The following is a 288,358-nucleotide window of genomic DNA, read 5'->3' on the forward strand; positions in this document are numbered from 1 at the left end:
GGTGGGCTCTAATCCAATATGACTGGTATCTTTCTATAAAGAGGAAATTTGGACGCTGACACATACACAGGGAGGACGGCATGTGAAGATTGGAGTTATGCTGCCGCAAGCCAAGGGACCACCAGAAGCTGGAGAGGGCTTTGGAAAAGCCTTGTCTAGAGCCTTCAGAGGGAGATGGCCCTGCCAACACCTTGATCTCAGACTTCTCCCTCCAGAGCTAGTGAGATGATAAATATCCGTTGTTTAAGCCCCGCTGTGTGTGGTACTTTGTTACAGCAGCCCTAGCAAAGTAAATCAGAACCCTGCTATATCCTCTCTTCCTCATACTTCCCTTTGTTAGTCAACCACAGATGCTGAAAATGATGACACAGAAGGAAAGGGAAAGAGAGGCAACTCATAATCCCTTTTCCTTTCCGTCCTTCCTGACTGATTGTCAGCCAAAGATAGTGTCGGTGGAATGTGCATGTACCGCGAAGTGAAATTTAAAACAGCTTTAAAACAGCTGGGTTCATTTTGTGCAGCATTTCTACTGTCCCAGTAAGAAAAAATATATATATGTATGTATTTTATATATATATATTCACGTACAAGCTGCAAAATATGAATTACGTAATCTGGGGGGTTTTTGAGTTATGTAATTTGGGTGATTATATTAGTGAAATACTCTTATGTTTACGTTTAAAAGAGGCATTGCAAAATATAAAGAGGAACAGTAAAAGTGCTATTAATAATTAAATTTTTAATTTTCCTTTACTTAGAACAACACTAAAGAGCAAATGTAAAACACCATCACAAGTTGAAAAAGAGACCATAAAAGAAAGGAAAAAGTTGTATATTGTACCACCTTTAACAGCACTTTTTTCCTGCCTTTTGAACAAAAGGACCTGCATTTTCATTTTGCACTGGGCCCTGCAAATGACGTAGCTGGCCCAATTCTAGAATTAGCCAGGAACGGCAGGCAATGATATTTCTACTCAGGTGCTCTGAACTTTTGGCTTTTCCCCAACTCCAAAATCTCGATCTCTCTGATATTATTTCTTATAGCGATGTATATGCACATAGCACACACAAATTTTACATAATCATAGTGCTTGGGTGTGCAAAAATGTCACCTTTTTCATTTCCATAACTGATGCAAACTTAGTTCTTGCGACTCCATTTACCACTGATGGAGGAAAACAAATTTGCCAATTCAAGGAAACTCAGTGACTTTGGGGTTTGAATTCAATCAATTCAGGATACTGTCCCTGTAAACTCACACACACACACACACACACACACACACACACACACACACACATATACACACACCCCTCCCCAGGGAGGAATTAAAATCTGGGAAGAAATTCCTGGTTCCTTACCAGCAGTCATCCAGCCAACTAAGAGGTACTGTTCCCTTTGATCTTTCCCTTTCGGTCCTCACCCACCTACAGATATAGCTGAAATGCAGGGCGCTCTCCACCCTCCCGTCCACACAGCCCCTTCTGCATCTCTTCATGCTCACAGGGAAGCCCTTCCAGGTCCAGGAGGAGGCTGCTTGCTTTCACTCTAAAGGACAGAGTTAAGACTTTGTGACAGAGAATGAACAGCCCACAACCAAAAATACTTATTATCTGACTCTTTACAGAAAAAGTTGGCCAACCCCTGGCCTAGACACACTGGCTGTTACTTCTACTTTCTGTTATTTCAATGCAGCAGATATTCTTCCCTCCTGTAGTAAGTCTGCTGCCTCCCCAGGAAGCAAGGCTTAATTCCTCTCTACTTTGCAGAACCCCTCAAACTTACCCAGGATTTCCATCCACCCCTCTAGGAGGACAGGGCATTTGTCCATGTCCCCAGATGGAAATCCATCATTGTCTTAACCCTGGTGACATTCTCTCTGATCACCCTTTCCCACCAACAAGCCATCAGATCTTTATTACCTCTTTGGAAGAAAAACTGATTTTATACCATCATGCATTGGCCACATATATTAGTTATCTACTGCTGTATAACAAATGATCCCAAAACTTAACAGCTCAGCAGAACAAACATTGATGACCTCACGGTTCCTATGGGTCAGGAAACTGCACATGACTAAAATGAGTGTCTCTGCCTCAAGGTCTCTCCTAAGATTGCAGTCAATCTGTCATTGGCCCGGCTGCAGTCATCTCAAGGCTGGACTGGGGAAGGATTTGCCTCTCAGCTCCCTCACACGATGTGGCAGGCCTCAAAAATCCTGCTTCCAGCTCACTTACGTGGGCCCCTCCACAAGGCTGCCTCACGACGTGGCAGCTGGCTTCCCCCAGAGCCAGCACACCGAGAGAGTGAGGGACAGCTCCCAAGACGAAAGCCACTGTTCTCGAAGTGACATCTCATCACTTCTGCCATATTCTATTCTATTCAATCTAATGTGCTGTATTCCATTCAAAGATGTGGCCTTAAACCTACCACATCACTCTACGGCTTATGACAAACTCTGGCTGCAAAATACCTTTGTCAAAAATAAAACCAAAAAACAAAGTTCTTGATAGCCTGGGCTATCAAGACAATTGTGTCCACCAGTATCCCTCAAATTCCATTCAGATACTTGTTTGAAAGCCATTCAGAGATGCCTTAATGCTCCCCTTCATCTGACTCCTCCCCTGGAGGCAATAAATACTTTGTGACCAAAAAAGAGAGGAAGAAAATAGTGAAAACCAGAAAAGGAACCAGGAGGCAAAACCTTGGTTTTTATCTTCCGATTTTGTCCTACTATATTTACTTGACAAGGCATTTTGAATATCTGAAATCCATCTGTTCAGGCAAAGAAATCAAGCAAATAAGAGGAACCAAATGAATGGGGATAGGTAGCTCAATGTGCCATAAATACTCCAAGGTCGAGCACATGACTATGTGAATAAACATGTAGATGCACATAAATATAAGCAAGTCTTTCAGGAACAGATCGTTGGCAACCACCAGCTGAAGGAAATCAAAGTCGCTGCTCAAATAGAGTCCATTCTTTACCTATGTGTCCTTCCTTCTCTCTGGCTGGTCCAGGCTCCTTAATCTCACATCTGCAAAAGTTTCACAATGTCCACTGTGAGATCTCACCCTTAACGAACACTAAAGTTAAGGGATCTTCCAGCAATCAAGAAGATGAGAAAAATTTCTTCATTTTCCTCCTTCTAAGAGTAAGTAACAATTGTAAGGAGGTTCCTTAAAAAACAAAAAATAGAGTTACCTTATAATCCAGCAATCCCACTCCTGAGCATATATCCAGAAAAGATGAAGCTCTAATTTGAAAAGATACACGCACCCCAATGATCACAGCGGCACTATTTACAATAGCCAAGACATATCCATCAACAGATAAACGGACAAAGAAGATGTGGCATAAATATATATAAGATGGAATGTTACTCACCCATAAAAAGGAATGAAATAATGCCATTTGCAGCAACATGGATGGACCTAGAGATTGTCATTCTAAGTGAAGGAAGTCAGACAGAGAAAGACAAATATTATACAATATCACTTATACATGGAATGTAAAAAATAGTACAAATGAACTTATTTACAAAACAGAAACAGACTCACAGGCATAGAAAACAAACTTATGGTTACCAAAGGGGAAGTGGGGTGAGGATGAATTGGCAGTATGGGATTAACAGATGCACACTACTATATATAAAATAGATAAACAACAAGGATTTACTGTAGAGCACAGGGAACTATATTCAATATCTTGTAATAAACTATAATGGAAAAGAAATGAAAAAAATTATATATATATATGACCGAATCACTTTGCTGTACATCTGAAACTAACACAATACTGTAATTCTGTTTCCTGTGCACATGTTATCACTTACTTTGTTAGACACTTTACATGCATTATCTCATTTAATTCTTATCCTCACAACAACCCTCCAAAGAAATATCGTTATCTCTTTTTTTTTGGATGAGGTAAATGGCTCAGAAAAATTAACTAATTTTCCACAGGTCACACAGCTATAAAATGGGGAGTCCAGAATTCAAACCCATATCTGTCTGAGTCTGAGTGCATTCTCTTTACAGTATTACCATTCAAGGGGTAAACCCAGTACACACATCTTCCTGGAGCATCTGTCATCTACAGAGATTTAGGGGGAATATAATTTTCATATTAAAATAAATTATTACATATAGGAAAAATTAATATGCATTGTAAAGATCAAATAAATGCCATGCTTTTTGGTCTGTGGGTTTGGACCACACGTGGAGATCTCTGGGGAGATGGGTTTCCTCTTAGTTACACTTGAAGTTTCCTCCATAAGAAAGTTCAAGAAGCCCAGCACTCACCCCTGCCTCCCTACAAGTAAGCAAACAAAAAGCTAAGCACAGCAAGACATCAGATAAAGGTTTTTAGATTTTTTTGTTTTCAATACAGTCTTTATTCCTTGTGGGACTCTCTCAACACAGCAACTACTGTACCAGTGAAAATGGACGCTTGCTTTTCTCATTCCTGTTCCACCCCACCTTGCCCTTTGAGTTCCGATACAATCCTGTTGAGATCCTTACAGGGGAATGAAATGTTTTGATTTGTTTGCTGATTTCAAAGGCGAATCCCTGGGAAATACCACAGCAATTGTGTTCTAATTCACCTGAGTCAATGTTTTGACTTATTAGAAAACAATCTTTGCAACAGGAGCAAGCCGTGCAAAAGACGCAGGGATCAGGGAGCCTAGGGGCCATACAGAGATGCCCGGGAAGTTACTGATGTACTTCCCTTGAGATGTACTAATGTGTCTTATTTAAGAGAAAACTGAACGGAGCAACATGGGGCCATTTGGAAGAGCACAACTCAGTAATTAGGTTCCATTCATTGAAAATTTGGACCTAGCCTGAACTAATAGACAACTGCCATTCAGAGGACTATGTGCCGCAAATCTGTGCGTGTGGACCACATCTATTCTTCACAACAACTCTTTGGGCTAAAAACTGTCATTCCGGGCTTCCCTGGTGGCGCAGTGGTTGAGAGTCCGCCTGCCGATGCAGGAGACGCGGGTTCGTGCCCCGGTCCGGGAAGATCCCACATGCCGCGGAGCGGCTGGGCCCGTGAGCCATGGCCGCTGCGCCTGCGCGTCCGGAGCCAGTGCTCCGCAACGGGAGAGACCACAACAGTGAGAGGCCCGCGTACCGCAAAAAAAAAAAAAAAGAAAAAAAAGAAAGAAAAAACTGTCATTCCCATTTTACACTTGAGTCAAATGAGGCAAAATGTCCAGGAAGGTCCCTCAGTCACTGCAGTAAAAAGGAATAACAGAGCTTCCAGGTTGGTGAACACATCCCGGTGCTGGGAGGGTGGCATGCCCAGGAGCTCCTGGAGACACCCTCTTCCCATATACACCTCTCCCACCTGGCCATTCCCGAGTGGAATCCTTTATAATACATTAGCAAACATTTAGTTTTAAAAGGTAGCAGAGTAAAGCTTTCAACTGGAGCCGGGTTCTTCGTGGCCATCAGTCACAGGCACGTGCTTTACCCTAGAAATTCCCTTATAACAGTCATCACATTCTAATTTCTGATGTAAATGGAAATCTCCCCCATCAGAGGTTTCCACACCCTTGGAAGGTCTGGGGAAGCAACTGACTGAGTTCATAAACCCAGAAGTTCCAGGGCCATGGTGGTGATTCCTAGAAGCTCATCCAGAAGCTGTTACAAACTTCACACCAGCACCTCCCCACACTTCTGCCCGCAATTACCCAAGGATGATAGCTTCGTCTTCTCTCACTTTCCAAATCTCACTCAAGTGACTCTGATTGGCTGAATAGAACCCAGAACAATATGAGGACAGGGACTGTGAGGTAAGTCCCTGCTTCTTCCCCAAAGCACAGATGGAAATGGACAAAGAAGCAGCAAGGATACTGAGCTGATCACAGCCAATCTGGCCAAATGCTAAATCGTCTATGCATCACCACGTTTGTAACTCCAATTTTTACCCCTGGGACTATTAAAAGAGTTTTTTAATGGATGCCATTATTGTACTATGAATCTATTGCTGCAAACAAACCACCCAAAACTTAGTGGTTTAAAACAACAACCACTTATCTGGCTCACAAGTCTCTGGGTCAACAAGCTGGGCTGTGTGCAGCTGGTGGCTCTCACGTGTCTGTGGTCAGCCTCCTTCCAATAAGTCGGATGGCTCTGGTTGTTGGCTGCTGGTTGTCTGGGGCCACATCTCTCTCATCCTTCAGCAGACCGGCCTGGGCTCATGCCTATGGAGACGGGCAGGGTTCCACCAGTGAGAATAGAAGCTGCAAAACCTCTTGATGCTCAGGCTCAGAACTGATACAACGTCATTTCGGCCGCATCCTATTGACCACAACACGTCACTAAGCCTGCCCACGCTCAAAGGTATGCAAACAGCCCCGTCCACTGATGAGAGAAACCTCAAAGTCACATTGAAATCAGGGATGCACACAGAGTGGAATGTGCAATTTTTGCAAATATCTACAGGACTTTATCCAATAATTTGGGGAGTGAGGTAAATAAAGTTCAACACGTTCTCATAAACCCCTTGCAGGTCACTAATGCACTAAAATGCATTATGTGCGGTATCCTGACAAAGCCCTTTGGGTTTTGTGTGTCACGTGGGCTTGGTGTGCTGAGAATCGACCTTGGGAAACACCACTCTCCTGCCGTGAATTCCCAGCCAGAATCCAGGAAGGTGTATGTTTTCATAGTGTAGAGGATAAAATGCAATAATAGGGCAGACATTTTTGTGGGGAAGAATGTCTAGTTTTACAATAGGGTTAATAGGGGAAATAAAGCCCCACATAGTCCCTCAGCTTTCGTTTTCTAAACTGGAAAGACCACAGTGTGTGTTCCAGCAGCCTCCCTGAAGTCATTAGTGCTTCAGAGCCAGCTGAATTGCTGGATAATGATGATTCTTTGCACTTACAGAATGCGTTTCCTCTGAGGAGTACCAGGTAATTTACAATCGCTTATTAATTAATCCTCAGCCCCCACGAGATGAGGATGGGTCGTTATGTGGCTCTGACAGATGTGTGAAGTGGCCAGAGGGAGACCAAGTGACACCAAGCTCCTGCCCAAGGTCACCGCGTTGTCAGACTCACTGGACACCGTCACAGCTCCGCCAGCCTCACCGTTCATTCTGCAAGCCTCTCCCACAGAAGCACTGGAATTCCTCAGGGCTAGTTCCAGCCATTTCAGAAAAGCCTGAGTTTTTCAGATCAAACGGGAGGGTTTTGCTGTTCCATTTTGTGTGTTTTTGGGGGGAGGGAGAGGGTCCATTTTTTTACTGTTCTGTTTTTGGTTTTGGTGTTGATGGGCACAGTTTTAGGTCTACCACTTAGGTGTCCAGGAAGAGTTGGTTTTAAGTGCATTACTTTTGCATTTTGTTCAGACATGTCACTTACGCAGGGAGAGCGTGCATTCTCCCAACTGAAAGAGGAAGCATAACAGCTCACAGAGTGTGAAAGGAGGCCTGAGAGAAGAGGGGGGAAGCGAGCGTTGCCTCTACCAGAGCCTCGTATTTTTGCAGCAACGTGCAGTTAGGAGAGAATCGCAGATTTGCTTTGCTAAACAGACTGCACTTATACCAACTCTCAGAAAACTAGAGTCCACTTCCATTAGCAGATGGACACATCCACAGAAAAAGCTACGAGCTACAGAAGAGTCTTTGAGATTGCTTTCAGACATCCTTTGCAGTCTATTTTCAAACGGATCTCTTACCTGAATATGTGTTTTTCCACACATAAAAATGAAACCAGCCAGAGTGGGCTTGTTTTTGTACAGGAAAGCAAGAACCAGTCACATCTAAAGAAGAGCTACACTGTACTTTAAAAACTCAGGAACTGTGAGCCAAACACCCCAATGTTGAGGCCATGAAAGCCATGGCCAGCCTCCTGGCCAGCCTTCTGAGCCTTCTAAGACCAGATGCAGTCATTGCTGGCACATGAGAATAGACAGCTTGGATGACATAAAATCCCAGGGGCCACGGAGGAGTAATTAAGCATGGTGACTTCCGTCAGTTCAATGGAAGAAAGCATTGTAATGTCTGGAACTTTGAGGAATACTCTTTGGACAGGATACAGTCAAAGTTAGGCCAACTGACGGAACTCCTTCTCCCTCCCTCCCTCCCTCCTTCCTTCCTACATCAAATGTTTGTTGAGCATTTCCTTTGTTGAAAGCCCTGCTCTGGGACTCTGGAGGGATGTACCCAAAGCCAGCAGTCTCAGGAGAACATTCAATGACCTAATTTTCTTGAACTCTCTCCACTCCCACTCCTCCCCCTTCAGGCCTGTGTGCCCTTTTGCTCTGCCTGGGTGCGAGTCCCATTCCTGGCAGATTAGGACGTAAAGCAGAGCTCTATCTGAGGAAACAATTGAATAAGGCTTCCAGGACCACCCAAGTTCTCCAGGTCTCGAAGGAAGGGGACCATGACGGTAGAGTTCCAGTTAGCAAGGTTGCCCTTTGTGGGAGAGAAGTGGTGTTACCCACGCATCCGGGTCGTGGTAGGATCACCTCAGCTGCCCAGGTTGCAAGCTGAGTGGGGCACAGGACGGCAAGGGGGCGTGCCATCGCGCCAGGCGACTGGCCTGCACTTGCAGCTGTGGGCTCCTATCAAGAGGTTCCTGCTGGACAACCCCAGCACATGTTCATACTTTCTGATTTCTCTCTTCTTTTTTGTCCCTGGGTTGTGAGGTTGATCCTGTGTATCTGTGTATGACAGGTGACTGTAAGTCCTTACATGTGTTTTAACTCAGTAACTGCTCGTTACTGAGTGAAGTTTATTATCTTCAACCCATCCTTTTCCCTACCATCTGCCCTCACCTACTAAATTCTCTTGATTAAATTCCAAAGCCATGTTTGACTGGTTCTGATCTCATCTCTACCGCTGCATGGCCCTGGGTTAAAGATTTAGCTTCTGAGTCTGATACCTTGCACCTGATATCTGTTTTACAGTGTCACTGTGAGAAAGAAACAAAATAACTTAGGTAAAGCACTTGGCACAGAGTTGACAGCAAGTAAATGTTAATTCTTTTTACTTAGCCTTCCAATCTCTTTCCCTGTGCTCCCGGGCAGTTTGCTCAGACACCTCTATTTGACTTAGGGGATGGGCTGCTTTGTATAAAAGTTAGTGACAACTAGCCCTTTAAACTGATGATGCATAATTTAAAGAAAAGGGAAGTAGACTCAACATTGACTAACAAAGGTAACAAAGACAGAAATAAGAGGCACAGCCGGGGAAGTGGGGATAAGACAGGAATCATAACTGATCTGCATATGCACAGTCACCAGGAAGTCAGAAACCGTCATTATTTATTACCAAACTCTATAATTTATGAAATTTGTTTTTTAAAAATACTTACAAAACATTGATCAAATCAACACAACCATATTTTAGAAGGTAATCTTCCAGAAATTTACCAAGCAAGAAAGTCACTCTATATTTAAGGCGACAAAAGGAAATGACAGATGATGATAAAACAAGTTGCTACCAAAAGGGGATACAAATATGATACAAAAGAACCCAAGAGAATAAACATGTGATGTTGGGAAAGGATTTGCTTGCTTTGAGTAGATCTTTGAGTAACTGCCAACACCCATCTATGTGCAAACCAATAAAATATGTACCACATAAAGTGCAAAGTTTGGCAGACATCTGTGAAATCGCAGCTTGTGGATAATGCTCTGGAGAAAAACCCATTTTTTCTGACCTATTTGTAAATGAAGGATACAGAAGAAGATCCTATAAGAAGCAAAGAAAAATTCTAGCTGTTTTCTAGAATAGTCTATATCACCACCAGGCACCTAAGCCACAAAAGCCCCAGAGAAGGACTAGCCAGACCCTAAATTGTCCATCACCTCCTCCCTGGGACCAGCTGGAGTAAAACCAGAAGCAAATCTTCAAATATCCTCCAGCTTTGAGCCCTGCTCAGCACAACAATATTCCCATAATTCCATGCTCTTAGGGAAAGAAATTACATTCACCTGCATTTATTTTGAGCCAAATACCCTTTGGGCAAATCAAAAAGAGATGAGTATTCACTGGTCCCCCCGTCCCTCAGCAATGTCTTATGGCTTAATTAAGACAGTAATGACTCTGGGGACAGAAAACATGTTCGAATTCTAAGCCCGCCCCAGCCTAGCACGTTCCCTCACCAGGCAGGAATCAGGAAAACCTGAGAGCAAGCCCAGCTGAAGGTCACCACACCAGGGGGAAGGTGACTCCTCTCCAATTTTAAAAAGAGGAAGAAAAAGCATGAGGCAGCAGCCGTCGGTCCACAGAGCTGTGTTCGTGTTTGACCAAGGAGTCAGGGCCACGCAGATTACAAATGTATGCACACAGCAATACACTTAGGTAGGCATTGGGAACCAAAATGAGATGTCCTTTCTGGTGTGATGATTGGGACACAAAGACACACAAAGACACACACACACACTCATCAGAAAACATTTTCTTTAAAGCAAAGTCCACAAATGAAAAATTATGATTTTTCTCAGCAAATTCAAACCTTTCAAACCTTCTGCATTAAAGACATCGCGTGACCAATCAGAGCAAGCCCACCTCGTCCCACTAAGAGATGCGCGCCAGCTTCTGGTGAGAAGAGCTTCAAGCTTCCCAGAATGATAGATGGTGCTGTGGTTACAGCTCTAGTTATCAGGCCCAGTGTCAGGATCCACAGAAGCCCCCAAACTCTCCTCTTCATCTATCACTGACTACAATGTAATAAGACAAACAGAACAGATTTCATTCAAATCAACTGCACAGTTGGGAGACAGTTTTCCATTTCATTCCATAACGAGGGTGGCTTTATTGTTGTAGCTACTGAAGGACTGCACCGTGGCCAGATTTCTGGTCCATAAAAAGGCCAGTGTTAGAGTCTGGAGGAATGTGAAGTTGAGAAAAGGGACTCTTCTGCAGATTTATGTGCGGGTAAGGTTAAAGCGCAAATCGGGGAGACTGGACGCTTTAATACGGCTCTTCTTTAGCGATATTTATACAAGCCTTTGAACTGAGCCCAACCATTCAGAGCTGATACCGTGCAGTGTTCTCAAAAACTTACCAAATATTAAAAACCCTATTTTGCAAAAAAACAACACTTTGCATGTTGGAGAGACAGAGTCATAGTTAAGCAAAGTTCCCCTTGTTTTCCACCAAGAGAAACTCAAGCTTTTTTTTTTTTTTTTTCACCTCTTACGTGGATGAGAGAAGATCTTTTCCTTTGTTGCAGAATCAGTAAGAAACTGGCAACCTGGAAATGTGTATTGCATTCATCCTGCACTCCCCCTACAGGATGGCAGTGTCTGAGCAGTTAGGGAGCACAGTCAGGGGGGACTGGGTCGGCTATAGAAAAGGCTGAAACAGGTCTTCCGGTCTCCAGAGGCTGCCAGTCTCCTGAGGCTTCTGGGCTCCAGGGGCTTCTGGTCTCACTCTGTAGGAATGAGACAGGCAACCACAGTGAACGTTCTGTGGTCTGAGATAATCAGAGAAAGATTTCTGAAGAAGGCAGGAATTTAGCGGAGCCTTGAAGCAAAGGGCCACTTCTCTGCATCGACTAGTCCCTCTACCTGGAACTCACTCGTCATCTCATCTTCTCTGAAAACACTATTTTTCCTTGAAGAATCCCAAAGTCTAAAGTCAGGGCATTTTCCCACCAGCCCCACCTCTCAGCCCACCTCTTTCCTTCCTGTTCCCTCAAGTCATTTAGTCTTTGCAAATTCCAGTCAGTTACTCGGTGGGCGTTTTGACAGAGAGCTGGGTTGAACATAGGACTTCCAGACCTGGGGGCAAGATGAGATTGTCCCAAGGTGGAAATGCAGACCTCATGCTTCCTGTAACAAGATCCCATCAGCCAAAGGCTATGGTGTTGAAAATACATGTTACGTATAAAAATTAACTTGCCTTGAAATTTTTCTTGAAACTAGAAAGGTTGTCATAAATGCTCCAGAGAAGGTGGATTTTATGTGCTGTAATTCAGATTCCATTTACCAAGGGGTTAGAGTCACTGAAAACCTTGACAAAAAGATAGGCCGAATACTCTTTTGACTCTTTCAAACTCCCTCTAACAGGGTGGATTAAGGATCTGGAGGTATTCAGAGGGAGGGAAAATTCTATTGTGGACACAGGTGTGTCCAGGAAGGCTTAGTGAAAGACGTACAGTCTTAACTTAGGTCCCAAAGGACAGAAAAGGGAGAGAGAGGTGGAGAGGGGTCAGGAAGGGTGTCTGGGAGGGGCAGGAATAGCCTAAGTCAGGATGGATCAGTGATCAGGCAGAGTAGGAGCTGTACGTGAGGAGGTGGGGCTGCTGCTCCGACTTTGCAGGGTAGGACCCAGCTCGTGCTAACAAGGGTGCTTTTCCTGAAAGCAAAGGCTACCGATGACCTTTTTTCTAGACATCTTAGTTGGGTGCCACAAAGTCAGACCCAAAAGCTAGACTCCAAGCAGGATGTGGAAAGAGGGGTATGCCAAGTAGTGGAACAAAGGTGAAATCCATCACTTGGATCTAAGGTTCAAGGCATTCAGTTCAGGGGTGAGGAGAAGTCTGGAGCCATAGAAGTAAGGCAGCCTCTCTCATAACAGAGAGAGGTCACAGCGGCCTCTGCACGCTGCATGGAGAACAAGCCTGGGAAGTCAGACAGGTTCCATCCTATGTGCCACTTCTGATGAAATCATAGTAACTGCCTGGAGGGCTGTGTTGCCAAGGACCCACACTCCTCACTGTAGCCTGCAGAACTCTCCCGGCGGCAGCCCTGTTCACCTGTCCACCTGCATTTCCTTCTTGCCTCTGCCCTCCCCTTGGCTCACTGTGAGGAAAAACGTCCCCAGAGTCACCTCTGTCCCTCAGTGGGACCAATATTGACACGGTGCTGCTTGAGACATCCCCACTCCTGAGGGAGCTCCTGCAGCGACTGGAGGGCCTGTCTGTCAGGGAAATTGAAACCCTTGAACACTGGATGAGAGAAGCCCTCACGGAGTTCTTCCAACTCTAACCTTTTAGGATGTAATCAACATGATGACCAAACAGGTTGGCCCGAGGTGTAATTGACCAAACTTATACAAAAGGGAACTGCCAGGTGCCTGTGTCACACTCAGCTGTCAAGTGGATTAACCAGGACTAAAAAGATGGCACTTTGAAAACCCAAAGCACCAAAACCAAAGAATTAAATCAGTGAGATATTAGTGTGTTGTACTTGAAGATAAAATTAAATACTTAATATTTGTCTGTTGCATACCAAAGCAAATTACACAAAGTAACTCATAATGAAATATTTAATTAGCTGCTCTGAAATGAATTTGTTCTCAAACCATTAATCTAATTAGCACCCACAACTTCCCTTTCGCAGCACTTGCCTTGTTTATGTATGAGGCCGACACACAGCTCACATTAGTCTACTTATGTATATGTATATCTCTAAGAGCCTCCTCCTTGTAGTACAATTTCCTGCTCCCTTGCCTCCCATATTTGTGAGTAACATTCATTATCCACAAAACAAAATAAAGAAATTGCTCCAAATGAGAAACATTTGATGTTTCAAAGTGCACAGCGAAGGGGCTATTTTTTCAACATGCATTACAGATGTGGCAGCTGCATGCATGTGCACACACAAACTCTAAATGAAAAGCCTGCATAATCGTGACAATTATATGTTACAATATGTTCCGTTTCTGCTAATCAACTCAGGAAGCTCCAAAGAGGGAGGAAAAAAAAAGATTGTCGTTTTGTTCTTTTAAATATTGTAGCTTGTGGACTCTACCTGCTTACTGATAAATTTGACATTATTGAAAAAATACTGAAATAAATTTAGAAACAAAAATTATTCCCACTGAAAAATTAGATAATTAACATTTTGAAGGCAGCCGGAATGGGGGAATAGCTGAGACTAACAGTACAATACTGCCATCTAGAGGCAACTATGGGAAGCTACAGCTTAAAAATTTTTTTTTCAGATTGCTTTATTCCAGAGATGTAAAATAAGCAAAATAAAAATGTTTGCTGGTATATCCGATAAGGATAGGAAAAGGAGACTTGGAATTCTAAAAACTAGATTCTTATTATTCTGACATGGCTTAAAGCGGAGCTCTCCAAACTTTTTTCACTTCTTTGGACCCTGGGGTGTTTGGGAGGCTGAAGAGGAGGGCAAGGTTGTTGATCTGGCAGAGAGGGCCGCGACCAGGCCTGCCAGGAAACTGAATACATGAGTGGAGCCAGGCTTAGTAATGCCTGTTCTTCCTTTTTTGTTTTTGCATTTGTTTAGGGAAATCTGAAAGTTTGTATGTGAAATCTCCGGATGTTTAATTTGGCAACTTAAAAAAAATTTTAACTGTGCAGTGCTAATGAAACATGTCTGTGGGAAAACTTTGGCTCAATGGCAACCGGTTTGTGACACTTGGAATGAAAGAAAAAATATTACTGGTGAATCCTGACCCAAAGAGAAAGGAAGAGAGAACCTAGGAAGTTGTTGCCAGCTCAGAAACGTATAAAGAGGGATTGGGGGCCACCCCTAAAAACTCCAGCCCAGTCACATGGGAAGACAAGAGTCTAACATAACAGTAGCCTTAGCTCTCCAACTGTAACTCATGGACTTCTGTGAAAAGGACTTAAGGAAATGTGCACAATCTTCCAAGTGCAAACGCAGTAAGCTCTTTCCCCACCTCATCACACAGGGGAAAATCGTCCATAATGCTGAATCATTCCTGTGTTAGGCGAGTCCTTTCTCCGAACCCTGGTTACAGCTGAGAAAGCTCCCCGCAAGAATTGTGACCCAGGAAATGTGAGACACCATGGCAAAGAAAGGAAGGAGAAGAAAGCTTACCAAAAAAATGCCAAAGGCAGAGAGAAACTGCCAAAGAAGAAAAACATGGGGCTTTCGTTCTGATATTGTTTTCAATCATTGCAATGAACAAGTTAAAAGTCATAACTAACCATGGCCACAGTATCAAATAACTCAAAGAGAGTAAAACAAAAATGGTATACGAAGTGATGCCAAGCTCTGCATATGTCTCTGTGGAGCAAATAAACGTTGGCAGAGAGAGAGTGAAACATCAGGCAAGCTGGGATGTTGCAATTGATTTGCACTCTTCAGTTATCCTGTATTGAGGTGCTCTGTGTGTTCTGTGTTTTCCCTCTGGATAAAATAATCGCAGGTTTATACTGTCACAGAACAAAGAGAATCATGAGGTATGTTTCATAATTTATTAATATTTAGCTGATTCCACACACTTTTGCTAAACAGAGGAGTGAAGGAAGGTCATTTCAGAAGTGTGTTCACAAGAACCCAGGAGGAAGCAGGGAGGCCAGCGGCACCGTGGTCAGTGTGGGTGAAGGTGGTACATCTCCTCTCCAACTTTCCCGTCTCTGTCTTTACTGATTTTTTTTTTTTTTTGGTCTTCTTGTTGCATCAATTTATGAAAACAAGGTGTTAAAATCTCCAATTATAACTGTGGATTTGTTCTGTGAGTTTTTCCTTCATGTATTTTAAAGCTGTATCATGTGCATCCCCTATATATTTAGGATTTCTGTGCCTTCCTGGTGAATTAAAATATCATTATGAAATGTCTCTATATGTAACAATAATCTCTGTCTGGAAGTCTGCTTTGTGTGAAATTGATATAAGCACAGCAGCTTTCTTGTGCTTACTATTCCATGGTATAGCATTTCCCCTCCTTTTTTCACATTCTAACTACACGTATACTTATATTTAAATTGCTTCATTTATAGGTAGCATCTTGTAGAGTCTGCATTTTTATGCAGGCAGTCTCTGCCTCTTAAATGAAGAGTTTAGTCAATTAATTTTAAGTAATTAATATGACTGAGTTTAATTCTACTACCTTGCTATGTGCTTTCTATTTTTTCAATCCTTCTTGTTTGTTCTCATTGTTCCTCTATTTCTCCTGGCTTATTCACTTTTGAATTAATCAGATTTCAGTTGTAGAATCACCATTTGGTTCTTTTTTAGAGCACCCAGTTCTCCACTGAGGTCTCCCATCTGTTGACTTATTGTGTCCATCTTTTTTTTTTTTTTTTTAAGTCTTTGAACGTTTTTATAATGGCAGTTTTAAAGTCCTAGTCTGCTAAGTACAATATTTGTGTCCTATCAAAGTCTATTTCCATTGACTGGTGTTTGCTCCCTTGATCATAGGCAACACAGTCTAATTGCTCACATGTCTAACAACTTTTTATTGTATGTTGGACATTGTGGGTGATGTTTAAGGAGTCTGGATAATGTTATTTTCTCTAAGGAAGGTTGGTTTTGTTCTACAAAGGAGCTAATTATTAGCAAATTCCTTACTCTGGCTTGATTTTATTCTTGTTAGGGTGGTTCTGTTTCATATTTATTCTTAGTCCCAGGACATGGCTTTTACGTCTGTTGCAGGGGTTGGCAAATGTTGTCTGTAAAAGCCAGGTAGTAAATATTTTAGCTTTTGTGAGCAGTATATGGTCTCTATCTCCTTTTCCTTCCTTTCCTCCTCCTCTTCTTCCAGCTCCTGCCGCGCTGCTGCTTTTGAACAATACTTTTTAAAAATGTAATAATCATTCTTAGCTCACGGGCCACACAAAAACATGCCATAAGTGAGATTGGTCATCATTTCCTGACCCCTGCTCTAGAGCATGGTCCGTAACCCTAGCATGTAGCCTTTATGAGTTCTCAGCTGAACCCCTGCAGTGTTTATTGAAGACGTTCCATTCAGGATTGGCCAAACTTCAATGTACACCGGCTAGCTCATTGCAGTCACTCTCTCCTAAGTCTCATGAAGCCTCACCCCGTGGAGGTACAGCCAAGCTCTCGGCTAAAGACCCAGAAGAAACCTCTATGCTCCACAACACACTGAGGTCCAAAAGGTGCTAAATGGAAAGAGCTGTGCAGGGGAAGAAGCAGCTCTGTCTTGCCTGGGTTAACCTTCTCTCTGAGGCTGTACATTTTAGGAATAGCCTAAAGAGCTGTCCATGCCCTCACTGTCCGTGATATGTTCTTACCCTCAGGGGAAACACTGATCCAAATCTTATCAAATAGTTAAATAGTTATTCATGACATCATCCTTACAGATGATTTTGCTCTCCTCATTCTAGTATCGTTGATTACTGTAAAAAAAAATCACTATCATTCGGACTTGTCATCAACTTCTGGCTTCCTTCTCATGCTTACCTAAAGATTCTGCTAAAAGCTTCAGGTTAAAAAGTCAGTGTTTAACCAAGACAGACATCCTCAGAGCCTCAATGAAAAGGACAAGGCACTCTTACCTATTGATACTTTAAGTAATAGACTCATGACTACAAACTGCCAAGCTGACACCCCTTAGACAACTGCAGCAGGAGACTGAGTCAGGATCTCCAGGACTTTTTTCTTTTAGTCCAGAAGCAGCCACTTTGTAAAAGCAGATTGCAGACCCAACATCCAGTGCAACAAGTATTAGTTACATGGAAGTGAATGAACTGATAAGGTGAATACAATTGTGGTTATACTGTGGTTATACTGGGATATTATTTATCTTCTTATTGTGTACTGGTATTATTTTTAATGTTCTATTTTCTTATGGACATATGATGAAGCCCTTTCTCTTTCTTCTTGATCAACGCCTAACCTTTATTTTAAACTAGGGATTAGAAAACGATGGTCCATGGGCCAAATCTAGCTCATCACAGGCCAAATCTAATCTATGAGCCCATTGTTTACATGTTGTTTATGGCTTCTTTTATGTTGCATTGGCAGATTTGAACACAAATCTTATAGCAGACCCATGGCCTGCAAAACTGAAAACATTTACTGTCTTGTCCTTTATAGAAAAAGTTTGCTGATCCTTGTTTTAGGCTATGCCTTTGCAAACTGAAATGAACTATTGTTTACAACACTGTCAAATTCCGAGACAAATGTTTTTTACTAAGTCTTTTGATTTTAAAACCAAAATAGTGGACTTTACTTGTGGCACAGTGGTTAAGAATCTGCCTGCCAATGCAGGGGTCGTGGGTTTGATCCCTGGTCTGGGAACATCCCACATGCCACGGGGCAACTAAGCCCGTGCGCCACAACTGCTGAGCCTGCGCTCTAGAGCCTGTGAGCCACAACTACTGAGCTTAGTTTCACGGGCAACTAAGCCCGTGCGCCTAAAGCCCATGCTCCACAACAAGATAATCCACCACTTGCTGCAACTAGAGACAGCCCGCGCACAGCAAAGAAGACCCAAGGCAGCCAAAAATAAATAAATAAATTCATTATAAAAAAAAAAAAAGAGGCAGTTTTTCAAGGGATCAATAAGTTTTGTTTGTTTGTTTAAGCAGGATATAGTTAGAAAAATCAATTGTGTAACCAAAGCTACACATGAAGTATCAAATGAGAATAAATCTCATTTAATCAGGTATGATATGCCTCCCATTGAGGAACAGGAGTTGTGCTTTATATGTGGAACAAAGGCTCACAAAGCCTTCCCAGGAGACCTGTCTAACACCTGTTTTGTGGATTTCTGGATCCTGGAATTTTAGATCATTTCCTGGCAGACCAGATACATTAGTAGATTTGGAGAATTTCACAGTGAGAGAGAAATTCATTCACATTTACAGGTACTCCAGGAAAAAATGATAGAAATGAATTTCTTAGGTTTGGTTTTCTAGCTTCAAATCATGAGTGCAAATAAGAGCAACAAAAACTCTTCTGGCTTATTGAAAAGACACTAGTAGATTCCACGTAATTTCTCCAGACAGAGGTTATTATTTTGGCCTTAGTCATTGCTTAAGACCATGTGGTGCTGGATTTGCTGACCATACTTCAAAGAAATTTATATTTAACTAACACTTTTTGCTGCACCAGTGTTAATGAATCAGAACAAGATAAAATAAAACTAGCTTTTGTGATCAAAAATAATCTTTAGGAATTATGATCACAAGGATGGCTTTTAGAAAAAGTGTCCAAAATCTGGAAAAAGACAAAGGGGTTTCTGCCTGTGTTTCAGTGTTGCGTTGGGTGTAGTCTAACAACCCGCCCAGAGCTATTTTGATTCTCTAAGAGTGTGTGCCTGTGTATGAATTGCTATTTACTATTCAGGATATTTTTCGACTCTGTAAGTGTAGATGTTAACTCACAGAAAACAGAGATGTAAATTATTCTTGTCCAATAGGAATGAAAATGAAATTTATCTCTGTAGAGATGCAAATGGAAATATTATAACCCAAAAGTTATGGCTTATTTTATATATAACTTAGCAATCTGATTCCAGCATCCTTTCAATGACTTTGCATACCTGTCTCTCAAATTTTCTTTGAAGCAGCTTCACTATTCTGCTGAGTCCTTCATTAATGAGTTTAATAAATTCTTGACACAGACTCACTTTTAAAAATTTTAGATATATAATCACTGACTACTTTCCTAGATGCTTGGGTAAAATATGAAAGCTAGAGAGAGTTAAGGATTTTTTTAGGATAATAAATATTTAAGTCTGTTTCCCAATGTAAAAAAGGGAGCCATGAAAAGAGGACTATTAAAGATCCAGTCAAGAGGAGACAATTAATGAGTCAAATCCCGGAAAAGGAGCACAAAATTCAAAACGTGAATGGCTGGATGACTCTTGATTCAAAAAATGACCAACTTTTCCTCTGATGGTGAAGAAAGGAAGTATAGTTGTATACATAGATAATTTTGTAAGTTAAGAAGCAAGAAGTTGAAGATGTTCATACCACGTAAGCTGTCTGTTGCTGAGACTGAGGGTTTGGTGGTGTGGTAGGTAATGGGAAGGCATGGGAAGGGTTTGAATGGTCACTGGTAGAAATGAGAAAGGGAGCCAATTTTAAACAACCTTGCCGGGGTGAAAAGGGAATGTGTTGGCTGTACTAATCTCAATGTGGGATTTTGGGTGAGAATCAGGGATGTGTTGGAGGAAGTTCCAGACGATTGCAGTGATGTATTGTGGAATTCAGGGAGGAGAACACAAGAGAGAAAGCCAAGATGTGGCTGACGGATGTGGAGGAGGTGGATGGTATCCAGAGTCTGGGCCCCATGACAAGGTTGGTGAGGCACCATGGAGCAAAGGAGTCAGCAGCAAAGAGGCACAGGGTGAGGCTGGGGATGGAGGCTGCAGGTGGACGGTTCAGATGATGATGAGGTTTCAGTGTGAGCAGCACTGGTGTCTGATATTCAGGTTAAGTATGGGTCTCGGGTCAACCTTTCAGAAGACATTGGGGTAGGGTGTAGGGACAGACTGTACATATGACTTCACTGAAAAATATATAGGTGACACTAGGCTCTCGCACACTGGTAAAGAGTAAGAAGTTCTTTTTTCATAGGGCAACGCTTGACCTCTTCCAGATATTCTGTGTGACCCAGAGCCTGAAGACCACAAGGAAGGGGAGAAGAGTAGAATAGAGATACCCATTGGGTACCCAGCACTGCAGCACGCCCTTCACACACACCATCTCATTCAATACAGTAATAGTGAAGGAGGCCTATTAGCATCCCAACTTCTTAGATGAGCTAATAGGCTGTGGGAGGATAAGCTATTTGCCCAGTATCACAGGTAGGAAATGTCAGGGCTCATACCCAGAGCTATCAAGAGGGCAAAGTCCATTTTCATAATTACTACAGCACAGTCTCTAGGAAAATAAGGAAATAAGGGAACAGGATTCAGGAAGGGGAGAGAAGTGGAAAAAGGCACTTAATAATTTCTCAAGATGTACATTCAGGTGCCTTGTTTTTTCCAAAGGGGGAGGAAGCACTAGGTACCCCTAGAATTGCCCTATACAGCACAACTGTACCTATCACTGTCCATGTGAAGCAATTAAGATAAAAAATATTCAGAATCCATAAAACAAACATATACTGGAAGTACAGAGAAGAACCCAGGGACTTTGTATCTTTGTTCCTGTTTGCTCTGCCTCAGAGGCTCCTTTCAAGGTATTTACATACCAAGGAATTTACATACCTCACTTCCTTCACGTCATTACTCATAACCAGCTTCGTAACACTGGTCTTCCTAAGGATCCAGCTGAAAATTACAACCCACCACCTCAACCCTCACTACTTGGACACTCCGTTCATCTAAGATATCACATATTTCATTTGTTTATTGTATCCTCCACTAGAACGTAAACATCATGAGAGAGGGACTTTGTCTTTTTGCTTTTTTCATTTTTGTTTTTACTATTGCATTCCCAGCATCTAGAACGGTTCCTGGCACATGGTAAAAGCTTAAATATTTTTAAATGTATCTGAAGGTCAGGCAAGTGCCCAATGACCTGTGGCAGACCTTTCTAATTCTTTACTTAAAATCCCCCTTCTTTCTTATCAGTAGAATTGTGTTTGAGGGCAGCAGCCGCATACCAAAAATAAATAAATAAATGCTAAACCATTCTATCTCCCAGCTTCTCTAGCTGATGATGGCTGTGAGGCGACATCCTGGCTGATGAGCTGGAAGAGGAGGTTCCTGGGCGAGGCTTCCTGAAAAGCTCTTTACAAGGCAGTGGCATCAGCCTGCACACACCATTTTGCTTTTGCCCTTCTTGTCTTGCAGGTGCATGTGATGCCAGAGGCAGCACAGTTATCCTGGGCCATCAGGCAGCTCAGGATGGATGAAGTGGAAAGAGGGGAGGAGCCACTGCCCTACCCTGGACCACCTTCCTCTGGACATCCAGTCCTATGAGGGAAAATAAAGCCCTAATTTTTTGAGCCATTGCTTAACTGTGTTTTCTGTGACTTGCTGCTGAATGCAATCCTGTGTAAACCCCCAGGGTCAGAATTGGGCTTCCCACTTTCCCCTCCTTCAAATCTAGGCCTTGCAATCCATGTGTGGGAAAGCTAGGTGTGATTGGCACCCACTCAGCCAGCTACATGGAGATTATGGCTTGTTTAACAGTCCAGTCCATCGTGGCAGGACAAATAATACTGAGCACAAGAGAGTGAAAGGCTGGCTGCTTTTCCTGTGCAGACCTAGCAAATGTTGGGTTCTCTCAAATTTCTCTAATCAGGAACAAAAATTGGGAGAAAGTGGGAGAGAGGATGAAATGTTTCCTAAACATGGAGAAGTCCCTTCGTTTACAGGCTAAGAATAAAATGCAGAAATATAGTCAATATTCCCTGATACAATCAGGATCATCCCCGGCAGATATTTTTAAAATGTAGATTGAGTCCCTAGCTTAGAATTAAATGAAATAGAAACACCCAAGATAGGTCTCCTAAACATCAATTTTGAGAGAGCTCCCCTAGTGCTACTGATTTACATGCTGGTTGAGAACCACTGCGTCAGCGGTTTCACACTATCAAACCTGTTATGGATTGAACTGTGTCCCCTTGAAATTCATATGTTGAAGGTCTAACCCCCAATGTGACTGCATTTGGAGACAGAGCCTACAAGGAGGTAATTAAGGTTCAATGAAATCACACAGCAGGTTCCTCATTCGATAGGACCTGAGCGTTCCCCGTCTTCCCCTCCGTCTCTCTGCCATGTGACGACACAGCAAGAAGACGGCTAGCTGTCTGCAAGCCAGGAAGAGGGCTCTCACTAGAATCCAACCATGCTGGCACCTTGATCTCGAACTTCCAGCCTCCAAAACTGTGAGAAAATAAACTTCTGAGTTGAACCCCCCCAGTCTATGGTATTCTGCCACAGCAGCCCCAGCTAATGCAAGCCTCTAAGCGAAGGAGGTGACCATCCTACTTCCCCATGTTCTCTCTAGGGTCCTTAACTAGTCTCCCGAAGTACCCTACTCATTCTCACCCTTATACTTGCCTTGCTCCATTTGGAAAACAAGTTGCTAAATATTTACTGAGTCTCTGATTTAGTGGCAGGTGCTAAGAGGGAATGTAAGGATATATAAACAAACGTGTTTACCCCTTGAGCTACCTGGAAGCAACAGAACTGTAAAATAAATTTAAGAAGAACCATTTTCCTATCTACAAAACAGAAACAGACTCACAGACATAGAGATCAGACTTCTGGTTGCCACAGGTTGCGGGGCGGGGGGGGGCGGAGGGAGAAGGACGGACTGGGAGTTTGGGGTTGGTAGATGCAAACTATTACATTTAGAATGGATAAACAACGCGGTCCTAGTGCACAGCACAGGGAACTATGTCCCATCTCCTGGGAAAAACCATAATGGAAAATATTTTTAAAAAGAGTATCTATATGTGTAACTGAGTCACTTGGCTGTACAGCAGAGGTTGGCACAACATTGTAAATCAACTATACTTCAATAAATTTTTAAAAAAGAATCATTTTCCTCACGTTTAACCCTTTCAGTGATTTCCCACTGATCTCAGGACCGAGATGGCCTGCAAAGCCCTACACCACTGGGCCCCCCCCCCCTTTTCTCACTCCCTCCCTACAATCCAGCCTTCTTTCAGTTTCCTGAACCCACCAGATCCTTTTCCTCCTGGAGTCTTTCTACACATGCTGTTACCACTGCCTGGGCCACTCAGAAACCTGCTCTCCTCCTCGTCTGTTTCCTACCAACTGTGCAGGGTTAAGCACAAATGTCACTTCCTCGGCAAGGCCCTTCCCGTCCTTCGAGTTAGATCTCCCTTAAGCACTTGCAGAGCCGCCCCGTGACCTTTTTCTTCATAGCACTAATAACAGGCATGGTGATTTAAACAATTATTTACGGACTTGTTCAACAAGTGAGGTAAGGACAATGTTTACCTTAGTTATGGTTCTGTGCCCAGCACTCAGCATATTATAGCATATTCTTATTAAAAGAATAAGATCTAATAAGACAAGAAATTTCATTAATTACCAGATATGTAGAATAGTCATTAAAAGCTCAGGTCAGGGGGCTTCCCTGGTGGCGCAGTGGTTGAGAATCCTCCTGCCGATGCAGGGGACATGGGTTTGTGCCCCGGTCCGGGAGGATCCCACATGCCGCGGAGCGGCTGGGCCCATGAGCCATGGCCGCTGAGCCTGCGCGTCCGGAGCCTGTGCTCCGCAAAGGGAGAGGCCACAACAGTGAGAGGCCCAAGTACCGCAAAAAAAAACAGAAAAAAAAAAAAAGCTCAGGTTAGGAGAGCGGGTAGCACAGCAGGACTGGATAGGCTAAGCAACTGCACAAACACCTCAAAAGAGTCTGAAAGGAAAGAATCCAATCATTCTGATGTCATTTCTGTTAGGCCTATTCAGACAGCACTCACCATTCAGAGTCCAGCTCTAAAAATACATTTCACAAAGAAAACGGACTAGTTACTCCATGCCATCTTGATCTCTTCCTTCCTTGGAATTTACATTATAAGACAACAGAAACACAGCCATACAATGCTCATTTTTATTGGGTAATAGTCTTGAACTGTCTTCTAATCATTAAACTTGTGAATGCCCTTAACAGTCTGAAACTCGAAGGCAGCAATAACATGTTATTCATTTATTCATTCATCACGCATGTAATGTATTCAGTGCCTTAAGTTCCAGTCCTCGGGACCTCAAAGCGAGATAAGGCAGGGTCCCTGCTCTTAAGCAGTTCAGTTTATTGGGCCAACAAGTAAACAGGTCCTTGTAATATGATGTGACAGGTGCTGTAATAAACACCAAGTTCTGGACATTCACAGAAGTGGTTTCTCACTCAGATCGGGGGGCGTATATGGAAGGCTTCCTCGAGATACCTGAGCTGAGTTAAAGGTTTAGAGTTTGTGGTCCAAGACTTGAGAAGACATTCCAGGCAAAAGGAGCAGCCTGGCTTCTTCAGAAACCTGTATGAAGTTCTGTGCAACTGGTTAGGTTATGTCCATAATGTGAAGCCATGAGGCTAGAGAATTAAGCAGGCCCAGAACACCAAGGTCTTTTGCTAGTTTAAGTTTATATTTTATCCTACAGGCAATGGAAAGGCACAGAAAGATTTTAATCAGAGAAAATCCATCCTATGGCTTAGAAAGCTCACCAACAAGTAGATGAAAGATGGTTAAGGCTGGGTTCAGTTAGCTCTTTAAGTTAATGAGAAATGGAGAAGGCAAAGCCCCATGGCAGTAGACGCATTAGCTGAGATGTTCAGGGATTAAATGGACAAGATTTGGTGATGTGACAACAAATGCACCTTTCCCTCCCTACTTCCTCTCCTATCCCAAGGTCCCATGTCCCAGTCCTATTTCCAGGTTCATTTTCTTACCTTTACATTACACGTCAAAGGCAACTTCTGGTTCACTGTTACACCCAGGCTTCATCACCCCCACCACCATCCAGCCCTCCTTTCTTTTAATTTCTTGTCATTGTACTTTTTGAGTACAGATGCACACCTCAAGTGTTAACAGAAAGCTTTTTAAAGGAGAAGCACCGAACTTGAATAACCGGTATTTCAGAAACAAAATTAAAAAGCCACATTCTTCTTCTAGAAATCTGTACTAGTTCCTAAGTGGTGTTGCCCTTCAATCTCCCTCTGATCTGATGCCATCATATCCCAGGGGCCAGAGGTCTATGAGAGTATCTCAGAAGTTAACATTCTTACATGTGGGAAATTAGCCCATGTGGATATTTTAGAACTAAGATGCTGCAATTAAAGAGGCGGTACTGGGCTTCCCTGGTGGCGCAGTGGTTGAGAATCTGCCTGCAGATGCAGGGGACACGGGTTCGTGCCCCGGTCCGGGAAGATCCCATATGCCGCGGAGCAGCTGGGCCCGTGAGCCATGGCCACTGAGCCTGCACGTCCGGAGCCTGTGCTCCGCAACGGGAGAGGCCACAACAGTGAGAGGCCTGCGTACCACACACACACACACACACACACACACACACACACACACACACACACACACACACACACACACACACACACAAAAAGGCGGTACTTAAGGAATAGACAGAAGGTATTCTTAACAGAACCACAATACTTGGATGGCTGCTATATTACACAACTATTTGCAACTAAAATGTGGCAGTCTGAGGCAAGAGATGAACAAGTTTGACCCAGGTAAGACTTCTTAGAGACCTGCTTTACAGGAACTAGAACCTGCCAGGGCCAACTGGGCAGGATGTGGGAAGGGGAAGCAGCAGCTCTGCCTCTGCTTTAAGGACTGGGGATTTGGAGTGGCTGAGCCACTATGAACCCCACTCCCCCCATTCCCCCCACTCCACACACTGCAGAGCCACTCTCACCCAGTGGAGGCCAGCTGCCAGCCTTACCTGGAGCTCCCCGTTTGCTCTCTCACTTTTGGAGGCTGATGAAGACACTGCAACATAAGCAGTAAACACTAGATCATCAGGATAATGGAGACCCTGGCAGTCAAAACTCTAGCTCATGAAGGGATCCTGGGCATTGCCTCAATCCTTTCTTGCTGATAGGAAATCAAGATCTGGACTGAGGCCTCCCTACAATGTCCTATCTGGGCCTACAACAAACATCGCCATGGAGAGGACCCTTTGAGGGCCACTCCAGAGACATGTAGATAACCTCAGAAAAGCCCAATCATGGGACTGAGGCAATATCTGAAAATTGGCCTGAAGCCCACTTGACACCAATTGAGAAATGCAAATCAAAATTACAATGAGGTATCTCCTCACACCAGCCAGAATGGCCATCATCAAAAAGTCTACAAATAACAAATGCTGGAGAGGGTGTGGAAAAAAGGGAACCCAGGTATACTGTTGGTGGGAAGGTAAATTGGTGCAGCTGCTACAGGGAACAGTATGGAAGTTCCTCATAAAACTAAAAATAGAGTTGCCACAAGATCAGATCAGGCCTATCTGAGTTAATCTGAAGGAGAGTGTCTTTCAACAGACCATCCTGTTTCAGGGCTCCGGACATGGGGAGAGTCTTTTATCAGTACTATCAGGGATTCTGTGGGGTTGCTCTAACACTGTTTCTCTCTGGTAAACAATTTACCCCCGAATGAGCACCCTCCCAGCTGTTACAAAGTGTTTTGCTGGAACTCAGTAACTGCAAGCTCACCTGCTGGAACTAGACTACTAGTTAGGTGCAACTTGCCCTTGGACCTGTATGCTTCAGCCACACCAAATGCTCTGCACGTCCTCAGGAAATTAGCATCATTAAATTATCCTTGATTTAATAGATACTTTTGAGTTACATAATCTCCCTCTCCAACATTTGGTTTACATTTCTATTACTGCACTTATTTTAAGGGTTTATGACCTGTCTGCCCTATTAGATACCAAGTTCCTTTAGGGCAGGTACTTGTCACATTTGTCTCTTTACCTCCAGAGCTTATCATGATGCTTGGTATGTGGTAAGCTATTTAATATTTGCTGAATGAATTAAGCAGATTCTAACTGTCTCTAACCTGTAATTGGGGGGTGGGGGAGGGAATCTACTCTCTCACTGAAGACCTAAAAACAGAAGAGCAGTAAAACTAAAATTTAAATGTAGGTTTTCTTCCGCTTACTTTTAAAAATAAACATGAAAAATACTATTTGATAAAAAATCAGTTTTAGTTAGTAAATGAAGAATACAAGAATAGCTACATTTGAAAGACTGTGTGAAAGACTGAAAAATAACACTAGGACCTTAAGAACTTAACAGGCAAAGGACATGAAGAGACAATTCACAGAAATGAAAAATACATGGCATTAAAAAAAAAAAAACTTTCCATCCATACCAGACATTATTTACCAATTAAAAAATACTTATTAAAATAGCAAAGTTTTAATCAAATGGTAATTCAGACATGATGGTCTGAGGCAAAAAGTCACTTGTACCCTCAAATATTGAGGGGAATACAAACATAGCTATGTGGAGAAAGAACTTTAAAAACAGTCACCCTCAAGGTATATATGTGAGACTTTACGTGTATAATACAAACATATGTGCATATACATAAAATAAAAATCTTGATGCTTTTCTAAAAATATATATTCTAAGGAATGAGAATGTTCACTAGAATTTATGCAGTATGACTTAAAAGTTAGCATGGTTCTATCACTTATTAGCCATGTGATCTTCAGCAAATTACTAATTTCCTGGGCTCAGTTTCCTCACCAGTAAAATGGTGATTTTAAAAAAAGAAAAAAAAATACACCTACCTTACAAGGTTAAATGAGAATATATAGAGAGTTTAGAACAGTGCCTGGTATATAGGGTGGTCAATAAATGTTAAATGCTATTATTCCTCATATTAGAAATTTGTAAACAGCCTAATGTTTAATAATAAAAGAATGATTAAAAAGATTATGGTTAATCAATACAATGGTATATCATAGAATCATTAAAATGTTCATGAAGAGTTTTTAATAATATTGAAGAAATGCTTATACTATATTAAGTGAAAAAGCATAATATAAAGCTATATAGTATGATTTCAATTATGTAAAATATATATCAGTATATAGAAAATGATCTAGCAGAAAACACACCAAAATATTAAAAGTGACTACTGTGGGCAGTAGAATCTGATTGCTGTTGTTTCTCTTCTTCATACTTTTCTATCATGAATCGTTTTTTACAATAAGGAAGGTACTACTTTTAAAATCAGGAAAATACCATAGTTTTATAAGGTTAAAATAAGGTAAGAAATGGGTAATTTTTTAAATTTATATTAACATCCAACTCTGTGTGTGTAAACGATGTGACACAGAAATTATTGTGGCTTTCTAAAACTCAATTATTTTCTATTGAATTTACAAATACAGAGCATTGTACTAATGCAAGTAAATATTACAAGCAGCATAAGGCAGCAAGTATCCCTTGGTTGAATTTGTTTATAACCGTGTGAAATTTAGAACAAACAATGCATCCCCCGACTTAAGACGGCCCACATTTTACTTAGGCCAGCCTCTCCCACTCCCAGCCACAGGTTCTAGCATCCAGGTGGTTCTGATCCACGATCCCTTCTAACCCTGAACAAGTGGAAGCCTTGCTGGGCACTCCTAAGAGATCCTCCTTCTCCCAGCCCCACTTCATGCTCTGTGGCTTTTACCTTCTCTATTCATCAAACTAAAAGGTCCTCATCCCTTTTGCAATTTTCAAAGGGACGAACTCCTGCCTGGTTTTAAGAAGGAGAAAGAAGATTAGATATTCCCTTCACTCTAAAGAAACTTTCCAGGGCACTTTTCAATTCTTCATGCACAATTATTCCCCTTCCTAAACAGCTTTAGGGTCTATGTTCCTCAACTCTTGACCTTTCAGGTTAACTTACCTTATAATTAGTCTAAAACACTATGTTCATTTCAGTCAAACAAGTTTTGCCCTCAAAGCACTGTCTATTAAATATATAAATATCCGCATATATAAATATCATTCAAGACCTTAACAGTTTTTAACAACGGCACTAAAGTACACAAAATTTACAGGAAACTTTGGGAAACTGTTCATATTCTTAGTAAAGTATTTCTTTGGAACAAATCTTGAATGCTGATTGTTTCTCAATCAGCATTTTCATCTAAACAGGACTGAGTTGGACATTATATATTTCAGCCACAAAGCTGAAAAACCATTCTAGCTAATATGCATCAGCTGTTCACCTAAATGTCCATCCACATTGCATTAATCAGATCATTTTGACTGAATTTTTAAAAGAAGCAGTTTAAGCAGAAACTCCCCAGATGTTAATGTACTTTGTTACTCACGTGACAATCTTCACGGTAAAAGTTACCTTTATAATAAGTTATCAGTTTAACAAACCCCAAACTTTATAAATTAATACAATACAATCTAAATGCACCATAAATTTATATTTGTTAATCTTGATATTAGAACATTTAAACATTTCAAACTACATAAAAATATGACAAACAATATAAAATAGAAAGAAATTTGTTGACAACTTACTTCCAAAACATCACTATTTCTTATATTGCAGTTAAGCAAGAAGACAGCTTACACAGCTCTCCAAAAAACATATAGTGTTCTTAGTGGAGTGTTATCAACAAAAATCAGCACAGTCCCACACAATAATGTCTTCGATTTATTATCTTTTCCACAGTACAAGTTTTTCACAAACCATAAATCTTTGCAGTTATTGAGTCTGTAAACAAGTGCCTGAATCCCCACATCCCCCTAGTTTAGTATATGCTTGTGAATGTTTTAAGTCCTTCAATCAAGTTTTAACTCTTCCACTTTGTGTAAGGAATCAAGAGCCTCTCTCTTTAAATTATTTATATTTTATCATACAGCCTGCAATGCAGAAAATCACAGTGAAAGCCCTGGGAAAAACAAAACAACATGGTCTTTACAGCAGGACTTGAAACTTTATAATGTTAAATGCATTTAAAGAAGCTTCCCATAATAAAAGCGTGGGTTTTCATTTCCAGAAATCAAGTTAATTAGAAACCCTAGGTTCTACTTAAAAACCCATTTTGATCTAAAAGTGAAAACAGTCCCCTATCCATAGTCATTTTATAAACTCTATACAGTTTCACTTGCAGAGATATTTTTCCAGTCTGAGAAAACAGTAGTGCAATTAGTTTTACTCCTTTTAAGTTATTTTAGTCCAGGATGTAAATAGCTCTGTGGAAAGATAAGAAGATGCTCTGGTAAACAGGAAATTTTTGCAAGCCCATGCTGGCTTACTAGTCCATTAAAGCTTTTTAAGTCCATAGTGGCTCTCAACAAAATGTTGTATATATATCACTAATAACAAAGCAGAAATAAATAGGCGAAAATGACTGTAAACTGTCTCATCTCTTAATGATTTTTCAGTAATAACTGGCTTGACAAACTGATTATATAGTCATTTAAATAAGCAGACAGTAGACAGTTGCTCTTAAGGACATTCCACTATGGCATCCACTCTGGAAAGCCCCAATGGAGTTACATTCCTAAAATTAAAACAAAAAAAGAGGAGTGAAGGATGGGAGATAAAAGTTTAAAGATGCCACTTGAATGGAATTCCACCAGTTCACTTAGATTTCTTCTTAAAAAGGCTTTTAATTTTTGATGGCTTTTTGCTTTTCTCTCCATTATGGCAAAGGTCATGTGGGATGCTGCTTATCCTGGCAACACCTGGGGCTTCCTGAACTGGTTTGCTGTCATTGCCAGCTGAGGAACATGATGTGTGGCGAGGTTTAGGTACCGGGATGCCACTGGAAAGCTGGTTCATGCTACAGGATTTCTCTAAGATGCCATTGTACACTTTGCTTGCAGGACTGAAGATCATGCTTTTAGTTTCTGTCAGACCTACACAATCAGGAGAACCCCGAGAGATATCTGCAGCTATGGGCGAATCTCCTCTGGATGAATCCTCTAGAGAGAGCTCATCTCTTGATATTTTTCGAGGAGACAATGTTTGGTATATCTCAAGGCTTGAAGGAGGAGACTGTTTCCTTCCAATGGAAGAATTTAAGGAGTCACATTCTGAAGCTGTGTCTGGCACTTCCCTGGATGAGATAGAGGCAAAGGTAAAATTTTAAATCAATATGTTCTTAAGGGTACTGGCAGACATTCTAACTAATTCTAACCAAAACATCTTCCACTGTTTAAGCTATCAAAATATATTAAAGGGAGAGATGTTAAAATTCTATACACATTTCAACAAAATTAGAAAATTACTACTTTAAATAATATAACTTATCAAAATGTTTAATTTTTAACATAAACTATGCTAATGATACCTTCCAATCTAGAAAATATTATAACTTAAAGTTACACCTTCTTCAATCATCAGAGAAATGAAAATGTTTAAATTTTACAGGTTTTTATCATTTCAGCTACTTCTGTGTTTTGTTTCAATACTGAAAATTTTTCTTTCTAAATCACATAGTTGACATATAGTTGAAAAGATGAATTTTAGTCACCACCTTCTCCCTTTATTGTTTAGTCATTAAATTGATTAAATATAGCTTCCTAAGGAAGGAAGGAAAGAATATACTAAGCTAAAATATAAGTTCTCCCAAGTTTAAAACAGAAGGGAAGAGAGGTGAGGTACACTGGGGTGGGGAGTGGATGGCAGGTGAAAGGTAATGAAATTGAGCTATTTTTTTAAAGTAGACATTCAATAAATTCTCACAAGTTTATTCCTTTGTGATTTTCCCCTCTTTTCCACAGTGGAAAGAGAAATAAAGAGGACTGGAAAAAATAGTTTACAACCCCACAGCCAACATACAGTAAATGCTATCAGCTATTCCTTCAAAATATACCTCAAACCCACCCTTTTCTTCCTGTCCCACTGCTACATTGGGACAATGCCCTCCTTCCTGCCCTACCAGTTACCTCAATGATTGCAATAGCTTCCTAATTCGTTTCCCTGCTTCCATTCTTGTTCTTCCCTCTGAGTTACTTCTCTGCACAGCCCTTAAAGTGGTTTTTAAAAACTCAATCAGAGCACAATAATCTCTTGCTCAAAGCTTTCCAATGCTTCCTCACACACTTAGGCTAAACTCCAAAATCCTTGCCAAAGGCCACAAAGCTCTGCATGGTCAGGTCCACGGCTATGCCTCCAGCCAATCTTGCGACTCCCTCAGGGCTGCTGCACTTGATGTTCCCTCTGCCTCATCTTTTTTCCCCTCCATCTCCACATAACTCAAATGCTCTCTCTCCAGAGATGCTTCTCCTAACTACCCTATCCAAAGCAGCATTCTCTTTCCCCTTTGTTTAGCATCCCAGAACTTATCACTACCTAAAATATTTTATATTAACTTGTTTATAGTCAGTTTCCCCAGAAGAAAGGAGACAATGAGGGCAGTAAGTCTTATTAACTTTTGTATTCTCTGGAATAGTGACAAGCTCATAGTGGATACTTAGTAAGTATGGAAGGGAGGGAGGGAGGGAGTGAGGAAGGGCAAGAGGGAGGGAAGGAGGAAATGAAGGAGGGAGGGAGGGAAAAGAAAGGGAGGGAGGGAGGAAAAAAGGAAGGAAGAACAGATAAGAAGAGAAGAGAGGGGAAGGAAGTGAGGGAGGGAGGAACATTTTGAAGAATAGGGATAACAATTTATTCATTTTTGAATGTACCATACCTGAGATGAATAGTGTTCACTCTATGAACGGAATGATTACGAAATGAAAAGTAGAGTCAAGGTAAAAAGTAACTGGCAAAAGAAATAAGGTGAGAGAAGGAAGAGAGCTGAAGACAGAAAGACAGGAACACATATGATCATAATCTACCAGCCGGAACTAGGCCAGGACCTTGTCTCACCTGTCTTGGCAGCTCAAGTTATTAGCAAGTACATGGTACACAGCAAGGACTAAATTCATATTTATAGAGTAAATGAACTGAATGATCTCTCATCTTGGATGACCTATGATTACTATCATTTTTCATGTTATGATATGCATGTTTATTGATTTTGACATGTATTTTGTTAATACCATACTTCAGTTATATATTAGACTGCTAAATGTATTTAGTCTTTTCTATGAACTTTACTCACACATGTATGTGAAGACTGTCTTTATTATACTACAAGCTTTCAGAAGGTACAAAATCTCCTGGGCAAATAATTAAGACTTAAATAATGCTTTCATTTTATGCAGTTACATGTACTGCATAATTTTTCAAATGCTCTTACAATTGATAATGGATAGTGCTAACAGAGGGCAAGAGGCAGTTCAGATAGGAAGAAATGACTCAGAAATCAATCACTGGTAGGGACTTTTCTGCAAGGCTCCTTTTTGGAGTAGATGGCCATTAATCAAACAGCATATATCACTGTTCCCTGGAGCTCTTCAGCTTCCAGAGCCAGAAGCTGATCTAGTCAAAATTTTATGAATTTACTTTCTATTCTGTTATGTGGTTTGGCTGCTTTGTGTGTGAAATTCTAAACTAGGTTAAAAATATTTTAAAAACTAGCTTCTAAAATCTAAATAATGTGTGAAAAGAATACTGACCTAATTTAGGAGACCTAGATTCCTGTCCTGGTCCTGCCATTAATCAGCTGTACAATCTTGGGCAAATCACTTAATTTAACCAGATCTCAATTTTCTTGTCTAAGTCAGAGAATTTGATTAATCTCTAATACTATTTCTAGTTCTAATATCCTAATTCCAAAACAAATAATAATCTGAAGTGTTGCTTCTTCTGCATAACTAGTCAGACTTGGAATATAGGTCTAGTACACCTTAAAACGTCCCATTTTTTCCAGAGCACATATTCTTCAGAATATTGAATTTAACTGTATGTACCATTTATGTCATTTTTCTACTTTTATTTTTTTCCCACAGTGACGTGTAGTTCAATTTATGTAAGTTTAATGCACGTATAACAAGACTTAACTCAAGGTAAGGTTTAAATGAGTGTATGCGTGCAATAATGCATAGAACATAAAAGATTGGTAAGTAGTAAATGTTTGTATTATTTTTATTTTGTAAGGATTCTGGTGGTTCAACACTTAAAAGACGAAAATGGAGAGGAGGAAGTTGTCTGAATCCAAATTCTTCTCAAATTTATGAGCTAGCTGTGAATTTTCTGACAGTGCTCTCTGAAATGAGGGCTGAACATTTCCATCAGTGCAAAAAATTCTACTGGACAGCAGAGCTCTGGAGTTTTCCTACTAATTTCCGTAAGCCACACAAAATTAGTTTTGTCAGTAAAGTCATCTTACTGGTGACTACAGTTATACTTCAAAGGTTAGACAAAAAAGCTGGTCATAAAGTGCTAACCAAGCAAAGCTGCATCAGATTCTGCAGTTGCAATGACAACACAAAACGTGTACCATCTCCTTAGGAATATGCTATAATGATCACTTGCTAATCATAAAATTTACTTTCTCTAGCAGACAAAACAATTGTGTGTGAAGAATCACATGACAGAGAGCCACCAGGGCTTACGCTGAGTGTCCAGCCCATTCCTTCTAGTTTTGTTTTTCTTATAAGAACAGTAAACACTTCATGGCCACATGGCTACTAAGTGGCAAAATCAGAAACCAATACCAGTTTTTCTGTCACTCAATACCGTACTGCTCCAAAAGAGGAATATGGTTTAAAGAGATCCCCAACAGCAACCGGTCTCATTGGACTAGAATACACTGCTGCTATATCTACTTTATAGAAAAAAAAAAAAAAGTGTTATGAATATAATTTCCTCCTTTAAGTTCCTGACATTTTCTTAAATCTTTTGCATCTGATACTGCTTGGTTGCTAGCAAGTACTAGCACATAACAGAACAAATCATTAATTGGCAACAAATATTTTAAAACCTCAGTCATATTTAATGTTTCCTTGTGCTCAAGTATATTTAAGCTCATGCCTTTATATTTTACATATGAAACTGTTCGTTAGACAAGTTTATATTCTGAGACTTGAGTCAATTGTGTGCAATAGCCTCTAAGCAGTTATATCTCAAAATATCCTATGTCTGTGGTGGTCAGAATTCTAAGATGGTCCCGCAATTCCCAGCACTGGTGTACACACATCTTCTACCAGTTAGTTATTTAATCAAACATTAACAGAGGTGCTGCTATGAAAGGATTTTGCAGGTGTAATTAAGGCCCAAACTAGTAGATCTTTAATATATAGATTATTATCCAGGTAAGCCTTTTAAATTTGGGTATAGAGATCAGAGATAAAGGAAGGCAGAGATTCAAAGCAAAGGAGGGATTTGAAAGAAGGGAAATTCTCTATTGCTGGCTTTGAAGATAGAGGCCACACATGGCAAGGAAGAGCGGGCAGCCTCTAGAATCTGAGAGCAGCCCCCAGGTGAGAGCAAGCACGGAAACCAGGACCTCGGTACTGTAACCATGAGGAATTGATTATTCTGCCACAACCAAGTGAGCTTTGATGAGGCCCCCAAGCTCCAGATAAGACTAAAGCCCAGCCAACACTTTGATTTTAGACTTGTGAGACCCTGAGCAGAAAACCTAGCCACACCAAGCTTGGACTTTGGCACACAGAACTGAGAGCTAATAAACGGGTGTTGTTAGAAGCCACTGAAGTTTGTTGTAACCTGTTATGCATCAGTAGAAAATTAACACAACATGCCACTCCTACCCACCCAGCCCAACACATACTGTATTTCATTCATTGCCAATACCATTGCTTTTCAGCAGAGAAGTAAATGGCCTCCTCCTCCTCTTCATTTCGATAAAGAGCAGGGCAACTTGACACTGAGAGGATATCTGGATCAGGGGAAGGCAAGGAGTGCTGTGTGTACTGGGGATGGTGGGGATGCCGGGGGTGTGACGGGTGAGGAGCATGTGCAGGAAGCTGAGCTCGCTGAGACTGCGGCGAGGACGGAACGATGCTGCGGCGGGAGCGACACAAGCTGCTGCTTCTGGCTAGTGATCCAGCAGGTTTAGCCATGGTCCCTGAAAGCCAAGCAGAAATAAAGGAAAACATTCATAAAATCCAATGCTCCTTTCATGCACACTACAAAGACACACCAAAGGAGAACTGATGTGATTAATCTACCTTTGTCACCATTGAATCTACCTTTATTGAAGTAACTGTACAATTATTACCATCCTCTATCACCTATAAAACTGTTTCTCAGGAAAGTTAAGGAGTAAAAAAAATGTAACAAAAATAAAAACGGGTCTGAAAAAAAACCAGAAGTGAACATATAAACACATGAGGTTTTAAATATAAAATCTGACATTACTAACCATAAAGGCTTAAATATTTACCCAAGATAACAAATTCTTATATTTAAAAATCAATAAAACATATTTATAAGGAATCTGTACTTTATTGCAAATATTTTAATGAATTTTAACGTTGAAAGACGAGAAAACTGTTCAGTAAAACAGGTTGTATTTTTCAACAAATATCTCTTGAGATAGCACAACTTGTTTGAACTTTAAGAAATTTTAAATCAAGGATCATGTAAATACTGTATATATAGTCTCACTATTTTTTAGGCAAAAGTCAGATAAAAACTTGTTTTTTTGAACACTGACTATTGCGGAACTAACCAGAAGTCTTAGATTACCTTGTTTCTGCTCCCAGTCTCAGTCTAGACCCACACAGACAGTAGACAAACTTCCCCTATGTGCTTAAATCTTCATTGAATGGGCACTTCATTTCTTTGCCTTAATGGAAACATAGCTCTCCTAAGAATACCGTTCTCAAGCTGAAGCCGTTCATTCTTCATACCTCACACGATACAGCATCAGAACAACAGATTGATGGCCTTCTCATTCCCCAGTATTGTTGTAAACCCTCACTCCCTTTATAAAAACATGTTCCTTTGACACTCACACTATTAAGCCACGTGAATCTCTCATCTCCACTTCACTAGTCACTTCCTGCTTAGTCTCTCTCTTACCAGTCCATCCAACCTCTCACCAGCTTGAGCCATCTCATCTGTAAGATCAACACCTTAACCAATCATGGTTTTCATCTCCTCTCACCAAACATTGACCTCTACTCTACTCCACCACCCACTCTCATGCCTTGGTCTTGCCATCATTCAGAATTGCTTCATTATTGAAATAATAAGCTTAAGACATCATATAATTTAGATTCTGACATTCCTACCTTTCTAGTTCACACATTCTGTTCCTTCCACTATCTATCTGTCCCATTCTCTACCCTAAACTCAAGGACCTTATCTACTGTTTACCCCTTTTGCTGCCTTTATTTTCATTCTCCCCTTCTATTTCCCATCGGCACTTAAAAATAAAAGTTGAAAAAACAGAGGGCTTCCCTGGTGGTGCAGTGGTTAGGAATCCGTCTGCCAATGCAGGGGACACGGGTTCGAGCCCTGGGGAAGATCCCACATGCTGCGGAGCAACTAAGCCCATGCGCCACAACTACTGAGCCTGTGCTCTACAGCCTGCGAGCCACAACTACTGAGCCTGCGTACTGCAACTACTGAAGCCCATACACCTAGAGCCTGTGCTCCACAACAAGAGAAACCACCGCAATGAGAAGCCCACGAACCGCAAGGAAGCGTAGCCCCCGCTTGCCGCAACTAGAGAAAGCCCGTGTGCAGCAATGAAGACCCAACGCAGCCAAAAATAAAAATAAAATAAAAAGATTTATTTTTAAAAAGTTGAAAAAACAAACCCGAAAAATAAACAGATAAACAACAAGAGCAACAAGAAAACCTCCTCTACCCTCAGACTGTTTTCAGCTGACATCTCTCTTCCCTTTTATGTAAATGATCTATGTTGCTTTCTTTCTACACTACTTTACCTTCACTCATTCATCAAAGAAATGGTAAAGTGCTTCCATACAATTTCCCTGCAACTATCATTAACAAAGTTATGATAAACTTCCTCACTGCTAAATTCAATGAGTATTTCCATCCTTCCTTGACATTGGACCAGCATGTGACATTATTAGTTTATCCTATCCTTGACCTCTCCAACCACATTCTCACCTCTTCCTTTACTGTCCCTTAATTGTCTGTCTCTGAAGTTCTGTTCTAGGCCTTGTTATTCTTGTTCCACTTATTCTTCTCATGAAATTTCATCTACTCCCATTACTTCAATTACCCTTTGCAGTCTATAGAAGTCCAAATCTGCGAATCCAGCTTTTAATCTTTTTCCTAAACTTTAGAACTTCACAATCAACTGCCTACTGGACATTTGTTTGGGTGTTCCACAGATACCCACGCTGAATTCAACATTTTCCTCCCAAACCCACTCCTTCTTCTATGTTCCTTACACCTCGGTAAAAAAAAAAAAAAAAAAAAAACACACCACCACTCACCTAGTTATCTGAATTGGAAACACAGACATTCTTGACTCTTCTTCCTCCATCATAATCCACATCTAGTTAATCATAAAGTGTTTCCAGTTCTACCTCCTGGGTATCTCTCACATCTCTCCACTTCCCCCTCAACAAACCACTGCTGTATTATACTGGACTACTGCACCAGAATAATAACTGATCTTTCTCCTCCAACTTACTCTCCATACTGCAACCTGCATGATCATTTTAAAATGGAAAAGGAATATGACATTTTATTGGTGAAAACCCTTAAGTTGCTCCCACTACTTCTAGGATTAGAATAAAGTCAAACTCCTTAGAATGCCCTATTTACCTAGCCTCTAATTTGGAACTAGTGTCCCTCTTCTCTGTTATAGGAATACTAGGAACAATATACCTCACTCAGCTCCCAGAAGTATCAGAGTATCTCTTACCTCCACACCTTCTTTCCTCATCTCATTTCTCCCTTGACCTCCTATTTCACTTAAAGAGCAGTTCCTCCAGGAAATTTTCCAACCCCTCCAAATTTAAGGTCAGTGTTTGCCCTCTTGTGCTCACATGGCAACACCAAAGTGTATTTCCCTATGACATAACAGTGCATTGCTCTTGTCTGTCCTCCATTAGACTGCATGCTTCATGAAGGAAATAACTGTATACCATGTTCAACACTGCATCACAACTAGCACAGTGCCAGGCAAAAAGTAGATGTACAGGGACTTCCCTGGTGGCGCAGTGGTTAAGAATTCACCTGCCAATGCAGGGGATACAGGTTCGAGCCCTGGTCCAGGAAGATCCCACAAGCGCGGAGCAACTAAGCCCGTGGGCCACAACTACTGAGCCTGCACTCTAGAGCCCGCGAGCCACAACTACTGAAGCCCGCGCACCTAGAGCCCGTGCTCCGCAACAAGAAAAGCCACCGCAATGAGAAGCCTCTGCACCGCAACAAAGAGTAGCCCCCACTCACCACAACTAGAGAAAGCCCACATGCAGCAACTAAGACCCAACGCAGCCAAAAATAAAATACATAAATTTATTTTAAAAAATAAGTAGATGTACAGTAAGTATTTACTGAGTGAATTAACAAACAATTCAAACAGAAACAGCCACTGAAATAACTTGACAGACTGGAAAAAAAATGGGTAAAATTAAAGGGAATATTTTCAGAATATTTGACTACTTCCATAAATACCATACAAGGCTTTTTCCAAATACAAATTATGTAATATGAAAATATTTATAATTTAGTAGACAAACATTAGAACTTTCTCTTACTTATTTATAATGATTCATAGATTATAGAACTGGAAGAAACCCTGGAAATCTTTAGTCCGATGTTCTCACTTTGTCAAAGAAGAAACAATATCCTACAAATACTAAAAGAATGTGCCAGACTGACACAGATGATTAAGTTCTACAACTCTTAGCACATAATGCAGCCATTCTCATCAAGCACTGGTTATTTCGTATACACAGTAAAACACAGCCACATTCAGCCATGACTAGGTATGATGAGAAGGGCTGAGAAGAATCAGGATACCCTGCTTGAAAAAATGAGTATTACTCACAAAGATGGAAAGATACTGCATGAAGAAGTTAAAAAAAAAAGTAAATAGTTTATATGAGGAAAATTCTAAGTAATCCAATAAAGAATATAACATAAAGATGAGACTCATATGGGCTTCCCTGGTGGCACAGTGGTTGAGAATCCGCCTGCTGATGCAAGGAACACGGGTTCGTGCCCTGGTCCGGGAAGATCCCACATGCCGTGGAGCAGCTGAGCCCGTGAGCCATGGCCGCTGAGCCTGCGCGTCCGGAGCCTGTGCTCCGCAACGGGAGAGGCTACAACAGTGAGAGGCCCACGTACCGCAAAAAAAAAAAAAAAAAAATGATGAGACTCATAAATGGGTCACATCTAGAAAATGTTTACAACTCTACAATCCTTTCAAAAAATTTTCTTCTTACATATTGCCATCTCTTACATATTGCCTACACCATAAAACTCATGTAGGATTAAAAAGAAGTTCACTTTAACCTTGTAACAAGCTCTCCTCCACAAAAGGTGAACATGTTTAATAATATCTCCAGGCTATTATTAATTCTCAATGAAAGCCAACAGCCATCCCTACCTGTGATTTATAAGAGCAGTTAAATGAAACACTGAAGTTCACTGTACAGAAATTATTTGAGGTGATTTTTCATTCTAATATCAATAATTACACACAGAAGCATAACAGTTTAATAAGACACTATTTTGCAAACTGTATTTTCTTATGGCAAAGAAAATAAAATTTGGTTTTGAATAAGCGGGTCCCCCCACCACCAACAACCAAAAGTAGTAAGTAATATAGGGACTTATGGTTCTAGCAATATGGCAGTCAAAGATAACCTGATCACCATTCCCAACCCCCAAACACACACTTTAAGTAGCCTCAAGTACTTCAATACGCTGAATAAAATATAACAATAGTTTTAAATGCATAGCTGAGTTTACAAGGAAGAAGAGAAAATTCTCAGGATGCCAAAACACAAAGACTAAAAGTCAGAGCTAATAAGCCTGTGAGTGATGTTGGAACTGCTGTGGGAGGTTCTCAGTCTCAGTAATTTAAGGGTTTGCGCTTTAATTTGGGGATATAAATGACATCTTAAGCCCACAGAAGGTGAGGAATAGGAATTGTGAGTGTTCTGGATAAAAGGCTGGGCCTAGATGGCTGCATCCCTCAGTGGGAGGGTGTACTGAAAAGAAATCTGACCAATGAACAAGGGAACTTCCTTCAATGCATGTTCTCTGGATACAGGAATTTTAAAAGTTTCTTGTGAAAAACTCAATATGCTGGGTGTTCAATACTCCAACTCAATACAAACTAACTCATATTACCGTGGAGTTCAAGTTTATACTGCCAGAAGGGTCTGTGAAACCCAAATCCAAAAGGTTAACAACAACAACAAAAAGATGGTCCTGAGTAGGTGAAGCCCTTGAAACTACTGCCAGAAGCAAAAGAAATAATATTGAGGAGCATTCCTACTCCTCCAAAGTGTTTCCCTGGAGAGAAGAAAAAAAAGAAGTTCCTTTAAGATAGTTCAGTAAAACACTATAAAACAGGAGAAGGCAATCTGCTCTGCAAACTCAAGAAACAGCTGCAATAATCAATCAAGAACATCAAATAATACAATTATCAAATAAAACTAAAAAATAAGATGTTTAAGGGCATTAATTATAAAATAAAAATGAAAAATGAAAAAAGGACAAGGCATTACAAAACAAGTAGATTTTATGAAGAATCAAGGAGAACTAATAGAAATGAAAACAGTCACTGAAATTAAAAATTCAAAGAATGGGTTAAACAAAATTGGAGCTGAAGAAAGAGTAAGTAATCTTGAAGACAGATCTAAGGAAATTTTTCTGAATGCAGCACAATTAGAGAAAAAGAAAGGTTGAGAGATGTGGAAGATAAAATAAGATCAAACATATAATTATAGGCTAATATTAGTCTTATATTTCTATACAACTAATATTCCAGTAGGGGTGAACAGAGAAAAGAAAAACAATATTAAAAGAGAAAACAACTAATAATTTTTCTATAATTGAAAAAAGATAATCATCTTCAGATTCAAAAGCACACCAAGTATCAGGGAAAAAACTGTACACCTAATTATATTATAGTAAAAACGTGTAACAAAAGAAAATGAAAACATTTTCTAAGCGATGAGAGAAATCAGAAATTACCTAAAAGGAAACTGGAACAATCTGCCTTACTAAAACTTCTCAACAGTAACAATAAGAGGCCTGAAAATAACAGCAAATGTTTTCAAAATACTATGGGAAAAGTAATTGTTCATCTAGAATCTGATATCCAGTTAAACTATTATTCTCAAGTGAGAGTGAAAATAAAGACATTTTCAGGCAAAGACAGAGAATTTACCACTCTCAGTTGCTAACTGAAAGAATTTTTACCAAAGAACATATTTTCAGGGAAGAAAAAAAAAAAGGAAAGAGTAAAAAGCAAAATACAATGATGAACAGAGAAATACATAAGTCTTTCTAAACAATGACTGAATAAAACAATAAAAAATGACTTTTGCAGGGTATTCAAAACAAAATACTAGACAACATTCATATATAAGATGCAGAGGGTAGTGTCTAAAATTAAAGCACCTGAAGATCCTTTAGGAGAATGACAGAGAAGCTGAAAAGAGGTATAGAAAAGAGAAACCACAAAATAATATGACAGAGAGAAATCCAAATGGATCAGCAAGCAGATTAAATGTAGCTGGATTAAACTGGCCTTCACTGGCAACAGAGATCCTCAAATAGAATGCAAAATAGTAACAGTTATTGCTATTTCTTACACAGACATATCTAGAGCCTGATGATGGAAAATATTTTAAGTAAAGAAAAAGTTATGCTGGCAAATATTAATCAAAAGAAAGCTCCTATAGCTATTTTAATATCAGATAATACAAACTTAAAGGCAAAAAATATGGTCAGCTGTAAAGTAGTCTCCCCATAATCATAGAAGAATAGTTAATCTTTTAAAAAGATACATCTGGACTTGTATTCACCAAATAACTTTGTTTAAACTATGTAAAATAGAAATGAACAGAATTACAAGAAAATATTGATAAATGTGAGAGATCTGAACAAACTTCTTTCTGCAACTGATAGAAAAGTAGACCAAAATGTAGGTATACAGAGACTTTTCTAACTAATAACTAATACATGATTTAACCAAAAATATAGTATCCTATAACTAACAATTAAGAAAATGTACTTTTCAGATACATGTGGAAAATTTTAAATATTCGATCAAATAAATACTAGGTCATGAAGCAAGTCTCAGAAGATACCAAAGAATAAATGTTATACAGATGCTATTCTCTAAGCATAATACAATTAGAAATTGATAAGTAAAGATATTCTTTAAAAACTAACGACCAAATAAACAACATAACAAACATTCAACATTTGGAAACTTAAACATATACTTCCAGATAATTCATATTTTCAAGGAAGAGACATATTAAAAGTTGGAAACATTTTTAAACTAGATGATAATCAAACTATACGTATCCAAACTTTAGGCAGATTCAGTTAAAGTCGTTCTTAGAGGGAAATTCACAGCCATAAAAATCATACATTAAGGAAAACAGGAGGACTGAAAAATTCATGAGCTAGGTGCCTAAATATTAAAAACAAACAAATGAAGCAAATTCCAATAAAGGAAATAAAAGATAAGAGCTGAACTAAATGGAGAATATCAACAAAACCAACAGTTAGCTCTTTGAAGAATGACGGAGTGAAATAAAATAGACAAATCATGCCAGATTAGTCAAGGAGGAGAAATGAAAAGAAAATTTAAAGATGTGAGATTTTAAAAATCATATAAAATACTATGGACAACTTAAAGCCACAAATTTTATAACTCAGATAAAACAAACAATATTTTAGAAATATATAACTTAACAAATCTAGACTTATGACCATTATAAGAAACTGAATCAATAATTTAAAAATCTGTCTCCTTCCCGCCTGCCAACATACACACACACCAAACTCAAACTGCCTACAGGCAATTTCTTCAACATCTTCATAGAATCATCTGTATCTTATAATATTTCAGAATACAGAATAAAATTCAAAACATTTATTGAGGATTATTATGGGCTAGGGTATGTTCTAATTGTTTTACAAATATTATTTAGTTTAAATTACAAAATAATCTCATAGGGTAGGTTACATTTTACAGACAAGGAAGCTTAGAGTCAGAGAGAGTACCTCCCACAAAGTTATACAAATAAAAAATAATGTTTTGTGGGACATTCAAAACAAAACAAAATACTAGACAACATTACATACATATAAGTTAAACGGAGAAGTAAGGATTCAATTCAAACTCTAGCAATCTTGTTCTAGAGACCAAATTCTTTACTACTATAAGAGTAAAAAAAAAAAAAAAAAGAAAAGAAAAAAAGAAAAAAATGAAAGAAAAAGGGGTATTCTTTGCCTTATTTTATGATGCTAATATAACCTTGATACCAAAATCAGAGTGTCGAGAAGGAAAATTATTGACTAATCTATGATTAAAAATGTAAAAACCCTAAATAAAATAATATAGCAAACCAAATCTAATTATTATCAAAACAGAACATTGTGACAAAAATAGTTTTACTGACATTTAAAGGAATTTATTTAAACAGATTAAAATTCAATGGAATAAAGAAAAATAAAACAAGCAATTACCTCAAATTATGCAGAAAAATAATTTGGTTAAAATTTAACATCCATTGATTTAAAAGAAAAATCATTCTTAGCAAAATAGAAATAGTGATTAATTTCCTTAATTTAAAAATAATCCATCAGGGACTTCTCTGGTGGCCCAGTGGTTAAGACTCTGGGCTCCCAACGCAGGGGGGCGTGGCTTCAATCCCTGGTCAGAGAACTAAAATCCTACATGTCTCGTGGCTCGGCCAAAAAAAAAAAAAAAACTGTAACCCATCGAACACAGAGCAAAAAACAAAACAAATAAACAAAAAAAAACACACTTCATGATGAAATAAGCATTCTCTTTAAAGTTAGAAATGGTGACCACTATTTGTCTGCAATCACTTTCACACTTTCATTCAACATTTTACTGGAGGTCTTAGATTGCCTTGGGAAAAAAGCACAAGGAATGGAAAGGGGGAAAAATGTCATTATTATTGTCCACACAAAAAAATCCAAACCACTCTTACAGAAAAATTCAATGTTTCTATATACAAAATCAGCATACTAAAATCAACAGCTTTTCCCTACATATCAGCAACAAGCAATTTGAAGTATAACTTTTTAAAGAAAGGTAACACATGTAACTATAAAAAAAACAAGCTAAAAATTAATCTTTAAATTCAAAGAAATTCCAATAAAAGCCCCATGGAACTTTTCATGACGTTTTGTAAGCTGATCCTAAAATTCCTAAGAATAACTTGCCAAGAGTAGCAATTCTGAATTTAACAGAGGAAGATTTAAACCCATCAAACATTAATATTTACTATAAAGCTACATATAGCAACTAAAGTAAAATGGGATCAATGGAACAAAAACAGAGAGCCTGGAAGCATTTACGTATCTATGGAGAGAAGTTGTATTACAAACCAGCAAGGATAGAGCAGGAATGAGACTAGGACAACTGTTTATCCATACATCAAGAGATATCCTTAGATTCCAACCTCACAACAGGAACAAAAATAACTTCCAGGTAGATTAATAAAGGATTAAAGTGAAAGTTAAAAACTTTTAGTAGAGCAAACAACAATCTATCACCTTATGAAAAAGACACAAAAACACAAACCAGATTTGTAAATTTGTCATTAAAAATGTTCTTTTTGAAGAAAAACCATTTGATTAAAAAAGAAAATAAGTAACATAGCACAGTAAAAAAGAAAAGCCAAGGCCTAGGAAAAGACATCTGCAACCCTCAAATAACCAGAAAATAATAATAATAAAAAAAAATTCTTCCAGATAAGTAAGGAATCTTGGAGGGAGATTCCACAGCAGGAACAAGCAACTCAGAGAGGAAAAAATCTGAATGACAAACACCAATAAATATGAAATGGTACTAAACCTCAGTAGTCTTTAAAGAAATTACAATTTTAATAACACTAACGTATTATATCACACGCACTCAAGTTCAAAACAAATAAATCAGATCATTCCTAGTATGGTGAGGATACAGGCAGACAGGCATTCTTATAAACAGTGGGTATGTAAACAGATAGAACCACTTTGAAAGCAACTTGGCAACGACTAATAAGAGGTGCCTTCCCAATGACTTAGCAATCCATTTCTAGGTATCCACCCAGAGAAACTCTCAAAGTTAGGAACAAGGAGATAGAGATAAGGATGCTCATTTCAGTATTGTTTGCAAGGGCAAAAAAGTAGAAAGAACCTATCTCAGTAGAAAAATGGATAAACTGTGGTTTATTATTACAAAAGATAAATAGATATACTGTGGTTGACTCATATTAAACAGTTTTAGTGAATTTATCTGTATATAAACATGGAAATTTTCTAAAACATACTTTTGACCAAAAAGAGTTGCAAAATGATACCCACAGTTTGATAACATTTATGTACATTTTAAAACAAACAACAATTGTATCTATTGTTTATAGATATAGCTGCATGTAATACAAATAAAACAGGCTTTAGAAGATATACAACTTTAGTAGGAAGGGGAGGAGATGTGTTTTCTTTTTCAGAGAAAAAGAAAGATGAATATAGCAAAATGTTAAAATCTGTTTATCTTTGTAGTAAATGAGCAATTTATTTTCAGTATTTTTAAGCATATCTGAAGAGCTTTATGATAAGAAATTTTAAATAAATTGCTACTACAATCCCACTATGAATATTTAGTAGATACTATAAAGGTACTGGGAAAACCTTGATAATATTTTCTCTTTTTTATTTACACATAATTAAACAGACAATATTATTCTGTATATGGTTTTATAATCTTTTACTTTGCTCTTAACATACCACAGGCAGGTTTCCTTGTCATTCCTTCACTCTTAGACAATTTACACATATCCATGGTGCAGATTTAAAACTGCTTAAAAGGGTATATAATGAAGAGCCTTCATCCTACCGTAGACCCTAGTACTACTGCCAAGAGTTCATTTGTCAGGTCCAGAAATTATGCTTTTATAACTAAACAGAGTGGAGTATTACTTTTGTGCCACTGGGTGGAGACAGAGCTCTCAAAGTGTAATCTTTGGCATAAGTTATTTTTCAGAGATAATAAACTTCAGCATTTCTAAAACATCATACTGAATTTTAAAAAGTTCGAATTTCTCTGGGTATCACAATCACTAAAAAATTATTCACATTTAGTTATATGTGTTTTAATGCACATGTGGATATCTTGCCCCATCAAAAAGTACTTTAAAAAAAAATAAGTAAAGGGCTTCCCCCAGGTGGCACAGTGGTTGAGAGTCTGCCTGCCAATACAGGGAACACGGGTTCGTGCCCCGGTCTGGGAACATCCCACATGCCACAGAGCAGCTAGGCCTGTAAGCCATGGCCGCCTGAGCCTGCACGTCCAGAGCCTGTGCTCCACAGAGGGAGAGGCCACAGCAGTGAGGCCCACGTACCGCAAAAAAAAAAAAAAAAAAAAAAAAAAAAAGTAAAGAAAAAACTAGTTAATTTTAGGGAATACATATATGCACACTTCTGATATTAAATAATTATGGTTTCTAAGGAGGAACTGCAACTTTAAAAAGCTATCATTTTCAAACAAAATCATACACTTATGAATCAGTGTTGCATAAATGGTAAGCTTAAGGGCACATAATTCAAATAAACACAAGTTGACGTATCCAAACAGCAGAGCTAGCCCATATCTAGATAAAACTTCACAACCATCACTATCTTGCAGCATGGGGCAAGTGAAATGATTGAGGTCACATACTTCCCAGTATTCACTGCATTTACAATCTGTCCTCTCCCTCTTCCTCTTGTAAGAGTTTGGTGTCTCCCCAGTCTGCTTGCGTTATCTGTCTTTCATTAAACCAGATAATTAAAATCACAGAAATGAACACAAGCACATAGTCACTGATTAATTATTTGCAAACTTAGGGCTTTATTTCATAAAACTGTTTTAACATTAGAACCCTTTCTAAATTCATAACTTTAGGAAAGCTGTAACAATTGGACAGAAAATTTCAAACTGCAAAATGCTCATATATCATGATTTGTGTCTCAAAGACTCAAATTTCTGTGTAAGTTTTCAACTAATTAACGATTAAATTTTGCTCTCTATTCTTTGGACTCTTGTTCTAGCTATACTGTTTCAAAAAGGTTACAAAGATTGGGAAAATGAATCAGGTAAGCAATAATAAGGATACACAGTTTTTCAAATGATTTCTAATACAAGAAATACACCACTTTAAATTTAAACTCTCTATAACTTTGCAAAATTTCCAAATATTTATTAATAAATTCTACAATTTATTAATAAAATCTAAAATAGTAAAATTTCACCTTCCTACCAAAATGTATTCTTTACATTGTAAACATCTTCAAAGAATACAGCATAACAAAGCAATTATAATGAAAACTGTACATGTTAAAACCACCTTTGGGAGAAGCTCCACTTTCTAGCAACAAAAAAATATAGGTTTTCTAAATATAAATGCAATTTAATTTTGTGTAAAGGTGAGTGGATTTAGTGCTTTATGAGTTAAATACAGTTGGATAATAGTCTTTCAATAAAAGGATAGAATTGGAAAAGCAAAACATAATACTACGAAACATGCCTACTGGGAAGGCAACTCAATTTAAAATAAATCGACTGGCTCAAAGTCACACAGTTGGTTAGTTAGTGGCAGAGCTCTAGGACTGTAACTCAGGTTTCCAAGGTCTTCCTCTAATTTTTAATTTCTACTACAGATTAAGCTGCCATATAAAAGAATGTTTTCCCTCAAAGCTCAGCACTTCATTCATACAATGACTTAGCATGTATGATGTATTATATATGTGTACATATATATATGTATGTAACACACACACCTCATATAGTATGTCAAACAGTAAACACAATGATCAACAAAAAGAAAAAAGAGAAAATGAAGAATTAACACAATTTTTATCATAGATTTCAAAGCAAATGATTCATAAAAGACATGGCAGAAAGTTACTTTTGAAACTGTACCAACTCTCTTTTTTGAACTCACCACTTACCAGGAAACTGTGACACTATTGGGGGTGTATCTTCATCTAAATCATCAACTCCTCCAGCAATGGGATAGGGTGGAATGGAGACTCTGGGCATCACCACCCAGCTGTGATCAGAATAAAGGGAAGAGGTGAGGCTGGGGAGTCCCGAGTTATGGGCTATCTGAAAGCCACAGATCTTCTCTATCTGTTGCCAGCGAAAAAGTCGTTCTCGTAAACAAGTTGTCAACTCAGAGAGAGCTTTCCTGGAAAAGCCAATATAGGAATTACTTGTTGCATCAAAGAGTCTTTAATACAGCACTGAAAAAAGTCAACTACATGAACAGACCAAGGCAATTAACTAATTTCAAGAAGTAAATTACCCCTTTTCAGAATTAGTATAAATGATATAATAGTACATGATTAAATGACAAGTTAAAACATAAATTGCCTATAAATTACACATTTCAACACAATAAAAATAGACAGATAGTGACAGTAACATTCTTACTTTGCTTCCAGAATTTTGTGGTCTACCTCATCTAGGGAGGAGCTATGTGCAACATGCAAAGTCCCAAAGACTGTGCTTCTCTTCTTTTTAATTTTCTCTGCCTAGAAACCCAAAGAGAGAAAAATAAGGCTAGGTTTGGGATAAAATACACATATACTAATAAGTTTTGTTTTGTTTTGAATATATTGATAATTATAAAATCAATGGAGAATTATTAGCCAAGATATAGCCCTATTTTCCAAAAAAGAAAACAAATGAGGGAGAAAGCATGCTTTCCTAAGCCAAACTTTGCTCTGGAGAATTTTTTCCCTTATTTCTATGGATCAGAAAGACCTGAATATTCTATTTAAAACTAGGAGAATAACATAAACTATATCCTACTGCAATGGAGGTGTTAGTGAGTGCACTGAGTTTTTTGTTGTTGTTTTACTAGAAATCAGATTAAGACTCAATAATTTCACACAATTATTAAGAGTCAGACATTAATTTCTAGTAACTACTAACCTGAATCAGATATGAAGCAGCAACCTAGAGGAGAAAAGCTCCGTATAAAACATTTATGATAATAATAGTAGGGATGATTTTTAAATGATACTATAAGGTCATTCTGAAAGGTATGTACTTCTCTTAAAGTAATTTCACTTTTATGAGAGTCAATCTATGCAATAAGTTCCAATTCATGAAAATAATCTGCGATACTAAAAATTTTATTCAGATCTTTGTATACCAACTGGTTAATCCCTTTAGAAACGTAGTACGTTTTGTAATATAATAGAGTACCTCATCCTTAGCAATAGCTAACTGCATTTCAGCATTCTGTCTTTTAATATTGTAGTACTGTACTTCTACTTCATGCGTCAGCTGAAGCCATTTTTGAAGTGCATCTGGAACAGACCAGCTGCTTCTGAGTTCAAATTCTTTTTCAGCCTTTTTTAGAGCCATTCGAACCTGGGAGGGAGGTAGGAAAGAAAAGGAGGAGGAGTGGGAGAGAAGGAGAGAGAGGGAGGAAGGGAGGGAGAAAGAGGGGTAGAGAAAGGTGGTAGAGGTTAGAGAGAGAAAAAGAAATTTCTCTTTTTAATAGATATATAAACTAAGATTTTTTTAGTACCAAAATTAAGAGAAAAGGCAATTTGAATTATGCTCTTTGTAAACATCTTTTTAAATCACAGTCTAAAACAATATTTCTAACATTAAAACTAAAGCTGAAGTTTTTAAGTACCTCTTAAACTCACTAAGCAAGTTTGTAAAGCCAGAGAGTGAAAGGGAGCTTGCATATATCTTAGGTTGCAATATTGCATTTTTATATTTTATAATAGCCAGACTCACTGAGAGACAAAAATCCAGGGCATGTACAAACTGAAATGGATTACTTTTGTTATTTCTTTGTTTATGGACAGGATACGAAGAAGTATCCAAAATAGGGTGAATACCTGTTCCACTACCCCTTCCAATCTTCCCCAAAGACCTTGCTGTAGCTACCTAACTATACACTCATTTTTTAAAGTAATTATACCATTTTAAAAAAGTTTTTTCAGACATCTTTATGGCCAGTTATTTCTCATTGTTATGAGCATATCTGCCTATTATAGTCTGTTTTATCACCTCTATTTAATTTTTTCCTGCTTCTCACATACCAAAAAGTTGATAAATTAGCATTTGCAGACTAAGTATAAATTTCAAGAAAACAGATTCTGAGTGAGAGTCTTCTTGATTTTTCCATGGGAAACTATGAATAGCTTCAGTGTCAGAATGTGGAAGTTTTTCTTCTAGCCGCCCTTTAGGGGAGCCAGATAATAAACAGAAAACTAAAATGCTTAGTGTATGAGGTGGTATTACGTGCTAAGGAAAAAACTCTTAAGGAAAGTCTCACTAAGAAAATGACACAGAATAAAGAGACAATCCATTGTAGGAATGATTCACTTAAAAACTAGCAAGAGCTCAAGCTAAGGATGTATAAAGATACATGATGGAATTTATGAAATTACATACACACACTCAAGACCTTCAGACAAAGTGACAAATGAACTATGGAGCATCCTGCTTCTGGAGCACCATAACCGCAAATTAATTTTCCCCACAGTTAAGTAAAGTACCTAAAACTTCATTCCTAAACTAACGTGCAGAACAACGTTTGATCTGATCAAACCCAATTTATTTAAATAAACCTTATCATGTGCCAGAATAAACTAAATTAGAGTACTAGACACAAATTTCTGATAAAGAGAACAGCCGCCAGATACTACAGGAAAAAAATGTAGAAAGGTATTTTTTTAAACTCTAAAACTTTAAAAAAGTTTTTATAAACGTTTTTTAAAACTCTAAAACCGTCAGACAGGAAGTAAACAATTCAAAATACAGGTATTAACAGGAAGGGTAAAACAGGATTTACTCACTTAAGGCAAATCGTAAGCAACACTTGCCCGACGTGACTCCCTGTGCAATGTACTTGGGACAATACTGCGCTTAATAAGACGGCTGGCAGAGCTGTGTGGCGTCCCTGCTAATCTCTCAAGAGAGAATCAGAGCTCAGGTCCTGTGACATGGAGTTGTATATAACACTACAAAGTGTAGGTCACAGGCCCTTCTTCTCACAAGATTTTAAAGCTAAAATTTCTATACAGTTTTCATTGCCAAAGATGTAATGTATACAGAGAATCTGAACAAATTCACTTGTGTTTTTCTCTTTAACCATGAAGATTTTCCTTAATGTTATATCCATAAATTTATTTCCCCAAAACAAGTTCAATAAACACATTTAACACAGAATTGATATAGTTCTAGTATAAACTGAGGCTGACCAATGTTTTGATTGACTGTCAAATAATGTCTCAACATTTTGGAAATTTTGACCTTCCAATAACAGCAACTATTTTCTCTGCCATTATTCTTAAATTTATCACTTGATCTGAATTCCAACCCTCAGTCTAAATTAACATTGTTATTTACAGGGAAACAGATGCAGTGAAAATTGAGTAATTAATAGGTTTTACAAATGATGAATTATTAAGTTGTTTAGAAATACAATAATTATTTATATAATTTTTTGTGTCTTAGGAATAAAACAGCAACAAGTAAAAACATGACATCACAGAAGAAAGTCTAAATATCTGAAAACCTGGTTTCTGGACCAACTTTATGATTTATTACCTCTGTTTCCTCCAGCAAGTTCTTTACTTTCAGAGACTTACTGTTGCATGTACAACAGAGGTACTATGACTTGCCCTAACTTCAGGCTTCTTGAGACTTTAAGAACAAAACAATTTATGTTAAAAGTATTTAAACCACACAAAATATAAAGCAGTACTATTATTCACCCAAAAGCTTTTGTTTAACAGAAAATAACATGATACAAAATATGTACCAGATCTTCCTGCCTTCTAACTTTGAGAAGTTTGATTACCCACTTGACAAGATAAAGTAATGCTTCAAACTACGTGGAATTGTGGATTATGTGACATTATATGTAAATTAATTTCCCAGTTAAACTTACTTTTATAAACAAAGCTTTTAATAGCAGTATGGGAAAACATGGACTTTGGAATAAAACACACATTATCTTGCCTTTGCCACATAACAGCTGTGTGACCGAAGGCAAGTTATTTAACCTGTACACATCTCATCTGTAAATGAGAATAATGTCTATGTATAGTGAGGATTAAAATTTTGCAATGATGTGCACAGCATAAAGTTCTGGTACAGAGTGAGCACACATAAAATTGTGTTTCTTATTACTGTAATCATGTTGGACAGAGTTCTTTTTAAATACCCAGTTCTTTCCTTTAAACCACCTCTTACTGACTCAGGATCTCATTAGGATTATTATGTTTGTGCTGGGATGTAGTATCATAGTAATCTTAGGGTCTACTAAGGTATGCAAGGTCTCTATGCCCCAAACCCCAGACTAGAATATTTCTGATTTTGGGGTCCTTCTTTATATTGTGTCTTTTTCCCGCACTGTGAGGCAGTTTCCTGTAAAATACTGCTACCAGTTTATGTCCCTATAGAAGAATCCCCACTACTGCTTTCTAATTTGTTCTTTCTCATCTGCAAAGTTCAGAAAAACAGCTAACAGGCTTTTTAGTTTATTTAGTACTGGGAACAACCAAGAGTTGAAGTCTCGGTAGGTACAGGCACAGAGTTCTCACAGGAGAAAAGGACATAATATCTAATTCTTGGACACAGTATAATTTGGCTACGCCTTTTTTGTTAACTCCCTGGTTCTTTACTACATTCTATATAGACAAGGTCTGTCAGGTAAATAGGACCAGACTGCAAAATAGGTCTAGGAGTCAACTTAAGAGAACAAACCCCTTACAGGGAAAAGACCCAAAAGACAGGTATCTGGGGTATGAGAGAAAGAACAGTTAACTGTTAACAAAAGAGATAGTTGCATTCAGTCAGACAACTCCTACCAAAATGACAACCTTGAAGGAATTAGTAATGTACCCTGAACATTTCCTCATGAGTTGAAACTGAAACTCATCCATTACATAATTCTTACTTAGCACTTGATTGAGAAGACAACAGTGCATAAAGCAAAGTGGGAGGCAGAATACCTAGGTTCCTGGCCCTGCTTTACAATCAAGTCACTCTCCAAACTTGAACAAGTTTTCTCATCCTCGTTTTGTTCCTCAACTTCTTTATCAGTAAAGAAAGGGTCAAAGTCAGAAGAAGGAGATGAGACCATGGAAGCAGAGGCTGGAGTGACATGCTTTGAAGATGAAGGAAGGGGCCATGAGCCAAGAAATGTAGGCAGCCTCTAGAAGTTGGAAAAGGCAAGGAAACAGATCCTCCCCTAGAGCCTCCAGAAGGAACACAGCCCTGCAGACCTATTTTAGACTCTGACTTCAGGAACTCTAAGATAATAAATGTGTGTTGTTTTAAGCCCCTAAGTTTGTGGTAATTTTTAACAGTAGAATTATAAAACTAATACATCTGCCTATAATTAAATTCTCCCAGGACCTCCCCACCTTTTCTGAAGGATTGTGCAATGCCTGAACTCCATCCTGAGTAAATGCATAGTAGAAGCAGATATTGAAAAAGACACCTTTTGAACAACTTCAGAATTTGTAGCAGATTATGTTCTAAAACCATTTAACAGGATTCAAATGGATAATAGAGATTCTTAACATTTACAGAGAACTTTAACAGTAGATATACTTTACTAGGTTACAGTCAGAAACTGAAATATACTACAGTTGTTAAATAAACATCTTAGATTCACTCAAGACAATTAACATGGCATGGGATAGAACTTCATGAATAAGTGAACATAAGGGTAACTTTTTCTTTTAGTTGGTACTTTGTTTTTTGCTATATGAACTTGACCAATGCTAACAATATAGACAGATGACTCTTTTATTAACTAAGGAAGAATATGACAGAACTAAATGTAGGAGATTGAATGAAACCCACAAAACTCCTCAGGGTAGCAATACAAATATCCTCACAAATACTTTTTTGAAACATAAATACCTGTTCCAATTCCTGCTCTGCATACTGACGTCTACTCAATTCACATTCAGCTCCCTCCCTTAGCTCTCTCAGCCGACAAGCTTCTTCCTTTGCGTAATTGATTTCATCCATCATTTTGCGCTCTAGATTTTGCTTTTCTACAGCAACATTTCTGTTTTCTTCCTGTGCCTTTTCAAGCCTTACAGAACAGTAAAAATGAAAATTCCTCACAAAAGTTTCCAAAATTTCATTATCTTAATGAAGAATAAATACATATCAATCAATAGGATACATGTTTCAATCAGAATTCACCGCATTTTCTATTAATCTTAAATTTGGACAACAAAAATATCAGGTAACCTACTATATAGCTATTTTGATTTATATTGAGCTAAAAATACAGGATATATAAGGGAAACACTCTTCAGGAAGAAGCTTTTAAGAAATTCATAATTATTTAAATCATGTTAAAAAGAAAATTTAACTTCACTTATAATTCTACCTATATTTGATTTATTTCCACTGGTCTTCTGCCCATTTAGTCCCTGGTGCATACCTTTATAATAAATTTGTAATTATGACTATGATACTTTTCTAAAAACATGAAATGAACTCCTGATGTATGCACCAACCTAAATATAAATGGTAAGCACATGCCCATATTACATATTCACAAACTGTATCTTCCCACAGTTTTATAGTCTTTTTTACTTACTCACCTCTCTTGTAAGTCCATGAGACTTTGCTCTGCAGTTTGTAGACTCTCTAGGTCTTTCATCATTTTTGCAACATGTTCTTTTGATGTCCTATTCTGCGTGTAAGCAAACCAGCACCCACCAACACCAATTACTATAGAAACTGTGAGGATAAAATCCTTCATCCAGTTATGAGGAGGGCCTACGAAGACAATTACAGGTGGCTAAGTTAATCTTTGAGTATCATAGAATCTCAGTACACAGAGCCACTTATTTTAAAAAATAGTAGGTATCTAAAAACAAACAAAATATGAAGATGTCCCTCCCATATACAAGTTCTCCTCAAATAATCAATGTGCTTATTATAACTACCTGATATACTAGACCTACAGGAGGGCAGTGATAAACCCACATGGATGCACCATGCCCCCTGCTGCTACAGGAGCTAGTGACAGAATTCCTGGGGAGCTCTGAAGAAGCAACAGTATCTCCAATCACATAGAGAGGATGGTCCTCTGTGGGGTGAAAGGAGTCAGGAAGAGTATCACCATTACCAGCTCCCTTCTTTCAGACAAGTTAGGCAGCGGTCATGCTTTGATACACAAACTGAAATCCTAATCACTCACCAAAAAGCAATTTCCCAAGCACACAGCCATGTAACGAGATTAATTAGTGATTCTCAACCAAGAGTGATATTCCCTCCAGCAGACATCTGACAATTTTTGCTTGTCATAATTTGGAAGGTGGAAGTTAAGGGTGTCTGTTATGGGTATCTAGTAGGTGGAGGCCAGGGATGTTCCCAAACATCCAATAATGCATAAGACAGTCTCTTTCCTGCCCCCAGTCTGGCGGTAACAAAGAATCATCTAGGAATTACCCAGCCCGGAATGTCAATAGTGGCAAGGTTGAAAAACCATGGGTTAAATGATCATAACTAGTAACGTTTTAGGTGGTTATCTGCCAGAGAGATCTGGGTTAGTAGAAGGAAACATCGGGATTGCCTTCCCCTGTGGCACACTGACAGTAATCCCTGACATTTTTTTCTAAAGTCAGGAGGCGTGCTTACAAGTCTAGAGTTCGTATACATTTACATAGTGTGATAAACAGCATGTTCTATGCCAGAGACCCTCAGTGTTTCATATTTCAAGAGTGCACGCCCTCACCTATAGTGAAAGAGATTCACTATTCACTCTTTGGCAGAAGGCTAAAGTCTCAAAAGGATTTATTTTTATTCTGCCTCAGACTGAGAGGTTCAGCACAGGCTCTAGTCCAAATATAAGCCTTGTTGAGGCTGAACTATAATCACCAGGAATAACAATAAACAGATGGACAAGTCTCAAACTGTACAGTAAGTACCACAAACTGGAAAAGATTTCAGTGAAAACTCCTTTAAAATGTATTTCTGTTCACGTGACACTGCTAATTTTTTATAAATCTAATGTGGGTGTTCCAACTGTAGGGCTCATTCACTCAAATAATAATTCTAAGACAAACACATTAAAAAGGTAACGCATCATTAACTTCTAAACTGGTTTGTTATTAAAACATTTGTTTTCAACATTCTTTGAGACTGGTTTCTTTTCAAATGATAATACTGTTTGGCTTAGAGAGTAGTTTGTTCTTGGATTAATAAAATATAAATATTTATGACCAGTTTGTATATAGAGACAAATTCTATAGAGACAAATTCTATAGTCTAATTCCTATTTTCACCAATCATTCACATGAAAAAACTAGATTGAATCTCACAGAAGACAACCCCCAACAGATTCAGTTGAAAACTTAGGATAAGGAAAAGGTTAGAAAGGGTATCATCTTTATGGAATGTTTGGCATTTCAATAGTGTTCTATTTCATAGGGTTTGTAATTTCCACCAACTCTCACAAAGGGGAGGTCCAGCTGTTTCACCAGCTGCCCTTTTAGCCTGAGCCAAAAAAGAACCACCAGTAAAGTCATGGAATCCATCCAACCACTCCAGTAACCCTTTACTAGCAGGGGCACCCCCAACATGGTATTATAGAAATCTGCAAGTCTCTTAACTTCAAGAACTGAGGTAAAATTAACATTAGTTTCTTAATTTATAATTTGTGAAAGCCATTTTTCTTGGATTAATTTTGTTATCCCTTTTTAGCTTCTGAAAAATAAAATAAAATTCCTCTAAAATGTGTACTCTTCAAACATTTTTCCCCCAAAGCTTTCTGAAATTTGAAATTAAATGAAGTAAACATATTAAACTTCCCTTCTGGGAAGAAAGTATTCCTCTCAAGGTAAAGAAAAACAAGGTTCACTTTCCTTACAAATATGACAAAACAATTTCTTAAATGTTCTTCTTTAGAACAATCAAATAACATTCTCCACCTTGTACTTCTGCCAGAATAGTCTGTTACTTTGTACAGTTTCAAGCAGGCCTCTAGGGCCTCTGTTTTTGATCTGTATCTTAAAAATCCTTTTCCTGGTAATTAATAAAGTCAAGTTAGGATTTATTACTTTGTGTTATCAAGATGGTTAGATTGCACCTTTTTTTAAAGGACTCTTCAGTGAATATCCAGCTATAATAACATCAACATTACAACTGCTGTAAAGAGCTTTAAATCTGGAAATTTAATTCTAAATTATCAAGTAACATAGTTTTTACAACTTTCTACATCAGTAACCAGCTTTGAAAATTCCACACCCCGTATTCCAATGACAGAAAATCTCACCCAATAAATCTTTTAAGATAGTATTACATTTCTTTCATAGCTAACAGAGGATTCTTCTTAGTCTACCACCTTTCTTACTTTTTCCTTCTTTAAACAACAATGGACGAACTGATTATTCTTTCGCACCATATTTTGTGAGGGAGAATACTAACGCGTTAGAGGTCCGAACAAAACCACATCCAGCGCCTTGAGCTGAAGTTTCTGTCTGTGACTCCGATCACTGATTTTCAACTGAGAGATCATAAATGAAGGTTCATGCACTGCTATCCTGTTCATTTAAAAAATACATATATATTAAAATATATTAAAAATACATATATATTAAAAATATGTAAATTTAAATATTTTAGCAACATATTTAACACTTTACATATTGGTGATGATTACTTTAAGAGCTCATCCATGTGCAATTTAACACTTTATTACATGTATCGAAAACCTTTTCAGTGAAAACTCAGCAGTGCAAACACTCCTGTATGTTAATAATTTAGTTGCTATATTGATGTTTTTGTTTTCTATGGTTACTTTGTGCAATAACTTAATACAATTTAGAAACTTATCAAATTCAAAGTATTTTATAATCATTAATTACCTCTGGCATTTTACTATCATTTCATAAACAACAAAATTGTAAGTAATTTACTGAACATAGCAGACTTTCAAAAATCATCCTCAATTTAGATCATATTGCTTTTCTTTATAAATATCTTTTTAAAACACCTATACCTTTATATTCTAATATTTAAACTATTTAAACGTTAAAGTCCACTGAAGTCATAAATGGAAAGTAAAAAGTCATCGCTGGATGGGGGAGTAAACTGAGGGACTGATGCAGTAAGAAGTATTGAACCATTTCATTAGCAATGAAGAAAGTATGCAGGGTGCCAAAAGGCACAGGTGAAATAAGGAAATAAAATCTCTCTGTTTTGGACTTCAAATCCAAGTATTCCAGTAGCCAAGATTTCTTATCAACCAACTATGATGCCAAGAAGGATCTTAGGATACGAAGTGTAATAATAATAATAAAATTGTTAATAACAATGACGATTAAAACAAGCATGTACTATGCGCTGGGTACTGTGCCAAGGGTTTTTAGAATTCAAAGAACCTATAATATGTGTAAAATTGCCATTTTATAGATGAGGAAACTAAGGTACTGCGAGACTGAGTAACTTGCCCAAGGTTACTATCAGTAAGAAGTAAGGCAAGGATTCAAACCCAAATGTGTATGATCCCAATGACTGTACTCTGAACCACAAAGGAAGATTTCAGGTTACAGAAATCCTATGAGGTTTCTACAAAACTTTAGAGAGTAAAGAACTCTAACTTGCCCTATAGAAAATGCCTTCCCTCATCATCTCTGCGGGTAACCTTTTGTGTATGCTCCTGTTACATCTTCAATATGACACTTATCAAAGTGCTTGAAGGCAAACTATGCCTCATCTCTTTATCCCCAAACCTCGCATGGTGCTTGGCAAAAGTAGATGCTTGATAAATGTTTATATAACAGATGAATGAATGCATGGATGGATGCATGAATGAACAGCAATACTATTGGTAGACTAAATTTAAGACAGACAATGAGATGTAGTAAAAAGGAAACTATAAAACAGAATTTTATGCAAAGTTCTATATGAGCCCAGAGGTGGAAGCAATTCTACCTGAGTGGGTGAGGATGTCAGGGAAGTTCACACAGGTCTGAAAGGAATGAGGAGGCATGTGTCAGGTGAAGAGAGCCTTAATATAAGCTCTGGTAACAAGAATTACAGAATATAGAAAATACAATAAAAGGCTTAAAGATAACCATGACATAAAACTAACATAATTTTACCTACATACTGCAGATGTAACAATATTTTAATGCCACAGAAAGGAAACAAAATAATGAATTATTGTAGGTATGTGTACATCTGAAATGTGTAATACATTTTCTTATACATTCTTATAAATAGCTCTTATATCTACAGTTACCCTACAAAAAAGTTTAAAAGTTGTGAAGTTAATTTCTATTACCATATAAAAGTTAAGCTTTTAAATGGACTCATGTAATTTCTATTACCATATAAAAAGGGCTTGATGAAGGCTATTCCAGTTTTCCTTTCCCCTCAATTCGAAAAGCCTCCAGTGGGCTGACCTGAAAGCTGAACTTCCACATTTATAAGCTTTTCTTCTGTAGTAACGTGTTCACTATTTTTAAAAAACTGATCTTGATTAAGTGTGTGATGTTATCTCAACAATTCTACCAGAATTTGAGGTTATCTCTGATAACCTTTACTTAACCAAAAGAAAAAAGTGGCTATAACATTTATGGTCAAAACATCAAGCAGCCTGGGACTTCCCTGGTGGCGCAGTGGTTAAGAATCTGCCTGCCAATTCAGGGAACATGGGTTCTATCCCTGGTCCGGGAAGATCCCACATGCCACGGAGCAACTAAGCCCGTGCACCACAACTACCGAAATGCACTCTAGAGCCTGCGAGCCACAACTGCTAAAGCCTATGCACCTAGAGCCTGTGCTCCATAACAAGAGAAGCCACCACAATGAGAAGCCTGCGCACCTCAACGAGAAGTAGCCCCCACTCACCACAACTAGAGAAAGCCCACGTGCAGCAACGAAGACCCAATGCAGCTCAAAAAAACAAACAAAATCAAGCAGCCTATTTTATTTCATGTTGTTGTTATATAGAGAAATTTCCCAAAAAACAGGATAAGAAAAATTCTATACGTTCCAGGGTAACATGAACAACTTGAAAATCCCTAATCCCATCAATGCTCTACTATTCTGTTTTGTTTTAACTTAGAAACTTCTTATTTAAAAGCAAGAACTCTATTTTATTTTTTTTCCTTCTTTTCAGCATCTAATTGCACCATGAACATAAAAGACACTTAATATGCACTTGTTGATTTGACTCTTAACTCCATAATTTCATCATTATAGTCATGTGCACAGTAAAGTCAGAAATACTGATGTTGATTTTCAGAATACATTTAACAAGATATGAAAACTTTCAACTTGATCCAAAATACAAACTTCAAAGCAACAAATGCCTCTTATTTAAATAGGATGTATAAGTAAATTGATTAGAAATATAATATGCATATAATAATTTGATAGCATTATTAGATACTTTCTTGGTACAAGAAACAATCTAGGTTGGAATGGAACATAAGCAATCTCGTAAGGGTCAATTTCCAGTGGAATTATGCAAATTTTAACATATAAATTTTTAACGATTATTAGGTTAACTAATGGAATTTTTAAAACATAATTTAGAAAAGTAGTGACAATTAATTCCAGACATCTAAGGAATAAATTGGCATCCTATACTTTGGTATCAGATCTATTTGTGTTCAAATGCTACCTTGGGCAAAATATTTAACTTCTCTCTGACTTGGTTTTTTCAATCTGTAAAATGGGGATAATAATACACTGTACTTCATTTTAACCATGAAGCATATATGAGATAATATACAGTACCTCTATGTAATACACATTCAAAAATGGTTGTTATTATTTATAATTTATTTATTAAACTTTATTTTTTTGAGGTTTAACATATGGTCACTAAAATTAAGTGTTGTTATTTAAAAAATACCAATTAAGACTAAGGATCTGTACATTAATCCATTCAAATACGTCTTTTCATAAAGGTGGATCCATATCAAATGAATAAGCTTTTGTTACATTTACAACAGGGTCAGAGGTTGGCCCTTTGTTTTTTTGGGTTTTTTGGTTTATGGCTGCATTGGGTCTTCATTGCAGTGCACAGGCTTCTCATCGCGGTGGCTTCTCTTGTTGTGGAACATAGGCTCTAGGCGTGCTGGCTTCAGTAGTTGCAGCACGCTGGCTCAGTAGTTGCAGATCGCAGGCTTAGCTGCTCCACAGAGGTTGGCCCTTTGATGTTATCTAAAAAAGATGTAGTTGGGGCTTCCCTGGTGGCGCAGTGGTTGAGAGTCTGCCTGCTGATGCAGGGGACATGGGTTCGTGCCCCGGTCCAGGAAGATCCCACATGCCGTGGAGTAGCTGGGCCCGTGAGCCATGGCTGCTGAGCCTGCGCATCCGGACCCTGTGCTCCACAACGGGAGAGGCCACAACAGTGGAGAGGCCCGCGTGCCGCAAAAAAAAAAAAGATGTAGTTGACCTACCTTCTAATTTTCAAAATTACTTTCCTTAGGAACAAATTTTTTAAAAGGCCAGATTATTTAGGCAAGAAAAATTGGTTAAAGCTTGCAAATTCACACCGTACAGATATCAAAGAATGGATATATTTATAATATTTTCTTTGAGCACTTAGCCACAGAAGTAACTTGTAGATTTTGCTTTGAAAAGTAACATTATTCTCCAGGAATACAAAAAATACATTTGAATAATAAAGACCCACCTGGGAAGCGTTGTTCCTTTGACGTTATTGTCTCTAAAATTCTTCTCATATTGGGGTAGTTCAACAAATTCTATCAACCACTGAAGCGTGTCCTCAAGGGTCCAGTTATGAACTGCAAAAGATGAAAAGAGAAGGAATATTTTAAACACATCTGCTTTCAGAATTTATATAAATTATATATATATTTATATACATACACATTGTATAACAATACTATAACTTCAGAGGAAATAAAGATGTTAGAGTGAATTTTCAATTCAATTCAATCAATAATAAGTACTACAATAATATGTAGCATTCTATGAAAAGCTAAAAACAATGGAGACATATCTCCTACCCTTAAGGGCTTACAATCTAGAACAGAGAAGACACATAAAGGAAAAGATAACAAAATATTAGCATGGTTAATTCCAAAACAAGCATCTATGCAAAGTCTGAACAAGACGAAATAATCCACTATTTCCCTGGTTGTAAACTTACCAGATATGTATTTATTCATTCATTCTTTTTTTTTTTTTTTTTTTTTTTTTTTTTGTGGTATGCGGGCCTCACTGTTGTGGCCTCTCCCGTTGCGGAGCACAGGCTCCGGACGCTCAGGCTCAGCGGCCATGGCTCACGGGCCCAGCCGCTCCGCGGCATGTGGGATCTTCCCAGACCGGGGCACGAACCCGTGTCCCCTGCATCGGCAGGCGGATTCTCAACCACTGCGCCACCTGGGAAGCCCTATTCATTCTTTCATTTAGCCATCCATCCATATAATACTGTAAACCTGAGTATCAGGTTCCATTCTAAGCACTGGGAATATGGCAATAAAGAAGACGGATAAAGTCCTTGCTCTCATACAACAAATTCTTTTGGGAGTGGGGAGGGGCAATTAACAAAAGGAGGAAGAAATTTCAGATAGTGATCAGCTATTAAGAAAGAAAAGATGTCAGGGTAAAGTCTCCCTGAGGAGCTGTTCCCTGAATTAAGACCTAAAAATTGCAAGGAGTCAACATTGTAATGATCTAGGAGAAAAAATAATCCAAACAGAGAAGAAAGCTGGTGTAAAACCTTACGATAAGGAATGAACTAGCTGTGTTTGAGGGAAAGAAAGTAGTCAGAGGGGCCAGGTCAAAAAGTACTTTCAAAAATTCTGGATATTTTTCTAATTTCAATAAGAAGGAGAGGTAAATAATCTATGTTTTTAAAATATCACTATCCAATGTGGAAAATGAATTGTGAGAGACAAGACTGAAAACAGAGAGGAATAAGGAGACCATTCCTTCCATAACTGTCCAAGCAAAAGGGGTTATATTCCCTTGGACTAATAAGTAAGGTGCTAGTAGAGGATATGGTGACAAGTAGTCAGATTCAGGACATATACTGGGGAAAATGCTTTCAGATGTTCTGATGAAATGGATGGGGTCTGATAGCTAGAGGAAAGCCAAAAAAAGTACGGAGAGTGCTGTCACTAACTGAGATAGGAAAGAATGAGAAGGAACAAACTGGGGAGGCAAGTAGGGGCAGGTGATAGAGATCGAAAGTTCTATTTTTAGACATGCTATGTTTGAAGTATGTATTAGATATTTAAGTGCAGATATACGTAGCAGTCAGATATACAAATCTCAAGCTTGGGGAAGAGTGAGGTAAGGAACAGAGATATAAATTAGAAGTCATGAGCATACAGATGGTCTTTAGACTAAATGAAATCACCCAGAAGAGTTGAAGATATGCTGTTAATGGATTCTAGGAGATGGTTCTAAATCATGAAGAAAAGAATAGCTAATGTCTCTTTTCCTAAACACTTATTTTGAGTTAAGCCCTTTATATGCATTTTTCCCTTTAAACCTTAAAAAAAAAAAAAAAAAACTTATGAAGCATTAACATGATTATCTCCATCTTGGAGATGAGAAACTGAGAAGTTAACGGGACCAAGATAGCACTAGCTGAACTGGATCTGAACCCAGGCCAACTGACCTCAGGACCTGATTCTACTCTACTCTAAGAGCAATAATGTTAAATAATAGTAGAGATATAAGCAAGCAGTTTAAACACTGGAAGCAACTCAGACATTTCTGTTGATACTTGAAGAGTAGGAAGAACAACTGTAAGTTTATACAAAGGAAAGGATGCAAATGTGCTTGAAAAAAGAGCTCCATATTCGTCTGCATTTCATCTAAGGGTGTGGAGAAACAAAATGCTCATAGATCACAGAAAAGGCCAAAGGAGAGTGCAGAAAACAAATGAACAATAAAAGCAGAGATGGGAATCCATCTGTGATAAATCTGAGATAAGATCTTTCTGATTATGAATTAACTTTTACAAGCAAAGCTGGGTGTTAGCAATCTGCCTTTTTCATTAAGTGTTCTTTAGAGAAAAAGCTTAATTAAATCATAAACAAAAAATTAACAAAAATTAATTTTTAAATTACATATATTTGATAATTTTATACTGAGACAAAGCTTTGACTATTTTTTTAATGATCTCTCTTTCATGTGTTCCTGCCATAAGCTTGGGCATGTGCCTGAGGCTGCTGTATCTGTTTAGCCAAATAACTTAGAATAAATATCAACCAAAGGTTCAGGCCCTGGGTGCTTTCCACTGAATTTAATACATGCAAAGTAGCCTTTTTATCTTAAGTTTCTTTCTATCCAAGATGAACTGCATTGAGAATTGCCTTGCCTTGACTGCCAAGAAACCGACGGTGCAGCTGCACCTCACACACCCACACAAAAACCTCAGCCAAGAAAACAGGATAAGATTCTCTCTGTCATTTTCTATGGCTGTTCAGCTGATCAAAAGCAAAAGTCCCTGATCTAAACACTCCAGTACATCAAAATAGTCCCTCAATTCCCAATGAACCAAGATAGAAAAGAAGAAACATCAAATGAAAAATAATACATGTTGAAAATACACAAATCCTAGTATTACTCCATCTAATAAATAGAATATTATAGTGGTTCTAAGGTAATTTTCTTTTCAATGAATCTGTAAAACTCTAAAATTCTAACATAGAGCACACATTTTACTTTGGTGGGGGGGAGGTTTACTTCTTCTTCTCGTGCTATTTGGTTTCTTCGGTGATGCCTAGTAAATACCTCCACTTCTCATGAGCAGGAGCTGTATTTTATATTAGCTTTCTCTGCTCCAATTACAGTAAATTTTTCAATTTACAAGTAAATCGTTCAATTCTTAGGACAGATAATACCATGTCCTTCCTCAGGGCCTTGCACATGCTATTTCCTCTTTCCTTTTCTCTATCCCTCTGACTCATCTTTGCTTATTTACTTTATTGAGCCTTCATATCACAGTTAAGCCTCCTCAAACATTACTATATGATCATATATCACTCTTCACTTTTAGGCATAGCATTTAACTAATTATGATTATTTATTTGTATGATTACTGTTTCAACATCTGTTTATACCAGTAAAGCATAAGTTTCTTGCTCACCATTCTAGCCCTAGCACTTGGTACACAAAAGGTACTAAACAAATTATCTATTGGATCCTCTTGAATAAACAAAGTAGAACGTGTTTGAGAAGTATTATAAAAATCTATTTTCATATTTTAGAAAGGAGATTCAAACAGAAATAGGAATTTGTCTTTATGCCAAATTTTTGATGGCAGAGGAATTATTCATTTAAGAATTATCCATAAATCAACTATACTTCAATTTTACAAAGTAAATTTTAAAAAGAGAATTATCCAGTTCCTTATTATCTGGCTCTCACTGCTCTTTCACATGTGCTGTTGCTAAATACCATTCCTACCAGAGGGCAGGCAGAGAAGGATATGATACTCCTTAAAAAATACAGATTTTTTAAAAATCTATCTGTAAAGCTACAGGAATGTCAGTTTCTACATTGTTAACTTATATTGTTTCTGCTAGAAATTGTGACCAGTGCCATAGGTTGGTGTCTTTGAGTTATTTTTGGCAATTTATTCCAAGACCCATAGAAAGAACTCTGGAATTCAAACCTGATTCTAGTCCCAGCTGTGTCACTAACTCATTGTGATATCATAGCCAGATTATTTAACTGTGACTCAGTTTCTCAACACACACACAAAATAATGAAATTGAGCTAGACCATCTTTAAAATTCATTCAAATTCTGTTTTTATGATTTTGTTATAATGAACAACAGATAATGTTTAAAATATTGCTAAACTGTTAACCTAAAACAGTAGATTATAGAATACTGAGCGGGAAAAAGTAACTCTAAGAACTTTTAGGACAGCAACAAAACTGTTCCTAACATTTACTACATGTTTATTAAACACCAGGAGATTTGCAAAACTTATTTCAAACCATTGCAACAACCGTTTTGAAGTAGGTACCTTCATCATCATACTGAACCTATAAGTTTATGAAGGTGAAGTTTTTAATTAGATAAAACAGATTACTAAATGGTCAAACCAGGTTTCAGACCAAGTCCATTTCTAGAATTGTCTACCACTGTACAATAACATTACCTCTTTAGAGTTAGGTAAGTGGTCCTCATAATCAAATTAGGCACTACAAGTAGACAGTTTATGCTCCATACTTGAAACCATAGATGCAGCTTTCTAAATCTGCCATATTCCCCCATGCCACTCCTTCAACCTGGAATGGTCTTCCCTTCTTCCTTCTTTGCCACGCTTGCTCTTCCTTAGCCTTCGGATCTGGAAGTCACTCCCCCACAAAGTTTTCCCTATCTATCCATTTCCAGATTATAGTTGTTCTTCCTTGCGCCCCTGATCACATGTAACTATATCTGCCAAAGGATTTATCACATATTCTAATGTAATTGTCCGTACTTGTATTACCCTCTGGATGATGAGTTCCCAGAGGGCAGGAACTTGTTCTTTTACCTAACACAGTGATTATAAACACCATAATGCCACATTCCTTTGATATAGGATTTTACATTTTACTACACACTTTCACATACATTCTCATTCAACACCTCCAAACCACATCAGAGACAGCTGTTACCACTAACGTCTACAGAGAGAACCTGAGCCAAGAGAGGCCATGTAGTTACACAGCTAGCACTTAACTCAAATCTTCTGACTCCAAGTTCACTGCCAATATAGGTAGCTCCTGATTTAAAAGAAGAGCTCACTATTTAACGTTAAAATTCAAAACACATTTTCTCATAGAAAAAAAGCTTCCAGACTTACGGTACTAATAGTAATTCAAGAGTTAAACATTACATATGAGCAATCTGCTGTGGGTAATTGCGTTAATGGATTCAGGATTCCACTAAAGGCATTAAGTAAGCATCATGGTCTAGTGAAGGCCTGGAGGTAGTAACACAATAGCCCAATGGAGCCACACTAGTTCTTCATCATGGGACTGACTCCTAGGACTTGAAAAGGGGGCTCTAACAGCCTGAAGGGTAAGATTTCAAAGAGTCAGGGGATTGAGAGCTGGAGCAGGGCTCTGGAGCAAAGGAAGTAGTGTGGGACAGGGGAGAGTGGGGACAGGATGGTGACTAGAACCAAATCTCCAGGAGACGAGGGGGTGTGGGAGAACACATTTATGGATTTTTCACAGGAACAGAGTCACTATGAGGACTCTCCTTTCCATTCTCCCTTTGCTGCTATCTAAAGGGCTCTTTCTGTAACAGGGAATGAGATTCCTGATTCTACACCAAAACAGTTCCTCTTTCTCGCCCTTCCTACTTGCTATTGTCAATGCCACCTCCATATAATTAGTTTGGACCAACACTCTGAAAAGATGAAAAACAGTAACTGGGCCTCAGGGGAGACAGCAGTAGAAGCTATAGTAATGGGGAGAGTGAAGAGATAGTAAGGGCTAGAAATACCCAGCAACAGAGAGGTAAAGAATCAAGCATTCCTGTGGCCACCCAGCAAAAGCAGCCTTCTAAAAAAGACTCATGAGTCATGCATAGGTACATGCTCAGTTGTACAAACTAGGTTATAAGTAGAAGAAACACTCCAACTGAAAGTCATCTCTCCCTCCCCTGAATTTCTATAGTACTTACTATTTCTACCAAATGGCATATCATATGTGCTGCCTTATTTTATAACAGTTTGCTTAATTACATCTTATGTTCCTATCATACTGTAAGCTTCCAGCAGCCCAGCATAAAGTTGCCATTTAAGTATTAGCTGAATATATAACTGACTTTTTTCTTCCTTAAAGAACCTGTTTTGTTTTGTTTTTGTGTCTACCTGCTATCCCATAGTGGAATGAAAGACAAACAATACTGTTTCCATGATATCCCATTTCAAAGAGAGAATCCCCGACTCCAAAAGAGGATCACAGAGACTAACGTTAAGGCGCTAGTTTATAGCCATGTGTTTGACAGTTGGATGAGATGAGAATTTGTGTGCTTCCAGTCCATCTCTACCTTAAACAAATGTGACAGGCATGAACAGTGTAAAAGAGAAACTTCAGAAGATTTAAATATATGTATTTACTTGCTCATTTCCTCTGCAGAAGGCAATCTTATAAAACCAATGCACCCAGTGCACTTAGTCATATACTTGTATTAAGTCACAGGCCTAAAAATACAAAACAGCTTAGTGAAGTACCACGATCTAAGTTTTCATCTGTTGTATTTAATATTAAGTACATGCTGTCCTAAAAGCCTTCAAAGATGATTTGTGAAATCACCTAAATACTGTGAGGGAGAAAGCTAATTTCTAATTATAAAGCATTAGTGTGCATGTAGAGACATGTTAATAAAGCAGTACCTAACATTTTGTGAGCACTTGGCAAGTTCCAGGAACTGTGCTAAATGATTTACATGAATTATCTCATGAAATCCTATCAACAATGCTATGAACTAGGTTTTAGGAGTAATATTATAATCTTGGTTTACAGATCAGGAAGCTGAGTCTCAGAGAGTATGAGTAACTTGTCTAAATTCACACACCAAGTAAGCAGTGGAGACAGGATTCAAAACTATGTCAACTTCAAAGCCCCAACTCTTAACCATTATGCACTTGCTCCTGCCCTCCTCTGCATACTGAGAAAATGTCAAAGCCACCGTCAGCTGTGTCACACCTTGCGTATAACAGACACACCATTTACATTTACTCTGCATTTCATTTCTTAATATCTCCTACTACTTTTTAAAAACTGCTATCTTCTAAATTTATGATAAAAACATTTGTAATGTTCTTAATGTTAGGAAAGCAACTAACATTGCTTTAACAGTTTCTTTTGGGAAACTAATGTATTTCAAAGAAATCAACTTGTGATATTTTAATACAGTACCATATAGCTACATACAGTACAGTTACTACACACTTACTACTTTCTATTAAAGTATGAAAACTTCTTTATAAGTAACAAAAGGTGTGGTAAGGGGGTCAGGAAGGAGAAAGAAGAAACATTGTTAACAAAAGTAACTATACTTAAAGTTGGCCATATGAAATGGTTAGTAAAAACAAGTTCTATATTTTGAAGCTACTCTGATACACAAGCTAAAAATTATTTGTCGTTTGAAAAATATTTGAATTACTGGCATGTTTATGTGACATACTAATTTCTAAAATATAGGTGCAGACCAGTATTCACAGCTTCTCTAAATTCAATTTCAACTAAGAATTTTAAGTTACAAAAGCCTCAGAAGTTCTTACAGTGACAGACAATTTACCTGGGGAAACTGCAACTAACCAAAGGTTCAACATAGCAGGACTTTGATGAAAAGCAACTTTAACTAAATGTAATATAAACATTAAAAAAATAACTTTTTAAAATATAAAAAATGAAAATGTTTAAACCTTTCCACACTTAATCTCAACTCAGGCGGTTTATAGACTTTGTGGTATCAGTTCTGAGTGAGACTTCAGATGATAAGCTGCTCAGCGTAGTCAAGAGAGGCTTATCTTTAGAACAGAACCAGCACGTGAGCGCCTCATCTGCACAGTGGTCAGTGGGGCATGTCTCTGTTAACAGGACCAAATTCCTGCACCATGCTATATTTGGACACCTAAAAGCCACACCCTGAACTTGGGAAGTCTAGATATTAGTAGATATTAGTAGGTGTATCAAAGGGAAATAAGTACACACTTTCTCTCATAAGCTCCTTACCTTTTGCCATGCAAGAATTACATGTAATTTTTAGACACTCTAGATAAATATTGGCAAACATCTGAATGTTCAGAACTCAAATATTACCAGGTGTTCTCTCTCCAACAGTGGTACAACGGACACTAAGGGAAGGCTTTAATATTTTTCCTGTTGTAAACTGCAATCTTATCATTTAAACGGAGTATACCATCAACACCTAGTTTTGTGAAGATGATGAAAGATAACAGACATATCCAAAAAACAGAAACTGGAGAAACATTGAGTCTCAAAGGTGTATGACTGTTCTGAAGATTAACTAACAAAATGTATGTGGAAATAACTCTTAGGAATGGTAAAACTGTTCCACAAATGTAAATTATTATCATAATATAATAAATATTGTTACTTTTAATAAATAAGTAAATTCAAGGAATTTGCTTTCTTTATAAGTACGTCCACAAAATCAGTGGACTCAACAGCTATAAGGGATTAAATGTTTAATCAAGTTTTCCTAAACATCTCATTACACTGTCCTCGAAGATGTTAGGGACTGAGTGGCTGAATCTCTGGTTATGAATCTTCTACTTTACACTCAGCCCTCAACCTTCTTTTTTTAAAACACTGAACTGAGACTACAAAGAGTAGTTCACATCAAATGAAAATAAGTTCTTTAAGGGCAGACAATATCTCTTATTCATTTCTATATTCCCAACATGTTATATACAATGCCAAAAATACAGCAGGCACTAAACAAATGTGGAATGGCAGATGTTTCTTAGGAACTCAATTAATACTTGCTAGATGAGTGAATGAATTACAAAATGATTTGTTAACCAAGGCTGCCAGGAAAATGTCACCTTTGCATTCACTTTAAAAAGAGTGGCATTTCTAGATAAAGCAACGAACTTTTTCAAAAATACGGCTAAGCTTCATAAAAAAGAAAGGATGCTACTTTTCAAAGAATATGTTGAACAACAATTCTATAATTATAATTATTATATTTACAAATGTCTGCTTTAATTTTCTGCTATTAAGATTTCAAAAATGCTCAATTTTTTTTCTCTTGGAATTTGGGAGTTTCTTCAAAAGACTATCTGCACAGGTGACTTGGGATTCTCATATTCAACAAATATTTACTGAGTGCACAGTAATTACTCCTGGGCACTAGATAAAATAAACATAAAACATCAGAGTCAAGAAATTATTACCAAGACTAACATAAAGCTCAATGTAAGAAAATGTATTGACTTTAAGAGGAAGTTCAACAAAAATGAACACAAAGCCCAGTTAATAAATACCTTATTTCTAAAGGGTATTAAATAAAAGGCCAGCTAAAAATGGAGCTTTCACAGCTTCTTGTCACACATCTCCAGGTAAGAAGAGACATCACATGCAAAACTTGTTAATCCTTATTTCTCCTATAATAGAAAAATTCACCAATACCAATGGTAAAACCATTTTCAAGATAATATTACCTAGGAACTTTGATTCGACTTTTTCTAGTACATGTAGCATTTAAAATTCTAACAGTTCACAAATGCTATTAGCTGCATTTACTTGTTATATAGCATTTTCCAATTTAGGTTTCAACTACTACATAGACTAGAGGTTTAACTCATTACTATTAATGCCAAAACAATTTAGGAAAAGTTCACTTGTTTTCTGAGTACTAGTGACACAATGATTGAAAGATTAAAATACTAAATAGCCTCCCCATTCACAGGGGACCTTTGTCAATAGCTAGAGTTATGTGATGAAGGAAAAATGTGAATAATGTGCTTCAGTGATAAAAATAAATTCATAAAGATGAACTCCTTAATACAATGTCACTGTATAGTGCTCACTCGACTTCTCTCCAAAGCCTTTTTTAATTCTCAAATTGCCCAGCAGTAGCTGGGTTCCATGTGAGGATGGGAAGACAGGCTAGTTGTGGGCAGAGTCTGCATAATGAGGACAATGGGAACACTAGGTCCCTACAAGGCAGGCTCCTGAGGAAGGGAGCAGCCCAATGGTGTCAAGAGACTGAATATGTACAGGGGGACTCAGCAAATTAGAAAATATATCAAAGATAACAGAGCTAGGTGTTTCATGGTCAGTGAAATGAGATACAAATAGGGAAAGAAGTTAACTAGAATTAACCAGCTAGAATTAATCCAGTAATGGTATCAGGTATCAGTGAGAACTCGTGACTTCTAATATATAGAGAGAAGTAAACAGAGATGTGTGTGTGTGTTTCTTAACTCTGTCCACTGAGAAGGTCTGGGAATAATACCTCAGTAGCAATGAGAACATCTAGTGTGCAAATCTTGGTTTCTAAATACCACCTCAACTAAAAGTAACCAGAACTCCTTGGAGAAATGGTTGTTTCCAGGGGTAGGACTGGGAAATAACAAAATAAGCCTGGAGGGCTTCCCTGGTGGCGCAGTGGTTGAGAGTCCGCCTGCCGATGCATGGGACACGGGTTCGTGCCCCGGTCCGGGAAGATCCCACATGCCGCAGAGCGGCTGGGCCCGGGAGCCATGGCCGCTGAGCCTGCACGTCCGGAGCCTGTGCTCCGCAACGGGAGAGGCCACAACAGTGAGAAGCCCGCATACCGCAAAAAAAAAAAAAAAAAAAAAAAGCCTGGAACATCTTTTTGTGCCAGAATATAAGGAAAGCTCAAAAAATGATAGAGACATACATATGAAAGAATAGAAAAGCCAGCTTGAAAGGCTTCCCACTAGTCATAGTTGGGACAATTTAAGCATTAAAATAATGAGAGCAACAAATCCAGGAGTCCATGCTGATATAAATGAATAAATGCAGAAGATCAATCTTCAGAACAGTCATAAGATTTTGAGATTCACTATTTCCCCAATTTCTATTTTCAAGATATGTCTGTTATCTCCCACCATTTTCACAGGACAAGATGTTGACAATACGCTGTTTAAATTTCTTCCTTATAGTAAAATGCAACTAATAAATAGAAGGAATTATGGAATTTGAAAAATTACAATTTGGCAATCATCAGAGTAATAAATAATTCAGGCAAGAAACATTCACAGATGCCGAAACTAGTGGGTGAAAGTGATATGGGGAATGTGATGTTACAAAGCCTCCAAGTTTCTCTCCACACACACACACAAAATATTAATTACAAAGGGGGAAAAAAGTAACTTTACAGTTACAGAAACAGAGTAGACACTATCTTAAATCAACTGATCCAAGGTAACACCACATAAGACAAACTGACACCATGTGCCACTCAAAAGGATTTAATGAAAAGAATCATTTCTCTGACAGTCCAGCCCAAAATGCCTAACAGGGATCTAATCATATGAAAACATCAAACAAATCCTAATTTAGATACAATCTACAAAATGACACTTTTGACAATTACTAGACAAAGACATGCAAGGAAATACTATGGAATTGTTCCAGATTAAAGAAGACTACAAATTCAGGACAACTGGGTATAATGAATACTCTTGGATCCTTTGGCTATAAAGGTCATTATGAGGATAAAAGGCAAAATTGGAATGAGGGTCTCTGGACAAAGTGTATATGAGTTCTTTGTTCTGGTCCTGCAACTTTTCACTAAATTTGAAATTGCTTTCAATTAAAAAAACTGTATTAATAATCTTTCTTTTTCAATTATGCAGGCAGAGAGTTCTAATAATTGCTAACTTCATTACTTTTGTAGTTTATGGTTTTCTTCAAGAAAGTATGGTAATCTTTTAACACTAACAATGATAATAGCAAATATTAGGCCCTTATTAGCTGTCAAGTATTGTTCTAAGCTCTCTATATTGATTAACTCGTTTAATCCTGAACATAATCCTCTAAGGTGGGTACTATTACTACCTACATTTTACAGATGGGGAAAGTTAAAGACAGAAAGATTAAGGTACCTGTCCAAGGGGGAAAAAATATACTAAGTGTTACACAAAGAGTTGAATCTAGGAAGTCAAGCTCCACACTTTCTATGGAATACTGTCTCTAGGAGAGGACAGCTGCACCTTGGGGTTTTGCAAGATACCAGTAACTAAAAGATGAGAGTACTCAGTGATTATTAAGGCTCAGAATCCTTAAAAAGTTTACTTGTTGTTCAACATTCATTTAGTAGTAGGTTGAAAAGATGTAAGATCCTAAATTCATAATATTGGAAATTTCTAGTACAGATTTATGTACTAAAATAAACATTTATGATGTTTATTTAGCAAAAAACTAATAATAAACTACTACAAAAATATTTATGATACTTTTGAAAACTAGACTTTAAAGAAGACCAATTCTTCTCTTAACTTTGGTTGCATTCAGGTATAACCTGAAATTTAAGTAGCTTTTTTTTTTAGGAACATTGTGACTACATTGGTTTAAAACTCTAAGACATTTAAACTTTACTATTTCGCTACTGTAAAAGTAGAGCTGGAGTTGAAATAACTTTTTTTTTTGCCGTTTCTAATTGTCTATTCAATAATTCCCAGTTATACTTCTTTGTTCTCTTAAATTGACTTATTTCCCAGATCCAGAAGCGCTTTCCTGCTTTAACTTTTTTTTTTTTTTTCAGGCCCCAGCTGTGTCAATGGGGAAGAAAGTAATTCTGCTTACTTTGGTGAAACAGTGTTGGAGACAAAACAGCAAGTTATTTCCAAATAATTAAATTCAGAGTTCTTAAATTATAATTGCCCTCTTATTTCTAGTGTGTAATGATTATCTATTTTAATGGAAGTGTTAACAAACCAAAAACCATAGAAGTGACCTCTAAGTCCTGCCTAAACAATTTACTTGCAAAATAAACAAATTCTTACATTCCAGAAGACAAATACCATATCTATTCATAATTTATCCATGTCTTCAGTCTACAGAAATGCTACTAATAAAAATATTATACCAATTTGGTATTTCAGAGCATTCTGCTCCTTGCTTCCTATTAAGAAAAATGAAAGATAATCACAATAACATCAAATTAATTTCTGAAAAAATATTACCCAAATTTTTCATTAAAAAATATAGAAGGGACTTCCCTGGTGGTGCAGCAGTTAAAGACTCCACACTCCCAGTGCGGGGGGCCCTGGGTTCGATCCCTGGTTGGGGAACTGGATCTTGCATGCATGCTGCAACTGAAAGGTCCTATGAGCCGCAACTAAGACCCAGGGTAGCCAAATAAATAAATAAATATTTTCTATATATATATATATAGATAGATAGATAGATAGGAAATGAAGACAGCACCGTAAACTAAATAAAACTTCCATTTCTTATAGTAGTCTAAATCTCATAAAAGTATTGCTTTTCCTAGAATCGATAACAGCAAAGTACTGCCTATAACTACTTATAATTTAATAACTTTTTGTAATTTCATAAAAGCATATCTTCCTAGACAATTCTCTGGACGCTTTTATAAACTTTATATTCATGGACTCTCTAATGTTATATTTGTTCTTTTCCCTACTGAGAAGACCTCACTTGGCAAAAATTCATGAGTAACTCAAAAGATAAGAACTCTAGGACATCATGAAGACACAGCACTGCAAAAACCTTCTACATTCTTAGGCTCTTTACAGTAAAGTTACCAGTAGTTGCGAACAGTAGTTGGTATTCTTAGATATTACTTAAGCGTGATGAATACTATTTGCCTTTTGGGGGTGTTTAGGTCATGTGCCAAGAATCATATATTCCCTAGACTTAACATGTATCTGGAGGGCATCACTCTTTCAAGATTTCCAAACTAACTCAGAATGACAGCACCTAGTATTTGCCTCCTCCAATTCACTTCTTTGATCCTCCAATGATGCTTTTAAAAACACCTATGTTTCCTCTTGCACAGTATAGACATGTCTGGTGATCTAGGTGAACAAAGTCAGGGTTTCACCTTGTCAAATTAAAAAGAGTTGTACAGAGGTGAAAATTTGTAACAGTGAGGAAGATTTTGGAAAGGGCAGAAGTAGAGCAAAATTTACTGATATAGTGTCGTGATGAGAGTTATATTAGTTCATTTAATTAAAATACCAAAATGGGATTTAATAAAGCATCTATATTTGGGAAATAATATACTCATCATAAAATTCAGAGTGGGGAAAAAAAGAGGTATGTGAGAAAATCCATTTATAGTCCAAAAATTCTGTCCTGAAAATGTCAAGAACATATCAGATTTTCTGAAGGAGTGGTGATATTTTACATCTTGTGACCCATGCTGCCAGACCCCACACACCTACTTCTGGATCCAGAATAACCTTTTAAGCTTTTCTTCTACCTACTCTTGTCTAAGTCTAGTCTCTCTTGCTCATCAATCTGTTATAGCTGTTTGTCAACTAGGTACCCCTTTTCTCTCTGTCGTCTTCTGAGACAAGACTCATGATCACCAGGGAAAGGGGGTCAGAAAAGGAAGTAATCAGAGGACATCGCCACATGACCTAAGCCAGTTACTTCTTGAACTTTTTTGAACTAGAGCAGGCAGGAAAGACTCTTTTCTCTTTGGTCAAGATTCTGGGAAAAGGTAAGTTTACAACTGCCCACAGCCACAGAGTTTAGCCTCTAGGAAATGCAATAGGAGAAAATAAAAGCAAAATCCATAAAGAAACAGAGAAATGCAGATAACCGGGATGGATTAAGCCCCTGACTACATACCTACACTTTCCTTAAGTTAAATAAAGATAGTTTTTAATTAATATAGATTGATTTTCTCCTACATCAATTTTTTCTCAACTGGGTCAGTCCATTAATAAACACTTTTGTATATTTCCACTTTTTAAAAAATAAAAAAAAACTGCCTTCATATCATATTTATCTTCAGGTTATCACAGCCCCACTTCTCTTCTCCTCCTTTTGAAAGTCAACAATATTTACTGTCTGCACTTCCTCCTTTATCCACTCTGATCTGACGTTCACTTCCACCACTACAGTGCAACTACTTTGTCGAGATCACCAGCAACCTCAGCCTCTACTTTGCCGATCCAATGGTGGGTCTCTGTCGTGAGCTTACTCAAACTTCTGGAGCACCTGACACTGACTATGCCTTCTTTCTTAAAATATTTCCTTCATATACTTCAGCACTCTAGATTCTCCCGGTTCCCCTCATACCTCACTGGTCACGTCTTCTCTTTCTTCTTTCCAGGATCCTTCTCCTCTCAGCATTCAGTCCTTCACTTCTTTGCATCGCGATCTCCATGTTTCTCAACTTTTTTTTTTCCCGTTATTGATCAGGCCCAACTGAGCCTGTTTCAACTTCTTTTTCCCCTAACTGCCTCCATCTCCAAGAAATTTTAATACCACAGGTACATAAAACCTAGGCACCGTCCTTAATTCCTGTCCCCACCCCCATCAACTTCCTAAATCTAATCCAACAGCAAATCCTGACAGCTATTCCTTCAAACTATACCTCAAATCAGACCTCTCTGCTACCTCCCTCTACCGGCTCACAGCAAGACCCTCAACAGGCCTTTTATTTCTACTCCTGCCTCTTTTCTCCAGAGTCTAATATCCACGCAGTAACTACATAATCTTTTCAAAAGATAGACCACACATCCTTACTTAGCTCGAAACTCCTAAATGGAGCTAGACTTTCAGTAAGTATACTGACATTATACTTAAAATAAATCCCACATTCTTTACTAGGCCCTTCAAGGCCTTATGAGATCTGGCCCCTGTTCATTCCAGTGATCTTACTTGTCTCCTACCACTCTCCCCATTCCTTATGACCATCTAGCTACACCAGCCTTCTATATAGTCCCCTAAATACTCTGAGGTCATTCCAGCCTCAGTCTTAGCCTGGCTGATCTCTAAACCTGGAATATACTTCATCCAGACCTTCCTGTGACTCACTCTCTCTCATCACTCAAGTCTATATCAAATATCACTTCTTTGGGAAGTTCCTCCTTGACTATGTTACTTAAATAGCCCCCATCCTACCTAGTCACCGACCATGTATTACCCTGCTTTACTTGTATCATATCACTAATCTGTTCCAGCAGTCCTGTGAGTGTATATGTATCTACACACACACATACACATGCAAACTTGTTCATTATCTGTCTTCCTAAAAGAGTGCTAACTTCAAGAAGGTAGGATATCTATTTTGCTCAATGCTCTAACCCCAAAACCCGGAATAATGCCAGTGAGTCACTTGCAATTAATAAAATCATTGATGACAGAGTATTCTTACAACTAATTTCCCATTACTTGAAGTAATTTGAGTCTCTCTCTTTATCTTCTGCCACTAAAAATAGACTTATTAAGACATATAAACTGCTCAAACTTTAAAATAAAGCTCTGTAGTAAAAAAAAAAAAAAAAAAAAAAAAAAGAAGACATAGTATACTGTAATTTCAAGCCAATCAACAAAGCATGTTGAACAATCAGTTATGCACATTAATTTATTAAGTGTTTAGTTTTGTGATAAATTCAGCCTCCAGTACTTAATATAGTGCAGGCTCCATTAGAAACTAGAGTGATTACTTTGGGGGCATTCCTGAAAAACACTCAAAGAATCTAGACACAGTCCTAAAACATATATCCACTAACTTAAAACTTAACCTTCCCTTTTTCAAAAGCTTCCAATAACACATCTAAAAGAGAATGCAGTCTAAAGTCATGGTCAGATTCATGCAATTGAGCATGCTCATTAAAAACAGATGAGAGAAATTTAAACAACTACCAAAGCAGATCAATCTTCAACTATCTCACACTGCAATCTGGGATATGCTTACCTTTGCTAAGGTCACAGGCTCTGGATCAGTGGGTATGCAGCTAGCACACAGAAACCTATTATTATTCATTGTAGTAGAGCTGTAGCACTATCATTAAAATTCTGTCACAAAATATTTGGTACTGGTCAAAACATGGAAAATAAGGATGTTAGAATTCTATATTCTTACAATATGTAATTCAGAAACCAAACAAACAAATAAGCATATGTAAAGAGTAAAGAATTTCTTGGGCCTCCCCTTTCTAATTACTCACCCTCCCATTTCCCCTTTTCCTAGCCCACCTCTAACCCCTTCCAAAAAGTTCAAGGCATTGTTTAAAAAGAACTGTCACTCAAATTCTTCACGGGAAGTAAATTTTGGGAAGGATTTGAAAATGGCTAGTGATAGTGCCATCTAGCAATGAAGAATTACTCTGTCAACTAGTTTCTTGCCTGTCTTAGCTTAAATTCATTTTTTATTAACCTAACAATATCTTTTCAATCCATAAACCAACATACTTATCCATAAAGAAAATAAATACTGACATTTATTACATTAAGATGTAATAAGATGTAATCCCAACTTCCAACTCTTATACATAATGGTAGTACTTTTTGAACAAAATCCTTGCTGAAATGAAAATTTTTTTAAATGTTCAACTTTTTAAAATGTCAGTAGAGTACTTCCCTTTTTCTTTAAGCGTAATCAGATCTACCAGTTCTTAAGAAAACACTTTACTTGATCATAGTACCTATTTGTAACTACCATTCAATTTCCTCCATTTTCTTGCCTACCCCTTAAATAGGTGGTTACTCATATATCTACTTCCTATCTACTCATTCTCTTAAATCATTTTTTACTGTGGCAAAATACACATAACATAAAATTTACCATCTTAACCATTTTTAAGTGTATAGTTCAATGGTATTAAGTATTCATATTGTTGTGTAATCATCACCACCATCCAACTCTACAACTCTCTTCATCTTGCAAAATGGAAACTCTGTACCAATTAACCAATAACTCCCCATTCCCCTCCCCCATCCCCCAGCAACCACTATTCTACTGTCTCTATGATTTTGACTACTCTAGGTATCTCATATAAGCGGAATCATACTGTATTTGCCTTTTTGTGACTGACTTATTTCACTTAGCATAATGTCTTCAAGGTTCATCCATGTTGTAACATATGTCAGAATTTCCTTACTTTTTAAGACTGAATAATACTCCATTGTATAACACATTTTGTTTATCCATTTATCTGTTGATGGACATTTGGGTTGCTTCCACTTAAATCTTTTTTAAGATTTATTCCGTGTGTATATGTGAGTCAATTCCCCATACCAATGTTTAAAGTGATATCCTGTAGGTTAATGATTTTCTTCTTGTCATATCTAATGGCTTTTTTCCAATACACTGTATTTCTCTATTTAGCACTACTGGCCACACTTTTCATCTCTCCTCTCTCTATCCCCCAGTGAGAGAGACAGAGAGAGAGAAGAAATGACTTACAAAGATTCATATAACATAAAGAGAATAAAACATGAAGGATGTCAACAGACCAGAGAAATAAAATCATACTAAAAGCATGCACAAAATATAAATGAGGTCCTTAATAAAAGCTACAAAAAGTAGACAAAGAAGGAAACAAAATCAATCACAGGGTTCACAAGATAAGCACAAATCATCCCCTCAGGAATACAACTATTCTTATTACAGAGAACTAAAAAAAGATTCTTCATGAGGGCTCTCAGCAGATACTTTGCAATATGGTGGACTATGCCCTCAACTATACAACCATCCATCATTTCCTGAAAACTCTCCTCTACAGACTTTCAAGAAAGTGCACCTTCCTGATTCACCTCCCATGTCTCTGATGGCCATTATTTATTTCACTAGCTAATCCTTTGCTTTTGTCTTATTAGCAGTATTCCCAAGGGGCTATTCTCTTTCCTTTTCCTTCTCTTAGTGAACTCTTAATTCATATAACTCTATATTACCTTTATATGAGGGAATCACAACTCTATATTGTTATTTCTGTTTTAGAACATAGCCTTTAAGCAGCCATAAGCTCCTAGTGATTAACACCTGTTTTATACTTTTTTAAAGCTATTACCTGGTAAGGAAAGAAAATTGGTGATGGAAATAAAAACTTAAATTTCCTTCAATGCAACTGACATATGCTGTTTCATTTTGTTAGACTGATCTAGACTCTTAGTTTTAAACTAATAACTTAAGTAAGCAGCTGATTTTAAACACTTTGAATCAAAAGTATCTAAATGTCCACCATTTTCAACACCTCGGAAGAACTCACACTGATGCAAAGCGAAAGAGAAACAGAAGACTGGCCAAATGTTAGAGGAATGCTTATTAAGGACCTCTTGTTTAAGAGCACCTTAACCAGATGAGAAAGTTAGACAATAAACACTGTTTGTACTTTGTACCCTATCTGAATACATAACCATCCACAGAGTGAAAAGATTTTTAAGACATAATATAAAAGCTATGTGATTTATCCTATGTTTTAATCATACATTCCCTCTGAGACATATTTATATATGTAATATAACAGATTATGTGTATACATATGTTTCAGAATTATAGAAATGAATTTTTAGAAATAAGTCATATTCAAATCAAAATAGTTATCTAGTATCTGTGAAATCTTTATTTTCATTGTAATTTGCATTATTTCTATTACAGTTGCTTCTAAATTGCTAAGTAATATTCAGTGGAATTGAAAAAAAGACCCAAGTAAGCATAAAATTTGTTTGAGAAAAGATTTTTGTAAAACTGACCATCTTTGAAGAGGAAAATATTATTACCAATGAACAAGTTCTTCATCCAGAAGAACAGGAACAAAATATTTGTTCCACCTAAAGCAGAATTTGATATAGTGAATCTCCCGCAATAACATATATTTTAACTACCAGAACTTGAACCAGAGTCCTCCTACCCACCCCCTTGCCAAACCAAGGACTAGTAAAGCAAAATTTAACACACATCCATGTGGAACTGGTTCCCAGTTGGTGGGGTAAGGGAGGAAAAGAACAATAAGATGTTCCAGAAAGCCTATTATTTTCTAGATAGTCCATCACAGTGAAAAGTGGACAGCCCTCATTTTTACCTTCTGCAGAAGGTTCTGTTACTGTACTCCAAACTTGAGGTATCCCTTGAGTCTGTGAACACAGCAGAGGAGAAATGTAGAATAATTCAGGTATATAGAAAACCATAAGGCAAATTTACAAACAATTTTAGAATAGTACTTCCTTAAATTATAAGAAAAGCATCATCATATAATGAATATATAAAAGTTGGGTTTTTGTTACTTGAGAAAAAATGAAGGCTCACAATGTATCTAATTCATGTGTCCACACAGAATAGAAATTGTCAAGTTTACTAAAGCCCAAAGTACAGAGAGATGTAATAGGCAGTCGGTCTCTACATCCTATTCTGAGAGGTGGTCTCCATTTCAGAACAAAACCAAGAAAGAACTATAAAGGAAGACAGAGCTATCTCAAAGTGAAGTATCTTCTATAGATTAAAAAGTCATAATTAATCCCAGAAAATTAGTACATGCAATAACCCTAAATCTCCAAAAGTCAAGTATCCTGAAGTAAAAGAGGAAGAGTGCCAACAATGAAAGAGAAAGAGAAAAGAAGACAACTACACTAATAAAAACTAAAAGTCCTGATGAAGAGATCTGAAATTAAGGGTACAAAAAGACTGAAATACTAACATAGAATAAGATTAAGAAAGATTAGCAATTTATTATGAGTGCTCTGAATTCATTTGGATAATTATATAATACAAAGAAAGCTATTTGATTAAAAGGAATAAAAACACACTTTATACAAAGTACAAAAATCAATCCTGATTAATATAAAGCAGTGTTTGCAAAATGATCGATTTATCAACTGATCAAGTAATATTTATGCTACTGTTATAGAAAAGAACCCATGTTAACACACTTAAATGTTGGTTGATAGAACAAATGAACAATATGTTCGTGTCACCTACTCTCTACATAAAAGAAACTTTGACAACAAAAGACTTTTGTAAGTGGTGCAAATAATGACACCTGTCATTCTGAAACCAGACTCTACCTCAAGGACAGGCCTTCCCTTGTATAAACCACTTTCTGTGGACAATGAAAACCCAGTACCTCTGCAGATGGCTAACAACGGCTTCTCCTAGAACTAAAAGTATTGTATAAAAGTTGAAAAGTGTTAAACATCTGAGCTAATAAAACAGCATAAGCATTTGAAGCATATTAAGTACCTTGTGTTTTTAAAATGTGTTATATTAATTACAAATATCCTGAAAGCTATTAATCCAGTATAGTCCTTCCCAGGGAAGGGTGACAAAAGATGAAAAAAGTAAATGTCCCTTTATACGCAACTAACTCCTCTGGCCTTACCTGACTTCTGCAGGCAGATTAACATACTTCTTTTTCTATTAACCCACAGTGCCTACTACCTATCTTGATTACAGATAGTATCACATCCTTTAATTACTGGTCAACAGAACTTTCTCCAATGATAGACTACAGGCAGGTGGAGGACAGAAAACACATTCTTCAGCTGTATATCTTCAGTATCTGTGTATTTTCATTCTTCCCACTCAAATCCACATTAACATTAAACTCAAAGCTGATTTTCCTGCTTATAGTGAATTCATCATCCTGTAACTCTTCCATATTATATGACTTTCTAAAACAAGAAGCTGTAATAACTCCTAATATTTAGTACAAGGATGATAAAAAATGTTAAAATACACTACACCACCTCCCACATACATATTGCCAACCAGTAATATCCTTCTTTGCTATTGAGACCAGGCACAGATCAAGCATCCTTAATACAGTCCTCCAGGCAATCCCTATCGTTTGGTAAGCCCTGGTGTATCAGTGGACTCTTTCTTGTCATTCTTAAAGCAATTCATCAGACTTAAACATCAAGCCTCACTAGTCTGGTCTCCCTGTCTAACTAACCCTATTTTCTACTATTCCCCAACTCAGAAATATTAGTCTCCAACATCACCCCCATGTGCCACCTTCACACTTGCCTTACAAAAATAGTAATAATGGATAGTCATTGAGAACTTGCTATGTAGTAGGCACTAGTCTAAGCACTTTACATGTACAAATTCATTTCATCCTCAACACTTTGATGTAATAGATAACCTTTACCCCTAACAGATGACAAAACCAAGACACAGAAAGGTTAAGCACTACATGTTAACAGCAAAAGACAAATATTAAAACAATGATTTATTCTTGTCTCGTCCACTAAAAAAATTACATTTCTGACTTGTAAACTGTGCTTATTTGAGGGATTTAGGACTAAAGTCTGGAATTACACCTATTCATTTACTCATTTTAATGTACTAACCTGTATGTATATCCCTCTCTCTTTCTCACTTCTATGAAAATTTTTTCTCTTTCAAAATCTTGCTGAAGAGTCATCTCCCTAATGAAAACTTCCTCATAATAAATCTATTCATTCTCTTAAACTCCCACAATAGAACCACTGACCTAGTATTTAAGCAAACCTTCCTGTACTGTTATTTAACATTTCATCTGTGCACATGTAACGATATCGTAAACTCCTGGAAAAACAAGGCCTTATCTTATACTTACTTGTATAAGTGAATATCAGTCACCATAGTGACTGCTATGCCTACTACTGTAAACATAAAATATTGTGTTGATGGACGCCACAAAGATAATGGCTACCTTATTAGCTATAAGGTCTACATTTTGAGTTACTCTGCTGATAATGTCTAGCAATGTGCACTGATCCTTTTACATTTTTTTTCATTCCAGTCTCATTGTAACCAACAGCATACACATGAAAAAGCTGGTAGATTTTATCAACATTTAGAGATCCATTTATACTTTCACACCCAGAAGAAAATCCTTATGAATATCAAGGATCTATCTATACAAAGGAAATAGTTATAATCCTCCTTACTTTCAGAAATTTAACACCCATAGTCAGGAATTCTTTTCCTTTATATTTCCTTTATGTAACATTTACATTTTTGCTTTCCTAAACAGAAAGAAAACACTCTTAGTCATTTACCTCTAGCTAGGCTTCATATACACTTCAAAACATCCATCATTAAAGGCCGACATCTTTCATTCTCTCAGACAATTTTAGTTCCTTTAAATTTCTAATCAAAAAAACAATAATAATAATAATAAAAAACCTTCAGCAAATTTTCCAGATGTCTATTCAATCTGTAAAGCCCAAAATTACACAATGACCTTAGGTAAGATAAGACCTGTGCTGAACAGGATGGAAAGATTACCTCATGAGTGTCACATGTTGAAATAACTATTTAACCCAATGAGTTATCATTTTTAAAAACAGTACATTACTTAATCAGTTTTTTTAATCTACTATGGTCCCTAGATCTTATACATAACCGATAATTTTCTTTCTATATTTTCCTTCATTAGGTGGCTGGCTACTAATTAACTGCTCATTCATTAATTTTAACAACTGATCAAGTTTATCAAAATCTGTCTGAAATCTAATACTAGTTTTTTTAAATAGCTTTCATTTGTATAGGACTGTTGCCATGTGCAAACTAACCAAGCATTCTCTACACACACACAAAAAGTACATTCAGGTCATGCTGAAATTTTTCTATATGAGATCAGTATCAATTTCTGAGGAACACAACTTTACTTTTTCCCCACTGACAATATCCTATAAAGATCTCAGGTATATTTTACCAACCAGAGAATTGCACACTACAATGATGAGTATGTAGTCTAATATATCTATTCATTTTATTGATGAATATTAAGAGACTGAATCAAAAACCTTACAAAACTTTAAATAAGAACTGAACATTTTAGTTCGTTCAGCATTATTACAAAGGTAAGTAAGTCAACACTTACTTAGTGCCTATCAGGTGTTGCCAGGAATTATGCCAGGCACTTTTACTACACTACTCATTTAAATCACCATTTTACAAGTGAATTTTTAAATGTGCCAAACGTCTTAATGTTCATAAACAGAAGAGCCAGGATTTAAATTTGTACAGTTTGAAAGCCCACACGCCTCCTTTAGTATGCTACCTACACTTCCATTTCAGGCAAATTTTCAGGTAACTGAAGGAGGAGCTATATGGGGGCTACCATTTATGGTCTACCTCCTTATCCCCTTCCAGAACTCCTGGTCAATCCTCACAGCCTACTGCAAACACCACCTTCTGTGTATAATCCTATCAGAGAGTTCATTAGTCCTTCCAGTGAGCTACCTCATATCTTACACTTACTTCTCTTCTAGTATTACACATTTCACCACATGTTGTAATTATTTGTTTACTCTGTTTTTCCCACTCAGCTACTTACTCCTTATAGCCCAGAGACGCATTTAATTCATCTTTAGTACCCAGGATCCAATGCCTGCTTAGCACATAACAGATACAACCAATTATGCTTCATTGCTACTGTAACATGAATTAGCTTACCTGTAACTGGTAAAAAGGCATCATGTTAATATAATGTAAAAGTCACATCATTTCACACATGTTATCACTTTACACCACCAAGTAACAGCAAATGGATACAAAGTATGAAGAACACCAGAACAACAAAGCTATGAACATGCTGTCTGCTCACCATTCCTTCTTACTTTTAGCTTAATCTGGCCACAGGCTCTCAGAAAGGCTTGTTGCTCAGTTCTCATCTTTGTGCACATTGCCCTTGTCTTCATAATTTAGCAACTTCAACCCTACCTAATACCTCTTTTTAATAAGTTATCTTTAATTATTTTTTAAAGTAAAGTTCTATATCTACTATAGTATTTACTGATTAGGAATTTAACAAGTCTCTTTTACCTGTATTTTTATTAGCACTGTTAGTGCTCTGATTACAACACTGCAAAGGTTTTCAGTAGTCTGCTCCAACCCCAATTTTCCCCATAAATTCTAACTTTTATGTTCATAATTTTGCAAAGCATAAGTTTTCCAGGAATGCATATATTTCATTATGGCAGAAATGCCTGTATTCAAAGTATGAACTGAATTACTGAGAATCCAATGCTCATGGGGCACTATACACTCATTCATTCAATTCATTAGACAAATCTTTACTGAAAATCAAAGTAAATAAGACACTGCTCCAGGCACTGAAGACACAACAATGACGGGCAAAATATGACTGTATGCATGTGTGTGCATATATGTGTGTATGTACCTATATTCATATTCAACTAAACAAACTTAAATTACATATTATTGCATTCTAATCTCTTTATCAACAATTTCCAAACCTTTTCAGAAGAATTACTTTTTGTTTCCCAAGAGAAATCTTAAACAGAAATAGAATATACCAAATAAAAGCAGAACTCTACACATTTATCCCTGTCCCTGAGATACCTCCAGGAAACCTGGGGCTTGTCAGGGCTATGATTTAAAAACCACTGATCTAACAACAATGCTCTGCCTTTTTACATGAAGCCTTTAATAAATAAAAAGAGGATGACATGGTAAAATCAATTGAGAAAAATGACACTGAGAAAATCAATCAGGTCACCATAAAGCTTCTAGTAGGGGTTTATTTCACTCAACTCTCCTCTCTCTTCCCTCCCATGCAGCTGTTTTAGTAGGAGCCCTAAGACACTTCCTCCCAAGCCCTAATCCTCTAAGAAGGTTATGGAAGAGACTGGGGTTTGGAGAAAAGGAAGCATAAAGCAGATAATTTAGGCCAACTCTTTGAAGACTTAAGGGGAAATCTTCTCACCACCATTATGGTAAAATCTTAGGGGGTAGAAATTAAGGTGAAAGCCTAGGAAAAAGAGATTTAAGAAGCTATTCAACTTGAAAAGACCTTAAGCTGCAAACAAACAAACATTCCCATAGTTAACAAAAGCTCCCACAAAACTCACCAGGGTGGGAAATCAAAATGGGGTTTAAGGACAGAATCCCCTTGAATTTAATAAGTTAGCACAAAATAGACAAAGACCTCCCCCCACCCCGCTTTCTGAGACTAACATTTTCAGTGGTAGGGGACAGAAGGGAGACAAACATAACAAATAAGTCAATTATATTATAACTTAGAAGCTGCTTCCTGACATGGGGAAAATAAAGTGTGAAGCTAAGTAAGAGGGATCAACAAGGGTGCCAAACGACCCAGAGGGGGGCGGGGGGACATGGTTTGCAATTTGCAATTTTAAATAGAGAGGTCAGGGTAGGCCTCAAGGAGAGAAGAGCCCAAAAAAGAAATAACGAGTTAGCCAGGAGGACATCTGCATTCCTGCAGCAAGGATTCCATCTGGGCAGAGCACATTGAGTGAGAGAAATGGAAAAGACAGAAAATGGAAGAGAGGAGGGTGCGGGAGAGGACAGATCATGTAGAGCCTTACAGATCTTTGTAAAGATTTTAACTTTTATTCTGAGCCATTACAGGGTATTGAGCAAATTTGATTTGTATCTTAAATAGATTACTCTGCTAAGTGAAGAACAAATTTCAAAAGAGCACAAGTATACAGAAGGAGACCCTCAGGCAGCTACCACAATTATCCAGGAAAGGGATGAGGGCTGAACCAGGGTGGTAGCACAACAGGTGGTGAGAAGTGGTCAAATCTTTTTTTTTTCCTTCATTCAAACGTAGTTAGTTTTGTGGGCTCCATTCATCTTACCACAAACTCCAAATCTAAAATATACTAGTGGCCATAGACTCCATTGGATCTCCAAGTCCTTTACTAATATCTACATATTGCTGAGATATCTCATATAAATAGTCTTACTGAGTTTTTGACCATTCTAGCACTTTCCCCCATGAAACTTATACCCATTTATTCCTATTCCTATCCAAGTTAATATTACTTTAAAATAATATGGGGAAGGGAAATGGAGAGGTTTTTTTTTAAGTCTATGTATCTTTCATTAAAGTCAGTGGTATTTTTTTCCTTCTTTCTTTTTCTTTCTTTTTCTTTTTCTTCTTCCCATCAGATGGGAAGGCATCATCAGATGCCTCTTTTAGAAAGTGAAAACAAAAACATAAGAACACCTTTTTTAAAAAAATTTTCATTGAAGTATAGTTGATTTACAATGTTGTGTTAGTTTCACGTGTAGAGCAAAGTGAATCAGTTTTCATATACATATATCCACTCTTTTTTAGGTTCTTTTCCCATATATGTCATTACAGAGTACTGAGTAGAGTTCCCTGTGCTATACAGTAGGTCCTTATTAGTTATCATTTTATACGTAGTAGTGTGTATATGTCAATCCCAATCTCCCAATTTATCCCTCCCCTCCCAAGCAAACCTTCTTCTATATTAATAAAAATGCTGAGTTGATGGAATAGTTTCCTGTATTTTTTCATTTCCAAATGTTACCACTGACAATCTAGTAAACTTTGTTATTTTTTTCATACTCCTACTTGGTAATCTGTCCCAGATTCTTTTAAATTTCATTTCACTATTCAAACTGGCAGAGAAAAATATATGCTACAATATAATTGCCTGACTTTGACAAAAGAATAGAAAAATTAGGAAAAAGACATTTTGTTTGACACTGTTACCAAAAAAAGAAAAAGAAAAAGAACTTAACAGACTTTTTTTATTTATGTAGCTTTCTACAATTGGGGATCAAGTTGAGGTTTTAGGCCATACACTTTTCCTGCCCTAAAAAATTACTACCCTAAAGACAGCTTGATGACTTAAGGGTAGAAAAAGGAATAAAATATAAATTACACAACTGTATCATGCAGTCTTTATCATCAGCAGACTTTGCCTTCTCAAGACTTTAGGAACTGTTCTCCATAATTTAAAAGAAAACTTTGGTGGGGCCTCCTTGGTGGCACAATGGTTAAGAATCTGCCTGCCAATGCAGAGGACACGGGTTTGAGCCCTGGTCTAGGAAGATCCCACATGCCGCAGAGCAACTAAGCCTGTGCACCACAACTACTGAGCCCGCGTGCCAAAATTACTGAAGCCCGCGCACCACAACTACTGAGCCCGCGTGCCACAACTACTGAAGCCCGTGTGCCTAGAGCCCGTGCTCCACAACAAGAGAAACCACCGCAGTGAGAAGCCCGCACACCACAATGCAGAGTAGCCCCTACTTGCCGCAACTAGAAGAAGCCCACGCACAGCAACGAAGGCCCAACACAGCCAAAAATAAATAAATTTTTTTAAAAAATTAAACTTTGGGGCTTCCCTGGTGGCGCAGTGGTTGAGAATCCGCCTGCCGATGCAGGGGACACAGGTTCGTGCCCCGGTCTGGGAGGATCCCACATGCCGTGGAGCGGCTGGGCCCGTGAGCCGTGGCCGCTGCGCCTGCGCGTCCGGAGCCTGTGCTCCGCAACGGGAGAGGCCACAACAGTGAGGCCCGCATACCAAAAATAAATAAATAAATAAATAAATAAATAATAATAAAAAATTAAACTTTGGTATCCACATGTTTATTTGACAAACCTTTTATAACAGACGAAACAATGCTCTACAACTTTAAGCTCTTAGATATGCGTTACCTTATTTATTCTAGTATAAGGTATCAAATTATCTGAAAACAGGCTGACCTTTAATAAATCCTAAGAAAAATTAAAATCATATTTCAAAATAAAAAATGGAACAATTATTTACTACAATATAAATATCCTCATAGAAATGTTATTTTGATTTGTTTGTAAATCATATGCAACTAGTGAGCTCAGAAAAGCAGCTCAGGGATTCAGACCACTAAAACAGTCTTACCTTCTGATGTTTTCCATCGTTTCCATAAATCCTCAACAGTTATATGCTTGTCTTCTCTGTGCAGATGGCTGTGTTTATTAGTAGCATCTTTATATTTCATATCTTCTCTGATAAACTATAAAAGAGAAAACACTAAGTTAAGTATACTTAAATTCACTATTTTATTCTCTATAAACAGGAAAAAGTAAAATGTGAAATACAGCAGCTGGTAATTTTCTGATCATAACTGGTGCATTTTTGGTATTTTATACTCATTATTCTTAAATGTTATGAAATTTAATGAGATGTGTTCTAATCATAACAACAACAGCAGCAGTAAAAGTACTTATTTAACTTATTATTTATCAGGTCCTATTGCACATTATATAATAAATATGTCATATCTACACACACACACATTTAACTTCATGACAGTTCTATAAGTATTATGTATTGCCATTTTATAGATAAGAAAACCAAGGCCCAAAGAGGTTAAGTAATTTGCCTAAGGTTGAAAAAATAATGAATGTCAGAGCTGAGATTCCAACCCAAGCAGTTTGGTTATGCTCAACAGCATAATGTACTGCCTCAATTATTATACATTTTTACCAAATACTTAGTGACAGGGGCATTTCAGAACACACTAAATACTAACCTCAATTACTGCAACGTATTTCTGTTCTTCTACCTTTTAAGTCATTACTTATAGTTGAAAGACATGATTACAGTGTTTAGAACTAAAGTATTTTACAAAACTGAAGTAGATCCTCTATTAATCTTACTTTAAAGTATATACAGAGAGAAAACACTAAAAATTCTTTGCTAAAAACCAACCTACTCCATATTGCTTCATTATATAAAATTCTCCAACTGCCCTTCACTGTCTAGCAAATAAAAAGCGAACTTTTTATGAATTACATACCATTTCCCAATCTTGTCCCTGATAATCTTTTAGGCCTTAACTCGTGACACTTTCCCCATATCAACCCAATACTCTAATTATATAAAACTAATAGCTTTTATAAATTATTATGCTTTTTCTACCTCAATATTTCTGATCTTTCTTGCTTTGATAGTGTTTTACTTGGTATCTTTATTAATTTTTTTCTGATTCCAAAATTATAAGATCATATAAAAGCTTATTTCAGAAATCCATAATGCAGAAAGTAGAAATCTCTTAGAGCTCCAAACCCTAGAGGCATATTTTTCTGACTTTTATATACTGACAATGAACATCACCCTCAAATAAAAGACCAAATTTTACTTTTGAGTAGAGTTGTTCTCTACTGAAACTAAAAAAGAAAAATTTAGTAGCTGTAGAGAAATATAGAGAAAATCATTTCACTTTTCTAAGCTAAATAACCTTGGGTACAAATGAAGAAACAAAGTTTTAGGAAAAAAACCACTACTCAGCATGTGGTCAGCAGACTAGTGTCAATCAGCAAACTGACACTGGTGTAGAATATACACAGGAATGAAAAAATTTCAGAATTTAGAAACCTTTATAGCAATTAGACAATGCTTTCAAAGAATTTGACCCCAAGCATGAGGTAAATGTATTTGCCATGTAAGTCCTATCCATAACGAACTGGTAACAAAATATCTGGTTCTTCACCATAGAGGTAATGTGGAAAGCACTAATCTAGAAGGTCCACTTTAGCACTTGTATATTATATTGTTCTAAACAATGCCTTACTCTTTTTTGTCCTAAATGCCCCCCCCTTTTTTTTAATTTATTAATTTTGGCTGTGTTGGGTCTTTGTTGCTGTGCGTAGGCTTTCTCTAGTTGCGGCAAGCGGGGGCTACTCTTCGCTGCGGTGCACAGGCTTCTCATTTCAGTGGCTTTTCTTGTTGCCGAGTACGGGCTCTAGGTGCGCGGGCTTCAGTAGTTGCTGCTTGCGGGCTCTAGAGCGCCGGCTCAGCAGTTGTGGCACACGGGCTTAGCTGCTCCGCAGCATGTGGAATCTTCCTGGGCCACCGCTCAAACACATGTCCCCTGCACTGGCAGGCAGATTCTCAACGACTGTGCCACCAGGGAAGCCCCTAAATGCCCTTTTTTAAAGTTATTTTTAAGGGGACCTGCCTCATTGCCTCCATTCCTCCTATTTCTATTTCCCATTTTCTATTTCCCTATTTCTGCCCATCCCTCTTCCTCTTCTGACTGACATTTTTAGAAACCTGTAGATATACCTGGAAAATATCTGCCACTGAGATTCTCAGAAACTGCCCCTATCTTGGAAGAGATCCAAGAGTTAGAGAGAAATTCTAGAATGAAAAACATGATGACTGACAGAGCAGAGAGGAAGCCTGTCTTAGAAATGGTCCAGTCAGTTGGAACAAATGGCAACTGTTTCATTTATGGGACAGATTAAAAAAAACAATGACCTAGGAAATTCTTTTTACCACCTGAACACAAAGAGCCCAGAAGTAGAGTTCTGTGGCTTTAGGATCAACATATTTCAGAAAATAAAGCTAATTACCATATATAAACTAGGTGTGGCATTCTAGCTACTGAATTATGCTAGAAAGCCTAGAATGAGTGTATAGGTATCTATCAAAACATGTGCTTAACAAAATAATTAAGATATAAAAAAACAACAAAAAAGCTTATAAAGATATCTATAGTACATCTGCTGTAAAAGAACTGTCTGACTCCTAAGGAAGTTGAGCATAAACTAAATAAATACACTGAATTATGTTTTCTCTGGAATTATCATTCAAAAATTAATACATACTTCTGTTTTAAAATATGACCCTCGGGCTTCCCTGGTGGCACCTGCCGATGCAGGGGACACGGGTTCGTGTCCCGGTCCGGGAGGAGCCCAAATGCGGCAGAGTGGCTGGGCCCGTGAGCCATGGCCGCTGAGCCTGCACGTCCGGAGCCTGTGCTCCACAACGGGAGAGGCCACAACAGTGAGAGGCCCGAGTACCGCAAAAATAAATAAATAAATAAATAAAATAAAATATGACCCTCGAAATAACACAAAAGTATATTCATATAACAAAAGTATACTCTATATCTAATATATCTTCAACATTTTGATCATAAAATATGACTAGAAAGCACCATAATTAGAATTACTTCATGTTGACACTAAGTTGGAAAAACTTAAACCAAATACAATACAAACCATTAGCTTCCATTAAACCATTTTACCAATATCCTACAAAGGAGCAGACAATTCTGACTGTTCACACTTTTTTAAAACTTCACAGGAAACTGCAGAGTCACCAATAACTGAAAATGCATGAGCAAATTATAAATACTTCTTATTCATTAAAATCTGTGAATTAAGAAATCTGAAAATAGAATCTGAAATCCTATGAAGTAAATCTTCAAATAACGTACAGCAAACAATGTAGCGTTCCTTAGTAAACATATCCAATTATGCAAACCTACTGCAGGAAAGTCTGCACTGACAATACAAATAAAGGAATGCTCAATAAATAAATGACTATTGAATATTCTTTTCAAAAACATTTACCCAGATGATTCTTTTATATAAATTCTTCTGGTACCATTAAAGAAATTACATATCCAGTTTCAAGAAGTTACTTTTTTTTTCTTTTTTACTTTTTATTTTGAAATATTTTCAAAGGTTGCAGAATAAACAAAAAGCTTTTTTCCCCCCAACTGAATCACTTGGGAGTAAGTTGCAGGCATTTTGTCCCATTATCACTGAATAATTCAGCAAGTTTTCCTATAAACATGATGTCATCCTATATAGTGATGGTATGACCACAAAAATTAGGAAATTAACACTGATACTCTATATTCCCTACTATTTAATCCACAGAACACATTCCATATGTGCAGTTGCCCCAATGATATTCTTTGTAGCAAAAGGATTCAATCTAGGACCATGTGTTAAATTTAGTCCACATGTCCCTTTAGTCTCCTTCAATTGAGAACAGTTCATCAGTCTTTCCTTGACTGTCACAACCTTACAGGAAGTCACTTTTTGAAAGACCGATTTCAGTTCCTTGTACCTGTAACATATATATTATTTTGCATTTTATATTTGTACTTATATTTTGTATTTGTGCATTTTTATTTTTATGCTATTTATTGCATTTGTATTGATATTTGTATTGTGTATTTTTATGATACTGCTCAATAAAATCTGATACATATTAATATAGACATATTTGGGGACACTATTCAGCCTCCACCTCTTTCCCTGAGAACTACCTACAACATTAATGTAGATCCCTGAATGTGTCCCCTCCCTCAACCTATCACCCCCGCCACAGCTATGTGATCAAAGGACAGACACTCGACCCAGAAGAAAATAATCAAGAGCCTGACCAGGATGACAGAATTCTCTCACAAGAAACTACAAATCAGATCATGAAAAGTTGGGTCACTTGGCCAAGGTTCTGGATTTTTAAGGTAATAAAGACACTTGTATTGAAGGTACCATTTTATGAGCAGTCAAGGTGGGCCAGGTGGTGAGGAGAATGGAGGAAGCCAATATGCAGAGAGAGAAAATAATAAAAGAGATAGGAGTGAGCACACAGAAAGATACAGCACCAGAACTGCCTCGGTTCCCAATGACTTTCCAGTCTCAATTACTCCGGAGGCCTGGGCTATACAATTCTTGTCCTGATTTCCATGATGTAACAATGATAAATATGTCTTTCCTCTGTTATTTTTAAATACTCAATTTTAAGACCTCAAAACCCAGGAGAGGTGATTTATCATCACAGTTAAGCACTCAGACTCTGGAAGCGACAGACTGTATTCAAAATCTGACTTCACTACTTATGTTTTCTCTAGCCTCATATTTCTCCTCTGTACAGTGAGGAAAATAAAACTGCCCATTACTTATGGTTATGAAAAAGATTTAATTAAAAATGCGTTCAGGGCTTCCCTGGTGGCGCAGTGGTTGAGAGTCCGCCTGCTGGTGCAGGGGACACGGGTTCATGCCCCGGTACAGGAGGATCCCACGTGCTGCGGAGCGGCTGGGCCCGTGAGCCATGGCCGCGGAGTCTGTGCGTCCGGAGCCTGTGCTCCACAACGTGAGAGGCCACAACAGTGAGAGGCCCATGTCTCACCAAAAAAAAAAAAAAAAAAAAAAAAAAAGCATTCATAGTGCACATAAGTATTAGACAATAAAAATATTTTGAACCAAAATAATTGGTTTTTATATATCAATGTTATTACTGCTGAAGTTTAAAGCCTAAATAAATGAGTTTCACCCCAACTATATTGGTAGGTTTAATACACATTGTGGGGAATTTTAGACATTTATGAAGAAAAGATTGCCCAATACTCTTAAAGTACCATTTCATATATTCTGAAACAAAATACGTAACACAGAGATGGAGAGGAAAACCAGTCTTTTCACTGACAATGTAAGCAGAGACTTTCCCAAAGGACACCTGTCATCAAAAGAACACATATCATCCAAGGTCTGATATGTGAGTCAGTCAAAGCAAATGCGTTCCTTGAAAAAAATTCCAGGGTCTTCCTGTCTTGAAAATAATACTAAAATAGCTTAGCATAATGCTTCAGAGGGGAAAGAATGCATAACAAGAAAGGTTAACTACTGTTAATCTCAACTTTTAAAAATGAAAAAGTTAAGGCAATGAGAGGGTTAACAATTTATTCTATTTTGTATATACCTATTTAGGAGACCTAATAGTGAAAGTAAATTCTAAATAATTCTAAAATTTAAGTTCTTCACCACCATCCAAACCTGGATATTCTGTAAAAATTCATTGATTCCCAAACTCTCAGAAATGATAACATAACATTAAGAATGAGCTGCCTGTTTCTCTCTTCATCCCAAAATTGTTAAAACAAACAGCACAGTGACTGAGAGCACAGACTCAGTCTCCAGACAACACAGATATCCCAAATCTACTATTTGTCATATGACCTTAGTAAGTTACTTTATGCTCTGTGCTCCTGTTTTCTCATCAGCAAAATGGTAATAAAAGTTATACATCAAAGGGTTGTGATCATATGATGTGTAAGGAACAGTGCCTGGTATATAATAAACACTCAGAAGTGTGAGCTATTTCTAGTATACTAAGACATTCCTTGCTTTAATAACTTTGATCTTATCATCTAAGATGGATGATGACAAAAACACAAGAGAACACAGGCAAACTGGTATATGTTTTCATGACAGTTAAGAATGAAAGAAAACAGTATAATTATTTAACATCTGAAAAAATTTTCTTCAGATCCTAAATTCAAACATTTAAATTATATGCTAATGAAAACTTCAGGCTGATTTGGATAGTTTCTCCATTTCAATACAAGCATAACTTTACATTTCTGCTCCACCTCCCATCACAGTAACTCCCTGCAGTGTTGCCATAGTACCATTTCAGCCCTTAATCCCATTCCCTGAGCTTCCAACATCAAAAATCCACCAGTCAACCCCCAGTTTACCTGCAATAATAAATCCAATGATGACCTCCTTAGGATCCTGTTCTCTGAACAGCTCAGGGTTCAACTGGTTCCACAATTACTGTCAACACCATTTAAGCTAGATAATAGCCTTTTTAAAGCTAATTGTAGAACTTAACCATTATTTATGACACTGGTGCAATTGATGGATCAGTTAACAGACAGAGAGATGACCCATAGACAGAGTCAAACAACTAATTTACAAAGAAACTTGTAAAACACAACGTTTTTTTTTTTTTTTTTTCGGTATGCGGGCCTCTCACTGCTGTGGCCTCTCCCGCTGCGGAGCACAGGCTCCGGACGCGCAGGCCCAGCGGCCATGGCTCACGGGCCCAGTCGCTCCGCGGCACGTGGGATCCTCCCGGACCAGGGCACGAACCCGTGTCCCCTGCATCGGCAGGCGGACTCTCAACCACTGCGCCACCAGGGAAGCCCCACAACGTTTTTATCAACCGAAGTCAGCCTGCCATTTGTTTTACAGAAACCAATGCATGACCTATATCATGGTTATTCTTCAAGATTATTATTGATTGTAATCCAAAAATCGCTAACAAAATTACCCATGATTCCATCAGTCTGTCTACTAGTTTAAAAAAGAAAAATAGCACCGTACTGTCATTAAAAAGAACACAAAAGTAAGAGTCAAAATGACTTACCTTCTGTGTTCTCATTTGGAAAATAAAAGGTAAAACATATCTCACAAAGTTATAATGATAAAAAAGAGAGCATAGCTTTACAAATATATGGTGACAATATATACTACAGTTAAAACAGGTAGATACTGTGCCAACCAGAGATAGACCAAAGTCAAGTATTGGCCTTAGTTTCCTCTGCCAAAACCTACCATTAGGATTTGGTCTCAGATTCCAGAACTCTGAACACCCAAATACCTACATACCTTTCTTTCTGCCATCCATGAATTTGTATGTAATCAATACTCATAAGATCACATAAATTAAACTTATATCCAATCAGCATAACATCAGTAATATATATAAAGTCATTCAAATTTAACACAAATATGTGAATTTCACTTAAGTAGTGATAAGCATTCAAGACATAACAAAAAAATCGCCTTCTGGTTTTTTTGGCTAAAATTTAGTAAGTCAGAACTTACATTTCCAGCCATAGATGAAATTATAGAGACCAGATGTACCATCCTCCCCCAAAACAACTAAAAACCCATACAAAATATAAGGAACACCAGCTTTCAAGACACTGAACACTAGGCAACAAATTACAATGATCTCTGAGAGACAAGAAACAAAGTATGCCCTATGGCTGCCCTAAATTAGTTCCTGAAGAGAACTTCCAGAACAAAGAGCAGGAAGAGAGAACCCAGGCAGAGACTGGCAGTCCTGAGTTGAAGAGATGGAACTGAAAGGCTGAGGAGACTAAGGGAGGGTAGAGAATACAGGACTAAGTACCAGAGAGGAGTGAGCTGCACAGAGGGAGAAGCCTGGATATCTAGAAAGAGTGCCTTGAGTCTTTAGCTGACTACTGATCAGCTCATGCATGCAAGGAAGCTACAGCAAGCCAAAGAAAAAAGACACTCCAAAGAATTAGTGAAAACAATCCCTGAAGATTTCACAGGGCAGGGAATGGTGCTTATTCCTACAAGACAGAGTAGAAAACCGTAATCTGTGGGTCACCAGGTAGAATACTAAAAAGGGTTTTGCCTCAGTACTAGGGAATATTAACCCTAGACTAAGCTCCACATTGGTCTTGCCTAAAAAGCTCATAAGTACCAGTCAAAGGGATTAAACTGTTCCCAAGTAACTTAAACCTGTCCTAGAACAAAGCTTAAGAACATTTATAGGAATAACTAGGAATACCCACACCCAACAAGGTAAAATCTATGATGTCTGGCATCCAATGAAAAATTACCAGGCATGCAAAGATACAGAAAAATACAACCTCAAATTAGGATAAAAATCAGTTAAAACCAGTCAAAAAATGGCACAGATGAAAGAATTAGTAAACAAACATATTAAAATAACTATTGCAATTATATTCTAGATAATTAAGTTAGGGTAAATATTAAGCATGTTAATTGAGACATGTTTAAAGTTCTTTTCTAAAGACCCAAATCAAAATCCTAAACATGAAACTACAATGAATGAGATGAAAAATACACTAAATGAGATTAATGGCAGATTAAACATGGCAGACTAATATTAGCAAAGTTAAATACAATAAGCATTAGAAACTATCCAGGGACTTCCCTGGTGGCACAGTGGTTAAGAATCAGCCTGCCAATGCAGGGGACACAGGTTCAAGCCCTGGTCCAAGAAGATCCCACATGCCATGGAACAACTAAGCCCGTGCGCCACAACTACTGAGCCTGCGCTCTAGAGCCAGCGAGCCAGAACTACTGAGCCCACGTGCCACAACTACTGAAGCCCGCATGCCTAGAGCCTGTCCTCTGCAACGAGAAGCTAACACGATGAGAAGCCCGCACACCGTAACGAAGAGTAGCCCCTGCTTGCCACAACGAGAGAAAGCCTGCACACAGCAACGAAGACCCAACGCAGCCAAAAATAAACTTAAAAAACAAAAACAAAATTATTTTTTTTTAAAAAAAACTATCCAAATTGGATAATGAGCCGTGGGTCTACTTCAAGCAGACTAACACAGGTGTAACTGGAGTCCCTGAGGAACCAAGAAAGAGTGACAAAAAAACTTATTGGAAGAAATGATGGCTATAATTTTTCCAAATTTTATTAAAACTATGAACCTATAGATTCCATAAGATCAATAAACCTCAAGACAAGAGACACAAACTACACCAATCCACATCACAGTCAAATAGCTTTAAATTAGGGATAAACTGAGTATCTTAAAAGCATCTAGAAGAGGGGAAAAAAGGCACATTAAGTACAGGAGAAAGAAAAGGAGGATAGCAGACTTTTCATCATATACAATACAACCCAAGGAATACTTCAGCAGCATATTTAAAGTATGGGAAAAAAACAACTTGTTAACCTACAATTCTTACCTAGCAAAAGCACCTTTCAAAAATGAATGCAAAATAAAAACTTTTTCATATATACAAACACCAGAAGAGTTTGTTCAGACAAGAAGTCCTATACCACTAGAAATGTTTTTAAAGCCCTATAAGCAGAAGAAAGATTGCTGGAAATGTAACTACATGGGAAAAATATAGGTAATTTATTGTAAGTCAATTATACCTCAATAAAGCTGGTGGAAAAAAACACAAAGCCTGTACAGGATGTGTAGGAAATGGCACATTCATACATCTGTGGGAGTACAAACTAGAACAACATTTTTGGAGGATAATTTTAGCAAATCAATTAAAATGTTAAATGCTCATTGCTTTTACCTCAGAATTTCCACTTTTCAGAATTTATCCTACAGCAACACTCCCAAAACTATAAAAAAGGTCAAGAACTTTCACTGCAATATTGTTAACCAACAATAAAAATTTGAAAACACCCAAACTGCCAGTAATTAGGAGAATTACTAAACAAATTATGGTACTACCATGGTAACATTTAAAATAAGGTCTATTTATCCTTAAAAAAAAAGAGAAGCTTACATTTAATAAATCTGATACTTAATAAAATTATGTTCACTGAGTATGATTACCTTGTATATTTTTTCATGCTGACTAGAAGCTCTGTTATATGCCTAATACATTAAAAAAAATTATAACAAATCAATCAGAGCTTCTGATGTACATTTTCATACTATCTGTTAACTCCTATCCTAATGCAGGAAGGTGTTAGCTAGATTCATCAAGGCACTGTCTGATAATTTCCAAGAACAACACAGAATTAAATCAGGCATTCCTAGAGTCTTAATGAGATTAAAATTCTCATGTTTACTAACCATTTCTATTTCTTTCATGAACTATTACATACTTAATTTACATCTGGGAATATGTGTTGGACTCCTCTCTGATAAAACAAAGAAAGAAAGACTGAGATAAAGGCAAAACAACAGCCCTCCAATCTCCTCACTCTTGATGTTATCATGCGAGGATATACAAAACTTGGAGCTTTGTAGCATGAGCAGAAAGCCAAGAAAATGAAAAAAAGCTAACACAGAGTCCTACACATCACTAAGCTTCTGAACTAACCTTGAAACCATTTGGTCACAGACTTATGGTAATTTCAAATGCTAAACTCCTACTTTTAAAGCTACTTTAATTCAGATATTATATAACTTGCAGCCAAAATCATCCTAAAATATACAATCCTCAAGTAACAAAACTTCTGTAGCTTGCCAGTCCCCATCCAGCACTCATTACCCAAAGTCTACACTCATTTAATGACCAGTAATAAGCAAAAATGACTTTTGACACAGGGAAATAAGGCAAGAGACAAATAGGGAACTAGAAATATAAGGAACCACAAAATCAAACTGGTAAATTGACTTTATAAACTAATTATCCAACTGCATATTATTGTCTATATACTCTTTTAATCAAAACTAAAGGATATAAAGGCATCCAAAATTTGTTTCAGCTTTGGGGGAACTCAAGGAAAGGCATACTTCCATAATAGAGTTAGATAAAGGAAAAAGAAGAGTGCAGAGAAGTACAAAAACACAGAACTGTGCACGTGCGCGCACACACACACACACACAAGCTTGCCAGGCAATCACAGCAGTGAACAGTGAGAGACCTTCCTAAGGAGAGAAAAACTATCTAGAGATAAAAGCCAGAGCTATAATTGAACAGTTCCTTCCATCTGATATTCTTTTTCCCTTGCCAATATTAAGAACCAAGTTTTTATTTTTTTAATTAATTTATTTATTTATATTTGGCTGTGCTGGGTCTTCATTTCTGTGCAAGGGCTTTCTCTAGTTGCGGAAAGCGGGGACCACTCTTCATCGCGGTGTGCGGGCCTCTCACTGTCGCGGCCTCTCTTGCTGCGGAGCACAGGCTCCAGACGCGCAGGCTCAGTAGTTGTGGCTCACGGGCCGAGTTGCTCCACAGCATGTGGGATCCTCTCAGACCAGGGCTCGAACCCGTGTCCCCTGCATTGGCAGGCAGACTCTCAACCACTGTGCCACCAGGGAAGCCCCGAGGAACCAAGTTTTAATCAGACTAATTAATTAGAAAAATGATTTTTGCATGTGCAACTTAAAATAATGACATCACAGACAAATACAACAATTTTATACATGGCTCCTGGCACAAAACTAAATGATATCACTGTAACATTGTAAATCTGCCATGGATTCCAATTCAAATAATATTAGTAGTACTAATAGTACTAAAATAGTACATGATTTTTTTTAGACTTTATTTTTTGGAACAGTTTTAGGTTCACAGGCAAATTTAGCAGAAAAGTAGAGTTCCCATATATCCTCTGCCCCCATAGTACATGCTTTTTTTCATTTAAACACTCTCCATACACTGTTAGATTTAAAATCTATACTGAGCCATATTCACAAACCAGTGCATATGTACACATATGCACAGAGGTAACAGACACAGAGTTTGGGGAAATATTATTTGGGTAATCAATGAGAAAAACACATTCAGTGATTGTTAACTTACAAAGAATGTGCTGTTACTTTCATTAAGAAACTGTTTTCACTAGTTACTGGGAAAGATTATTACACAACAGTAAAAATAAACTTTAGAATACTAATTTGAGCTCTTCAGCATATTATCACTCTTAAATGAAGTATAAAGTAACACATTCTATTTTTTTAACATCTTTATTGGAGTATAATTGCTTTACAATCTTGTGTTAGTTTCTGCTGTATAACAAAGTGAATCAGCTATATGTATACATATATCCCCATATTCCCTCCCTTTCGCATCTCCCCCCAACCCTCCCTATCCCACCACTCTAGATGGTCACAAAGCACCGAGCTGATCTCCCTGTGTGATGCAGCTGCTTCCCACTAGCTATCAATTTTACATTTGGTAGTGTATATATGTAAATGCTACTCTCTCACTTCGTCCCAGATTACCCTTCCCCCTCCCCGTGTCCTCAAGTCTTCTCTACATCTGTGTCTTTATTCTTGTCCTGCCCATAGGTTCGTCAGAACCTTTTTTTCCCCTTAGATTCCATATTTATGTGTTAGCATACAGTATTTGTTTTTCTCTTTCTGACTTACTTCGCTCTATATGACAGACTCTAGGTTCATCCACCTCACTACAAATAATTCAATTTCATTTTTTATGGCTGATTAATATTCCATTTGTATATATGTGCCACATCTTCTTTATCCATTCACTTGTCAATGGACACTTAGGTTGCTTCCATGTCCTGGCTATTGTAAATAGTGGTGCAATGGACAGCGTGGTACATGATTCTTTTTGAATTATGGTTTTCTCAGGGTATATGCCCAGTAGTGGGATTGCTGGATCATATGGTAGTTCTATTTTTAGTTTTTTAAGGAACCTCCATACTGTTCTACATAGTGGCTGTATCAATTTACATTCCCACCAACAGTGCAAGAGGTTTCCCTTTTCTCCACACCCTCTCCAGCATTTACTGTTTGTAGATTTTTTGATGATGGCCATTCTGACCATTGTGAGATGACACCTCATTGTAGATTTGATTTGCATTTCTCTAATGATTAGTGATGTTGACCATCCCTTCATGTGTTTGTTGGCAATCTGTATATTTTCTTTGGAGAAATGTCTATTTAGGTCTTTTGCCTATTTTTGGATTGGGTTGTTTGCTTTTTTGATATTGAGCTGCATGACCTGCTTGTGTATTTTGGAGATTAACCCTGTGTCGGTTGCTTTGTTTGCAAATATTTTCTCCCATTCTGAAGGTTGTCTTTTCGTCTTGTTTATGGTTTCCTTTGCTGTGCAAAAGCTTTTAAGTTTCATTAGGTCCCATTTGTTTATTTTTGTTTTTATTTCCATTTCTCTAGGAGGTGGATCAAAAAGGATCTTGCTGTGATTTATGTCATAGAATGTTCTGCCTATGTTTTCCTCCAAGAGTTTTATACTGTCTGGCCTTACATTTAGGTGTTTAATCCACTTTGAGTTTATTTTTGTATATGGTGTTAGGGAGTGTTCTAATTTCATTCTTTTACATGAAGCTGTCCAGTTTTCCCAGCACCACTTATTGAAGAGGTTGTCTTTTCTCCATTGTATATTCTTGCTTTCTTTATCAAAGATAAGGTGACCATATGTGCATGGGTTTATCTGGGCTTTCTATCCTGTTCCATTGATCTATATTTCTGTTTTTGTGCCCGTACCATACTGTCTTGATTACTGCAGCTTTGTAGTATAGTCTGAAGTCAGGGGGCCTGATTCCTCCAGCTCCATTTTTCTTTCTCAAGATTGCTTTCTTTGGCTAGTCACGGTCTTTTGTGTTTCCACATAAATTGTGAACTTTTTTGTTCTAGTTCAGTGAAAAATGCCATTGGTAGTTTGACCAGGATTGCATTGAATCTGTAGATTGCTTTGGGTAGTATAGTCATTTTCACAATGTTGATTCTTCCAAGAACATGGTACATCTCTCCATCTGTTTGTATAATCTTTAATTTCTTTCATCAGTGTCTTATAGTTTTCTGCATACAGGTCTTTTGTCTCCTTAGGTAGGTTTATTCCTAGGTATTTTATTATTTTTGTTGCAATGGTAAATGGTAAATGGGACTGTTTCCTTAATCTCTCTTTCAGATGTTTCATCATTAGTCCATAGGAATGCAAGAGATTTCTGTGCATTAATTTTTTATCCTGCTACTTTACCAAATTCACTGATTGGCTCTAGTAGTTTACTGGTAGCATCATTAGGATTCTCTATATATAGTATCATGTCATCTGCAAACAGTGACAGTTTTACTTCTTCTTTTCCAATTTGTATTCCTTTATTTCTTTTTCTTCTCTGATTGCCGTGGCTACACTTGCAAAACTATGTTGAATAATAGTGGTGAGAGTAGACATCCTTGTCTTGTTCCTGATCTTAGAAGAAATGGTTTCAGTTTTTCACCACTGAGAACGATGTTTGCTGTGGGTTTGTCATATATGGCCTTAATATATTATGTTGAGGTAATAAGTTACTTCTATGCCTACTTTCTGGAGAGTTTTTATCAAAAATGGGTGTTAAATTTTGTCGAAAGCTTTTTCTGCATCTATTGAGATTATCATGTGGTTTTTATCCTTCAATTTGTTAATATGCTGTATCATGTTGATTGATTTGCATATACTGAAGAATCCTAATGCATTATATTTTAATAAACACAGAAATTTTAATTTGCATTAAGATAAAACACCATGAAAGCACAATGCATCAATTATTCGTATAAATATTTAATGAATATCTATTATGAACTGGACTTTGTTCTGAGCTGTGAGAATATACAGTATGAAACAAACAAGGGACTTCCCTGGTGGCACAGTGGTTAAGAATCCACCTGCCAACGCAGGGGACATGAGTTCGAGCCCTGGTCCAGGAAGATCCCACATGCCGTGGAGCAGCTAAGCCCGTGCACCACAACTACTGAGCCCACATGCCACAACTACTGAAGCCCACACCTAGAGCCTGTGCTCTGCAACGAGAAGCCACCGCAACGAGAAGCCAACGCACTGCAACAAAGATAGCCCCCGCTCGCCGAAACTAGAGAAAGTCTGCACACAGCAACGAAGATCTAATGCAGCCAAATATAAACAAATTTATTTATTTCAAACAAACAAACAAACAAAAATCCCTACCCTCAAAGAATATACTTCCTAGCATGGGGAGCCCAGAAATTAATAAGTAAAATTAAAAGTATACTGTTACTTGAAACAAAGTTGATTTTTTAAGAATAAAAATATGTAAATATTTGCTTATTATTTTTAAAAAATTAAAGGACAGGTAAACCATAAAGTTGGCGGTGGGGGGGGTTCCTTTAAAGGAAATGGAAGAAATATGATCTATGACACAGAGACAGACGGTATACTTTTTGCATATACTTTTTTTACAGATAGAACTGTGGAATCATATAAATGTCTTTTATAATTACTGAAAAAACGAATTTTTAAATGTAATCCCTAAGAATCACAAGTAAAATAAAACAAATGAACCTAACTGTATATCCAGTTAGTAGTATAACAACATAATTAGGAACCATCTTCCAATGATTTTAATCATATATCCCTAGTAGGATATACCCTGTGAACAAAAACAAGAACTAAAAGAAAAAACGGCTTAAACTATTTTTAGTGACCATACCTTGGACTTAATATTAGTATTGTTATCCTGAGACTGTTGGGTACATACTGTGGGATAATTCTAATGAGTAATTATGCTGGTATTGTTAAGCACCAAGAGTTTCAATGTGACTATAGGGGTAAGATCAATAAAGTTAAATAAAAACCCTGTAGTACTAAATGTGAATCTTAAGTATCAAGCTGAATTCATAGTGAGCATCACCTTTAGGAATAAAAAAACAAAAAATAAAATGTTTCTTGGCTCTGTTCACTGAAAAGACATAGAAACAATGACTAACTCAGCACTGCTAGCATCTTGATTATGGTCTGTCAGATACTGTTTTCCAATAAAAGCAATCAACTCTTCTACAAGAAATGGCTAAAGAAAATGGAACTCTGGGGCCAGTTATGTACAAACAGAGCCTGGTACATCTTATTACAGTAGAAAGCAAGAAACCTATCAAAGACTACTCAAGTTGGGTCAAAAGGATCCAATGAAAGCTTAAATAAGCTTCCACTGGCCAAATATGGGACAATTTAAACAATAAAATAGATTAAAAACAACAACAATAAAAGCCTGAAATTCATTTAGATCCATAAGTTCACGATACTACACACACACACACACACACACACACACACACACACACACACACAGAGAGAGACATATATTCTTCTATCTCCTTTGGTGAATCCTTGGAAACCACCTAGTTATTTTGAAAACCTATAAATAAGGGGAAAGAATCAAGGATTTATCCTGCCTTTCCCATAGAAACAGGAAACCCAATAACAGATATACTGAAATTTTTCACTAAAGAAGTATTCCAACTAGTAAGAAAGAAGAATGGCATTAAAATATTGGCATTTTGCAGCTCCAATAGATTAATGGATCTCAGATATGATTAGCAACAGTGGATAAAATCACAAAACATTAGAGATGATGCAAATTTGGGGGGAGGCCACTCAAGGTTTGTTATATATACTGTTTAAACAGTAATTTCATTGCTAGAAATGAAGATAACTGAGAAGTGATTTGAGTCAAGCAGAAAATTAGTGCTAAATTTTGAACAACTTAAATCTAAGTTTACTATTAAACATCCAAATAAAGATGCTGATGCAGTTGTATATGTAAAACCAGAGCTCAGGACTCCAATCAGAAGAAGATATTTGAAAGCCTTGAGATTAGATGAGATCACTAAGGTGGTTAAGTATAAACAGGCAAAAGGTGTAAAGACTAAGTTCAGGAGCACTTCAACATTAGGAGGGCAGGGAGATGAAGAGGAAATCAGCAAAGAAAGTGAAAAGAACCACCTAATACAGAAGGAAATAAAGTGTAGGGAGAAAAAAAAAGAAAGAAAGAAAGTGTGGTTTCCTGGAAGTAACTGAAAAACATCATGTTTAAAAATAAAGCATGTTTAATTTTATCATGATACTGATAAGTGATATAAAGCTTGACAACTGACCACTGCATAGCAACATGAACATCTCTGGTGAGTAAGAGGCAAAAGCTTAAGTGAGTTGAAGAAAGAACAAGATGAGAGAAATAGTACACAAGTCCTTTTGTGGGATCTTGTTGTAAAGGAAGGAGAAAGGAATTGGGCAATAACCAAAGGGAAAAGTAGAATCAAGAGAAGTTTTTATTCTCTTGTGTTTATAAGGTGGGAAAGTAACTGCAGGTTTGAGTCAGATGAGAAAAATCCAGTAGAAAAGTGGAAAATATGGTTGTTGAAGAAGACAGGAAAATTGCTGAAGAGTGGCCAAGAGGAGATGAGATTGAGTGCACAGGTGGAGGAATTCAATTTCTGCAAAGAGCACAGTCAACCCATAGTAATAGGAAAGATACAGAGCTTATGGACACAAATACTGGTGGATGAGCCCCCAGATGTTATGTGGCTCTAACAATGAGAGAGGAAAAAACTTCCCTACCCCAATCCTAATATCTTTGTTTAGTTATTCAATCACTGGAATAAGATTTTAAACATACCACAAAATATGGGAAATAAACTAGCAATGGGGAGTTAAATGAAAATTACTGACCAATTACACTTAGTAGATTTAAAGCAGCACAAAGATTTCTCTTCATTGTCTTCTACAAAAGAAAGTGAGAGTTTCAAAATCTGAGAAGCAAAATGTTCTGTATCTCAAATGGGGTGCTAAATACATGGGTGTATACATTTGTCAAAATCCATCAAACTGATAGCTAAAATCTCTGCGTCGAAATGAATGTAAAACATACCTCAAATATTTAAACCAACAAGAATGTTAGAAAACTCATTGTCTATTTTTATAGACACAATTTTACTCACTAAAAATATACTTACTTTAAACGTACTGCTCATATCTCAGGACCACTAAGAAAGCCAACCTTTAAGAGATCCCATTAATTTGCCATATACTGTAATTTTTAAATGTCTTTTTCTATCATTTGTTGATTTTTAATTGTAGAAAAGAGAATAGAAGAGGAGCTTAAAATACTTCCATCAGTGAGACTCAGGGTAGTAACTGTAATCCATTTCTTTGAATAAGACGATCCTATACTGGTACTCAAGGAATATTGGCTTGTTAGGCCTCCTTGTTATAGCCTACAGAAAGAGCTTAATTTCCTTCAATCAACACACATATGCTAATGTGGGATAGGGAAAACATAAAGAGTTGACTGAAAGAAGGAAATAAAATGAAATAAGGGTCAAGCTAAACTATAAGCCAACAAATACCAGAAGGGAAAAACACAGTGCAATGTAAGGGATTACTCTGGCTTAAAAGGATAGAAAAAAAATACCTAAAAAAACAGGGAAGACTTATATGGATGAAACCCTATTTTATTTATTTTTATTTATTTTTAATTTATTTACTTATTTTTTGGCTGCGTTGGGTCTTTGTTGCTGCGTGCGGGCTTTTCTCTAGTGCCGAGCGGGGGCTACTCTTCGTTGAGGTACACGAGCTTCTCACTGCGGTGGCTTCTCTTGTTGCGGAGCACAGGTTCTAGGTACGCCACCTTCAGTAGTTGTGGCTCGTGGGCTCTAGAGTGCAGGCTCAGTAGTTGTGGTGCACAGGCTTAGTTGTTCTGCAGCATGTGGGATCTTCCCAGACCAGGGCTCAAACTCATATCCCCTGCATTGGCAGGCGGATTCTCAACCACTGCGCCACCAGGGAAGCCCCGAAGTCCTATTTTAGCTAAATCTTAAAATTAACCTTAAAAATGGATATAATTTGACATGCAAAATGGAACAGGAAGAGACTGAGAAATCATGAATGAAGTGCCTCTGTAGGCATGAGAATACAGGATAAGTACAAAGAGCCGTCTGTCAACAGTTCACTTTAGCAAGAGTAAAGAGTGCGTAAAGAAGCTGCATAGCAATTGATAATGGCTAAAAGGGCAAATTATAAACAGATTGCAAAAGACCTTGAATACCAAATTAAGAAGTCTAGACTATATTTGGTAGACTTTGGTAGTGATTCTTAAAGTATGGTCACTGGACCAGCAATGTCAGCATCACCTAGGAACATGTTAGAAAGGCAAATTCTTGGGTCTCATCCCAGACCTAATGAATCAGAAACTCTGAAGATGGGCTTGGCCATCTGTGTTTTAACAAGTCCTCCAGGTGATTCTGATGCACACTGAAGTTTGAGACCACTGGACTATGAAGATCCAATACAAATTTTTGAGTAGGAGGAGAAAAATAACAAAATATCATGTTGTAAAATATTTTAATCAAGTAATAATGGTCAAAATTGATTTTAAAGGAGGAAAAGACTAGCAATGGTGAGACAAATTAGAAACCAAACAATAAGTAGAGAACAACTACTCAGGGACAAAGATGAGTCTGGAGCATTAAGGCTGAGTTGCAGGTAAAAGAATGATATCATCAAGAAATAACAAATTTAAGGGGAAACAGGAAACAGTTTTTTAAGGGAAGGCAGTAATTGGTTCAGCATGAGACTATGTAGAAAGGAAACCAGGAGAGAAAGCAATGTATTTTGTTAGAATTTAGGACATTGAGTTGGAGATCCTAACAGACAAAATGTGAGAATGGAATTCAGGACAAAAGTCAAAACTGAACATACACAGATAATTAAAGCTATGTGCCTGAATAAAACTTCCGAGAAAGTGAAAGAAAGGAAAGAGGCCCAAAGACAAAAATTTTATGGAAGAGACTTCTGGTTTCCAGTTATACATGTAAGGAGTTTGGAAGTTGCCACTCGATCCTAACAAAAAAGCACTATAAAAAGCTGAACAGACTAAAAAATAAATATTCTTCTTAGATCTATAAGAGTGGGGAAGACACAACAAACCGCTGCCCCTAAGCCTGGATAGCTGACAAGTGAATACCAGGAGTCTCAGCTTACCTTTACTGGAAGAGAGACTTAGGAGCAGAAACTGCTGAGGGAACCAGTGCAGGAGTAGGAAAACCTAAACTGTGATAAAAAGAAGACAACAGGCCCTAAATGGAGTCACTTCTGCTAAGCTCCACATCGCCAAACGAAGACTTAATTACAGTTCTGGTATCTCCCAGAAATGGAATCTTAAACCAGTAAATCAGGAATTACCTGGTCAGCACTAGTGAGATAATCTGCCTGATAGATTCCAGCCATCCCCTAAAGGAAGGTGACCTTGCCACAGCACAACCAATCTGCTTGTTGCTAGTATAACTTCCTTGTTCCACTCCCTTCTGTCTAGGAAAGTCTTTCATTTGGTACAGCTCCTCAGGGCTCCTTTCTATCTGCTAGATGGGATGCTGCCCGAGTCATGAATCATTGAATAAAGCCAGTAATATCTTTTAAATTTACTCAGTTGAATTTTGTTTTTGTTTTGTTTTGTGTTTTTTGGCCACACTGAGCAGCTTGCAGGATCTCTGTTCCCTGACCAAGGATCGAACCCAGGCCCCTGAGCGAAAGCACCCAGTCCTAACCCCTGGACCCCCAGGTAATTTCCTGAATTTTGTTTTTTAACAGTATTGGTGGCAGCAGTGGGATCCAAAGGAAACTTCTGATGGCTTTGGGTACAACGAGAAACACAGGCACTAGTACCTGTGAACTCTATGAGTTCTCTTTCTTGCTGTTTCCGAGAGCTGTGGGTAAGTTTCTCTCAGTTCTAAGCTCTGCTCTCTTTGCATCAAACTCCTGATCTAATTGGCTTTCCAATTCAGGGAAGGTCAGCTTCAGCTAGCAGACGGTTCCACTTGGAACCTAAATCCCTAGCCCTTGGTTCAGTCCTCAGATTCAACATTGGGAACTGCAGGTGGTTCAGTCCATAGTTCCCCATTTGACTGGAATCCCAGTCCACAGTCCCCATTTGTTGGGGTCTGCTGTTTCAGTCCTTTCCCCAGTTCCACAATGGGAATTGCTGGTGGTGCCCACAAGGCCTTCTCTTGGCCAGGTTACTGTTGGTCTCTGTTAATGTGAACATGAGGTAAAGGCTAATGTTAATGGTAATCTCAGAAGCCAAAGCCACGAAACTGGTGGTCATGAGTGGAGCACTTAAAAGCTGTTCGAGCACTCACCACTTAAGTCTAGACTCCTGTGTTAAAATTTTAAGTTGGTCACAGAACAGGTTAAATTGGGTCACTAGCCAACCTCAAGCAAATTTCCATGCAAGGAGGTGTATCTAAAATACCACACAACCCCCAACCCAATAGTGCATCCCTCCTAGGTATTAATTTGACTCCATGAGACCCAAAGCTTAGCTAGAGAAATGGGATCCTTAAGTTCCAAAGAGTTGAGTGTGCCACCTTCCAGCACACCTGATTTTATTTCTAAGAACTGTGGTCCCAGAAGCTGCAGACAACCAAGAATTACAGCGGCCATTATGGGGAATGTTCCAATTAGACAAGTTCATTCATCTAAGAAGTACACTTGAAAGCAAGGGTTCCCAAATAAAACAATAGAGACAGGATACCTATTTTAATTGTATGCAAAAGGCTTCAAAAGGCTTAAAGATTCCAAAACAGCTTCACTGAAAGATTGGTTGCAAAAGGCTAATGAAAAATTAAATACACAAGAGGTACCTAAAACAAAAGGCAATAAGACTGACATGACTCCTACTGCTGCCCTCTGGTCTCCTTTTCCTGAGTACTCACATTCTAATTCTCTATCTGAATTGCCTTTCCACTCTGAGGATACTATTTAACAGTTACCATTTAAAATAAGACCACCGGAGACTACAGGTAATCATCTTCAGGTATCTTTCACTCCTCGGTCAAAGACCATATTAAGGGCCATTGTTAAAGAATTTTCCAAACCCAGGGGGAAATCCCCAAAAGTTTTCTTAAGAATTTAGAATTCTTATGGGGTCTATGACCTTGTGCTGCCAGATCTTTGGCAGCTTGTGTGCTTGCTGATAAGATTTGGTGATGTCCAAAAATGCACGCAAGAAGGAGAATGGCATAACCCCGAGCGTGACATTTGAGATCCTCAATCTTCAACTTGGTCTTCTCCCTTAGGGAACAGGAAAAATAGCAAAATAGCAACCGATCTTTTCAAAGCTATTCCTAGTCTTCCCTGCCTGCACCGATTGGTAATCTACAAAAGAAAGATGAATCTGTGGCAGACTTAAAACCCATCTGGAACCTCTCTTCTTACAGCATTCTAGGTTCCACACAAAAAATGATGTCAGCTGGGCTTCCCTGGTGGCGCAGTGGTTGAGAGTCTGCCCGCCGATGCAGGGGACGCGGGTTCGTGCCCTGGTCTGGGAGGATCCCACATGCCGCGGAGCGGCTGGGCCCGTGAGCCATGGCCGCTGGGCCTGCGCGTCCGGAGCCTGTGCTCTGCAACGGGAGAGGCCACAACAGTGAGAGGCTCGCGTACCGCAAAAAAAAAAAAAAAAAAAAAAAAAAAAAAATGATGTCACCTAACCTGCTCTAGTTGCCCTATTTGTAAATGGATTATCTCCTGAGATTAGTGGATTAATAAAAAGGCAGAAAATAGGATGGGAAGCCACAGGTCTGATCTGACTGAACTCATGACCACAGCTGAGCACCTGAAAAGAACTTTGGTATAAGACTGTAAACAAAAGTCCACCAAGCTATGAGCCTTACAGCTACAACAGTTCCAAGGCCAGAAACCAGAAACAATACCTGGGCCTCCCCCACTGTTTCCTCCTAGGGGTTCATCATCAAAATGTAGGCCCAGGAATCAGTGTTTCATTTGTAACCAACTGGTACACCAGAAAAAAGATTGTCCTCAAAGGTTTTATGCAAATTCTTCATCACCAGCTTCAATGCCCGCATGCGTACTCCAGAAGGAAGGCCCCCATATGGATCCCTCCTAGAACTGACAAGACTCTGGAATTCTCCAGTAAACTGCTACCAGTAATTCCTGTAGACAGCTGAGGAAAAACTAAAATTAAAATAGATGGAAAACCTTGCCAAATTCTGGTAGATACTGGAGCTACACTCTACTTTAAACCCTCGTCTCACAGAACAACAAATAACTCAGAGTGAAAAAGAAGTTTCTACAGTGGGTGTATCTAATAAAACCCAAAGAGAGTTACTATCTCAATCAGTACAGATGCCTCTGGGACCTTTCCCTGAAAAACATTCCTTTTTTGCTATGTGATACAGCTCCAATTAATCTGTTCAGTAAAAACTCCCTTTCTAAATTAAAAGGGCTAATACGTTTTGCCTCCAATGGAGACCTCACCTTAGAATTTCCTGACCAATCTGAACCTGATCTTTTATGTCCCTTACTATCTGTCCTTGATACAGAAGAGAAAGAATTCCAGCAAAAAAAGCCCTAAGTTAATCAAGGTTAACAAAAAACTCTGTGGGCTACCTCTAATACTGACACTAGAAGAATAAAAGTGTAGAACCTATAAAAATTCAGATACACATATATCTAAACCTCTTTCCAAATTGCCGCAATATCCATTAAAGCCCAAGGCCATACAAGGTCTCACGCCAATAATAGAAGACCCAATCACTCCAGGGCTAATCATTCCGTGAACCAGCCCCTGTAACACAGAGATCTTGCCAGTCTGTAAAACTAACAGGCAGGGATGGTTATAAGCCCACGACTTGATAGCTATTAATAAGAAAGCTATTCCCCATTTCCCAGTTGTTCCAAACTCAAACACTTTTTTGTCACAAGTTCCACCTGACTCAAAATGGTTGCGGACCTACATTCACCCTTCTTCAGCACCCCTGTAGACTCCACTCTAACAGTCAATAACTATTTGCCTTCACTTGGAACAATCAACAATATACCTGGACACTCATACCTCAAGGATTCGCTAAGGTCCCTTCTCATTTCTCCCAAGTGCTCCACCAAAATTTAAGTACCCTCCAGTTCACCAGGAAATCAATCCTTCTACAGTATGTAGATGACCTCTTTTTATGTTCAGTCACCAAAGAGGCATCCATAAAGGATTCCATTAATTTGCTGCAACAGTTAGCTGAAAACAAAGTCCCTGAGGAAAAATTATAATTATCTTTAGACACTGTTCATCACCTAGGTCATAATCTAAGCACTAAAGGAATCTAGCTATCTCCAAAAAGAATAAAATTAATCCAAGAATTTCCTAGGCCCACAGCTAAGCGACAGCTTCGTGGATTCCAAGGTCTGCCTGGCTATTGTAGACTATGGGTTCCTAATTCTTCTCTATCAGCTTCCCCACTCTATGAACTTACTAAAAATTCAGCCCTTGAACCCCTTCTTTGGGAAGATAACAAGAGCAGGCCTTCCTAAGACTTAAACAAGGGCTACAAGAGCTACCTGCCCTACGGCTATCAAACTATTCAAAGTCTTTCACCTTATTTGTGCATGAACAAGATAACCAAGCCCTGGGAATGCTCATGGGAGACCACAGCAATAAACACAGGCCTATTGCCTATTATAGCACAGAACTCGATTCAGCTGTTTGTGCCTAACCCAACTGGCTTAAGGCTACAGGCTACAGCTGCAGCTGCAAAGTTAGTAGAAGCTTCAGATGCCTAGGAAATGGTATTTACTTACAAACTCCACATGCTGTCCAAAATCTTCTTAACTCTGAATTGACTAAGCATTTCTCTGCAAGCAGTCTAACCTCTTATGACAGACTTCTACTTTCATCACCTAATGTGTTTCTTAAACGTTGCAATGTTCTTAATTCTGCTTCATTACTATCCTGCCTGATCAGAGTGCATCTCATGACTGTGAGATAATAACATCCCATCTCGGGTTTCCCTGGTGGCACACAGGTTGAGAGTCCTCCTGCTGATGCAGGGGACATGGGTTCGTGCCCCGGTCCGGGAAGATCCCACATGCCGCAGAGCGGCTGGGCCCGTGAGCCACGGCCACTGAGCCTGCGCATCCGGAGCCTGTGCTCCACAACGGGAGAGGCCACAACAGTGAGAGGCCCACATACCGCAAAAAAATAAAAATAAAAAAATTTTTTAAATATAACATCCCGGGCTTCCCTGGTAGCACAGTGGTTGAGAATCCGCCTGCCGATGCAGGGGACACGGGTTCGTGCCCCAGTCCGGGAGGATCCCACATGCCGCGGAGCGGCTGGGCCCGTGAGCCATGGCCGCTGAGCCAGCGCGTCCGGAGCCTGTGCTCCGCAACGGGAGGGGCCACAACAGTGAGAGGCCAGCGTACCGCAAAAAACAAAAAACAAAAACAAAAACATCCCATCTCGTGACACCAATTTGTGAGATGCCTCTTTGACTAATCCTCATCTAATTTTGTTCGTTGATAGGTCATACTGTAAAATTGAAAATGGGAATTTCCCAGCTTGCTCTACTGTTACTACTCGACATGACCTACTTGAGAGGGGGAAACCTCCCACAACAAGCAGAGCTCCATGCACTTACCAGAGAATGCCAATTATCAGAAAGACAAATTGTTAATATTTATACTGACAGCTGATGTGCCTTTGGGGTCATCTATGATTTGGGGATGTCATGGAAATAAAGGGGCTTTCTTACATCCACTGAGACTCCACTCAAAAATGGACAACACACAGACTTCCCTGGTGGCACAGTGGTTACGAATCCGCCTGCCAATGCAGGGGACACGGGTTCGAGCCCTGCTCCAGGAAGATCCCACCTGCCACAGAGCAACTAAGCCCCTGAGCCACAACTACTGAAGCCCGTGCGCCTAGAGCCCGTGCTCAGCAACAAGAGAAGCCACCGACCGAAGCCCGCGCACCACAACGAAGAGTAACTTCCCACTCACGGCAACTAGAGAAAGCCTGTGCACAGCAGCGAAGACCCAACTCTGCCAAAAATAAATAAATAAATTTATATTTTTAAAAAAGGACAACACGTAAATGACCTTCTTACTACCATTCTCTTACTTTCCGAAACTGTATCAGAACTGAGGCTCACACCAAAAGGACTGAACCTGGCTATCAGGGAAATGCCCTGGCTGACCTTCCTGCACAGACAGCAGCAACGTAATCTATAGACTGCAGCACATGTGGATAAAGTCCATTCTGCTCCTGCAAAAGCTGACCCCTTGCTGCCATACTTTTGCCATCCTGATGTCGTTGCAACATGGCAACAATCTGTTCCTGAATCAGGGAAACCACAATGGGCAAATAATGGGTGCAAATTAAATGACTAGTTGGGGCTATGGAAACCCAAGATGGCCACTTGGTTCTTCCGGCTCCCTGGCAAAGTCCATCTTTCAGTTTTTACATTCCTTTACCCACCACAGTGCAATTAAGATGACTCAAATTATGAATAAACATGAGTGAGGACAATTCTGTAAAACTATGAAAACAGTTTACCATAAAGGTCTGACCTGTCAGGTCTGCACCCTGGGAGAACTATTTTTGTTTCCAGAGGCTTCAAACCTCATCCCTCTGGACCCTCTGAGCACCTGCAACTGGACTTCATTCAATTGTACCTCGAATGACTTATCAATATGTTCTTGTTATTTTATGTATGTTTTCTGGCTGGGCTGAAGTCTTCCTTTGCCACACGGCTAATGCCCTCACAGTGGCAAAGAAACTGTTAGAAACACGTGTCTCCCATTTGGGTATACCTTCCACAACCTCCAGTAATTAGGGAACCCCCTTCACTGGGCAAATCATACAAGCCTTAACAAAAACACTGCAAAACTTGCTGAAACTACTGGCCTCCCTTGGCCTAAGGTACTGCCTCTTGGTCTTGCTGACTGTTTGCAGTACTCCTTTTAGGAAACAAACTCGCTCCACATGAGCTACTGGTATACAACTTTTGGATACCTTGTTATCACATGCTAATATGACTACTTACTCTAAGTCTTTAATGTCTTATGCTAAAGCCTATTATCAACAGGTTAAAAAAGCTTTCCCAGATCCCAATTCAAAGGATCCTGTTGGTCACGGTCTGAAGCCTGGTGATCAGGTATTCTGGAAATGTCATCAACCCTTGAGCTCCATTGGAATGGATCTTACTAAGTGCTTCTGACCACTGACACTACTATGAAACTAGAAGGCATTAAAACTTGGGTACACATTTCACTGCTGAAGAAGGCTCCACCTGACATCTGGTCCTATACAAACACTAGAAACCTCCAAATCAAACTGACTAGGAAGAGAAGTAGCCAACATCGAAGTAGACTGCTTCCACCCAAGATGCTGGGTCAAGACTTCATGCTTTAGCTAAACATGAAATGTTTTCTTCTTCTCTTTCTTTCCTTTACTCTGGCATTGGCCTGGGAAGATAATGCCTCATCTGTATCTCCCAAGCCACTGCTAAGAGAGGTAACCTTTCAAACTGCTAGATTTCTTATCAAATACTCCAATTTATTCATGATGCTAGAGGCCCCCTGGTCCTCCCTGTGACCAATTTTTCTTCTATTCCCAATGTCACCATAAACTATAAAAAAGGAAGGAAGGGAGGGAGAGAGGGAAGAACAAAGGAACCAATGAACTACAATCAAACCCCTTTGGAAGTCACTTACAGAGTCCCTATTTTTATAGCCAGAATATCCATTTCCTTGTTTTAACCTTTCTCCAATTATAACTGTACTTTCCCAATTAGACACAAATGCCTACATAAATCATGGTACATTTGTACTCCACATTCTTATGATTATATCTAAATTGGATCTGCCCCCAATCACGAAAAGATCTCACCAGCAGCACCCATCTTCGCAAGGAATTTAGAACTTTTTTTTTTTTTTTTAATTTCAGGCTAGGAGATTTACTTCCCAAATGCACTGAAAACCTAACTGACCCATGGCTTAGAAGAGGCAAATCCAACCATTCCTGTGAATGAACCCATTAACAGTACCAGCTTAGAGGGAGTAGTTTGTACCCTGACAGGATTTATCTTTGTCTATGGTGGTTATCATTCTCCTTGGACCTATTTATGCCTAGATGGCTGGCACATAACTGAGCAATGCCTCTTAGGTGATCTAACTGCATTCCTAACTGTCCACAAAGTGAGACACCTCATTGGTCAACTACCCTGAATTTATATCAACAAGTTAGAAGGGACCTAACAGGAGGCATTCATGATCAGGATTTGCTTCCTTTGGCAGGTCCCTACTTCCCTGGTTAGGAGTGAGTACAAATGAGGTTATGATCAGGAACCTCTCCTTAATTCTTGAAGATATTACAGAATCCGCTGCAAAAGCAATAGCTGTCCAACAAAAATCCTCAACTCTCTGGCCAAAGTTGTTCTTGGTAATGGGAAAGCCTTTGATTTTCTTTTAGCTGAGCAAGAAGGTGCCTGTGCTGTGGCCAACACCACCTGCTGCACCTGGATTAACACTTCTGAGGAAGCTGAAACTCAGTTATGTAAGATCACTGAACAAGCCACTTGGCTTAAGAAAGTGACTCCTTCAACAGGGTCTTTCTTTGACTTATTTGAATTTGAGTGGTTTTGGTCTTGGGGACCATGGCTCCAAAATGCACTCCAGACATTAAGAATTTTCCTGCTTATAATAACCACAATTCAATAGTCTCCCTGGTATGCTGTATTCTCTCAAAAGCTTTAAGTGCATGTTTGCAGCCCCTAACCATCAAACAAATGATCTCCCTACGACTGGAATATCAGAAAGGAATGAAGAGAATGACCAACTTAAAAAACGTGAACCTAAAGTCATGACCTGTGAATACCACACAGAGGATCAGTAAAAACTGCAAGAATTTCAGAGCAGTAGCTGGCAGTGGCACTAATGCCTTAAATTTTGATCATACCTCTCAGGCTGAGAGTCATGATCAAAAGGGTGGAACTGTTAAAAACAGGACAACAGGCCCATAATGGAGTCACTTACAGTAAGCCCCACATCACCAAATGAAGACAATACTTAATTTAATTACAGTTTTGGCCTCTCCCAAGAATGGAACCTTAAACCAGTCAATCAGAAAACACTTGGTCAGCACTACTGAAGTAAGCTGCCCAACAGACCCACAACTGTCCCCTGAAGGAAGGTTACCTTGACACAACCAATCCACTTGTTTCTTCTGCTCCCTTCTGCCAGCAGGCTGACCACTAAACAGGTCCATAGGAAAAGTCAGACTACATTCTTCAGATATGAAAATTAGGGAAAGCCAGAAAACTTACTACTAAAAAAAAAGAAATTGTAAAAATCAATGAAAGGGTCAATGAGTATCATTTTAAGTTAATAAAGAATATATTGTTAAGTTATAGTATTTCTAAAGAAAAGAGAGACAGGAAAAAATCACTTAACTCTAAGAAAAAGGAATAGAAAAATGCCCGAATCTCTGTCATGTTACTAGAAAACAAACTATACCATGTAAAAAGACTAATAAGATGATAAACTAAACTGACATAGATCCAACCAAGCTTTACTAACAGAACAAACCTTGGCATAAACTTAGATCTATTTAATAACAACTTAGTAAAGGAGCAAAACAAAGATAAAGATAAGCAGTACAATAGAAAGCAGACTGTGATAAGACACATAGCAAGGTAATTTATACAGCCCCATTTGCCAGGGTTACTCCTCATTTATACCTGCTGTCCTGGTATAATTACTAATAGCACCCTCCTCTTTCACTCTCAAAAGTATTCCAGTTTGGATGATGAATTATATGGTCATCCTATCTATAATAACAATATAAGGCAGATCAAGTTAATATATAGTAATATAGTAAAGGTATATATAGTAAATAGTAAAAAGTAATATAGTAAAGGTACAATTTTATTTAATTCACTTGTGAAATGGGAATAAATAGGTTCTGTACCCACCCGAACTCAGAGACCTTTTACAATATGAAACAATATGTGAAGCGTGCTAATCTCTCAAAAAAAAAAAAAGAATTACATAAATGCAATGCCATGCTGTGATGCTAAAAATGCCCAGGAAAGGAGGGGGAGGAAAGAGCAGGACTGGCAGTACAGTTAGGCTGGAACCGAAGGAGTACACATGCAGGTCCTGATGCACACTCCCACGCCTCTGCCCCTCTTCCAGCCTATAACAGTATTTAATACGAAACTCTTTGTAAGGTAAATTAAAAATTAATGGAACAGGAATAGGAAATGGTATTTTTTAATGATTATTATTTGGTATGACTAAGAAAAGCAGATATAATTCGGAGGAAGGGGCTAAAATATGTACCAGTTGAAGCAGGGGTTGTGGTAATTCCCAGAAAGAGGCAAAAGGCCCTGGGTTGAATGTTTCATGGCCATAAAATAATTCAGAAGTTTTTGGTTCTTTATAGACAGAACTCATAACCATAGACTTAATTCCCAGTTAAGCCAGTTGCATTTAAGAGCATTTATTTGCCATTTGAAACACATCTTTCTACAGAAACTGTTGTGCTATTTAAGTTCCTACAACAAAAGCCTAATATTTAATCTATAGATAACTGAACTATATAGTACCAATGGTGCTCTCGAATGACCCATGACTAAGGAATCATCAAGAAGAGATTGAAGAGGTAGAGGTGAGACAGTCTGGATGGTAAGAAAAGAGAAAGTCTTCTGGTTTCTACAGTGGTTGCTTTGAAAGAGACCGAGGTATATGAATTGAAATACTCTAGGAGAATTAGTTCTTATAAAATATCTATAAAGAGAAAGACTAACAACAGCAGCTGGTAAATGAATTGGAAAAGAAAGAGATAGAGGAGGAATTCTAGTAAATAGGTACTATAATTGTCAAGGGAAGACATAAGAGCCCAGGTACTCAAGTAAATAAATGCTGACGCAGGATAGAAAATGTAGAACTTAAGAAATACTCTAGTTATGCTTATATAACTATAAAATGAGATATTTTCTTAAGATACATCCCATTAATTTATACAGTGGTTCTTAATCATTCTAGGCTACAGAACCATCTTACTTTAACAAAAACAAAGAATCTTCTACCCAGAAAAATACACATATAGCCCTGCTTTATAGTAACTGCAAGTCCATGATCTCTTTACGGTGGAACTTGGCCAACGTGAAATCGCAAAGTACGGGGCAGGAAAAAATGTCTTTTGCAAGACCATCACAGTAGCCAAATATAATGCCTGAGATTATAAGAACTGTTACAAAAGTATAATGCAAAAACAGCTGTTAAAATTTATTAAAGTACAAAGCAGGCATCAGAATCATGGAAGGACTTGTTAAAACAGATTTCTGGGCCCCACCCCCAAGTTTCTGATTCAGTAGGGCTGGGAGGGGGTCTGAAAATTTGCAATTCTAATAAGTTGCTGCTTGTCCCAGAAGCAAACTTTGATTTATTCCTTAGAGCAATCTTTCAAAACTATACCAATTTCTTTTTCATCCACTTCTCTCCCTTGAGGCCCAAAGATTTGGCTGCAGTAATCCACTCTGTCTTACGGGTTCACTGCCTTTCTTTCCTCATTCTGTAGGGTAAATGCAAAGTATTGAATGGAAGAGTGCCCCAACCTTATTTCTGCCTTACTTCCCAAACATGTATACAGCCTCCACATTATTCTGAATAGCTCCAGCCACAGTTAAGAACATGCAAACAGAGAAGAGGTAATAAGCAGAGTGACAAACAGATATTAGGTACTTAACAGATTTTGATGTGCTGTAGAGTATCAAAATACTGTACCCAAACCCCAGGAGATGACTTCCTCCTAAGTAAGAGAAAGATGTTTCTTTTCTTTTTTTAAATTTTGGCTGCATTGGGTCTTCATTGCTGTGCGCGGGCTTTCTCTAGCTGCAGCGAGCGGGGGCTACTCTTCGTGCGCAGGTGTCTCATTGCAGTGGCTTCTCTTGTTGCAGAGCATGGGCTCTAGGTACGCGGGTTTCAGTAGTTGTGGCTCGTGGGCTCTAGAGCACAGGCTCAGTAGTTGTGGCGCACGGGCTTAGTTGCTCTGCGGCATGTGGGATCTTCCTGGACCAGGGCTTGAACCCATGCCCGTGCGCATTGGCAGGCGGATTCTTTTTTTTTTTTTTTTTTGTGGTATGCAGGCCTCACTGTTGTGGCCTCTCCCGTTGCGGAGCACAGGCTCCAGACGCGCAGGCTCAGCGGCCATGGCTCACGGGCCCAGCCGCTCCGCGGCATGTGGGATCTTCCCGGACCAGGGCACGAACCCGTGTCGCCTGCATTGGCAGGCGGAGTCTCAACCATTGCGCCACCAGGGAAGCCCCAGGCGGATTCTTAACCACTGCACCACCAGGGAAGCCCAAAAAGGATGTTTCCTGCACAGACTCCTATTTAAAGGTGTTCAAAATCATTACTTCTTTTATGAGCTCTATAGATCAATAATCAGACACATTCCAAATAAAAATTAAATTTAAAAATTAAATTTTTTAATTTAGAATTTGTAGCTAAAATTAAAAATCATAGGCAAATGTACAGAAAAAGGTATTTTTCAAATAAAGGAAATAAAGTATAGATTTTAATCATTTCTTCTCTCATCAAATTGGTATCTACATTTTCTCCCTCAGTCATTCCCTACCTTTTTTTCCTAAATTAGTATAAATGAGTGTGACCTTCCCTCCATTCTTACACTTACAATACCATTTCTTCTAGATATCACAGTATCAGAGCTAATTTCAGTCATGAAAGGTAGAATGGTTATCATAAGAATATCAGTAGTTGATGTGCTGTATAGTAGAGACCTGTATACAAAGAATGTGGAAATTAGAGATGAATATTAACATTATCAGTGTTTCTGGGAATTGCTTTTTTGAAAAATTCCAACAGTTGCCTGTTCTTATAAAAATGGAATGAAGCCTATGTGTCTAATAACAGACCTTGCTTTACAATTCATTACAGCAGTGGTCTCCAAATTTGTTTGCCCAGACGCATAGGGATGTACAATCTAATCCTCTTTAGAGGGAGAAAACATTAGAACTTCCATTTATATTTAATTTTATCTCATTTTTAATTTATATTTTCATGAACATTTACAAAAAGACATAACACTGGTATAACAGAATGTATATATGATAAAAATATTTTACATACTACTTATATACAGCTATTTATTTATAATTTGTATCAGGGAGGGCATAATGATGGAGATTAATGATATATATTAACACAGAAAAGCAACACAGACTAGAAATCAAGAACATGGGTTCAGTCTGTTCTATCATTTATAAGCTGGTGACCCTGGGCATTTGCCTCATCTCTCTAAGCCTATTCCTTATCTGCAAATAGATAAGGTATATTCTTTTTTTTTTTTTTTTTGCGGTATGCGGGCCTCTCACTGTTATGGCCTCTCCCGTTGCGGGGCACAGGCTCCGGACGCACAGGCCCAGCGGCCATGGCTCACGGGCTTAGTTGCTCCGCGGCATGTGGGATCTTCCCGGACCAGGGCACGAACCCGTGTCCCCTGCATCGGCAGGTGGACTCTCAACCACTGCGCCACCAGGGAAGCCCGATAAGGTATATTCTTAGTTCACAGTGTTGCTATGAGGAGTCCATTCCATAGTGTATGCAAAGTGCTCACAGTGTGGAACAAACAGTAAATGCTAAATAAATGTTTTCTGTTATTTTAGTACATAAATCCATAAATACAAGTTTGAGACGTCCTCCAGTAACAAAACTAAATTAATTCATCATTTCCCAGTTTTGGCCATCTAACCCTTTTTTCTGTGGAATAACTATTAACATTCTCTGCTATTCTAGTTGTATGCTTATTACTATTATTTTCCAGAAAGAATTAAAGCCTGTTTTTATGGCATCAAGTTTTTAACTAATTGAACTATGAAACTATGAAAATTTCAGTATACAGGAAAATACCTCAATAATTACAATTTAACAGCAAGAATTCTTTAGCACCTACTCTCTTCACCTTACCTCTGCCCTGCCTGTCCTTTCAGGTGAACGCCAAGTGATCCTTCAGTCAAATAAGTTGTACCGGTACATTTGTGCATGTAAAGTACTACTCAGTAGATCATTTTAATCAAATTTAACATGCTTTAAAATGTTAAACATATCCTAATACAAAGATAAACATGAAAAGTCTTATTGTGGGTCACTTCCAAAGCAAAGCCTTTTGAAGGAAGCTACATAACTTTACTGCTTTTATACTTTACCATGGCTTGAGAATTTCCCATCCAATCTCTCTAGCAGAGTACAAAAACAAACCATGGTTAAGCAGCCTCTAAAATGGCTCATAATGACCCACACATCCTCTTATTTGTGCTCCTGTGTAACTGCCTCCCCTTGAGTATCAGCTGGACCTAGCAACTCACTTCCAACAAACAGAATATGGCAAAAAGTGATGAAACATCACTCCCAAGATGAGGTTACAAAAAGACTTTGACTTCCATGTTGTCCTTTCCCTCCCTCTCTCTCTCTCCCTCCCCTCCCTCCCTCCCTCCCTCCATGCTCCCCCCACCCCCCTTCAGCCCCTCTCACTCAGGGAAGACCACTGCCCTATGGACAGGGGCATGTGGCAGGGGACCGACATCTGCAACCAGCAACCAGTGAGGACCTGTGGAGCCAACAGCCATGTGAGTAGGCCTTGAAGTGGATCCTCCCCAAATCAGGACTTGAGATGACTGCAATACCAGCTGACATCTTAACTGCAGCTAGTGAGAGGCCCAGAGCCAGAAGAGCCAGCTAAGCTGCTCCTGGATTTCGAACCCAGGGAAACCATGAGATGATAAAACTGTGAGCGGCTTAGTAAACCACTAAGTTGGGAAGAATTTGTTACACAATAATAGATAATACCTAAGTTGAAATTTTAACTTAGAAAACTTCAGTAAAGAACAGACACAGTTATTCCTTTAGAAACAATACTCCATGTAATTCAAAACTCAGTGATCCTTTTTTAAAATGTATTTTCTACTATTTTTTTCTAACCCTACTTTTGCCTATTTTCTTAAGTGATTCTCCTTTTTTCAGACAGATTCATCTGTGTGGTTAAAACTAAGTTTTCTGAGAAGTGTACAGAAAAATGATGACAAAGGTGTTTTTCAGGCAGAATAGCTAATATAAGAAAAACAAATACCAGGTACAACCAGATTTTTCACGTAAGTTGGCCTTAAAGTTGGTTTTATATACATATGTATACAAAACCAACTGATAACAAATACTCTAAAACTATTTGGAATCACATAAATGAATGGGAAGAATGGATAAAAAGGAAGAAAAAGTAGAAAAGGGGGAAGAAACCTTTTAAAATATAAAAGAAAAGGCGGGAAAAATAAAAACAGAAAACAAAGTTCATACACACTAGGAACTATAATAAAACTTCCAGTCACGAAGTAGGCAATAACAATATCAATTCTCACTGCCTCCTACTGCTGTGCTCAGGGCCACAAAACCATTCGATACTCTCATTTAAATTACTTGCTAATCAAGTAAGTACCTACACTGTCCAAAATATCTTCAATATTGACAGAACAGGCAAACTTAACTGTAATCAATAACTCAATCTAAGCAGGTCACAAATTCAGCATACACTGACATCTAATCTTCTAGATCTTGCGTCAGAAGACAATGACCTAGAGAGCAAAAGCTGTATATCCTGTTCCTAATCTGAAACACCCCTAGTCTGCCAATTTCAATTGTAGAATAGCTCTGGAAAACTGCCAGATATTTATTCTCTTACTTGTCCAAGCACTGCAAAGAGTACACAATTTGTTATCTTCTTAATGAGGCCTGCCATGACCATCCTATTTAAAATTACAGCCATCCATTATCTACCTGTCCTGATCCCCCTTCCCCTGCTTATTTAGTTTTTTTTTTTTAGTCTTGTTTTGTTTAGTCACAAGCCCCATCAGAATGTTAGGCTAAGGACTTGAAGATTTATATGAGATTTTATCTGTTTTTTTCCTGATATATTTTAAGATCTATTTTGAGTATCTGGCATGGAATAGATCGTCAAATATTAGCTCAATATCAAATGAATAAATAAACTAGAAAAGTAAATGCTTTCTCATATGACCAAAAACAATAGGTACTAAAGAGAAAAAAGTTAAGCTTCCAACCACCATTTTCAAATGCTAAATATTTTGCTAAATTAAACTCATGAAGTTTCCTAATGATGGCTACTAGAGACCTATAACAGTATTAATATTCACTTCTTTAAAAAAGAGACACTTTAACAAGAAATGCAAATCAATATGTAGCAATAATGAACTGAAGGCACCAAACTGGTCCAAGAACTACAGAATTAAAAACCCATTCTCTTAAAGCCTGCAACACACTATAGTCTCTAAGATCAGTCCTGTCCAATATAAATAAACTGTGATCTACATATGTGATTAAAAATTTCCTAGGAGTCACATTAAAAAGTAAACGGAAACAAGTGAAATTAATTTTATATTATACTTCATGTAAGCCAGTATGCCCATAATATAATCATTTCCAACATGTAATCAATATTTCAATATTTATGTAAATCTTCAAACTTTGAAGTGCATTTTACACATATAACACACCTCAATTTTAAGTGCTCAATAGACAAATATAGCTAGTAACTACCATATTGTACAATGGATTTCTAGATTCTTTGGGGTACTAATAAAATACAGAAGCATAGGGCTTCCCTGGTGGCTCAGTGGTTAAGAGTCCGCCTGCCGATGCAGGGGACATGGGTTCATGCCCCGGTCCAGGAAGATCCCACAGGCCGCGGAGCGGCCTGGCCCGTGAGCCATGGCCGCTGAGCCTGCGAGTCTGGAGCCTGTGCTCCGCAACGGGAGAGGTCACAACAGTGAGAGGCCCACGTACCGCAAAAAAAAAAAAAAAAAAAAAAAAAAAAAAGAAGCATACTATATTTGCTTTTAAATATTCAAAGAAATACAGAGAGAAAGATATCTTCTGTTTATAAACATTAAAGTTCACATATTATACTGATAGAATTCTAAGTTCTTTTAACATACTTTTACTTTTTAACATAAAGTTATTTTTTAATTACAAAATATTTGGAATTCCACTAAAATTTAAAAGACTCAATAAGAATTCCACTGAAGTATAAATTATACAGCCATGCGTGCTTACTTTGTTTGGCACAGTGATAATGATACTATTTCACACATTTGAGCATTTACTATCTGATGATGAGGTAAAAAGATTAAAATAACTTGTAATTCTAGGAATTATGCAATCAAATACATTCAAATGGGCTGTCAAATATCTGCATAAGCTTACTTAATACCTCTCTGTCTGTATATTATACACAATTGCAACAGATCCTTCTCTTGAAGGTATTTTTAATAATTAAAAAATAAGAATTTTTGCTATTTTTTCCATATTTAAATATTTTTAAAATTGTGATATAATAATAAATATATTTGGTCTTTATCCCTGGTTCCTAGCACAGAGCTCTTAAAAGTCTTGGAATTTCCTCAGTGAAAGTGTCCTTTCCTCCTTTAATCACCCCTGAGTTCATGCTAATGACATGACTAAGGGTGGGGCCCCCAGAGAGCCTCAGGATGGGGCTGATCACCAGAAAGACCAAGTGATCAGAGAATTGGAAATTTCAGTCCCAGTTACCTGACCTCTGGGAAAACTGAGCTTTGTAAAAACTCTTGAACTTCGAGATTCAGAGAGCTTCCAGGTTGGTGAATACATCAAGGTGTGGGAGGTGCTGGGAGGGCGGCATGCCCACAGGATGCGCCTTCTACCATACCTTGTCCTATACATATACAGCACTTGGCTGTTCCAGTTATATCCTTTTTAATAAACCAGTAAACATAAGTAAAGTGTTCTCCTGAGTTCTGTGAGCCATTCCAGCAAATTTTCTTTTATTTTTACTGAAGTAACAGTTGATGTACAATATTATATAAGTTACAGGTGTACAATATGGTGATTTGCAATTTGTAAAGGTTATACTCTATATATATATATACTCTATAGTTAGTATGAAATATTGGCTATATTCCCTGTGTTGTACAGTAACTTATTTATTTTACATATAATAGCTTGTACCTCTTAATCTCCTACCCCTATATTGTCTCTCCCCTCTTCCCTCTCCCCACTAGTAACCACTAGTTTGTCCTCTGTATCTGTGAGTCTGCTTCTTTTTTGTATTATTCACTAGTTTATTTTTTAGATTCCACGTATAAGTGCTATCAAACTGTATTTTTCTTTCTCTGTCTGGCTTATTTCACTTAGCCTAACACCCCTCCAAGTCTATCCATGTTACTACAAATGGCAAAATTTCATTCTTTTTATGGCTGAGTAGTATTCCACTGTATTTATGTACCACATCTTCTTTACCTACTCATCTGCTGATGGATGCTTAGGTTGCTTCCATATCTTGGCAATTGTAAACAATGCTGCTATGAACACTGGGGTGCATGTATCTTTTTGAATTCATGTTTTTTTGTTTTTTTCAGATACACACCCAGCAAATGTTCAAACCTGAGGAAGGAGCCATGGGAACCCCAGATTTATCGCCAGTCAGTCAGAAGTTCAAAAACATAACCAGAGACTTGTGACTGGGATCTGAGGTGAGGGCAGTATTATGGGACTGAGCCCTTTAACTTGTGGGATCAGGGAGAGAGCGTCAGAATTGAACTGAATTGTTGGAAATGCAGTTGGTGTTGGAAAACTGAAGAACTGGTTGGTGTCAGAAAACACCCCAGAGTAGTAATATTTATAACTTGATATATCAATTAATAACAAAAGTAATTTTATTATGTAGATTTTTAATATAAAGAATCTAGCCTTATTCTAGGCTCAGAATTAACCAATCTTAATAAGTTAATTTGTAACTTCTGAAATGTGGCTACCTAAAACTATTCCAGCTTTAAAAAGTGAAAGTGCACACCAATCTTTTCAAATATTTTATAATACTAAAACTCTTCAAATTAACCATATCCACCTGCCAATGCAGGGGACATGGGTTCGAGCCCTGGTCCAGGAAGATCCCACATGTGGCAGAGCAACTAAACCCATGTACCACAACTACTGAGCCTGTGTTCTGGAGCCTGCAAGCCACAACTACTGAAGCCCGTGTGCCTAGAGCCCGTGCTCCACAACAAGAGAAGCCACCGCAATGAGAAGCCCCTGCGCTGCAACAAAGAGTAGCCCCCACTCACCTCAACTAGAGAAAGCCTGCGCGCAGCAACAAAGACCCACCACAGCCAAAAAAATAAATTGAATTATAAAAAAAAATAATAATCCCTCTGAATTAATATATTTCTTAACCTAAAACAATGCTAAGCAATGATTAGTTCCTCAGAAATACCAAAATCAAAGGAAAACTTAGCACCATCAGTGTAGTAACTTAAAACTATAACCTTTCAACACAGTACAAGAATTAGTGTTGTAAACTATCTCCAATCTAATTGATAGACAGAATTATGAAACTGCACAGAGTACTCATCTACTAAAGACTACCCTCTCTCTGAGTTGACATGGAATTTGATGAAATACTGTAAATGACTAAGAAAAAGTACAACAATAATTTCAGGAAATCTATTTAGTCTAGAGAATAATTTCCTCTACAAAGAGTATCAAACATATGAACATAAAATTCTACTGACTCCATAATTCATATGGATAGTAATAATTTATGGAGTAAATGGAATTTATGTTAGAATATGTGATATTCAAAATCTTAAGCAACTATATTAGCAACTAAGTAAACAACTTAGACAATCCTGGGAGGATTAGAAAGAACAATTCATCACTAATAATTCAGAGTATTACTTCTAAAAAGTAGTTTTATAGGGCTTCCCTGGTGGCGCAGTGGTTGCGAGTCCGCCTGCCGATGCAGGGGACGCGGGTTCGTGCCCCGGTCCGGGAAGATCCCACGTGCCGCGGAGCGGCTGGGCCCGTGGGCCATGGCCGCTGAGCCTGCGCGTCCGGAGCCTGTGCCCCGCAGCGGGAGAGGCCACGGCAGTGAGAGGCCCGCGTACCGAAAAAAAAAAAAAAAAAAGTAGTTTTATAGCTTGATTTTATTGTGTGTATGTGTGTATTTGTACTGGAAGAAAGAGAAGGAATGGTGATGATGTTGAGAGAATGAATTACTCAGTACAATAAAGTGACCCTCAATAAATGACAACTACTTTGTTATATTTCAGTTAGTAAAACTCCTAATAATCATCAACTTCATTTCATTTACTCTACTTTACGACCAACAGAATATATTTACATACTTCAAATACTTTTTAAGTTGGAAACAATGTAAAATAGGACTATCCTGTCATCAGCAGTTCTAAAAATGAAAGAAATAAATTTGACTATTTTGAACTGAAAGCCATGATTTTGGTATTAATAGAACTGAACTCTAACTAAAATGATTTAACCACAATGAGAAGAGATTATCTCAGTAAGCATGAATCAGCTGATACAGAGATAGAAAAAAAAAAAAAAAAGACTAAAGAGTTAATATCTGATCTAATAAGTACTATGAAATCATTGTTAAATTTCTTAGCTAGAGAAAGACACTCTCAAAGTGATATCCATGATGATTAGAGAGGAAAAATTTAGATGTAATAATCTAGACATAAGATAATAAATACCTAGATTTAAAAGGAATAAGTAAATAACGAAAACAGGTAAGTGAAAAAGAAAGAAAAAGGCATAAATTCTAAGAACACAAAATTTTATTTATAGCAGGGGTTGGCACACTACAGACTGATGCCTGTCTCTGCAAACAAAGTTTTACTGGAACAAAGCCATGACCATTAGTTCATATACTGTCTATGGCTGCTTGGCACTACAATGGGAAAGTTAAGTAGATCCAACAGAGATCATACGGTTCACACAAATCTAAACTATTTACTAGCTGGCCTATATTCGTTTCCTATGGCTGCTGTAACAAAGTACCATAAACTGAGTGGCTTAAAATAACAGAAATTTATTCTTTCACAGGTCTGGAGGCTATAAATCTAAATAAAGTATCAGCAGGGCCATGCTCTCTGAAAGGCTCTAAGGGAGAATCTGTTTCATGCCTTTCTCTTGGCTTTTGGTGTCACCAGCAATCCTTGTCATTCCTTGACTTGTAGCTGCATAATTCCAATCTCTGCATCCACTGTCACATGATCATCTTCTCCCCTGTGTCTGTCTGTCCACATGGTGTTCTCCTCTCTTAAATAACTACATCTGAAATGAACCTATTTCCAAATAAGGTCACGTTATGAGGTACTGGGGGTTAGGACTTCAAAATATTTTTGGGCGGGGGACATATTTCAACCCATAATTTGGCCCTTTATAGAAAAAGTCTGCCAACTCCTAATTTAAAAGAGTAAAAACTGGTACTTCCTTAATGGCATAGAGGTTAAGAATCCACCTGCCAACGCAGGGGACACGGTTCAAGCCCTGGTCCAGGAAGATACCACATGCCACAGAGTAACGAAGTCCATGCACCACAACTACTAAGCCTGCACTCTAGAGCCCGTGAGCCACAAGCCACAACTACTGTGCCCATGTGCCACACCTACTGAAGCCCACACACCTAGAGCCCGTGCTCCACAACAACAGAAGCCACTGCAATGAAAAGTCCATGCGCTGCAATGAAGAGTAGCCCCCGTTCACCACAACTAGAGAAAGCCCATGCATAGCAACAAAAACCCAACGCAGCCAAAAATTAAAAATAAATAAACTTTAAAAAAATAAAAGAGTAAAAAGTGAGGAGAAGTATGTCCACAATTGCCATTGAACAGTGAGGGATTTCAAAGAGAAGATCTGGGATTTTGCTTTAGATAAACTAAGCTGAAAACAAAAGAGCCCTCAAAGGATGTCAGGCAGAAAGCAATATATGTAGGTCAGAATCTGGACTGGCTTAGAGATGGAGGAAACAGGAGTAACCTAAAAATGGATGAGCATTCTCAAGGTAAATGTTTTATACAGCAGGTCAAAAATTGATCTTTAGAGAATGTTTCTGTTACATAACAATGTGATCAGATAAAAATAAGATGAGAGGATGTCACTGTTATACAACATAAGACAATAATGTAGAAAATAGTATAATTTAGTATTATGTAAACTAAAAGAGAAGCATCTCAACAGTGACAAATACAACAAAAAGGGTGAAAAGAACTAAAAAATGACCGGGGAATTTGGTTAGAATGAGACCATTGTCAGATAAAGAAAACAACCTCTAAGAAGAAAACTAAAAGGAACACTAGACAGGGGTAAGATGAAAATGCTTAAGAAATAAAGCACTATTTATTTGTATGGTGAGTACAGTAGATTAGGACATTGATGGATTCCCAGTAAACCACATCTCCTGGTATTCACATCCTTGTATAATCCTTTCCCACACAGACTCTAAGCTCAGCCAAATAACCTGCTTTAAGCCAATTTGATATTAACAGGCATTGGCAAGCAGGGGCATGATAAGCACTTTCACATGGGAACTTGTTTTCTTGGAACACTGCCATCTGGAAGCTGGCTGCCATGATGTAAGGAAGCTTGAGCTAGACTCTTGAATGATGAGAGACTGGATGGAGAGAGACTCTGATGAAAAAGAGGTCATCTGAGATATTCCAGCCCAGCAGAGCTGGCAACTGAATGCAACTGCCACAGTGACCTCGGGCCATAACTACGGGAACAGAAAAAGTGCTCAGCAAAGCCCAGTCAACCCAGAGGATCAGGAGAAATAACAAAATGTTGTTTTAGGGCACTAAATTTTGTGGTGGTTTGTAAAGCAGCGATAGATAACTGACATAGTCAGAATAGGATATATGTTTGAGAAACCCAAGTACACAAGATTGGGAATTCTTATAAAACTAAGAAGACTTGTATAGATGTGAAAAAAAAAAAGGAAAAAGAAAAACCATGTAAATACAAAGGGTAAAATTAAAATGTAAAGAGAGGGGCTTCCCTGGTGGCGCAGTGGTTGAGAGTCCGCCTGCCGATGCAGGGGACACCGGTTCGTGCCCCGGTCCGGGAGGATCCCACATGCCGCGGAGCGGCTGGGCCCGTGAGCCATGGCCTCTGAGCCTGCGCTTCCGAAGCCTGTGCTCTGCAGCGGGAGAGGCCACAACAATGAGAGGCCCGCGTACTGCAAAAAAAAAAAAAAATGTAAAGAGAAAAATTGGGCTTCCCTGGTGGTGCAGTGGTTGAGAGTCCGCCTGCCAATGCAGGGTACATGGGTTCGTGCCCCGGTCTGGGAAGATCCCACATGCTGTGGAGCAGCTGGGCCAGTGAGCCATGGCCACTGAGCCTGTGTGTCTGGAGCCTGTGCTCTGCAACAGGAGAGGCCACAACAGCGAGAGACCCACGTACCACAAAAAATAAAAATAAAAAAAATGTAAAGAGAAAAACTAAAGATAATGAAGATGAAGGAGTTGAGTCATACAAGGAATAATGGGAAAATTTAAGACTAAAAACTTGGTCATTCTGTTTTAAGAGAATACCAGGGAAAAGGGGTTTCCACATACTTCATCACTTTCATCTACTTCAATTCCACCATCTTTGTCATCATCCATTTGTTTATGTATTGTTTGAAGAGCTTCCAGACTGAATCTATCTTCTTCTGTGAAGCATGGTGGACTCAGTGACATGCAGGTATCTGAAATAGAACAAAGGGCAATTACTAACTTGCAATCCCCAAACACAAGCTATAGTCAAGAGAATGTAATTTAAAACAAAACCAACAAATTAAATTTCAGACTAAGTCAAACTAAGAGGCTTTAAGAAGTCTAGTAGGGTATTCTTCACATCAGAAGTATAATATATGGGGCTTCCCTGGTGGCGCGGTGGTTGAGAGTCCTCCTGCCAATGCAGGGGATGTGGGTTCGTGCCCCGGTCCGGGAAGATCCCACATGCCACAGAGCGGCTGAGCTCGTGAGCCATGGCCGCTGAGTCTGCGCGTCTGGAACCTGTGCTCTGCAACGGTACAGGCCACAACAGTGAGAGGCCTGCGTACCGCAAAAAAAAAAAAAAAAAAAAAAAAAAAAGTATAATATATGAACACACTGACTAAAAATAAATAATTAAATTTAATTGATATTAGTCAACTAAAACCAGTACTAAATTCAGGTTGTCTACATTCTTCCACATCTTTAACCATTTTCTTCTTATCCAGCTCATTATATTTATAAATTATTCCTCCCCCAAAACAGATAAACTCCCTCCTTTAAAAAAAATAAATAAATAAGCTAAAAATCACAGAGTACAAGGTGCTATTTTTGTATAGTCCAGTTTAAAATGTAAGTCCTAGGCAAACATCACAAAGAATACAAAAAAAAAAAAGAAATGCAGACTATTCACATGATCCTTAGACTTTTTAAATCATTTTTCTATTTAACAGAATCCAAGAGTCCACCATATGACTTTTTAAAATAAAATGTATAACTTCTTAGATTCAACAAGGAAAAACTGAATTTTTTAAAAATCTTGTTCTTCATGTTTTTCTTAACATATATTTAATTGGCTAAACCTTTTCCTATGGAAAATGAGTGAATCCTCACATTTAGGTTGTCAAAAACTAACAATTTAAAGAGAATGTGGGGTTTTTCATGGCTTAAAATGAGATTAATAAAAATTACCTCCTGTTGACTCAACTAGTAAACAGTCTACATACCAAAATGGAAGAGTACTGCCAAAACTTCACTCACACCCAATCTGGCTGACTGCTGGATTGACAAATTCCAAGAACTGACTACCAGGTCACTAAAATAATATCCTTTTAAAACATCATCAGATCCACATGTATTTCTAGGAACAGTATAGTCTTAAAGTTTAAAGTGGTTATTACCATAACAGAAGGGTTAGCCACAGTTTGGCTATCTCCTCAACAATAGTTAAAAATCTAGTTTATCACCTGGTCCTGTTATGAATTAGTTAAACTGACTGTGAACAAATCACCTGTCCTTGTATCTTAGTTACCTCTCTAAAATAAAGCAAGTAGACTAGATGTTTACTAAGCTCTATTACAGCCATAATGGCCTAAGAATATCTAATTCTGCACTTAGGGAAAAAAATTACAAGAAAAGAAGCCAGTCCTGGAGACCAACTAATAATTTTCTTAAAAAACCAATTTAAGCCTATATTACCTGCATGTTCTACTTATAGACCATTTTGGCAATTTAACATTTCTAATAGTTTTAAGTTTTTAATCTGAAACTTAATTTTGATTCCTTTAATCTTAGAAGGGAAGGAAACAGAAAAGGAAACTCTCTAAAAATGAAATTATAAGTTATGTGACATAAATATGTGTATAAATATTCAAAACTCTGATTAAGATTTGCTAAAATCTAAGAACTTACAGGCATAATGGTCAATTATGATCCCTAACTCACAAGACTTCCAGAACGCTGATATGCCCACAAGTTATTCTGAATGGATGCAAAATAAAATATAAGCTCTCAGGTATCACAATTACACATGGTGTGAAGAAGATGTGTATACAACGTGCTACTGCTTCCAGCAGACATATTTTTAACACATATTTATTTTGCTAACATATGGAGTGAAAGTTATTACAACTAGTACAATAAGGAAAGGCTCAGCATCACTCACTCTGATTAAATAGGCTTTGTTGTCAAACTCTCTAAGCAAAGTCAACAGAGGGAACGGCAGAAACATTAAAAAGCTTAAGAGAGGGCTTCCCTGGTGGCGCAGTGGTTGAGAATCCGCCTGCCGATGCAGGAGACACGGGTTCGTGCCCTGGTCCGGGAAGATCCCACATGCCGCAGAGCAACTAAGCCCGTGAGCCATGGCCGCTAGGCCTGCGCGGCCGGAGCCTGTGCTCCACAACGGGAGAGGCCACAACAGTGAGAGGCCCGCATACCGCAAAAAAAAAAAAAAAAAAAAAAAAAAAGCTTAAGAGAAAATTAAGAGGAACATATGATCTGGAAAAAACTCATATATAAACAAAATGGGTAGTTTTTTACTTAAATTAACTTAGTTAATAAAACACTATCTTTTAGGGTCTTTTAGGGTCTACTTCTCCATGAAGTATCTCATAAATACTCCTAGTGAGTACTTCTTTCTCTGAACACCATTCCATCCATTCAACAAGTATCTATTGAGCACCTACCATGTGTCAGGCATTAGAAATACCACAGTACACAAAAGAGATAAGAATTCCTCATAAAACTTACATTCTAGTGGAGGAGATGAGCATAATAAGATAAATAAAAGGCATAGAATGTTAGTAGTGGTAAATATTAAGAAAAAACAAAGCAAAAAGCAGATAATGAAATGCCAAGGGATTTGAAATTTTCAACTGTATCTTTATTCTCAAATCACCTTTTAATGTTGTACTTTTAATTAACCTTTAATTGCTTAATGTCATTTTGTCCATACAACTAAGCTTATGAAAAGGGCAGGGATCATGTTATTCCATTTCTCACATGCTCATAATACCTAGGACTTAGCTGGGCACAATCTGGACCTCTGATAAATTCTGTTACTTCATACATTAACTAAATCACAAAGTTCTAGGCTTCTATACTGTGCTAACCAGTGACAGGCATTAGAAATTAAAGAGATAAAAGAGTATCCTGTACTTGGAAAAACCGCACAGTCTAGGGAGGAAGAAGGCATGTTATTGGATTAGGTACCACTAAGAACATTAATTGTAGGGCATTATGACAGCATGGAGAAAGGGCACCTAATCCAGACTGGGAAAGGAAAAGTCAGAAGTTTTCCAGAGGTAACCGTGGGGAGTTTTAAAGGACCTGTAGTTCATGACCTTGGGAAGGAGAGAAAAGCATGCCTGGAAAAAGAAACATCATATGTTCAGTGGCATGAAAAGAACATGAAACACTCAGAGAAATGCAACTGGTTAATATGTCTGGTACAGATAATATGTGGGTGGGAAAAAAAAAAAAAAAAGAGGAGGTTGATAAGAAGGGGTCAAATCTCTAAAATTGGTTTTCCATACTAAGGAATTTGGATTTTTATACTGAAAACTGAGAAGCCCATAAGGGATTTCAAGGAGAAAACCGACACAACCAGATTCATTATAGAAAGACCATTCTGGAGACAGTGGAAAATAGACAAAATGGAAGCAAGACTGGGAGCCACAGCTGTCGGGAAGTGCTTCAGGAATCCTGGCTGCACTCAACAGGCCATGCCCCCAAATGGAGGAGGTAAATGATGAAGGCTGCTCTAAGGCTTGGTGTTTTGCCAAATTGGAACAGCAGAAGGAAAGGAAAGACAGGGGTTGAGGATATGGCAAGAGTGATCCATTTCTCCACATAAAATTTTATTTCCTTTTGGTACAGTGACTTAAGGCCTAGAAATCTAACTTAGAATAGTTGTGAATTCTGAACTCCATTACCTGTTCTAAGGTCTTTTTCACTTTTTCTCAGTTGTTTCCATTCTAGGTTACTTTAGCACAAATGATCATTTTTAACTGACCTAAATTTCCTTTAAAATATACAAAATGATATAAAAGAACTGTACATATAATGAATCAGGTATAATGGTTTCAAAGACAACTGCTAAAATACCAAAATCAGTCTCCTTTGCCAACATCGTACAGACATCTACCTTAGCTACCCAAAATGCACTATGTACTCCACAGCCAGAAAAGGTTTCTCATCTAAACAGAATTCACTTGTTCATTTAAACATGATATGGAGTGCCTGTCATGTGCCAGGCCCTGTACTTGGTGCTGGACACCCAACTAAGACAAATTTCCTCCCCTTGGTGCCCTCACCTTGAGTTAAATGCAACATGGTGTGATATATCTTTCTAGCATTATTATTATGCCGAGCATTCCTTTCTTTTCTCTGGATCAAGGCCAGCACATTCCACTGAGAAAAAAAGGAATCAGCTGAAACAGAGTAAGACTTAACCAAAGTCAGCAATCAACACCATTGTTAAATTCCACCTTGTTTTCCTCTACCCAAAGCCAAACAAACGCTCAATCTGATTCTGCAGAAACAGTTACCAAATTAAAATGATTTCACCTAGTAAGAAACATCTGATATATTCCAGAAGCCAATGCTCTTTTATGTACATAATGTAATCCCTACAACCCTGTGTGAGGAACATATTATCTCCATTTTTCAGATGAGGAAATGAGACTAATGAGTTACTTTCTTAAGATCACACCCCTAGAAATGACAGACCTGGGATTCACACCAGTCTTCAAGACTCCAATTCATAATCGAGTGTCAGTATACTGAACATAAATGCGTCAGTGTCACCAGTGTCAGAGAATAATAAAGGACTGCTATCATAGATACTGCCAGAACCTGGCTGAGAAGCAGAGAGAACCAAGAAGCATAAATGTGTCCCAAGGAAGGGGATCACTAGATAACCTCATAAATGACAGACATAATCTAAAATACAGACCTATACTTCTTAGATTACTTCTTCTTTTGATAATAATATACCTTTAATTCACACTCCCCTTGAACAAACCTTTACAATAAGTATATTACCACAGTAACAGACATATGTTGAAAGTTTAAACATATATAAATATTAGAAGCCAACTAAATAAACTTCTGAATTTGTTACTTATCTAGCAAAATACATAAACGCCAGACTTCAGGTTAGAAGCCAGGTATACAAAGGGTAAAAACAAACCAACTTAAATATGGCAAGTACAATGACAGACATGTAATAAATATATAATGGCAGTAAAACTAAGGGAGTAGTCCTGTATAGCAAGAAGAAGATTTGGGGAGAAAGTGATATTTACACATTGATTCTTGAAAGATGAGCAAGTGTTCTCTAGGAAGACATGAATAGGCAAGAACATAAGCTGCTAATAGTTATTATACTAACAAAATAATGATGACAATAACTATCAATTACAGAGTGTCTATAACATATTAGATAAATGTATATATAAATTATATATTTCACTTTGTTTACAAAATAGGCATTATTATTACCATTTGACTAGGTAATTAAGTGAAAAGACTGACAATATCATTGAGGGTCAGATTATGGAGGGATCTACAGATTATTCTAAAGTGACAATAAAGGGGAAAAAATATTAATAAATTACTCACTGAAACCCTCTACTTGCAGTTTCCTTGACCTACAAAGCTCTTTCTCCCAAGTACACCCACTGTTGGTTCATTCCAACACAAATGTTTCTCCTCAGAGGTCATCTTATTTCCCTATCTAAAATAGCCTTCCCCTTTTCTATTTGTTATATTTTTCTTCACAGCACTTAATCACAGTGCACATATTATGTATTTATTTTCTTACTGTCCAATCCTCCACTATAATGCAATCATGAGATGAAAGGCTTTGTTTTGATTGTTGCTCTTTTCTGAGTGCCTAGAACGGTGTCTGGTACATAGTAAGCGCTCAAAAAATACGTTTACTGCATTACTTACCTAACTAGTTTCCAATATAAATGTTTGGAAGAGAAAAACTTTTCATGAAATTACTTGGCTGATTAGACAACTAAGACGTAGAAAGTGACAATAAAACCCCTCACCTCTTTATAGTACTAAAGTTAACTCTGTTAGTAGAAATCTACTAATATTACTCCTGCTCCAATTAAAACTATTCAGTGGCCCCCAAGAGCCTAAAGTATAAAGTCTATTTTTTCACTGTCAAATACTGCTGTTTAAATACTTAATGAACAAAATATACAACACATTATAAAAAAAATAGAGGGGAACTTTAAAATATTTAAGATTCAAGGCCCTTATACTTTAGCAGCAAAGATAAAATTTCATGAAGGCAAGGACTAAGCTTGTTTTATTCATTACTATATATTATTACTATTATTATATATGTTTAACATATGTACATTATTATTAGACAGTACCACTCCTAATAAATAATTATGGCTGACTGGCTTTTACATGCAAGCAATTGCATTTTTGGTGGTATTAGGAAAGAGAAATTGGATTTTAATAAGTGGGGTTAGAAAAAGAGAAAACAAGAACAAACCCACAGAGGAAATAAGATGACATCTGGGACCCACAAAGAGCAGTCTGGCTAGCAGCCTGGCTCTCTACTGAGAGTGCCACTCAGTGCTCCTCGCTGCTCAACCTCTCCTCCAGCTGCTGCTGCAGGCCTTCAGTGGAGGGGTGGGGAGGCCAGTCCCACATAACAAAGAACTGTCCTCTGCTAGCTAACAGTACTGCCCAGAGGGAGGAAGAAAACACTAGCAAGCATGGGTGGAGGAGCAGTGGGATATGAATCTGGAAAGATGGCTTGGGGCTATCAGTCAGTGAATGACAATGAACCAAGAAAGAAGAGTCTAAAAGAAACCACTGATCATTTTTAAGTGAACTGTGACTTGATGGCAAATATAATAGAAATCACAACTTATATTTTGTGTAGTGCTTTCAAGTTCAAAAAATGCTTCCCATATAGTCAGTTTTACTTTAATCTAGAGAAAAAACTAGTCTCAGTTTACATGCTTGTTACTAGTGAATGCGTATTCCAACAGTACAGGCAGGAAGTAACAATATAAACTACAACCACAGCAGTGAGGATAGATGGAAGAGGTCAGACTGAAGTGACAACTGAGTGTAGTAAGAGAAAGGAGACAAATATGACTGACATTTTTAGAATGAACTAAAAGTCTAGGTAAAACAAAGGTACACTTCTATTTGGCTGAGTGAAACCAAACAACATAGTTACAAAATGCGCCAAATGTGATTCCATTAAGCCTTTACTAGAGGCATAAATATTTATGCCATATTCTATATTTTGTTGTCCCAGGCAATTGATATAGGCAAGGAATACAGTTCAGAAATGTAAGAAAATAAGAGCTTAAGAAATAAATGAAACCGAAAAAGTAAATCCAGCCTTTAAAGCTAGTTTCTCTCCTATAATACCTTTAAGGTCAGCAAATTTCATGCAGAAGAGAACTAAGGAGGAGAGCCAGCCAACTTTTAATCACAAACCAATGACTGTAGCCCATTAACAATGTGCATCATATACTGCCAAGAACGTGGCTTACCATGCTGGCAACTATTTATGAGTCCCATGATTAGGATTTTCTTAATTACTACCACTGAGAGAAAATTTTTAAATAAATATTGTTCATATTTAGTACTTCCATTAATAGTTCAAGCATTTATCAAATCAAACACTTCAATCTGAATATTTTGAGAACAAATTTTCCCTAAAATCTTCAGAGATAACTGTTTGGTGTCATTTTTCAATAAACCAACAATCTGATTCAAACTCAAAAAGAAAGTGAATAATGTCTTCTTTCTTTTTTGATATCCTCTTTAAGGTAGAGTCTGCCTTATTTCTCTTATTATCCCAATGTCTAGCATATCACCAACACCTGGCATACAGGAGGATTAATGGATGTTTCTCAAAAAGTCTAATAAATAAATAATAAAGACTGCCACATACTTTTTTAAAGAGAAGTTTCAACCCATAATCTATTATATTTCCCGATATATGGTAGATATTCAAACTATGCTAATATTTACTGAAAGTATATTACATGTCAGAACAACAAATGAGAAAAGGAAAATTGTAACTCGTATACACAACTCTATACCAGGATGCTATAAAAATGCAGGTGGATTCTGAATCTCAAATGTTTAACTCAGATTTTTGAAAAGTTCAACAAAGGAGACAGACCTCACCAACAACAGGGCTGAGAAACCACTGCTGATATATCAAACTATGGCTTAAGTATTATACTGAAAAGAAAATAAAGAGCCTTTATTTTGAAACCCTTTCTGATTGATGACTGCCTCTTGGAGCTCTGAATCACTGACTTTGTTTACAAAGTACTCATGAATTAGTCTGACTCTTGTAAAAAGAAAGAACTTTCCCCTCATCTGTCAGCTAAAAATTTCCCCTAAAAATTGCTAAGTTCAATTACACCTTCCAAATGTTTTAAACAGACTATCTGATACAAACTCAGTTACTTAGGTCCTTTCTCACTTTCCAGGGATATTTTTCAACTTACCATCTTCTGATTATTTCACTCCCACTTATTCCCCCACCCTCACAAAGCATCTTGTCCTTGCCACCTCAGAAAGTTCCTGCTAATCTTCTCAAAGAGCCTCTCTAAAGGTAGGAGACAAGGTGATGCCTCTGCCTCAAAACTATATTAATATGCAATTCATTTACCAACATATTCCTCAACCCCAAAATATCTCCACTTATATTCGTGGTTAACCAATATGTTCCTTTAATGTATGTAAATAAATGAGAAGTATTTATGCAGCTGTATTTATCTCTAGATTCACTGACAGCTGCCTAATTTTTTCCACTGTGTTTTATACTATAACCTCCTAGAAAGCAATACTATATCTGAGTATACTTTGCTGCATCTGTCATATGCAGGAAAATACTGTTGACTAGGTGCAAAACACAAAAGTAAACAGATGCATGCATATACTTATTTACTGACTCCTAACTTCCCAGGATGCTATAAACACTAACTTTATCTATCTATCTATCTACCTATCTACCTATCTATTTATTTATTTATTTATGGCTGCATTGGGTCTTCATTGCTGTGCACGGGCTTTCTCTAGTAGTGGCGAGCAGGGGCTACTCTTTGTTGCGGTGCGCGGGCTTCTCACTGCGGTGGTTTCTCTTGTCGCAGAGCACGGGCTCTAGGTGTGTGGCCTTCAGTAATTGTGGCACATGGGCTCAGTAGTTGTGGCGTGCAGGCTTAGTTGCTCCATGGCATGTGGGATCTTCCCAGGCCAGGGCTCGAACCCATGTCCCCTCATTGGCAGGCAGATTCTTAACCACTGTGCCACCAGGGAAGCCCTAAACACTAACATTTTGATTAGCAACATTATGTGCACAGAGTAGTGAAATAGCTTTGCTTATTTTTATTTGTTTTGGAGGGAAGAAAAAGATAATTCAAAGTTACAACCAGAACACTGTGCATGTACTTAATGCCACTGAATTATATACTTAAAATGGTTTAAATGGTAAATTTTATGTTATATATATTTTACCATAATTTTTTTAAAAGCTATAAGCAAAATATAAGCTATGGAGAACAAAGACCATTAAAATCATTCTACCTATATCAACACCTCAGGAAATAAAGAGAACATTGTTGTTACTGCCAGGCATTGATCCAACTGTTTCACTTCTCTCTCAGTGCGAGAACTTAACAACAGACAAAAATAAAATCAGTATCCCAATTTTTCAGATGAGAAATGTTGAGCACTTTGTAGGAGGAAAAAGAACTTTTAATTCATTCTCATTCTGCCTCTTATTATATAACCTCAGGAAAGTTATTTAACTTATTTGCCTTAACTTCTTCATCTGTAAAATGGGAATAATAGTAAATTTGCAAGGTTGCTGTTAGAATAAAATGAGACATCTATACATAAAACACCTAACACAGTGTGCGGCACATACTTGGAACTTCATAGACAACACTCAATAGATACTTTTTATTATTATCCAGAAAGGTAAGGTGCCTGTTGAAATTAAACAGCACAGTAGGAATTCAATGCCAAGTCTCCTGCAATCTAAGTGTACTCTTCCTATAATATCAATATTACTATTACCTTAACAGATATAAAAAACATTAGTTTTTAATTAGACTTAACTCTAAATATCTTTTGGCCAACCCCAAAACCAAATACACCTTAAAATACAAAGAGAGAAGATAAAGAGGGAGCAGAGTATTTGTTGGGTAACTTATATGCCAGGTGCCTTACTTGGTTATCTAATTCTACTTCTCTCAACAAACCTACCAAGTTGGAATCATGCTACTACTTCACACAATGAATTAGCCAAGACTCTCATATGTAAAGTAATTTACCCACAGTGAAAAGCTTTAACCATTTTATTGAAATTCAACCTAGGTCTGTCCAAATCCAAAGAACTTTATTTTTCCCTATATCCCACAATCTGTCAAAAGAAAGACTTCTTAGTTTTAAAAATACCCAAAAAGAATATTTTGTGCTATATTCCCATCTCCTAGAACATCACCTGAAACATAACAAGTACTCAATAAGTATGAACTGAATGAGTGAATCAATATAGAAACTTGATGAGTGGTTATGGGTAAGCTGGTTTATATTTATATTTGCCTACCTTTAATTACACTAGAAAATGTTCTCTTTTTATATGAAACAATCAAATCAACAAAATATAACCAAACCACCAAATGTGATAAAGTACCAAGCACTTTAGCTGACAGCAACTCCATTCTTACAAGTGCTAAGGGTCAAAAACTCTAAGGTCATTCTTGACGACACTCACATGCGTCACATCCAACCTCAGGAAACCTGTCGGTTCTACCTGTGAAACATTATGTAGACCCTATTCAGAGTCATAATCTCTCGCATGGATTACTGTCCCTCATCTTTAATGATTTCTCTCCCTTCCTTTTATAGCTAAATCCATGGCCACCCATTATAATCACTCCTCTGCAAACACCCTCAACTCCCTTGCCATTCTCTCACTTCATCATTCTTGGTTAGCAAAGCCACAACAATTAGATAAAAACCTAATTCTCCACCTACTGTGCATCTATACGCATGCATCTAAACACAGCTGATCATGATGCCTTAAATCCATAGCCACAGACTTCAACAGCACCCTTAATGTTGCCAGGCAATCATACTGTAACTCCCTGGTCTATTCACTCTCCCACTCTATTTCACATCTTCCTGATCCTCAACCCTCAATGTCTTCTCCCCACCCTTACTCATGGCAATGACTTTGCTTCCTATGCTTCACTGAAAGAAAAAAAAAATTTTAATGAAGCAATTAGAAGAGATCTTCCACAAACTCTCACAACCCATCAAACTACCTCCCAGTGTAGACACTAGGAGTGTAGACACTAAACCTCATACTGTGCCTCTGGCCTATTAACACAGAGGAATTATCCAAGTTTCTATATAATGCCAATCCCTACACTTGTGAACTAAATCTTATCCCATCAAGCTCCTCAAGAGCACTACTCCATGTATTCATCCTTAACATTTTGTTCTCAGTGGATCATTGGCATCAGAATATAAACATGCTTTTCTCCCACCCTTTAAAAAAAAGAAAAAAAAGGCAAAACACTCTCAACTCCACTTTACTACTTCCCTTTGCAGAAAATCTCCTTGAAAACATTGCTAACTTACCATCTTGAATTTCTCTCCTCCTGTTCTCTGTTAAAAAAACACTCCAGGGCTTCCCTGGTGGCGTAGTGGTTGAGAATCCGCCTGCCGATGCAGGGGACACGGGTTCGTGCCCCGGTCCGGGAAGATCCCACATGCCGCAGAGCGGCTGGGCCCGTGAGCCATGGCCGCTGAGCCTGTGCGTCCGGAGCCTGCGCTCCGCAATGGGAGAGGCCACAACAGTGAGAGGCCCGCGTATCACAAAAAAATTAAAAAAAAAAAAAAAAAAAAACCACTCCAGCCAAAACAATCTTCAGAAAGAACAGAGCTGGAGGAACAACACTTCCTGACTTCAGACTATACTACAAAGCTACAGTAATCAAAACAGTAGGGTACCGGCACAAAAACAGACACAGATCAACGGAACATAACAGAGATCCCAGAAATAAACCCACACACTTATGGTCAATTGATCTATAAGAAAGGAAGCAAGAATATACAATGGAGAAGACAGTCTCTCCAATAAGTGGTTCTGGGGAAACTGGACAGCTACATGTAAAAGAATGAAATTAGAACATTCTCTAACCCATATACCAAAATAAACTAAAAATGGACTAAAGACCCAAATGTAAGACCAGATACTATAAAACTCCTAGAGGAAAACATAGGTGGAACACTCTTTGACATATATCACAGCAATATTTTTTTGGATCTGCCTCCTTAAGTAAAGGAAATAAAAGCAAAAATAATCAAATGGGACCTACCTAAACTTAAAAGCTTTTGCACAGCAAGGGAGACCATCAACAAAAAGACAACCTGATGAAGGGCAGAAAATATTTGCAAATGATATGACCAATAAGGGGTTAATATCCAACATATATAAATAGCTCATATAACTCAACATCAAAAAACAAATCACTCAGGCTTCCCTGGTGGCGCAGTGGTTAAGAATCCACCTGCCAATGCAGGGGATACGGGTTCGAGCCCTGGTCAAGGAATACCCCACATGCCACAAAGCAACTAAGCTCATGTGCCACAACTGCTGAGCCTGCAATCTAGAGCCTGTGAGCCACAACTACTGAGCGTGTGTGCCACAACTACTGAAGCCTGCATGCCAGAGCCCATGCTCCACAACAAGAGAAGCCACCATAATGGGAAGGCCACACACCACAACAAAGAGTAGCCCCCACTCGCCGCAACTAGAGAAAGCCCGCACGCAGCAACAAAAACGCAAAGCAGCCAAAACTCAATATTTTTTTTAAAAAAGGTGATTAAAAAAAAAAAAAAAAAACCACTCAATTAAAAAATGTGCAGAAGGACTGAATAGACATTTTTCCAAAGACAAAATGCAGATAGCCAACAGGAACATGAAAAAAATTCTGACCATCAGTAATCATCAGAGAAATGCAAATCAAATCCACAACGAGATTATCACCTCACACTTGTCAGAGTGGCTATCATCAAAAAGAACACAAATAAAAAATGTTGGAGAGGAAATGGAGAAAAGGGAACCCTTGTACACCGTTGGTGGGAATGTAAATTGGTATAGCCACTGTGGAAAACAGTACAGAGGTTTCTCAAAACACTAAAAATAGAACTACCATTTGGCCCAGCAATTCCATTCCTGGGAATATATCCCCCCCCCCAAAAAAAAAACAGAACACGAATTCAAAAAGATACATGCACCCCAATGCTCATAGCAGTATTATTTACAATTGCCAAGATATGGAAGCAACCTAAGTGTCCACCAACAGATGAATGGATCTGGATGTGGTATATAAATACAATGGAATACTACTCAGCTATAAAAAAGAATGAAATTTTGCCATTTGCAGCAACATGAATAGATTTGGAAGGTATTATGCTGAGTGAAATAAGGGAGACAGAGAAAGACAAATACTGTATGCTTTCACTTATATGTAGAACCTAAAAAATACAACAAACTAGTGAATATAACAAAAAAGATAGACTCAGATATAGAGTCTGCTCTATAGTGTCTGGGCGGGGTGAGGGCAATATATCGGTGGGGAAGTGAGAACTACAAGCTACTGGGTGTAAGATAGGTTCAAGGATGTACTGTGCAACACAGGGAACACAGCTAATACGTAATAACGGTAAATGGAAAGTAACCTTTAAAAATTGTATAAAAGGGACTTCCCTGGTGGCGCTGTGGTTAAGAATCTGCCTGCCAATGCAGGGGACACAGGTTCAATCCCTGGTCCAGGAAGATCCCACGTGCCGCAAAGCAACTAAGGCCATGCACCACAACTACTGAACCTGCACTATAGAGCCTGTGAGCCACAACTACTGAAGCTCACGTGCTACAACTACTGAAGCCTGTGCATCTAGAGCCCATGCTCTGGAAGAAGAGAAGCCACCGCAATGAGAAGCCCGCGCACCGCAACAAAAAGTAGCCCCTGCTCACCACAACTAGAGAAAGCCCACGAGCAGCAACGAAGACCCAATGCAGCCAAAAATTAAATAAATAAATAAATAAATTTTTAAAAGAATTATGAAGATGGTTGACAGAGATCTGTGTCGCTTTCTTATTTACTATCAGTTATGTGTCCTATTTTCTATCTTTTCATAATTTTATACCCATCTCAATTAACATCAACCTATATCAGGTATTTTAATAAATACTATCAACAAGTTATTAAGTAAATAAATAAACAGCACTTAAAGCATAAAAAGAAATGAATGCATTAAAATATTTTACAGAAGTCAAGTATGTGCATGGGTGTGTGTGTGTCAAATTGTTAGAGCTAGCAAGACTTCATGGAAATTAAATCTTCAAGGAGCCACTCTGGTTATGCCACAAATTCAAGCATTTAGCAGAACTCACTAGCAACAACAGACTCATGGATACATGGGTGGGATGGTGTCAGATTTGTGTTTTCTATAGAATATTGAGGTAGCTGCAGAGTGTGGATTCGAGGACAACAGACTGAAGGCAGAGAGACAAGTTATTTTATTATGCCAAGCCACAAGGTCTAAACTAAGATTGTGCTAATAAGGTGAGACAGAAATATTTAAAGAGACAAAAATATTTAAAAGGTAAGTTTTACAAATTTCTAGAACTCTCATTCATTCCACTATGGTATGCAGTCTCCATCAAATAGATATGTCATCAATCAGAAAAAGACCTCATTGATTATCAAGCATAAATATAACTATGCATCATTTTCCTTTGTATTTCATAATTTTAGAGAAAGATATATAAACTAAATCTCATAATTTTAGAGAAAGATATATAAACTAAATCTCTGAATGATTAGATACTAAAAACTAAACTCATACTATTATAAACCTGTTTTTTTGGGGGGGGCAATTAGCAATAGAAGACTGTTCTTACAGACAATCCAAGAAAACTTCACCTACCACATGACAGATGGGAACGCTGCAACAGGTCCCTTCTATTTCAGGATATGAGGAAAGGACAAGATACAGGGTGGCATCAAATTAGGCAGAATCTGGCCTAGCAGGACATGATATCAAAAAGAGACTGACAATTACAGCATTCTTCCTGCCTACAGAACTCAGTCAGAAATTTCTAAGAAATGATTTAGAATGATCTAGAATGGAATGAAAGAAGTCATTCATAAAATAGTACTGATCATTTTAAGTAATGTTAGTTTTGCTTCCTGAAATGATGTGACTGTGTAGATCCTATATTGAAAAGTCTTATTTACACTATTACCATAATCCAGGCATAAATTTCATTTCTATCCAAAGAAAGAGCTTTGCCACAGAAAGACATGATTTCTATCCTAAATGTAGCTATACCCTTAACAATTAAGAGCAAAGCTCTTTGCAGATCAGCAATCTGAAGATGATCAGAACTGGGTCAGTTTTCTAAACGCAAACTTTTAGCTCTTTTTCTGATGGGGGTGGGGTGGGGGGGGGGATGGAAGAAGTGAGAACAACATCTGTATGTTGTCTGGATTAAAAGCTCAAATCCAGTTCCTTCCTCTCCTCCTCTCCACTGCTGCCATCAGAGATAACCTCATCACTTCCCCCACAGCTTTCCTGTAATGGTCTCCCTATCTCTAGTACCACCAGGCTACAAATGTATCCCCTTTTACAGCCACCATATCTTTAGAATATGAAGATGGTCACATCACCCCTCCTGATGAAATCCTTCAGTACTTCCCAATCCCCCAAAGAATAAAACCCAATCACCCCAGCATGAAATACAAAGACATTCTGATCCCTGAAGAATCACTTCACTAGTGATTACCCCCTCTATAAAGCCTTCCTGACTGCTTAGCAGATATTTCCTATTCTCCACTTTCACAGCATTTTTATGCATAACTATTATAATCACATGTAACTGTCTACCTATCAGCTCATATATTCCCTAAATAATCATAATACCATCAACTCTGGCAACAGACATGAGCTCTAATCTCAATTTCACTACAGTAACCATGTAACCTTCAGCAAACCTCTTAACATCTTTGGTTCTTAACTTCCTCACCAGCAAAATTAGCATAAAGTATTCACCCTCATAACTTATGAGTAGCATTGAAAAATATAAGTAAAAAATAATACATGGTTTTAGTAAACCTGGAGAACTATAGTGCAGCTAACAACACCCATAAAACCTAAAAAGAAACTAACATGTATTATACAAAGGAACTAAATCTTCTCTATGGAAGGCATAAGCCCTACTTTTGTGACGAGGATATAGGTAATGAGTTTTATTTAAGTAAAATGTCCTGCTTTTCAGAGCAAAGAAGTAACAAGACACCTTAAATGCGACCTTCAACTTTAAATCAACAAAATTACAATTAATTTTATATAAATGCTTATTAAGTCTTCAGAGAAATTAGTATTCAAACAAAAACAACACAGCCTCAGTTCCTAGAAACTTTTTATTCAAAACTACTGACAAATCTAGCATGTAACGGCATTACCTTTAAAAATAATGCAAGCGTGATGAAAATGACTTAAGTAAAATTTTTAAAAATTCATTTAAAATATGGGACACATATTTTCTACAAAGACATTTGGTATTTTAAAGTTGCCTCAGCAAACCTGGGCTCCTCCCTTTTAATATGTCCTTTTAATATGTCCCTGTGTGTCTCATCATTTCATAAGGAATAACTTCCTGGGAAAGGAAGGGTAAGAAAGGAAGGAAAGAGGAAATTCTTAAATGAGAGCAGACAACAGGAACTGGAGATAGGGATTAGCAACTGTAATATGTGCTGTTCTAATGAAGAAGAAGGGGGAGAGAAGGCTAAACTGGAGGGAAGGAGAGCAGCACAGTCTGGGGTCTCCAGTTACTGCATCAGTGAGAGAGAGGGAGGAAAAAGCCCATCCCGGGGATAAGACACCACAAATACAAAACAATATATTTAAAATTACTACAGTACAGTACAGTACTATATAGCCGATTGTGTTAGTTGAGTACCTAGGTTAACTTTGTTGGACTTAGGAACAGAACTTTCAGACAGAGCTCATTCGTATGTAGGGGACTTACTGTATACTGAATCTTCAAAGCACAAATAAAAACAACCCTTCCCACTATGAGAATGAACTTAAATCTGAAGGAAACAATTTTCTTCAAGACTATATTTAGTGACAATAAGGAATTAAGCAGGCAAATTAGATTTCAAGGAACTAACTCTTACAAACACAATTGGTTTGAAAGTTTTCATGTTAAATATAAGGTAAAATTTTACTAAAATTATACTGAAGTAATTTTTTTAAGTAAAATTTCAACTGAATTTCAAGTACAAAGTTATGCAGCAACCACACAGAGCCTTACTTCTTACTGCATTACATGAATTTTAATCCCTGAAAAGTATAACAAGGTTCTCTTTGTTTAAACTCTGGTGGAAAGAAAAAAAAAATCAATAACTACTTTGACAGCAGTTTTAATTACTGGTAACTTAAGAAACTAAAGTCTTAAAATTCCTTTTTCTCCCTAATATCACATGTACTTTTCTACCTAACCTCTTGGGAATGACACACTCAACTATGTGCCTAAAGAAGTCAAAGTTTCTCTCAAGCATCCAGTGTTTAATTTGAAGGAAGACAAACTAAGAAAAACCAATGATTTGGAAAACAGGAAGCCTAGGTTGTGCAGACAGATCTATACATACATACACTAGTAGCTTCTATTTCCTATAAACCAGAGGGACTCAACCAGATCTCAAAGGTTACTTCTAACCAAAACCACACAAAGACACTACAAAAAAAAGAAAATTACAGGCCAATATCACTGATGAACATAGATGCAAAAATCCTCAACAAAATACTAGCAAACCGAATCCAACAATACATTAAAAGGATCATACACTGTTATCAAGTGGGATTTATCCCAGAGATGCAAGGATTTTTCAACATCTGCAAATAATCAATGTGATACACCACATTAACAAATTTAAGAATAAAAACCACATGATCATCTCAATAGACACAGAAAAGGCTTTTGACAAAATTCAACATTCATTTACACAGAAACTGTCCAGGAAGTAGGCACAGAAGGAACATACCTCACCATAATCAAAGCCATGCATGACAAACTCACAGCTAACATCATACTCTATAGTGAAAAGCTGAAAACATTTCCTCTAAGACTGGGAACAAGACAAGGATGCCTACTCTCATCACTTTTATTCAACATAATATTGGAAGTCCTAGCCACAGTAGTCAGACAAGAAAAAGAAATAAAAGGAATCCAAATTAGAAAGAAGTAAAATTGTCACTGTTTGCAGATGACATGATACTACAAAGAGAAAATCCTAAAGATGCCACCAGAAACTACCAGAGCTCTTCAATGCATTCAGTAAAGTGGCAGGATACAAAATTAATACACAGAAATCTGTTACATTTCAAAACACTCACAAAACAGTATCAGAAAGAGAAATTAAGGAAACAATTACATTTACCATCACATCAAAAAAAAATAAAATATCTACAAATAAACCTACCTAAGGAGTTTGTAAAAGACTTGTACTCAGAAAACTGTTAAGACACTGATGAAAGAAATTGAAAACAACACAAACAGAAGGAAAAATATATCATGTTCATGGACTGAAAGAATTAATGTTGTTGAAATGACAATACTATCCAAAGTAATCTACAGATTCGATGTATTCCCTATCAAAATAACAAGGGCAGACTTCCCTGGTGGCGCAGTGGTTAAGAATCCTCCTGCCAATGCAGGGGACACGGGTTCAAGCCCTGGTCCAGGAAGATCCCACATGCCACGGAGTCACTAAGACTGTGTGCCACAACTACTGAGCCTGCGCTCTAGAGACTGCGAGCCACAACTACTGAAGTCCGCATGACTAGAGCCTGTGCTCCACAAGAGAAGCCACCACAATGAGAAGCCCACGCACCACAACAAAGAGTAGCTCCTGCTCACCTCAACTAGAAAAAGCCCACGTGCAGCAACGAAGACCCAACACAGCCAAAAATAAATTAATTGATTAAATTTTAAAAATAAATAAAAATTTAAAAATAACAAGGGCATTTTTCACAGAACTAGAACAAATAATTTTAAAATCTATGTGGACACACAAAAGACCCCAAATAGCCAAAACAATCTTGAGAAAGAAGAAGAGACCTGGAGAAATCATGCTCCCTTACTCAGACTATACTACAAAGCTACAATAATCAAAACAGTATGGTAATGGCAGAAAAACAGACACCTAGACAATCAGTGGAACAGAATAGAGAGCCCAGAACCCACACACTTAAGGTCAATTAATCTACAACAAAGGAGGCAAGAATATACAATGGAGAAAAGACAGTTTCTCCAGTAAGTGGTGCTGGGAAAACTAGATAGCTTCATGTAAAAGAATGAAATTAGAACATTGTCTAACACCATATACAAAAATAAGTTCAAAATGGGTTAAAGACCTAAGTGTAAGACCAGAAACCATAAAACTCCTAGAAGTAAACACAGAAAGAATACTCTTGATGTAAATCATAGCAATAATTTTTGGCTCTGTCTCCTAAAGCAAAAGAAATAGAACCAAAAATAATCAAATGGGACCTAATTAAACTTAAAAGCTTTTGCCCAGCAAGGGAAAGCATCAACAAAACAAAAAGACAACAACCTAGTGAACGGGAGAAAATATTTCCAAATGATATTACCAATAAGTAGTTAATAGTCAAAATGTATTAACAGCTCATACAACTCAATATCAAAAAAACAAACAACCTAATTGAAAAATGGGCAGAAGAACTGAATAGACATTTTTCCAAAGAGGAAATGAAGATGGACAACAAGCACATGAAAAGATGTTCACCATCATTAATCATCAGAGAAATACAAATTAAAACCATAATGAGATACCCTCTCACACCTGTCAGAATACTTATCAATAAAAAGAACAAACAAAATAACAAACGTTGGTGAGGATGTGGAGAAAAGGGAACCCTTCTATGCTGTTGGTGGGAAAGTAAATTGGAGCAGCCACTGTGGAAAACAGTATGGAGGTTTCTCAAAAAACTAAAAATAGAACTACCACTTGACCCAGCAATTCCACTCCTGTGTATATATCCAGAAACAAACAAACAAAAAAATGAGAACACTAAATCAAAAAGATACATGCACCCCTATGTTCGTAGCAGCATTATTTACAATTGCCAAGATATGGAAGTAACCTAAGTGTCCATCAACGAATGAAGATTATGGTATATATATTCAATGGAATATTACTCAGCTATAAAAAAACAATGAAATTTTGCCATTTGCAACAACATGGATGGACTTGGAGAGTATTAAGCTGAGTGAACTTAAGTTGGACAGAGAAAGACAAATACTGTATGATATCACTTATATGTGGAATCTAAAAAATACAACAAAGTAGTAAATATAACAAAAAAGAAACAAACTCACAGATATAAACAACAAACTAGTGGTTACCAGTGGGGAGAGGAAGGGGGTAAGGGCACAATAGGGGTAGGGGATTAAGAAGTACAAACTATTATGTATAAAATAAATAAGCTACAAGGATATACAGTATAACACAGGGAATATAGACAATATTTTATAATAACTATAAATGGACTATAACCTTTAAAAATTGTGAATCACTATGTTGCATACCTATAACTTATATAATATTGTTTCCTTCTAACCTCTTTCTTTCTTGGAACATTTATCTATATTCACTACCTTTAAAACCTTTCATTTACATATAGTTTATGGTTATAAAGCACTTCACAGTTTATCCCCATGAAAATTATGTGAAGTAGATACGTGTTTTACAATGAGGAATTTGAAGCCCCAAAAGTAAGAGATATACTCATGATGGTAACTGGCAGAGCAAGAAGCCGAACTTAGGTATCTAGATCAAAGTCCTCTAAAGATTCCTTAAAGATTCGTTATTTAGAAATCTTACAAACTTAAGAAAATTAAAACACAAATCTAAACAGTAGTAAAGCAATATAGTAGATAACCTATTTTTTAATGTAACTGTATTTGAGTTATTTACAGACAAAAAGCATGTAGGCAATACCTCAACAAACGGAGACAAAATAGCTCAACTCAAACCATTCAGTTAAAAATATTAATCAAAGAAATGTGGACTCTAAAAAAAAATAATCTTAAAAAAAATCTTAAAAAGAAGAAACAAATGAACTTAGTTACAAAACAAACAGACCCACAGATATAGAAAACAAACTTATGGGTACCAAAGGGGAAAGCAGGGAGGAATAAATTAGGAGTCTGAGATTAACATATACACATTACTATACATAAAATAAATAACCATCAAGGACCTACTGTATAGCACAGGGAACTATAATCAATATTTTATAATAACCTATAAGGGCAAAGAATCTGGAAAAGTACATATATATATAACTGAATCACTTTGCTCTACACCTGAAACTAATAAACACTATAAATCAACTATACTTCAATTTAAATAAATACATACATACATAAATTGAAAACTAAGAACTCCTGTGAATTTTTTTTTAAAACAGTTTACAGGATCCTAAAAAAAAAAAAATGAATTTTTCACTTATAACTACTAGTTTGTCACCACAGGAAGATACTACTTTTACCTTATATTCTTCAAAGAACTAAAAACTAAACCACCTGGAAATATTTCCCACAAAGAAAATTCCAAGCCCAGATGTTTTCATTTGTGAGTTCTAACAATAATTAAGGAAAAGGGAATTCTACCTTTAACTCAAAGAGAATAGAAACTTCCTTAACTCATTTTATGAGGATAGCTTAACAGTAGTACCAAAACCAAGAAAGAAGTAATAAAAATGAAAACTATAAATCCAGCCTCACTTGTGAACATAAATGTAAAAATCTGAAAATATTAGCAAATTAAATTTAACAAACTACAAAAAGGATAATAATACATCATGGTAAAGCTGAGTTTATCCCAAGGATGAAAGACTGGTTTAACATTAGAAAATCAATTAACATAATTCACATTAACAGATTAAAGGCAGAGAACTCATATAATTATAGAAACAGATACAGAAAAGCATTTCATAAAATTAGACATTAATACATGATAAAATGTATAGGTATATAAGGGAACAACATCCTTAATCAGATAAAGAACCTAGAGTAAAACACATTATTAATAGTGAAATATTGACAGTGTTGCCCCTGAGGTAAGGAATAACAAAAGGGTTGCATTATCCGTTTCTATTCGAATAATACTCGAGTACTGTACTACCACAGTAAGGAACAAAAAAAGAATGAAAGGTATAAAGACTTGAAAAGCAGAATAAAAAACTGCCATCTGCAATGATAAAAATCTAAAAATGAATTTAAATGAACAAGAATTTAATGGTTGATGGATTAAAAAGATCAATGTACAAAAATCAATTGTACACCTATGGTTAGAAAGTGAAATTTTAAAAGCATCCAATACCTTCTTTAAAAATTTTGTCATTTAAAAAAAAAAAAAAAAAAAAATTTTGTCATTGAAAAGCATCAAATACCTTTTTAAAGAATCTACAAATTCAAAATAATACACAGAGAAAATGATGGGGGAAAAACACCTCATTGGTGTCTTCTGTAGATGACCTGGGCAGCAAGTCATTACTCTGAGAACTGATAATTAAAGGGGAGTGGGGGAAATTGAGCATTTTTTCCTACCTTTCCTGTATGAGTGTATTTAATGAAAACCAAAAAGTTGATGAAAGTTCTCAACAGTCCAGAAAATAAATGCAGAAATAAAGGCTTCCCTGGTGGCGCAGTGGTTGAGAGTCTGCCTGCCAATGCAGGGGACATGGGTTTGTGCCCTGGTCCGGGAGGATCCCACATGCCACGGAGCAGCTGGGCCCATGAGCCATGGCCGCTGAGCCTGCGCGTCCAGAGCCTGTGCCCCACAACGAGAGAGGCCACAACAGTGAGAGGCCCGCGTATAGCAAAAAAAAAAAAAGCAGAAATAACTAAATTGGAAAATCATCATTCTGCAATCCCAAATGAAATACTGGACCTAGGCAACAATCACCTATAGAAGCCATAACCATTAGGTGAAAAATACATGAAAAATGCATAAATGTAGGGATGGGGCTGACAACACCTGAACCAACTGATTGAACTTAGTAGTCCAAAAAGCAGAACAATCAAACATCATGTGCCTCACTATGTGATGCAACAGGGAGTATACAGTATCCCTGTGAAGTACTCCTGTCTAAAAATTTGAATCCATATATCTAACTGAGCCACTAAATCTTTCTATTAGTTTAGAGGAAAGAGGGCATAGAACAAGTTAACTGACACAAAGAGAAAGGAATCAGCCAAATCCAAACTTGTCTAGAAGACCAATGACCCAACTTCTCCAACGAAATCAATTGCCTGAGGGGAAAAAAAAAGGAGGGAGCGCTATGAAAAAAGAATACATAACTAAGTGATCTTATTTGAATTCTGATTCAGACCAACCACTTAAAAATACATGTTTAAAACAGAAAAATATAAACATGGACTAAGTATTAGCTATTAGATATCTATTATCTATTAGTGACATATCCTAAGGATATACTAGCTACTAACATATACTAAGTATATACTAATACCATTAGGTATTATTATTATATATTAAGGAATTACCATTAAATTAAGTACTTACAAGTGAAATGTCATGAAGTCTATGTATCTGATTTGCTTTGAAATATTCAAAACAAACAAAAGGGTAAAATGTAACTGCTGAAACTTGATAATAGGGGTTCATTATACCACGGTCTCAACTTTAATATTTATTTGAAAATGGCCGCAGTAAAAACTAATCAAAATCCAATTAGAAAATGGGCAAAGGCATGAACAGAAGATACAGAGATGGCAGATAAACACATAAAAAGATGCTGAACACTGCTAGCAATTAGAAAAATTCAAATTAAAATCATAATGAGATACTACCACACATCTATTAGGATGGCCAAAATAAAAAGTACCAATAGAACCAAATGCTGACAAGGATGCAGAGAAACTGTATCACTCATCCTTTGCTGGTGAGCATGTAAAATTGTACACCCACCCTGGAAATCAGTCTGGCAGTTTCTTAAAAAGTTAAACACACACTTGCCATATGGCCCATCAATTACATTCCTGGACACTTATTCTAGAAAAAGAGAAACACATTCACACAAAATCCTGAACAGAAATACTTATAGGAACTTTGTTAACAGGCCCAAACTGGAGACAACCCAAATTTCCTTCAGTGGGTGAATGGCTAAACAAACTGTGGTACATCCATACAATGGAATACTACTCAGCAATAAAAAGAAACCAACTACTGATACATTCAGCAATTTGAATGAATTTTAAGGGCATTATGCTGAGTGAAAAGGGTCAATCTCAGAAAGTTACATAATCTAAAATTCCATTTATATAACATTCTTGTAATGAAAAAAGTATAGAAGTGGAGAATAGAACAGTGGCTGCCAGGGATTCAGAAGTAGGGTGTTACTATATGGGGGGAGCATAAGGAAATTTCTTTGTGATGACAGAGCAGTTCTGTATCTTGAATGTGGTGGTTATATGAATCTATACATAGAATTATAGACATACCAAAATTTAAAAATTAATGATACAAAACTGGTGAAACTGGAGTAAAGTGTGTAGTCTACTTAATCATAGTATGCTAATATCAATTTCCTGGTTTTGCTAATGTACTATATTTATGTATGATGTCACCATTGGGGAAAACTTCCAATTATTAGATTGGAAGATTCAGTATCAGGGTGGATATATAGAACCTCTCTGTAAAGGTTTTGCAACTTCTTGATTCTACAATTAGTTCAAAATAAAAGCAATCCAGGTGTGAAGAAGAATCAAGGTATCATTTGATATGAGAAACTGGAATTTTCACATATGGATCAGAGTGTGATAGGCAGAATTCTAAGATGTCTCCCAAGATTCCTGCCCCCTGGTGTATACATCCTGTACAATCCACTTCTCTTGAATGTGAGGAGTTGTGAATATAATAGGATATCACTATTGTGATTATGTTATATTACATGGCAGAAAAGATTTTGTAGATGTCATTAAGGTTACGTCAATCAGTTGACTCTGACTTCACTTCAAAAGAGAATCTTTCCTGGGTGGGAATACCTCATCCATTAAAAAGGCCAATAAAAAAGGTCAAAGAGACACAACACGTAAGAGAGATTCACCTGCTGGCCTAGAAGTAGCAAATCATCATGACGTGAAGAAAGCAACAACTGGCAAAAAAACTTCAAGAGATCAAAGTCCTTGGTACTATAACCACAAGGAACTGAATTCTGCCAACACTCTGAACGAGCTTGGAAGAGGACTCTACGATCCAGATGAGAATGTGGCCCAACCAACACCTTGACTTCAGCCTGAGAGACTCTGAGCAGAGACCCCAGTTAAGCCACGCCAAGACACCTGATCAACAGAAATTCCAAGATAAAATACACTCACGCTGTTTTAAGCAGCCGAGTTTGCGGTAATGTATTATGTAGCAATACAGATAACTAATACACTGAGTTTGACAATTATTCCTCAAACATGCAGACTATGACTTCGAGGAGTGGATAAAGCCAAAAATAGATTCATTTACTTTTTCAAACTAATTCAAAATGTGTCTGAACCTTAGGCCCTCATGTTCTGGCTGAAAGTTTCATAAGAACAAACTATCCAAAGAGTTCCATGGTTGGGATTACAACTCACCAACAACAGAGCAAGACAGAGACTTAAAACTGATGAAATTTGGTTAGACCCAAATTCCTGTTTTTCACATTTCTCATCCATAGAGGGTTTCCAAAACCCAACTTAAGCCCCAACTCCTGCCTTTCCCTACCCATGCTAAAAACTTTCAGGAAAAGAGAATATTTACAAGTTCATGTTTCTTGAAGTACAAAGACAATCAAGACAATCATCAATCTATAATACTTGTTATCCTAAAGCATGAGAACTGACAATCCCATTTTAAAAATAAAGATACTATTTTTTCAGACAGAAGGGGAGATCAAAACATAAAGTACCTAGGAATAAATACAACAATGTGCAAGACCTCTAAGAAAAGAAATTATAAAACTTTATGAGAGCCATTAAAATAAATTTAAACCAACAGAGATATACACCAAATTTTTAGACTGAAAGATTCAATGTTATAAAGATGTCAACTGTCTCCAAATCAATTTGAAAGAATCAATGCAATTCCAGTCAAAACCCAATAGGTTTTTTTTCCCCTAGAGCTGGACAAACTGATTATAAAATGTACATGAATATACAAAGGGCAAAGAACAGCCAGACAGTTTTGAAAAAAATGAGAAAACCTGCTATACCAAATATTAAGACTTATAAGACAACAGTAACTTTAAAAATTGTGAGTATTGTCAAAATAACAGACAAATCAGTGGAAGAAATAAAGAACTCAAAAACAGATCCACAGGGCTTCCCTGGTGGCGCGGTGGTTGAGAGTTCGCCTGCCAATGCAGGGGACACGGGTTCGTACCCCGGTCCGGGAGGACCCCACATGCCGCTGAGCAGCTGGGCCCGTGAGCCATGGCCGCTGAGCCTGTGCGTCTGGAGCCTGTGCTCGGCAGTGGGAAAGGCCACAACAGTGAGAGGCCCGTAGAAAAAAAGAAAAAAAGAAAGAAAGAAAAAACAGATTCACACATATACAGACACTTGATATATGACAGAATGAGCAATGCAAATTGGTGAGGAAAATTCACTTATAAAATAAATGGTTCGGAATTGACTGAGCATCCACATAGGAAAAAAAATGGAAATCAGACCCGATTCTCACAAAACACACAAAAATCAATTACTAGCAAATTAAAAACCTAAATTTGAAATACAAATTATACCGCTTTAAGATAATGTACGACAATATCATCAGGGTATGAAAGAATTTCTTAACTAAGACACCAAAAGCATTTAACAATAAAAAGCCCAGTTAATTTGATAATACTAATATTAGTAAAGTAAATAAATTGAGACAAGCCATAAATTGAAAAAAGATATGGCAACTGTAACCAAAGGATAGAAATATAAAGAATTCCAAAAATACTTTGTAACAAAGAACAGAAATATAAAGAATTCCAAAAACACTATAGGGAAAGAAAAAAAACGAGTAACCCAATAGAAAAATGGACAGAAGACCTGAAAGACAATCTCCAAAAGAAGAAATCCAAATAACCAATAATATGAAATAATGCTCAATTTCAATAGTAAAGAGCAAATTAAATGCACAAAAAAATACCGTTTCACATCCACCCCAGAAATTTTGTTAATGTATAATACCAATATTGGTGATACTGGAAAATAAACTGATACACCTCTTTTGGCAAATAATTAGGCATTACTAAGTAAAGATGATATCATGCGACCCAGCAACCTCCTTGATTACATCCCCTTCATAAACTCACACAGATGTACAATATGAGGATATTCACAGAAGCATTATTCACAAAAGGCCAAAATTAGAAACAATTTTTAAAAATTTATTAAACTATGGAGTATTCAAAACTGGAATATAATACAGCAATAAAATGTAGTTACATAGAATAAAATGAACAAAACTCATACTTTTCTTGAGCATAAGTGAGAGAGAAAAGTACATACAATGATTCTATTAATATATACTTCAAGACAAAACTAAGCGATATTGTTTAGATATACATATACAAATGGTAAAAGCAAAAACAAAAGGAAGAAAATTATTACCACAGAAGAAGGCTTCCCTGGTGGCGCAGTGGTTGGGAGTTTACCTGCCGATGCAGGGGACGTGGGTTCGTGCCCCGGTCTGGGAGGATCCCACGTGCTGCGGAGCGGCTGGGCCCGTGGGCCATGGCCACTGGGCCTGCGCGTCCGGAGCCTGGGCTCCTCGACAGGAGAGGCCCGTGTACCGCAAGAAAAAAAAAAAGAAACAACCACAGAAGTAATGTGTACATCTCTGTGCACATATATACTTGTTCTGTTTCTCTGAAGAACCCTGACTGATACTGACTTGGGTATAAGAGTAGTTCTAGAGGAACAGAAACTTATGGATGAGTTTTCTGAATTGGTTCTGGGGTTTACGAAATTGGTTCTCTACTGTGAGTAGATTTAAAAGCACTAATGATGGTCATTTTATCTTTGATAAAGGAGGGAAGGATATACAGTGGAGAAAAGACAGCCTCTTCAATAAGTGGTGCTGGGAAAACTGGACAGCTACATGTAAAAGTATGAAATTAGAACACTCCGTAACACCACACACAAAAATAAACTCAAAATGGGTTAAAGACCTAAATGTAAGGCCAGACACTATCAAACTCTTAGAGGAAAACATAGGCAGAACACTGTATGACATAAATCACAGCAAAATCCTTTTTGACCCATCTCCTAGAGAAATGGAAATAAAAACAAAAATAAACAAATGGGACCTAATGAAACTTAAAAGCTTTGCACAGCAAAGGAAACCATAAACAAGACCAAAAGACAACCCTCAGAATGGGAGAAAATATTTGCAAGTGAAGCAACTGACAAAGGATTAATCTCCAAACTTTATAAGCAACTCATGCAGCTCAATAACCAAAAAACAAACAACCCAATCCAAAAATGGGCAGAAGAACTAAATAGACATTTCTCCAAAGAAGATATACAGATTGCCAACAAACACATGAAAGAATGCTCAACATCATTAATCATTAGAGAAATGTAAATCAAAACTACAATGAGATATCATCTCACACTGGTCAGATTGGCCATCATCAAAAACTCTAGAAACAGGGCTTCCCTGGTGGCACAGTGGTTGAGAATCCGCCTGCCGATGCAGGGGACGCGGGTTCGTGCCCCGGTCTGGGAAGATCCCACATGCCGCGGAGCGGCTGGGCCCGTGAGCCATGGCTGCTGAGCCTGCGCGCCCGGAGCCTGTGCTCCGCAACGGGAGAGGCCACAACAGTAAGAGGCCCACGTACCACAAAAAAAAAAAAACTCTAGAAACAATAAATGCTGGAGAGGGTGTGGAGAAAAGGGAACCCTCTTGCACTGTTGGTGGGAATGTAAATTGATATAGCCACTAAGGAGAACAGTATGGGGGTTCCTTAAAAAATTAAAAATAGAACTACCATACGACCCAGCAATCCCACTACTGGGCATATACCCTGAGAAAACCATAATTCAAAAACAGTCATGTACCAAAATGTTCATTGCAGCTCTATTTACGATAGCCAGGACATGGAAGCAACTTAAGTGTCCATCAACAGATGAATGGATAAAGAAGACGTGGCACATATATACAATGGAATATTACTCAGCCATAAAATGCAATGAAACTGAGTTATTTGTAATGAGGTGGATAGACCTGGAGTTTGTCATACAGAGTGAAGTAAGTCAGAAGGAGAAAAACAAATACCATATGCTAACACATATATATGGAATCTAAGGAAAAAAAATGTCATGAAGAGATGAGTGGTAGGACGGGAATAAAACACAGACCTACTAGAGCATGGACCTGAGGATATGGGGAGGGGGAAGGGTAAGCTGTGACGAAGTGAGAGAGTGGCAGGGACATATATACACTATCAAATGTAAATTAGATAGCTAGTGGGAAGCTGCCACATAGCACAGGGAGATCACCTCTGTGCTTTGTGACCACCTAGAGGGGTGGGATAGGGAGGGTGGGAGAGAGGGTGACACAAGATGTAAGAGATGGGAACATATGTATATGTATAACTGATTCACTTTGTTGTAAATGAAAAACTAACACACTATTGTAAAACAGTTATACTCCAATAAAGATGTTAAAAATAAATAAATAAAGGCACTAATGGCTCCATTTCCACTAAAGAGGCAAAGTAGGCACTGGTGATCCATGGCATGATACAGCAAAAGAGATATACAAAATATAACCACTGGATACTCCTAATCAAATACTTACAAAAACCAAGGCTCTAGGTGAACATGCAATTGACACTTTAGAACATCTGTCAAACATCTGTCAAATTATTAATTACAATAAAATTAGCTGGTGACTCCTAACTGTGCTGGGTAAAGTGCAGAAGTAAAAGGATAAGCTCAGCACTTCATATGCCTAGCTCAAATGCTACACAAATGACCTGAAAGCTTTTGTCTTCCCTGAGAGAAACCCTTATCTACTGAAGCCTCAGAGCTGAGATTTCTGAAAACCAAACCCAGAGTGTCATCCTGTGAGTGGGTGAATTCCAACACAAATTGAATTCCCGACCTCACAAGATACCGTCTGTTAAAGTAAGGGCACTGATTAGGAAGAAATGGGATTCTGCAAACTGGAATGGGCACATGTGGACACATCTCAATGAAGCTGGGGACACTGAAGCCTTACATTTTGCTGGGTCTTCTTTGCTAGGAGAAGCAAACCTTCTACCCTTGACAGAGATGAACTATGCTATGCATGAAGCATCTATAATGACCTCCCCTTAGGTAGTTGCCTTGCCAGACACAGCTGATTATTCTCAGGACCTACACCGACCCTTTGCTTCTAGACCTACAACTAGACTCAAGTCCCACTGGCCCCGAAAGGTGCAATACAAAGTGTGACCTCTAGGAGATGTACTACAACTCAAAAGAGTACAGCATGATTTTTCCAATTTATATAGACAGAAACCTGAGGAATATGTGTGTGATTTAATATTATGGATGTGGGATAATATGGAAAAAACATAAAGTTGGATGAGGCCGAATTTATTGTTATGAGACTAATTAAACAGATATTCTAGAGTCAATATTGTAGCTCAAGGGGTTAGAAAAGGCTCTAGCAGTTTGGTGAGTTGCATAAAACATGCCCCAAAAGGTGGTCTACATTAAATGAACCAGAAATACCAGGACTGCCTTGGTATAATGTAGAAGGTGGTATCCAAAGGCTCTGAGAAAATGAAACGTAAAAAATGGTTTTATCATGTAAAACCTGCTCACCTACACCAGGATGGTCCAGAAGACCTACCTTTCACCACAACTGTCAGAAATAAACATGTGAGGTGAGTCAGCATCGCTGAAGAACTCCATGGTTGCTCTTCTCTGCAGACCAGAAATTACAGTGGGAACTGATACCAGTGAACTGGGATCCTTAAATGCAATGGGGAAAACTGCATCCCGGGAGGTAGGGGCCAAGTGGCAGTATTTAATCACCAAATACAAGGTGGACTTTGTTACCACAATGGATAGCAGGGTAAAAACGGAAATCAGAACAGTCTGACTCAGAGACCTGTGTGTGGCATTCTCTAGCTGATCGTGGTGCCTAGCTGTCTACTAAATTATTTGAGCTTTATGGGCAAAAGAGTTCTAGGTCAAGTGAACACAAGACTAACTTGAAAAACCAAAACACAGTCAAAGCCCTCCCAAACTTAAGCCAGTTTACAGACTCAGAACTACTTGGGTGAAGGGAGGAATAGGCCCCCTTGAGGAAAGCCCCTCCTAACAGAGCAAAAATTTCATTTTGTTAATCTTTGTCCCAGCCTTTCCCAAGTGGATCTACAGCCTTTTACCAAGGTGACTATGCACTGGGAAAAAGAAATAATTAGACTTTTCAGGGACAATTGGATGCTGGATTTGAACTGACACTAATTCCAAGAGATCCAAAATGTCATTGTGTCCACGTGTCACAGTAGGTGACTACGGAGGCCAGGAAATTGATGGGGTTTTAGCTCAGGTCCATATTACAGCAGATCCACTGGGTACCCTGAATCCTCCTGTGGTTATTTCCCCAGTTCCAAAATTCATAACTAGAAAAGACATACTCAGCAACTAGCAGAATCCCCACACTGGTTCCCAGACTTGAGGAGTAAGGGCTATTAGGATAGGAAAGGGCATGTGGAGGCCACTAGAACTGCCTCTATCTAGGAAAATATTAAGCCAAAAGCAATACCGCATTCATGGAGGGACTACACAGATTTGTGCCAGCACCAAGGACTTAAAGGCAGGGCTGGTGATTCTCAACACATCGCCATTCAACTCACCTATCTGGCCTATGCAGAAAACAGATGGAGAATGACAGTGGATTATCATAAACTTAACCAGGTGGTGACTCCAACAGTAGCTGCTGTTCCAGATGTGGTTTCACTGTGAGAGGAAATCAGCACATCTCTTGGTACCTAGTATACAGATATAGATTGGCGAATGCTTTCTTCGCAATACTTATTAATAAAGACTACCAGATACTGGCACAAAAACAGAAATACAGATCATCTGTTTATGTCTTCTTCAGTTTCTTTTATCACTGTTGGTGGGAATGTAAATTGATACAGCCACTATGGAGAACAGTATGGAGGTTCCTTAAAAAACTAAAAATAGAACTGCCATATGACCCAGCAATCCCACTACTGGGCATACACCCTGAGAAAACCATAACTCAACAAGAGTAATGTACCACAATGTTCATTGCAGCACTATTTACAATAGCCAGGACATGGAAGCAACCTAAGTGTCCATCAGCAGACGAATGGATAAAGATGTGGTACATATATACAATGGAGTATTACTCAGCCATAAAAAGAAATGAAATTGAGTTATCTGTAGTGAGGCGGATGGACCTAGAGTCTATCATACAGAGAAGTATGTCAGAAAGAGAAAAACAAATACTGTATGCTAACACATATATATGGAATCTAAAAAAAAAAAAAAAAAAAAAATGGTTCTGAAGAACCTAGGGGAAGGACAGGAATAAAGACACAGACGTAGAGAATGGACTTGAGGACATGGGAAAGGGGAAGGGCAAGCTGAGATGAAGTGAGAGAGCGGCACTGACATATATACACTACCAAATGTAAAATAGATAGCTAGTGGAAAGCAGCCGCATAGCACAGGGAGATCAGTTCGGTGCTTTGTGCCCACGTAGAGGGGTGGGATAGGGAGGGTGGGAGGGAGATGCAAGAGGGAGGGGATATGGGGATATAAGTATATGTATAGCTGATTCACTTTGTTATACAGTAGAAATTAACACAACAATGTAAAGCGATTATACTCAATAAAGATGTTTAAAAAAAATAAAAACTAAAGTAAAATATTGAAATGCAAAAAAAGTAAAAAATAAAAAAAATAAAGACTACCAGAAGCAGTTTGTTTTCACATGGTTAAGTCCAACGCTACATCTTCACTCAGGGGTATATTGACTCTCCCTAGCCCTTTGATGGGGGTCATAACTTAGTTCTCAGGGATCTTGATGGATTTTCTTTTACACAAGAGATCACATCCATTACATTCATGATAGTCTACAAATTGGACCTAGTGAGCAAGAAGTTGCAACTACTCTAGACTTATTGGTAAAGACAACTGCATGTCAGAGGGTGGGAAATAAATCGGACAAATATTCAGGGGCCTTCCACCTAAGGAAAATTTCTAGAAGTCCAGTGGTATGGGGCATGTCAAGATATCCCTTCTAAGGTAAAGGATAAGTTGCATCTGGTCCCTCCTACAAACACAAAAAAAGAGAACACCTAGTGGGCCTCTTTGGATTTGAGAGGGAACATACTCTTCATTTGGGTGTACTACTCCAGCCCATTAACCAAGTGCACCAGTCAGGGTTTTCCAAATGTACAGAAGCGATAGGAGATATAAACAAGTATATACTCATGCGCGCGCACACAGACACACATCCATGGCAAGAAAGAGAGAGAATACACACTGAGAATACATACTTATTTTAAGGAACGGGCTCACACGATTGTGGGGTCTGGCAAACCTGAAGTCTGTAATATGGACCATTTGGCAAGAAACTCAGACAGGAGTCGATGTTACAGTCTTGAGTCCAAAATCTGTAGAGCAGGCCAGCAGACCAGAAACTCAGGCAAGATTTCTAGATACAATCTAGAGGTGCAATTTCTTCTTTCCTGGGAAATCTCAGTTTTTGCTCTTAAGACCTTCAACTGATTGAATGAGGCCCACCCACATTATCAAAGAATCTCCTTTACTTAGAGAGTCAACTGATTGTAAACGTTAATCACATCTACACATTACCTTCACAGCAACATCTACAGCAGTGTTTGATGAAACAACTGGGCACCACAGCCTAGCCAAGCTGACACATAAAACTTACCCATCATATCAAGTAACCTAAAAAGCTACTAGTTTGAGTACTGCCCAGAAGAAAAGAAGGCTCTGGGACAATTCAGGCTGCCCTGCGAGCTTCTGGACCATGTGATCCAACACATCTAATGATGCCTGAAGTGTCAGAGCAGACAGAGATGCTGTTTAGAGCCTCTGACAGGCTTATATAGGTTAAACACAGTACAGATCCTTAGGATTTTCGAGCAAAGCCCTGCCACCTTCTGCAAATAACTACTCTCCTTTTAACAAACAGATTCTGGCATGCTACTGGGCCTTCAGCAGAGACTGATGCTTAACAATGGGCCATTAAGTTACCATGCAAACTGAGCTACCCATCATGAACTGGGTATTATCTGACCCATCAAGCCATAAGATTAGGCATGCATATCAGTACTCCAGCATCAAATGGAAATAAATAGTATATACAAGTTGGAGATTACACATACACAAGTAAGATATGAAGAAGTGACCCAAATGCCCATGGTCTCCATTCCTGCTACATTATTTTCTCTGTCCCAACCGACATTTATGACCTCATGTGACATTTCCTACCATCAGTTGAATGAAGAAGAGAAAACTTGGGCCTCATTTACAAATGACTCTGCAAAATATGCAGGCACCACCCAAAAGTGGATGGCTGCAGCACTGCAGCCCCATTCCAGGACATCCTTAAAGGATAGTGGTAAAGGAAATCCTCCCAGTGGACAGAACTTCGAGCAGTGCATGTTGTTGATCATTTTGCTTAGCAGAAATGGCCAGAGGTGCCACTGCACACCAGTTCATAGGATGTAGCAAATCGTTTATCTAGATGATCGGGGACCTGGAAGGACATGATTGGGAAACTGGTGAAAAGGTGGTCTGGAGAGGAGACATATAAACCTCTCTGAATGGGCAAAAAACATGAAAATATCTATGTCCATGTGAATATTCACCCAAGGGTCACTTCAGAAGAGGATGATTTTTAATAATCAAGTGGATAAGATGACCTGTTCTGTATATACAAGTCAGTCTCTCTTCCCAGCCACTACTATAATTGCCCAATGAACTCATGAACCAAGTAGTCATGGGAGGAAGGAAGGTTACACGTGGGCTCAGCAACATGAGCTTCAACCCATGATGACTGACCTGGCTAGAGCCACTGCTGAATGCCCAATATGCCAACAGCAGAGATCAACACTGAGTCCCCAACATGGCACCATTCCCCAGGGGGATCAGCCAGCTAGCTGGTGGCAGGTTGATTACACTAGACTGCTTCCATCACAGAAGGGGAAGTTTTGTCCTTACTGAAACAGACATTCTGGATACAGATTTGCCTTCACTGCATCTAATGTTTCTGCTAAACCTACCATCCATGGACTTACAGAAGGCTTATCCACTATCATGATATCAGACACAAAATTACCTCTGATCAGGGAACTCACTTCACAGCAGAAGAAGTGCAGCAATGGGCTTATGCTCGTGGAATTCACTTGGTAAGAGCACTTGTCTTACCATGTTCCCCATCATCCTAAGCAGCTGGCTGATAGAACAATAGAATGGCCTTTTGAAGACTCAGTTACGGTGCTACTTAGGCAGCAATATCTTGCAGGGTTGGGGCAATGTCCTCCAGGAGGTTATGTATGTTCTAAATCAGCATCCAATATATAGTGCCCTTTCTCCCACAGCTAGGATTCATAGATCTTAGAATCTAAGGGCAGAAATGAGAGTGGCATCACTCACTGCTGCCCCTTGAGATCCACTAGCAAAATTTTTGCTTCCTGTCCCCATGACTTTATGTTCTGATTGTCTAGAGGTCTTAGTTCCAAAGGGAAGATGCTGCCACCGGGAGACACAACGATTACATTGAACTAGAAGTTAAAACTGCCACCGGCCACTTTAGGATCTTCCTCCCTCTACATCAACAGGCAAAGAAGAGAGCTACTTTACTGACTGGTGTGAGGAATCCTGATTACCAAGAGGAGACTAGATTGGTGTTAAACAAGGATGGTAAGAAAGAATAAGTCTGAAATATAGGCAATCCCTTAAGGTAACTCATAGTACTACCATGCCCTGTGATTCAAGTCAATAGAAAATGACAACAACCCCATCCAGGCAGGACGACTAATGGCCCAGATCCTTCAGGAATAAAGTTTTGGGTCACCTCACCAAGCAAAGAACCACAACCAGCTAAGGTGCGAACAAACAGAATATGGAATGGGTAGTAGAAGAAGGTAGCAGAAATACCAACTACGACCACGTGATGAGTTACAGAAAAACTGGAATTGTTGCTAGTAGTTCCCTGAAATTAATCTATTTCAATATGTATATATTTAGTTATTTTTTAATATTTAAATTTAAAATAATTATTAATTAAAATGCAAGTAACACTGAACCTTACATTTTGAGTTTCTCTGCGCCTAAACTCCTTAGTCTGATAATCAGAGTTAAACTCAGATAAACTTCATTTATCTGAAAGCTCCTTCTGACTTCACCTAGGCAGAACACAGATAAACCTGAAAAACTACAAATACATCCTCAGAAATGAAAAAAAGATATCACAAATATCACACATAAAAACTCTACATGCTTTACTCAAAGGAGACCCCTTACACTACCAATAGGTATGACAACTCAAGACTTGACACCCATCTTTCCGGCCTCAGCAGATACCAAAAAATTTTTTTAAAATACAGCTGTCCGATGAATAGACTGTGATGTAATCATATGTTGATGATTCTATATTTATATTACATTCAAAAACAGGAAAGCGATCCTACGGTACTTGAAGTAAGGACAGTGGCAGTTAACCCTGGGCAGAGGCAGGCAGTGATTATAAGGGGGCATGAGGGACATCAGGGGTGAGGGCAATATTATGTTTCTTGAGCTGGGTGCTGGTAATAATGGGAGGATTCACTCTGTGAAAAACAGCTGAGCAGTCTAAAGATTTCGTGCCATTTTCTGTACTGTTCTACTTAAGTAAAAAGTTTATGAAGAAATAAATAAATACTACAGCTGTTCAAGGCCATGAGAGAGAAGGTTGAACAACTCTATATGAATCAACAGTCCTGAAAAATACCTGTGCTTTGGCATGAGCACCAGCAGTAACAATGTGCCTGTTAACTTGCACTCAGTACCAGGCAGGGAAGTAAGTAACAAATTTTAGAAATAATTTGATTCCAAAATGTTTAAAATAAAAGACGTTTATAATTCAAAAGAGTTAAGCTGCAATTATTCAAGAATCAAAAGAGTACTGGTTAAGGATATGACAGCTGTTGGTAGAATCCCACCTCTACCACTTGCCAGCTCTGTGAATGTGTTCTTAACTTCTCTGGGCCACCATTACCTCACCTGTGAAATGGAGATCTACCTCATAAGCCTGTGGTGAGGACTAAATGAATTACTCTGTGTACAGCATTTAGAACTGCATCTGACACAAAGTAAGTATTCAGATAAGTGCTGGCTTTTCACTCACTTGGCATACTTTATCTCCCAATGATGCTAAATAAACAGGGTGGGGTGTTTCCACCATAGCTAACTGACAGATGGGCACTAGAATGCAACAAAAAAAACCCCTTCTTAAAATAACATGTACCACGCTCTTTCTATAATACAGGATCATTAACTATTAGCTTTCCTTATATTTGAATTTCCCAGAGAAGTTGGGATAGTAGCAACAAATCATACTCCAGTCCCATTCTGGGTCTTTTTTAATCCTTTACTCCAAATAGCTTTAAGAATTAAATAAATAACCACTTAGAGCACTGCATCATCACAGAAAGAAACTAAGAATTTAAAGTAATACTAGTACTTAACACTTTGTAAGAGTTACTATGTGGCAAACATTGTGCTAAACATTTTTCTTATACTGATCGTATTCATTCACAACCCTATTAAAAAGGTATTATATCGTTTGCCCTAACTAAAATGGCAAAGTCCATTTTACTTCAGAGCCCACTTTATTACATTTATCTCCACCTTATTCTCTCACAATTTTTTTTTTTTTTGGCGGCACACGGGCCTCTCACTGTTGTGGCCTCTCCCGTTGCGGAGCGCAGGCTCCGGACGAGCAGGCTCAGCGGCCATAGCTCACTGGCCCAGCCGCTTTGCGGCATGTGGGATCTTCCCGGACCGGGGCATGAACCCGTGTCCCCTGCATTGGCAGGCGGACTCTCAACCACTGCGCCACCAGGGGAGCCCTCTCTCACAATTTTTTTCTCTCAGTCTTTATATACACCTCAGTTATCACAGTGTTTTGTAGTTATACCTGCTCTTCCTTCTTAGGTTATAAATACCTCAACTCCCCTTTCCCAGAACTGGCACAGAGTACAGCACAAAGTAGGGACTCAGGAATGTTCTCAGGAACTGGCTCATTAAAAAGTTGTTAACACTTGGGACTTCCCTGGTAGTCCAGTGGTTAAGACTCTGCGCTCCCAATGCAGGGGGCCTGAGTTTGACCCCTGATCAGGGAACTAGATCCCGCATGCCGCAACTAAAAGATCCTGCATGCTGCCACAACAAAGATTCTGCGTGCCGCAACTAAAACCCAGCACAGCCAAATAAATAAATATTAAGAAAAAAAAAAAGATGTAACTCTTAAGCCCAGCTGCGTTTGAGTGAATTCTAGAGCAATCATCTTCTCTTCCAGAAGAGGAATGTAAAGAACTCAAGCATCTAATCCCATTCATTATTCCAGTCCCATTTGAGGTAACTTGCTTGGTTTGCTGAGACGGTTATCCATTTACCAGGTGTTAATCCAGGGGATATTTTGATAATCCTATTTCAACAATACTTTTCAGAGAATAAGATAAATGCTGAGGATCCAATGGATGGGCATCTAATATGAAATTAAGTTATCAACATCCTATCAAAAGACACAATCTTGCAGATTTACATGCCTCACAGTACAGCAACAGTACTCCAGTATCCTACATGCTGCTTTTTTACCTTCAATTACCAAAGAAGCATTATTTGATACAGCATTAAGTCTCCTTCCAAAAAATTAATAAATGTAGCAGGAAGTTTTCATTTTTAATTAAACTTCAGAGTTTTTTCATACTTTATTTTAATTATACAATTATATTTCCACTACAGCTTGGTTACAGAGAACAAATCTGTTGAAGTGTTTTGCTCACCACAGCGTAACTTACTGTATATGTTCGGCATCTCAGACAATGTCCTAACATATGCTCGTACAACTCACACCTGTGTTTATACAATATGGTCCTCCCAGACATCGTGACGATCCCTCTATTTCCAAAGGGAAAAAACAGCTATTTACTGAACACCATATAACATACTACACAGCACAGGTATATACATACTATGTGTGTGTATAATTTGATCCTTACTGTGACCTTGAAAGATAGGAATTATCATCTCCTTTTTTTCCCCAAGAAAGAAACTGAATGGATAAAGAAGATGTGGCACATATATACAATAGAATATTACTCAGCCATAAAAAGAAACGAAATTGAGTTATTTGTAGTGAGGTGGATGGACCTGGAGTCTGTCATACAGAGTGAAGTAAGTCAAAAGGAGAAAAACAAATACCATATGCTAACACATATATATGAAATCTAAGGGAAAAAAAAGTCATGAAGAGCCTAGGGGTAGGATGGGAATAAAACACAGACCTACTAGAGCATGGCCTTGAGGATATGGGGAGGGGGAAGTGTAAGCTGTGACAAAGTGAGAGAGTGGCATGGACATATATACACTACCAAACGTAGGGTGGATAGCTAGTAGGAAGCAGCCGCATAGCACAGGGAGATCAGCTAGGTGGTTTGTGACCACTTGGAGGGGTGGGATGGGGGGGTGGGATAGGGAGGGTGGGAGGGAGGGAGACGCAAGAGGGAGGAGATATGGGAACATATGTATATGTATAACTGATTCACTTTGTTGTAAACCAGAAACTAACACACCATTTGTAAGCAATTATACTCCAATAAAGATGTTAAAAAAAAAAAAAAGAAACTGAGGCGCAGAAACTTTTAGTAAATGATATACAATTAAAATGCAGGTTTACATTACTCTAAAGCTTAGTTTTTCCACTCTAAAGCCTAGTTTTTCCTTTATTCCAAGACTATCTTTACTCCCTACCCTTCTTTTTTCTCACTCTGCAGTTTTCTCTGATCACCAGTCCCATGGTGGAAGAGACACACAGTTAGTTCCTAGACTTACATATTATAGTTAAAGTCATAAAAAGCGATAAATAACACAAACTCCAGACTAACTATTCAATTAGGTATCATGGACATCACCATTTAGAGAGTAGTGAATAGTCAAGAGGAACTTACAACAGAAAATAAAGGCAACCAACATTTGTAGTATTCATGCTACCTTACTGGTCAGAAATTTGAGTTGCTAAATTCAAGAAATTCAAGAAACTAGGTTCCAGATTAAATCAGAATTAAAAGGAGGGGAGAAAACTATCAACAGCTAAAACTTTAACAAAACTGGAAAAAATGGAAGCATAAATAATCTATCGGAACGTGCAACCCTTTTAATATCACACTTTTACAAGAGTCACAATAATGGAATGTCAGGAAAGAATCAGGCTTCATCTTCTGATTCGTTTAAGATATCTGTTGTCAGGACCACTGATCACAAGGGACGATGTATTTAACAATACACAAAGGGGAAAACATTCCAACTATAATAATTAAAGAAATGAAACATGATATTTCACCCAAAATAGCAAAGATTCTTTTTCAATGAAAACACCAATGGGATCTCAAAAACACAACCCTTCCAGAAAGCAATTTGGCAGTAATATATGAATTAGGCAAAAATATACATACACTGCCAGTAATACATATTTTTTAAATCTTAAAATATTCATACCTTTTAATCTAATAGTATGCTTTTGGGAACGTACACTTAAAATCCAAAATGCCAGAAAGGTTTCTGCGCATAAATGTTTACAACAATATTTTTAGTGGAAAAACTGAAGACAATCTATTTAACAATGGGAATCTATCCAACAATAAGAACAAGTAAATATGTCTTCTATTCCATTTAACAGGAAAAAGCTCAGAATGTTAGATTTTTAAAAGCAAGATACAAAATTGCGTCTAAGAGGACTGCAACTATATACATACAGTAATACTGTATATAAAAAAGAACAATACCAAAGTGGTTCTGAGGGTGAAATTTGTTTTATCCTCTTAGCTACACTTATCTGTATTTTCCAAGTTCCTAATTAAAAAAACTATATAAAACAAGAATGAAAATTGAGATGGCCCAGCACTCATTTTAAGTATCATAAGATCTAAATAAAAAGAGAGGAAATCATTTCTGAAAAGTATAAATTACCACATATGGTTAAAAATACAGTAAACATTCCCCTTAGCTTAATTTTACTTTGGCTTTCTAGCTTCAGGGGAGAAAAGATCAAAATACATAAAAAGGCTTATGCACAAAAGGCATAATCAAGACATTCATCATCCAAAAAGTTTCATGGATTACCTATGACATATTAGACACTATTTAGGTAATATACAAACAAGACAGACAGGGGTCCAATTTTTAAGGAGCTTACACTTCTATGGGCAAGTACAGATAGCAAGTTAATAAATACATCAAAATATAATTTCTAGTTATAAGTGTATCTAAGTATTAAAAGTGATTTGTGAATTTATTGAAAATAGGAAGGAGACTGCCCCATAGGTGATCACCAAAAACATCTTTCTGAAAAAGATGCAAAACCAAACACTAAAGTTAGCCATGCAAAAAAGCTGATGAGGAACAGAGGAACAGTAAACACAGAAAACCTCAAGTGCTAAGACTTAGAAACAGAGAAAGAGTCTGGCATATTCTAGCAGCAGAAAGGAACTCAGTGTGGGATAAAATGGCAAAAAGAGATGTGGAGAGGTAGGTAGGGGCCAGAACAAGCAAGGATTTGCAGACCAGTGTAAAAAGTTGCTATTTTATTATAATTACAAAGTAAAGCCACTGAACGGGGAAGAAAATGATCTTATGTTCATTTTTAGAGGCTTCTGAGAGGACAGACTGTTAAAGGTCAACAGCAATAACAAGAAGTTAGGAAGCTACTGCAGGAATCTCAGTTGGGGGTAACGGTGGCCTGGACTAGAGTGATGGCAATGGGAATAGAGAAAAGTAGAAAAACTCAAAACATATGTAGGTAGTTAGAACCCATAGTATTTACTGACAGATGGTCAGGATGTGGGAAATGAGAACTCAGAACAATCAAGTATAGCTCCTAGGAGTCTGGCTGAATCATTACTTACAAAACTTAAACTTAAAGTGTGTTTCTAACAGAAGAAGAGTTAAGTATAGTATGAAGTATCCATCAGATAAACATTACTAGTGTTTGTGGAAGGTTTGCTTCTCTTACTATCTAGAGGCAGTGGACATGATTAACTATTCAGGCCTTCAGTTTCCTAAAATAATTACTCAATATTTCCTCATATAATTACTACAAAACAAAACAAAAACCAAAAACACCTACTGCTCTTACAGAGCTGTTAGAAGAATTAAATGTGAACCTATGAAAAACACTTATTTAACATAATGACTGTGCTCAATAAATTAAATCTGCCAGAAGTCATAGTAATGACTCTGGAACCAGAATAGAGAAGTTAGTCAATAAATATTTTATGGATAAATAGACAGGCAGATAAAAGAAATGGTGAAATAGGAATTTAAACCCAGGTCATCTAACTTCAATCTCTACAAAACCATACACTCTACACCACAGGTGAGCAATGAAGAATAAAAACTGTAACAACCGTTAGATTGGGAAATCAACCAAAGAGAAGATGGAATCCTCATTAGAAACTTTTTGGTACAAATTACACAACAATCCAAGGTCCAGAGGGTTAAGTATAATACACAGTCAAGTAGATTAAATAGAATAATTGGCAATTTCTGAATCACAGAATTAAGTGAAAACCTTACTGTCTTTTCAGTAAGTACCCTACTTCAGTAATGTTGATGACTCAACCTGAACAGAATGCAGAGGGAGCACAAGACTAGGAATTTAGTTAGAGCATGGGGGTCTGGGCAGCAAAGAATTATCAACAGGAAGTCAAGACCTTGACAGAGAATACAAGTATCAGGATAAGAGAACAGAATCCAAAACCTGGAAGGAAAGCATTAGCAAAGAGACATATACCAAAAACCAGTATTAGAGTCTGAGAGAGATGCACAGACCAGAAGAAGCAGGTATTTACCTCTGGGATAGAGTTGAGAAATTCTCCTATCCCCAGGGCTCAGGCAACGATCCACTGCTCCTAAAGGAGAGGCAGAAGTAAAATCCCACTACCTCAGGAGAAAGACAAGAAACCCACTTGGCCCAGGATCCCATACTGCAGCTAAGCAGTTAGCTACCCCTGGGCAAAAGACAGGAAACTCTCTCAAGTCTAAGTCCTCCCTCAGATACAAGGCAGAGTTTAGCTGTTCACTGCCAAGGTCCAAGCTCAAAAGCTCTACCTAAAGCTGAAGGCAAATCAGGAGAACCAAGAACTCCTCCACTCCCACAGTAGCACACACAAAGAGGGCCCCTCTGTAGCACAGCCATGCGGTGGATAGTTGCCAGTGGAGCAGGAACAAAACTCAGGCCACACAAAACACCAAGTAAAAGCAATACTCCACTGGGGAAATTTCAGGTCTGTGGTGCACTGAACATGACAATAGTAACAACAGAGCCATACCCAGCTCAACTAGTGACAAAACTAACTCAAACTACCATACTAATTGTCTAATAGAAGAAACATACCCCTTTCTGGACATATGCAACATTTATGTCCTCAGTCTCAACTGTTCTGTCATCCAATCAAAAATTATGACACATAAAAAAGGAAAAACAAATTCATTGTCAAGAGATCAACACACAGACCTACTAGAACATGGACTTGAGGATATGGGGAGGGGGAAGGGTAAACTGTGACGAAGTGAGAGAGTGGCATGGACATATATACACTACCAAATGTAGGGTGGAGAGCTAGTGGGAAGCAGCCGCATAGCACAGGGAGATCAGCTCCGTGCTTTGTGACCACCTAGAGGGGCTGGATAGGGAGGGTGGGAGGGAGGGAGACACAAGAGGGAAGAGATATGGGAACATATGTATATGTATAACTGATTCACTTTGTTGTAAAGCAGAAACTAACACACCATTGTAAAACAGTTATACTCCAATAAAGATGTTAAAAAAAAGAGATAACGCAAACAACAGAACCAAACACAGAGATGAATCTGATGTTAGAACTGTCAGACAGGGAATGCCAGAATAACTATGATTAACATGTTAAAAGACCCAGAGGAAAAGATTAGTATGTAAAAGGATCTGGATAATATGTATGAACAGATAGGGGATTTCAGCAGAGATATGGAAACTATAGGTGAAACAAAGAGAGAAAACAAGGGTGTTTAAAAAAAAAAAAAGAAACCAGAAGGAAGCACCAAATGATTGTGGGACAATATCAAATGGTCTAACATACACTTAACTGGAGTCCCAATGAAGGAAAATAGAACAGAATTATCTCAAAAGATAACAATTGACATTTTCCAAAATTAAATAAAGACAACAAATCACAGACCCAAGGAGGTCAGAAAACTCTTAAAATTGTGAAGTTATCATTATTTTATATCAAGCAAGTTTAAAATAAAAGGTTTCAATAAAGATATAGCTTGAAATAATTAGCTACTGAGGAGTATGTATTTAGCAGATATTGTAAAAATATTTTCTATTACCCATAAAAATACAACATATTATTTACTATCTCCACATAAAAATGAACTAGAGGACTTCCCTCGTGGCACAGTGGTTAAGAATCCTCCTGCCAATGCAGGGGACCCAGGTTCAAGCCCTGGACAGGGAAGATCCCACATGCTGCGGAGCAACTAAGCCCATGCACCACAACTACTGAGCCTGCTCTCTACAGCCTGCAAGCCACAACTACTGGGCCCACGTGCCACAACTACTGAAGCCCGTGTGCCTAAAGACAGTGCTCCGCAACAAGAGAAGCCACCGCAATGAGAAGCCTGCACACCGCAACAAAGAGTAGCCCCCGCTCTCTGCAAGTAGAGAAAGCCCACACGCAGCCACAAAGACCCAACGCAGCCATAAATAAATTCATTAATTTATTTTTAAAAAATAGACTTTCATGTGTCTGTTGATCCTCACTTCAAAGCCCATTTTTCCCATAGGATCTTAGTTCTTCAATTTCAAATTGTGGTAGGGTTAAGATTTTTCAGGAACATCTTCAGCATGATTAGAAAGGAGTTATCTATAAACATACCATGTCTTGCTTTGGAATTTGTATTTAACAAGTACAGCTGCTGTTTATCTAGAAATCTGGAAAAAATGACTGAATACAAAAAACTGACTTATCTTATTAACTTTCATTTCCTAAGCAGAGTCTATTCCCACATTGTTTCATTATAAATTAGAGGTCCTACAATATCATAACAATTTTTTACTCCTTTACTGACCTAGAATATTTTAAAAAAACAGTCCTAATTATAAACAGTTCAGTATTCAAGGCTTATAATGAATATGTCATGACTATCAGCCATGTACCTGAAAACAAATTTTTAAAGACTTCAAAATGTAAGCCTAAATTTTCAGTACACCATAACAACTAGTTGATAATTTTATAAACAAGTTTAAACAATTTATCAGAGATTTTCATGTGTTTTGACTAAATTCAGAGGGCCAACATATCTTCAAGTTTCTATGACATTTTAAAATACACCCCCAAAAAGTCAAAAAGTAAAAACAGTAAAAATTTTTAAAATACACGTTAAGACACAAAATATGAACTTTCGTTTCTTTTTAAGATTTTACAAATGGTAACAAACATATGACTATAGAAAAAAAATTTTAATAAAAGCTAAAAAAAAGAAGATACATAAGTAAACTCCAAGAGCTACAAATAAAAGTATAAAAACTGACAAAGATACAGGTTCAGAAAAATGGATGCCCTAATGCTTGCACACAGCCGCACTACCCAGAAAGAGGCTTCCAAGGAGACATCAAACATGAAGCTAACCACACACCTTTAACAAGGCAGAAGCATGAGCTGAGGGCAGAAGCACACACTAGGAGGAGAGCAGATGGGGGCATGTCAGGCAGAGGCAGCTGCATCAAGCTATGGGTGGACTGTGGGAGGAGGAAGCAGTGGGGGGCAGGGAAGGGATGGAGGGATGGGGAGAGGGACAGTGAGAAAAAAATAGGTCCCATAAAGAAATATTATATAGCATACAGCAAAAACAACACAGGACCAGGAGTTAATAGATTCTGGATTCTAGTTCTAGGTCTACCATATTGTACTAAAGTTGATTTTAGAAAACATGTATTTGTATATGCTTTGTCTAAAACTCAAAAGAGATTTATCGTGACTTGTATAACTAATATTATAAATGAGTAAAAAGAATGATAAATAAAATCAACGTGCCACTTAGCTTCAACTACAAAGGAGTCTGGGAACTAGTGAACACTGGGATCAGTGGCAACCATAAATTGAGGAAGTTGTCAATTTGTTCAAGATCAGATACTGTATATAGCAAAACTACAACTGCATGACAAGTAACCAGAGCATTAAAAGTGAAAGGAGAGCAGACTTCATTTGTTTAGTTTTCTATATTTCTCCGGCACCTAAAAAGTGTCTAGTAGTTTGAAGTACGCATTCAAACATCTGTTGAATACACTCCCCAACTAAATAACACACTGTAATCTCACAGTCCCTGCCTAATACTTACTGATTCTACTACTCTTAATTTCACATTAATCAGCACTTTTTAAATGTTTTTAAAGTCTGTAAGATTACAGGTTGAATAAAATTCCATCCTTTTTAATAATTACATCCTTTTAAATTTCCCTAAACTCTTTCAAAAAGATGTGAAATTATCAATTAAAGAAAAGTTCATGACTTAAGCCAACTGAGTAATATATTAATTATAACTGCTCAGTCTATAAAAGTGAAAAACAAAGTTAATGCTGTAACATTTTTCCATTAGAAGTTAGCAGTCAGATGAAGATGTGCTACAGTTCTTCCCAAAAATACCTAACACAAAAAATTTTTCAATACCAACAAAGACATATTAGCAGAACAGATGTCAATGATTAAATCGTGCAATATTCCAGACTAACTTATTTTAAAGTGCTGGACACACTGTATCAAAGTGATATTTGTAAATGATTAATCACTATATAAATATAAGGTATCATTAACTATAACAGATTACAATCAAAGACAAAGCTTCAAGTCAAAAAGTATCTACAAGACTATGGTACAACTTTTAAGAGAAAGATACCTCAATTGAGTAAAAAAGAAAGAAGAACCACTATAATACAACGTTAAGTAGACAGATATTGCCTGTCAGAATTGCAGTAAGAGGCGTATAAAGAATCCGATAAGAAAGTTCCAAGGTGGAAGAAGTCATGCCCTCAAATTAAAGATGACTCTGGAAAGACTTTATGACAACAGAAACACGGAAGAGCAGGAGCCATCTCAATTTTTACCAACTATGACATCTCCAACTCTTACAACAGTGCGCTGAACACAGAATATTATCAATATTTACTGACTGAAAAAACAAACATTTAGAATGGACCTTGAGAGATTGAGAGGATGCTCTAGCATGAGGGAAACAGGTAAGGAAAAGAATAAAGGAGGAAATAAGGTGTGTTCAAAGAACAATGAGTAGCCTAATTTTGCTGGAGTATATTTATAACATGCAGAAGATCAGCAGGAGTTTGTGTCCACTATGAACTTCATAACATGTTTAAATTTAATTTGGTATAAGTGGAAAATAATAAAAGCTTTATTAATGAAACTAGAATATAAGAGAATGCAAGATGAGTTATAAGATTATTGCCTCCTCTAACACAAATGATTTGGTTCAGAACAAATATGGTAGCAATAAGAATGAAAAGAATGGGGAAAAGGTCAAATATAATTCCAAGACTGTGAGTTTGGCTGATCAGAAAACAGTGGCATAATTAAAAGAAATATAAAGTCAAAAAAAAGATGGGGTGGAGGGAGAATGACGTAAAGAAAATGACATTTGTTGAGTGTTTATTCTTTGATAAGCATTTCAAATACACTATTTTATTTAGACTTCACAACAACTCTGTGAGGTAGTTATACTCCCATTTTACAAATGAAGCAAAGAAGTCAAGATGCTTCCCCAAAGCTCACAAAGTTAATTAGTTGTGTGTCACTCCCTCTATTCTTCCTTCCTAAAGGAACCTCCATTTTGTTCAAATATGGGCCAGCAATGTGCTCAGGAAGGTGGGCCACTCTCCTAGGCCTGGGACAATAAAACTTGATTGTTCTAAACAAGGGAAATCCTATTTCCATTATCCAATAACCCAGGCCTGACCTATGAGACATGAGAAGAAATATGTTGAGGGCTCCGGGAAACTTTCTTACCTGCATTAGCATCATGGATGTCATTAGGAACCTTGAAACCACCAATCTAAGTATTACCCTTGATTCCTCCCTTTCCTTCACTCTTGTTTCCCAATCCATCAGCAAGTCAAATTGATTCTATTCAATAATTCCAAAACATCTTGTTAACCCTTCCTTTTCTCCTATCATCCTAATCCAAGCCATTATTAACTCTCAACTGGACTCTTAACAATTACTCTCCTAGGCAATCTCCCTGTGGTCACTCTTGCTCTCGACAATTCATTCCCCAAACAGCAGCCAAAGAAATCTTTAAAATGTAAATCATGGAGCAACTAGAACCTTGTGTTCTGTTGGTGGGACTGTAAAATGGTACGACCACCATGGAAAACAGTACAGAGGTTTCTTAAAAAAATTTTTTTTAAAAAAAGCTACCATATGCTCCAGCAACCCCACCACTGAGTACATATACACCAAAAAACTGAAAGCAGAGTCTCAAAGAGATATGTGCACACCCACGTTCATAGCAGCACTATTCACTATAGCCAAGAGATAAAAGCAACGCAAGTGTCTTTCGACAGATGAATGGATATTAAAAAATGCAGTATAAACATACAATGGAGTATTATTCAGCCTTAAGACAGAAGGAGAGGACCCGCCGCGGCTGGCGGTAAGTGGCGCCTGAACAGTGACCTGACGAGAGGGACATCTGAATCTCGAGACTTCCGAAAAAAGATGGCGGAAGAGTAAGACGCGGAGATCTCCTTCCTCCTCACAGAGACATCAGAAATACATCTACACGTGGAACTTCTCCTATAGAACACCCACCGAACGCTGGCAGAAGACCTCAGATCTCCCAAAAGGCAAGAAACTCCCCACATACCTGGGTAGGGCAAAAGAAAAAAGAATAAACAGAGGGCTTCCCTGGTGGCGCAGTGGTTGAGAATCCGCCTGCCGATGCAGGGGACACGGGTTCGTGCCCCGGTCCGGGAAGATCCCACATGCCGCAGAGCGGCTGGGCCCGTGAGCCATGGCCGCTGAGCCTGTGCGTCCAGAGCCTCTGCTCCGCAACGGGAGAGGCCACAACAGTGAGAGGCCCGCGTATCGCAAAAAAAAAAAAAAAAAAAAAAAAAAAAAAAAAGAATAAACAGAGACAAAGAATAGGGACGGGACCTACACCAGTGGGAGGGAGCCGTGAAGGAGGAAAGATTCCCACACACTAGGAGGCCCCTTCGCGGGCGGAGACTGTGGGTGGCGGAGGGGGAAGCTCCGGAGCTGCGGAGGACAGTGCAGCCACAGGGTGCAGAGGGCAAAGCGGAGAGACTCCCGCAGAGGATCGGTGCCGACCGGCACTCACCAGCCCGAGAGGCTTGTCTGCTCCCCCGGAGCGGGCGGGGGCCGGGGAGCTGAGACTCGAGCTTTAGTCGGAGCCCAGGGAAAGGTCTGGAGTTAGTAGAGTGAAAACAGCCTGAAGGTGTAGTGCCCCACGGCTGGCCGGGAGGGAGTCCAGTTGAAGTCTGGAGCTGCCAAAGAGGCAAGAGACCTTTTCTTCCCTCTTTGCTTCCTGGGCGCGAGGAGAGGGGATTAAGCGCGCCGCTTAAAGGAGCCCCAGAAACGGGCGCGGAGCTGCCGAAGAGACAAGAGACCTTTTCTTGCCTCTTTGCTTCCTCGGGCGCGAGGAGAGGGGATTAAGAGTGCTGCGAAAAGGAACTCCAGAAACGGGCGTGAGCCACGGCTGTCGGCACGGACAGTAGAGACAGGTGTGGGACGCTAAGGTTGCTGCTGCTGCAACCAAGAGGCCTGTGTGTGAGCACAGGTCACTCTCCACACCGGCCCTACCGGGAGCCTGTGCAGCCCAACACTGCCGGGGTCCCGGGATTCAGGGACAGCTTCCCCGGGAGAACGTGTGGCGCACCTTGGGCCGGTGCAGAGTCACGTCAGCCTCTGCCGCCGCGGACTTGCCCCGCACCCGTGCCACTCCCTCCCCCCAGCCCGAGTGAGCCAGAGCCCCCGAATCAACTGCTCCTTTAACCTCGTCCTGTCTGAGCGAAGGGCAGATGCCCTCGGACAACCTACACGCAGAGGCGGGGCCAAGTCCAAAGCTGAACCCCAGGAGCTGTGCGAACAAAGAGGAGAGGGAGAGGTCTCTCCCAGCAGCCTCAGAAGTGGCGGATTAAAGCTCCAAAATCAACTTGAAGTGCCCTGCATCTGTGGAAAACCTGAATAGACAACGAATCATCCCAAGTTCAGGAGGTGGACTTTGGGAGCAAGATATACTATTATTTTCCCCTTTTTTTCTTTTTGTGAGTGTGTATGTGTGTGCTGCTGTGTGAGATTTTGTCTGTATAGCTTTGCTTTCACCATTTGTCCTAGGGTTAGACTGACCCGTTTTTCTGTTTTTTTTTAATAGAAATTTTTCTTCTTAATAATTATTTTTTATTTTAATAACTATACTTTATCCTACTTTGTCTTCTCCCTTTCTTTCTTCCTTTCTTCCTTCCTTTCTTCCCTCCTTCCTTCCTTCCTCCCTTCTTTACTCCATTCCTTCCTCCCTTCCTCTCTTCCTTCCTCCCTTTCTTCCTCTCCACCTTCCTTCCTTCCTTTCTTGCTTTCTTCCTTCCTTCATTTCTTCCTTCCTTTCTTCCTTCCTTCCCTCCCTCCCTCCTTCCTTCTTTCCTTCCTTCCTTTTCTTTCCTTTCTATTTTTTCTCCCTTTTATTTTGAGCCGTGTGGATTAAAGGCTCTTGGCGCCCCAGCCAGGCACCAGGGCTGTGTCTCTGAGGTGGGAGAACCAACCTCAAGACACTAGTCCACAAGAGACCTCCCAGCTCCACGCAATATCAAACGGCCAAAATCTCCCAGAGATCTCCATCTCAACACCAAGACCCAGCTTCACTCAAGGACTAGCAACGAACAGTGCTGGACACCCTATCCCCAACAAAGAGCAAGACAGGTCTACAGCCCCATCCATTAACAGAGAGGCTGCCTAAAATCATAATAAGGCTACCAACATCCCCAAACACACCACCAGACGTGGACCTGCCCACCAGAAAGACAAGATCCAGCCTCATCCACCAGAACAGAGGCACTAGTCCCCCCCAACCAGGGAACCTACTTAACCCACTGAACCAACCTTAGCCACTGGGGACAGCCACCAAAAACAGTGGGAACTACGAACCTGCAGCCTGCAAAAAGGAGACCCCAAACACAGTAAGATAAGCGAAATGAGAAAACAGAAAAACACACAGCAGATGGAGCAAGATAAAAACACACCAGACCTAACAAATGAAGAGGAAATAGGCAGTCTACCTGAAAAAGAATTCAGAATAATGATAGTAAAGATGATTCAAAATCTTGGAAATAGAATAGACAAATTGCAAGAAACAGTTAACAAGGATCTAGAAGAAATAAAGAGGAAGCAAGCAACGATGAGCAACACAATAAATGAAATGAAAAATACTCTAGATGGGATCAATAGCAGAATAACTGAGGCAGAAGGACGGATAAGTGACCTGGAAGATAAAACAGTGGAAATAACTACTGCAGAGCAGAAGAAAGAAAAAAGAATGAAAAGAACTGAGGACAGTCTCAGAGACCTCTGGGACAACATTAAACGCACCAACATTCGAATTATAGGGGTCCCAGAAGAAGAAGAGAAAAAGAAAGGGACTGAGAAAATATTTGAAGAGATTATAGTTGAAAACTTCCCTAATATAGGAAAGGAAATAGTCAATCAAGTCCAGAAAGCACAGAGAGTCCCATACAGGATAAACCCAAGGATAAACACGCCAAGACACATAATAATCAAACTGTCAAAAATTAAACACAAAGAAAACATATTAAAAGCAGCAAGGGAAAAACAACAAATAACACACAAGGGAATCCCCATAAGGTTAACATCTGATCTTTCAGCAGAAACTCTACAAGCCAGAAGGGAGTGGCAGGACATATTTAAAGTGATGAAGGAAAAAAAACCTACAACCAAGATTACTCTACCCAGCAAGGATCTCATTCAGATTTGATGGAGAAATTAAAACCTTTACAGACAAGCAAAAGCTGAGAGAATTCAGCACCACCAAACCAGCTCTACAACAAATGCTAAAGGAACTTCTCTAGGCAAGAAACACAAGAGAAGGAAAAGACCTACAAGAACAACCCGAAACAATTAAGTAAATGGTAATAGGAACATACATATCGATAATTACCTTAAATGTAAATGGATTAAATGCTCCCACCAAAAGACACAGACTGGCTGAATGGATACAAAAACAAGACCCATATATATGCTGTCTACAAGAGACCCACTTCAGACCTAGGGACACATACAGACTGAAAGTAAGGGGATGGAAAAAGATATTCCATGCAAATGGAAATCAGAAGAAAGCTGGAGTAGCAATTCTCGTATCAGACAAAATAGACTTTAAAATAAAAACTATTACAAGAGACAAAGAAGGACACTACATAATGATCAAGTGATTGATCCATGAAGAAGATACAACAATTGTAAATGTTTATACACCCAACATAGGAGCACCTCAATACATAAGGCAAATACTAACAGCCTTAACAGGGGAAATCGACAGTAACACAATTATAGTAGGGGACTTTAACACCCCACTTTCACCAATGGACAGATCATCCAAAATGAAAATAAATAAGCCAACACAAGCTTTAAATGATACATTACTCAAGATGGACTTAATTGATATTTATAGGACATTCCATCCAAAAACAACAGAATACACATTTTTCTCAAGTGCTCATGGAACATTCTCCAGGATCAATCATATCTTGGGTCACAAATCTAGCCTTGGCAAATTTAAGAAAATTGAAATCATATCAAGTATCTTTTCCGACCACAACGCTATGAGACTAGATATCAATTACAGGAAAAGATCTGTAAAAAATACAAACACATGGAGGCTAAACAATACACTACTTAATAACGAAGTGATCACTCAAGAAATCAAAGAGGAAATCAAAAAATACTTAGAAACAAATGACAATGGAGACACGACGACCCAAAACCTATGGGATACAGCAAAAGCAGTTCTAAGAGGCAAGTTTATAGCAATACAATCATACCTTAAGAAACAGGAAACATCTCGAATAAACAACCTAACTTTGCACTGAAAGCAATTAGAGAAAGAAGAACAAAAAAACCCCAAATTTAGCAGAAGGAAAGAAATCATAAAGATCAAATCAGAAATAAATGAAAATGAAATGAAGGAAACAATAGCAAAGATCAATAAAACTAAAAGCTGGTTCTTTGAGAAGATAAATAAAATTGATAAACCATTAGCCAGACTCATCGAGAATAAAAGGGAGAAGACTCAAATCAATAGAATTAGAAATGAAAAAGGAGATGTAACAACGGACACTACAGAAATACAAAAGGTTATTAGAGATTACTACAAGCAACTGTATGCCAATAAAATGGACAACCTGGAAGAAATGGACAAATTCTTAGAAATGCACAAGCTGCCGAGACTGAACCAGGAAGAAATAGAAAATATGAACAGACCAATCACAAGCACTGAAATTGAAACTGTGATTAAAAATCTTCCAACAAACAAAAGCCCAGGACCAGATGGCTTCACCAGATGGTGAATTCTATAAAACATTTAGAGAAGAGCTAACACCTATCCTTCTCAAACTCTTCCAAAAGATAGCAGAGGGAGGAACACTCCCAAACTCATTCTATGAGGCCACCATCACCCTGATACCAAAACCAGACAAAGACGTCACAAAGAAAGAAAACTACAGGCCAATATCACTGATGAGCATAGATGCAAAAATCCTCAACAAAATATTAGCAAACAGAATCCAACAGCACATTAAAAGGATCATACACCATGATCAAGTGGTGTTTTATTCCAGGAATGCAAGGATTCTTCAATATACGCAAATCAATCAACGTGATACACCATATCAACAAACTGAAGGAGAAAAACCGTATGATCATCTCAATAGATGCAGAGAAAGCTTTTGACAAAATTCAACACCCATTTATGATAAAAACCCTGCAGAAAGTAGGCATAGAGGGAACTTTCCTCAACGTAATAAAGGTCATATATGACAAACCCACAGCTAGCATCGTTCTCAATGGTGAAAAACTGAAACCATTTCCACTAAAATCAGGAACAAGACAAGCTTGCCCACTCTCACCACTCTTATTCAACATAGTTTTGGAAGTTCTAGCCACAGCAATCAGAGAAGAAAAAGAAATAAAAGGAATCCAAATAGGAAAAGAAGAAGTAAAGCTGTCACTGTTTGCAGATGACATGATACTATACATAGAGAATCCTAAGGATGCTACCAGAAAACTAATCAATGAATTTGGTAAAGTTGCAGGATACAAAATTAATGCACAGAAATCTCTGGCATTCTTATACACTAATGATGAAAAATCTGAGGGTGAAATTAAGAAAACACTCCCATTTAGCACTGCAACAAAAAGAATAAAATATCTAGGAATAAACCTACCTAAGGAGACAAAAGACTTGTATGCAGAAAACTATAAGACACTGATGAAAGAAATTAAAGATGATACAAATAGGTGGAGAAATATACCTTGTTCTTGGATTGGAAGAATCAACATTGTGAAAATGACTCTACTACCCAAAGCAATCTACAGATTCAATGCTATCCCTATCAAATTACCACCGGCATTTTTTACAGAACTAGAACAAAAAATTTCACAATTTGTATGGAAACACAAAAGACCCCGAATAGCCAAAGCAATCTTGAGAACGAAAAATGGAGCTGGAGGAATCAGGCTCCCTGACTTCAGACTATACTACAAGGCCACAGTAATCAAGACAGTATGGTACTGGCACAAAAACAGAAATATAGATCAATGGAACAGGATAGAAAGCCCAGAGATAAACCCACACACATATGGTCACCTTATCTTTGATAAAGGAGGGAAGGATTTACAGTGGAGAAAAGACAGCCTCTTCAATAAGTGGTGCTGGGAAAACTGGACAGCTACATGTAAAAGTATGAAATTAGAACACTCCCTAACACCACACACAAACATAAACACAAAATGGGTTAAAGACCTAAATGTAAGGCCAGACACTATCAAACTCTTAGAGGAAAACATAGGCAGAACACTCTATGACATAAATCACAGCAAGATCCTTTTTGACCCATCTCCTAGAGAAATGGAAATAAAAACAAAAATAAACAAATGGGACCTAATGAAACTTAGAAGCTTTTGCACAGCAAAGGATACCATAAACAAGACCAAAAGACAACCCTCAGAATGGGAGAAAATATTTGCAAATGAAGCAACTGACAAAGGATTAATCTCCAAAATTTATAAGCAACTCATGCAGCTCAATAACCAAAAAACAAACAACCCAATCCAAAAATGGGCAGCAGAACTAAATAGACATTTCTCCAAAGAAGATATACAGATTGCTAACAAACATGAAAGAATGCTCAACATCATTAATCATTAGAGAAATGCAAATCAAAACTACAATGAGATATCATCTCACACCAGTCAGATTGGCCATCATCAAAAACTCTAGAAACAATAAATGCTGGAGACGGTGTGGAGAAAAGGGAACCCTCTTGCACTGCTGGTGGGAATGTAAATTGATACAGCCACTATGGAGAACAGTATGGAGGTTCCTTAAAAAACTAAAAATAGAACTACCATACGACCCAGCAATCCCACTACTGGGCATATACCCTGAGAAAACCATAATTCAAAAAGAGTCATGTACCAAAATGTTCATTGCAGCTCTATTTACGATAGCCAGGACATGGAAGCAACCTAAGTGACCATCAACAGAGGAATGGATAAAGAAGATGTGGCACATATATACAATGGAATATTACTCAGCCATAAAATGAAGTGAAACTGAGTTATTTATAATGAGGTGGATGGAGCTGGAGTCTGTCATACAAAGTAAGTCAGAAGGAGAAAAACAAATACCGTATGCTAACACATATATATGGACTCTAAGGAAAAAAAAAAAAATGTCATGAAGAGATTAGTGATAGGACGGGAATAAAACACAGACTTACTAGAGCATGGACTTGAGGATATGGGGAGGGGGAAGGGTAAGCTGTGACGAAGTGAGAGAGTGGCAGGGACATATATACACTATCAAATGTAAATTAGATAGCTAGTGGGAAGCTGCCGCATAGCACAGGGAGATCACCTCTGTGCTTTGTGACCACCTAGAGGGGTGGGATAGGGAGGGTGGGAGAGAGGGTGATGCAAGAGGGAAGAGATATGGGAACATATGTATATGTATAACTGATTCACTTTGTTGTAAAGGAAAAACTAACACACTATTGTAAAACAGTTATACTCCAATAAAGATGTTTTAAAAAAGAAAATCCTATACCTTCAGTAAAAAAAAAAAAAAAAGACAGAAGGAAATCCTGTCATATACAACAAGGATGAACTTTGAGGACCTTATGCTAAGTGACATAAGCTAGTCACAGTAAGACAAATACTGAATAATTCCACTTATATGAGGTATCTAAAACAGTCAAATTCATAGAAACAAAGCAGACAGTAGTGAATATACTTAACACTACTGAACTGTACACTTAAAAATGGTTAAGATGGTAAATTTTATGTTATGTTTTTTTCATAACATACATACACACACAGTAGGCCAAAGGGAAAAAAAAAAGTAAATCATATCACTTCACTCCCCTCCTTAAAATGCTTCAGCTGCTTCCTATCACCCACTGATAAACTCCAAACAAGGTCCATGAGGCTCTGTACCATCTGGTCCTTCCTGCCTGTACAGCCAGATCACATGCTACTTTCCTCCTTCAAGATGCTCAGTCAAAATGATACTCTCTCACTTCCTCAAACAATTCAAATTCTTTCTTGCCTCAAGGTCTTTGTCCTTTCTATCACCCCTGTGTGGAATGCTCATCCCTAATTCTTCACAGACTTAGCTCTTTATTATCCTTCAGATGTCACCTTAAATGTGACTTTCTCAGAAGCCTTCCCTAACCAGGCTACCTAAACTAATAGGTGTCCCCAGACCATCCATATTCTTTTCTATCTTATGTCTCTTCTGTTCCTTGGTAGCATTTCTCACAAATTAAAATATTATTTTTTTCCCCTATCTTCCCAAACAAAATGCAAGCTCCACAGGGACAAGGACCTCATCAATCCTATTCATCATTATGTCCTGAATACTTATCATATGCCTGCTATATACTTAACATTCAAATATTTATTGAATAACTTCACATTAAGAAAAAATCATTCTATAAGCCTGTTATTAAACATATATAAATATACATACAGATCTTTAAAAGACTAACTGATGTGACAACTATTATTTCTAGTTATTGAGGTAGACATGTTGACTTTATACTTTTTGATATGCTCTAACTTTCCTATAATAAATCTTTATACTTTTTAAGACTGATATTTTAACTTCTAAATGCTTCAGATCTTTTAATTATATAAAATAAAGGTACAAAACAAGATAATGATACAACCAACTTTTTAAAAACACAACAGTACTCCTCAATCTCTGCCTATACTTAAGTTTTCTATTTCTACAAAGTTTAAATATCAGACCATTAATCGTTGTTTAGATCACAGAAGTGACTCAAACTATGCCTACTTACTTTTCTAAATGCATATAAAACATTTTAATAATACTCAATATATCACAGCACATTTCTACAACTTTCCTAAATCTATACCTATAGATTTTTTTAAAAATCAACAGTAACTGAACACTTATACTTGCCACACTCTAAGCACTTTACATAGATTAACTCATTTTTACTTTAAACCCATTTTAGAGATAAGGAAATTTCGGTACTAATAGGTTAAGTTACCTACCCTAAATTACAAAACCACTGTCCGACTGGGCCTCAAGCCCAGGAAATCGTGCTCTAGTCGAGAGGCTATGCTCTTAACCACACTAGTTAAAACAGACTTATGGCGCAAATAAAAATTCAAGATATAAAATGCTATGTTTCTTAAAAAATTACATTCCATCCTTAAGGAATATTCATGAAAACAAAGTACAAATAGGAATTACCCACTTATTGAGAATACCAATTTTTTTTAAAAAGTCCTTTGTCTTAAGCCCCAGAAATCATACATTTTAAATGTGTATTTTTTAAGAGTTCAGAATATTTAACAGCAAAATTTTAAAAAATGAAAAACTGGTTATTTACCAAAGATAAATGAAGAAAGAACTCATAAAGTTCCTTGGACAATAAAGATCTAGAATTTAACATTAATCAAAAAGTTTAGGGCTTCCCTGGTGGCGCAGTGGTTGAGAATCCACCTGCTGATGCAGGGGACACAGGTTCGTGCCCCGGTCTGGGAAGATCCCACATGCTGCGGAGCGGCTGGGCCCATGAGCCATGGCCACTGAGCCTGTGTGTCCGGAGCCTGTGCTCCACAACGGGAGAGGCCACGACAATGAGAGGCCCGCGTACCACACACAAAAAAAGTTTAATTCTGCTATTTCTCTAGCCTCATTTCCTAATTCACTTCTAATCACACCCTGGACTTTGTCGTAACACTCCTTGGCACTGGAGGATTTTTAAGGCATAAACTATTTGAAAGCAATCCTAAATCTCCATTATACGGAATAATTTTATTATGGAGATGACAATTTCACAAGGCTTCTATAAGGATTAAATGAGATAAAACATAAAAATGCCAGGTATAAATTTGAATCCCACACACAAATGTTCGTACACTACAAGCAGGCTGACCACTGACTCTGCCATCCTGGGTATTTGGTAATTCACAATCACCAACCAGCATTCTCAAATGCCAATGTGTATGATCAACGTCATTCCCCACTCAACTTACTTCTTTCATACCATTATAATTTTCCCTATCTGACAAACTCTTATATAGTCTCAGTGAATACCCCTACTGTGAGGAAGGGGGGACATCTTCATTAATAAGCCACCTCCTCTCATCAAAGTTAGGGACTCCCAACTTTGTATTTAATTTTACTAAATACAGCACATGCCCTAATGTCCATATACCCTCATCACAATGTATCATCACCCTTTAAGTGGTTATATCTCCTCCTGGAAAACAAAGCACAGTCAATAGCTTATTAATCCTGGAATTCCAAACATCTGATTTGCTGATTGGAATATAAAAGTCACTGAAGGTTTTTGTTTGTTTGCTTGTAGTTTTTGGTTTGTCTGTAAATGAAGAATAAAAGTAATACAAAGGGGTGAACAAAAAAGAATGTTTGTTTACATTATACCTTTTTCCAAAGAAAGGGAAAAGGAGACTTATTTTCAATACTGCAAATGTATAACAAGCATTTATAATAAAAATTCTAAAAGATATTTTTAGTAAATGCAGGAATGCGCCTAGATAAGCTAACACAGTCATTTCCTTTTAAAAAACAAATACACAAAAATCTGTTGAATTTCTATAGACTAACAACAAACTATCAGGAGGAGAAATTAAGGAAGCATTCCCATTTACAACTGCATCAAAAAGAATAAAATACCTAGGAATAAATCTACCTAAGAAGGTAAAAGACTTGTAATCGAAAAACTGTAAGACACTGATGAAAGAAACTGAAGACAATAAAAATAGATGGAAAGGTATACTGTGTTCATCGACTGGAAGAATTAATATTGTTAAAATGACCATACTACCCAAGGCAATCTACAGATTCATTGCAATCTCTATCAAAACCAAGGTCATTTTTCACAGAATTAGAACAAATAATTTTAATATGTGTATGGAGGGACTTCCCTGGTGGTCCAGTAGTTGGGAATCTGCCTTCCAATGCGGGAGACACAGGTTTGATCCCTGGTCAGGAAACTATGATCCCACATGCCGCGAGGCAACTAAGCCCATGCACTGCAACTACTGAGCCCATGCACTCTAGAGCCTACACGCCACAACTAGAGAGCCCATGCACAACTAGAGACAAGCCCGTGCGCCACAACGAAGAGCCCACGCGCCACAACGAAAGATCCCATGTGCCGCAACTAAGACCCAATGCAGCAAAATAAATTTTTAAAATATATATATTTTTAAAACGTGTATGGAAACACACAGAGCCAAAACAATCTTGAGAAAGAACAGAGCTGGAGGAATCATGCTCCCTGACTTCAGACTCTACTACAAAGCTACAGTAATTAAAACAGTATGGTACTGGCATAAGAACAGACACACAGATAAACGGAACAGAACAGAGAGCCTACATACTTATCCACGCCCTTATGGTCAATTAATCTACAACAAAGAAGGCAAGAACATGCAATGGAGAAAAGACAGTCTCTCCAATAAGTGGTGCTGGGAAAACTAGATAGCTACATGTAAAAGACTGAAATTAGAACATTCTCTAACACCATATACAAAAATAAGTTCAAAATGGATTAAAGACCTAAGTGTAAGACCAGAAACCACAAAAATTCTAGAAGAAAACATAGGTAGAAAACTCTCTGACATAAATCATAGCAATAATTTTTGGCTCTGTCTCCTAAAGCAAAGGAAATAAAACCAAAAATAATCAAATGGGACCAAATCAAACTTAAAAGCTTTTGCCCAGCAAAGGAAAGCACTGACAAAACAAAAAGATAACCTACTGAATGGGAGAAAATATTTGCAAATGATATGACCAATAAGCAGTTAATACCCAATATATATTAACAGCTCATACAATTCAACATCAAAAAAGCAAACAACCCAATTAAAAAATGGGCAGAAGACCTGAACAGACATTTTTCCAGAGAAGACATGCAGATGGCCAACAGGCATATGAAAAGATGCTCAACATCATGAATCATCAGAGAAATGCAAGTTAAAACTATAATGAGATATCACCTCATTATAAATGAGGTATCTATTAAGAATGGTTATCATCAAAAACAACACAAATAACAAATGTTGGTGAGGACGCAGAGAAAAGGGAACCCTCGCACACTGTTGGTAGGAATGCAAACTGATGCAGCCACTGTGGAAAACAGTATGGAGATTTCTCAAAAAACTAAAAACAGAACTACCATGTGGCCCAGAAATTCCACTCCTGGGTATATATCAAAAAAAAAAAGGAGAACACTAATTTGAAAAGGTACATGTGCCCCAATGTTCACAACAGCATTATTTACAATTGCCAAGATATGGAAGCAACCTAAGTGTCCATCAGCAGATGAATGGATAAAGAAGATGTGGTGTGTATGTATGCGTGTGTACACACACACACACACACACACACACAATGGAATACCACTCAGACATAAAAAAGAATGAAATTTTGCCATTTGTAACAACATGAATGGACTTGGAGGTTATTATGCTAAGTGAAATACATCAGAGAAAGACAAATACTGTATGATATCACTTATATGTGGAATTTTAAAAAACAAAATTAGTGAATATAACAAAACAAGAAAGACTCACAGATATAGAGCACTAGTGGTTACCAGTGGGGAGACGAAAGGGGAAAGGGGCAAGATAGGGGTGGGGAATTAAGAGGTACAAACTATTATGTATAAAATAAGCTACAAGGATAAACAGGGAATACAGCCACTATTTTATAATACCTATAAATGGAGTATAACCTTTGAAAATTGTGAATCACTGTTGTACACCTGAAACATATAATATTGTATATCATCTATACCTCAATTTTTTAATGATATTTATACATTTTTAAAATCATGTAATCCACTCTAGCAATTTTCAAGTTTATATTGTTCTTGCAACAATAAAAATGGTCAATTTTTATATTCCCAGTTCTTTGCATCATTCTGACACAAAACAGTCACTAAAAAATGTTCAAAACTATGTGCATACACACACATTCACTGAAGTCTGACTTTCTCACTTTTAGCCTCTGGGTTTTTTAGGATCCATTTCGACCGACCTAGAACCAAATACTGGATGCACACTACAAGGTAAATTTTAAAAAACAAATTCAAGAAACAGCAAAGGATACCTGTACCACAGCTGGACAAAGATCTGGAGTAGCTTTTTTTAAAATTTGGTACACACAAATACAGAAGAAAGATATATCAAGGATTAACACAGTCTGAATGTTTGTGACAAAGTAGAAAGAAAAGGGCTTCCCTGGTGGCGCAGTGGTTGAGAGTCCGCCTGCCGATGCAGGGGACACGGGTTCGTGCCCCGGTCCAGGAAGATCCCACATGCTGCAGAGCAGCTGGGCCCGTAAGCCATGGCCGCTGAGCCTGCGCTCCGCAACAGGAGAGTCCACAAACAGTGAGAAGCCCGCATACCAAAAAAAAAAAAAAGTAGAAAGAACAGATGAAGATGACAGCAGGAAAAGAGGAAAAATTACATACTTGTCATTAATGGAAAAATTAAAAGATTTATTGCTGGAGACTAGGAGTAAAGAAAAAAGGAAGTTAAGATTATCTATTACTCAACATCATATATTTTTTTTTTGTTTGTTTTGTTTTGTTTGTTTTTTTCAGCCGTTCCGTGGCATGTGGGATCTTCCTGGACCAGGGCACGAACCCGTGTCCCCTGCATCGGCAGGCAGACTCTCAACTGCTGCACCACCAGGGAAGCCCAACATCATATATTTTTGAAAGGAAAGAAAAACAATAGTGCAAAGAAAACATAAGTGCAATAACATGGACCCGTACACTGTGCTGAATAGCAGGAAAAAATTTCAAGTAAGGATTTTTAAACCTTTTTCACTTATTGAGAATCACTTAAGAAACAATTACAAATCACTTTCATTACTCTGGGGGTTTGTGATGAGGTTTCTTACTATTTTTTAATTACCTAAATAAGATACTCACTTCAAATATTTTCAAAACTTAAAAACCAGTTTTTACTTAATTCAATAAAATCTTCTTTGACATTTTCAGTTCCATATAATGTCAAGTTTAGGAAAATCAAAGAGAGAGGTAGAGAAAGCTAAAATGACTAAAGGAAAAAGAGTAAGTTACAGAGGCCAAGATCCAGGCACACAAAAAGATAAATTCATTTGCAAGAACACTGGGACAGATACAGGCACTTGAGTTCTGAAATGAACTAGTCCAAGTAAACTGTGTTAGTCATACTCTGGTTCCCTGGTCCTGGGGTGGGGGGTTTACCACTATCTTAAGAAAACACTGAAAAGTCACTATTAAACATTCTAAAACTAATCTTAGCCTTAATCCTAAAGTTGTTTCACTTTAGACAAGATGGTTGATAAAGCCTAACAGAAAGGAAATTACTCTCAGGACTGCAGCCATGATGGTTGTGCAGTATGACCTCAAGGGCCAAATGAAATAAAGCCAAAAGTCAAATCAATCATTGGCTTGGGGTTCCCCACCCCCAATTTAGAACTTTCCTAGTAATGAAGTTCTCTGAGGAGGAAATGTTCAGGTAGACTAGAGGAACACAGACTGAGGACACAGGCTTAGAGGAGAACCAACCTTAAATCTGCAACAATGAAACCAGTCAAGGAGAATAGTTACTGAAGGTAGGATTAGAAAGTGTCAAGACGGACTGAATATCTAATACCTACTAATATAAATATCTAGAAGGATAAGGAAAGGAACAAATCATTTAGATTTGGCATTTGAAATCATCTACAGATCAAGTGTGAAATTCACACAATGAAATTCAAAAGTTAATTTTGAAACAAATAATACATCAGTACTCTGAGACACTGTTATTCAAATGGTGGCTGGTGGGGAGTTCAACCCTGACGCATTGTAATGTTAGTTCAATCTGGAAACAGTTATCCTTTGTTAAGGAATAAACATGCATTTTTAAATATGGAATACTAAAAAGTTTCATATAAACAGTTTGTAAATCATCACATAAGTCCAATCATATACAAAAATGGTAATTTTTTAATTAAATAGGCACATTTGAAATAAAGACACTCTACAACAAAGTGTTCCTTCTTGCCTATTTTCAAGGACTTGTACCAATTTAAGTCATTTTACAAACTCTAGTTTAAAGGTTTAAAGGCAATTTTTATTTCTTAGACTTTATATAGATTCCTTTCTAATCTAACCATAAAGGAAATTTTATAAAATTTCCTCTAAACATTTTCACAGCCACTGTATCTTTTAAACTTTCAAGACTTCCACCTCTATATAGCTTACTAATTGGCCTCTTTATTTATCTCTCTTATCTCACTTCCATCCACCTAGACTTAGCTTTTCAAACACTGAGGTCATGTCACTCCCATGTTTAAAAACCACAGGGCTTCTCAACCCCTGACAGGATAATAGATTTAGAACTCTAAGTTCATGAACAAAACATTCTGAAAGGTCAAAATACCTTTTTAAGCCTTTCATTTGACCTTAAAATTTAAAGTAAACTTACATTTTCCATAACTTGTGCACGTTTAGTATTGTTAAATGTTTTAAATTACTATCTATTAAATATCTAATGTTTGCTTTCAAAATAATCTAGTAAAATGAATATGCCAAGAAAATGTATCATAACTTTCCTGTGGCTTTCCATACTCCCCAGCACATGGCTGAGTACCCCAGTTTTAGATGTGCTGACATTTTGATAAACAGGGAATAAACTAGGGAATATTAAAGCTCTTGATAATTTGGCCAAATCTTTCTCCTTGCATTTCTGCCACTCTAAATACAACCTATGCTTAACTCTAAAGAAAACTATTAACTTATTCCTTATTCTTGCATACGGTTTCCTCCTTGAAAGCCTTTTCACTCATCTCCACAAGTCCTATCTATACATCAAGGTCCAGCTCAAACTCAACCCTCCTCCAAGTAATAGTCTCTAGTAGCCTTTCTTTCTCCAACATTTTTAGGTCTGTTATTGTTAATCACAGTCTATCTCATTATTATGTCTAGTTGTGTGTATAAGGAAGCATACAACATACCAGCTAAGAATCAAAGCTTTGGAATCAAAGAAACACAGGTCAACATCAGACTCTGCTACTTACTAAATGTAACCTTGGACAAGTTACTTAAGATCATCCTGCATCAGTTTCCTCATCTCTTACATGAAGAAATAAACTATCTAACAGAATTAATCTCACAATCAAAAACAGTGATGTATATAAAGCACTTAGCACAATACTGACTGCCAGTAATAGTTTAATAAATATACCTATTATTCCCAATAGGCAGACCCATGTCTTAGTCTCTTTTGTATTTTTTCCCATTTGTACTACATGGTATTCGGCATACACTTAATAATTGCTTGGCTGATGAAATCTGATCAATTCAGAAGTAATCTCCTAGGTAGGTCTTAATAAGGTAAGGTCCAAATTCTGGCGAATATCAAAAATGGCTTGCTAATCATATTATTAGCTGTTAATTTTAACATTAGCTTAATGAGTTCAAACTTTAGCTTCCCTATACACAAATATAGATCTCCATGCATCATTCCGAAAATGTTCCACACTGCATTACTATCAATGAGTAGGGAAATATTCGAAATACTTGATACAGTTACTCAAAAGTCTAAATTAATCTAAAAACATTAGCATGTATCCAATCACAAGGCAAACCTTTAGCAAATTAAAGAATTCCTGTGTGGATCCTATTGTTAAAATTAAACTAAATCCTGAACCCACTTTTCCAGCTGGCCCTCTGAGTTTTTCCTGTGTCAGGGGATTCCCAACAGAGACCACTCAATTCTGCCATAGGATTCTCAAAAACAGTACCAAGGGATGCAATGTTTCCAGACCAATAAGATTACTACCAATTCTTAAATGGTCAGAATAGACTAGATCAAAAGGGATACGAGTATATGCATTAATTCAGTAATCAGCAACAGGAAAAAGAAAAAACAACCTAGAGCAATGATCAAAGACTAGTAAAGAAAGGGACTGGTATGGGACTTCCCTGTCGGTCCAGTGACAAGACTTTGCTTTCCAATACAGGGGGTGCAGGTTCCATCCCTGGTCAGGGAGCTAAAATCCCACATGCCTCACAGCCGAAAAAAACAAAACATAAAACAGAAGCAATGTTGTAACAAATTCAATAAAGACTTTCAAAATGGTCCACATCAAAAAAAAAAAAAAATTTTTTTTTTTTTTTTTTTTTTTTAAGAAAGGGACTGGTAAATGTTAACTAACTATGGGAAAGGGAAAAAAAAGGATACAGCAGAAGACCTAGCCATCAAAAGGGCAGCTTCAGGAAATCCTAAGCTAAATTCAAAAAGAGTGACTTCACAAAAGGAGGAAAAACATTTTCTAACACTATGTGAAGTACACTATGAATTTAACTATTGTCACAATGAAAACATTAACACGTGCAAATTCACAAAATATTACTCAAAGTAACATATATATGTATATATATCATATATAGAACAAAATATACATATTTTGTTAGAATAAATAATTGTGTTCTATAAACTTCGATATATGTATGTATATGTGTATGTCTATTGTATATATGTGTGCCCTTTCATAAGCTATTTGTCAGGGACCATATCTGGATGAGATCAATCACTGCCTACTGGGATCAATTCATAGACTCTGAATCTGTTAGGCAAAAAAGAAAAAAAAAGTGATGTTTTGAATTATTCAAACACTGCTTTAGATTATAATCAACAAGCACTCAATCACCAATCCCTAACTTGCTTTAAATTTCAATCACTTTGAAAGTAAGAACCCTAAATATAAATGTATTGTTATTATTAAATTATATTAAAATTTTATATATCAATAAATACACACACATATATATAACTTAAGCCCTTACTACACAGCATTGTAAATAGTTAATGGTTTCACCTTATCAAAACATTTGCACACACTGAATCCTGAAAAGGTAATATAAAAAAAGAAAAAGGGGCTTCCCTGGTGGCGCAGTGGTTGAGAGTCCGCCTGCCGATACAGGAGACACGGGTTCGTGCCCCGGTCTGGGAAGACCCCACATGACACGGAGCGGCTGGGCCCGTGAGCCATGGCCACTGAGCCTGCGCTCCGCAACGCGAGGGGCCACAGCAGTCAGAGGCCCCCGTACCGCAAAAAAAAAAGAAAATATAAACCAATATTCTTATGACAATGTGCCTGTTTATTTTGATGTGACAGTCTCTCTCTTTAAAAGAACAGCTGCTTGCTCAAAACTAAGCATGCAATAGATGATTTAAAGGCAATTTATTCTTAAAATACACTAAACCTCTAAAGTAAAACTCTTGAGAGGCAAACTTCAGTGGAAAAGACTGTTTTCTAGATTTTATTAGTAAGAGGCAAACTCTTATTAAGTTCCTAAAGGTAAGTATTTAAAATACTAACCTGAAGAGAAAAAAAGAGAAAGTGATTTGGGTGTCATTTTCAGAGCTACTAAGAATTCACAGTTAAATGACATCTTTAATACAGAGCCAGAGAGAACAATTCTCTCAAAATTCTTACAAGAATTTTCCATTTTCAACATTTACATGAAGTTCAGTTTCATTATTGAAACTCTCTATTCCATTTCTATCCGTTAACACTGCCTAGATTATAACAGTATTTTTTAAGTTCAGTCTATGGTTCTACTTCCTGAAGTGTACAATAGCAATAATTAATTATGTTCTGGGTTTAGCACAACATTTACAAATGGAAACCACAAAAGAAAGCACTATTCATACAATCAGAATAGGAAGGAGCCCTATACTGACCATATAATTCAAAGAAATTTTCAGTGTGCTCTAACTTTGTTGACTGTTATTTACATAAACTTATTAAAATGACCCAATTTAACTTGTATACTGTGTAATTTGACTATCTTAAATTTCAAGTGATTTACATGATTCAAAAAATCAATATTCAGGCTTCCCTGGTGGCTCAGTGGTTAAGAATCCGCCTGCCAATGCAAAGAACACGGGTTCGAGCCTTGGTCCGGGAAGATCCCACATGCCGCGGAGCAACTAAGGCCGTGCGCCACAACTACTGAAGACCGTGCACCTAGAGCCTGTGCTCCGCAACAAGGGAAGCCACCACAATGAGAAGCCCGCGCACCGCAACTCACTGCAACTAGAGAAAAGCCCGTGAGCACAAAGAAGACCCAACGCAGCCAAAAATAAAAATAAAAAAATTTATTTTAAAATCAATATTCTAACAAAGGGAAAGAATATTAAGAATATTAAAAATAAATTCCAGGGTCAATATTATTTTAGTAAACTTATTTTAAAGCACTACAGCACAACTAATTTTGTGTGATATATCAGACTTTTCATCCAATAAGAATCACCTTTCCTTTTTCACAATAACATAAATAACTCAAAGGAATTTAAATCTTCAAAAGGAAGGATTATAAACAGCTTATTAAAATAAAATTCGATCTTAAGTAATTTTCTTGACCTAATCTACATGATACACAACATACTGTTAGTGGTTAATACTACATTTTCCGAATCATGTGCCCTTTTAGCAACTACATATTGATAAAACACTAGCCAATTACTTATTAACCAAACTTTTCTGCTCAAGAAACCAAGAGCCACACTCCTATAGCTTCTAGAAAACCAAGTAATTCTGCTCCTTCCCTTCGTGCACGAGGCATTAAACCTTCATTAAACCTAGTTTTATCTTCCTACTTTCCCAATAATCACTATAAGACTATTCAAGCATAAAACTATCCAATCTATCCTCTCACTCAAACTCTATTACACTCCTAATACTGATCATTCTGTAATTGTTTTATCAAAATTACCCAGCGATAAGTCTGATGTTTCAATTTCCACTTAAAGGGTTTAATATACTTCAGGGTAAAGCAAGTTAAATATTCCTATCATTATGTTCCATACACTACAACTTCCAAAGAGCTTGGAAAGTTTACCAACACCCTCCTCTCTAGAATAGTAAACATCCTGTCATAGAACCCAGAGAATAGCTGCTTTGCTCTAAAGAACAGAGCTCCTGAGCTCCACTCACAGCAGCTGTTAGTAACTTTCAAACGCCTGTTGGACTATCACTTTGGTTAAATTACTGATGGGTCATCTTGTTCCACTTTACTTTTTCCTTTTTAGTCTTGCAATTATATAGAAAATCTACAAAGTACTTTTAAAAATAAAGTACAAAAAAAAAAAGCTTACTTTAAACTCCACTACTTTTCCAAAAGAAATCATTTCAAGATCCTTACCTTTTTACTTAAACCACAACCTATCAGCACTACATGACAATGGAAAGCTTTAAAAGGATTCAATTTTCTACCTCACCTTACCACATATGTTCGCCTGTTTTCAATAATTTCAAGAACGTTCCATATTTTTAAAAAGTGCTGTTGCAGTCTATCAGAACTGTGCTGCTCAAATACGAGCAACGAATATCCTGCACTTGGTAAATTTTCGGTATATTCCTGGTAACCTGCTCAGCTTTCTGCACCCTTTGCACCCAGTGATGCTCCCACCAGCAAATACTATCTATCCATTCTTTAAAACGGTCTTCTCCCCACTCCTCAAAAAGTCCACATCAGACTTAGAGGTTTCCGCATGCTAATAAGGAACCACTAAATACCACTAAGTATTATGACTCTCAAAGAATCCTCTCCAGCAGCCTCCCCTGGGACATTGGGCTCAGCGGGTCTCTGAACCTGTGAGACTCGCTGCCAGCTGCCTTTGCAACAGCAGCACCAAAGGCGGACTCAATACCGCATTGCTGCTGACTTCTTCCAGCAGCTTAAAAAAAAAAAAAAATCAGTCCAGTACCCTGCAGACCCTGCTGGCTCTTCTGCAGCACGGAAGAGAAACCACCGCATTGCTCAGCGTGGAACACCGGAGAGCAGACTTAAGGGCGGGGAAGCGACTGCCCTCGAGAGGCTTTGACGAGGGCGGGGTATGAAGGGGTAGAGGGAAGGCGTCGGGAGTGCAGCGCCCAAGCAGCTGCCAGGGCGCTGGTGTCTGGGCACCCGGCTGGGCATCGCGTACTGACGAGGGCCGTCGAATAGCAGGCGCCGGGCAGGGGGCGCGGGCCCCTCCCGGGGATGGGGGTCCCGCAGCGCCCGGCCGAGCCCCGCCCGCCGCCCTCCCGGCCCTCACCTGTCATGAGCGCCGGGCTGTCGCCCCCCGCCGCGGCGGGAGAGGAGGCGGCCGCCGCGGCAGAGCCCGCCGCCCGCCGTCCGCGGAGGTGCCTGGGCACCAGCTCGCATCCGTCCGCCGCGCCTGCCACCAGCAGCCCGAGGACCAGCAGTGCAGCCCAGCGCCGCCGCCGCAGCCCGCCCGAGGCCGGGCCGGGCGTCGTGGCGGGATGAGGACGCGGAGGAGGAGTGGGGGGAAAGCGCGGCGGCGCCCCAGCCGCCAGCCACTCGCCCGCTTCGCGAGGCGCCGCCGCCTCCTGCGACTCCTCGGGCCGCCCCCGCCGCCTCAGACGCGAGCTCCTGTCGGGCTCCAGCCTGGTCCCGTCGGCACCGGCGGCCTCTGGAGCTCGGGCCCCGGCTGCGTTCATTGGTTTCGGTTATTTAAAAAAAAAAAAAGGTGAGGAGCAAAAAGGTACGTCGTCTTCAGGCCGCGCGCGACAGTCGCGCTGCTGCGGCAACAAGACTGGGATCCGCTGCTCTGGCGCCTCCAAACACCAGTGCCGGCGCCGCCGCCGCCGCGGCGCATCCCCCGCCCCCTCCGGCCCGCGCCCGTCGTAGTACCACGCTCGGCCCGGACGCCTCCTCCCCTCACACATTCGCTCGCATACCAATCCCCCGCCTCCTTCAGCCCCTCCACTGCGCAGGCGCGACGGGGCTGCATTGGGCCTGCGCGGCACGCGAGCCCCGCCCCCGGAGGCGTTTCGGTTAGGACTAGAGCGGTGGGGTGGTTTCCAAGGCTTTCGCTGAGCAGCAAAGATAGGGAGTGGGGAGGAAGGCGGAGATGCCCCCTTCCCCCATTCACGTCCCCCTCCCCCATTCACGCCCCCACCAAGCTTGAGGCGGCGGGGGAGGGGGAGCGGGAACCGGAACCAAGGGGACGGGGAGAAAAGTACGGACATCCAAAATCGTTTGGGCGACTTTTAACCGTGCAGATGGCAGCAAAAATAATTGCATAGGTCAGAAAACCTTGTAATCGGAAACAGCGGCGTCTCCAAAATTTCGGTATAGGTGGGGCTTACAAGAGGCTATAGCAGTATGGAAATGGAGGTAATAGCGTTTTATTTACTTACCGAAGACTTAAAGGTCTTGCTAAGTGCCAGTGTGCCAGGTAATATCCTAAGCGCTTTACAGATTTACACATTGTAACTCTAAAAGTTAGTAATATCGTTTTCATCCTCATTTTACAAAAGAGGAAACTAAGGCTGAGAAACGTTATTTGCCCCCAGTTTCCACAGCTAAAAAATGGGAGACAGTGCCAGATTTAGCGCCACTGAATGTAAATATTGAAAAAGATTTGGTCTAGCCTCTACTCTCCTGTGTTCAAACATTACCTGAACTCATCACCCTCATCACCTCCCTAACCGCACCCCACCCCAAGGAGTCTTTGCTGTCAGCTGAATAGGTTGACAGAAAAACCGTGTTTCTAAGCGCAAAGGTCCTGTTTGTTATTGGGTTTCTGTTATTGGGTTAGGGTTTTGATTGGTTTTTGATTGGTTTGTTTTCTCAAGTCAAGAAAATACTCAAATTACGCAATCTCCCAAATAATTTCTTAGGCAGTCTGACCAACATAACCATGAATGTCACTGACTGTGGAAGGACAGATGCACACTTCAGAAAAGAACTAAGAATTTCTTTGAGGCTAATCAATCTATCAACAATGATTTCTTGACAGACTTCTTGGGGACACGGTGTTTAGGTGGCAATTCTTTATAAGGCATCAGGGAGATTATATTTCCCCTGCTGAAAGGCACAGCAATCAAGTCATATATTGGCTGAATGTCCTCCAAAAGGAGATAATTGTGCTAGAGGGCCAGAAAAATATAAAGAAATAGCAGGCTTGTTTTCTGCTCTCCAGAATGCAACATTTCATTCAACATTAACTGAGTACCTAGCATGTGCCAGGCAGAGTACTTAGTAGTGGGGATTCAAGGAGGTATAAGTGAGACACTTGCAAAAATCAAGTCAGTTCAGAGATATAAAACAGAGAACACCATTCCTGCCTGGGGAATCTTACAATCTTGCTTAGCAGATAAAATTTACACCCATTAAACAATTAGAGGCTAATACAAGGTAGTAGTTAATCAGTTAAATTGGGCAGAGCAAGCTGTTACTGCTGTTTCAATAGCAGTATGAAACCACGAACAAATTAACAAATCACTGGGTCCAAGCTTCTTTAAACAAAGATGATATGGGCTTTTTTTCTCTTTCTTTTAAAGACAGATGTTGGCACTGAGATGGTACTGGATTGGGGCTTATGATTGTTTATTCTTCTCACTACTAGAGCCACAAAGGAGTTACAGAGGTAGAAGAACCTCCAAGCACTAAAGAGACCTGTCTCAGGCAGGCCAGGGTTCAGCAAGACATCCTCCATCTCCTATCATCTTTGTCATGGGTACCAAAGTTTCCTGCTGTTAAATGAGTGGCCAGAATGCATCTTCTTGCTGAACAGAGGAATAGTTATCACTGTGCATCGAGCAGAAATCTAGGTGCAGAAAAAAGAAAGTCCATTGCTTTGGAAGACAAGCCTATCTCTAGAATTACAGATGCTACAATTTGCAAGCCAAACGTAAAGACAAGGTTCCAGTTGAAGCAATCGCTTCCTTTTCTTCTCAGGTTTCCTGTTCCACCTCCAAGCCTTTGCTTTCCCTTTTCTTACCTCCAGCCAAATCCTATTCAAAATCCACTTTGACCCCTTTTCCCTGACACCTACTTACTCCTATAGCCTAATTTATACCTTTTTAACGTCCAAATCTCACGATTTACCATTTATTTACCGAATGTATTGTCTAATTTTCACCCATTCATGACTTCAAGCGTCTGACAGGCAGCAGTGAGCTTTGAAATCAGACAAACCTGGTGGCAAGAGCAACTCCACGATATTTCAGCTGTGCGACCTGTAGACAAGATAATCTGTCCTGGGTTTCCAAAGAGGAAACTGGGGACCACGTAATAAACCCGCCTCACAGGGTTTTTGGTGGCAGCGGGAGACTGAAATAACAGGTCAGCCATTGCGCGGTGCCCGGCACACAGACACGTAGTCATCCCAGGGGAGAACTGGCCCCAGGCTCTGGGCGTGTATTCTAAGCGTGTTCCTGGCTTAGGAAAATTGCATCGCACTTTGCGCGGTGGATTGATTTCATCTTCCGACAAATCCCTCACTCTGTGGGGCGCCCAGCATAGACGCACACTAGGATCCGTCCACCCGGGCCCTCTCCATCCCAGAAGCAAATCCGCCCTTCTGAAGAGTCTGCCTCCTTCCGCATCACCTTTTTCTCCCCCTTCTCCCCGGCAGCCAGAACTACCCACGACATCCCACCCGCTCCAACCCGGAGAACCGGATTTGGTCACTCGCGTGAGGCCAGCAGCGCGCCTGCGCCGCCCGGCAGCCTCGCGCATGCCCGCTGTCTCCTGCCGCTTTTCCCCAGGTGCGCGAGCTCTCAGGCTCCCGCGATTCCGGGACGCCGCGCGCGGCTGCCCTCCCGGTTTCCGGCTCCCCTTACGTGGGCGGCGCATCCTTGCACCCGGCAGCCAGGCGATGACGTTGTGACGCGGGCGGGCCGTGGGTGGGCGTGGAGCGAGAGCAGGGATGTGGGTGGAGAAGTGGGAAGCTCCAGCCTGTGGTTAACCGAGAGGGGCTTTGTCTTGCGACTCGCACCGCCCACGGAATTTCTCCGGTCCGCCTGTGACCTGGAGGGCGGTTGCAAGTAGGATTTCTCACCTTCGACTTCGTGTCCCTGGAATATCGGGGGCTGACAGAACATCATCCGAGAGCCCGCTTCATTTGCTCATCCTGGTTAAGCCCCTCGGAGAAATGCAAAGAGCTCCCTTTGGTGGAAGCACCGTTGCGTACCAACCTTTCTATGTTTTCCCACTAACTCCCCACACTAGCTTGCTAGGGAATCGAGGCCCGGAGAGCTTTGGAAACACGTCCAAAGTGATACTGCTTATATGATGGTTCCAGTATCTGATCAGTGAAGCCTCCGCGTATAAATATGGCCCTCAAATTGTTGAATAAATTAAAGCACTAAAAAAAAGTGACACATTGGGAGTAACTCATTAGCAAGATTCCTTCCCCCTAAAGCCAATAGGCATGGAATATTACTCACCTAATCCAGGGAAGGTGGTAAACCTCATACCATCTTTCTGCTTGAGTGGAGAAAGGAAGTCTCCTAAAAGGTGTCGTGCATCCAGAGTAGGAAATAAAAAACTAAGAATTTTTAATGTATTAACATAACTTTTTTTAAAAGCCACCCATCAGAGCGAAGTCAGCTTTGCCCACCAAAGCTATGGGAGTCAGCAGGCTCTGGGGTCATTACTATTATTAAAGATGTTGGCTCTGGTACTGCTTAATCTGAGGTGTTACATGAATAATAATGATCATGTAGTATCTGATAAGTGCAAAAGCAGTAGGAGTTGACAGTTCCTGTAAAAAAGAGTGGAATTGTGATGGAGGTAAAAGAAGAGATATTCATAATTGAAAATGATGAGAGAATGAGAATTGCTTCATTTGCACACAGATGACTTCCTTGGATAGTACTGACAATTCTGAAGACAAAAAGGCAAATTATGCAACAGGTAAAACATGATACGCCTATGCTCTTGACAGCAAGAGACTGGAAAAGTGATTGATGGAATGGAAAAACCTTGGAGTATGATGCAAGAGGTAAGCTTCTAAGTCAGATGCCTACTAACCTAATCTGAAGTCAGTTAAGACCAAGTATTTGTTCTAGAACTAAAGCTTAGGATGGTAAATTTTTTGTTTTCCGGCAAAGTGTGGTTCCGTGGGCTCAAAGCACTAATCAAATGTTCATAACACCTGTGAGTTACAGGGCACAAAGCTGCTAAAGTGTTCCTTTCAATACTTGAAGAGAGTATCTAGGAGGAAATTACCTACCCTCAATTTCAAAGTACATTAAGTTCCCTACATACGAACCTTCAAGTTGAGAACTTTCAATGATGCGAACGCACGTTCCATCAACATCAGGCGTGAGTGAAATTGCAGCTTGCCCTCCGTCTCCTGTTGCTGACGATCCTTCAGCTCTACCATCTCCCACCCCCTCTCCCTCCATCAGTCAGTAACTCTTCTTGCCTGTTCACTCGATGCCAGCCCTGTATACCATTGGTTGTACTGTACTACTGTACTTTTCAAGGTACTGGAGGATTTAAAATGTTTTATTTATTTTTTGTGTTTGTTTTTTATGTATTATTTGTGTGGAAAGTATTATAAACCTATTACAGTATAGTACTGTATAGTTGATTATGTTAATTGGGTACCTAGGCTAATTTTGTTGGACTTACAAACAAATTGGGCTTATGAATGCGCTCTCAGAATGGAACTCATTCATATGAAGGGGACTTACTATATACAAAACATGTCTATTTTAGGAAAAGATGCCATACAACATATATGAGCAAGGACGTTTCAAAGTTTCAAAGGGTTTTAAAGTTTTAAAGTTCCAAAGGTTTCCCATCTCCCTTTCCTTTTGTGGAAAATTCATCTGGAGGCTGCAAATTTAAACCCCTTCTCATTAAGTTTGAATGAATAAAAACATGGCCATAAGTACAGCCATTTGGAATCTAAACGCTTTGTAAGGAGAGATGCTCCTGTATCTTGGTTCCAGGAAAGGCAGGTCCTTGCTGCAGGCTTATTTGAGCTATGATGTCTTTAAGAATACGGATTCTGGGGCTTCCCTGGTGGCGCAGTGGTTGAGAATCTGCCTGCCAGTGCAGAGGACACGGGTTTGTGCCCTGGTCTGGGGAGATCCCACATGCCACGGAGCAACTAAGCACGTGCGCCACACTACTGAGCCTGTGCTCTAGAGCCTACGAGCCACAACTACTGAGCCTGCCTGCCACAGCTACTGAAACCCACCTGTCTAGAGCCCGTGCTCCACAACAAGAGAAGCCACCACAGTGAGAAGCCCACGCACCACAACGAAGAGTAGGCCCCGCTCACTGCAACTAGAGAAAGCCTGCACACAGCAATGAAGACCCAACACAGCCAAAAATAAATAAATAAATTTTTAAAAAAGAATATGGATTCTGGAGTTCACATAGCCATTTACTAACTGTATGACTTTGGCCAAGTCACTAAACATTTTAACTTCAGTTTCTTCTGTAAAAAGTTCATAATAATAGTACCTAGACAGGGTTGTTGTGAGGTAAAAATGGTTGTAAAGGTACCTGGTGCATAAATAGCTGTTAGTATCTAAGCTCATAAGGGTGTTAAGGACAAGAGCTTGTTTTCACTTAAATTGTGCAAAAGAGGAACATGGAAAGAAAGAACACAAGAAAAACATAAGAGCACATACCACAAAAGTAAGCACATAAAAATCTTTACAGGGCCTATGCCTGAGGGCCTATGATCAGGGCCTATGATCAATGATGATATTTGAATCCCAGTTCTCTAGAAAACAGAATCTGAGGTAAAGGCTTATATAACAACAATTCCTTGGGGAGTGCAATGCCAGGGAAGCAAGAGTGAGGGGAAAGGGGAAATGAGGCAGGGAAGGAAGTAGAAAAAAATGAAGGGGATGAACTCCTGAACTGGCTGCTGGGTCTAGTGTGATTTCTCCATAGCAGACTTGGGAGACACTGGAGACAGAGTTTTGGAACAGAGGAAGGTAGAACAATGGAGCTCCGAGCTCCGTTCAGGCAAAGGTTCCTGCAGGAGCTGTGAGCCCTCCATACTTCTGAATCATGGCTCCTGCCTCCTCAGGCAGCTGCCAGGGAAGCCACACTCTCAGCAGCAGTGGCATTATCCATGCATGAGCTCAGCCGGCAAGTGAATGGGAGCCAACAGCACTCCCCAACTGTCCACCCGCAGCCTGCAGCTTCCAGCAGTGCCTACCACCTCTGTAGCAACAGAGAGCCTCCAGGAAAAAAAGGCTGGGGATTAAAGGTATTAAGCAAAACATTACTAATCATGCCCCAAAGCAGCATGAGGGACCTGAGCAAGCAGAGCAACACAATGTCTTGGCTGCTATCACCAAGGCAGCCACAGATTTCAACAAGCCTCCTTCCAAGGAAGATTGAAGCATCCTTTTTGCAACCTAGAAGGGTGCTGTTGCAGTGTAGTAATGTTCCTGGATGGCAAATGTAGCATCAAACAGAAGACTATGACCAAGCAAACTCAGGGAGACACATAACTTGGGTTCAAAATAACAGTAATGGCAGAGACATAGGAGGACCAAGGCATAAAAGGCATTATGAACTAAGAGAAGCCCTTCATGATTCATGCATCAAACATTGAATTTAAGTGTCAGGTAATATATTAGATGCTAGGATCAAAGATGAAAATAACAATCCTTACGTTCAGGACTTAAGGAGCTCACAGTCACATAACAGCAATAAAAAAAATAGATATTTATTCGTGCTTTGTTTAATAATATCTGTCATCATTAAATGATGGTTCTACAATCTCTGGTGTGGTTAAAACTTTCAAGAAAACAGTTCATTTTTCAAGTTCTTCCCTCAAAAAATTAATATCAAGTGAGTTTATGAATGATCTCATACTTCACATAATGTAACTGCCAGGAACTGGAAAATTAGGCATTTGTCTGAATGTTTTAATATTTACACAAAGGTGTTCCAGAATGTGTTTTCAATTGGAGGAGTGGAATGATTAAAGGCTTGTTTGGGAACAAGCCTTCTGACATGGAAAAGAAGGAAAACAGCTTGGAAACGTGGAGGTTCAGATTATGGAGGAGTACATTCTTGTAGCATTACTGCAAATCCAGAAGGAAGAAGATGACAGTTCAGTGTTCTCTCTCTAAGCAGGACAAATTAGTGCTATTTGTCCAGAATTTATTGGGCCCTTGACTTTGGGGAAATATAAAAAGAAAAGAAAAACACACCTCATGGGAATTACGTTCTAGCTGGGGAAGCTGACAATATGTAAGATAAATATATGTCAAGTGTCAGATGCTGATAAGTAATAAAGGAGGAAAAAAAGCAAGGTGAAGGGAGGTGATTTTTAAGTAAAGACTTGAACAAGGTAAGATGATCATGCAGATATCTGGGGAGAGAGGATCCCAGAAGCAGGAAGATTTGGGGGAAACAATATGTATGGCCTGTTCCAGGAATAACAAGGGGGTAAGTATGGCTAGAGTTGACATAGGGAGAGAATAGTAGATGTAATAGGAGCCTAGAAATAGGAGCCAGAAAGTGCAGGGTCTCCCAGGTCACAGTAAGAACTTTAGCTTTTTCTTCTGAATAAGGTCAGAAACTAGTGGAAGGGGACTTCCCTGGAAGTCCAGTGGTTACGACTTTGCCTTCCAATGCAGCATGTGCAGGTTCGATCCCTGGTCGGGGAGCTAAGATCCCACATGCCTCGTGGCCAAAAAACCAAAACATAGAACAGGATCAGTGTTGTAACAAATTCAATAAAGACTTTTAAAATGGGCCACATTAAAAAAATCTTAAAAAAAAAAAATGGTGGAAGTTTTTTCATAGCACGATGAGATCTGACGTACGTTTTTATAGGATCACTCCAGTTGCTTCAGGGCAGGAGCAGAGACAATAGTTGGGAGTCTCCTGTAACAAGCAAGACAAGAGGTGATGGCAGTTTGGACCAGAATAGAGGCAGAAGTGATGGTAAAAATAGTAAAATTCTTGGTAAATTTTGAAAGTAGAATCAACTGGCTTTATGGAGCCAACTAAAAACAACGTGTGAGAACAAAGTCAAGGATAGCACTGACATTTTTGCCTTAAGCAACTGTAAGAGCGAAGTTGTCATCAACTAAGATGGCAAGGACTATGAGAAGAGCAGGGCAGGGGTGGGGGTGGGTGGTGGAGAAGGTTAAAAGCCTGTTTTGGATAGGTTCAATCTGAGATGCTTTTAGCCATCTCAGTGGAAACATCAATGAGCAGTTGGATATACAGGTCTAGAGTTCAGAGGAAAAGCCCAAGCTGGAGGTATACATGTAGAAGTCATCAGCATATAGATTGACTATAAAACCATGAGATTATCCACACTTTACCAAAATGTACCCATCCTATCTTGTCCTTTGTGCACGAAACAGGTGCAAATAAAAGAAAAAGTACTTATTACAGCAAGGAACTCATTTATAGACTGTACTAACCTTAGAAGTAGTATAAAATAAGTATTCAAATAACTGCAAAGGCTTTGTTAAATTAATGGCCAAATGATCCAAAGTGAGTGTATAAAGAAAATTCGGTATCTTAGGTTTATATTCTTGTACCCCTCACCCAAAGTTTGAAATGTCAAGGAGTGTATTTTGCAATACAACAAAAAGTCTTTGACACCAATCAACCCTGGGATCAGCCTACTCTGTTTGTCATTGAGAAAATTAATACATGTCTGTATTCATTTGCTTGGGCTACCATGACAAAGTACCACAAACCGGCTTAAACAACAGAAATGTATTTTCTCACAGTTCTTGATGCTAGAAGTCCAAAACCAAGGTGTCAGCAGGGCTGGTTCATTCTGAGGGCTGTGAGAGAAAGATCTGCCTAGGCCTCTCTCCTTGGCTTGTAGATGGCCATCTTCTCCCTGTGTCTCTTCACTTTCCCGTCTGTCCACGCACATCTGTCTCCAAATTTTCTCATTTTATGAGGACTAATCATATTGGATTAGAGCCCACCCTAATGACCTCACTTTAACTTGATGACTTCTGCAAAGACTTTATCTTGAAATTAGGTCACATTCTCAGGTACTAGGGGTTAGGACTTCAACATATGAATTAGGAAAAGGACACAATTCAACCCAATGCAGTGCCTATGAAAATAATAAACCTAGATTTCAAGACTATCCTGAAGCTTAAATAAGTCCAGTATCTAATACAGCACCTGGCATATAGTAGGCAATCAGATTTTGTAGGGTAACAGAAAATACGGTTTGGCAAACAATAGTGATCTAAGTATAATCCCTTAAAAAAAAACCTTCCGTTAACATGGTACCAGACATGAGCTGGCTATAAAAATAATGAAAATTTCACTCTCCCTCAGAGCCAACCAAAAGTTGCATATAATAGTGTATTAGGTTATTCTAAAACTTGGAAAATAATTTAGAAATTAAAGTTAATGTGATGTGGATCAGAAGCCCACCCAACAACAAGAGAACCTTAATTTCCTGTGTTCATTAAAGCTCTTTCATTTGCAAAGGGCATTAATTTTTTCACCATATATGTATCAATTGATTACTAATGCCAGTCACTGTGCTACTTGCTGAGCATCAGAAGTTAAAAAGACAGATTGCCTGCTCCCAAGAAACTCTACCTAGTGATGGAGACATATGAATAAGGATTTACAGTAAAAATGTCATAATGGGGTAAAAATATAGTAATAAGGGTAAAAAGAGAATGCTGTATAACCACAGTCCTACTGGGGCACTAGGGAAGACAATAGAGGAGACCATTGTCTTAGAGAAGACAATAATTTAGATGGCTTTGAAGGTTAAGAAGCTGTTACCAGTTAAAGGGTAACAAGACAAAGAGGAAGGGGAAGATGGTCTAGTTGGAAGTACTAGCAGCTGAAAAAAGAAAGTAAAAACTGTCTTATAGGGCTTCCCTGGTGGCACAGTGGTTAAGAATCCACTTGCCAATGCAGGGGACACGGGTTCAAGCCCTGGTCCGGGAAGATCCCATGTGTTGCGGAGCAACTAAGCCTGTGTGCCACAACTGCTGAGCCTGTGCTCTAGACCCCGCGTGCCACAACTACTGAGCACGTGTGCCACAACTACTGAAGCCTGTGTGCCTAGAGCCCATGCTCCACAATAAGAGAAGCCACTGCAATGAGAAGCCTGCACACCACAACAAAAGTAGCCCCCTCTTGCCACAACTAGAGGAAGCCCACGCACACCAACAAAGAACCAAAGCAGCCAAAAGTAAATAAATAAATTTTTTTTTTAAAACCAACTTTCTTATGAAAAGTAACTATGCACTCTTTGGAGAACCATATTTCACTCAACATTAGCATGTAGATAATTGAATAATAGATCTTGACATCATGAGCCCTCAAATTCATGATGGTGTGTGTGTGTGTTTGTGTGTATGTGTGCATGCACATTTCAACATTGAACCATTTGGGAAGTCCTTAGAATACTACATTATGAGTTGAAAGATCTAAACCTAAAAGCTTATTTCTACCTAATAAACAATATGGTGGGACAGATGGAAGAAAACCACAGTTGTGTACACCCACTGGAGCAGAAATGGGTGGGAGAAGATCTTTAGAAAAGCTAGTGGCTTATCGTTGCAAAGTAAAAGAAAGAAGTAATGATGGTAATAAGGCTTCTGGGAATTTGATGAGCAATATTCATTCTTTGGCTTCCAAGAAGCTCAAGTCTAAATTTGCTCTGAGATTTTAATAATCATATAAGAGCTTAAACCTATATAAGAGCTTACTCTTTCCTCGCAGTTTTTATTCCTCTATTCTATCAAAATGGTGGTTTTATATATATACAGAGTGCCCAGAGCTCCGTGTATAGAACTCTTCTCTAGCTATACTCATTCTTTGATAATTTCAGCCAATCTCATAGCTTTAAATGCCATCATAGTTTAATGATTCCCAAATTAATTTCTCCAGCTCAAAGCTGTCTTGTGAACTCCAGACTCACACTGACATCTCCACTTGGATATCCAATTAGCATCTCCAGTTCACATGTTCAAAACCCATATTCCTGATATTCTCCCCAAACCTGCTTCTCTCTACTCCCCAACTCAGTCAGTGACTGAGATCCTTCCTCACACTTCCACATGTAATCACTCAGCAAATCCTGTTGACTCTACCCATTTCTCATCGCCTCTACAGCTAGCACGTTGGTCCAAACAACCATCACCTCTTGCCTGGATTATTGCAAGTACCTCTTAACTGGTTTCCCCATTTTGCCCATGCTCTCCCAAAGGCTATTCTTGGCACATCTGCCAGAGATCATTTTATTTCCCTCCTTAAAACTCTTGAACAGCCCATTTTGCTTGGGGTAAAAGCAAGAAATGGCTGATCTGGCCCCAGTTGCATCTCTGACCACATTTCCTATTGCTCTCCTCCTGATTCAATCTGCATAAGCCTTTCAGTTCCCTCATTCCTTCTGGAAGAAACTAGGTACATTACCTCAGGCTTTTGCTTTTGGTTTTCCTTCTGCCTGGAATGTTCTTCTAACAGATGTCCACAATGGTTGTTCCCTCATCTATCTCCTTCAGCTCTTTGCATAAATGTCCCCTTCTCAGCAGGCCTTCCTGGACCACTCAATTTAAAATTGCACCCTCATATCCACCCATAGATACTTTCAAACTTCCTTGCCTGCATTACTTCTCTATAGCCCTTAAATACTGTATATTGTATGTACTTAGAATATTGTCAGTCTCCCCCATGTAAGTTCCATGAGAGTAGGCATTTTATCTCCTGAGCCTGGTAGAGTAAATGTTCAAGTAATATTTGGTGAATATTAAATGAATTAATGACTGAACATACAGATCCAGGTAGGATTTTCTGCCAAAGATTAAAAGAAGGGGGGAGGGTGTCAGTTACATATGGGTCCAAGGGGCTGATTAGTCAGAGAGCATGTACAACATGAGAAGAATAAATGATTGAAATCAATTTTAGGAACAGGTAGAAAAATAGGTGCAAGAAAAGAGCCTGAAAACCAATAGCAAGAATATGGAAGAACCAGGAAAGAGTGAGCAGCAAAATTGTAGACATACTTCCAGAAAGAGTGGTTAGGAGCCAATGTAGCAGAAAGATTAAGTAAGACTGGCAATAAAAAGTGTCCATAAAAATTGCTTAGATCATCTTACACCAATATATCCAATTCCAGATGGATAAAGTGTTGAGTGAAAAGAATCAGTGAAGAAATATGCTTTTGATGGGAAAGACTTTTCTAAGCTTAAAATAAATTATATAATTTACAAATGCACCAAATGATAAATTTGATTCCATTAAAATGAAATATATTCTCTGCATTGAAAAGAAGCCTAATCAAAACTAAAGGCTAAAATAAACTGGGAAAACGTGTGCAGTAAATTTGACAATGGGGAAATATTTTTAAATTGAAAAAACTCTTACAATAAGAAAAATCTTAGAACTCTAACACATATAGGGATGAGAAACATGAACAGACATTTCACAAAAGTGGAAATATAAACAGTTGAAAATGATCTACTTGACTAACAAGTGGAGAACTATCAATTAAAACAATGCTAAGATTTTTTTTCCAATTAATTAACAAAGTTTAAAAATTTTATGGGAAATGAATTATGAAAAAAAATACTTATATACTGTCAGGAGACCTACCTAAGTGGGTACAATTTATTTCAGAAAGAAATTTAAAAATAGAATGAGATATTCACAATAGCCAAAAGGTGGAAACAATCCAAATGTCCATCAACAGATGAAGGAATAAACAAAATATGGTATATACACACAATAAAATATTATTTAGCCTTAAAAAGGAATGAAATTTGATACATGCTACATTATGAATGAACTTTGAAAACATTATGCAAAGTGAAGTAAGCTAGACATGAAAGGGTAAATATTGTGTGATTCCACTTGTATGAGGTACCTAGAATAGTCAGATCCATAGAGAAAGAAAGCAGAATGGAGGTTACCAGGGTCTGGGGAGGGAGGAGTGGGAGGTTATCGTTTCATGGGTGGAGTTTCAATTTGGGATGTTGAAAAGCTCTGGAGATGGTTATTGATGATGGTTGTACAACATTGTGAGTATATCTAATGCCACTGAATTGCACATTTAAAAATAGTTAAAATGGGGGCTTCCCTGCTGGCACAGTGCTTAAGAATCTGCCTGCCAATTCAGGGGACATGGGTTTCGAGCCCTGGTCCAGGAAGATGCCACATGCCACGGAGCAGCTGAGCCTGAGCTGTAGAGCCCGTGAGCCACAGCTCTGAGCCACAGCTACTGAGCCCGTGAGCCACAACTACTGAAGCCTGCGTGCCTAGATCCCGGGCTCTGCAACGAGAGAAGTCACCACAATGAGAAGCCTGCGCACAGCAGCAGAGTAGCCCCCACTCGCCACAACTTGAGAAAGCCCGCGCAATGAAGACCCAACTCAGGCAAAAAATAATTAGTGAATTAATTAATTAATTTTAAAAAAAATAGTTAAAATGGTAAGTTTTACTTATATGTATTTTACCACAAAAAAAACTTAAAACATATATATATACATTTATATGTATATATATATGTGTGTATATATATTAAGAGCCTTAAAATGACCCAGTGATTTCACTTTAAGAAATTACTCATGTGGAAATAAACTCAAATTTAAGCAAAATGTTTATCAGAATGTTATTTATAATTGTAAAACAATTCTTTGGAATCAAAATAATGGTAAAGTCAATAATGGCACGTTCCTAGTAAAGTGGAAGTGCAGAACAGTGGGAACCATGTCTGTTATTACTCTTCATCTCCACACTCCTTCCTGTGCTTGGCACCTAAGAGCTACCCAACACAGTTCCACTGAATTAATTAGTATGATGAAGTGTTACGTGTAAGAATATTTGTTAAGGATTTTAATGAAATAGGAAATGGTTTGCTATAATAAGTGAAAAAAGCAGAATAAAACTTGTATATACAATTTGATTTCAACTACCATGCAAAAACAAGGATTCTTGTTATGGGAGATAATGAAATCCTTTATTATTTAAGCCAGTCTGAGTTGGGGTTTTTTATGACACCTGAAAGCATTCCAACAGATCCTTACACCCACACAAGAACTTTCTCATCTAGAATTCCTCATGCTTTCCCAGAGTTTATTAAAGAGAAACGTGGAAAGTAGAAAAAGTAATGGTACCATTAATAAAAGTTACCTACCAGCAAGGGAGAAAACAGGAAAATAATCTAAACAAAACACAAAAAAGCAGCTGTAGTACCATAAAAACACAGCTGGCTGTAGAATTTAGGGTAGGATCAGACAGTTTTATAGACTTCATAACTTTAAGCTATGCTTATAATAATGGATATTTGTAATAATGACCCTGAGTCACCCATAACGATGCCCAATGTGTGTAATATATTCTGTTTGAGAAGGTGGTGCATTATATAACACAGTTTTGAAGGATTTTCATTAAAATGTTTAAAACACTGAGAAGTTCCAGGACTTCCGGGGGTAAACTGTTATTAAATTCTTCTGGGAAACTCACTTAGCTGGAACTCCTCATTTTCCCAGTATTGTTAAAAAGAAATTAAAAGTTATTTTATTTGACAATCTAAAATTCTTCTGTTTATGTTGGAAATTGGGTTTTCCTAAAATCTGGAGTGCCTAATGATCATTTGGGATGGTGTGGAGGGCTTATTAAAAATGCAGTGTCCTCAGTCCTTCCTCAAAAGATCCTAATTTAGTGGGTCTGGGATGGCACTTAAGTACTGGCATTTTTAACAGACACACCAGATGATGTGTTCTGGATATTCTGAAACAGTGGGAGCAAGCTATAAAGACATAATTTAGGAATAACTAGTGAGTTCTCTGCTTTATCAGGCCTCCAACTCAGAACATATTATGCTTGCTACTCTGCACAAGAAGAGGTAGATAGCCTCACTTGTTAGATTAAAGGAAAGTATCAATACTAACCTACCCAAAATAACCTGCTGCATTTTTAAAGCAGTTGAGGATCACACCTGTACTGACTTTAGTTAAGGTTTCATGATTCTATTTTTTTGTTTTTGGGGTTTTTTTGACGTGGACCATTTTTAAAGTCTTTATTGAATTTGTTACAACATTGCTCCTGTTCTATGTTTTGGTCTTTTGGCTCTGAGGCATGTGGGATCTTAGCTCCCTGACCAGGGATCGAACCCACACCCCCTGCATTGGAAGGCAAAGTCTTAATGACTGGACTGCCAGGGAAATCCCAATTCTGTTTTTTTCTTTTTTTTTTCTTGTTGTGTCAGCAGTTTTCTTTCTCTTCTTTGTTGCTGAGTGGTATTCTGTTGTATGGATATACCCAATTTGTTTACCTATTCACCTGCTGATGGACATTTGAGCTGTGTCCGATTGAATGGAGTGTTCTGTAAATGTCAGGTCAGCTTGATTGATGGTGTTGGTCATGTCTTTGTCCTTTCTGATTTTCTACCTATTTGTTTCATCTATTACTAAGGAGTGTTGAAATATCTAACTAATTGTGGACTTTTTTAGTTGCTTTCAGTTATGTCTGTTTCATGTGTTTTGTATATTTGTTTTTGGGTATACATACTTAGTATTCCTATGTCCTCTTGCTGAATTGACCCCTTTAACTTTATGAACTCTATCTCTGATGGTAATTGCTTTCTGATATTATTATAAACACTCCATCTTTTTCTCTTTTTTTTAACATCTTTATTGGAGTATAACTGTTTTACAATGGTGTGTTAGTTTCTGCTTTACAACAAAGTGAATCAGTTATACATACACATATGTTCCCATATCTCTTCCCTCTTGCGTCTCCCTCCCTCCCACCCTCCCTATCCCACCGCTCTAGGTGGTCACAAAGCACAGAGCTGATCTCCCTGTGCTATGAGACTGCTTCCCACTAGCTATCTATTTTACATTTGGTAGTGTATATATGTCCATGCCACTCTCTCACTTCATCACAGCTTACCCTTCCCCCTCCCCATATCCTCAGGTCCATGCTCTAGTAGGTCTGTGTTTTATTCCTGTCCTACCACTAATCTCTTCATGACATTTTTTTTTTCTTAGATTCCATATATATGTGTTAGCATACGGTATTTGTTTTTCTCCTTCTGACTTACTTCACTCTGTATGACAGACTCCAGGTCTATCCACCTCATTACAAATAACTCAGTTTTCATTTCATTTTATGGCTGAGTAATATTCCATTGTATATATGTGCCAAATCTTCTTTATCCATTCATCTGTTGATGGACACTTAGGTTGCTTCCATGTCCTGGCTATTGTAAATAGAGCTGCAATGAACATTTTGGTACTCTTTTTGAATTATGGTTTTCTCAGGGTATATGCCCAGTAGTGGGATTGCTGGGTTGTATGGTAGTTCTATTTGTAGTTTTTTAAGGAACCTCCATACTGTTCTCTATAGTGGCTGTATCAATTTACATTCCCACCAGCAGTGCAAGAGGGTTCCCTTTTCTCCACACCGTCTCCAGCATTTATTGTTTCTAGAGTTTTTGATGATGGCCATTCTGACCGGTGTGAGATGATATCTCATTGTAGTTTTGCTTTGCATTTCTCTAATGATTAATGATGTTGAGCATTCTTTCATGTATTTGTTGGCAATCTGTATATCTTCCTTGGAGAAATGTCTATTTAGTTCTGCTGCCCATTTTTGGATTGGGTTGTTTGGTTTTTTGTTATTGAGCTGCATGTGTTGCTTATAAATTTTGGAGATTAATCCTTTGCCAGTTGCTTCATTTACAAATATTTTCTCCCATTCTGAGGGTTGTCTTTTGGTCTTGTTTATGGTATCCTTTGCTGTGCAAAAGCTTTTAAGTTTCATTAGGTCCCATTTGTTTATTTTTGTTTTTATTTCCATTTCTCTAGGAGATGGGTCAAAAAGGATCTTGCTGTGATTTATGTCGTAGAGTGTTCTGCCTATGTTTTCCTCTAAGAGTGTTTTTTTTTAATTGAAGTATAGTTGATGTAGTTGATGTACAATATTATATAAGTTACAGGTGTACCATATGGTGATTCATAATTTTTAAAGGTTATACTCCATTTATAAAATATTAGCTATATTTCCTGTGTTGTACAAAATATTCTTGTAGCTTATTTTATACATGATACTTTGTACTTCTTAATCCCCTACCCTATATTGCCCTTCCCCCCTCCCCTCTCTCCACTGGTAACTACTAATTTGTTCTCTATATCTGTAAGTCTGCTTCTTTTTTGTTTTATTCTCTAGTTTGTTATATTTCTTAGATTCTACATATAAGTGATGTCATACAGTATTTGTCTTCCTCTGACTTATTTCACTTAGCATAACACTTTCCAAGTTCACGCATGTTGCTGCAAATGGCAAAATTTCCTTCTTTTTTATGGCTAAGTAGTATTCCATTATATACATATATACCACATCTTCTTTAGCCATTCATCAGTTGATGGACACTAAGGTTGCTTCCTATCTTGACCATTGTAAATAATGCTGCTGTGAACATTAAGGTACAAATATCTTTTTGAATTAGTGTTTTTGTTTTTTTTCAAATATATACCCGGGGTAGAATTGCTGGGTCAAATGGTAGTTCTATTTTTGTTTTTTTGAGAAACCTCCATACTGCTTTCCACAGTGACTGCACCAATTTACATTCCCACCAACAGTGTGAGAGGGTTCCCTTTTCTCCACACCCTCGCCAAAATTTGTTATTTGTGTTCTTTATGGTGATAGCCATTCTGACAGATGTGAGGTAATATCTCATTGTGGTTTTGATTTGCATTTCCCGGATGATTAGGGATGTTGAGGATATGATTTTCTTTTTAACTTTATTTATTTATTTTAAAAATAAATTTATTTATTTTTGGCATCCTTGGGTCTTCGTTGCCGTGTGTGGGCTTTCTCTAGTTGCGGCAAGCAGGGGCTACTCTTCGTTGCAGTGTGCAGGCTTCTCATTGTGGTGGCTTCTCTTGTGGAGCACGGGCTATAGGCATGCAGGCTTCAGTAGTTGTGGCACACGGGCCCAGTAGTTGTGGCTCACGGGCTCTAGAGTGCAAGCTCAGCTGTTGTGGCACACAGGCTTAGTTGCTCCACGGCATGTGGGATCTTCCCAGACCAGGCCTCGAACCCATGTCCCCTGCATTGGCAGGCGATTCTTAACTACTGCACCACCAGGGAAGCCCTCTTTTTAACTTTAAAGAACTCTCTCTCTGCTATTAGTAAAGTTTAAAGTTTGGGTTACAACAGACCTTGTCCTGAACTTCTTAGTTAATGTTGATAAAAATGTAATATATGTTATTAATGGTCTTTGGGGTCAGTAGAACATTTTATCATAGTGTTTTCACCAGACTGCTTTGGCACCATATCGACTCTCTCTGATTCTTTAAGACGTTTAATCCTAACATCTGGTATCTGGATTTGTAAGACAATGGGGAAAAACCTGTAATGAACATAAAGAACTCTTGATCAAATGTACGCTATGACTAAAAAGTTTGGGGAGACATGAATTTACTTGGACATGGCCTTGATAGTTTTTCCTTGGGTGGACTTTAAATAAGTGTGAAGCTTTAAGTGTCATGATACCAGTTACAAGATGATTATAAAATAGTCAGACTCTTGGAAATAAAGAGTAGAATGAAGATTGCCAGAGAAACAGTGAGGTATTAGCCAAAGGGTATAAAGTTTAGTTATACAAGATGAATAAGTCCTAGAGATCTGCTGTACAGCACCATGCCTGTGGTTAACAGCACTATATTGAATACTTAAAATTTTGCTGAGAAGATAGATCTCATGTGAAGTGTTCTTATCACATAATAATAGCAATAACAACAACAACAATAATAATAAATATGAGGTTGGGAGAAAACTTTCGGAGGTAATGGACAAGTTTATGGCACAGGTCACAGTAATGGTTGCACAGATATATACTTATCTACAAACCCATCAAGTTGTATACATTAATTATGTATAGCTTTTTGTATGTCAAAATGTTTTTTAAAATAAAAAGTGTCATGTTAATGCTTTCCAAAAAAAAAATAGAGGAATTATTTCATTACTCATTAATTTCCATTATATAATATTTTTGCAAGTGGCAAAAAAAATTTTTTTCCTGCTTCTCTTCCTGTTTTTCTTCTTCATGATACGTCTGTGCTTGAAATGAACCTTTAGCTACACAGGTGTGGGGTCTGCCTTCATTTTCGGTCCCCCTGGGCCCAGGTATTCCTAGAAAATAGGTATACTCTGTATAAGATTCTGCTTTTTCTGGTGCCTGTAAATCCTGTCTTATTTTCCCTGCACCATCTAATCATTTACTGAGTCTCCAGTATACTATGCCAGACATAAAAATATAGAGATAAATAAATATACCCTGCCTTTGACTTGCTCTCAGGCTAGTAAGGGAGACAGACATATAAATGAATAATCACAATACAGCATAACAAATGTAAAAGCAGGCTATAGAATCACAGAAAAAGGAATGACTAATTCTTCCTGGGCAATTATGAAAAGGCTTCTTAGACAAGGTAGTATGTGATCTGGGTTTTGAGTGGGCATTAAAGGGGTATTGCAGGCAGCATGTATCATATATAGGCATAGAGATAGGAGAGGGCATGGAATATTTGGTAGAACTGACAGACCTGATGACCAATTGGATGTTGGAAATTGAGAGAAAGGAGAGAATGGAAAACGTTTCTAAGATTTTACTCATTCATTTAACAATTTTATTACCTACTCTGCTACAAGAGAGTGAGTGGATGACATTCCAATGACAGAAAAAGGAAATATAAGGGGAGAAGCAGTTTAGGGGGGTGAGATCAGATGAGAATATGTTGAATTTGAGTTGCCTGCAAAGCCTCCAGGTACACTGGCCCAGTGTGCCCTCAGAAATGTGGGTCTGAGAGGAGGGAAGTCCCTACTGAAGAAGAAGGGTAGGAGCCATCAGCAAATGACGGCCTGGACAGGACCAGACATACAACTTGTTGGGCCTGGTGAAAAAGAAAATGTGGGCCCCCTTGTTCACAAAGCAGGAATAGGGTGCCATTAAAGTTATTAAATAAACTTGTACTAAAATACAAAGCATTTTCGTTTCTTCCACAGTCTCAGCATGTCATGGTGGTTTTTATTTGCTATTTAATGTTCTTCTAAGTAAATAAAAATTTTAAATTATTGGCATGAATTTTACCATTCACCTTTATATTGGGCAATGCCAGTTCTAAATGTAGATATAAGAACATTCAACTGTTCTGTGTACATGGAATCACACAAATTATGCAATTCATATTTCCGGCTGGACTCTGGAAGGTGCCTCAAAGCTGCTCAGACGAAAAGAATACTAGCCAGATTCAGAGAAGTTAGGAGGAAGAAAAGGTTTCCCCAGGCACAGTGTGGGCCCAAAGGATCTGTGGGCCTTGAAGGTGCTGGGGATTCCGCCTTGGGACTGGCAAGATCTGCATGCACTTGGACCTGATAGAGGTTGTGTCCCCCTCCCACCAGCCCCCAGACCAATGTGCCATGGCTCAGGTGGGAGCTGGGAAGTCAAGTCAGGCATCTCCCATTTCCATCTGTCCCAACCCACAGCAGATAGGCAACCCCAAGGGTACCACAACCTCTGTGCCAGGATGTGCCGGCTATTTGGATCAAGCAGAGGCTGGCCCCAGCCAATCGCCCACTGAAGGAGCTGCAGTGTTGCCAGCCTGGGGTGAGGACAGCCACCACTGCCAGGCCTTGCCCTTGAGATGCCACTGGTTGTGACCCCAAACCTCCTCACACCTGCACTCAGATCCCTGCCAGGGCAGAGGGCGGCAGAAGTTTGGGGAGAGGGGGAGTAAGGGAGAGCAGGCAGGACCCAGGGCGCAAGGGTCAGAGAGCTGGTGGCCAAGAACACTTCCCAGGGAGGCACAGGAGGAAAGATAGCACGTACACTGAGATGCCAAGCCCTCAGCACATGCTTCCACTGGCTATCAGGCTTCCCTCCCAAACACAAATTCAAGGACAGCATAAGAATCTCAGGACAGCAGCATGAAACCCCAAGCGTGGGACTCTTTGCAACTGTACTAATTGCAAACACGTGCAACCAGTCCTAGGCCTGTGACACTGCCCAAGAGGATAAGAAAATAGATGAGGGCCAAGAAGGAAGACTGGGGAGCTCCAACATGAGAGAGGTAGATGGAAGAAAAAAAAATAAGGCAGACTTGGGACTTCCCTGGTGGCACAGTGGTTAAGAATCTGCCTGCCAATGCAGGGGACACGGGTTCAAGCCCTGGTCTGGGACGATCCCACATGCCGCGGAGCAACTAAGCCTGTGCGCCACAAATACTGAGCCCACGTGCCGCAACTACTGAAGCCCGTGCGCTTAGAGCCGGTTCTCTGCAACAAGAGAAACCACCGCAATGAGAAGCCTGCGCACCGCAACAAAGAGTAGCCCCCTGCTCACTGCAACTAGAGAAAGCCCGCGCGCAGCAACGAAGACCCAACGCAGCCAAAAAATAAATATAATAAATTAAAAAATAATAATAAGGCAGATTTGAGGACACGGGGAGGGGGAAGTGTAAGCTGGGATGAAGTCAGAGAGCATGGACTTATATGTACTACCAAATATAAAATAGATAGCTAGCAGGAAGCAGCCGCCTAGCACAGGGAGATCAGCTCAGTGCTTTGTGACCACCCAGAGGGGTGGAGTAGGGAGGGTGGGAGGGAGGGAGACGCAAGAGGGAGGGGATATGGGGATGTACGTATATGTATAGCTGATTCACTTTGCTATAAAGCAGACACTAACACACCATTGTAAAGCAATTATACTCCAATAAAGATGTTTAAAAAAAAATAAGGCAGAGATGAACAGGGAGAGAGAGGTAAGTGCAGAAGCCAAGAGAAGGGGAGGACCACCTCCAGCCGAGGTTTCTCCTGGGAGCTCTACAGATACGGTTACTTGTTCCAGAAGCATTTTAAAAATTTGAGCCAATATTTAGAAATGAGAAGCATTCTCACAAAACAAGCTTTTCTTTAAAAAATTAAGAGATTTAACAACACCATGTCTACACTCTGCCATGGCAAAAATCAACCAAAGTTGAGAAGCCACTGCTCCCCTGCAAGGGCCGCATCGCTGCTGCTGGACCAGCCTCCCAGGACTCACTGGGCTCTGCCTGTGTAGCCATCCGGGCCCTGCTTCCCCCAAGCCGATTACCGTGGGCACCGAGATCAGAAACTTGGGTCCCACAGCCTGTCCAATGCTGCAGGAAGGTCAAGCAGAAGGGGGCCTAAAAATAGGTCATTGGATCCGGCAAGTAGGAAAACACTGTTGACATCTTCGTTAGAACAGTCTGAATGGAGCAATGGGATGGGAGCCAGATGGCAGTGGGCTGTGAAGTGAATGGGAGGTGATGAAGTTGAGGCAGCAAGGGTAAAGACTCATTTTTCACGCATTTTTCTTTTTTTTGTCATAAAGGAGGGTGATGGAAAAGTAGTTTGAACCCACCCAGCTATCCCTATTCCTCCCTCTTTCTCCTTCCCACACACTCTCTATAACTAAATAAAGAAAGAAAGCAAGATGACATAAAGCAACATCTCTGCTTGAAATTTTACACTTTGGGAAAAAAAATTAGTTCAAGACCAGAGTGGAAATTAACTGAGATTTTACTGCTCCCTGTTAAAGTGTCATCCTCAGAGATACCAGTCATGAGTATTTATTGCCTCTTATTGGCAGTTAGAAAAAATAAAATTAGGCCATTTGAGACTAATTGAGAGGTTTTTTTTGTTAAGGTTACTTTAAAATATTTAACCTGTTTCTTTGTTTGTTTTTTCTTTTAATATAGCAGCACAACACAGAGTTCAACATTTAGGCTCTGCTTAAAAAATCTAGAAAACTATCTGATAGCCCTGTATTTTTAAAAAATAACAGGTAAACTACTCAAATCCTAAGTTGTTGTGTAGAATAAGCAACATTCTCCCTTTCAATTGTTGAATAAACTAATCTTAAAATAAATGGTGACATCTGTTTCCACCTACTGCACCATTATTTGGATGTTTTGCAGGCTTGTTTTTCCATACAGAATGTGATTTAGAGGCTGATATTTGATCATGAGCTAGTTAGCTCTGGATTTAGTAGGTTCTACATTTTATGAAAGGTCTGACTTGGGCAAGTATACCCTATCCCCAAAGTGGCACTTACCAGAATTGTGAGGATTGAATGCCTCTTGCTCGGTGCAACTGGAGATGCTCTGATTTGTTAATGGACTTCTGCGAGGTGATTTAGGTCAAGTTTTGGAATCCTTGCAAAGTAATCAGATTTTAACCTTGGCTTCTGCTAGTCTGTCAAAATACAGGAAGCCTGCTCACTCCCTCTGTGGCCTCTCCCCTCACCAACTGTTTAGCGTGTGGTCTGCAGAGTTCACCAGGATCTTGTTAAGATATGCAGCTTTCAACACAATGATGTGTGTCGATGAGATTTTGTGACTTTGAGTGGATGTCAAGTACATGAGACAAGCTACACTTTATTTTAAAAAAGGAGGGGAGGGGAGAACTGTATAATTCTGATATGTTTTTAATGAAGTTGTAGATAGCAACCAGCCTTTATTTAATAAATTGCTAGACATCTTTAAGGAAAACTGAAAGTATCATGTTAAGGGCATTTAGTCTGCAACTTTGAGCACCATTCTTTGATGCTATTGAATAGCTTTGGCCTCCACAATAAGCTGATACTCTCTACCTGAAGTCCAAAGTTGCAAGTCAGCAAGCTAGCTTTGCATACATAATCCCAACAGTTGACACAGCCTAGACTTGGATGAAGGTGGTGTTGGGGAGCTGTGGATAAGGGGCTGAGGGTGTGGGGAGGGAAGGGCTTTGTGGTAGGCAGAGACAATGGGTGCAGAAGGGGCCAAGAGGCCGTGCTCACTGTCTTACTTCCTCATTATCCAACCACTGTAGCCATTAAAAATCTCAATTCTGTGCCTGCTACATCACTAAGACTGACATGCACAAACCCCATGGATTATTCTTCAACTTTTATTCTTTTTAACGTTTTGCAGGAAGTGACAGTCTTGGCAAGTCCCATTTTTCAGCAAGTCTTCTTCTTCCTTGACTTCTGTGGCACAGAACTGTCTTGGTCCTCCTGCCACCTACGTCCCCACTACTTCTCCATGTCCTTTCTCTCACCTCCAACATTTTATCCTCCCACCCACCTCCCACGTGCATCCTTGTGGGACTGGCTTCTCTACTCTCGCCCTTAGTGATGTCATCCAGCATTATGTCTTTGATTCTCACTTCTGTGCCGATGACTACCAAATCATGTCACATCTTTGTCAAGTTGTAGACCAAGGTCAACAAGCAGTATAGTGGGAAAGCTAGCCTATTATGCCTCTGTGGCTTTTCTTTCTGCCACTCTCCTATTCAATCACTACACACCAGCCAAACTGGACTATCTTCTGCTCTCCAAAAGTCCCTCCAAACTCTTCCAACTCTGGACTTTTGCTCATGGCGGTCTCTCCCTTTCTGTCTTTACCCCCATCCTGATTTCAAGGCAATATTGGTCTGGGTCCAGGCAGGAGAATGGAAACCACTCTAGGCGTTTCAAACACAGGGAATTTAATACAGGGAATTGGTTGCAAAGATGCTGGAAGTGTTGGAATAGCAAAAGGTGAGAGGAGTGGAGCTGAAGGAGTAAAAGAGAAGGCAGAGCTAAGCACCCTTGGTCTAAAGCTTCTCAGTCCACACCTGCTACTGTACTGCTTGTCAGTTCTGGATGTGCCAAAGGGGTGCTGCCTGGACCAGGCTGGAACTACTGAAATGATGCTGCCATGGCCTGGGCTGTTACAGTCTGGATCCCCACCCCTACTGCAGCTCCAGCAGCCACCTCACTCTCAGAGCCAGAGCAGGACTCCTCTCTCTGCTGCCTTTGGATTCCCTTCTGGGCCCAGCACATAAGAAAGTCTAGGAAATGTAGTTTTCAGACACTCAGCCTTACCACTTGGAGGCATAGCACAGAATGGCAGGTGGGGCTGTGAGACAACAGGTATTAACTCGACAAAAGCCCCATTCAAATACCATGCATTTCCTAAAGGAGCTCTTGATTCCTTACCTCCCGGCCCCTCCACCACCCCTAGCTAAAAGAAACGCTCCCTCTTCTGAATTTTGTCTAAATTTTGTTTGTCTGTTTGACTCAATTTTAAGTATATTTATTGAGGGCTTCCCTGGTGGCGCAGTGGTTGAGAGTCCGCCTGCCGATGCAGGGGACGCGGGTTCGTGCCCCGGTCCGGGAAGATCCCACATGCCGCGGAGCGGCTGGGCCCGTGAGCCGTGGCCGCTGAGCCTGCGCGTCCGGAGCCTGTGCTCCGCAGCGGGAGAGGCCACAGCGGTGAGAGGCCCGCGTACCGCAAAAAAAAAAAAAGTATATTTATAGAGAATCTGCTTGGTACCAGGCACCGTGCTAGGTGCTGAAAATACAACTATGAGTAGGACAGGCTAGGCTTCTGTTCCCCTGGAGCATCATGGAATTTAAAGTCTCCTTGGGGAAACACACCGTTAAACCTGCAATTACAATGTAGCTTGATGAGCACTAAGATAGGGGAAGTACATGTGTGGGAGCCCACACAAGAATGGTGTTTAAAGCAAACTGGGAGGATCAGGAAGTGCTTCTAGAGGAAGCCGAAGTCCGAAGCCAAAGAGGTAGGGGTCATGGGAAAATGCACTTGATAGAAAGAAACCCACGTACAAAGGCCCAGAGGTGAAAGAGAATGCACTTCAGGAGGAAAAACCAGGTGTGGGTGGAGTGGCAGGCACAGAAATTCTGAAGTGGAGAATGGCAAAGAGGAGAATGAGGAGAGATGGGGCTGGAGGAGGCAAAAGACATCATATCAAGAAAGGTCTGGGCTTCCCTGGTGGTGCAGTGGTTGAGAATCTGCCTGCCAATGCAGGGGGCACGGGTTCGAGCCCTGGTCTGGGAGGATCCCACATGCCGTGAAGCAACTGGGCCCGTGAGCCACAACTACTGAGCCTGCGTGCCTGGAGCCTGTGCTTCGCAACAAGAGAGGCCAAGATAGTGAGAGGCCCACGCACCGCGATGAAGAGTGGCCCTCGCTTGCCACAACTAGAGAAAGCCCTCGCACAGAAACAAAGACCCAACACAGCAAAAATAAATAAATTAATTAATAAACTCCTACCCCCAACGTCTCCTTTTAAAAAAAAAAAGAATGAAAAAGAAAGGCCTGGCGAGCCAACATGAAACAGTTTGGATATTATCCTAAAGACAATGGGAACCCACTGAAGGTTTCCAGTAGGGATGTGGCATGATCAGGTATTCATTTTAGGAAGTTTGTGTGAAAATAACATACCTGCAGAAGTTCCACTATCCATGGCAGTTTTTATAGCACAGGCCACCTTTACCAGCTGCCTCATCTGTCTTAAGATGCTTTAGAGACATTTGATCTCTAAAACACTCCTCTTTGCTTGAGATTAAAATCCCACTTTTTCTGCTACCCACTGTATAATTTCATTTATCTGATATTCTGGAAAAGGCAAAGACAGAAATATATATGTGGGGACACAAATCAAATCAGTGGTTGGGAGGGGCTGGGATTTGCCAAAGGGGTTGACTACAAAGGGGGACAAGGGAATTTTTTGTGGTGATGGAAATATTTTTTCATGATTGTATGTGTTTGTCAAAACTCATAGAACTATACACTCAAGAGGGTGATTTAACTGCTTGTAAATTATGCTTCAATAAGCTTAACTTAAAAAAAAAATCTTTCCTTCCTACTGACTCTTGCACCTGCATTGCACCCTTGACTTCTCTCTTGTACCACCTCCTACCTTGGCATGTATGAAGTCTGGCTACTCGTATCAACTTAAATCTGTTACGGGGCAATGTAAAATCTTTCCTGGTTTGTCCCTCTGTGCTTTTGCAACTGCTGTTTGCTCCTGTGGACAGTGGGCAGAGCTTACAAACATTTTGATTGTTTTTCCTGTAGGTAAGTCAGCACTCACTCATTCTGAGGGTGTCTATTTTCCAGAGGAGTGATTTCAGTTTTGATGGGCTCTTTGATCATCTTTCGATTGACTTGCCTCTGCTTCATAGGGTGCCGATTCCAGCCCTTTCCCGTTTCCTCTTAGTTCATTTGTTCAAACCTTGCCATCTGATACTGTGCAGATATGAAGGTTCTAACCAGACAGCATGCAAAACTAAATATTAAAAAGGAAGATAAAATGACTCTTATTTTGAATGCAGAAAGTAAAAAGAAGAACAGAGTTTCTCCATTCTTCCTTGGAAATGAAGGAGACTTTGGGAGCATCACAAAGATGACTTTTCCTCCCCAGTTGGACAAGCAGCAGCCTGAATGAAGCCTGGCAGGTGCTGCCTGCTCGTGTTTGCGCTACCAAAAGCCTGTGATTCTAAAGCATATCAGGTTTCTAGAAAAAAACAGAAGTCTACCTGTGGAGGATGGGGAGGGATTTCCCACCCGGAGTGAGGCCTGAGGGTAAAAGGATTATTTTACCATTGTCATTTGCCAAAAATATGATTTCCTTGAGTTGCATGGAGACAAATCGGTTTAAAGAATCCGGTTTTATTTTTGTCTTATGCCCTGGAAAAATCTGACATGTGGAGTTCTTTTTTAAAGCGATGTCTTTTACTTATTTTATTTAATTTTTTTACTGAAGTATAGTTGAGGTACAATATTATATTAGTTTCAGGTGCCCAACATGGTGATTCAATAGTTTTATAGATTCTACTCCATTTAAAGTTTTTTTTTAAATATAAATGTATTTATTTATTTTTGGCTGCTTTGGGTCTTCGTTGCGGTGCGTGGGCTTCTCATTTTGGTGCCTTGTCTTTGTTGTGGAGCATGGGCTCTAGGCATGCGGGCTCAGTAGTTGTGGCACGTGGGCTCTAGAGCGCAGGCTCAGTAGTTGTGGCGCACGGGCTTAGTTGCTCCGCGGCATGTGGGATCTTCCCAGACCAGGGCTTGAACTCGTGTCCCCTGTGCTGGCAGGTGGATTCTTAACCACTGCGCCACCAGGGAAGTCCCATTTAAAGTTTTAATTAAGTATTGGCTCTATTCCCTGTACCACACAATATATCCTTGTTGCTTATTTATTTTATACACAGTAGTTTGTACCGTTTAATCCCCTACTCCTATCTTGCCCCTTTCCCCTTAACACTACCCACTCACTGGTAACCATTAGTTTGTTTTCTATATCTGGAAGTCTGTTTCTGTTTTGTTATATTCATTCATTTCTTTTATTTGTTAGATTCCACACATAGGTGATATCATACAGTATTTGTCTTTCTCTGTCTGACTTATTTCACTTAGCATAGTACACTCCAGGTCCATCTGCATTGTTGCAAATGGCAAAATGTCATTCTTTTTTCCGTCTGAGTAATATTCCATTTTGTGTGTATGTATGTATATCCTCTTTATCCCTTCATCTGTTGATGGACACTTAGGTTGCTTCCATATCTTGGCAACTGTAAATAATGCTATGATCATTGAGGTGCATGTATCTTTTTGAATTAGTGTTTTTGTTCTCTTTGGATATATACCCAGGAGTGGGATTGTTGGGTCATATTGTAGTTCTATTTTTAGTTTTTTGAGGAACTTCCATACTGTTTTCCACAGTGGCTGCACCAGTTTACATTCCCACCAACAGTGTACGAGGGTTCCCTTTTCTCTACATCCTCACCAACATTTGTTATTCATGTTCTTTTTCATGATAGCCATTCTGGCAGGTGTGAGGTGATATCTCATTGTGGTTTTGATTTGCATTTCTCTGATGATTAACGATGTTGAGCGTCTTTTCATGTGCCTTTGCCATCTGCATTTCTTCTTTGGAAAAATGTCTATTCAGGTCTTTTGATCTTTTTAAAAAAATGTATTGATTTTTTTTAATTTAAATTTTTGGCAGTGTTGGGTCTTCGTTGCTGCGTGCGGGCTTTCTCTAGTTGCGGCGAGCAGGGGCTACTCTTGGTTGTGGTGCAGTGGCTTCTCTTGTTGCGGAGCATGGGCTCTAGGTGCATGGGCTTCAGTAGTTGTGGCACGTGGGCTCAGTAGTTGTGGCTCGCAGGCTCTAGAGTGCAGGCTCAGTAGTTGTGGCACACGGGCTTAGTTGCTCCACAACATGTGGCATCTTCCTGGACCAGGGCTCGAACCCGTGTCCTCTGCACTGGCAAGCGGATTCTTAACCACTGTGCTACCAGGGAAGCCCATTTTGCCCATTTTTTAATCAGTTTTTTTTATATTGAGCTGTATGAATTGTTTATATATTTTGGATATTAACCCATTATTGGTTATATCATTTGCAAATATTTTCTCCCATTCAGTAGGTTTTCTTTTCATTTTGTTGATGGTGGCATGTGGAGTTATTGATTTTAATTGTCAGGTGTTTAATGTCGCCCATAGCTTGCCCAGCCTGTAGAATAACTTGCTGAAATTATTCAATGCTTTCATTCCAACACAACAATCAATAGAATAATATAATCCGGCGTTTCATATTTTGCAAAGTAGATTGAAGCTGGTATGCATCATAAACCTGGCAAATATGTGAGCCTTGTTATTTTCATTCAATAGCATCTTTAAACCTTTAAGACAGGGGTGCAAACTGCTGTTATGGGACAATCTGGCCTGCCACTTGTTTTTGTAAATAAAGTTTTATTGAAACATCACCACTTCCATTTGTTTACATATTGTCTACGGCTGCTTTCCACACAACAGCAGAACTGTGGAGTTGCAGCAGAGACCACATGGCCCAAAAAGCTGAAAATATTTACTACTGACTGTTTACAGAAGTTTGACCATCTCTCCTCTAAGAGGTAACATCTTCCATAGTCAGTTTCAGAATCCCCATTAGTCCTGCACTCGGGCCTTACTTTTGAAGTGAAGAATGAAAAGGTAGCATCTGTGTTGGGAACATCTCTCTCAAGAGAACAGATATTTTGTTTTGAATAAAGAATAGGAAGAAAGTTAATAAAATTACTGTTTGTTTTCCTAGAAAATATCTTAGGCAAAGTTTCCAGCTGGCCCTCTTTTTGACATAAAATTTATGGTCCTGTGTTTATGTGTTTTCAGGCACATTCAATAGTAAATAACTTAAAACATGAGAAAAAGCAATCATTCTTAAACTTTTGGTGGTTACCGACTCTTTTGGGTACCAGCAAAGGCTTAAAGAGCCTCCCTTAGGGCTAAAAATGGGCAAATGCACTCAAACTCTGTATAATCTCAAGCGTTCACAGAGGTCTGGAGCCTACCTGTACAGTCCGGGTAAATTGCTCTTTTACTGACTGATGAATCTCTACAGGCAGGACTCCAGGCACGAGCTGGTCCGAGGAGGGGGATGCGGAGGGTGCCAGCATCCACGGAAAATCACACCTCAGAGGCAGCCTCTTTGTTTTGTTTTGTTTTTTGCGGTACGCGGGCCTCTCACCGCCGCAGCCTCTCCCATTGTGGAGAACAGGCTCCAGACGCACAGGCCCAGCGGCCATGGCCCACGGGCCCAGGCGCTCCGCGGCATGTGGGATCTATCCCGGACCGGGGCACGAACCTGCGCCCCCTGCATCGGCAGGCGGACTCCCAACCACTGTGCCACCAGGGAAGCCCAGCCTCTTTGTTTTATAAAAGTAAAGGCTTAAAGGGTATTTAGGCTGCAGACATTAGTGTTTGGATGCTGGCTTTACATGATCTGAGGCACAAACAAAAACCTTTGTGAGCCTCTGAATTGCAGAAGCTGCAATCTGGTGGTTAGGGGATCTCCGGTAATAGAAGGCAACTGCAGAGGTCAGTTGGGTGATAAACGTCCCAGAAATATGCAAACACTGCACACCTCTGAGAGTTCCGTATGGGCCCCACACTTAACTGCAAGGACCAATCTCTTACCTCTTTCAGTTTTTTCTACCCATTAGTATGCAGTGCAAGTCAGGTTTGCAGAAATATCTCTGCAGAGGTAGGATGTCATATACACTTAAACCAACTGGAATAGGGGCTTCACTGGTGGCGCAGTGGTTAAGAATCCACCTGCCAATGCAGGGGACATGGGTTCAAGCCCTGGTCCGGGGAGAGCCCACGTGCCGAGGAGCAACCAAACCCGTGTGCCACAACTACTGAGCCCTCGTGCTTAAACTACTGAAGCCTACGCGCCTAGAGCCCATGCTCTACAACGAGAGAAGCCACCGCAATGAGAAGCCCGCCCACCACAACCAAGAGTAGCCCCTGCTCGCCGCAACTAGAGAAAAGCTCACGCACAGCAACAGAGACCCACCATGGCCCAAAATTTTAAAATAAATAATTTTTTTTTAAAAAGTAACTGGAATAATAAATGATAACCCACCAAGTTAAAGATGGGAGGGCTTCCCTGGTGGCACAGTGGTTGAGAGTCCGCCTGCCGATGCAGGGGACGCGGGTTCATGCCCCGGTCTGGGAAGATCCCACATGCTGCAGAGCGGCTGGGCCCGTGAGCCATGGCTGCTGAGCCTGCGCGTCCAGAGTCTGCGCTCCGCAACGGGAGAGGCCACAACAGTGAGAGGCCCGCGTATCGCAAAAAAAATAAAATAAAATAAAATAAAAAATAAAGATAGGAGCCAGGAACCCTCCGGTGAAGTCTCCACTGACATGCCAACCCACACTGCTCAGGAGTCCTGCCAAAACTGGTGTTCATCATTTGCATATAAGCTTTGTTTATTCACCAACGGAAGAGAGCGGGTGATTTGCAAGTACCTGCTAAGTTGAGTAAACAGTTACGTGTTCTTCCCTCTAAATTCAATATGTGCGATTGGGTGCTCCTCTGGTAGGGTCCACTTCTTACAAAAATCTATTTTGTGGACGGTGGGCACTCTAGATTGGAGAGCCGTAACTTCCTTGGGATGGAATGGCCCACATCACAGAGTACCTCTTCCCCAAGCCCAGCTCCTGGATGTTCCTGTATGGTTTTATGGGTGTGGGAGGGGTGCAGAAGGAATTGCCAAAGATAAACTATAACCACCGGAGAGCCCTGTCACACCCGTGTCAGGTTACATTGTTTGCTAGAATAATTCCGGGGGAGCAAAGCCTCACCACCTGGGTAGTTAGCCTCTCTGTTTGTCTGCAGGCATCACAAAATGCTGCCCAGACCCAACATAGCAACAGGTTTTAGTCCTGATGAAGTAAAAATAAACAAGAAAGGTAATAAACTTTCACCTTGAATGCTTGGTGATTCATTGCTTAGCATTGATATTTTCTCTGCTAATTATAATTGTTTCTACAGGTATGTGGTCAGTTTATTCTTTTTTCAGTGTAAAAGGGAAAAAACTGGGGCACTCACCATCTGCAAGTCTGCAAGTAGCAGGGTCCTTTCCCCTCTGGCCCTCCCTCTTTCCTTCCCTCTCCCTCTCTCTCTAAGATTGGGGACAGGTTAGTAGCAAGGGGCTGGACTAAGAGTTAAAGAAACTGGGGGTCGACTTTAGCTTCAAGGTTGCTGAGTTGCCTCAGGCAAATCCTTTAACCCTGTTGGGTTTGTTTCTTCAGCTGTAAAAGGAGAGTTTAGGAGGAGATGGCTTCTAAATCCCCTTCTAGCTCTGAAATGTGATTTTGTGATTGCTTTGGAATACCTTGGGACATTCAAGGAATCTTTGACTCCCACAGAGGGAACAGAGTTCCAGGAGGGACATGGCCTGTATATTATTTAAACAACGGAATTTCAATAAGGCTTCTCCCATTAAGGCACTTGGTGCAGGCAAGCATTTTATAATAAACTTCCCATGAGCTCATTAAAGTGCCATTGAAAAACAAACATATTTTGGGACTTCCCTGGTGGTGCAGTGGTTAAGAATCCACCTGCCAATGCAGGGGACGTGGGTTCGAGCCCTGGTCCGGGAAGATCCCACATGCCAAGAAGCAACTAAGCCCGGGCGCCACAACTACTGAGCCTGCGCTCTAGAGCCCACGTGCCACAACTACTGAGCCTGCATGCCACAACTACTGAAGCCTGTGTGCCTAGAGCCCGTGCTCCGCAATTAGCCACCGCAATGAGAAGCCCGCACACTGCAAGGAAGGGTAGCCCCCAACTCATCGCAACTAGAGAAAGCCCGCGTGCAGCAAGGAAGACCCAACATAGCCATAAATAAATACATAAATACACATATAAATAAATAAATAATTTATTTTAAAAATAAAAAACAAACATATTTTTTAGAATGAGCTCCTTTTAATTACCCGCTATTAGAGCTTCATGTTTCCTTCCAATCTTGGGTTCTGGGCATCTGCAGATGCCCAGGGAATTGTAGCTGTCAAGAAAGAGAATTGGTTTGATAAACACTGTAGATACAATGACTAAAGCATATAAACGAAATGGATTTGTCCTAATCTCTCTTCCTGAGTTCTTCCCACCCTCTTGCATCACATCCTCTATCATTTAAAACAGTAAAATGTAAAAGGTAACATTTACGCAGTGCCTAACTGCCAAACACTGTGCTAAGGGCTAACACTAAGCATAGCGCTCACAATATTCCAAGTCTTACATTTGTTAATTTAGCAAGTTCTCCTACAGTCCTATAAGGTAGGTACTTTTATTATCCCTATTTAACAATGAGGAAACTAAAGCACAGACAGCTTAAGTAACTTGTCCAAGGTCACACAGCTAATAAGTGGCAAAAGCAAAATTTGAAGGTGGTAGGGCTCCAGAGCTCAGACTCTCAACTACTTTACCATAGTGCATTATACTCGGGCATGCATGAATTCAGGAAGCAATGTTTTACAATAGAAGTTTTTAAAATGTCATTTCATCTAGTATTTTATCATCTAAGCAAAGGCTAATCTAGAGATGATTTTGAACGACAAAATGATTTCCACCTAATAATCTTTCCATTTAGTAATCTTTTATGCTGATAATAATCAGCATAAAAGCAACAGCTCCAAGATTTTATGGAACAGCCAAAGATGTTTCAGTACTTTCTTTTTATCTCTGCTCCTATAGTGAATTTCTGAAAAAACTTCCAGAAGGAGTCTATTTTAAACCAAGTTAGGGAGCCTCAGCCTTAGCCTCTCAGGCTCCGCCCCGGACCTGCGGCCGGAAGCTTCGGAGCCGCAGCCCCAGGCGTTGCGGTCTCAGGTTTCTTTACCTCCAGAAAGCAAACAATTAATTGACACCTTGCATCCTGGAAATTCATTTAAGAGACTGAAATTAGAGACTTCTTTCAAATTTGGACATGGCTGATGGAGGAGCAACAAGACCCCACAGGCCAAATACTGGAAATAAAATATGCCAGTTCAAACTAGTACTTCTGGGAGAGTCTGCTTTTCGCAAATTGAGCTTAGTGCTTTGTTTTGTGAAGGGCCACTTTCATGAATTTCAAGAGAGTACCATGGGGGCTGCTTTTCTAGCCCCAACTGTGTGTTTTGATGACACACCAGTAAAGTTTGAAATATGGGATACAGCTGGTGAAGAACAATACCATAGCCTAGCACCAATGTACTACAGATGAGTGCAAGCAGCCGTAGTTGTATATGATGTCACAAACGAGGAGTCCTTTGTCAGAGCCAAAAACTGGGTTACAGAACTTCAGAGGCAAGCCAATCCTAACATTGTAATAGCTTTATCAGGAAACAAGTCTGACCTCGCAAATAAAACAGCTGTCAATTTCCAGGAAGCACAGTCCTATGCAGATGACAACAGTTTATTATTTATGGAAACATCAGCTAAAACATCAATGAATGTAAATGAAATATTCATGGCAATAGCTAAAAAGTTGCCAAAGAATGAACCGCAGAATCCAGGAGCACATTCTGCCAGAGGAAGAGGAGTAGACCTTACAGAACCCACGCAGCCAACCAGGAGTCAGTGCTGTAGTAACTAAACCTCCAGTTTAAACTAACTGGAATGTTCTTCTGCTTCCTAATTGTTAATAACAGTGGAATTGGAGCATTTAACCAGCCCAGTATGACTTCCCAAAAGAAGAGACTTACAATAGCCAAGTTTCTAATACAGAATTATTTTATGTGTTTTGAACTTAATTTTTAATAACATGCATGTGACCCTCTGACTAATGTTTCAGCAGTGGAAGGGAGAAAAGAGAGCTGTGTGTACACTTGTTTCCTTGGAAGGTTAGCAGGACTCATTTCTCTTCACCAGTGGTATAAACAAATGACTCTGAACCCACAGTTAACCAGCCGGTTCTGTGAAAAAGATTTGGAACTTAACTCATTTGGACTTTTCCAAAAAAATTCTTTCTTTGGAAGGAGGTTCTAAAGATATTTATGCTTAGTTATCATATTCAGGCAACCTGTAATTTCTCTTAGTATCCTTTTTTAAAGTATACATTCTACATTTTAACAAATTAGCCATAAGGAAACAGTCCCACATCTTCAGGGGAAAAAAATGAACATTAGTGGCATCGAAGTTATAGCTAGTCCTGTTATTTTTTAAATGGGGTAAAAAAAAATCAAATGTAACCCCATCTTATTTTAGAAGTATGAAAACTAATAAAATGCCTCTTAAAGGATAGTGTTCCCTTCAAACATGTAAGTTCAACAAAATGAAACAAACCAGGTGTCTGTGATTTCTGTTTAATCACTGCTGGCCATTATATACCTTTTGTTGTTTGGGAGTAGGGAGGGGGTTTTGTGCCCTTTGGACATAAACGTAGTCAATGCACTAACAATTATGTACATTCAAACTTGATTATTTTATTGTTTTTTTGTTTGGTTGGTTGGTTTTTTGCGGTATGGTACGCGGGCGGGCCTCTCACTGCTGCGGCCCCTCCCTTTGCGGAGCACAGGCTCCCGTGCAGGACCAGCAGCCATGGCTCACGGGCCCAGCCGCTCCCGGCCTGTGGGATCCTCCCGGACCGGGGCACGAACCCGTGTCCCCTGCATCGGCAGGCAGACTCCCAACCACTGCGCCACCAGGGAAGCCCAAACTTGATTATTTTAAATTCGATCTTCAGCTGTACTGTAAATAGGGTACTGCATTGCAGTCTCCATATATGTTTATTACTTTTCTATAATATTTAAGAGTTGCTTAAAAGTATACCAAATGTACAGTTACTAAAACAGCTAATTTTTTCCTTCTCTCCCCCTTTGAAAGGAAGGGACTTCAATTGTTCCTACCTGGCTAGAACCATAATAAACAATGTACCAGTAATTTGTAACATAAGTATTGGATATGTTAGTAACAATCTTGCAGCTTTGTTTTCCCAAGTTCATTTTATTTTGATCAGGTCAGTATATTGCACTAATTGTTTTAGGTATTTTCATTATATGAAATCTACCATGTGTCAGAGATGATTTAATCTATTTAAGTGTTGAACTGCTAGCAGAACTTGTACATTCACAGTAACTCAAAATTAGTAAGGAAAACATTTCACGAGGGTTTAGTTTTATATTGTTTAGTTTTATATTGAGGTGCTCGGGTTGGAATACAGTGGTATAAAAAGCAAAAAAAAATTTTTTAAATTAAAAAAAATAAACCAAGTTAGGGTTCACAGGTCATGTCCTTCCATTTAAGGCAGTTGAAGCTGTAGTCTTGGAGGCTGAAGTTAATTTCCCCAGGTGACATACATTAGGTCTACCCGGAAGTAATAATCAAAATGGGCATCCCTTGTGTTCACACATGTAGCCCATGGATCCTCTGACAAAGCTTATTTTAGAGAAGAGGAGACCGAGGCTCAGAGTACTTGACATTTCTCCTGGGACAGCACACAATGAGAGCCAGAGCTGAGGTATTCGGACTTGCAGCGCTGGGCAATTTCCATCCCACCCTTTAAACATATAGGCATCAAAACATCTGCCAAACTCATTCTTGGAGGAACCATTTTAAAGTTCTTTGTTTTAAGAATCTTCGATATGGATTTGTTGGATGGCCTCTATCCATCTCAAAGCCCAGTGAAATGGTCCCTTCCTCGAAAACATTTGCTTGGATTTAGGGCTGGGTAGGTGGGTGCCAGCCTAATCTTTTTGATCCAAATGATGGATTTGGTGACTAAGATGAGAGATCATTTAAACAGCAATACATTTAAAGCTGAGTATTTCAATCAGGTGAAAGGGAAAACAAAGCGTTTTCAATCTTTGTATTTATCATTTATTGTGATGGAATTTGTGATGAGGAGTCAAAGAAAGGTTATGGAACAGCAGCCTACACTTGTTCACCAGACTTAGCATGGGAAGGTCAAGCCATCCTGGTTAAAGTTAAAAATTAGTTACCTTTCCCCGGGATACGATTGAATAAGCACAGTAACAGTTTATAAAAGAGGTTGTGAAACCTCCTAAGGGGGGGGGGGGGGGAATATTATGTAACCAGTTTAGGGGAGAGACTTGCCTGACTCCACCTCTCAGTAGGGGGTTGAACTGCCTGACTGGGAGGTTCATTCCTATTTCAAAACTATTATTATTTCTCCAGAAGTGTTTATCTTTTATTGCTAATAACACTTTACTCTCCACTTTCTCTGCTCTGTCCTCTCAATCTACATCACCACCCACACCCTAAACCAATATAAACATCTACCCAATATCGGAGCACTAATCTTTGTTAAGTAAAAGCAGCACCATCTTTTCTGCCTACTAACAGGGTTATAATCCTTGAACTGTCATTGGGCCAAGCTTTATTGGACTTGTGGTTAGGGTGCTTGAATATCTATTTAAACCCAAACTAACAAAATACATGTGGACATCAATTAAAACAATGACACCCAAAGGTATATTGAACAGCCACAAAAAGTGTTTAGGATTGTAACAGCCCTGCTACCTTAATAAGGAGAGTCTGTTAAGCATTTATACATGGTTAGTAGTAATGTCATTCATGTATTTTTTTCTAAAAAATGTTCATCTACTATAACCAGACAGTAAGGGCACTGATATATATATATCAACTTTAAATTGTTTAAAAATATCCTTTCTTTTGTGATACTTGTCATCATTAAATATGTATTAAGTTGCTGGGTAAAAATGCTCTAATGCTAGATTTGTGGTAGGAGACAGAATGTGAAGTTCTACCTACAGTGGGAATTCAATTAAACTTTTTAAACAAAATTATGGCCTTCAAATACATGAAAAGATGCTCAACATCACTAATCATTAGAGAAATGCAAATCAAAACCACAATGAAGTATCACCTCACATCGGTCAGAATGGCCATCATCAAAAGATCTACAAACAATAAATGCTGGAGAGGGTGTGGAGAAAAGGGAACCCTCTTGCACTATTGGTGGGAATGTAAATTGATACAGCCACTATGGAGAACAGTATGGAGGTTCCTTAAAAAACTAAAAATAGAACTACCATATGACCCAGCAATCCCACTATTGGGCATATACCCTGAGAAAACCATAATTCAAAAAGAGTCATGTACCAAAATGTTCATTACAGCACTATTTACAATAGCCAGGACACGGAAGCAACCTAAGTGTCCATTGACAGATGAATGGATAAAGAAGATGTGGCACATATATACAATGGACTATTACTCAGCCATAAAAAGAAACAAAACTGAGTTATTTGTAGTGAGGTGGATGGACCTAGAGTCTGTCATGCAGAGTAAAGTAAGTCAGAAAGAGAAAAACAAATACCATATGCTAACACATATATATGGAATCTAAAACAAAAATGGTTCTGAAGAACCTAGGGGCAGGACAGGAATAAAGACACAGACGTAGAGAATGGATTTGAGGACACGGGGAGGGGGAAAGGTAAGCTGAGACGAAGTGAGAGAGTAGCACTGACATATATACACTACCAAATGTAAATTAGATAGCTGGTGAGAAGCAGCTGCATAGCACAGGGAGATCAGCTCCGTGCTTTGTGACCACCTAGAGGGGTGGGATAGGGAGGGTGGGAGGGAGACGCAAGAGGGAGGGGATATGGGGATATATGTGTACGTATAGCTGATTCACTTTGTTATACAGCAGAAACTAATACAACATTGTAAAGCAGTTATAGTCCAAAAAAGATGTTAAAAAAAAATTTTTCAATGTGAACAATCTGTCCTCTATATTCTTCCAGAGGCAATATAGATGGACCTGAGTCCCAATTCCACATCTTAACAAGGAGATTTTGGCTAAGTTAGTTAACCCCTCTGTATCTTAGTTCATTTATAAAATGAACGTAACAAAAGAAGCTGATACAGAGAGTTGATGAAGATCAAGTGGTCAAGTGGGATGTTTTTGTCTTTTGTATCTCAGTGAACATTCAACATGGTTTAACTATTTTATATTCCATTACTAATAGTTAATGCTTATCAACGGCTGAACTTGTACCAGGAAGCTTTGTTACAAGTACTTTACTCATTTTACCTTAATGATATAACAATCTTATGAAGTAGGTAGTTTTATCCTGGTTTTATAGATAAGGAAAATGTGGCACAAAGATTTTGAGCAATGTTTCCACTGTCACAAAATCACTAAGTGAGAGGGCTAGGATTTGAACCCAGAAAATCTGGCTCCAAATCTCTTTTACGTAAGTAGTGTGACTAGACAATAGTAATTCTCAAGTCATTGTACTTAACTCATGGCAGGTCAGTGATACAGAAAATTGTCAGCAAAAATTTGAAGCCATGGGCAATGGGTGTTTCTACCCAAAATACATCCATTAGAGCCTAGAGGGTTTTTTGCTTTTTGCTTTTTTGTTTTTGTTTCTTTCACCTACAGAAAATGTCGCTGGAAAAATAATTAAAATAACTGAAAATGAGGTGTTGCCTTATCTACCCATCACTCCTGAAAGAAAAGTAAAAGAATTCCAAATTTTTGGTTTTGAAGAGGCAAGTCAATACATGAACATCTATACATGAACTTATTTACAAAACAAACAGACTCACAGACTTAGAGAGCAAACTTATGATTACCAGAGTGGGAAGGGTGGTGGGGGGAGGAATAGATTGGGAGTTTGGGATTGACATGTACACACTGCTATATTTAAAATTGATAACCAACAAGGACCTACTGTATAGCACAGGAAACTCTACTCAGTTATACATGAATCACTTTGCTGTACACCCAAAACTAACCCAACATTGTTAATCAACTATACTCCAATATAAAATAAAAAGTTTTTAAAAAATCAATGCAAATAGCCAAACGACGTTTGAAGAAAATGTTCATCTTGATAGTAATGTGGTAATAGTAATACGCAGTGTGTGTGATCATGGGGAGGAGCAGGAGAGGTTCAGGGTCAAATAACATTCCACAGGGCAGTTTGACACAGTATCAAAAACCTTCAACAAGGGGACTTCCCTGGTGGCAGCAGTGGTTAAGAATCTGCCTGCCGGGCTTCCCTGGTGGCGCAGTGGTTGAGAATCCGCCTGCCGATGCAGGGGTCACGGGTTCGTGCCCTGGTCCGGGAATATCCCACATGCCGCGGAGCAACTAAGCCCGTGAGCCATGGCCGCTAGGCCTGCGTGTCCGGAGCCTGTGCTCCGCAACGGGAGAGGCCACAGCAGTGAGAGGCCCGCATACCACAAAAAAAAAAAAAAAAAGAATCTGCCTGCCAATGCAGGGAACACAGGTTTGAGCCCTGGCCCGGGAAGATCCCACATGCTGCAGAGCAACTAAGCCCATGCACCACAACTACTGAGCCTGCATGCCACAACCACTGAAGCCCACGCTCCTATAGCCCATGCTCTGCAGAAAGAGAAGCCACTGCAATGAGAAGCACACACACTGCAACGAAGATTATCCCCCAGTCTCCACAACTAGAGAAAGCCTGCACAGTAACAAACACCCAACATAGCCAAAAAGAAATAAATAAAATAAATTTAAAAAAATTTTTAAAAACCCTTAATAAGCATGCCCTCTACCTGGCCATTCCACTTTTAGGAATTAATTCTATACAAAAGAATGCATAAATATGTTTATTTAAACATTATTTATAATAAAAACTTGGGAGCAACCTCATGAGAAATTTATTATGCATATGGCAATTCAATTTTTTTCTAAGGAAATGGACATGGATGTGAGCAAAGATTTACCAAAACAGATGTTCATGCTAGTAAATAGTAAATAATAGGAAAAAGAAAGAAAAAGAAAAGAAAGAAGGAAAGAAAATAACTTCATTTGTTAAAAAGGAGGAATTAAAGAAATTACAATGCACCTGCATAATTTGGAAATTATATTGTAGAAGTCCATAAATATGCATATGAAAAAGACTCAAAGAACATACACTAAGAGGTTAGCAGTCATAACATCAGAGTTGTAGTACTAAAAGTGAATTTTGCTATATTTTCTTTGTGTTTTCCAGATTTTCTTCATTAATCATGTATTACTTTTGTACTAGGGGAAATAAGAATATTATAATAAATAAAAATATTTATTTTAATGGGGAAAAAATTTCAGGTCTATATTAATCAAGATGCTAAACTTTGAGTGACAGAAAACCCAGATCAAAGTGTCTTAACAAGAAGGAAGTTATTCCTGAACATGCCTCAGGAATGGTTGGACCAGGTCTCAGACCTCTCACCATCTCTTTATCTCTTGTCTTTCTTCTCTTTCTATTGCTTCGTTTTTAGGAATGTTCTCTCCATGTGGTGGTACACGTGTTCACAAATCTATTTGTATCCTCCTCTCTCAACAAATCCACCAATTGCCTTTTCAATAAGACTTAAAAGTCCTGAATTTTATTTTCATTGGCCGTCTGAGGATAGTGTACCCATCTGTGATCCTATCAGCTCTGTGAACGGAATGCCGTGATTGGTTATGCCTGGGTCACATGCGCAGTGCTGGAACCAGGAGGTGTGGTTAGCTAGGATTGCTGGAGTGAGAGTTGGGGAAGGTGTTTTCCCTGAGAGACAGTGGGGTTTGTTCCATGTGAAAAAAGAAGAGCAGAATATGTGGTGAGGTAAAAGCCACAAAAACAGACACATTCACCACAAGATTGCAGTTTCTTTAGAGGCTGGCTAGGCATGGCTAGGAGTAGCATTAGCAGCCTTGAATCATTTAGATTTCTTGTGGTTGCAAGTGACAGAGAATTCACTTACATTTGGATTAAACAACAAAGAGAATTTATTGGTTTACATAACTGAAAAATCCGGGCTGGCTTCAGTAAGGCTAAGCTACCCAAGGATCTGGCTCTTTCAGTCTCTCCAGTGGTGACAGTTTCAGCTCCAGATTCTACACAAAGGCTCCTGGCAACTCTGGGCTCTCTCTCCAGGGTAGCGAACTGCTCATCCTCACCACCCACCAGGTGTGATCTAGGGACAGAGAATCTCTTTTAGTATTTTTCAAGCAAGTCCTATGATTGTCACCTCTCTCACTGGCCCAAATGGAAAGAGTTTGAGAAGGATTAGTATTCATTCTTCTTTAAATGTTTGGTAGAATTCACCAATGAAGTCATTTGGTCCCGGGCTTTTTTTATTGCGGGGTTTTTGATTACTGATTCAAGCTCCTTACTAGTAATCAGTCTGTTCAGATTTTCTATTACTTCATGATTCACCTTTGATAAGTTTTATGCCTAAGGAATTTATCTATTTCTTCTAGGTTGTCCAATTTCTTGGCATATGATATTCACAATAGTCTGTTATAATCCTTTGTATTTCTGTGGTATTACTTGTAATGTTTCCTCTTTCACATTTTTTTCTAATTTAAAAATTTTACATTTTTATTGGAATCCTCTTTCATGTCTAATTTTATTATTTGAGTCCTCCCTCTTTTTTTCTCGGTAAGTCTAGTTAAGGGTTTGTCTATTTTGTTTATCTTTTAAAAAAAACAGCTCTTAGTTTCATTGATGTTTTCTATTGTCTTTTTTTCCTATTGCCTTTTTAGTCTCTACTTCATTGAAAATTTCTGCTCTGGTCTTTGTTATTTCCTTTTTCCTACTAACTTGGGCTTAGTTTGTTCTCCTTTTTCTAGTACCTTGAGTTGTAAAGTTTGGTTGTTTATATGTGCTCTTTCTTTTTTCTTAATGTAGGTGTTTATAGCTATGAATCATTGGCTTAAATTGAATCATGAACTCATCCCCGACCAATCCATATGGCCTGAGGAATGGGATATACTGATTGGCTTGAGCCAATTATAGTTCATTCCTGAAGCTGGGGCCAAAGTCAGTCCCATCTGGACCACCACTGTGGGTGGAAGAGGTGTGTATTCCCAAGGAATGTCAACACAGGAAAGGGAAGAATTCATGCTGGAGGGGTGACTAGCAAATGTCTATAACAACTTTTTAGGAGTCTGATGTGTTTAAACACTGTCTAGATGTCCATTTCTAAACAGGAAATATTTATTAAAACTATATCTTGCCTGCAGCTTAGTTGCAGAATATTGCTAACTCACATGGCTAAATGAAGAAGCATACACATATCACAGGTCTTCAACCATATCTCCATTTTAAGCCTTTCTAACACGCCTCCTGTTTACCAAGACAGTTAGGGGCGATCAGAGCACCCTGTAAACTGTCCTACACAGCCACAGGCAGGCAGCATCACTCCTCTTGGGTTGTAATAACCTAAAAACCATTGTATTATTATTGAATACATATTTTCATGAAACTTTGTTTAGGGAAACATATGGGGCTTTGAAATGTCAGCACACTGGGAGGAAAGCAGGAAGTGTAAGGAGTTTTGTGCTCCTGTCTCTTTTATTTAGAGTGGGTTCAAAGTCGTGCAGGGTTAGCAAGAGAAATAAGCAAAATGATCCATGCCTTCTTTGGATGACATCTGTCCCCTAGGACAGTCACTAGCTTTTGGTTTGGAAAGGTTTTCGGTGGATGGCACAGGCTAGGAATGAGATGTTTTCTTTTCAGCTCCAGAAGGAAGCTTGCATGGGTCCTTTCAGAGCGAGGCTCTTCTGTGATAAATAAATGTGCCTCTGCCAGAGAGAGCAGCAAGAAAAGCTCAGCCACTGACAGCTTAAGTTGGGGAAGAAATTCACCCAGGCTAATGTCATTGTAGCTGAGGGACAGCTTTGAAAGTTACATGATTAAAAATGCTCTGCATAGACAGCAGCCGGGCTTGGCGTATGATGTGACTAACGGATCTGTTTTCCCATGTGGCAACTGCTGCAGAAAAATCCCCCATCTTGTCTTGCATGAGTCAACGGAATTCTGCAAAAGTGTCATAAAATGTCACTGAAAACATTTCCTTCACTAGGGCCTACGAGATGATGAAGGTCACGAAGGGAAGTGGTCTGCCTGACCACCAGAGGTCTACCACACATCAAGAATGGGTCCCTGGCTCATTCACGCCGGCAGCCTAGGACAGAGACTCACAGCCCATCCACAGCGAGCCCCGCCCCAGTTCCGGGCTTCCCAGCCACCCTCATGGAACATCTCTCATTGCCAAGGACCTACATTATCAGGCAGTAAAGGGACACTTCCATTTTCTAATCTCTGACTTCTGCCATGACTATTTTATCCATTGGATTTTCTAGGTCCAAGACCTGGTGCAATGAGATTCCAGGGTCCCATAAATATGGCTGAGTCCCTGAGTAAGAAAACAATGATCGGTTCTCATGCACACCAGGAGCATTGCAAAACCCGAATTCACAGGTGCTTACATAAATGCTCGCAAAGCACAGTATTCTCCCCATTTCATTAACTGTTGAATTGATTATTCAGAAAAATTTCATTACATTTGGAGACCATTTGAAAGTGAGATTTGATTCCACTTCAAAAGAACTCCCAAGTGCATGACTGCTGAAAGGCACAGCCAGTTGTAAATTAACTTTGTCACTCATTGCCAAATGATTTCAGAAGCAAAATTATAACAGTCCTTTAAAAAAACTTAAGCTAAAGTTATGTTTAATGTGAAAGGTAGGTGCGTTTAAATAGATTTTCTAAGATGTAAGGATTTTCCAAGATGTGGGGTCTTCAAGAGAAAGGGTGGCTAGGACTTGAAGACCTTTCGAACAGTCTGAAGCTGCTGAGTATTTAGTCACATGCATGCTTAAGTCCAAAGGTCCTCTCTTCCATGCATCACATTAGGACCCATGCATTCCTACACCAAATTCAGCACGAGGGTCAGGGCATACGAAAACCTGAGTAGAGTGATTCCTGTCTGTTTAGTAACCAGTCAACAGACGTTTATGTACTATATTCGACTATATTCCAAGAGATGTTCTGGGCTTTCAGAATACAGCCATGAAAACAAGTCCCTGTACTGATGGAACTTTCAGTCTAATGGGGCCAAAGACTATCACCACATAAGTTAAAGGTATAATATGTTAGGTGGCAGTAGGTGCTAAGGAGAAAGTAAAGCAGAGGAAGTGTACTGAAGGTGGAAGTTCTAGATAGACATAGTGGCAAGAGAGGCCTTATAGAGAAGGGGTTATCTGAGCAAAGAGCTGAAATTGGTGAAGAAGAAAGTCAGGCAGATATCTGAAGGAAAAGCATTCCAGGCTGAGGGAGGAGCAAGCGCAGATGCCCAGAGGCTTCAAGTGTTTGGGCAGCTTGAGGAAGAGCAGGAGGTCAGCACAGTTACAGAGAAGTAATCAAGGCAGGGACTAGTAGTTGATAAGGTCAGAGAGGCATCTGAGTACCAGACTGGGAAGGGCCTCATGAATCATCGTAAGGAGTTTAGACTTTATTCTGAGTGAGATGGGAAGCCACTGGAGGCAACAGTGTGCCACAATCTGATTTACATAGTATTGACAAGATGACCATGGCTGCAGTGTTGAGCACAGACTGAAAGTGACTAAAGCAGAAGCAGGGAGATCATGAGTTTTGCTGTTGCTATGGCCAAGTCTATGGCTCTCACAGTCATCTAGATGAGAGACGTGGGAGGCTTGGACCAAGTGTGTGTGTGTGATGGAAAGTATGAGAAATGATAAGACGCTGGATCCATTTAGACTTCATATTTTTCCTTTTTCTCTGTGTGGGTGCTTCCCTCCTCTCTCCAGCATTCCCCACTCTGTCCAGGGGAAACGGAAGCAAAACAGAGCAGGAATAGGTGACCCAGAAGACCCAACACCGCTTCCATCCCAGTCATTCTCAGTGACAGAGATTCCATCCCAGGCACCTCGATCTCCATGCACCATCTCTGGTTCCTAGAACCTCTGCAGGCGCTACACTGGGAGAGAAAACAGATGCCCAAGTTTAGAACAAGTTGCTCACAAACACTACAGAAAAAAAATCTAGTTACTCTTTTCTTCTAGGAACCAGTTAGTCGCTGGGAATTTCTTTTATCCTTGTTCCCAGCAGCTGCCCTGGGAGGTCACAGCCTGCCTTTGTTGGGCGTTGGCCTCCCTGGAATCCATTTCTTTGAAGATGCCACAGCTGCTGTTTCTAGAAGCTCAGATGAGTTTTCTACATATGAGCTAGCCTCTGGGCTTACCTTAAGCCTGGCATCTGGAAAGACTCACTTTTACAGCGTGGCCTCACAGCTCTCTGCTTCCCCTGGGGCCTGGGTCTCAGCTGCCAGTAACGGGCTGTTCTTGAGTCCAGTAGCTGTCAGGTGGCCGTGGGGTTTGATAAGAGGACTGGGATCCAGGCAGGGGTGAAAAATGAATTTTAAAAGTATAAAAGTGGTATATGCCTGTTTAAAGATATTCACACAATACAATATTTTTTAAAGTAAAAAAATAAAAATTCTTACTCTCTGGGTGAAACCATTGGAAACAGCTAGATTGGAGGCCTTCCAGATTCTAGGAGCTTGTTGGAAATGCAGATTCGTGGGTCCCCACCTCTCTAGTAGAAGCAGAGCGTGCTGCTACATACATTTTAACAAGTTCATCGGGCGGTTCTTACCGACTCTAAATCTGATTGTCCTTGACCTTTCTATTAACACAAAATGTGTGTGTGTACATATAGTTTTACACAAACACTCACACACACATGCAGATTAAACACATAACTGCCTGCACAAAGGGATTCATATAACACAAACTGAATGTGGCTGGGCTAATCTGACTCAATAACACATGTATCAGTATATGCAGCAATAACCCATATTTTTAAACAGCCACTTCCTATTCCCCAGTAGGGATCAGCATACAGTGTTTAACTGCCACCCCCATTCTCCCACCCCCACTGTTAGGCATTTGTGTTGTCTTCCATTATTTGGACCTGATTTTGGATCCCTCCTTGGCCACTTGTAGCTATGTTCCGTTAATCAAATTCCCTTCATCTGTAGAATGAGGTTTCTAACAGTCTCCCCCAAGATTGTTCTGTGGACTGAGAGAGTGTACCTGAAAGAAAGTCCATAACATTGTGCTCAGCATAGAATTGATGACGAAACAATAACTGACTTTCAGTTATTTTCCGACTCACCTCTAACTCTTGGGTCTAAAAGCATGGTATCTAACAGGGGCTTCCAGTAATCCAGCTGAGGTACTGCAGGGCTTCCCCTCCCCTGAAGTCAAGGGGGCCGCTCTTTGAGTAACATCCCACAACTCAGAGACTCAAATCACTGTGGTTCCTACGTTGGGCCACTGTACTTATTACTATGACACCAAAGACACATTTGAATCTACCTAGGAGGACATTTCTTCAAACTGAGTTGGACTTTATTTCCTTTCAACTTTTAAATTTTGCTATAATTTCAGACATAGAACAGTGGCAAGAATAGTACAAAGGTTCTTCACTCACATCCCCCAAATGTTAACATTTACCACATTTGTCTTACATATGTACATACATACAGACACATAGACACAACCAGACACCAAGACACACACACATACACATTTTTGTTCTGAACCTTTTGAGAGTCAGTTGCAGCTGGGGTGACCAAATCCTCCCAGCTTGCCTGGGCCTTTGCTGATTTTAATATGAAAAGTCCTACATCTGAGAGCTCCTTCAGTACCAGGCAAACTGGGACAACTGGTCACTCTAGTTGCAGCTGTGATGCCCTTTTACCTGTAAATACTTCAGTGTGTACTTACGAAAATCAGAGACATAACCACTGTACAATTATCAAAATCTGGAGATCAATTTTGATGCAAAATACTATTCAATCTGCAGACCTTTCTCAGATTTTGTCAATCTTCCCAATAATGCCCAGTTTCTCCTTTATAAAAAGAAAATCCTAGATCATATGGTGCCTTCATTTGTCATGTTTCTTTTCGATTCTTCAATCTGGACCAGTTCCTCAGTCTTTGTCTTTCGTGGCACTGATATTTAGAAGAGTATAGTCCAAATATTGTGCAGAATGTCCCTCAGTATGGGTTTCTTTGATGTTTTCACAAAACTGGACTTGGATTATTTATTTTTGGCAGGAATCCCACAGAAGTGAGACGTATGGTGTTAATTTACCCCATGATCAGGTATCTTAACTTTGATCACTTGATTGAGGGGGTTTTTGCCTGATTTCTCCGCTGTAAAATTACTATGTTCTCCTTTGTAATTAATAAGTATGTTGTGGAGAGATACTTAGAGACTATGTAAATATCTTGTATCTCATTAAACTCTCTCACTCGTTTTAGTATCCACTGATGACTCTTGCCTGAATCAATTATTTTTATGATGGGTTGCCCAATAATTGGTCTTTATTTTTGAAAATGTTTAACAGGGGAGAATCTGCATTAGAAGTCCATGGGTTTGTGGAGGAGACAGACAAGTTTCAGGAAATTACAGTACAATATAACTAATGCTCTGAGGTAAAGTAAAGCAGGGGATGGCAAGCTACAAGCCCCTGGGTCAAATCTAGCCGAACACCTATTTTTGTAAGTAAAGGTTTATTGGAACACAGCTATACCCATTTGCTTGCCTATTATTTCTGACTATTTTCACACTATAATGGCAGAATTGAGAAGATGCAGCAGAGACCACATAGCCCTCAAAGCCTACCATATTTACTACCTGGCCCTTATAGAAAAAGTTTGCTAACCCTTGATGAAAAGGCCTGTGGGGAGAGCTCTGCTGAACTGGACTTCTGTTTAAGTCATACATAGGCAATATTCATCTACTCTGTAGGCCCTGAGGGGTACAGCAGGTCTGGGGGGATCAGGGTACAGCAAGTCACATGCACTCCTGCCCCAGAACCTAGGAATGTGTAGGGCTTCCCCATTTGGGCTACCACACACACTACAGAGGTGTCATGCAATGTCGTACCTAAAAGAGAGTAATTCTGGTTTTTTGTTTGTTTGTTTTTTGAGTATAACTATAAATTATCAAGAAGGAAAATTATACCAAGTCACAGCAATTAAATACAATTATCATAATTAGCATGATCAAAATCTTTGCATCTCAAAGTATTGCCAAGTCCTGTAAGAATGTCCTCCTCTTTATTTCTAGCAAATATTTGGTACAACAAAACTCCAGGGATCAAACGAATTTGAACAATTTTCAAAGCTGTTTTGGCAGTAGATTTGGTAAAGATAAATAATAAGGGTTATTGGGAAGTTAAAAGTATCAACTGGTCATTCATATGTGAAGTCTCTTTTATTTCCAGAATGCATCTTGTTTGCTAAAGCTCCAGGCAGAATTAGGCAAAATTTAATGTGCTGTTCAGGCTACATTTTGTGATAGGAAGAGGAAGTTCTGGCAAACCAATTAAGAACTCAAAGTAACTTAATCTTGTTGATTGTTCCCTTTTATGGGGAACACCCATGTAGTGTTGGAATGACCAGCTACTGGAAAAGATCAAAATTTTAGGCCACTACTATATGATTAAAGTAAAATAGAGAGTAGAATAACTTTCTGTTGAATTTTGGCCACTCAAGAAAACTGATCTAGATTTTTCTAAAGCCAAAGCAACAATTTCTTATTGATAAAAACCATCCACAGGAGATTCTTGTCTAAGATAGTGTTGGCTTGAGGCAGTGAAGAGAATTTCAGTGAATGATAGAGTCCTTACTAAAAAATATTACTTTACACTCTATGGAAATATGTGACTTTAAAGCAGATAGAGAAGCCCTCAAAACAGGACAGAATATTGAAGATCATAAAAATGGAGCCCAAACAATTACAAATGGCAGAAGATGGAAAAGAAAATGTAGATTGAGCCCTGTCAAGTTAAAACACACAAGCTTCTGGCTAAGACACTTACTGAAGTTGGGTGACAAAAATTAACTTCAGGCAGCAAAGAAGGTGGACACCTAGGAAAGAGAGAGGGCAGGCTGGGGGCTTTCCTTTGTCTAGTCACCTCTGGTCTCAGCATAGGTGTACTTTGCTTTAACAAAGTGTCATGAACTAAATGTTTGAGTCCCCCCAAAATTTATATTTTGAAACCCTAACCCCAATGGGATGGTAGTAGGTGGAGGGGCCTTGGAGGATTCTTGGAGTAAGTTGAGATCATGAGGGAGGGTCCCTCATGATGGGATTAATGCCTTTATGGAAAGAGGAGAAGACACGGGATCTCTCTTCCACCAGGTGGGGATACAAGGAGGAGACGGCCATCTACATCTGCAAACCTGGAAGGGCCTCCTCACCAGACACTAAATCTGCCTGAGACTTGATCTTGGATGTCCCAGGATGTTTGCTAGTTAAGCCACCCATGTTGTTTTTGTTATAGCAGCCTGAACTGACTAAGACACAAAGCAACTATTCTTCTCCAGAAGATTTGGGAGAATAGGCTATTCGGAATATTTGAATATTCTAGTTTTCTAAGCATTCTCAAATTCTTAGTATTTCTGTAGTTTCCTGGACATTTCTACATACATTGATTTGTTTTATTATCAAGGCACACTTGGAAATAGGCATATCAGCCCCCTTTTAAGGTAGGAAAACGAAGGAGGAGAAGAGTGAAGTGACTTGCCCCAAATCATCCAATCCTGAAACTCAAGCCTCTTGATTCAAGCTCAGTGCATTTTACAGGGCATTACAGGGACTCTCTGATTTGTCGGCGTATTGGTTGGGGTACAGCAGGAAACAGCGTTCACTCCAGATGGTTCGAATGGAGAGACTCTAACAAACGAGCCGCTTACGAGGTGTGGGCAGGATACAGAGAACAGACACGGAGATGGGTACATCCACCTCCTGCAAGATTGGGGAGCAGACACTACCCTTAAGAGTTGAAGGGGGGAGGGATTTAGTGGTTGGAGCTGTGAATGTGAATTGGGCTGCCTGGCAGGAACTGACATGGGGAGGGAGGGAGGTAGTGCCAGCAACGGGCACTGAAGTGGGGTGCAGTAGGGAGCAGACACCCCAGCTTCCCTCTCATCTGGTTCTCCAGCCAGCCCCTGACACTGGCCACCCAGAGGTTCAGCCAGAATGAGGCCGTCCATGGGCGTGAAATATGGATCCAGGAGTCGACAGGAGGGCGGCAGGCAATGAAAAGGGAATAGCCAGCACTTCAACGTCGTCACAAAGTTGAAATACCCTAAAAAATGTCTAATGTCAACTAACAACATATTCACGACCTAACAGTTGAGAATTATGTTTTATTTGGCAGGAGTTTTTAGAACTTCAAGCCCAGGAGGCAGCATCTCAAGTAACCCTAGAACATCTGCTCGGAGGAGGTGGGAGAGGAAGCCAGGTTATACAGAAGTTTTGCAACTAAGGGCAGGTATTCTGAATGTCCAAGGAGTATTGTTAATTAAAGAAAACCAGAGATCCCAAGTTAAGGAATTTAGTGCTTTTTCTATGTATGGGGAGATGAAAGAGTCTGGGCTCCCTGAAATCATTCCTTTGATATGCACCTCACCTATCTGGGGCCAGTATCCTGTGTTTTCACATGCTGAGTTTCCTTAGGCCTCACTGTAGGGAGTGGCTGCAATCTGATGGCTGCTGGATGGCAGGTATTCTTTCCTTCCGGAGTTCCCTCAGGGCTCACCGGCTCACCACTGGCTGCAGTTGCTGATGACTGTGACATCCTTTGTTTACTGACATGGCAGGAAATATTCCATTTCTCACTAACACTAAAATAAAGATGAATACAATTTACATGAGCTCAGTTTATAATCCCTTATCTGAAACCCTTTGGGCCAGAGGTGTTCCGGAATTGAGAATATTTTTACTCTCAAGAACTATGTATTATATAATGCCCCCACCAGGGTCTAGGGCACCACCCTGTAATAAAATATATTCGTGTGTCTAAAGCAAAAGGCATGCATATTTACTTTAAGTGAGATAAATGAATATAAATAACTGCTCATTAGTTTAGGTCAATTTTTGCTATCAAATGATTTTTGAAACTGTCAGTAAGAAATTATTAACCAGTAGTTAAATGTTCAGAAGTCATCCTAGGAGTTGGGAGCATTTTCTTGTCATTATTATGAATGCTGATTGTCCTTTATAATCTTTCTTTTACTGTGTAGTTATTTATAGATACATATATTGTCTGGACTCTAGAAAAATGGAAATTTACCTTATATAGGCTTTTCAAATTATTAATTAAAAAGTAAAGAGAATGGTGATCCACTTCACAAGAGAGTCTCTGTCCTGGAAATGATTCACAGCAGGATTCCTTTAAATAGCAAGCATCCTGGTCATTCCAAATTGGCTTTGTGGCAAGAAGTGGAGCGGTGCAGGACTCTTCCTGAGTGGCCTTGAATACTCTGTCAAGGATGGGACCCCACAGTGAGGAGAACAGCTTATCCCCCTGGATGGTTGGCACTCCCTGAAGTGCCCAGGTTAGCAGAGTGAGGAATCATTTCTTGGAATTCAGTGGGGATCTTTAGTGGTAATTTTGCTGGCAGGCATTCCCGGTCTCTGAAGCTCTGAAAACCACAGTTCTCAGAACAACTTAACAGGAAGCCTCACCCGCTAACAGAGGAAGCTAAGGAAGGAAGGAAAGATGGCAGTGCTGGGGGAGGGTCAGTATATGAAACAATAAGTGAAGTCACACGTTTTGCGACGGTGTCTATATGGTCAGAGGAAGCACCCCCATCGGTCCCTTCCTCACTGCCCCCCAAAAGCTCTCCTGGGTGCTCTGCACTCTGCTGGCCTGGCTCATTCCTCAGGACATTTGTGCTCACGGTTCTCTCTCTCTAGAACACCTCCTCTTCAATTCCACTGCCCAACTATCACCATCCTTGATGACTTAACAAAGTCAAAGTGCATCTCTTTTACAAGGAAGTCATGGCTGCCTTGTCTCTACACTGGCTACCCACAATGTGGTTTAGACTTGCCTCATGATTCTCACCATATCCCACCTTGTATTGGAAGAATTGTCTTATTCCCTTTTCAAAATTAAAAGCTTTGTTCATTTAGTACGTTTTTTTCCCCATTAAGTCATCAAGCATTTTTTCAAAACCTATTCTGCATAGGTATGGTGCTAGGCTTGAGAATTTGGAGATACATAAGATAGAGTTCCTGAGTGCTGGAGCTTACAGTCTAGTGAAAGAAAACCGGCAATATGAGGACGGAGTGGTCTGGGAGCACAGAAGAGGGACAGGTCACCCAGCTTGGGTGCTTGCCTGTCGAGGTGGCCAAGCAAGCCGGCAGCCTCGCACCCAAGTGGGAGGGAGACAAATGAACTGTAGCAAAGGAAGTCCCTGGCAGAGAGACCAGCATGGCACTGGGCCAGAGGCTTGAGGATTGGAATATTCTAAGAGCCACACATAACTGACGGTTGCTGGTATGTGGGAGTCACGCAGGAGGGTGGGGTGGAGAAAGGATTGGGGAAAGGTGAAGCTGGACAGCCAGCAGGGGCCTGATCATAGAAGATCTTATCAACCTTGCTATGGAATTTAGACAGTTCGGTCCATAGTGGCTGGTAATTGACCTGAATAGAGAAGGCTCTCGATGATGCCAGAGGTCAGGATTAATCAGGACCCCTGATTACCTGGGGACCTAGGTTGAGTTCTCACAGAAGCAGATTCTGAGGCAAAGGTTCAAGGGCCAGCAGCTTCGCTGGGCGACGATCCCAAGAAAGACTGTTAAAGGTTGGGAAAGTGGGCCGGGAAAGGGAAGGCGGCCCCGATGAGAAGTTACTGCCCTGAGCAGCCCGGCTCAGACCCCTGGAAAACTGCGGAGCATGCTTCGGAGTTATTCCACTCCAGGGGCGAGAACGCCGGGGGGGGGCTGTCCATCAGCTCCCGCGTCATTGCTGGGGGGCAGCTCTCAGGGGCTTTGGCTCGCGACACTGTGGCTCCCAGCACGAGCGCCAGCGGAGCCTGCAGCCTGAAAAGCCCGCAGGCAGAGCCGCAGGCGTGCGAAGAAGCCGTCCTCAGAACCTGAGGGATAGGTTGGGGGCGGGACCCAAGCATCTGCGCCCTCTGGTTTTTCAGATAGAACGATTTGGAAAAACATGGCGAGTTTTGGAATCAGGCAAGGAAGAGAAGGCACGCCCAGGGGGTAAGTGAAGAGAACTGCATAGAGGGACGATGGGGTTGGAGGTGTGGGCGGGCGAGGCCAGCGTCGTCCGTGGGCAGCCGGTTAGCGCTCCGGGACCGGAAGGGGGACCCTGGCCTCCCCACCCTCCAGGCGGCACAACGCGGAGGTGCGTAGACACTGTTTCACCGAGGTCTGAGCCGAGCAGCTCAGCAGCGCTCCCTGTATCGCCGCCTTCCCTTTCCTGGCGCATCTCCCTACTCCCCTAAACAGTCCTTCTTAACCCAAGAATCTTCTTGGTGGGAGACATGGAGAGCTAGAGCCCAGGGAAAGTGGTTGTCCAAGGGGAGTGTGGTCTTACGTAGAGAATTGCAGCCCTGCCCTGCTTGCTAGGCAGGGAGCTGAAGGCAGAAGCTCCTTGTCCCCTCTCTTGCCCAGTCCCCCAGCCAGAGGACAAGGAAGCCCCGGTGATGTGGTAGGTCCCAGAGGAAGGGTCTCCAGGGTCACAGAGCAAGGAGAAGAGTGGAGGGCACAGTCCGGGTGCGGGGCAAATAGAGAACATCCAGCACACCTGTATCCCACCAGGACGCAGCGTGCAACCTGCACTGTTCAGAATAGCGTCCATGCTGCTGGAAAACTCACCATTTCATGACAAACACAGCTCTACCCAACAATGCCTTGTCTTTGTGAGCTCTTTATAGTTAGTTACTTTACATTGACCCCAGATTCCTTTTGCCTCGAAATAACTGGGTCAGCTAGGCAGAGGAGGTATCAACACTCATTTCCTATTGAGCCAGGAATCTAAATCTTCTCTTTTGCTTCAAAGTCCAGCCTTCACCCCAGTACACTATGCCCTCCCAGAAAATAAGGTTATTGGTGCTCAACAATGACCATATTCTGAGTGTTTACTAAACACTTCTATAGCTGTTTAGTTGGTGCTTAGAATCAGTAACCAAACTTCTTGATTCCTGGAGGTCCCTTTTAGCTTCAAATATCTTAGTTTAATAATGATCTCGCTTAGATTAGATGTGACCTAAGGTAGTTCTATAGATGGGATGTTGGCATCCCCCCACCAGATTCATGTGCTGAAATTCTAACCCTTAAGGAGATGGTGTTAGGAGGTGGGGCTTCTGGGAGGTGATTAGGTCATGAGGGCAGAGCCCTCAAGAATGGGAATAGTGCACTTATAAGGGTCTGAAGAGACTGGGGTTCTCCCTTCTGCCGTGTGAGGATACAGGGCCAGGAAGCAGCCTCACACTAGACACCCAATCTGCCGGCACCTTGATCATGAACTTCCCAGCCTCCTGTGAGAAATAAATTTCTGCTGTTATTAAGCCATTCAGTCTATGGTATTCTGTTATAGAGGCTGGAAAGGACTAAGACAGTGGGTATATCGTACCTCCTTAACTGTGGAATTTCATGTAAAATCTGCTTGGGCAGAGGGACGTGACAGAACTAAAATGCTGAATACCTACCATGTGCCAGGCAACCTGTAAATGCCATCACTTTACAGGTGGAGAAACCAGGATCCAGAGAGACTGAGTAACTTGCTCAAGGCTACATATCTAATGAGGCCAGAGCCAGGAAAGAAGTCTATGTCTCACTGACCCCAAATTCGATATTCTTTTCTTTTTTTTTTCAATATTCTTTTATGCTTCAATAAAGGTTTCTAGTGTATTATTGCTAAGAAAGTTGATACTGGTTATTTTTAGAAACACAAACAAGGTAAATCCTCAGAGAAATCATTTTTGGGTCCTCAATGATAGCATAATATGCTTCTTGCAAAAATGAGTCCTTCAGCTTTGCTATCAGCAGTGGCTGGGAGCCTGGGCTCTGGGGCTAGACCACCATCATCACGCTCTGGCTTGTCACTTGTGCCTTGTTCACTGTGTAACTCTGGATAAGTTATTTAACCTCCTCATGCCTCAATTTCCCCATCACCAAAGCAGGGTTAATAGTAGTCCTTACCCCTGTGGGGTGTGATGAACATTAAATAGAGTTCACGGTGCCTGGTACAGAGTAAGCCCTCAGTAGGACCAGCTGTCATTATTTTAATTAGTCTACAATTATGTCTCAACCTATGACCTGGCCTAGAGAATATAGGGATTGACCTTAAAAGGCCAAAGATCCAGAGAGAGAGAAACCGACCGGGGCTACGTGCTCTTGTGTCCCGGGCGAACTGATAATGTCCCCCGTGGATGGGAGAGAATGAACTCAACCCACAAGTTGCACATTGATGGGTGGGCGGTTCATCAGAAACGTATTTTGGTCTGTGGTTTTGCCGAGCCATTTTTATCTTTGCCAAATGACCCCCTTGGGAAAATGAGGCAGCTCAGTGTATATAAATAGCTAAGATTCAGAGAGGAAGTGAGAGGTTTCCCAAGAGAGAGCAGAGCAGTGGTTGTGGGAGCCCAGAGTCAGGCTCAGTACCTGGCACGTGTCGTTGGGGGGTGGGGGTGGGTACTCACTCGGTGTCACCGAACCCATGGATGGGTTTTAGCCGCTTTTGCTGTGGAAGACCTTCCTCTCACCTTGAACCGAGGCCATTGTCTTGATGACAGATGGCGGCTTGGTTTATGTTGGGCTGACCTTGGCTGATGCAAGCCCGTTACTGGTCTCCCCACCTCCAAATCGAAGGTGGGAAGGACTCTGGGTCCCCAACTGTATATCCTGAGGGGACCCTGTCTGCCAGCACCCCGAAGAGCTCCCTGGTAATGTTAGAGGGAAAAGGAGAAGAGTAGCGTTTGCTTTCTCTTGGGAGTCAGTGTGCTGGGAGAATCTGAACAGTGTGTCTTTGAATTATTCTCTCTCTCTGACAGCAGCTACTGGCTGTTGTATTCATTTGTACTTTGCCATAACAAAGTACAAATTGGGTGGCTTAAAACAACAGAAATTTCTCTCACAATTCTGGAAGATGGAAGTCCGAAATCCAGGTGTCAGCAGGGCCACGCTCTCTCCGATGGCTCTGAGGGACGATCCTTCCTTGCCTCATCCTGGTTTTTGGAACTTGCCGGCAATCTCTGGTGTTCCTTGGCTTCAAGTTGCATCAGTCCAACCTCTGCCTCTGTCATCACATGGCTTTCTTCCCTCTGTGTCTGTGTCTGTGTCTGTGCCTGTATGTATCGTCACATGGCCTCTTATAAGGACACCAGTCATTGGCTTTAGGGCTTGCCCTAATCCGGTATGACCTCACCTAATTGCAACTGCAAAGACTGTTTCCAAATGAGGTCACATTCTGAGGTTCTGTGTGGACATGAATTTTGGGGTCTATTATTCAACCCAGTAGAGATGTCTTCTTTATGCCAGACACCCTGCCAGTTGGCCTGAATATTAAGATGAGTAAGATCCCCCATATTCTCACAATCTGCAGATGAAGTAGGCACATAAGTAAATTATTGTAATTCAATGACACAAATATGATCTAACACCTTGAGCACTAAGTGCCTGGCACTGTTTTAAACAATGTACATTTTCCATAGATGGATGAATAGATAAAGAAAATGTAAGATATATAATATTTATTTATTTATATAACATATTTCTATAAAATATTATATATTATTTTTTATTTATATAAAATATTATATTATTATATATAATATTGAGCTATAAAAAAGAAGAGAATCCTGTCATTTGTGACAACATGGATGGAACTTGAAGGCATTATGCTAAATGAAATGAGTCAGACAGAGACAAATACTGTATGATCTCACTTATATGTGGAATCTAAAAAATAGTACAAATGAACTTATTTACAAGACAGAAAGAGGTTCACAGACATAGAAAATAATTATGGTTACCAAAGGGGAAGCAGGGGGAGGGATAAATTGGGAGTAGGGGATTAACAGATGCACACTACTATATATAAAATAAACAAGGATTGGGCTTCCACGGTGGCGCAGTGGTTGAGAATCCGCCTGCCGACTCAGGGGACACGGGTTCGTGCCCCGATCCGGGAAGATCCCACATGCCGCGGAGCAGCTGGGCCCATGAGCCATGGCCGCTGAGCCTGAGCGTCCGGAGCCTGTGCCCCGCAACGGGAGAGGCCACAACAGTGAGAGGCCCGCATACCACAAAAAAAAAAAAAATTTAAAAAAAATAAAAATAAACAAGGATTTTATCTATTATGTATAGCACAGGGAACTGTATTCAATATCTTGTAATAAAGTATAATGGAAAAGAATTTTTTAAAAGAATATAGAGATGTACAGTATAGATGTGTACATGTATATGTATAACTGGATCATTCCACTGTATACCTGAAACTAACACAATATTGTAAATCAACTATACATCAATATAAATAAATAAATAAATAACTACAGAGAACAGATTGGTGGTTGCCAGCAGTGGGGTGTGTGGCAGTGGAGGGAATGGGTAAAGGTGGTCAAAAGGTATAAAATTCCAGTTATAAGATAAATAAGTTCTGGGGAGGGAATATACAGCATGATGACTATAGTTAACAATGCTGTATTGTACGTTTGAAAGTTGCTGAGAGAGTACACTGTAAAAGTTTTATCACAAGAAAAAAATTGTAACAATGTGAGGTGATGGATGTGAACTAAACTTACTGTGGTAAACATTTTGCAATATATACATACATCAAATCATTATGTTGTACACCTTAAACTAATACCATGTTATATGTCAACTATATCTTAATAAAACAAAAAAAATTTAATTAATTTTACATTTAAACTCATAGAATCTTCCTAGTGACCCTAAGGGGCAGGTGCTAATATTATCCCCATTTTACAGATGAGGAAACTGAGTTCCGGAAAAGCTGAGTGACCTGCCAAACCTCACAGAGTTAGTCCCTTTGGCTGTGATGGTCAGAGCAAACCTCTCTGAAGAGATGGCCTGCAAGCAGAGACTTGGATGAAGAGAAAGCAGCAGTTGCAGAAAGGCCGGGGGGTGAATGGGGCGGCAGCACAGGTATTCCAGGCACAGTCAAGAGCCAGTGCCAAGGCCGGGAGTGAGGCACAAGTTTAGCATGTGCACAGGAGAGAGGGGAGGCTGTGGCTGAAGTCTAGACCAGGGCAGCAAAGAGAGAGGAGAGATGCAGGCCTTGGGAGCAGGGGGCCTGGGGGCCTGATATAATCTTTATAGAGCTCTCTCTGCCCGTGCATGGGCGTCAGCAGTGGAGCACAAGGGAAAGATGGGAGATGGATCAGGTAAAGGGGAGGTCAGGAGGAGAGGCTGTGACGGGACTTGGGGTAGGAGGCGGGGAAGGGGAGAGAGAGCACAAGCTCGAGGCCTGAGCTATTGTGTGGCTAAAGCTGCGATCTGGGAGGTGTGGGTGAGGTAGGAGCAGTTGGGGGGAAGTACTCAGCTCTGTACTTCTGTTAGGCATCCGTTGGTCTGTTAGACACCTCATCCGAATCCTAATGAGGACCTCTGGGTTGAGAATCTCACTGGCATCCACTGTCGGGGCTGGGAACACATCTGTGTGAGGTCGTGAGACACTGGTCTCCAAACCTGGTTGCCCAGTAGAAACCCTTGGAGAGCATATTCAAAATACAGATCCCTGGGCCTTTTCTCAGACCCCCTGGGTCTTCATATAAGAGGGTCCAGGAAACTGTAGTTTCCTAGGCCTAACGTAGAAATAGGGAATAACAGCTCACTTTTATTAAGCACTTCCTATGTGCCAGCACTTTACATTCCCTTTTTGTTTTTTAATCTCATAAGAGCTCTATGAGCTAGGTATTTTCCCCTCCAACTGTAACAGACGCAAACAGCAAACACCAGGGCTGAGAGCAGCTAAGTAATTTGCCCAGAGTCTCATGGCAAGTCCAATCAAGCATCTGTGCAATGAGGAGCTGGGCCACGTGACCTCAAACTGTAAACTGATTTCCTGACTCTCCTGAATCTTCACGCCCTCTTTCTATCAACCAGGGGGTTTCTCTGTGGCCGGTGGCTAACTGCAGAAAGGCAATCTTCAGCTTCTCATCCTGAGTCTAGGTTAGAATGTATCAGCTGTCCACCTCTCTGAGTAAATATTTAAATCAGGTTTAAATTTTTCCTCTTCAACGTTTCTAAATAAAAATAAACCTTGCCCTCTGGACTGTGTCTGCCGCTTCCCATTTATTTAAGAGCTCCATTTATCGCACAGGGTGCAAGTGCTAGTGAAGTGGATGGCTGCATGCAAGGAAGGGGAGAGGGGCCCTCAAGCCTGGGCTGGCCTCTCCTGCAGCTGCTCAGGCAAAGCCGGCTCAGTCCTGCGGCCGTGCCTGGTTGTCTTGGCTCATCAGAGCCAGCCCCCCTTTTAGTGGGACGAGGTTGCTTCCCTGTGCTCTTGTTTAGCTGAGGTCCGCCAACTGCGCCACCCCCCCCACCACCACCAGGTGAAAGGCTGGGGAGGGAGTCATGTCCCAAGTAGACTTTCAGATGCCAGGGTAAATGCCCATGATCTGCTGGCAGAGATAACCAGTTGTCAACTTTTAATAACCCAGAAAAAGGCACCTTTTTTTTTTTTTTTTTGTAGGAGTTAGATCCCTGGGCCCTCTGAGACAAGTCCACTGAAAGAGAAATTGAGGCTGCCCATTGAATTCCATCTGAATTCATTTGAATCCATTGAATTCCGGAAAATTCATCCTCCCTAAATCAACTCCCCCCTTCCATTTTATTTATAATGTAGCTGCGGTTTACTGAGGGCATGCAAGCAGTAAAAATTCTTGTTCAGGGCTTCCCTGGTGGCGCAGTGGTTGAGAATCCGCCTGCCAATGCAGGGGACACGGCTTCGTGCCCCGGTCCGGGAAGATCCCGCATGCCGCGGAGCGGCTGGGCCCGTGAGCCATGGCCGTTGAGCCTGCGCGTCCGGAGCCTGTGCTCCGCAACGGGAGAGGCCACAACAGTGAGAGGCCCGCGTACCGCAGAAAAAAAAAAAAAAAAAAAAAATTCTTGTTCAGAGGGCCCTGCAAAATCAAACATGAAAGAGACATTTCCATCTCCTCCTTTCCCCAACCTCTCTCTCTCCCCGCTGTTCTGCCAGAACCCCCTCCAGCTTGCCAAGAGCCACCCAGGAACAGATTTCCTCTCTAATCTGTTGCATCTGTTCACCCACTCCTACTGCCTGTTAATCCCTCCAAATGCACCGTTTGCCACAAATGGGCTGGAGACAGCTGGGAGCGGGACCGCAGAGCTGATTCACGCGGCTCCAGCCACAACCGCATTTGTTTTGTTTCTTTCGGAAACACAGAGGCAGCCACTTTCTCCTCCACCCAGCGAAGCGACACTGGATACTCTCTGAAGTCACAGGGCCAATTCCAAACTCCCAGGCTGTGAAGCCAAGCCTTTGTCATTTATATGTTTGTGTTCATCGATTTCATGCTGATGACTTGGTTATATTTATCTGGGAATAGTTCCGATTCAAGCCATGGGAAAGTCAGGAGGCTTGGGTGGTATTTATGGTTCAGTAATTGCCTTGCTGTGAGGCCCTGGCTCAGGAAATAATCCTCTCTGAGCCAGCCTTTCTCCATGTTGAAAACAGGGAGAAACTTTACGGGCTGCCCCTATTAGTCAGGTGCCCTGAAATCTGTTGGAACAAGATAAATCTTTATTTTAACAGATAAATCTTGTGCTTTATTTTCTTCTTTTTCCATTCTTCTCTTTTTTAGTTGTACTGTAGCACTGCCAATGCATTGTTGGTACCCCAGGCAACCTGTATAGACAACTTAGGACATATCTGTCATGGACTGGATGTGTCTGTCCTTCCAAATTCATATGTTGAAGTCCTAACTCCGAATGCGATGGTATTGGGAGGTGGAGTCTTTGGGAGGTAATTAGGGTGAGATGAGGGCACTTACCAAGAATTGAATTTCCTGATACCTTGATCTTGGACTTTATTTAGCCTTTAGGACTGTAAGAAGTAAATGTCTGATAATTAAGCTATGGTATTTTGTTACAGCAGCCCTAGCTGAGTAAGACCTTATCCTTCCATTATTTTTTCTCCATGTTCATATAATCATCTGTAAACATCCGTGTACATCTATACAGTTTAAGTTGTTTATCATTGTTTTATTATTTTTATATTTTTCTATATCTTGCTTTTTAAAAAATCTCTAACACCTCATGGAATCTCTCTTAATTCACTTAGTTTAGTTCCAACTTATTCTTTTAATGACCACATATAACTTTATGGGGTGACAGAACTATAATTTATTCAACCATTCCCATATGGACGATACTCGCTTTGTTTCCAGTTTTCTGTTTTTGTTTGTTTGTTTTTATCATATGCAGTCCACTTCCATGTAAATATGTCCTTCGGTTTGGAAGCTTTCATTCCTAAGAGACAGATTCCTGGGAGTGGGATTTCTGGTCAAAGATGAATGTATTTTTAATCATAACAGATGTTGCCATATTGCTTTCCAAAAAGACTGCATTAATACATATTTCCAACCAGAAATGTACTATGAAAGTCTCCATATCCCCTTTAGCAATAAGGATTGTTGCTGTCTAATTTTTCCATCTGACCCGTGCAAACTGATGTCTCATTGTGGCTTTATTCACATCTCCTTGATTGTATGTGAGTTTGAGCCTCTTTTCATGTATTTGTTGGCTACCTGGAATTGCTTTTTTTGTGAATTGCCTATTCATATCCTTGGCTCAATTTTCTGTTGTGGTGTTTATCCCTGTCTTATTTATTTGTTTTGTAAGAGTTCTTTGTATATTATAGCCATTTACCCTCTGTCTGATCTCTGGGTTGCCAGTCCTCCCCGCTCCCCAATCTAGTGTTTATCTGTTGACTTAGTTCATGGTATCTTTTCCAAATATTTCTGATTTTCATTTTATCAAATATGTATATATGTCCTTTTATAGCTTCCAAGTTTCCAGTCCTGATTAAAAAGCTTTCACCCATCCTTGATTTTACATGTGATGTTCTAGTATTATTTATCCTATTTAATTTTTTACATTTAGGTCTTTAATCCACCCAGAATTTATTTTTGCATATGGGATAAAAGAGGGGTTCATTTTTATTTTCTTCTGGCTGGATAGTCAGTTGTTTTAGCAACCTTATTTAATATCTAATCCTTACCTACTGGATTGAAAAATGACTTTTAAAAACAGCTTTACTGAGGTATAATTTACACACCATATAAAATTCACCCGTCATTAAGTGATTTTTAGTAAGTTTAGAGAGTTTGGCAACCATCATCCCAATCTAGTTTCAGAACATTTCCATCACCCCAACAAGTTTTCTTAATGCTTGTTTACCCTCCAGCCTAGGCAACCACAGATCTGCTTTCTGTGTTTATAAATTTGCCTTTTCTATAGGTGAAAACTCACTTTGGTCCTACCAAAAACTATAAGTATGTGGTTAGATCCATTCAGGACCCTGCTTTGTTCCACTGATTTATTTGTCTATCATTCAGCCCAGTAGAAATATGAGCAAAGGATATGAAGAGTTTTTGAAAAGAAAATACAAATATCTTTTAAAAGATGCTCGATCTCACTCCTAATGTACTGTGCCAAGATACCATTTTTACCCCTTAAATTGGCAATAATGCAAAAGTTTGCTCTGTTGGTGAGGCTACGGGCAAACATATTCTTATTCATTTCTGATAAAAGCATAACCCCTAGGTAAGGCAATTGGGTGATAACGTCAAATGCATATTCCCGGCAACTGTGCTTTTGGGAAATTATTCTACAGGTACATTTTCATTAAGGAGAAAAGGTGTGACACACACAGCTGCAACATTATTTGTAGTAACAAAATATTAGAAACAACCTCAACTTTCAATAGCAGAGGAATAGTTAAATAATTACTGTATATTTATGCAATAGAACATGAAGAGCTGTACAGTAAGAGACAGAAAAGCTCTTTTTATACTACAAATACCTTGGAGACTTAGTAAACACAAAAACAAGATTCAGAATGAATAATATGCAACGCTTTCTGTAAAAAGTGTAGGAAAACAAGATTCTGTATTTGTATCTGCTTATACATATACAAAGAAATTCTGGAAGGATATGGTGGGGGGGTAAGAGGGACCTGGGCAGATGTGGGACAAGGATGGGAAAAAAGTTTTCACTGTAACTTTAATTAATATTTTTGCCTATTCAAAATTTTCTGTTAGCTATTCTCAGGCACTTATCCTTCCGTACAAATTTTAAGATAATTTTAGCCATTCCTCACCTTCCTAACGCTGCTGGCATTCCAACTGTAATCACATTAGACTTATATCTTAATTTTGGGAGACTGGATTTTTATGTTTAATACAGTGTTTCACCAGGCATATAATTCCTTCCTCCAAATTTATCAGTCCTTTAGAAGAAAAGGAGGGCTGATTTTTCTATTTTTACTAATAGAAATTTATGGCGATAAAAATGTGTGCTCTTAGACAGATTAAGGCTGATTCCTGAACTGCTGATTGACGGCTGTGGGCCTGGCTGGGCTGGGTTGATATACATGTTTCTTTCTTCTTCTTCTTCTTTTTTTTTTTTTTTTTAAAGAATTTTATTTATTTATTTTACATCTTTATTGGAGTATAATTGCTTTACAATGGTGTGTTAGTTTCTGCTTTACAACAAAGTGAATCAGTTATACATATACATATGTTCCCATATCGCTTCCCTCTTGCGTCTCCCTCCCTCCCACCCTCCCTATCCCACCCCTCTAGGTGGTCACAGAGCACCGAGCTGATCTCCCTGTGCTATGCGGCTGCTTCCCACTAGCTATTTTACATTTGGTAGGGTAGATATGTCCATGCCACTCTCTCATTTTGTCCCAGGTTACCCTTCCCCTTCCCCGTGTCCTCAAGTCCATTCTTTACGTCTGCATCATTATTCCTGTGGGAGAGTGGATTTTTTTTTTTTTTTTTTTTTTTTTTTTTTGCGGTATGCGGGCCTCTCACTGTTGTGGCCTCTCCCATTGCGGAGCACAGGCTGCGGACGCGCAGGCTCAGCGGCCATGGCTCACGGGCCCAGCCGCTCCGCGGCATGTGGGATCTTCCCGGACCAGGGCACGAACCCGTGTCTCCTGCATCGGCAGGCGGACTCTCAACCACTGCGCCACCAGGGAAGCCCCGGGAGAGTGGATTTTTAAATTACGTTGTCCTCTCAACCAAGACTATGAAATATTTTTCTATTTGTTAAGATTTTGGCTTAGATACTTTTTTGGGGGGGGGGGCGGGGTTACGCGGGCCTCTCACTGCTGTGGCCTCTCCCATTGCGGAGCACAGGCTCCGGACGCGCAGGCTCAGCCGCCATGGCTGACGGGCCCAGCCGCTCCGCGGCATGTGGGATCCTCCCGGACCGGGGCACGAACCGCGTCCCCTGCATCGGCAGGCGGACTCTCAACCACTGCTCCACCAGGGAAGCCCGACTTAGATACTTTGATTTATGGTTGTGTCCTTGTTATTAAATTTATTTCTAGAAAAGTTTTGACTTTATTGTGAATGAAACATTTTTCCCCATTTTTTTTCAAGTGCTTATTGCCCAAAGAAAGAACGCATTAGTTTTTTTTTTAATTTTTAAATTTAATTTTATTTGTTTTTTTATACAGCAGGTTCCTGTTAGTCATCAATTTTATACACATCAGTGTATATATGTCAGTCCCAATCTCCCAATTCATCACACCTGCCCCCCCCACCATGGCTTTCCCCCCTTGGTGTCCATAAGTTTGTTCTCTACATCTGTGTCTCAATTTCTGCCCTGCAAACTGGTTCATCTGTATCATTTTTCTAGGTTCCACATATATGCGTTAATGTACGATATTTGTTTTTCTGTTTCTGACTTACTTCACTCTGTACGATAGTCTCTAGATCCATCCACGTCTCAACAAATGACCCAATTTCGTTTCTTTTTATGGCTCAGTAATATTCCATTGCATATATGCACCACAACTTCTTTATCCATTTGTCTGTCGATGGGCATTTAGGTCGCTTCCATGACCTGGCTATTGTAAATAGTTCTGCAATGAACATTGGGGTGCATGTGTCTTTTTGAATATGGTTTTCTCTGGGTACATGCCTGGTAGTGGGATTGCTGGATCATATGGTAATTCTATTTTTAGTTTTTTAAGGAACCTCCATACTGTTCTCCATAGTGGCTGTATCAATTTACATTCCCACCAGCTGTGCAAGAGGGTTCCCTTTTCTCCACACCCTCTCCAGCATTTGTTGTTTGTAGATTTTCTGATGATGCCCATTCTAACTGGTGTGAGGTGATACCTCATTGTAGTTTTTTAAAATTAATTCCTGTAGCATTTTATAAGATTATCTTGGGTTTTCTAGATATATAACCATATCATCAGCAAACAGAGATCTTTTAGACTCTTTCACCATTTATACCAGTTATTTCATATTCTTGTCTGAATGCATTTTTTAGAACCCAAGACATTGTTAAATAATAATGATGATTATAGGGCTTCCCTGGTGGCGCAGTGGTTGAGAATCTGCCTGCCAATGCAGGGGATACGGGTTCGTGCCCCGGTCCGGGAAGACCCCACATGCCGCGGAGCGGCTGGGCCCGTGAGCCATGGCCGCTGGGCCTGCGCATCCGGAGCCTGTGCCCCGCAACGGGAGAGGCCACAACAGTGAGAGGCCCGCATACCACAAAAAAAAAAAATAATAATGATGATTATAGTTTTCCTTCCAAGTTCCTTTTTTTAATGGAAACTGCTTCAGCAGTTTGCATTTAGGTCAATATTAGGTTGAACCGTATGCAATTGTTTTATAGGTCTAAAAGAGTTGAACATTGGTGATTTCACATGATTCAATAGAAATGTTTGTTCTTGGTTTCCATACCTCTTTTACCTAGTTTTTTTAAAATTAGAAATGGCTGCTAAATTTTATGAAATTTGTTTTGGTACTCATTGGTAAGGTCCTATAATTTTTCTCTTTTAATATTGTGGTCGACTATTACATTGGTGACCCCAGTGAATACCCTTCCCAGTATTCCCACCCCTGTGTGACTTCAGCCAATTGGACATTAGCAAGCATGCTGCAATCAGAGCTTGATAAGCACTTGCACAATGGAAGCGGTCCTCTTGGAACACTCCCCCTTAGAAGCCAGGCGCTATGCTGTAACAAAGCTTAGGCTAAACTACTGAGTGATGAGAGTCCATCTTGGATGCTCCGGGCCCAGCTGAACTCCCAGTCAAAGACAATCACATGAGGGACTCAACAGCACCATGTGGAACACAGCTGCCCTGCTGAGCCCAGCCAACTACAGAAGCACAAGCAATACTACATTGTCATTTACTGAAGCCTCAGGTTTTGAGGTCATTGGTTAAGTATTAACAGAGAATTGGGAAAATGTTGTAGTAATGAATTATGTTGATAGATTTTCTGAAACTAAACTAACCTTGAATGATTGGAATAAAAACTCAATCATGAAGCTATTATTCTTCTGATTCATTGCTGGATTGTATTAACTGATTTGTTTTCAAGTTTTACATTTATGTTTAATTGATTAGTTTATTTTATCTTTTAAATGAATTACAGAACTTTTTACATCTTTCTGTGGCTTAGAATTATTTAAGTAACATTTAATTATCCATTTTTAAAAGTTGAAATTCAACTGTGACTCCATCTGATACTAATGTCTGTTTCAATGGTGGTTTTAAAGTCACATTTTCCATCTCCTCTATGGTAATTAATCTTTGACTTTTCTAGTTCTTTTATGATTAATTTTGATACTTTGTATTTTGTTTTAAAAATCATACATTTCCTTGATGTTTTCCATTGTACATCATTTGTGACTTTTAATCTCTTCTGTATATGTGGTTGTATTTCCTTTTTACTTATAAATGTACATTTTCTCTCTTTTATCCTTAATACAGCTCATAAAATCTGTTTATTAGTCTTTGCAAGTAATTCAACTTTGGATTTATTTATCCTTTCATTATTTTGTTGATTTCTATTTCAATAATGTTATATTTTTGTCTCATTAATTTCATCTTCCTAGTTCATTTGGCTTATTTTCTTATTAAGAAAAATTAATTTTAAGCTCCAAGGCATTAACAAAGTAGGCTGGAAAATGTGAATAGTTAAGTGACAGTAATTCTTGACTAAATTAGGACTTTTTTCCTTCAAAAATAAATGGAAATTAGTAGTGTAGAATTAACATCAATATTTCTTTTTGCTCCTGTAATATGCATCCCCCTTCTTTTTGGCAACAGAACATCAATTTTCCTTTAGGGACAATGTCTCCCTTATCCTTAGGCAATGAGATCTCACTGCCAAGCTTGAGGATGGAGGCACATGACTCAGACCTAGCTATTCAGAGCTCTGCATCTACCTGGCTACATGATTGGTCCAGGAATGTGCTCAGGACCCAAGATGAGCCAGTCAGATCTCTTCCCAGGGCTTGCTAGAACTGTTGGGAAAGAGAGAGACGGTCCTTCTGAGATTTCAGATGCTATGAAGCAAGAGTCTGGAGCTGCTGGCGGCTGTCTTTGTTGCCACTAGAAAGAGCCTGAGACTGAAGTCAACACAGAGAAACACAGAGACAAAGCAATGGATTCTTAATGACATGATGTCATGTCTGAGCTGATTCACCTCCTTTGAACATTCTAGTAACATAAGCAAGTAAATTACCACTTATGTCTAGTGAGTTTGAATTGGACTTCTGACACACCCCATACAAGGAATCCTAATAGACACAGATTGCGTGGTCACTGCACATCTCTTGGCAGAGAGGGGTCAAGTCACCACTGGCAGAGTCACCCCCTATACTTTAGGTTTTCTTATTCGCATCCCTCTTGGCCCACTTGTAGGTCTCTTCAGCATGCAACTTCTACATTATTTGGTTCCCCAAGTCTTATGGTTGTCTGTTAAATGTTGGTGTTTTTTAAGGGTAACAGGAAACAAAAACCCTTTATTTCAAAGCTGTCTAGGAGTTTGAATGTTTTGACTCGGGAGAAAGGCAGAATTGTTTAATTTTTTGGTCACAGAACTACCTCCTTAAGGGACCCATTTGCCTGGAAAGGCAGGAAGGCTGCAAACAGGGTGTGTGTGTTGGTGCAGAGAGATAGGGAGGCCAGGAAAGGAGCTGTGTTCAGGGTATACAGGGCCTGGAATGCCAGGCTAAACAGACAGACCTTGATCTGAACTCAGCTTCTCAGAATGGGGCATGTATATATTTTGAGTACTTGCAGGGAAAGAGGACAAATATAGCTTTTTTTTTTGGGGGGGGGTCAATTTTACTCAGAGATTTTGGGAGGATAAGTTGCTTGTAAATTAATACATATTAATACATATTCTTCAGAATAAAAAGGAAAATTGATCTGAATCTTTAAGACATCAAAGAAGTTTTATGCTTATGACAGGCTGCTTCAGCCAATGCACTCCCAATTTTCTGGTGACATACAATTATGATGCAATTTCTCCCATCTTCAGGAAAGCCCTCTCCTGACCCCATATTCTCCTCCAGCTCTAGCCCCTTTTTCTTCCTTAATAGCAAAACTCATTCAAAGGGCTATGTCTAAATTTACTGTCTCTCCTTCTCCTCATCTTGGTCTCTCTTGAACCTACCCTACCAGTGCTTTGCTCCCACTTAGATCTTGTCTAAGTTCCTAGTATCGTCCATGTTGCTAAATCCAGTGGTCAATTATCTGCCCTCAGCTTCTGTGACCACTGCAGAATCTGATGTAGTTTTACCAGCCTTTCTTCCCAAAAGCACTCTCTGCAGTTGGCTCCCAGGACCCCACATTCCCCTAGGGTCTCTTTTCTCACAGTGGCTACTCCTTTTCCATCTCCTTTGCTGGCTCTTATTTCCCAGACCACTTTGCATGGAGGCGGGGGGGAGGCAAGGGGGTGGAGCATTCTGGGTCTCAGCCCTTTTTTGCCTGTTCTATTCACATGTCTGGTGTGGTGATCTCGGCCAGTCTCACAGCTTTAAATACCGTCTACATGCTGACAACTTCGAAACTGCTGTCTCCAGCCTGGACCTTTCCCCTGAATTCCAACTGCATACTTGACATCCCTACTTGTGTCTAATATAATATACATCTCATACTTAACACACCCAAAAAGGAAACTTTTGGTTTTCCCACAGTAAACCTGTTCTTCTCACATCTCATTAAATGACAACTCCATCTTTGATACTTTTAGGCTTCAAACAATGGAGTCATGATTGATTCCTCTTTTATACCCCACTTCCAATCAATCAGAAAATTGTCTTGGCTCTATGTTCAAACTATATCCAGAATTTCTACTGGTGCCACCCTGGTCTAAGGTGCAATGATCAATCGTCTCTTGCTCATATACTCTTCAGTTCCTTACTGATCTCCTGGCTTCCGCCTTTGTCCACTTTAGGGTATTTTTCACCTAGCAACCAGAGCTCTCATGTTAGTACATAAGTCAGACCATGCCATTCATTCCTCTGTTGAAACCTCCGATGGCTTCCCAGTTCACTCAGGGGAAAAGCCAAAGTCCTTCTGATGGTTTTCAAGTCTTCACTTGATCTAGCGCCTTTTCTCCTTACTCATTCCATGCCAGTCCTGCTGGATTCCTCGCTGCTCCTCAAACATACCAGGCCTGCTCTTGGCTCAAATTTCTTTCTTCTGGAATGTTCTTCCTCGGCTCTGCACATTCCTTGCTCCCTCATGTTCTCAGGTCTTGACTTAAATATCACTTTTCAGTGAGTCCTTCTCTGATCACCTATTTAAAATAGGTGCTATTTAAAATAGCATCCTCCTACACCCACACCTGGTACCTACTATTACTCACTCCTAATTAACTATCTTCCTTCCGCTTATCACCATTTAATGTACTGTGATTTAACTTATTTATTCATTTATCCTCTATCTTCCTGCACTCTAGTGTAAGCTCCATGAGGGCAGAGATTTTTTGGCCTGTTTTTTCACTACCCCTGGTTCATAACAGGTGCTCAAAAATGTTACTGGAATGAACTGAATCGATGATTAAAGAATCGGTGACAGAGTTTGTTCTCTTATTCCATTATGGCTCTTTTCTAGAACAGTTTGAGCTTCTCTGTGGGAAGCAGCCAAGAGCCATGCAGGGTTTAGAGCAGGAGAGAGAGAAGGGACAAAGGAGTATCTGGGGGCAACTGTCTTGGGGAGAGTGTGATAGATGGCTGTGGGGCTGGGTGGGGGGCCATGGGGAGGAAACTGGGGGAAGGTTGGCCAGCAGGAGGCCATTTTTATAGTCAAGAAAAGAACTAATGATGACTTGGGGGTTTAAGCCTTTGTGACTGGGGCCGAAAGACTGCACTGCAAGGGAAAACTCAACATCTGGAGAGGGAGATTCTTCTGAGGCATGTTCAGTTATGAACTTCCTTCTTTTCTTCTTATTTCCCAATAAGCAAATGATTATAATGATTATTTGAGTGGAAAAGTGAAAATATTATTTTTTCATAAACACCATATTTGATTGGAAAAAAGTTTGTCTCATCGATACTATATCTCTATGAGGAAAGTGGTAGACTTTTGTTTTTCTTCAAGAAACATAGGAATGTACTAACAAATGCTTCAATGTATTTTTCTACAATGCCATTTTTTGCCCCCAAAATGCAAACTCTACAGCTGTATGGTAAAAATATATTTTTAATATTCTCTTGGCAACAATCTAAGAAATAAGACTCTGGTCTAAGTGAAATAAGGTAGATAGAGAAAGACAAATACTGTATGATCTCACCTGTATGTAGCATCTACCACAAAACAAAAAACAAAAATGAACCAAACTTTTAGAAAAAGGATCAGATTTGTGGTTACCAGGGGGGAAGGAGTAGGGGCGGAATTGGAGAAAGGTGGTCAGAAGGTACAAACTTCCAGTTATAAGATAAATAAGCCCTAGGGATATAATGTACAACATGACAACTATATTTAATACTGATGTATGGTATATTTTAAAACTGTTAACAGAGAAGGTCCCAAGAGTTCTCCTAAAAAGGAAAAAAAAATTCTTTTTCTTTTTTTTATATCGAGATGAGGTGATGGATGTTAACTAAACTTATCATAGTAATCATTTCACAATATATGTAAGTCAAACCATTATGCTGTAGACCTTAAACTTACACAGTGCTGTGTGTCAATTATATCTCATAAAACTGGGAAAAGACTCTGGGGCCAATACCTTTGCAATCCTTAAAGGTAATTCTCTCAGTCTCTCACTTTCTCTCTTTCAATACCTAGTTATCCATCCATCCATCCATCCACCTATCATGATAATAGCAATCATGTATGTAGCTCATTTATATATATATTCCAGGCACTGTTTTGAGCTTTGCTTATGTTACTTCATTTAATTATTGCAACTGCCTTATGAAGTAGGCTAACTGCTGTAGAAACCCACTCTAGATTCTCAGCTTCTTAGCACAATAAAAGTTTGTTTTGGGCTTCCCTGGTGGTGCAGTTGTTAAGAATCCACCTGCCAATGCAGGGGACACGGGTGCGAGCCCTGTCGGGGAAGATCCCACATGCCGCGTAGCAACTAATCCCATGTGCCACAACTACTGAGCCTGAACTCTAGAGCCTGCAAGCCACAACTGCTGAAGCCTGTGTGCCTAGAGCCCGTGCTGCACAACAAGAGAAGCCACTGCTATGAGAAGCTCGCACACTGCAATGAAGAGTAGCCCCCACTCACTGCAACTAGAAAAAGCCTGCGTGTAGCAATGAAGACCCAATGCAGCCAAAAATAATAAATAAAAATTTTTTAAAAGTTTGGTTTTCACTCAAGTAATAGTTCATGCAGGTGTTGGCAGGCAGCCTTCTACATGGTGACTCAGGGGCCCAGGCTCCTTCCATCTGGTGGCTCCCTCACCCCCAAGGCCTCAGAGTCCTCTTAGGTACCCTAGGCTAGCGGATGGGTTAAGTGAGAATGTGGAGGATCACCCAGGAAGTTTCCATGAGCCTGGCCTGGAATCAGTGCACATCACTCTCCTCTCATTCCATTCGCTGGATTCCATTCGCTGGAGAATTCAATCCCATAGCAGACCTACCAGCAAGGGAGGCTGGGCTGGGAACAGTCTGGCTGTGTGTGAACAGTGGGCACATATCTGTCTTTGCCAAAGGTGGGCACTAGTATATTGTTTTACATATGATAAGACCAAGGGCTAGAAGGATAAGAAATTTCCCAAGATTATATCAGTAAAGAGCGATGGAGCCAGGATGCAAACCCAAGCTGTCAGTGCCCAGAGTACAGGCTCTTTATCACTACACCTGTGATGATGTTCCGTGGAGGTTAGGGCAAAGCGATGACCAGCCACCCCAATAAATGAACAAAAAAGCAACAAGGACTCCTAGACCCCCAGAGAGCTCCCATTTTTCTGCTCGCTTTCAATCTGCTGTTTCCCCTGAGGGTACAGACGAGAGGGCCATAAACTCAGCAACAATCCTATGCCCGTCCTCCCCCTCCCTGCCAGGTGCTTGATAATCAGGGAGCCAGCCTCAGCAATCCTCGCATCACAAATGCCTGTCACTAAGAGCACGTTGTTCTCTTAACAGGAAGCCAGCCTGGCAGGTGGGTGGGCTGCGGGGGAGGGCTTCAGCGGAAGGCGGAGAGGGGCTGGCGGGATCAAGACTTTCACAGTAGTCCATCTGACAGGTCTAATTTCTGTCTAGGGGGCCCTGTTCAGAACATCATGGGCTGTCGTCTTATTTTAGGCTGTCTTATGGGGCCAGGGCAGTGGAAAGGGCCCTGGAGACCTCGCTTCCTCTCTCTTCTCTGCTGCCCACTGGTGGAGTAACTTTGGGAAGTCACTCACCCATGCTCTCTGGGCAAAGTGAGGAGTTGAGAAGTGATCAAGACATCCAGGGGGGGTTTAAAACCGAAAGTATCTAACTAAAACTAGGGGTCCCCTCCCCACAAAATGCACATAGCCACCTGACTTTGCAGGACTGCCAGACTTCCTGAAGGGTATCCCTGTAGCCCTCGTTAAGATCAGCTGACTCTGGTTAATTTTTAGCTTGAACGCTCTTGCTTTCCAAAAGCAGTGAAGAGCCGCTCCCCCTGCTTTCGCTGCCTCCTATGGAAGGAAACCTCCAGGCACCTTCTGGGTTCCGGGGTCAGCCTCCAGGAGGTCCGCTTGGCTGTGCTAAGCACAGCCGCACCCCACAAGCCAAGGCCTCTGGTTGCCTGGCACCGCGCCCCCAGATCTGCTGGCAGACAGCCTTCTCCACCAGCCTTGTGAAAGTGTGAGTCATGGCAGAAGCTCTTCTGATTCACAGGGAGCATTTGTTTGACAAAGGAGGTTTAAGGGGCCTTGTTTCCCTTTGTGACAGCTAATCTTTAAAAAGCATTTGCTTCTTCACTGTCAGAGGAGCGTTTCTGTAATGGAGGAAAGGCTGGCTGCCACAGTCCTGCAGCTGTCCTGGGCACAGGAAGTCCAGGGGCTACTTGTAAAAGGTAAGGGGAACTAGAAATACTGTAAAAAATGAGAGCCTCCAAGTTCAAAGGAAGTCCAGATGTTGTCAAGGTCAGGCTGAGGAAGAAAGGGGGCCCAGAGGGAGCCTTTCTGCTTCCTCTGAACCTTCGATATTCTCTGCTGACCTCTAGGGAAAAGCCAGAACTCCTTAGCATTTCAAGTCCTCTAAACTCAGGCCTCAATTCGCCTTTGCCACCTCAGGAAACTATGGCTCCAGGTAGCCCCCCTTAAGTGACACCGAATGTGCTTCCAGCTTTTCTAGGCACATGCTCTCATCATGCTGTTCTTCTGCCAGAGGACCCTCTCCCTGCTTTCCATTCATCTCAATCCCATCCTTTCTCCAGGCCTGCCTTTAATTCATGTCCACCTGGAAACTTTTCTAGACCATTATGAATATAAATAAGTCACTCTTTATCGAGTGCCTACGATATAAGAGGTGTTTTACAAACCTTATCACATTTGATTCTCTCAGTAATCTTACAAGGCAAGTATTATCATCTTATTTTATAGGTGAAGAAATTGGATTTGAAGGAGTTATTTAAATCTCCTGAGGTCATGTCACTAGTAAATGACAGACGGGCAACTCTTGCCCAGTTGGCTTTAAAACCACAGTGGGACTTCCCTGGTGGTCCAGTGGTTAAGAATCGCCTTCCAATGCAGGGGACGCATAAACAAAGTTCCCACATGCCATGGGGCAACTAAACCTGCGCAACACAACTAGAGAGAAGCCCACAATGAAGAGCCCGCACGCTGCAACGAAGACCCAGCGCAGCCAAAAAAAGAAAGCCAAAAAACATAAAAAGAAAAAGCCACTGGGTTATGCCGCAGCACCCATGCATGTGTGCAGGCACCCATCTGTCTGCTTACCCCTCTACCCTCCCATCTATCCATTCAACTGACCATCTACCACCCTCTTGTTCCTTCCCCAAATACCTACATACAGCAAAGCAGTTCTCTTCCACTTCCAATGTCCTGTGACGCTCAGTACCCGTAAGCCTCCTATGGTAGCCCAGTGTGGTACCAATTCTTTCCTAGTGAAGACATTACCGTTCTAGCCAGATGGGAATCGCCAAGGACAGGGATCAGGTGTCCCTCATGAAGCCTACTACAGCACTTTGGGCATTTTGGATACTTATTGACAATTGGTTAATGACTGAATATTTACCCTGCTTTTTATGGACAGGCTGAGACCATAAAAAACATGTTCCCAGATGGCCAAGAGGCAGAAGGCCAAGTCTTTAGGTGACGAGGGCCAGGGAAGGCCATTCAAGACAGGTCAACAGACAAAGGGTCTCTTGTCAGAGTCCTGAGCCAGCGTCTCCTGGAACCCCAAAGAACCTGAGTTTTATATTCTTTCAAAACCGTTTGACAGGGGCTTCCCTGGTGGCACAGTGGTTGAGAGTCCGCCTGCCAATGCAGGGGACGTGGGTTCGTGCCCCGGTCCGGGAAGATCCCACATTCTGCGGAGCGGCTGGGCCCGTGAGCCGTGGCCGCTGAGCCTGCGCGTCCGGAGCCTGTGCTCCACAACGGGAGAGGCCGCAACAGTGAGAGGCCCGCATACTGCAAAACAAACAAAACAAAAAAACCCCCTTTTGACAGGTATACAATGCTGTCAAGAAAATTCTGCAGTGAGCATTGAACTTTAGCCTTGAGATTGTAATCACAGGAAACAGTGCTCTGTTTCCTAAACAACCATAATTCTTTCTCTTTCCATCCTGCATGCCCCTTTATATCACAATGAAAGCTCTGATGACTGGAATACAAATCCAATCTACTCTTCAACAGCAACCAAAGTGGTATTTTAAAAAGCTCCTGGAGATCCTGGTCCTATGTAGCACAAGGAAAAGGAAATGAATAAAGCAGCAGTTGTCTGAACCCAACTCCGTTCCTGTTTACACAGCAGATGGACAGACAAGCGGTTGTCAGCCACCCATGCACATCCACGCAGCACTTCTGTGTGTTGACTGAATGGTGTGGTTCCCACCTGCTCCCCTACACCCAGTCTCGCTAGTGTTCTCCTATCTAAAGTCCCGATCACACTTCATGCAAGATTCTCACCGCACTGTATTATGATCACCTGTTTACTTGAATGCTCCCTCCCCGAGGCTGTGAACTCCTGGAGGGCAATAGCCATGTCGTCATCACCATCATCATCACGTTAACATCTTTCAGTGCAAACTGTGTGACAGACATTGTGTTAACCACTCGGCATACATTATTGGTATTATTGATGATTTGCATAGAAGCTTGGGGGAAGCTTCCTGACGATGGCGATCACCAGAAGACATTGTGCTCCAGGAACATTTCTGCCACGGCTGAACCATACCTATCAGGGGAGCTATGAGGAGCACCTATTTCTCTAAATTAAAAACCGTGAAGAGCATTCCTTCTCAATTTGTTCACCCCGCCTCCATCCTCCTATCTTATACCTCCCCCATCTAGCTATCATTTTGACATTGTATTGTCAATCTTTACACTTTAGCTGGAAAGGCATACCTACTTTATTTCTCGGGATGACAAATTCTTTTGCATTAAAGGGAAAAAAAATAGGATTGGCTAAGGTTTCTACCAAATAGCTTCTTTTTTAAAAAAGTGATTTTTTTAATCTTGGAATAAGGTATTCCAATTTGTTCTGCTCTTCTGGTCTATTCAAAATGTCTTTCAGTAGACCTTCAATAGGAAACCAGATTTTGTTTCCCTCATACATTTCAATGGAAGGTGTTTCTCTAACACACGGTGAGTCATCTTCCCTGATCAACATCTAGAATCAATCACTCCTCATGCCCTTAATTAAATCTTCAAGTTGGAACCTACTTTATTCAAAAATACCAAGAGAAACATAAGCAGGCTTCATTTCTTGTTGAAACAATGCCAGTTTTCCATAATCTGACCTTCAGTTGACATCAATTGACCAGAACCTTTCTTCAAAGCAGTGCATATATTTTTATAACCTAGATGCACAACATGACAGGGGATTATCTTCAGTCATTTAAGATGTTGGAACATTCTTTGTTACAGTTGGAAAAAATAGCCCTGAGGTTAGTTATAATTCCTGTTTGAAGCTGACTTGAGTTGTCTTTTGTTGTCACAAGGTGTGGACTCCAACTGTAGGATTGTAAGTACTTACATTCTTTAGGACCAATATTTAAAAGCAGATTAGACATGCGACTCACACATTCTGTAGAATGTAGAATGTGTGATCATAAAAAATGCAAATATATTCACAAACAGGAAAACTATTTGTATTCTCTTCCCTGAGCAATCTGTATTTATTTTCAAGGAAAACTTATTAGTGCCTTGCTTTCAGGATATATGCTATGTTTTATTCTTCCATGATTTGATGTTGTTTCCGTTTGTATTTTATTTTATTTATTTTTAATTAATTTATTTTTTAATTGAAGTATAGTTGTGTACAGCAAAGTGAGTCAGTTATACATATATGTATACATATTCTTTTTCAGATTCTTTTCCCATACAGGTTATTACAAAATATTGAGTATATTTCCCTGTGCTATACAGTAGGTCCTTGTTGTTTATCTACTTTATATATAGTAGTGTGTGTAGGTTCCATGATTTTTAAAAATTTGTTTTATAAGAAAAAAAAAATCAATGTTGTTTTTTAACCCGCACATCCTTCCGGAATATGAATAAATAAACGATCAGTTACAGGGAAAACAGGCATTGCCACAAGAAACTAATGTCAAAAGAAATTTAATTTGACAGTAAAGCTTTTGGTCGCCATTAACCGTAGTACAACATGCAATGCTAAATTTAAGACAAAGATGCAAAACTGTGCAAGTAATGGAGTCTAACTCCAGTTTTGAGGTTTGTCTGCCGACAACCTTCAAGCCCCTTTCCCTTTCCCTGTCTGGCTCACAGCTGGGCAAGCTGAGGAGCCCGCCCAGGTGCAACCTCCTTTGGCACCAGCAGGAGGTTCAAACCATGCAAGGCTCCAGTCCCCGTGCAGGAACCCTCACCCAGCCCCCGCTTCTAACCACACTAAAACCCCCAAGCCAGTCTCCTTTCTCTGCTCTTTCGAGCCATTTTTGGACCTCCTTTGAAGCCTGCCCTGCATCCCTCAGAATACCTCATAATGTGAGTAATAAACCTTTTCATATCCTCCTGGTGCATGTGTGGCATCATCAGTTTTGACGTTGAACCAAATTTTGAGTTGGGGTGATCACAACAATACAGTGAGCTCCTATGAAAAAGTTTTTCTATATGTACACGTATTAATAGTTACACCTGTGAGCAGAAAACCAAACCACAGAGAAATATACTGAAACCTGAACAGTACTTGAGTGACAATCTCTAAGCAGTAGGATATGGGTGTCTTCTTTCCTCTTCATAGTTCTCTGTATTTTCTAAAATTCTTGCTATAAAGATATACTTTTTAATAAGTAAAAAAACAATGTAGCATGCAATATAGTATCAAAAGTGTTGTGCCTTAAGAGAGAAGGAAAATGCTCACATTGTTTTGATTAGTTTTGTTAACCTTGCCTGACCCTGAATTATATATATAGGAAAAGCCCCAATTAAGCTTCCTCTCTCTCTTAAAAAGGAAAAAAACAAAACAAAACAGGTGTAGAGGACTAACGTATGGACACCAAGCGGGGAAAGTGGCGGGGGTGGTGGTGTGATGAATTGGGAGATTGGGATTGACATGTATACACTAATATGTATAAAATGGATAACTAATAAGAACCTGCTGTATAAAAAAAATGAAGAAAAAAAGGAAAAGAAAAAAAGAAGAAGAAAAAAAGGAAGTGGAAATTTGGACACACCAAGAGAAACCTGGGATGCACACACAGAAGGAAGACCATGTGAAGAGGTAGCAAGTGGGCAGCCATTTGCAAGCCAAGGAGAGAGACTTTGGAAGGAGCCTGCCAACACCATGATCTTGGACTTCTGGCCTCCAGAACTGTGAGAAGATTAAATTCTGTTGTCTAAGCCACCCAACCTGGTATTTTGTTAAGGCAGTCCTGGCAAACCAATACAGTGAATGAGTAGGTATCACGGTCATGGGCACAGTCGTGCTTCAGGGACATCATTGCCCACCTGTGCTCCTTGACATCTCAGCCCCAAATGGTACATTTATCATGTGTTTTTACCTTTCACTCCCCTGTGTTCTATTCAATTAGGAAGTGAAGCTGAGAGTTGGTCAAATCCATCATTCTGAAAAGTTATTAAATGAAAGAGGTGCATGACTTCAGGGTCACATAGAGATTATGGAAAGTAGTTTGGTGATACATGTATATGAACATCCTTGAGAGAGTTCATATTCTTTGGCCCAAGACTACATTCCGATAAATATATCTTTAAAAATATATATATAAAAAAGGGGGAAGCATCTTTGCATGAAGTTAAGTTTCACATTTTAGGAAAGTTTTAATTTAATATTTGAAACTATTTGGTTGAAAGTCAGCATGAGGAAATATATTTCTACTAAAAGAAAAAATCCTTATCGTCGGGATTCAAAGGATGAACTGAACTCTTAAACTTAGAACCATTAAAAAATGTTAATTAAAACATATTAATATTAGCATCCTACACATGTGTGGACATTTCCTGTCTTGCAGATTTTCACTCTAAGGACAGTAGGTCTTGTTCTGTAAATTTCCTATCAGTAACAGTGGAGTGGGAAAGAGACAGAAACTATTATATGCTCATGACCTCCTGTGGAAGAGGTGTTGTTTCCCCCATCTTAGAGCCGAGGGAACCACTTTGCAAGGTCACATGACTAGGAAGTTGCAGAGCTAATATTCAGAAGCTGACAATCTAACTTGGAAGCCCCACTTTGGGACCCAAAGTCACATCCATTTGGGACCATTTGGGATGGTCCCAAAACAGCCTGATTTCAAGGGGCTGAATAAACGATGAGCAGTAGTCCTCGTACTTGAGCCTGTGCCAGAATCACCTGGAGGGCTTGTTAAGTCACAGGTAGCTGGATCCCACCACCAGAGATTTGAACTCAGCGGGTCTGGGAAGGTGCCTGAAAATGTGCATTTCTAACAAATTCCCAGGTGATAGGGATGCTGCTCCTTAGCAACCACACTGAGAACAAGTGGGTGAGAGCAGGACCTTAACTCTGGGGCTTTCCAAGGCAGAGAGTTCAAGGCCTGGGTCTTAGAGCCCTTAAGAAGTTCCTCTAATTTATTGGATGCTTAGGGCTGTCAGAGGGCCCCAGTGGCCAGACTGAAACTTCCAGTCCCATAAACAGACAATCTCCACACACTGGGCTGTTTCTCCACTTGTCACTTGTAGGCTACTTCCCTCCAGAGTTGCTTCGGGTCTCTGCTCTCTACTGGTTAACTAGCTACCCCCAAGTGAGGTTTCACTAGGCCAATTACTCACTGCCAGGAAGTAATTTCTTCTTTTGTTTCCACATTCAAACGCCTACATTTAAATAGTGACCCCAGGGAGTGTTATTAGGCTTGGGGAAATGAAGACAGGAAACTAAATCTATAGATTTGTCATGGGAGACCAGAGGCCCATCTGAGAGGCTGGGTCCAACCCACTGATTGCGCTGCGTGTACTTGGCCACTTAGTAGCCGGGACCAGAGCCTCTGGGAGGTTGTTGAGCACCCGCATCTGGGGAATGAAGCATTCCCTTGGCTGTCCTTTGGGGAACAATAAGGATTAATTATGCTATCAGTGGAGAGGAGAAACTTGCTCAGCCTTTGAGCTACATTAACTCTTTTAGTTCCCAGAGTGGCTTTCTCTAAATCCTTGGAAACTGGCAGGAAATTAAAGAGAGTCTCAAGAGCCTGGAGGGCAGGAGGGGCAGGGAGTGGGCAGGTGTTAGTTATTGCAGAGGGTAAACAGTTTGTGCTCTGATGACTAGTTTTATGTGGCACGTGGTAAAATGCCTTGTAAGTAGGGCTTAGAAACATCAGTGAACAAGCCCCAAATAAAAAACATGGGATAATCCCAGTCAGAAAGAATCCTCTACTTGGTGGCCTGTGCACTAGACGTCTTAAGGTCTCAGTTTTCCCTGCCCGTTTTTCTTTTTTTTCCCTGCCAACACTAGAGAAAAGTGAATTAGTTTGCTTTGTTGTATAGGTTAATTTTGGGCCCACTGGAATTTTGGGTAAGTGTCCTGCCTTCTTAGAAACAGGGCCAGGGGGCTTCCTCAGCCTCAGTGTGTCCAGAGGGGCCCCTTACTCAGCCTTCACATCACAAACAACCAACTCAGCCCTGCCTGCTGGAGGCCAGGGGATCTGAGTCAAAACTCTGGACCCAACACAAGCCCGCCTCGCACTCAGCAGGTCCCACGCAACCTGCTGATGACAGTTGCTTGGGTCTTGCCAAGGGAGAAAAATATGTAAATTAGAAGCTGGAGTGAGCACAGTTTGTGTTAAGTCCTGCCAAGCTCCAGTCGTCAGACCGAATCTTGCCTGCCATGCATGGAGCCGGGATGGACAACAAATCGAGTTCCATCACGCCGGGTCTCTTGGTAGCTCATCCTGTGGCCCTTATTCTCCTGGCTTGGGTTCCTCGGTGTTACAGCCTGAACTTTTGCAGTTTTGACTTAGTCTAAAGCCCGAGTCAGCACACACGGGGCCGAGCAAGTGCCCCAGGGCCTGCTGGTAAGCGTAGACGCAGGACCCCAGGGAGAAGTGAGAGGAAAACTAGAGGAAGAAAAGGAAGACGGCCTGTGAAGTCACAGGCAGCCGGAAAGGAGAAGCGCCAACTTGCAAGAGCTCCGCCCTGGGGCCCCAGTGCAGCAGCCCGGTTCTGGCTGGCCCATCAGCCGGGGCTTGGTGTGGCCGCCCGGCCCAGCACCAGGTGTGAAGCAAGCGGGAAGGCCACGGAAGAGACTGAAGCACCCGCTCCCTTCTCCCAGAGCTCCTTATTGTATCTCACTCAGAGGTGAGCAAGCCAGGATTGTGCCTTAGATAAGCTTGCCTTGATTCTGTGCTATTTGCATTTATTGCTATTGTTGAAAGTAACCCCAGGGAGTTTCATTTTGCTCCAGAAACTCCTCGGACCAGTAGCATCTGTCGTCTGGGAACTTGTTAGAAATGCAGAATCTCAGGCCCCACCCCAGATCCACTAAATCAGTATCTGTCGTTTAAGATGCTCCAGGGTGATTCCTAGGAACATTAAGACTAAAAAGCTCTCCCTTAAGCACTGGTGTCCACACTTGGCTGTACTTTTGGGGAGTTTTAAAATATACTGATGCATGGGCTGCCTCCCAAGAGATTCTGACTTACTTGGTAGGAATTGTGGCCTGGGTATCAGAATTTTTAAATGATTTCAAGGTGATTCTAACGGGTAGTAAAAGTTTGAGAACTGCTGGATGAAGCACCTTCAGATATTTCGCCTAGAGCAGTGCTTCTCAAATTTTAACGGCACAGGAATCACCAGGGCATCTTGTAAAAATTCGGATTCTCATTCAGAAGTCCTAAAGCAAGGGAGATTCTGCAGTTCTAATGAGTTCCCAGGTGAGGCCAGTGCTGCTGGTCCAAGGACCTTACTTTGAGAAGCAAGCTTTTAAGACCTATGAGAGTGACCATGGGACGGAAAGGCAGTGAAATAAACGCAGCGAAAGGCCGATTTCTGGATTCAGGCAGCAGAGTAGTGTGGGAGAAGGACCTCAGGATTCAGAGTTGAGCAGGCCAGAGTTCTAGTTCTCTTCCTACAAGCTGTGGAAGCTTGAAATTGCATAATCTTTCTGATCATCAGTTTCATTCACTGAAAAGTGAAGAA

General features: G+C 39.3%; 1 protein-coding gene and 1 pseudogene across 5 annotated transcripts; one reads left to right on the forward strand and one right to left on the reverse strand.

Annotated features, from left to right (window-relative positions):
• Positions 1-29,768: 29,768 nt before the first annotated feature.
• Positions 29,769-208,504, reverse strand: STIM2 (stromal interaction molecule 2). Of its 5 annotated transcripts, none has more exons than XM_067036315.1 (13): positions 208,447-208,504; positions 134,398-134,528; positions 91,227-91,341; positions 62,832-62,943; positions 58,604-58,719; positions 55,774-55,951; positions 55,076-55,253; positions 50,381-50,548; positions 50,105-50,128; positions 49,601-49,701; positions 49,117-49,355; positions 35,779-36,052; positions 29,769-31,192 (listed from the first exon to the last, which is right to left on the reverse strand). In XM_067036315.1, the coding sequence occupies exons 1-13, from the start codon at positions 208,490-208,492 to the stop codon at positions 30,715-30,717; spliced, it is 2,160 nt and encodes a 719-aa protein (XP_066892416.1). In that variant the 5' UTR covers positions 208,493-208,504; the 3' UTR covers positions 29,769-30,714. The 5 variants fall into 5 exon arrangements, with proteins under 5 accessions (XP_066892416.1, XP_066892417.1, XP_066892415.1 ...); XM_067036316.1 differs by lacking the exon at positions 208,447-208,504 and adding an exon at positions 207,582-207,602; XM_067036314.1 differs by lacking the exon at positions 208,447-208,504 and adding an exon at positions 204,691-205,184.
• Positions 208,505-239,460: 30,956 nt separating this feature from the next.
• On the forward strand, positions 239,461-240,200 carry LOC131758995 (ras-related protein Rab-5A pseudogene; annotated as a pseudogene).
• Positions 240,201-288,358: the final 48,158 nt, after the last annotated feature.

Source organism: Kogia breviceps, chromosome 6 (assembly GCF_026419965.1).
Source record: "Kogia breviceps isolate mKogBre1 chromosome 6, mKogBre1 haplotype 1, whole genome shotgun sequence".
Lineage (NCBI taxonomy): Eukaryota > Metazoa > Chordata > Mammalia > Artiodactyla > Physeteridae > Kogia > Kogia breviceps.

Bases quoted from the DNA above. Each gene is read 5' to 3' on its own strand.
- STIM2 (XM_067036314.1), bottom strand. From the start codon at position 205,096: ATGAACGCAGCCGGGGCCCGAGCTCCAGAGGCCGCCGGTGCCGACGGG. The intron at 91,342-134,397 runs GTATGTGGAAAC...TCTCTTTTATAG, and splicing joins AAGTAGATGAAAGTGATGAA to TTTATCAGAGAAGATATGAA. The intron at 62,944-91,226 runs GTAAGACTGTTT...CATCTTTTGCAG, and splicing joins ACGATGGAAAACATCAGAAG to TTCATAACTGGACCCTTGAG.